Source organism: Notechis scutatus, chromosome 1, assembly GCF_049901735.1.
Source record: "Notechis scutatus isolate UNSWTSFEM ecotype Mainland chromosome 1, rNotScu1.2, whole genome shotgun sequence".
In the NCBI taxonomy this organism is placed as follows: domain Eukaryota; kingdom Metazoa; phylum Chordata; class Lepidosauria; order Squamata; family Elapidae; genus Notechis; species Notechis scutatus.
The window spans coordinates 227809624-228097981 of NC_142009.1; the positions used below are offsets into that span (position 1 = coordinate 227809624).

General features: G+C 39.6%; 11 protein-coding genes and 1 long non-coding RNA gene across 17 annotated transcripts; 4 read left to right on the top strand and 8 right to left on the bottom strand.

Moving 5' to 3' along the window:
- Window positions 1–2824: 2824 nt before the first annotated feature.
- On the bottom strand, window positions 2825–33919 carry ANKRD13D (ankyrin repeat domain 13D). Its single transcript, XM_026686624.2, has 15 exons — window positions 33460–33919; window positions 30604–30739; window positions 28748–28872; window positions 27583–27628; window positions 26892–27035; window positions 26583–26772; window positions 23427–23493; window positions 23222–23303; window positions 20255–20316; window positions 19914–20044; window positions 19566–19723; window positions 18971–19129; window positions 17457–17620; window positions 16949–17028; window positions 2825–3879 (listed from the first exon to the last, which is right to left on the bottom strand). Exons 1-15 carry the CDS (start codon window positions 33547–33549, stop codon window positions 3603–3605), a joined length of 1911 nt encoding a protein of 636 aa, XP_026542409.1. The 5' UTR covers window positions 33550–33919; the 3' UTR covers window positions 2825–3602.
- A 5036-nt stretch (window positions 33920–38955) lies between these two features.
- GRK2 (G protein-coupled receptor kinase 2) lies at window positions 38956–79572 on the bottom strand. 2 transcript variants are annotated; one of them, XM_026686609.2, is made up of 21 exons: window positions 77735–79572; window positions 68718–68794; window positions 64499–64572; window positions 63239–63340; window positions 61762–61836; window positions 60894–60955; window positions 58111–58162; window positions 56877–56968; window positions 54689–54788; window positions 53797–53875; window positions 53540–53670; window positions 52717–52811; window positions 51215–51322; window positions 50975–51041; window positions 45484–45584; window positions 43986–44052; window positions 43761–43856; window positions 42924–43086; window positions 42582–42718; window positions 42194–42307; window positions 38956–40935 (listed from the first exon to the last, which is right to left on the bottom strand). In XM_026686609.2, the coding sequence occupies exons 1-21, from the start codon at window positions 77845–77847 to the stop codon at window positions 40765–40767; spliced, it is 2076 nt and encodes a 691-aa protein (XP_026542394.1). In that variant the 5' UTR covers window positions 77848–79572; the 3' UTR covers window positions 38956–40764. The 2 variants fall into 2 exon arrangements, with proteins under 2 accessions (XP_026542394.1, XP_087806609.1); XM_087950483.1 differs by having other exon boundaries at window positions 63134–63340.
- Window positions 79573–98196: 18624 nt separating this feature from the next.
- On the bottom strand, window positions 98197–172332 carry KDM2A (lysine demethylase 2A). Of its 4 annotated transcripts, none has more exons than XM_087950485.1 (22): window positions 172296–172332; window positions 171409–171436; window positions 168983–169087; window positions 148858–148996; window positions 142628–142706; window positions 130184–130230; window positions 129681–129859; window positions 122898–123004; window positions 122348–122441; window positions 118779–118932; window positions 117873–117988; window positions 116242–116368; window positions 115599–115996; window positions 109408–109491; window positions 108690–108956; window positions 108378–108509; window positions 108167–108256; window positions 104097–104806; window positions 102601–102764; window positions 102024–102182; window positions 101646–101861; window positions 98197–100692 (listed from the first exon to the last, which is right to left on the bottom strand). In XM_087950485.1, the coding sequence occupies exons 1-22, from the start codon at window positions 172322–172324 to the stop codon at window positions 100511–100513; spliced, it is 3606 nt and encodes a 1201-aa protein (XP_087806611.1). In that variant the 5' UTR covers window positions 172325–172332; the 3' UTR covers window positions 98197–100510. The 4 variants fall into 4 exon arrangements, with proteins under 4 accessions (XP_087806611.1, XP_087806612.1, XP_026542388.1 ...); XM_087950486.1 differs by having other exon boundaries at window positions 172288–172329; XM_026686603.2 differs by having other exon boundaries at window positions 172239–172301.
- On the top strand, window positions 112543–121443 carry LOC148133216 (uncharacterized). Its single transcript, XR_015746602.1, has 4 exons — window positions 112543–112798; window positions 116919–116949; window positions 120417–120485; window positions 121300–121443. It is a non-coding gene; the product is annotated as an uncharacterized LOC148133216 (long non-coding RNA).
- Window positions 172333–177549: 5217 nt separating the features above from the next.
- On the bottom strand, window positions 177550–189348 carry RHOD (ras homolog family member D). Of its 2 annotated transcripts, none has more exons than XM_026686605.2 (5): window positions 186879–187170; window positions 182453–182540; window positions 179817–179926; window positions 179070–179204; window positions 177550–178347 (listed from the first exon to the last, which is right to left on the bottom strand). In XM_026686605.2, exons 1-5 carry the CDS (start codon window positions 187023–187025, stop codon window positions 178180–178182), a joined length of 648 nt encoding a protein of 215 aa, XP_026542390.1. In that variant the 5' UTR covers window positions 187026–187170; the 3' UTR covers window positions 177550–178179. The 2 variants fall into 2 exon arrangements, with proteins under 2 accessions (XP_026542390.1, XP_087806613.1); XM_087950487.1 differs by lacking the exon at window positions 186879–187170 and adding an exon at window positions 189270–189348 and having other exon boundaries at window positions 178042–178347.
- A 33408-nt stretch (window positions 189349–222756) lies between these two features.
- On the top strand, window positions 222757–223712 carry LOC113424753 (olfactory receptor 4S2-like). Its single transcript, XM_026686606.2, is given in 2 exon segments — window positions 222757–223681; window positions 223684–223712. Coding segments are annotated over 2 exon segments (954 nt in total).
- Window positions 223713–233723: 10011 nt separating this feature from the next.
- Window positions 233724–234695, top strand: LOC113424748 (olfactory receptor 4S2-like). Its single transcript, XM_026686599.2, has one exon. The coding sequence runs from the start codon at window positions 233724–233726 to the stop codon at window positions 234693–234695; it is 972 nt and encodes a 323-aa protein (XP_026542384.2).
- A 6895-nt stretch (window positions 234696–241590) lies between these two features.
- LOC113424768 (olfactory receptor-like protein OLF1) lies at window positions 241591–242526 on the top strand. Its single transcript, XM_087967136.1, has one exon. The coding sequence runs from the start codon at window positions 241591–241593 to the stop codon at window positions 242524–242526; it is 936 nt and encodes a 311-aa protein (XP_087823262.1).
- Window positions 242527–245577: 3051 nt separating this feature from the next.
- On the bottom strand, window positions 245578–250900 carry LOC113424769 (olfactory receptor 5AR1-like). The gene is made up of 3 exons (XM_026686625.2): window positions 249993–250900; window positions 247389–247520; window positions 245578–245617 (listed from the first exon to the last, which is right to left on the bottom strand). Exons 1-3 carry the CDS (start codon window positions 250898–250900, stop codon window positions 245578–245580), a joined length of 1080 nt encoding a protein of 359 aa, XP_026542410.2.
- Window positions 250901–257238: 6338 nt separating this feature from the next.
- Window positions 257239–258198, bottom strand: LOC148133217 (olfactory receptor 5AR1-like). The gene has a single exon (XM_087968245.1). The coding sequence runs from the start codon at window positions 258196–258198 to the stop codon at window positions 257239–257241; it is 960 nt and encodes a 319-aa protein (XP_087824371.1).
- A 5730-nt stretch (window positions 258199–263928) lies between these two features.
- On the bottom strand, window positions 263929–270161 carry LOC113424770 (olfactory receptor 5AR1-like). The gene is made up of 2 exons (XM_087953784.1): window positions 269260–270161; window positions 263929–264147 (listed from the first exon to the last, which is right to left on the bottom strand). Exons 1-2 carry the CDS (start codon window positions 270159–270161, stop codon window positions 264117–264119), a joined length of 933 nt encoding a protein of 310 aa, XP_087809910.1. The 3' UTR covers window positions 263929–264116.
- A 14031-nt stretch (window positions 270162–284192) lies between these two features.
- On the bottom strand, window positions 284193–285201 carry LOC113430340 (olfactory receptor 5AR1-like). The gene is given in 2 exon segments (XM_087968944.1): window positions 284193–285165; window positions 285167–285201. Coding segments are annotated over 2 exon segments (1008 nt in total).
- Window positions 285202–288358: the final 3157 nt, after the last annotated feature.

A 288358-nucleotide genomic window follows, 5' to 3' on the forward strand; every position in this document is an offset into this window, starting at 1 on the left:
TTCAGGGGAGCCCCCCCCTCCCCCCCATGGGATCGCTAGGCTTTCCGTATCTAACACTGAGGAAGAAGCTACACTGTTCCTTTAATATGAGAAGAGGAAAAGTTCCCTATCTAAACTTGACGTGGTTGGGGGGGTGGGAGGTCCTGCTCCTGGAGTTTGAAATTTTATTACTGGCACTTATCCCAGGCTTAAAATAAAGAAGTCTCTGGAGTGTGGCTTGTTATAACTATAGCCATCTATGCCTTGCTGCATTGTTCATGTTACTATTACAATGACTCAGCAGGTGATTTAAAAAAAAAAGTCTGAGTAGTTTGGAAAAACACAGTATCATTTCATTTTTTTTTTCAGTAAGACCACTGAATTCAGCTGCTGTTGTCAACCAGGATCTTTCTGAAATTCAGCAGGAAGGCTCAAACTTTCTCACAAGATCCTAATGAGCTATAAACAGTGGCACCATCAGGGCAGAACTCACAGCTTTAACAGGAAATCATCAAAAGCAGTAGGGCTGGTTTACCAGATTGATATAAAAGAGCACAAATTATCAAGAGACTTCCTCTATGATATGGTCAGAGTTGAAAATCACCTAACTGCATCATTGACCACAAACACCAGTGAGACACCAACCAATATTGATATGACATGCTGTGATAGAAGAACAAGTCGAATGCTGAAATTCTCAAGTTTCTTGGCAGTCATCTTGTCTGTCCCTTTACAACAGCCCCATGTTTTGGTCTACAATAGTTACCACAACAAATAATTTTAAGGCTCCAAGAGTTAGTTTATTGTGATAAGCGTTTCAGGAGCTGATCATCACATCGAATTATTGAGGGTACAGTATAGTTTTTTAATATAGTATAATGCATCAATTCTTGAATATTTTGAAATAACTTGTCTTGCATTCTGACTTGATCTGGCTGTTTGGGGCAAATACTGGTGGTAGTGCCTAGCCAACCATGGCTGATCTCAAAAACTAAGGAATGTTGAACTTGGTTACTACTTCTCGGACAAAGCAAAAATGCTAAGGCTGGGAACTGAAAAACATCCCAGAAGATGGCAGTAGGGAAACACCTTTATATTGTGGACCAAAAACCTACATGGAATAGTCCATAGAATTATTAGAAATTAAGCTTGATTTGAAGGAGACCATAACAATACTGCATTTTCTCTTTTTTTCTCTGGACATAGTTTGCTTGAAGTTGTGGAGAATGAAGGCAGAAAGTTTCATACAGTATATGATATACTAGCAGCCTCTGCACATGGTTTTCGGTCACAATAGATACAATCTCCAGGTTCAGGTAAATATTTGAACTCTACTCAGAATCATCCCTTGATCTTCCAATGCAGTCAGTTATAAACAGTGACAACACACTTCATAACACAGTATTAATCTCTTAAAATTACTGATGCAAAATAAAGCTACCTTCCATTTAATGTACCAAGTGAATATTCTAACTAGCATTAGTGTTCTAATGTTTCAGAGAAGAACTTGGATTGTCCAGGGATTGTTCATTTTTCAAAATATGCACCTCACACATCTGAACAAAATCAGATGCCCCGGAACCTCTTCCATACCTTCCTGAATGAAGGAATATAGAGTAGAAAGGCTATACAAAATGAACACGACTAATTAATGGTTATTGCAATTTTAGTAATATTAGAAGTATTTAAAAAACTGTTTGACAGACTTTTATCACATGGCCTCATAAAGCCACCAAGGTTTTGTCACATCACACAAATTACATTTCCGTGAATGACCACTAGGGGGTTCATGTAAGGCAGGAAATTAGAATATCAAAATTGATCTTGTTCTGTATTACTGTAGTAGTAATGATACCAAGAATTGACCACTGGACAAATATGAGATTTCAGAATTCTAATTATTCACAGAACATAGTAATTTGTACTTCAAATTCTGTGAGCCAATAAACCATATTATATGGCACCCAAGAAGATGGCGGGGAAAGGCTTCAGGAAATACAGAAGCAAACCAAAATGAGCAAGGAAGCAAAAAGAAAAATGCACAGTGAGCAAATAGCCAGAGAAAGAGGAACCTGATGAAAGAATTGCTGGGAATGGAGGTTTAAGAGGGGGAAAGCATGGGGAATTAAGGCAAAGAAATATTTAATCCAAACATGAACCATATTAAGAGGACAGTGAAAGAAAAATGCAAGAAAGCTGCTCAACAAACAGAGTGGCTAAAATAAATGTAATAAACTAAGGTGTGTCCTGAAAAGCTACGTTCAGAGATAGAAGTGACTGCTAAAATTGAAGAAAATGCAACTGGGTGGGGTGGGGAGCTTGGTAAAACTCTCGCAATCTCAGTGGTGTGTTGCTAATCCTTGATCTGGAAATTCTGCTATTTATTGCTTCCACTGTCATCATAGCCTTGTAAGTAAAAGGAAGATGGGAGACTAAGAAGGCACATATGCTAAACATTTCATATAATAATTTAAAATAATTAGATATATTATTGACTGCAAGTTTTGGTTCTAGAAGTAGGACCATTTCCTCTTGTTTGATTGAGTTCATAAAAATGAAAGATTATCAAACATACGGAATTCTATACATTTGGCTTGTTGAAATGTTGCACCTGACTGGTTAAGTAATTCTTTGTGAAGAATCCACTAATTCCTTCTTAAGACATGCATGATCATTCAAACCATAAACTGAGGGTTGTTGTTTTTTTAGTAAACAAATCAGCTTGTTCAGTAATTTAAACATGATCACAAGTACCACAAATGGAGCCTCACATTATGTTTGTATGAGAGCCACACAAACTGTGACCAAGATAGTTGAAACTGAAGAAAGCTACCAAAAGCAGATGCTGGTTTCATGTTTTTTATTTAGTATTCCTGCTGCCCAGAGCTCCCCGTGCCTGGTCCCCAGACAGCAGGATAAAACTGCTCAAGAGTGGACCCAGCTGTTCCCTTTAAGACCCACTGGGTTCAGTTTTTAAAAAAGCACACACCTCCGTTCCCTTTCTAGTATATATCTTTAAAGATATAAATTAAATAAATTAAACACGGGAAGAGGGGAGAGCAGCAGCTCATGATGAGGAAGAGGGGCGGGGGGAAGACAGGAATGAGTATTATTCATCAAGCTGCAGCCTGACTTCAGTCTTACTGCAAATATCAATGCATTGAGCTCCTGGATCCCACCCCCTCTATTGCCCCAATCCCCAAGAGAGGCCAAAACTCATGCAAAGACAGAAGCTGCAACAGCACACTTCTAGCACCCTCAAAAAAAACCTGCAAGCTCATCTGAAAAAGAGAAACATCTTTCATTATTTTTCCATTCTTTCCTATCAGTTGCTGCTCCTTTTCTCTTACTCCCCTTCTCTGTGCTGTAGAAAACAATTCCTCCATGAAGGATAAAGCGGTTAAAAAAATTACAAGAAATAATATTAAAGGACGGAACCAAGTGAACCACAGGAAATGCAGAAGGTTCTGTCTTCTCACCTCCAGCCTGACCCCAACAGGAAAGGGGGCAAAGCATGGAACCCAACCCAATCCAAAATACAGTGGCAGCAAGGAGAATTAGGCTGGGTGGTGTGAGGCTTGATTGAGCAAGGCCAAGGGACCCCTTGCTAGCAGGCTGGGATGCTACTTCTCTGTCAGAGAGAGCTGGAGGATTCGTTGCAGCTCCTCATCTTCTTCACGGTGTTGGCGCTCCCGTTCTTCCTGCTCCCTAGACGACAGCTCCATGGCCAAACGCAGCTGCTCATCAAAGCTGGGGTAAGGTGGAGGCAAAGCTGAGGAACCGCTTCCATTGGTGCTGAGCGCTGGGTTGCCCTCAGGAGCAGGCACATCATTGCCACCTCCAGACTCCATAGGGACCAGGCCTGGTCCTGACTGAAGGAACATGCTTTCTTGGATGGCCCTGAGAAAGAAGAGGAGAGTTTGTTGCAATCATGAGAAAGAGACACAAGTTGCCCTTCTGCTTGTTCAACAGGTGTACTTCAGCCCACTTAAAGGACTTCAAACATATTTTTGACCATGCTGTGGAGCGCTGCATACCAGAGCAACTGAACACAAGGATAGATTTTTTTCTGGGTGCCATCACTCTGCTAAACAAATAATTCCCTTAAACTGTCAAACTATTTACTAAGTCTGCATTACTATTACTATTCATCTTCTCATCCTTCCTTTCAGCCATCTCCTCCCACTTATGACTGCATGAATGTAACTTTGTTGCTTGTATCCTTATGATTTTTTAAATCGACTTTTTACTAGTATAATTTGATTTGATCCCTTATTTTTATGTTTCCTAGTATGATTTGATTGCTCACTTGTACCCTTTGACTACTATTAAATGTTATACCTATGATTCTTGACGAATATATTTTTTTTCTTTTTATGTACACTGAGAGCATTTGCACCAAAACAAATCCCTTGTGTGTCCAATCACACTTGGCCAATAAAGAATTCTATTCTATTCTATTCTATTCATTCTATTCTATTCTATTCTATTCTATTCTATTCTATTCTATTCTATTCTATTCTATTCTATTCTATATTCTCATGTTAACATTCTGATTGTCTGGCTCAATCTCGAGTTTCTCCGTGCTCATACAATTACAAAAGAGCCTCGCTGCCGGTACAAACAAAGCAATGGGTCAGCTTTTGATTCAAGCTGTTTGCGCCGATTATATACAATGCTGACAAAACCTCCTGAATTTACTACATTTCCTACCTAGGTAATGGATGGAGCAACATTTTTGTCCTTGCAATAAACTCATGTTCACACTATGGATCACTGCCTGAGGACAGATTCTGTTTATTACCTCCCATTACACAAAGCTCTTTTCAATTTTGTGATTTTTTTTTAAAATCTTACTATTTCCAAATCAGAATGTGATTCATTTAATCAAGCACTTAAAAACACAGTAGTTAACACAGGGGTCCCCAAACTTGGCAACTTTAAGACTTGTGGATTTCAACACCCAGAATTCCTAGCTGGCTGAGGAATTCCGGGAGTTGAAGTCCATAAGTCTTAAAGTTGCCACGTTTATTTATTTTATTTGGTTTGTCAATTGCTTACAAGATAATAGGTATAAGTAAAAAACATAGTTATGAATATATGGATACATATAAGAAAAATAAAAGAAACAATAGGACAGGGACGGTTGGTGCGCTTATGCATGCCCCCTACAGGCCTCTTAGGAAGGGGGTGAGGCCAATAGTAGACAATCTAAGGTTAAAGTTTTTGGGGGTTGGGGAAGAAATCACAGAGTCAGGTAGAGTGTTCCAGACACTGACCACTCTGTTGCTGAAGTCGTATTTCCTGCAATCAAGTTTGGTGCGATTAACCTTGAGTTTGTATCTATTGTTTGCTCTTGTATTGTTATGGTTGAAGCTGAAGTATTCATTGACAGGTAGGACATTGCAATGTATGATTTTATATACTATACTTAGATTGGACCGAAGGCAGATACAGATAATCAGAGTTGGAAGGGACCTTGTAGGTCATCTAGTCCAACCCCCCGCCCAAGCGGGAGACTCTACACCATTTCTGACAAATGGCAGTCCAATCTCTTCTTGAAAATTTCAACTGATGGTGCTGCCACAACTTCCGAGGGCAAGCTGTTCCATTGGTTGATTGTTCTCACTGTCAGAAAGTTTCTCCTTATTTCCAACTTAAAGCTCTCCTTGTTCAGTTTCCATCCATTATTCCTTGTCTGGCCTACAGGCGCTTTAGAAAATAGCTTGATCCCTTCCTCCCTGTGGCAGCCCCTCAAATATTGGAAGACCGCTATCATGTCTCCCCTGGTCCTTCTCTTTACTAGACTAGCCAAGCCCAGTTCCTGCAACTGTCCGTTGTATGTTTTAGCCTCCAGTCCCCTAATCATCCTGGTTGCTCTTCTCTGTACTTTTTCTAGAGCCTCAACATCTTTTTTATAATGTGGTGACCAAAACTGGATGCAGTACTCTAGATGTGGTCTTACTAAGGCTTTATAGAGTGGTATTAGTACTTCCCTTGATCTTGACTGTATCCCTCTGTTCATACAATTTAGGATTGCATTAGCTTTTTTGGCAGCTGCTGCACACTGCTGGCTCATATTTAGCTGGTTGTCCACTAAGACTCCAAGATCCCTCTCACAGTTACTGCTATTGAGCCTGGTTTCACTCAGTCTATATGTGTACTTTTGGTTTTTCTTGCCTAAGTGTAGGACTTTACTTTTCTCTACATTGAATTTCATTTTGTTAGATATGGCCCAGTGTTCTAGTCTGTCAAGATCCATCTAGATCTTGAGCCTATCTTCTTGGGTGTTAGCTATTCCTGCCAGCTTAGTATCATCTGCAAATTTGGTAAGTTCTCCTTCTATTCCCTCATCTAAGTCGTTAATGAAGATATTGAAGAGTACTGGGCCTAAGATGGAACCTTGTGGCACCCCACTGCTTACTTCCCTCCATGTAGACTTAGACCCATTAAGGACTACTCGTTGAGTATGGTTTGCCAGCCAGTTGTGAATCCATCTAGTGGTGGTGCTATCTATTCCACTTTTTTCTAGCTTACTAAGAAGTAGGTTGTGGTCTACTTTATCGAATGCCTTGCTGAAATCTAAATATATTATGTCCACAGTATTTTGCTGGTCTACTAATTTAGTCACTGTGTTGAAGAATGAAATAAGATTGATTTGGCATGATCTGTTTTTAACAAACCCGTGCTTACTGATAGTTATTACTTTACTTGTTTCTAGATATTGGCAGATCTGTTTTTTTATTATCTTTTCCAGTATCTTCCCGGGTATTGATGTTAGGCTGATTGGTTTCCTGGGTCTGTTTTTTTGTTCCTTTTTTGAAGATGGGAACCACATCAGCTCTTTTCCAGTCCTCTGGTAGTTCCCCGGTGCTCCAGGATTTTTGAAAGATATGGTGCTGTGGTTCTGAGATGACCTTTGCCAGCTCCTTTAAAACTCTGGGATATAATCCATCAGGCCCCAGTGATTTGTTTTCATCAAGATCAGACAGGTGTTCTCTTACTATTTTTTTTGCTTATTTTAACTTTTATTTCTGGTCTGTCTTTTACACTTATGTTTTTGGTGGGTTGAACTATAGTTTCTTTTTGCGTGAAGTCAGATGCAAAGAATGAGTTAAGCAGTTCTGCTTTCTCTCTGTTGCCTGTTACTTCCTTGCCGTCTTCTCTCTTTAGTGGACCGACTGTTTCCTTGATTTTTTTCTTGTTATTTATATGTTGGAAGAAACTTTTTTTTTATTATCTTTGACTTTTGTTGCAAGTCTTTATTCGTTCTGAACCTTTGCTATCCTGACTTCGTCTTTGCAGATTCTGGTTATCTGCTGATATTCTGTCTTAGTTGTATGTCCTTCTTTCCATTGTTTTGTACTTGTCCTTTTTTTCTTTCAATCTGCCAGAGAGATCTTTGTGCAGCCATGCTGGTTTCTTCTTGGATTTCTTGTTTTTCTTTCTCAGTGGTATTGTGCTGGTTTGGGCTTCTATGGTCATACTTTTTAGAGTTTCCCAAGATTCTTGAGTTGTTTTCCCCTTTAGGATTTTCATCCATGGAATCTTTCCCAAGTTCTCTCTGAGTTTATTGAAATCAGCTCTTTTAAAATCCAAGACTCTGGTGTCATTATGTTCTGTTGCTTGTGTTTGTGTTATACTGAATTCTAGTATGACATGGTCATTCTCACCCAAGGTTCCTGCAGTTTCAACTCCCTCTATCACTTCTCTGTTTGTAAGAATTAAGTCCAGTATGGCTGTCCCTCTAGCTTCACCCTCTACCTTTTGGACAACAAAGTTGTCAGCTAGGTTGGTTAGGAACTTATTTGATTTCTCACTTGGTGCAGAATTAGTTTTCCAATTGATATCAGGATAATTGAAGTCTCCCATTACTATTGTTGTGTGTTTCCTGCATATGTTTGTTAGTTGGCTGGCAAAAAGGACATCTATTTTTTCTGCTTGATTGGGTGGCCTATAATATACACCTATGGCCATGTCATTCTTTTTTTCTTTTATATTGACCCATATGCATTCTAGGAGGTTTTCATCTTTGGTTTCATGCATTTCTGTAGCAATATAGTGGTACTTTACATACAGTGCAACTCCACCTCCACTTTTATGGGGTCTGTTTTTTGTTTTGTTTTTGGAATAGTTTGTATCCTTCTACCAGTATGTTCCAGTCATGGGTTTTATCCCACCAAGTTTCTGTTATTCCAACTATATCATATTTACCGTCATGTATTCATAGTTTGAGTTCACCCTGTTTGTTCCCCAGACATCTTAGTTCTAGGTTTTCTAGGTCTAGAATTTCAAGTCTGGTGGCATAAGGTATTCTGCAACGAGTAGAGGAGTGGAGAACTCTTCTTGTGAAATATTTCTGGACTTTCTCAACTGTGTAAATATCAGATACGTAATGTGGGTTCCAGACTGATGAGCTGTATTCGAGTATTGGTCTAGCAAATGTTTTGTATGCTCTAGTTAGTAGTGTAATATTACCAGAGAAAAAGCTACGTAAGATTAGGTTAACAACTCTTAATGCCTTTTTGGCTATGTAGTTACAGTGGGCTTAGATCATTAGAGATGAGTACTCCAAGATCCTTGACAGAGTTTGGATCATCAACAAGGTCTTGACTATTCAGCCTGTATTTTATTTTCTGGTTTTTTTTGCCAATATGTAAGACAGAGCATTTATTTGTTGAGATTTGAAGTTGCCATTTGTTTGACCATTCTGATACATAGTCGAGGTCTTTTTGAAGGGTAGCAGTATTGTCTGTGATGTTGAATAGCTTTACATTGTCAGTGAAGAGAACGCAGTTGCTTTTTATATGATCACAGAGGTCATTTATGTAGAGTATGAAGAGAGTTGGTCCTAGAACATTGCCTTGGGGGACACCACTGTTGACAGGTACAGAATTTGATAGGACGCTCCCAATTTTGACCATTTGTTGTCTGTTTGAAAGAAATGCTTCTATCCAGTTATACAGGTGCCCAGAGATACCATAAGATTTTAGTTTTAGGAGTAGTTTGTCGTGTACCACTGTATCAAAGGCTTTACAGAAGTCTATGTAGATTGCATCTATTGCTTTGCCCTGGTTGAGTTGTGGTAGTCCATATGTTTTTGCAGTGTAAGAGTTGCAGATTGCAGGATAGTTTTTTTCTGAAACCAAATTGTTTATTAGAGAGTAGGTTGCTTGTCTCTAAGTGGAGGATAATGGATTGGTTAATAATTTATTCCATGACTTTACAGGTGACGCAGCATAAAGAGATTGGTCTGTAATTTTCAACTAGGCTGAGGTCTCCCTTTTTGAAGATGGGGATGACCGTGGCTTGTGACCATAGTTTTGGCAAGGAGCTGGTCCTGAAAAGATTTTTCAAAGATTATGCTTAGAGGTTCGGCTATGGCAGTGGATAGCTTTTTAAAGAAGTAGACACATATTCCATCCAGTCCAATAGGTAGAGATGGTTTTAGATTGCGTAGTGCTTTTTCAACATTGTCTACTGTAAAATCGATATGTATTAGAAGATCATTGTAATTGTCTGTGGATTGACTAGGAAATACTGGGCATGATCCATTGCTGTTTACAAATACTGAGCCAAAGAATGTGTTAAGGAGGTTGGCTTTAATAGTGTCGTTGTTGCAGTCTTTACCATTAGGTCCTTTCAGGGGTGGGATGGACCTTGAGACTTATAGTTTGTTGTTTACAAAATTGTAGAAAGCGCAGGTGTAATTGGTGCTTAGAAAGTTTTCCTCTTGTTTAATGTCATAATTGGTGCATTCAGTCTTTATCTGGTGGCATAAATTTTTGTATCGGCTTTTGAAGTTGGCAACGTGACCATATTTGTTTTTCCACCAGTGATCTCTTTTTGGACTGAAGCTTCCTTAATGTTATGGGTAATCTGTTTTTTCTGGTTTTTGGAGTTGTTATTGGTTCATATAGTTTGATGACTCTTTTGACTTCAAGTAAAAATATGTTGTAATGGTCTTCAACAGTATTGCATTCAGTGAATAGAAATTGCCAATCAAGGGATGAGAGATCGTTGTCTATAAGATCATAGTTGCCTTTTTTGAAGTTATAATTGGGGATCACATTGTTGTGTTGATTTTTGTGTGGACGTACGTTGAGACAAAAGTCAATCATGCTGTGGTCACTGTTGGAAAAGGGTTCTTTAATTTGTATTCCGTAAATTGAATTCAAACTATTGCAGAAGATGAGATCGAGGCAGCTGTTAAGTCTAGTATGGTTGGTTACTAGTTGTTCCAGTCCCAGGTTTGTTTCAGCATTGTAGAAGGTTGCATGTATGGGTTCAGTTTTACATTTGTTTAGGGTCCAGTTAATGTGAGGTAGATTGAAGTCACCAAGAAAGATAAAAGTGTGTGGGCAGGATGTTGCCCATGTTAGTAGTGAATTTAGCTTGTTTACATGTTCAATGTCATAATCGGGGCTCTGTAACACAGTAAGAATCGAAATGTGATATTTAAGGACAGTTCACAGACGATGGTCTCAGGAAGAGCAAGCTCTTGGGTAACTTGGATGTTTTTTAGATGTAAGGACTTTTTATAGAAGATGGCAACACCACCTCCTCTACGGATTTCATGATCTGATTGGTAAACATGATAGTCTCTTACTGTGGTAATGGAGTCAGGGAGAGATGCATTGAGTCATGTTTCACAGACAAATATGATGTCGAATTTAGCCATATTTAGTAAGAGGAGAAATTCAGGTATTTTATTCACAAGGCTTCTTGCATTTTGGAGACCTCTAAGTTAACGGGACATGTCACATTGAACTGATTCTGTTTATCACAGAATATTTGTAACTTAAACAGTCATAGCAACATCTGGATATCCAGACAGTTGTGGGCTGGGAAGCAATTTATTATTGACTGCATTTGCTTATCTGAACCTTACCCTGTATTCAGATGCTAATGTTGAGACTGCAGCTGCTTTCTCAAACCTCTTGCTTTGCAGATATGTTGTAATTACATTTTTCAGAATTCTTATCATACAGGTAGGTAAAAGACAAGAGACTGGGAAGACTGTACAGATAGTCCACAACTTACAACAGTTCATTTAGTGACCATTCAAAGTTAGAAATATTGAAAGCAGTGACTTATGACCAGTTTTCACACTTAATGATTGTTGCAGCATCCCCATGATCAGGTAATCAAAATTCAGATGCTTGACCCATATTTATGACAGTTGCAGTCTCCTGGGATCATGTGATAACCTTTTGAGACCTTCTGACAAGGAAGGTCAATGGGGAAGCCAGATTTACTTAACAACTGTGTCAGTAACAGTTAACAACTGCAGCTATTCACTTAACAACTGTGGCAAGAAAGGTTGTAAAATGGAGCAAAATTCACTTTAACAACTGTCTCGCTTAGAAATTTTGGGCTCAATGGTGGTCATTAGTTGAGGACTACCTATATAGGAGCAAAAGAAGTGGGACTTGAAGAATACTTGTGAGCATTAACAATTGTATACAAAGGCTTTTAGAAAATATACTATTTTCTTTCATTCATGGATCAAAATGCCTGAAACCTTGAAGTCTCAGTTCAAGCATATAGGCTACTCCAAATTAGTGGAACTGTTCACACACAGATTTTTTTGTGCAACACACCAGAAAGGAGCAGCTAATAAAAGTAGAGATAATGTAGCACAACAAAAAACATTCTGGGGCAATTAAAAATTATCCGGCTTTGAAGAAAACATAAACTAATTCAATAGGAGAAACATTCCAAGGAGAGAGCACTGAGCTGATGGCAGCATTGTTACCAACTAGGATTTTCCCCAGGTGCTGGCCATCTTATTTTGGTTGGTAGTGCAATCAGAAAATGGGTTTAATCCATGGGCAGGCCCATGCTAGAACAGGTGAACTTCAGGCACAGAAGCTTTACGGATCTTTGCTTTGTGTTCAGAAGTAAATTGGAAGCCACTTAAGTTATTAATCATTGACACAATGAACCCCAGAACCTGGGTCCATTCTGCAGCTGAGCAAGCATTATTTGGAATGAATGGCAGTTTGTGAAGTCCTGTCATGTGTAGTACATAAGATACTTATATTTTACTCCCCTAGGTTGGGAAGTTTCCATAAATATACAATGGAAACCATATAGGTCTCCCACAACAGTCTGAACTATAGGGGCAATTACAAATTGAATAATTTGATCGGGAATAGGCTGAACCATATTTCTAGGCATATTGAAAGTAGATGTATCTATTTCTTTTTTTTTCTGGATGAGATAAAGTGGAGCATTTAAATTATCAAATAAACTATGTCCATTTCTTTCTATAGCTTTTCATGGGCTTGCTGCAAAACTGTAAGAATCACAGTTCTTGGGCTTGCCTAAATTGCTATTTACTGCATTTTCCCCAAGCGCTCCTGGATGCCTTTGTTGATGTCTATTTTCTTAAGTTGCTGTAGTTTGCTGCTGAAGTAATTCCCAGAATAATTTCAGGGAGGAATAGCAAAAGATGATGGATGTTTCTGGCATTAACTTTCACCAGTCATTTAGTGGTTACTGAACTGCATGCAGTAATGATAGAGAAAGCCTACGGTTTCCTATTAAGTGCATTTAAAACTAAAAACAATTTGGAAGACAGTAATAGCTTGTGATACTGCTGTGCAGAAACTGCTGTGAAATGAATACTGGACACATCCAGGGTAGATATGCATTTTTTGCCACAAGCAAGATGAACTAGCACAGCAACAGGACTAATGCAAATTAATACCTTACATTAATAAACCATCTGTTTTGCATTCAAACTCAGTCAAATTTGCTGATGAATTACAAGTCAGTGATTTTATACTAGATTCTTTTAAATTGGCTTGCTGAAAAATGGTAAATTTGAGATCTGTTAGCTTCACAAGTGGGCTATGCAGTGCATTAAACCATGATTTAAGTTATGATTTACTGAACAAATCATAACTGTGTCATTTGTAAATTAAGCTAAACAAAACCAAAACTAATCAGAGGCTTATAAAAGCACTTGCTGTTTATATTTGTTATTTTTGGAAAATTTGTATTTTATATGCTTTGGTTATATTATAAAGTATTTTATTAATCTCTTATAATTTATTTCAGCCACTTTATGAATAGTGTGCGCAATGGGTCAATAGTTAAGAGCTGCGGTGGCGCAGTGGTTAGAATGCAGGCTACTTTTGCAGGCTACTTCTGCTGACTGCCGGCTGACTGCAATTTGGCAGTTCGAATCCCACCAGGCTCAAGATTGTCCCAGCCTCCCATCCTTCCGAGGTGGGTAAAATGAGGACCCAGATTGTTGGGGGCAATAGGCTGACTCTGTAAACCACTCAGAGAGGGCTGTAAAGCTCTGTGAAGCAGTACATAAGTCTAAGTGCTATTGCTATTAAAGATACTGAGTTTATCAGTTGGAGTGCTAATAGCCCAAGTTTGAGACCCAAGCGCCGTGCAATGGGGTGAGTTCCCATTCCTTCCCCCGTTCCTGCCCACCAAGCAGTTTGGAAGCAATGCAAGTAGATTAATAGGTATCACTTCGGTAGGAAGGTAACAGCATTCCATGCACTTTTCATGTATAGTCATGCTGGCCACAGAAAATGTCTTCAGACAACGCTGGCTCCCTTGGCCAAAAAACGGAGATGAGCACCATGACCTAGACTTGAACACAACTGACAGGGAAACCTTTTACTTTACTTTAAAAATATGCATATCTTAAAACTCATATAATTTTGATTATATTTTAATGTATTTTATTAATCTTGTTATAACATATAGGTAGTCCTTGACTTACAACAGTTTGTTTACTAACCATTTAGTTACAACAACACTGAAAAAAGTGACTTAAAACCATTTTTCACACTTACAACCACTGCAGCATCCCCATGGTTGTGTGATCAAAATTTGGACGCTTGGTAACTGATTCATATTTATGACAGTTGCAGTGTCCTGGGATCATGTGTTCTTCTTTTGTGACCTTCTGAGAAGCAAAGTCAATGGGGAAGCCAGATTCACTTAACAACCATGTTAACAACTGTAGTGATTTACTTAACAATTGTGGCCAGAAGGATCATAAAATGGGGCAAAGCTCGTTTAACAAATGTCTAGCTTAGCAACAGAAATTTTGGGCTCAGTTGTGGCCATAAGTCTTTACTTAGGACTATCTTTACTTTATTAGCTGAGTTAAGAACATGCATGGGGAAACCTATAGTACTCATGGATAAGAAAGCCCAATTTGGTGTGGGGTGTTTTAGCACATGAAATTCTTAGTTTATCACATGTATGCTGAATATATATGTAAATGAACTGCAAATTTAACAAATTAAAAACAATGCAAATCAGAAAAATCAGAAGTGGACATTCGGTCAATGGAATCCTTTGCTTGTTATAACAACAGGCCCTGACTGTCACCTCTTACTGTATTTGCTTTCGATAAAATGGCATAAATGTATAAGGGTTGAATAAAGGAAACAGCTTCTAAGTTCATGATCAGTCCTTCAGTAAATAAACATAATTTTAAGAAGAGTTCCAGGGAAAAGCAAGCTCTTCTCCTGTAGAATATTTCTACACTAAGCACAAAAAAGATAGTTGAAGATTTCATGCTCAACAGATAGTATGACATACCTCCTTGTTTAAATCTGCCAAAACCAGAAGTAAAATACTAACATAATAACTAGATTCACACATTCCAATATGTTATATTATTATTTATTAAATTTGTTTGCCACCTATCTCATTGCAAGTTGGCTTTGTTGTGGATTTTAGGTGAATCCAGTCATTACTGTCTAATCTGTGGTTATAACCATAGAAGCCAGAAATGTGTTTCAAAATGAAATAAATATTGAGGATTTTAAAACCTGAGGATAACTTGTGTTAAAAATATAAAACTTTTAAAGTTTTTTTCAAAGAAAAATGAAATAATGACTTAAAATAGCAATGTTTTAATCTCTTTTTTCTAACAGCATTTTTTCTCTTCCCATTTCCCTTTTTCAGTTGCTTTTCTATCTGCTAATTTTCAAGCCTATATTAGGTTAAATATAACCTAAAATGTTGGAAATACACCTTGATGGGGAAGCACTTATATAGTAAAAGAACGAAGCAAACTTTGCTGTTTCTTGGATCTAAATTTCAACCTACCCACATCAGTTTCTTAAAAAAGAAAAAAAAATTCAAAAAGCTATCAGAATTTGGTTATATGCACGTGATTGTAAATAACACTTTCTAATTTAAAATATAGTTTATTCACATGCCATGAATTCAGGCCGTATTGGGCACAGAAAAAAAGTTCTATTGCCAGCAACTGCAGCATTGAAAAAAACACTGAGTAAATTCAGGAGTTGAATGCTACCGGGTCGGCCCAGTTCTATAGAACAGGTAGCTGCGAAGAGCACCTGACACCGAACCGATTCAGTGTTTGGCCCACCTGCCTGCCCGGGCTCTAGGCTGTCCTTTATTCCCTGCTTTTCCTTCCTCAGCTGCTTTGTGCGGCACAGCTGAGGTTGAAAAAGCAGGAAACAAGAGGATTTTCAAACGCTGCGCACTCTCACGCAGCGCTTATCAGCTATCCAGGCAGCACAGCTGATGATTTCTTGCAAACGCTACACACACACGTGTTATGATTGTCTGCAGTTCGGAAAACTGGTAAATCGCTCTCCACCGGCTGGCCCCTCTCCTCCCCGCCAACCCACTCCTTACCTGGCATGCGAGCCATCCAACTTGCCTGGTTTGGTAAGTTGCTATTTTTCCTTTTTTTCTCCCTGACCATCAGTTGTTCTGTTCTGCTGGGAGATTTAGATTAGTAGAAAGCAGAAAATCCTTTGATTTCTTGCTTTCTAGCTAATCTAAAAGCAGAGCCAAACCTTCCTTAGGACTGAAGCTTCTACTTTTCAGTGCAGACTCAGGTAGCCGATTGCAAATAGATAGGTCTGTGATTCTGTGACCAACTCAATCTGCCTGCCTTCTTTTGGTTAAAAGTTGTTCTTTTTTTAATAAAAAATTCAATATTTACATATATGGTATGTTGTGAGTTAATTTTGTGAGTTCGCTTGCTAGCAAACTTTATGAGTTTGCTTGCAAGCAAATTTTATGTGACAGACTCAGGTAGCCGATTGCAGATGGATAGATGAATCTGTGATTCTGTGAGCAACTCAATTTGTCTGCCTGCTTTTGGTTAAAAGTTGCTCTTTTTATAAAAAAATCAATATTTACATAAATATTTATAATATTTACATACAAGCCAGGCCCACCCAGTCACATGACACCAAGCAATGCCCAGTCAGCAAGCCACGCCCACCCAGTCACATGACCACCAAGCCATACCCACAAATTAGGCCACATCCATAGAACCGGTTGTTAAGAAATTTGAATCCCATCCCTGAGTAAATGTTAAAAGTTTCTAATCAATTCAAATATATCCCTATAATGCAGACAGAAACAGGTATTTTTCAAGAAGCAGTCTTTTTAAAGTATTTATATAACCTGACCATGGCACAGATAGCATGCCTCGTTTTGCTATTCACAGACTAAATTTATTTTTAAGACAATCACTCCTACGATATGTGTAATAACTAAAAAGAATGATTCTCAGGCCTAAGAATTTTATCTGTAAGCAAATATATGAATTATTTAGGGTACAAATTTTCATTAAAAAAAAACAGTCACAATTCTACTATCAATATCAGATTTCTCTTAAAACCAAACCAAACTACATAGTCATGCTAGTGGCATCCCACAAGCCAGAAATGAGCTAATGAACAAAATCTCTAATAGCTGGGAAAGAAGTTTCCATGCCCTGTATAGTTCTTGTTCCTTTCCATAACAGGAAGAAGAGAACTTAAACTAGAAGGATAGCATGCAACTATCTTAATTCATGTAGTTCCTGGCACCTTCTCCCAACCAAATTCTGTTCTAGTAGCAGCCACTGCTTCCATCACAATAAAAAAGAAACAGAGTCTGGCAGGAAAGCTAGATATGTATTTGAATGGATGGTGTGCGTTTTACAGATACTCACCGTTCCAATTGTAGTTCCTCATCGTAGGTTGGTGGATTGGATCCTGGCCGTGTGTTGGTCAGAGCTTCCCAGATGGTAACCTAATAAATGGAATGAAGAAATAAAAGTAAAAAACAGTCAACAGGTATCATCCAGTAGTAGACAGCAATTGGAAACTTTTGGGGTAATTAATTAATCAATTAACTAATTGATCCCATGACTTATTGAATAGTCTGAGATCATTTTTAGCTTTAGGTCTCCCCCATACCTGATCCCTAATAAGCAATACAAAGTACCAGTAATACTATATTTAATCCCCCAGTGCTATATCTAAACTTGTTCACAAAGAATAATCTCCAGTGACAATACCTGGGGGTTTATTTGCTATGTTGTCCTCCTATTTTTGTCTCGTACCACACAACCTTCTTAGACCACAGACCCTGTTTTGAAGAACCAGTTAAACATGCTTTTCTGCTAATTGAATACAAAGCCTTTCCCACCACAGTCCAGTTGCTGCCCTCACAATCACCTGATCTGTCTCTGTGCCAGCATCCAGGAGACTCTGTTGAATGGCAAATTGGAGGAGGTCATCATCCTCATCCCTCATGGGCTCCGTACGGCCTGCACCCAGCATTGTGTAGCCTTGGGGCACCTCAAATACAGATGGATCCACTTCACAGGGGAAAGGGTACACTAGGGGCAAGGAGAATAACATAACAGTAACTACAACAGGGATTGGGAAAATAGCATTAGCTATACTACATAAAACCAAAGGCATATCAAGACAGCATCCTGTTTAGACCATCATCAGTTAGAAGCCACAGGGAGACCTACAAATAGGACGTAAGTACAATGCCTCTCTCTGTTTACTGCCTGGAAAGGAAGGCATACAAATATGGAGTCATTAGAGTGACTAGTAGTACCATATCCACTATTAAGTTGTCTATATTGTGTTAAGATTGTCTAAAATTGTGCTCAAATATCATAAGAGTTTGAATGGGTTTAACTATGTCCTGTATTAATTAAACAGACAAACACCTAATCTCTGTCTTACTTCCCCATAACTACAATAAGGTTCTTTTTTGATCAAGCCATATACTTTCCAGAAGTAAAGCAAATACACTAAATCTTCCCAGGTGAACCAAGACATAACAGATTAGCAAAAAGCTGGCATTACTCAATTTTCTCAGAACAATAGAGAGGGAAAGCACAAGACTAAATTAGTGTGAACTATTATTATGCCAGAGTAATAACAACAGCAAAATCTTTAAATGGAAACAACAATTGGAAATTGTTTTACTAGCTCTGCGCATCAATCCTAGATAGGCAAAATAAGATTGTGAAAAGTTTGGGCAAATTCTGTGCAGAATCCTTCTAGATAGCATTTTCTGAGGTGAAAGGGAGAGAATCAAGTGCAAATTCAATATTTACGATTGCTGCTGTTAGGACCAGTATGGATCTCTGCTAGGAATTTTTCCTAGAGTAAGGTAAGTGGATGAAGGAGACGGGTTATGGACAAGAACAGCAGTCTTAAGAGTCATTCTTTTAACTAGTCTTTTCCAGAGCAAGCAATCTTTTAGCAGCTATTCCATGATAAATATATATTTTGATAGTTTTGGGAAGCAACGGTGATGCAATGTTACCACACAAGTGGGCAAAGCAAAGATTTTCAGGAGGTTCCTTTGGGGCTTGGGTTGTATTTTAAACAAATAAAGTTTATTTGGAAGTTTAAACTTAAAAAAAAAGAGAGGAAAGTTCACACTTTTGTTTGATGAAAAATATTGGCATAATTTCTGAGGTGCTATGGGAGTTACAGAAGCAGAGCCTAGGACCCGTCTGGCAGCTTATGGGATGCAGATTGCACAACCTGTTTTATCCTTTCCTCTATTACTTCTTCAAATAATTCAGTATGGACTGTTGGGCATCATCTCTTCCAGCTCCAACAGCTTCTTTCCTCTTTTTCTTTATCCAGTTTTACCAAAGGTTACATCACTGAAGCCATAGAAGCATTGGGTATAATTTTGATTTGGCCTTTGATCTTACCTTTAGTGTTGCTGGCTGCCTCTGCCCCAGCACTTGGTTCCTCGCTGCTGCCAGGGTATTGGGTAGGAGTACAGATCCGCACTGAGCTTAGTGGCTCATCACAGCCACACAAATTACTGAAAGTGATCCGGGCATTGAGCACGTGGAAGAGAGGGATCTCTGAAAATGACAGGGAAAACTTATAGAAAAGGGAAAGAAAAGAATGAAAGGGTGGGAACTATTTATTTTCAGGTCTCTTGCTGAACCCATCAAAACATTATTAATAAGAATATAACAATATAAAAAGAATCCTGATCCTGGACTGGACCAAAAGCCATCTAGAGTAGCCAGCATTCTACTCCTACAATGATTAACTAAATGCTTCTATAGATCAGGTATGTAATAGTGCCTCCCACTTTCTGTTTCTCAGTACCTGGTCTTCAGAAATAAACATCAGCAACCACAGATCTACTGTTACATCCAACTTTGGCATACATCATTCCTGCCATACTCCTGTTCCCTCTCCCACACTTTGTCTTCTAGTTCCACATTACAATGGTTAGCACCATCACTTGCCACTCCCAGTTTCAGCCAGTTTGCTTTGCATCTCTCTCACCGATTTTAACTGGGAAGCCAGGAGGTAACTTGAGGGTGATGAAATCACGTAACTTGGCAAAATGAGCATTGCTGATCGCCATCAGATCAATAATAGGTGTCACCTGCTCCACCAGGGAGAGGGGATGGTCCTCACAGAGCCACAGAGTGGCCTTGAACCTAACAAATAAGGAGCAAGTCAGTTTCTAGAACTTTCCTTTCTTCCATCTTAGCACACCAAAAGGTCTAGCCGTCATGCTCACCCTTATGGATTTTCATTCTCACCCCCCAAAAGCATCAATGCTAGCCTTCGTGTCTTGTGTCTCCCATTGTATATCAATGCTGCACTATCTTTCCCATCTGCACTCACCTCTGAACTTTGCTGGACATCTCAATAGGGCGGCCAATATTACGGGACTCCAAGTTGAAGTTGGGGTCAAAGTATTCCTCAGGGGTGATAGATGTTGGGTTTGTGGGACTGGCTGACTGCAGCACAGGGGCCTGAAAAATGGGAAGCAGGATCTACTCTAAGCAGAGGATTCTAGCAATAATTGTAAATGCCACACAAATACCAAGTCTCACTCCCCACCAGTCCCACCAAACTGGTCCAGCGTAAGTCTCTTGTTGCTGCCCTCCTCCCCTTTAGTTCCTCATGCAGATGCCTCAGCTAGCACCCTTTTCCCCGTGCAGGGAAGGAACCTTGTTACATACCCCATTCTGGGCTGCATGCTGCTGGGCAATTCCTAGGAAGGACTGGAATGGAGTCTTGGAGCCTGTATAGTGAGGAAAGGACACCCAAAAGAGTAAGTCCTATGTTTCTTCTCAAAGAAGCACTTCCGTTACAATTACCTGTTTTTATCAGATGCTTATAATGTTTCTTTAAAATATTTCTGTCCTATCTGTTTGTTACAGCATTCAAGGTGGCATGCAGCATAGAACTTGTGCTTTTGGTATTAAAATAAACATCCTGATATACTAAACACTTGCAGATAAAACAGTTTTAGCAGTAGCAGCAGCCCTTGAAAGATAATAAAATACTACAGAAAATGTCTCTTTTATTTCTACAAAGATGAGCATCTCCCCAAGTGAACACTTTTTAATATTACAGTGCAAGACCTACATAGCACTGAAAATGATATGTGAACTGAGGCTCCTCCAGCATCCAAATATTGGCCTGTCCCCCAGCCCCACTTTCTTTAGACCCTTAGCAGCAGCAGACCACTGTGGAAAGAAACTAAACCAAAAAAGTTTTCATTGGCCTGCCTGGTTTCCAGCTAAGTTGTCCCCTCATCACATCTTAAAACTATTCCATTATGTGGAACAACTATTTGCCTTACTTTGTATTTCCCCATTGAAAAAAGAGAGAAGAGATATAAACATAATTCAAAATAATAATAATTGCATAGTACATAGTCTTTTCCCCATCGCTGTAGAAATGTCATGGGAAAAGCTTCATGTCACAAAATGCTTATGTATGTCCCAGTAATATATCTGATTGTAATTTGCCCTTCTCTTTTACTATAACCCCTACTACTATAGGATATAAGAGCAGACATTCACTACTCACTTGTTATTTTTTTTAATTTTTAAAAAATAAATTTAGAAGCTTCCCTTGAGACCCAAAATGATTCTGAGCTGGTTACACTTAAAACAAGAAAGCAGTAAAGAAAAACTTAAGCATCTGGATAGATTAAGCAACAACCAATCACCCAGGACTCTTCCAACATCCTATCCCAAGGCTCAGAAGAATAGTCAGGTTTTTAACAACTTGTGGAATGACATCAGGTAGGTAGGTAAATAAATCACTGGGGAAGTATAATTCCAGAAAGCAGACACTGTAATAGAGAAGTCAATGCCTCTGACAGATGGCATTGCTTGATCAAGGGTTCCTAAAGTACATCAACCCTACCAGATCTTACCAGATGAGCAAAACAGTAAGTGATCTTCATAAAAAGTAGACCTATGCCTTAAAGGCTTTTAAGGTGACCAATAATCAATACTGTATCACCTGGGCATTTCAAAGCATGTCCAATAACTGTCTGGAGACCATTTGTAGCTTCCAGGATTTGTTCAAAGGCAGCCCTCTGTACATGGCAATAGCTCAATATTTACCTGGCTTTCCTAAATATATTCTTTCTTTACAGCAACAAGTATCTTATAAAATGTCAAAAGAATTTGTCCCATACTGCCCACTCCTAATATTGGGCAAGACTATTTACTTATCTACCTCACTTTTCCTCCAAGAAGCTAATTTATTTTACACTAATAAGAACCTGGTTGCAAGGACTGCTAAGATAGGGAATAGGACAAGTGATTGCAGCAAAATAAATACTGTACATAATTGTGGATAAACCTATCTGCAGATAAGACAACTCTATGAATTTCAACCAAAATACCATGAAAAATGTGCCACCCGCAGATAAGCTATCCCTCAATTTTTAAACTGCAACCACAGGCAGGAAACTGCAAACTGTTATGTCATTTTTTTTTATAAAACCATGTTATTTTAAGGTTGTGACAGTCTTTAAAAACTGAACTCTGGTCTGTAGAGAAGTCAAAACTAATTTTTTGGGTATATTTTGGAACCTAACGTTCTCAGCTTATCCATGAATATATACTGTATACTTTCTTCAGAGCTGGTTGGTATTTTCCCTAATCATAGAAAGGAATGATGAAGTTTTAGAGTGTTTAAATTACTCGTCTCTTTTTACCGGTAAAATCATTTTGGTATTCTGGAAGCCCAGCAACAAGGAAGGAAAAGCTTCCACAATTTGCAAGAATGGATCTGTTTTTCAACATGCATTCAGTACAAAAACAGTTTTTCTCTCATTAAAAAAGTATTTTTAAAAATCTTTTAATAGTGCTATCCTGTGTTATCTAAATGTATAAGAGTAAGGCATATTGATAAATTGAATGCATTGTCAGTATAGAATCCTATTTTTAATCACCTGAGAGTAAATGCCATCAAATTTATTATTTAAAAATGTTAAAAATGCCAGCAATATTAGCTGGTGTTTCATTTTAATCTCTATACAATAGTTTGATTGTTGATTTGATACTGTATTGATTTATTTACTACATCTGAGATTGCCTGGAGTGAAAAGTACCATATAAATTTCATAAATAAATGAACAAATGAGAAATCAAGAATCACCTCGGAGGCTCTCTTGCATTTTATGTAAGAATTCAAAATTTACACTTTGTTTAAAAGATGCTACATCTAGATTTCTAAGTAGGTTTCTTATTATTCCAAAGCCACAAAGACCAGCACCTATAATCTTGTTATTCAAAAATCTTTCTTCCTATACTGTTTTCTATTCCCCCGCCCCCATATAAAATATTTTATCACAAGTAATAGAGCTTTAAAGTTCATCAGGTTAGTCATTCTCTTTCAGTTCAACTTATCTCACAGGGGTGGAGAGATATAACACCGGACATAGCAGTGCTTTATTCAGTGTATTCAATTTTTGGGAAAGATGTAAACATAATAAATAAGTAAATGAAATATAAATATTCCATGTTGAATTTGCTGAGGACAAGACAACCAAGGTCAAAGAACAATTACTAAAGAGAGAGAATGAATAACTGGAACTATCATGAGGACAAAGTATTTACAGCATAATAGACTGGTTAAGTCAACATGGGTTCAAAACTGGAAGTAGTAAATGTGTGCTCTACCTTTGTTGCGTGTTTTGTCCTGGTCAGACAGGTGCTCGGTACGTGTTTTGGTGATAAGCTCCACATTGCTGGCACTGTAAACCTGGAGAAGCACAAACTCATTTATATTATTTGATTCCTTCAAAGACTGCTAATTAGAAGTACAGAAGATAAGCTAAATCTTGACATTTATGTTGGATAATTATACAAAGACAGAGAATTGTACCTTGGCTTCGTAACCACTGATTACTTCCATTTTCTCCGAGCGCCAGCCCCAGATGCCAGATTTGTTCCTGAATAGAAAGATATTCCTGAGTCAAGTATGACAATGGCCCAAACTTGCACATGGAATGGATTCCTATTTCAGTCTAAATCTCAAACTCTGTGGTGCTGAAATGATAAATAACTTTTTGTGATCTCCCCACAAGAAATAAAGTTGTTATACTATGTTCTGACAGGATTCCCACTGTCAAACAGACCACCTCTTTTATCTGGAGAAGCTGGTGGTCAGCTTCATTAGGAGAGCAGAAGGGCATTCGGTTAGTACTCCAATTTTTTGTGTGCAACCCCAGACTTGCACATCAAAAACTGAATCACTGTCAGAACTCATGTGCAAGTCATCTGGGGTTCTGGATACAAGTCACCTTAATTGTGCACACAAAGCCAGAGCCCCGTCAGACTATGTTCTTGCTCTGTCTTTGGTACATACCTAGCACAGCTGGATTGTTACCAGGATCTTTGTCACTATTTCACAGTTTTATTCGTGGATAAGGATACATAAAACCTTTCTTTATCTGAACTGCATTTCTTTTCCTGTTTTTAGAGGTAGGTTTTTTGGTGCCTATCTGTGCCCAGAACCTCTGGAGGATCTATGCTACCAGGAGAACTTCTTCTCTGGCATTCTTCTTCATGACATTTGGATAAGGATGGGTCGCTGCCTTCCTTCACAGAAGGGAATGTACTACTCGTCTCCTGGCCAAGTTTTCCAGAACTGCTGAGACATCATTGCTGCTGCATCTCAACTCTGCCCACTTTTCTCAATTCTCTCTCTCACCCTGAACAAGGGCTGTGCAGTGTAAGGAAATTCCAAGTGACATTAGCTTTCTCTTCCACCCTGTTGTTCCCCCTTCCCAATCCAGCCAGGATGGATGCATGGAAGCTGCTGGCAGGAGACAGAACAGGAAAGGCCGTGCTAGAAAACATGTTGAGAGTTCAGCAAGCATGCCTTGTAGATGGCCAATGAAAACATGGAGGTGCCCATGGAGCAGGGAGATGTGGAAGTAGCAAATCCTGAGGTCACCCTTGATAGCATGAGTTCTATCAGTTATACAGTTTTGGTTGTACAAATCTAGACTGCAAACACACAGCTGGATCACTGCCATCCATGCATTACACTGCTTGGATAAGCAGACAGTCAATTCACAACACCAGGGTGAGATCAAGTAACTTAGGAATTATGTGATCCCTAGTTTGAGAATCCCTCACCTAAAAATACCGTGTTTCTCCAACAATATGGCCTCCACCAATAGGAAGCCCCAGCATGATTTATTGGCATAAAATCAAATTAAGCCCCTTCCCCCAAATTTAGGCCCTTTTTAAACATGCGAAATGGGGGGGGGGATGGGGGGGCTTGCCGTTAGGAAGTACTTTGTTGCATGCCTGGATATGGTGCTGCCTGCGTTGGTGGGGCACTTCATATCAGGAGACTCGGTGCTCGCGCTTTGCTCGGAAGAGCGAATTGGAACATTTCGGGCGCCTCCGCCGCTGCCTCCTCGCCCATCGCAGGTGGCGGCGGCAGCGGCAAGCGGCGGCGCTTCGCTGAGGGAAAAAGAAGACAGCGCAGCCGCCTTGCTTGCTTGCCCGCCCCGGCCGGCCTCAGGAGTGGCGGCGGTGGCGGAAGCAGGGGCGCACGCTCCTGCCGGCGAAGGGAGGAGAGGCGAGGAAAGAGAAAGGGAGCGCGGCAGCGGCGGCTGTCACAGTATCGTCTCATAGCGGGGCAAGGCTGGCAAGCTGAGGCAAGCCGCCCCAGAGAGCGTCGCTGCCGACCCCATCGTGAGGATAAAGGAGCGGGACAGAGATTCAGTCAGACGTCAGCCTCGGCTAGAGAAAAGAGCCAGCCTCTCGGAGCACGCCGGCGTCTCTCTCTCTCTCTCTGTGTGTGTGTATGAAAGAGCTCGCCTTGCTCGGAGCATTTGGCGAAGCACGCGAGTTTCGCAGTCGGAGAGGGAGGCGGCGGCGAAAAGGACGCGGCAGCAACGGCAGGATGCTGCAGTTGGGCAAGGTCAGGACCTTGCATTGAAACAGCCCGGGGGGGCCACGCAGCCCCCTCCCTCCAGCCCACCTTGAGGATTTGCCTTTTGTTGTTGGTAAACTTGGCTTCAGGCGCTCCTGTCGCCGCCTTCCCTTTGCCTTCGAGCAAAGCGAATTATTTTAAAAACCTCCGCTCATCCCACCAGGGCGCGCCGGAGCCGTGTGGGCTGGGCAGAGCCAGGAAACACCCGCGGCTCGCTTTCCCGGCTTTGCCCAGCCAGCACGGCTCCGGCGCCCTGGTGGGATGAGCGGAGGTTTTAAATATTCGCTTTGCCTTCAAAGACAAAGGGAAGGCGGCGACAGGAGCGCCTGAAGCCAAGTGTCTCCTCAGGGCTCCGGTTGTAGGGAGGAGCCCTGACTGGCCGCACGTGGCTGCGCCAAACGCTGCGGCGTTGCTCTAACGCCGCGGCAGCAAGGGAGAAGGAAAAGCAACGGTGGCGGAAGGTCTGCCGAAGCTGTCGGCCGGCCGCCCACCCGGATGCATGGGGGGGGGGTAATTAAGTCACCCCCGAAAAGACGGCCTAGCCGTTTTTTCGGGGGTCAAAAAAAAATAAGGCCCGGCCTTATTATGTGAGAAACACGGTATTAATTACATTAAATGCTGTTATTGCACAAATAGACCTGCCTATACCTCTACCTTTAAAAAGCCTTAACTAAAGAGACTAAGTGGTGTTTCCAGAGCAACTATTTTCTTGTGTAAGGAAACCTGGTCTTCCAGTAACCAGATCAAAGGCAAAAGTAGGGTGTTGAACTGTATTTTGTCATAATAAACTTCAAGCCATTTCCAATATAAGGCTTCCTGAAAAAACTATTTAGTGCTCAAAGAATCAGAGAGACTTTCTTTCCAAGTTGGGTCTCACTTCAATTTTGATTTCCTCGGCTCCCTCTTATGGTATGAGAACATCAAGCAGCTTACAGGATCAAAGCAAAATCTTCGGTAGTTTCTCCTGCTCTTGCTCCCCAACAATTGCCACACAGGGTCACTATGTTCCTGCTCCTCCCGCACAATCCCCCATATATGGGCACTGATAAGCACTGAATAATACATTCCCTTCCTTCTGCCAAAACTCACCGCTCGAAGGCAATATTCTTGGTATCAAGGTGGGTGGAGACAATAGGAGATGTGAGGCGACTGGCAACATGTTCCTCCGAAGGCTGCATGGCAGCCAGCATCAGCTCAGGCTCATGCAAGGCTAGTGACAATGTCTCAGTGTACACAACCTGCTTATCATGGTCAACTTCCATCACCACAGCATTTTCATCTAAAAAAAGGGGGAGGAGAAAGAGGATGAAAATGCAACCTTGGAAGAAAAACACTTTCTACCAAAACCACATGTGTCACTGAGCACGCGCCCATCTCCCAAGAAAGGGATATTCTGACCTTCGCCTTTAAAGATGTAGCTGCGCCGGCCCCGCTGCCAGGTCATGTGCTCAAAGCCCAGTAAGGTAGTGTCTACCCGCAGGTTTTCACCCCGCTTCCATACCCGATACACATCGCTTGGACATATTTTGGAGACAAGAGGCACTGCAGAGAGAGAGAGAGAGAGAGAGAGAGGAAGATAATAAACAGAGGCATAAGGATCATTACCTGGAACTATTAAATAATGAGTCACATTTGTACAAGACTGTTTTCCATGAAGGAATTATAGCCTCTTTAAAAGTAGGGTAAGATGAGACAGCAACATGCCTAAGAGTAAACAACAAATTTAATAGGTCCCTGAGGCATCTGCGTGGGACCTTCCAAATTATCACTTAAAAACTTCGGAGCACTACTTGTGTTATCACATGTTAAAATCCCCTGGATAGACTGCCCATGGAAGAAGCCACTGCACTGACTGTAGAACAAGAGGCAGAATTCCTTTTTTCACAAAACAAACAGTTAGTCCACATGCTCTGCCAATGATACCCTTTTTGAAAGTTAGTGGCCAAATCTATTCTGAAAAGTAATGATAATAACCAAACAAGGAAATCTCATTCCTTAGTTCAAATATTCTTCTGCACACCATCTTTTCTATCTTGTGTTCATTTTTTCTCTTTACTCACTGAATTATACACCTGAAGTACTGACTTACCCCAGCTGGTAAACTCCCACTTCATTTCCACATAGAAGTCAGGGGCCTGAGGAAATGGAAAACTAATTCATTACAAACCAGAAGTGAAATCAGTACAAACAAGAGAAGGGACAGGAAGATACAACCTCTGTATGTTTTTCCTCTGAAATAGACAGGGCTTAACACTATGACAAATCTTTTGTCAGTAGGAGTATATTATGCAATTAGGTTTGGCAACTAGCAAGGCCACGAATGTTTCAAAAGACACTGAAGAAGAAAATATTTAAAAGTTCAGTGCTGATGTTTTCAGGATTCCCAGAAATTACTTCTGAAATCCTGAAAGTGTGCCATTCCAACATATTTCCTACAAATTAATATGGTAAAGAAATATAACTGCACATACTTCGGACAGAAATAAAAGATGTTAATGTTGTTAACTGCAAGTAGTCCTCGACTTACAAGGCTTACTTACTGACTTTGAAAAGGTTACTTACAACTTGTCCTCAACATTACAACTGTCACATCACCCCTGAAGTCACAGGATGGCATTTTGTGCACTTGGCAGCTGGCTCACATTTATAACCAGATGCAGCATCCCAGGATGTTGTAATAAACTTCAAGCCATTTCCAATGTGATTGTATTTTGTAATATTTTTGCCATTTTCCAGCAAAAAGCAACAAACAGTGCCTATTGGATAAACTGGATTGAGACTTACAACTATGTGATTCGCTTAATGACTGCAATGACTCACATAAAAACAAGTCCGGTTATGTAATGATTCAGCTTACAATTGCAACAACTTGCAGCCAAAATCCCAGACTCAATAGTGGTCATACATTAAGGACTGCTTGTATCTAGACTATTATTTTTTAAACCAAATGCAGCCAGATCTTAGAGAAAAACAGAAGAACAATCCACAAGAGCAAACTTCTCTAAATGTATGTTCTTCCAAAGTGCAAGATTACATCTTTCATAATACGAGCCAACATGTTTTCCTGAGAGGCACCAAATTGAGGAAAGCTGCACAAGAAATTGTTTGACAAGGTTTAATTTCCTCCTCTTTACAACTTTTGGCAAGAATATTTGACAAAGCCAGAGGATAGATATCGCAAAATAAATATTTGCAGACTCCAAAAGAGAATGGAAAATACTCCAATTTATCTGGAAGATTATATTAATACATACCCTACGTAGTTTGTTGAGTAATTCTGGAATACCAGCCAGTCGTCGTGTGGCACGCTGGTAATCACGATATTGGAGTATCAACTGTACCATCTCTGGATCTCCAGTGCTTACAGCTTCTTGAAGGACTAGATGCCACGGAAAGAAGGAAGGAAACAGTAAGTATCTAGCTTCTTGGATCTTCCTTCTGTTTCATTATGCCTTACCTTATCTCTAACCTCAGTTGAATTTTACTCTATTCTCACATCCAGAAGAATCAGATTCAACCTCTTTATCTATCTGTATCTATATCTATCAAAGGAAACATCTAAATGCCAGAAGAACTGGAATTGTGTTTATTTATGTCAACAGTGCTAGGAACCTGAGCAGAAAGAGTGGGAAAGGTACCATAATACTAAGAAAATTGCACAGTGGAAAGCCCACTCTTCTATCTGCAACTTAAATATTCAATTAGTTGAAGGTTACATCTCAGCTGACACAAAACAAATGCAATCATGAGGAAACTTGACTTTTTGGTAGATTTCACAATGAAATCTGCTGAAATATGAAGATCTCCTTGCTGAATATATTTGGTGTAGACAATTTGCTTTTTAATAACTATGAATGTTATTATTTATGTTAAGGATATAAATCAATTAGATGGTTTGGCAAGAATGTTTCACTGTAGTGTATTTGGTTAAGTCATTTTTCTTCTTGAAAGAGAAGTCTAAATTTTTTCAGAAGGTTTCAACATTAACATAATTCCATCTGATTTATATCATGGTGTTTCAGGAAATCTGTATAGTTTCTGTTTTAATGGTTTTGCTTCACAGATTTGCTTTTTTATATCTTAAAGAAAATTTTAAAAATTAAAATTAAAACCTAGAGTGATTAACCATTAGAAATACAAGTAGTCCTTGACTTATAACAGTTTGTTTAGTGCAATTTGAAGTTACAACAGCACAGAAAAAAGTATCTTATGACTCTTTTTCACACTTATGACAATTTCAGCATCCCCATGGTCTCATGATCAAAATTCAGATGCTTGGCAACTGACTCATATTTATGATGGTTGCAGTATCTCAGGATCACATGATCACTTTCTGCAACCTTTGCTTTGCAAGCAAAGTCAATGGGGAAGCCAGATTCACTTAACAAAGGCGTTACTAACTTAAGAACTACAATGATTCACTTAACAACTGTGGCAGGAATGGTCGCAAAATGTGACAAAATTCACTGAACAACTGTCCCACTTAACAACATAAATTTTGGGCTCAACTGTGGCAGTAAGTCAAGGACCACCTGTGGTCTATTGGCGGTCTTAAAACAAATACACAGTAAGAAGCATTTATGGTCACCTCATGGAGACATTTGGACAAACTTGTCCTTTTCCAGAAACAAGTGTGAAAGATAAGGAGTTGACCAGAGGCTTGAAGGAAGTGAGACTTTACTGTCTCATGAGAAAACAATGATTTCCATCCTTCACTGTCTATTCCTCACAGCAGATGTCACAAGTCCTTAATTTTTCAATAGTTTTGCCTTCCTGTCTCCAACTTTCAATCCTTTCCAATTTTCTACCTTTCTCTGCCTGCCATATAAGAAATTATTTTATTTTAAAAAATGAACCCTACAGCCCATTTTATTTACTTAATTCACTCCTATAATCTCCATTTGATAATCTGTCCCAAAATATTTTAAGTGCTCTAGGCTAGGAAGTTTACATACCTAACAAGCAAAAAAATCTAACAGCTTTTTACACTGTTAAGCAGGTTTTTTTTTTTAAATTTGTACAAACTAAAATATTTTGCCACAGAAGCCAGGAAGTAAAGGAGGAACACATCTAGTTGCTCTAGCAATACAGACTTTCAACTATGTCCTACCTGTCCAGCCATTGGCATTCTCCTGACCCACACTGGCATTGTGTCGCAGCAATACACGGGCAGATTCCAAGTTCCCAAGGGACACTGCCAATTCCAGAGGTGTTCGGCCACGTGGGTCAAGCATTTCAATATCATGCTGCAAAAGAATCAGAGGATTAATAATCTGGATAAGAAATGTTTTGCAGGTAAAACAAGCATGGTGTTTAACTTCAACTGCAAGCTCGATCAATTTTCAGTGCTGGGATCAGTCTTGAGAATGGCCTTGTTCAAATATCTTCTGTTAAAGAATGCCATTCAGCCAGCACTTGTTCTCAAATATTGCTCTTTATCTCTAAGGCCATCCAGGATTAGATATAATTCATAGAGTTAACTGAACTGACACAAAGGACACTAATAGGAATTGTAATATAGTTTTATCCACTAGCAGCTAGCTGAAGGACTAAAGAACCAACATTGCTGTATAATGTAAATTAATGCCTACAGTGGTATTTCAGCCCATAAATTGTTTTATAATACAGTACTGGTATTCAATTTTGACTTCCTGATGAAAGAGTCTTGCAATGTTATCCTCCAGTTTCGTTATTATAAAGGTAGCCATTCACATCAACAATCTTTCCTTCTGACAAAAGGGACCAAGATCAGCCCAATTGGATTTGCTTTTTAATGACAGAAGGTATACACTACAATGCATACTTACACAGTAAATAAAAAAATAAGAAACAAAAATTAACATGTTTTGGAGCAATGTAGTTAAGATTATTTAGAGGAGGTTAATTTAATAAGCATCCATCTACACAATCTAATAGCTACTAACACTACAGCAAGGAATTATAGAAAGTTGATTTGTAATTCACTAGTGGGAAAATATGTTGGGGCAAAATCTATTCCAGCCTTGTTTCAACAATGAAGGACACAACTATTGCAACTCTGAGAAACTGTCATCCAGCTCAGTTTAAAAATGAGGGGGCACCAACTGTTGTTCCATGGTATAAATTTTTCAGAGATATTTGACTCACTAATGAATGAACCTCAGATTACCAATTAAATTCAAAGGGAATACGTGGGTTGAACTTAACTAGTCACACATTTTACATAGGATGGATGGATGGATGGAAGGAAGGGAGGGAGGGAGGAAAAGAAAGGAGACTCGCTTAAAAAGTCTCACCACTTCTACTCCCAATCATTTGCCATTTATAAACTTGTTGCTCTATCCTGACCTAGTAGTCCCAATACTCTCTTACTAGCTCTTCTTCAGAATTTTCACATTTGTAGAGACACGGAGGAAAAACCCCAGGGAGGGTAAACAGGACACAGTAATTGCCTTTAGCACCATATTTATAAACTTCCAGAAGTATCTGGATGGCTAGATGACTCAAAATATTAGTTTTCCAAAATTCACTTTCCAGATGCTCCAAATAATTTCCTTTTCCCCCCAGAAAACAACAGGTAGGATTTTTTTTTACTTTCTGAAGTTATTATCATTTCATAGCATAGACCTTTGAAAACTCAAATGAACTGATCCCCATTTTGTCTCAGTTCCAAAATAATTATCAGGCAAGATTCTTTCTATAATACATAGCCCAGGTGTTCTGGTGATACTATTCTCCTTGTTTTAACCTCCAGGTAGAAAAACAAATATATAAAATTAGCAGGAGTCCAACAAACTACCAATCTGAGACTGTCTATTTCTATCAATTTTTTGGAGCACAAATGCCTATCCAATGCATGATGTTAATCTGTGGGACAAACAGGAAGTGAAATCTGCAATGCATTTTTGATAATGTTAAACAGTGCACTGCAGAAAGCACAAATAGGCACAGGCTCAAATAGCCTATAAAAAGTAGTAAAAGGAAGATTTTCAGCAGTGACTTACAGAATCTTTTAGAATAATGCATCCATCCCTGGATAGTGTACATGCACTAATGATGACCATAATGGCATTCAACCATAGTTGAATATCACTGTAAGTGATATTCTGTGAAGTCTTCATTTTATTTGTTTAAGTGTAGAAATGGACAAAGAAAGAGCCAGGGTCAATTGGGTACACACATGCTTAAGTTTAATAATATTTTATTCTTTCCCAAAATGGTGGCCATTTATACATTATTGTCCTGAATAAGAAGCTGAAATGGGAAGGAGAATAGGAAAAGCTTGCCCTCCATACCAGAGGATGTTATAATCATTACCAGGCCAGGGGCATACACGCCAACTAAGTGTGATCCTTTGCCCTCATATACCCTGTCTGGGGGAAGCTGCAGAGTAACTATGATTGAAAGCACACTAGACTGTGGGATTTCAAGCTGAGTGCCAAAAAAGGAGGAGTATTCTTTTCTCTGAAGCGCCTATTGTTAAGGTAGGTCTAGTATGTGGGGATTTCCAAATGTGGCTTGATCTACATAACTATCCTCAAACTGCTCCTTGGGTTGTAATGAAGAGGAAGAAAGGAGAGTTCTGAGACAGGAGAGAAATAATGGAGATGCAGCACCAGGGTTGCTACCCCGAGACTGAGGAAAAGAGTGATTCCCAACTAGTATCTGGAAATAAATATTCGTCGGACATTTTCCATGCCAGTAAGGAGGAAGAGAGAAATTCATTAGAAGCGGGTTCCATGGGATGCAAGTGAAATCTAGATTAGAAGTAGCCATCTCGGGATTAGGGGAATCACAGGCCTCGTTCACTGCCCCCTCCCCTGACAGCGAGGGGATGAAATGGGGAGGCAGAAGAAGCTCGGGACTCTCTCCATCACAGCCCCTTCTCTCTGCGCCCCTGGGCTCGGGCTGAGAGGGAAGGCAGGCTGGGCTGGGTGGATAGAGCAGAAAAACAGACGTCCCGGACCGGGGAGGGGGCTCCGCGTACCTGTCCCTTGCGCAGCTCGCTGTCCAGCGCCTGGTGCCGGTTGTGCCAGACGAGCAGGTGCAGAGGGAAGGCGTCTGCGATGCGGGCCATCCCGTCACCATGTCCCCGCGCCTGGCCGGGTCTCCGCTCCGGTCCTTCTCTGTCCGAGGCCTTCCCGGGTGACGGCTACCCAGCCAGCAGCAGCAGCAGCAGTTCCCGTCCTGCTCGCCTCAGCGCTGGGCCCGCTGCGGTGGCGGAGGCGCTGCCGAAAGGCGAGGCGAGGCGAGGGAGGGGCGCCGCGCGGCCTGGCCGGGGTGCGCTGCAGCTCCCGAGGTCGACCCAGAGCCCGAGAGCGGCGGCTTGGGAAGAAGGGGGCGGGCCTCCGAGGCGCAGGGAGGAGACACAGCGGTCGGGGCGCGGAAACCTGGCCCGGGCTGGGCACTTTTCCGGCCTGGTTCTCAACGCCAGCCCACGCGAGAGGAAGGCACTCGGAGGGTTTGGGCGGCAGCGGCACCCCCCCCCGTGCGTCACCGAGGGACCCGGGCAGCGCAGCACGCGCAGACTGAGAGGCTGGCTAATGCCCGGGGGTGTCCCCGCTTCCCGGTTCGCCTCCCTACGCGGGAGAATGAAAAAGAAACGGCGCTGCGTCGGTGGGTTCGCTTTGCAGCGGGGCGGCCGGGCGGCCCTTTTCCTCCCTGACTGCAATAATGCATAGGTTTCGCAGGGGAGAGAAGCATTTCTTTCTCAGGTTGTTTCGTTTACCGCAGCGTTTCGTTCTGTGCCACGTCGTTTTAGCTCCAGAGGGGAACGGTCTCGTCAAGGCTCAGTTGTGGAACACGGGGGTCCAGAAAGGGAGGCATTTGAGCATGTGCAGAATGCCTTTCCTTTGGCAGAGAATACAGTACAGTTTGCAGAGTGTGAGAGCTCTAGCCTGCTGTGTAACTAAGTCATATATTCCAACAACGCTAAGTAGATATATTTGTTTAAAAATTAACTTTTATATTGTTCAAACATTTGGGATGGCGACTCCTCTTAACATGTAATCCTGTCTCTCTTTATTAGATTTGAACAATCTTGGTAGCTTAGGGTCATACTTAGGCAAAATGAGCTTGATTGACCTTAGTTAAACTTAGTTAAACCTCTTGAGTAGACACTACTTGGATTTCAGGGCATTCTTCCAAAAATGAATTGTAAAAGTTCTGTCATTTTACATCCAAATAGCTTTCAAGGATCAGGTTTTCTATTGCAGTGCCTGTTTACTCTCTCACCCCCCCAGGCAGGTCAGATAACTACCAGGCCTGTCTGAAGGGCTGTCCTGAACCAACTTCATCAAACGGTTGTGTTTATTGATTGAAGGGACAGGAAAATTGGCACCAAGTGAACTTGAAAAGAATTGGCTTCTTTCTTTGGGAGAGGCCTCCTATGATTAGGCCTCAAAAAATGTAGCAAAGGAAGTGAAGAGGCGGTACTGTAAAAACACCAAGGAGAAAATACATTAGGCTAAGAAAGCTTTTTTTCTTTTTTTAGTGAGATGACCAGGAATCCTCAGTTAAGCAGGTTTGCTCTTCAACTAATAAAAAAATATACCTCAGGCTTTCTGGGAAATCAAGTTTATCTTTTTCATTTTTTGCAAAGTCGCTCTTGCATTCATTTTAACAGGCACTGATGTTGACTTTCAACTGTGCTTTTACACTGCAGTACATTTCTGCCTAACTTATATCTGTATTTATCTCCAGTAAGCAAGATGACTTCTGAAGGTAAGTCTGGTCTAGCCTGAATTCTGCTGTGTTTATTTTTGCCAATTTATGGGACATGGTTATGTTTTCAGGAAAACCAACAATAAAAATTAGGGGTACCAATACATTTTATTGATTATGGATTCTATATTTCATCAGATGCCTGGTGTTGTCTTCTATTGGAGATATGTGTATCATCCATTTACCCATCCATTCATCCTATCAGTGGCTGAGCCCTGAGATACTGATCATAATAGCACAGGAACAGGCATAAAACACCAGCTCCATAGAAGCAGAGGTCTACCACAGGACCAGAAGTGGAAGTGCAGACTGCAGACAGGTCTTGGAGACAGTCCAACACATAACGCCAGAGTGTAAGATACAGGCAGGAACAGCATACATGGAATAGCACAACAAGTAACTGACCGTGTGTACAGGAACATCTGCATAGTGCATGGGCTAGACCCGTGATGGTGATCCTATGGCACGTGTGCCAGAAGTGGCATGCAGATCCATTTCTGCCAGCATGTGAGCCGTCGCCCGGAACAAATCTACTGCGCATGCGTGCATGCCTCCCGCCAGCCAGCTGATTGTCGGGTAGCTGCTATGCATGTGCAGGGATGGGGTGCATGTGTGTGGGTCACGCGTGCATGCGTGGGGGGTGGGTTGCACACGCATTGCATTATGGGTACAGGCATGCATGCGCACGTACTTTCGGCATGTGACAAAAAGGTTAGCCATCACTGGGCTAGACCCTCCCAAGTCTAAATGGGAGATTCCACTTAAGGTTTTGGAGAATAAGAGGTCGAATATTCTGTGGGACGTACACATCCAGACAAACAGATGGGTACTAACCAATCAATCAGACACTGGTAGTAGATAAGGATCAGATAGCACTGGTGATACATGTAACAGTGCCAAGTGACAACATCAGAAAGGAGTATGACAAGCTGGAGAAGTATTGGCTCCTAAAGGAAGAATTTGAGAGAATGGAGAAAATAAAGGCCAAAGTAGTCCCAGTGGTGGTAGGAGTGCTCAGGGCTGTGATTCCCAAGCTGGCAGAATGGCTCCAATAGATCCCAGTAACAACATCAGAGCGCCCTGTCCTAAAGAGTACAGTACTAGTAAAAGCTAAGATACTATGTAGGAACAAATTCCCAAGTCTCTAGTAGAGGGCCTGAGATTGAAGAAGACACAGACCACCCATGGGGGGATTTTTTTAAGGAATGCATGTACACACACACACACACACACACACCCTTGGTTGCAGAAAGTGCAACTTGTAAATATATGTTGATTGCCAAAACACCCAAATTTTGATCATGCAACTGTGGGAATGCTGCGACAGCAGTACATGTGAGGACTGGTCCTAGGTTACATTTTCAGTGCTATTGTAACTTCAAATGGTCACTAAATGAAGGACTTGTTGTTCAGGACTTTGTGTACCGGTATATCTAGGTTGTATGCAAAATCCAAGTATTTGCAAATTGAAAATTCATCCCAGCAGCAGTTACAATTTTTGAAATGTACTTATATTAGCATTTTAAATTTGTACTTGGGGTTTTTGGTATGTTCTCTTTTATAGTTTCTGACTAGAAGTGGAGGAAAATGTAACCAAATTGCGTGCTTACACGAAGGGTAGTATCTTACAGGTCCAATAAAGTCCAAATTAAACAGAACATATTTTCTGATAAATTCTAGTTAATCTATTCCTGGTGGAAAATCCTCTGTAAAATGATTTTGCTGAAGCATAGCAACTTGTGTGTTAGCAGAAGTATTTTGTCACCGGTTTCAAAATATTGCTTTTCTTAATGTAAGAAATTGTGTTCATTCTTTTGCACAAGCCTAATTTGTCTTCTGGGAACAAGCAGAACCTTATTGGCCACTGATGGCATACGGACGGACGTTGCAATACTGTAATAACATAGGCTCAGTCCTACCATTGTGCAGAGGGAAGCAGCTACTTTGGGTGGTAGGGGCTAGGAAACAACTATGAGACAGAGGTTGGGACTGGCCATCTTGTAACCTATCTTGAATCCCTGGGCTCAGCAATTCTATGAATTACATTCTACCATCACTGCTGAGATTTGAGGGGTCGTGATATGGAAAAAAGATACACCATTTTGGTTTTTGTCATAGGCAAGCTTAAATATTTCTCATGATACAACCACTGATCAGTGATTAGTTCATTTGCCACTGACAAGTGAAAGAGAAACTGAACTAAAACAACTTTATTAAAGTTGTATGTCTCTCACTCAACAGACTGCAAAAATGGGATCGTTAGATGGCAGTGAAGAGAATCATTTTGTGATCTAATGGCCCAGCAAGACAGGCAAAACGTTCTCAGAAGATGAGAACCAAATTTGATTTTATTAGTTTTTAAAAAGAAATGACTTTATTGCCTGAATAAAAAAAATAACTTCAATGACTTCAATATCTGGCTGGTGATTTATATAAGCAGGCAAATGAACTCCCAATATGCAGTTGATAATATTGGGTGCTGACAGTTATCTGGATGGAAATGAGCACAGAATTGATGTATTTAAGGATGAATGAAGGATTTATATATTCTTATAGAGAGCATATGTACCTAGAATTTATCAAAATGAAAGTGGCATACTTTTCCCTCCCAACTGTTATGAACTGAAGTTACAAATTTTGCTAAACCAAAATTTGTTTTCCAAATTACAGTGGTCTAGTTCAGAGTTCCCAAATCTTTCTGGCTTGGCGGACTGGCAGGGGGGAAAGGAGATGGGTTTCGTGTGAGTGGTGGGCAAGCACGCGTTAGTGCAAATTGACTATGTGGGCATGCGCTCACCCACTGCTCGTGCAACTGGGGGTGGGTGTGCACTCACCCACCACTTTTGCTGTCCGGTTCTGCATGCTTAAGGCCCAGTAATGGGCCGCCGTCCGGGGACCCCTGGTCTAGTTCACACACTACACTTTGTCAAAACCCAACAAACCACATTGTGGCCCAATATACTGGGTAAACCAGCTTATTGACTGCTATAGCTATAATGCCAAATGAATATGTACAGATGCCATTAAATCTAGTTTTCGTAGCAATGTTATAGAAGTCCTTTGCCTTGGGGAAGGGGCTGGTCTTCCCAGCATAATCCTGAAAGTCTTGAGATCCTAAATCTTCTATCTAAGAACTGACCAAGGGTACATAGCTTTCAAGACCATCCAAAGTCAGGTATTTTATTGGAAGCCCCTTAGAATCACATGTTTATAGGTAGCTACATATATTAAATAATATAAATAAATAAACAAATTTTCTGCTGCTGCTGCTTGCTGGGGCTTTCCTGTATATTTATATGAACATATCCATGCATATTTTCTTGTATGATATAAAAAGTGGCTTGCCACTGCCTTTTCTGAGGAGTTTTTCCCCCAACTGCTATCTAGTTGGGTGTTAATGCCGCTGCTTCTTATACTGCAGCTAATAGGCCACTGTAGGGATGAGAAATTATTGCCTTAATTAATATTCCAAAAAGGGCTCATCATCTCCCATTGTCTACACTATCTTCAAGGCCTCCCTTCCTGTCTAGTAGGGAAGAAGCCTGCAAGGTTAGAAGCAGTAAAAGATAAAGCTGCTCTAAGCAGCATCTATAATAGGAAGATAAAACATATTCTTGAGACAAGGCTGATATCCTCTGAGCAGAGGTTTGGTGACTTCCGGTACTGCAAACCCCAAGCATATTTACGCATATGGTCGGTGCTCGTGATCTGTTTTATCGTTCCGGCAGTAGAAGCCACAGAAGAATTCATAAGTATGCACTTATGGGTTTTGGATTTTTTATTATAAAAAACAGTATTTATCCCACTCATTAAAATCACATTCAAAAATCGGCAAAAAATCCATAATAATAACCCAGAGAAACAAACCAGAGATCAATATTTACAGACACTGCAGGGACAGGGTTTTTTATTCCACCTCTTCTTGGAAGGAAGGGGGGAAATCAGATTGGCAGAACAGGCAAAATTCATCACATGGGGGGGGAGGGGGCATGCAGCAGAGGCAATTGCATGCGCTTGGGGCATGAAACCTGACCCCCAACTGAAAGCCGTCCACCCCAACCCCCCTTAATTGCAAATGAAAGGAGGGAGGAGGATACAGGGACAATTCAACCTGAGATTTCTCACCATCCTGTGGGAGAAATCATAACGCTTGGGTGGGAAGGTGGGAGGGGGGGGCTTGAAAGGGAACACTGTTTAATACAAGGCATACCGGAAAAGGGGAGACGAGCAGGCTTAGCTTTTCAAACCAACCTGGTCCCTTGGCACAAATTTATTTACAGAATCCTTCAGACACTTGGGAGTTGGCACAAAGCCTTGATCAGGCTGTTTTCAGCTACTGCAGTCCAGCTCTAGCCTCAAGAGGCCCCGAAATGTGTCTCGGGCAGCTCCAAATCACTTTTGGCGTGAAAACCATTGCCCCTGCCTCTTTCCACAGCAAAGCAGCATAAGTTTTGGCAGTGGAGACAGCAGAAACAGGGGCAATTCTCACCTGACTTCAAAGAAAAGAGTTGGAGGCATTAATATATTCTGGGCAAGACAAACACGGGTCTCTCCAGATCTCTCCTGGGGTCACAGGGAGCACAACTTCATCTCTGCTAAGCTAACAGAAACAGGCACAAGACCATCTTGAAATTTGGCACCATTGATTGAGAATGCCTGTTCAGGCCTGGAATAGCAAAGGATTTCAGTTCCTAAGGCTGCTGCTGAAGAAGCAGCTGCTGTCCTGGGCTGGAAATATCAGATTTGGAATGGTGAATGGTAGGATAAGAAGGTAATAGTAAGGATTAAGGACCTGGACAGAGCACTGGGAAAGAACAGGACTACATTTTTATTAGGAATTTCTATTACTGTGTAATTGTTTAAAGGCCAGACCTCATTCCCAGCCTGGAGTGGAACCCCATCCAATCCTGAAAGAGATGCTTAATGCCAACCTACCCAAAACTCGGGATAGGTGAAGATGCATTCTTCAGATATCTCTGGCAAGAACTAAGATAGATTTCTTCAGGATCTACTGTAGAACCCTTGTCAAGAGTTCGGTATGGGAAGGAAAAGGGTCTGAATTTCAGATTGCCTTGTGGATTTCTCCTCATTTCTGCTAGCGTTAAGAGGACTTATTTTAAGACAATGTACATTCCCAAAATGCCATGTCAACAAGGCCCAAGCTAGCAGGATCTGTGGTATACCTCATGTATACTTTAGCACACATCTGGCACCACAATGAGAAAGTAGGAAGGAACTGCTCAAGATGCTTGGCACACTTCAGATTTCCTTCTGTTGGTCCTATTTAGGGGCAAGGCCTTAGTTTCAGCCTTTCTCAGTAAGGAATGAGTAGATTCTTATCCACCTTATCAATCTCCTACCCCTGGAATGGGTATTGATCCCCATGTGCAGAGGGGATAGGGGAGGAGGGAACCTGTCCCACGCTTTCTGAATACCCCCACCCCCTCATTGTATCCCTGGGGGTTGGGTGGACGTCACAATGATCAGCAAGAAGAGACAGAAGAGAGGGTGGGGATGGTGGGCAAATCCAGCTGAATAAATTAAGGATGGGAAATGAAGTCAAGGAAGGTCAGAGGCCATTGGTACTACTGCTGCTGCGCTGAATCAGTGGGACCTTGCTTAGCTCTACCACTGGAGAGCGTGGCTTATGTTTCATTTTGGGTACCCTCTGCAGCAGCTGTTGAGCTTCTTGATAAGCATCACGCAGCTCCTTCTTCCATTGCACCAGCTCAGGATCGCTCTGAGAGAAAAAGAAGATGTATTAACAGAGAAGCACAAGAAAGACATATTCCAAAACAATAGCAATAATTGCACTGAGGGAGGGAAGAGAGAAATTACATTTCATCATTGGTCTTATTCACCCTGTGAGTATGGTGACAATCTGATCCAGAGCCCTTATTACAAATAGATTTGTTTCTTTAAGAGAATATTTGCTGTAAGGAGTCAGCAATATGCTCACTAGATATTTTAGACCGCAACTTCCATCAAACATGGACAGTGGTTAGGACACATACTCCAATACCACTTATAATCCATTTAAGCTGAACTCGCAAAAAATTACACTTTAACATGCATTAAGACTCTTGAGCTGTTGACCCAAATCAGCGAATACATCCATCCTTTAAAAATTTAGATATAAATGATTAAAGCTTCCAGGGATTCCCTTAGTGCTTAGCACCATGTCTCTCTGCCAGCTATTAGCACCAGTGTTTTCTCCCAGGAGAGGAGAGCAACTGGAGAGAGAGAATTTCTGACCCTAACAGCATAGTCCTGGTCCCAGAGGATCCACTTATTATTTACCCCGAATGCTTTTTAATGCCCACAAACTCTGCAGTGTATGGAACCTGCAAATTGCAAAACCCTTTTGGTTACAAACATCTGGGATATTATAAAGCAAGATAAACTCCCTCTAGATATCCACGGAAAGCAACAAGACAGAATTGCTTAGCTTTGTTTCCCTAGCTTGTATTTTTCTAGAGAGGATGTAAATGTGGCTTTCAGGGACTGGGGAATATCTACAACTTATTGCCTCCCAATATTGAAATATAAGCTGCTTCTGATCCTCTGGATTTATAAACTAGACAATAATTGCGCAAATGCAGTTAAGCTGTACTTGAAAACTTAATAGGCACAGATTATTCTGAGAAGCATTTGCCAAGCATACATGACCACTAAAACAATTCACTGTTCAAGTCACTTTTTCCATAAACTAAGACGAGATCCTGTCCTAGTCTCTAAGAGAGCAAATAATGGGGATTTTAAAGAACCACAATTTTTAAAAAGGAACACAGTGAATCTAGAGTGAAACAGGAAGAACAGGATGCAAAATAATTTCGAACTTGCCTAGTTTTGCTCTTTTTCTATTTTGTATGGAATAGAAAATTAACATCTTTCTTAGACAGATACCAAAGTGGAGCTTCACAAAAGATTTAAATTGACCATCAAGAAAAGTTCTTAGGAGAGACTATATGAGAGGAGAAAATCAAAACAAAACTTACATCACACTGCAAAACAAATTGCTTGCCTCCCCGGATCTTAAGCAGAATGCATTTTCGATCTTTTACTTGTGTCTCCTCCACTGACTGGATCTCTTCCATAGTGAGCAGGGACTGCTATAATGCCCCCCAACAAACATTTGATTAATGAAAACAATTTCCAACATATATCTTAAATATTCATCTTTAACCTATATCTAAAGAGTCCTCCTGGTGCTGTGCTATGGCCTTAAACACACACAAATGTGTGCTTACCTCTGAGTGCTATATCTCCCTAAACACACACAAATTAATATTGAATTCTTCCAACCATGTATGACAAGTCTTCATACAACCCCAAATCTGATATTCTATCTTTCCCATCCTCTGGAAAAAAAAGCTTGTTCCTTACCGGAGATTCTCCCTCTCCACGCCACTCCAAGCGATTTGGGAAGAGGTAGAAGTATCGCCTTTGCCACTGAGTAAGGAAAGGATTCCCTAGTTTTGACATATAGCCATGCATGATGCAGTCTTTGCCCAAAGCATAATCTGTACAAAATAAGTGAAGATAACAACATGAAGGCTAACAAAAAGGTGTTATAGGGAGCAGAATGGGACTAGTACCAATGAATCCAGACAGCCTTCCCACACTTAAAACAGGGAAGAAACACCAAGTTTCCAAAAGCAAATTCTTGAGGAATAAGCCTCAGTTTTGGCAAAGGGGTTTCTCATACAGAACAGCAACAAGGCTCACCTTCCTCATGGCCCAACTGCTTGTTCTTTGCTCTTTTGCGGGCCTCCAGCTTGTCAGTCTCAGCATTGACCGTATCAAAGACAGTCTCTGTCACCTCCTGCTGCCAGCGCTCTGAGATGGTGAGCGGAAAGTTGCGATAGAGCTCTTGGTCACTTTCCAATAGCTGGGAGGAGAAGAGCAAGTTATGTCATTATGTCTCCAGGAACAGAGGAAAGCATTCCCCTGGGTTTCAGCTGCTGAAACAGCAGCACAAGAGTTCTACTGGAAATCCCACAACAGTCTTTCAGTTAGTTTCAACAGCATTCTGACGCTCTGTTTGGACTTTTGGAATAAGGCCTATTGTTTTCTCTTTGACAGTATTATTTGCTCCAGCTCTGCCCCTTCTATTAGAATTCACAGCTTGCACAATTCCTTGTCGTTATTTCAGAACCCATCCTTTCTACTACATCCTAATTTCCCCAGCACTTTCCCCAACTAAGAACATATTCAGTAGCGGGATCCTACCTTAGTTGCTACCAGTTCGGTGGGTGATTGCGCGTGCGCACGCAAGCCAATCAGCTGAGAGGATGAAGAAAGGAAAAGCTAGCAGCGACCTTCCCACCCTCCCATGCGCCTTTTGGTCTTTTATCCTCTCAGCTGATCGTTGGAGGCTTTTCTTTCCTCAGCTGATTGGAGGCCTTTTTTTTTTTTAACTATATGTAAATTCAACATGTTCCAGTTTTATTTTTTGAAGAAAAATGGGATATCAATTTTAAAAGAGAAATTCTCATAACACAAAAGAAAATTGCAGCTACTCAGCAGAGGGCACCATAATTCTGGGGGATTCTCCTTGTGTACCTTAATTCCTTTGGTGTCTTCTTCATCAAATGAGCCAATGTCAAAAGCATCTGCTGCATTTACCTCCCCACGTGGTGGAATCAAAGGTGGAGGATACTACAAAGATACAATGAAATAAAGTTGGCAAAGAGCAGAATGCTGTACCTTTTCATTTTTTCCACATCATAATGCCCAAATATGTGTTATTTTCTTTCCCATTAGCCTTTCAACTAGGGCTCCCCTCACCTTCTGGAGAAAAACCATCTGCCAGTCCACACCCTGGAAAAATGGATTCTCCTTGATTTCAAGTGACCTAATGAAAATATAGAAGAGGTAACAGTGATCACCTTTGACTTTGCAATAGCTGGAACTAAAAGGCAGGGGATAAAAAATTTGAGCTATGATGACCTTTATGAACAGAAAATATAATTTATTATGTTTATGTATTTTTATAATCAGTGAGGAATTCCATTAGTGTGGCATTTCAATTTTTAATTTAAACCTTGAAAGAATTCAGGTAAATCTAACTACAACAACATCTGTGGACTGTTATCTTCTACTGCAATGCCCAATTTGCTCAGAAAAGAACATGTGTCTATTGCTACAGTTAGAAAACTAAAAATGCTGCGTAAAATTTCAGAAACTAGAGAAGTAACTGAATAAAACTTTGAATGGCTTTGGAGGTAGAGGAAGGGAAGTGAAACTATTATTCCGTGGACTCTTTTTCCTTTCTGATGATTAGCAAATACAAAGGAGGAGGCCACCAAATAAAACTCCAAGATAAAATATGCAAACATTCTAAATTTGCATAGTATATGGTAACATTTATTGTTCCAAAATCTGGACGATCAGGCCACAGAAATTATTAGCAGGGTATGCAATTAATGAACAATATGTATAACGTTAATCATAAGAGGCACGCACAGAAAAGAGCCCACTTCATCAGATGCACAGCACAAGTAAAGGTTTGGTTCATCCTTAAGGACTTTATGTATTTATCTAGAGACTAAATTGTATCTTATAGTAATTAGAGAAGAAAAGAAATAAATTGAACAATGCATTATTTTATGAAATGGTAAATGAACCATAATAAAATGCAAAAAACAAGATTGCTGGTTGATCTTTTATTACTTGGGGGAAATGTTTTTAAAAACAATAGCACTTCATGTTTTCAAATTACAGTAGCTATTTATTATTATTCTGAAAATCTTTTAGATTTCAATCTTGATCTATATTCAATGCTAATCAGAAATCATGAAAATAAAATCCTTATTATAAGAAAGCAATATTTCTGAAGTTTACATAACACTGATGTGTTTTCCTGGTACACCCATGCTACAAGGTCATCTATGCTGATTTATCAGATTGTGTCTTGAATTTGCAACTGAGGAATGGAGAAAATTGGCAGCCTTGAAAACCAAGGCAGCAGTCAAGATACTGGAGAATGTTTTTATGAAGCTGGTTCTGTTAACATTAACTTCCAAGTTTTGAAGTTTTGTTCATATTGTCTCTACGCAATAGATCCAGGAAATATGTTTTGATAATCAAGGATATGAAAAAAAATACATTTTTTGCAAGTTTTTGTTTTTCTTAAATAAGAAGTGAAGGAATTGTTCTCACCTGACTTCCAAACCCAACTCTATTCTATGTAGAACTTTTTCTAGAACTGAACCTTAAACTCTGGCCCATTCTGACATTCCTCTACATCTCCTATAGTCCTTCAGCACCTTGGCAGGACACTCACCCACGACCCATACAGCCCAGCCGACGGTTGACATCTCTCTGTAACAGTCCCTCCAACAAAGAGCGTAGCTCAGGTGAAAAGGAGTCTGGGAGCTCCACAGCCTGTTGAAAAAGGAGGACGGGTTTAGCTAAAAGATGAGCGATTGAAGAGGTCAGAGGAAACCAAGCAGATATATCTTAATTCCTTCAACCTTTGAAAGCATTATTTGTTATTCGCTCAGGCTATCAGAAAAGACAATGTTCCCTATTCCAAGACTGTGGGTGATTCTACAGAAATAGTGAATAACTTGGGTCTGACAGCAATGACATCATAATTCTAGTAGAAGGAAAGGAAGAATAATAATATGCAACCCCCAAAATCACATGCAATCAGTCTCATTTCATTTCACACAGCCCTCAGCATTATTCTGCTGCTTGAAAACAACAGACCCACTGGGAATTACTTTCACTTCTATCCTGTCCTTGCATATGTTTCTGCAAGAGTAAAATGGTAGAATATACCTATTTATAATTGTGGTTTTGCCCTCTATCAACAGTGGCCAGAGGGTTGTTTCTGTGTCAAGAATTTTCAGAGGAACAAGGCTCCCTATCTCTGTGTATAAATCCTCAGATAATTATGATGATAATACATAAACCATGGACATTTCAAAACCTGGAGACAGCAAATTAGAGAAAAAAACTGGAGAAAAATCAAAGACCTGCAAAGAGCAGTAGAATAACTGTGGCAACAGAAAGCAATGATAGCACCAATAGCGATTGGTGCCTTGGGTGTAATTTCAGATCTGGAGCACCCATTGAACACCATCAGCATTGACCAAATCAGCATCAGTCAATTTCAAAAGGCAGTTTTACTTGGAACAGCTTACACTGTGTGACAATACTTTTAATATTATTAAACCATAACATCAACCTATCCCAAACCCTTGGGAAGAACTCAATAACTGAATAAAAATGTCAAATCCAATCTAAACATGTGGCTAAACGCGCAAACAACCATAATGATAATAATAAACTTGCATGTTGCTTGACTCTCAATGGCTGTGAGTAGTTATTAGTTGTTAACAATTAATCAGTGAAACAACTTGCCTCCAGAAGTTGTGAATGCTCCAACACTGGAAGTTTTAAAAAAGAGATTGTCTGAAGTGGTGTAGGGTTTCCTGCCTAAGCAGGGGGTTGGACTAGAAGATCTCCAAAGTCCCTTCCAACTCTGTTATTCTATTCTATTCTATTCTATTCTATTCTATTCTATTCTATTCTTATTATTGGATATTATCAGCAGAGGTAAAAAGTTTTTTTTAACTACTGCCATTTCATCGAAATGTTTATTGGCTCCCTATTAGAGCTACTTTTTTTTCCAAACCACTTCATACAATTCAACAGATTCTTGCAAACATCTTACAGATCTTTATCCAAGCTTTTCACAATCTGATTACTTCCAGATGAAATAGGATTATAATAAACAAAATGCTTACTTGGAAATCACTTGTGGATTTTGTGCTCCAGGTGGGGGGAAATAATGAAACTTGGACTTTGGGGTTTGCTGATTAGATACCTTTGCTATTATAGAAATGGCTAGTACATATCAATACATATCATTTAAAGGAAGAAATTGAGGCTATAATGTTACTATCTTATTCTACTGTGCTAAAGAGTCGGAAATTAATGTTTTTCTTTTCTTTTTTCCCCTTCACCCTACACTCTTCTCTTTTTCCTCCTTCATTTTCCATTCTTTTCCCTTTCGTATTTTATATCTTGATAAACCTAATAAAATTATTATTAAAATTGTCAAATGGCTATGTGATGTTACAAAGATGTTATAAGTTACCAATGGCTCCCTTAAGTTATTTATGGCTTACATAAATGCACCAATGCTGGAGGACAACAGCTATGATCCTGGTGCCATCTGGATAACATCAAGTTGAGGAAAATTACCGGTACTCAACAAGTCAAACTCCAAGGTTAGTTTACAGATCACTCTCCCCCGAGCATGCCCAGTTCAGTTACTCATAGTTTATTTCATTTCATAGATCACTTAATTACATAGCTCAATTTAACTGGAGGTTCATCAACATTGAAATCAAAATATAACTTGTCCTAGTTTCATACTTGATAAATCATTTCTAAATATCCTGGGTGTATTTATACATCATATGTACCTTCTAATTAGTGGGATGCAGACAACTGTATGTTAGCGTTAAAGGGAGTCTTTTCATTGGAGAGACCAAACTTTCCCAGCATAGAGTGAACACATTTAAATTAAAACTGTGTTTTGGTTCTGCTTATGGCAAAAGGTGGACAAACCAATCAGTACCAGCCTTATTAGCAGGGAATGCTATAAATGCCACATGCATAAGACTGGTAACCAACTTTACACATTTTCTATCCCACTCAAACATTTTATACGAAAGTCTTAATTGCGTAACGCCATGATAGGCAATGGAGGTCTGTATTAGCAGTTGAGAGAAAAATACATTTAAAACAGCTATAAAAATGAGGATAATATAAAGGGTTTAAATAGTTAAAAAGAGAGAGAAAATGCAGTGATTTTGATACACTAATTTATTATTTGAAGTGATTTGAAATAACATAAATATGGGAGCCATTGGTAACTTATGACACATAACTAATATACACTGCACTGATTACAATAATGAACAAAATTAAAAAATAAATAAACTAATAAAATAATTTGGGTTAAGACTGAAGTAAGTCAGTGCTGTAAAAATATTCAAAGTTCTCTATGGAAGATAATGATATGCTGAAGAATGGAATTGCTACAAATTCTATAAATATTAGCATCCAAGCAAAACTGATGCATAAAAAATCCTTTGTACTGTGAGAAGGTTGAAAAAGGCTGCATGTGATGTAATTGGAAAAGTACTAAAATATGGATGTGGAGTACAGCTTATTTAATGTGTGAGAACTCCATCTGGGCCTGACAATTGAAAAATGCTTTCATTGTCCTCTACAAAAGGATAGCAAGCAACAGTGAATATGAAAAGTACAAAAGGATTAATCTATTGGAAAGATGTTTGGCAGAATTTTGATTGAAGAGGTGTGACAGGTGATAATGTTCTTTTTAATCTTCTTTTTTCTTTCTTGTACTGTTTCTTATTAATTTTCTGTATTTTGCGTAACATTACGAGATGCCAAAAGAAGATAGCATGATATGTGTATATATTTGTATGTATGGCCTTTCCAATGTCAGCACTTAAAGGTTACCCAATTAAAATGACTAGCAGTAATTTCAGAAATGCTGAAAGTCAATTCTATTTCATCTAACCAGAAACAAACACTTTGACAAGGGTTAGATCACTTTCAAAGAGACACATTTGAGAACAAATTTATTCAATCAAGAGAAATAAGAAAGAATCTTTAAATTAAAAAAGGGTAGAAGTTTGAACACCAGTTCCTAAGGAAGGGGGAAACAATATTGAGATTTTCTTCCCTAGTGTTTCAGCTTTCTCCTCAGAAACTGGGTGCTGCACTAGGTGGACTTTGAATTGTTTCAGAAAGGCCTGCTTTACACACTGAAGACCCTTTGATAATTTTATATTGGTGTTTTTTATCGGCATGTTAGTATTGGCTTCCCAAATAGCTTCCAATTCCATTATCGCATGATGCTCATGTAAAAAAAAATCACTATTAAAAAAGCCCCACAGCCCTTTAAATTTTTCGGAATTACAGTGACAGATAAAAAGGAAGTAGCATTCAACTATCAATCTGGCTGAGTCATCTTGTCTTTTTCCTCAAATAGTAAAGCGTCTTGAGGTAGCACTAAGCACCACAACCTCCTCCTTCTTCATTTCCCCCATTTCTTATTTCAGGTTTGACTGCTGTTTCTGTACTAACCAAAATGGAGGTATTGTTAGGCTTGGGGGAATCCCAAAGCCAAACTTAAAAAAATAAGTCCAGGTTGTAATGAAACCAAAGGGGAAACTATAGAGCTCAGCATAACTGGCTGATTAATAATGCACAACTGCACTCCATCACACTGAATTTTGTTTGTGGCCCTACTTACTTAAAACACATTGTTTTAATTTTGCTATTTAGATTATTGTTGAAAATCAAGAATGTTTTGTATTCTTGATTCTCAATCCTTCTGTGTGATGATGCCGTCTTATTTCCTGTTTTCTAAGGCAGGGGTCCCCAACCACCGGGCCGCGGACCGGTACCGGGCCGTGGAGCACTCTTTACCGGGCCGCAAAGAAAAAAAATTAAAAAAATGGCGGCTTTCTTCGCCTTCGGTGAATGCTGCTGGGATCGGGATCAAGGACACAAATGAAAGAAGGGGAGGGAGGAAGCAACCGAAGCCTGTCCTGCTCTCTGGCTCAGCTCTCTCAGTCGCTTTCTCGCTCCTCCACCAGCCCAGGAAGAAACTGCTTCAAAGAAGCCGGGGTGGCTTTCCTGTCGCCGCAGTTTCCCCGAAGCGCCCGTTTCACCCCCACCCCGCCCGCCCGCCGCTCGCGGTTCAATCCACAGTGCTCCGTTCTGCCTGCCTGCCTGTCTGGTTGTTTGGGAGCAGCTTCCGACTGAGAATAATAACTATTCGCCTCTTTTTATCAGCCGAAGCTGCTCCGAAGCGAAGAGGCAGGCAGGCAGGCAGGTAGAACGGAGCACTGTGGATTGAACCGCAACGGGCGGGCGTGGCGAGGTGGGGTGAAACGGGCGCCGGGAAGCTGTGGCGACAGGAAAAGCCACCCACCCCCACCCGCGCTTCTTTGAAGCAGTTTCTTCCTGGCTGCTGTAGAGCGATAGAGTGACTGAGAGAGAGAACGAGGCAGACACCTGAGGGAGGAGGGAGGGAGACACCTGAGGGATGGGGCTGAGGGAGGCAGGGCCGAGCGCTCCCTGAACTTGGTGGTTTGCTGGCAGAGCGTTTTATTACCCGACTAGGTAACAACATCAGATGTTACCTAGTCAGGTAATGAAACGTCTGCAAGCAAACTACCAAACTCAGTTCTCTCCCCCGGTCCTTGAAAAATGTTTCTGCTTGAAACCGGTCCCTGGTACAAAAAGGTTGGGGACCACTGTTCTAAGGGACAGTGTAATTGTCTACTGAATTTTGAGAGCTACAGCAAGGAGAACTTATATTCAGGCTTCATAGGTCTTAATTACACTTGCCTTGTGTAAAATTGAAACTCCCAACTTGGTAAATTAATTGTGATGAGGTAGTGGAAGAGGTTAAATACTTTACCAAAATACTGAGTGATAGTGGAATTAGCGAAGAACCATTTTCAAACAAATGCCTGGACAGATATTCAAGTGAGCTATCGCTTGATAAAGCTATCAAGTAGACACACAGTATAGCAGTAGGAGAATCCAGTGGTTGACCTCTGCAAGGATTCAAATATATCCTTTGAGGCGAGGACTGGTTCAATAAGGAGGACAGAGATCATTTTTATAGAACAAAGGGAGGGACAAATGCATATTCTTTGAAGATGGGAATCAAAGCTTACCCCTTACTAAATTTAATAAACAAAATAACTTACCATAGTGAGTGTCATGCGATCAATCTCATGTTTGTCTTTAGTCTTGTGCTGTCGAAAAGGGCTATGCCTGTGTAAGAACAAGCAGAAAGTCAAAGGAAAATTGAGGTAATGTCTTTCCTACTCTCTTGTACACCTTGTGCCAATTACTCCCATCAACCCCAGCTTCTCCAGCCAGTTACAGCTCATTTGAATGATTACGTTTCCACATACTGCACTTTCTCAGCATATTCGGCCACTTACCCCCTCAGGAGTTTGAAGAGCATGCAACCTAAAGAAAACCAATCAGCACTGCTGTCATAGGCCACACCTTTCTGCAAAACCTCTGGTGCCATGTACCCATGTGTGCCACTGTAGAGAAGATCACACCAAGAATTAGAAGAAGCAGAGCATTAGGCTAAAGATCCTTAGCAGGATGTATCAAAGGAAAACAGAATTTATCCTACTTTTCCATCAGAGATTTGCACTGCATTTCCCCCCTATTTTACCTGGTTTGTAAATCGAAGTAATTATTAATTCCTCCTTGCATCACACTTAAAAATTGCAAATATGATATGTGGGAGTATGTTTAAATACATTCTTAATGGAAGTGGTTTCAAATAGATAATCTGCTGTCAATACCAAAATATATGATTACATGTGTAGGTGAATACAAGGTTTAATCACCAACACCCTGAGAACATCCTTTTACCTGATCATTTAAAAGCAGAAAATGCAAAAGGTGGACTCCATGTATGCAATCAGGAGATTGGAATGTTGTGATCTGTTGACCCATGTTATCAGTTTGTGTGTGTGTGTGTGTGTGTGTGTGTGTGTGTGTATTCATATTCTCTCCCTCCCTCTCCCTCTCTCCATTATGCACAGTTCATATATAAATGATGGACACATTCAGCTATAAGCATCTTGGAATGATATTATTCCCTATCACAGTTTAAATATGATATGTCATGCACTTGTTGGAGTCTGATTCTGAGGGGGAGATTGAGGAGCTGACAGGGAGTGGAAGTGTGGCTCCGGTGGCTGTGAAAGAAATGGGGGAAGGGCACAGTCCGACTGGGCATTCAGAGGAAGACCCAGGGCCACCCCCTCTTCATCCTAGGGCACGCAGGGAGGAACAGAGAAGGGAGCAACGCGGCTTACGGGAGAGAAAAGGCCCCTGATCCCTTTCATTAGTTGCAGTTGGGAGAACAGGATATAAGAAGGGCGTTTGCACACAGCGCCTTGCTGGAAGCAAACCATGCATTATCTTGGTGAAGGCTTATCTGTGTTGGCGTCCTCCCAACTGTGTGTGCTTCATTATCGCTGGGAAGTCTGCAATTTATTATCCTGGCCTGTCGTGTTAATTACTTCAGCATGGTTTGTGTTGTTGTTTTTATTTCTAATTTATCTGTACTTTGGGTTCAGACTGCATTTCTTCCCTTTGTAGACTGTTTTTAGAAGAGTTTGATCTCCAGCCGAGGATAACTGGACATTGGGGGCCAAGTTGGAGGCATTAAAGGGACTTTACCTATTTTTGTGACTTTGTTGCTTTTGTGCCACACCCCAGGTCATCACATGATTTTTTTGAGAAGTGAGGCAAAATGTTTCAAATTTTCCAGATAGTTTGAACTAACCCTAACTAATAAACTAGCTAATGGGGGTGATGGACACTTAAATCTTAAGTATCTGGAGGTCACAATAACACAATAAAATTAATCGTATCTAGCATTTCTGGGCAAAAAAGGATATTTCTTTTAGATACTCACACACTGGCATGAGGCTTCTTCTTGGAGAAATCACAGGCGAGTCCCAAATCTGAGATGCGGACATGACCAAATTCATCTAGCAAGATGTTGGCTGGCTGTAGGGACAGAGCACCATTTAACAAAATAAGTGTTTTATTTTTATTTCTTGGACTCCAGAGTGCTGCTGTGGAAATGGTGATGAAAGAAGGCAAGCAAGCCCAGCCTATTGAAACTCTCCTCCCTCATGCTGTGACTCCGAGCCTCTGCAACAGCACTTTGGTAAGTGCTAAAGGTAAATCTCTGCAGGAGAACTGAAAAAGCATTTTCCGAATGATGAATTTAGCTCCCACAGTAGTTAGATTAGGTTTACAGAGGAGCACAATCAAGTTATAATATACAAAACAAGCAACAAAACATGATCTCATCCTACTTTATATGAAACATTAGTTCTGATTCAAAAAATGGATATCAATTATTTTAATAATTCAAACTACTTAGAACAGGAATGTGAGGTTCTATGGAACATTAAGATTTTAGAATATTGCTTTAATTTATTCAATAAAAGAATTCACACAGTAATCAAACTTCCGCTTTCTAAAGGAGACCTCAGTGTTCCCTGATCACAAGTCCCTCAGCCATATGTTGGCTCCTGAATAGGAGATGGAAGAAATACGAATGCACTGAGAAAACTACCTTTTTCTCAGAGAGGAATGAGATATTGAAGCCTCACCACTGAATACCAGCAATCTACTCCCTTTGTGAAATAAAGCCAGTAATGGTGATGGTGGCTCTGCTGGACCATTATACAGCAGTGGGATTGGTTAGAAGAGGTAGATAGTCTCACCTTGAGGTCACGATAAACCACAAAGCGATTGTGCATATGTTCCAGACCCAGGATGATCTCTGCTGCATAGAAACGCATCTCTATCTCCGAGAAGACCCCATGCTGGGAGAGGTGATAATGTAGATCACCCCCTGCAAGGAGGAAAGGAAAGAACTATGTGATGGAACAAGACATAGTCGGGGGTGGGAGTCATTTAGGAAAGCACATGAGGATAGCAGAGAAGAAGGGGCTCTTAGAGGCAGGATCCTGGCTCTCACCATTCATGAGGTCCAGGATGAAGCTGAGCTTGTCGGGAGTTTGGAAGGCATATGACATGCACACGATGAAGGGGCAATCCTGGCAGGGATCCAAAGAACAAAGTTACAACAGGAAAAAAACAACAACAACCAAGAAACTGCATGCATGCGCACACCATATATTGATCGATACATTTCAGCTCACACTCTCATGCAGTTTGCCTCTGGCATCTTTGCTGTACATTCTACAATCTAATACATCCTGTGTTCACTCTTATTACCCAACTCATTCAACTGCACACACTTACGCTTGCTTCTTACAATCTTGTGACAACGAATTGTGTGATCACTCAGTTTCCAGCCTCACAAACTAGTGCTACCTCTTGTATTGACCCTATATTCTACAATTTCTTCAGTGTACCCTGCACCAATACCTACACAATACATAGTAACCTTCCTTGCTTTTCCACAACCCCATCCTGTAAACACTTGTAGGTATTTTCCTCCGGTTTTTCTTACATGCTAAGAAACCACCCTGCCCTTCTTTCTTTCTTCAGTATACTCCATACACAACACATACACTCCTCTAATTTTCAGACATGCTGCACTGCACCTCTTATTCTTTCTGACATAAATGTTGCAGCATACATGCATGCCATCTTTTCTGCTAGGTTACACTCCCAGTATCAAATCAACACTACCTCCTTTACATATCTTCTTCCTTCTCTATGTCAGGTGGGCTCAGCAAAATATTTACTTCACCCATGCCAGCTTTGACTTCAAGTCCCCAAACTGACACTTGGAACGTTTTTAGATTTTTCCTTCTGCCCACCAATAAACGTATATGGTGTAGGTTCAGAGCTTATGCATTCTTTCCACTTCTCCCAATTCCTCACAGAGTAGCCAAGCTCACCCCAGTGCTGACAAGAGACAGCATAATGCGTTCATTCAGAGCCAATGTCTCCCCCTGCTTCATCTTAATACGCTTCTTATCTAGACACTTCATGGCGTACCTATCAAGAAACAGAAGAGGTCAGAAACTGAATGATCAGAGTGTTAAATTTTTGCCAAAAGTATCTGATGATGCTCCTATCTATGAAATCACCCCTGCAGATGTCCCTCCAAACATACCCATGTGACAGTACTTCCAATGAAGCTCATAATGTCCTTATCATGTTCTTTCTGAATAGAAACTTGTCCTCCCATTTAGGAACTTCAGATATTTAAAATGAAAACATGTTCTCCCTGATCACAGATGCCACTACATTATCCTATGTTTTCCAAGCTTTCCTTTTATCTCCATAACAACCCTAAACAATAACTGTCCAGCTTGCCAACAATTGGAAAACTCTTCGGTAATTTTCCTGCTGGCTCGCACTCAGGATGTGGAAGGGAGGGAAAGCAGTCAGTTTCTTTTTGCCTTATATTTGGCCAGACAGGACAATAACTGAATTAACTTGTTTAGAGGAGGGACATTTTCCAAGGCAGCAATAAGGAAGCACATGATCAAGTCCACAAGGGATGCATTGTAGAGAAAATGTAAAGGTTTTAAAGGAAGCTGGAATTTTCTTAAATTAGTGATGCTTATGCTTCCTTAGTCACTGACCAGTTTACACGTGCTATTGCATAAATAAGATTACAAAAATATATATTATGTCATCAATTTACTCTTTTGCCACTGAGGAACAATAGAAAGAAATCAATTTTAATAAAGTCCAACCATAAGGAAGAACAGGAATCATGATTTATTTGCCCAAGGCCTGCTGCAAAACCCTGGAGGGTTGGGCCCGTATGGATTTCACCAAAAATAGGCAGATTGGGATTTGCCTTTAATTGAGTTGCTGCATTCTGAATCAGCTGTAGTTTCTGAGGCATCTTAAAAGACAGTACCACACAGAGTGCATTGCAATAGTTTGAGAGATAAACAAGACAAAAGTTACTGTGAGAAGGCAAAGCACTTCCTTGAATCCTGCAAGCCAACATAATAGAAGGCAATTATTGTTCATCTTAAAGCTAGCAATATGCATATTTGGGACCAGCATATTTCTCTTACCCTGCAGAATTCTCTTTATGGCCATTCAACTTGAAAGGAAGTATTATGTGTCTAATGGATGAGAAGCATAACCTTGGGGGGGGGGGGATGTCTGAAGGATCTCCATCTGAATCTGTCTGGCTATACTTGTTATTCTTATTTTGTATCTTGTTCAACTGGTTCTGCTGCTTGTCTTCATTTTAATTATAAGAGATGTGCATAAAACAGCTGGTCTCTAACCCGAAACATGGATTTTAGAGATTTGTGTCTGATCTACAGATCAAAATGAAGCTGTTTTGTTCTAGATATGGCCCAAAATGCAGTTGTTGGCAGCAGAAGTGGTTTGGGGAATTGAGCCACGGAGACTGGCAATGACTGTGGGAGGGAAGATGCTGGGAAGTTGGGAGAGAGGCAGCAAATGAACAGGCTGATGGAATGAACTGTAGTGGGAGCTGCTGAGGAGCTGCTGAGGAGAGAGTAAGATGTAGCAGTCCTGCCCTACTTGGTCCAAAAATAATCCCCAGGGATCCCTCTACATTTTATTTCATTTGAAAACTGGAATAATTGGATTTGCCTTCTGCTGCTCTGAAATGATTGCTGAACTGCAATGATTTGTTCTGGAATTCAACAAAACATTTTATAATAAAATCTAAGATACTGATTGTATGTATGGATTTTTTTTGTTTTGTTTCAGCAGTTCATCTATGCCTTTAAACTCTTTAATTGGTGCTGAAAATGTTCTGTGTGTCTCGAAAATAAAAGCAAGCTGGCAAAAAGCTTCAGGAAGCTTACTTGGCTCCTGGGTCAAGCAAAGGTTCAGTGCAACCTGTGGGGAGTGGCAGTCCGGAGGCACTTGAGGGCCTACCTCATGACTTTCCATAGTCATAAGATTCAGAGAGGAGTATTTTTTTTTACACCTAGTGATGCTCTGCATAGTTAGATAGCAATAATTAAAGTATTACATAAAAAAGAAATTGGGAATTGCCAGTTGCTGAACCTTTGCACATCATTTTTGACTTGCTCTCCTACAATTCTCACCACAGCACGACAAGACAATCCCACATATTACATTTTTCCCGTATCTGCTTTCCGGCAGCCATAGACTTCTCCAAATCCACCACGTCCGATGATCCTATGGACACTGAAGTCATTCATGGTCAGCTAGATCCCATGAAAGAGCATTTAAAAAAAAAAAGAGAGAGAGAAGAGAAAGCAAAACAAGAACATTAACCTGAAGGGAGAATGAACTTGTTTTCCATAGCACTATCTAAGCACATTCCTATCCGAGGGCTAATTATCACTGGATTTCAACTACTTTCAATACATACTTTCCCTCATCTTGGTCACCATTGCTTGAGTTTTTACTACTATAGGAGGTATCACTGGGTATATACATTCATATCTTGAAACAGAAACTGATAACCTGTAACTCCCAAGATGTTGAAAGATTCCAGCTAGCATTATAAACAAGTTATAAGTCCAGCAATTCCAAAGCAAAAAAATTTCTATTCCTGTTTTAAGATATTGAGCATGACACTGAATTATCTAGTTCATTTACCAAATTATCATTCATTTACATAAATAATGTTGTTCTAGCTACCAAAACGATGAGCCTTTTAGGGATGGGAACTCCTTTCTCACTACATTACGATTGCTTTGCAAATCTTGTAAATTCTGCATTCTATAATAAAGTGACCATTAGCAACCCTATGCTTAGTGTCTCATGACCAGGGGTGGGATTCTACCAGTTCGCACCTATTCGCTAGAACCGGTTGTTAACATTCTAAGCAGTTCGGAGAACCGGTTGTTAGAAGAAATTACTGGCCTAATCCTGCAAGGAAGGCAGGAAGGAAACATTCTGGTGTTGCTTACAGAAACTGACTCTCCGTTAACCCTGATTACATTCTTGGCAGGACTAGACTTCCTGTCTCAGGAACGTCTCTGGAGTTTTTTCCCCCTCCTTTGCTGGTACTTTGCTTGTGTGGAGTGACCATTCAAAGTTACAATGGCACTGAAAAAATGGACTTATGACCATTTTTCACACTTACAACTGTTGCAGCATCCCCACAGTCATGAGAGGCCAGGCGAGGAGATGCGTGCCTCGATGTGAGTAATATTGAGTTGGCCACGTCCAGCCAATAACATGACTACCAAGCCATGTCCACCCAGTCACATGACCATCAAGCCACACCCACCACCTAAGCCATGCCCACAGACCCAGTTGTTAAAAAATTTGAATCCCACCCCTGCTCATGACAGTTTTATCACAACCTCAAAATGTCCTCCCAATACTAGGCACTTACATGGATGTTCAGCTCCACATTTTTCCACTGGCAGAAGCGTGTGAATTTGTCACTGAAACAGAGTAAGAGACATAACTCACAAATATACCCAAACAATTTCTCTCTCAGTTGACTCCTGTCCAGAGTCAGTGCATTTTTAAACTAAAATCTCTATTTACAAGATTTCAAGTTCAGTATACCAGCAATGAAAGAATATAGGAGGCATTTTAAAGATAGTCCAACCAGAGGACATTGTGGCAATGGGAGCTAAAAAGGCAGTAATTCAGATATCTTAATGCCATTTCCCCACAGTTAAGGATACTAGTTTTCCTCTAGTATCCAGGTGCAGTTAATCAATGCTAGATTGGTTAATGGGAAATAAGGCATGATCGTATCAAATTATGGAACAGCATGCCAACTTGGCTCATATCACTAAAATCTGATTGAAAGGAGGGGGACATATTTACCTCTTCCAAATGTGTCTATCTGGCTATCTTGTATATAGCAACTTAAGTGGTAAAGATAATCTTGGTCTATAGACTCTCTCTTTGATCAGTGTAGCACTCAGCCAATTTTGATTGCCTGCATTATCCGAGTTGCCTTCTTGTCTAGGCTGAAGGAGGTAATTTCAAGTACAGGGCTCAAGACTTGGGGGAAAGGTTAACATTCAAACTAAGAAACCGTTGTTGTTAAGTGCAGCTCAAGATGTTATGATTACCATGTCAAACATGTTCATGACTCAAATTATACCTCTCATAACATCTGAGATAGAAACACCTTGATCTTAAGGTTTTGTAATGATTAGGAAGAAGCGATCTATAGGGAGAACATTATGATTAAAGATATGACTGAAATTCTCCAACTGAAGAGTGTTTCTGGGCTGAAAAGATTTGCCAGCAACAATCTGGCCCAGGGGACGACAGATTGCCAAAAGCAATGCAACCTTTGGGGAGGCTCCTTTCATGTCCTTCCTCCCCACATTGTGTAAATGTAGAGAACAATCCATCTCACATGTACTACAATGCATACGATGTTCTTCAACATGTACAGAGGCAGACCTCAAGCTGGTGAGAGAAAATGCTGCTGCGCATCCAGTTTTAATCCTATCTATTTTGCATATTTTTTACATGTGCTGTATCTCTGTGACCTATTTTACACTTATTTTAGCTACTCAGTATCGAACGTTATAGTCATATGTCTATATTTGAAGGTGCTGCTTACATGAATAAAGAAAAATGACTAAAATTTACAATAAATGAAGCATCACCTGTGACTATCATAAAAATGCAAGCAGAAAATAGGAATGGATATTTGGTTATTGCTATTACTGAACACGCAGCCATCACTGCATTTATAGAACATTGTCCAACAGAGTCTTTTTAATCATTAAAGGATGTTCTTGTCATAGAGCCAAATTTAAAAGGATTGGGATCTTCAAAGGTCCTCTGAGATCTACTTGATGGCAATTTGTTTTATGGACAAACACTTTGAGTATTGAAAGCCCAAAAGCGTTTATCAATAAAATTGTTGGGTCACATTCTCTATTTTAAAAAAAACACCTCACATACAGTATGCTGAGTGGTTCTTAGACTGCATGCTAACTGGAAAGTTTAGACAGCCAAGTAGCCAACAATCGTTTTTACCAATGCACTATAACTATGATATCTCTATAAAGTAAAATCTATAACACATCAGTCTTATCATACATTTAAAATGTTTATGTTGGTTCTAAAGGTCTGAATTAAGAATAGGCTGTCAAAAATCTCAGCCTTATCCATGCCAATGAATAGACTCTAACATCACATTAGAAGACACAAGGCCTTCTGGAAGATGGACCCTGCTAGGTCTAATGTTTTTGAGATTCCATCATAGTAAACCTTCAATTGGGCTCTAAAGACATACCTGTTTATCTTGATCTATAACCATGTTTGGCTGCTATCAGATCTCTATCTCTTCTAACAGTCAATGTAAAGTAATCATATTTTCAAGTAACCATCTACAGTATACTACACCAAATCAATTATATTACATGATGTATCTATCTGTATATATGTATGTATGTGTACACATGCACGGGGGGGGAGGAGAGGGAAAGAGAGAGAAAACTACAGAATGGCTTTATGTATATTTATTCCGAAGGCATTTTCACTGTATTCATGGGATCTCACTCCTATGTAGATCTGCAAACTTTAAAAGATATTACTGCATTTTTGTAACCACCCCTGCCCCAGTTACACAACAATGAATAAAAAGGATATGCATCTCTCCATATTGCCTTTAAAGTCTTATTTTAGTGGAATTTCGCAATAACTTCCTTTGGTCTCTAAGTGTCAACTGGGGGTTCTCTCTCTCAACTCTCTTTAAACAAGGATTACCTCAAAAAAAGAAAGAAAGCAACAGACCCATGCTACTTGGAAACGATGGGACGGCAATCCAAGCCATATCAAAAGCCTCAAGAGAAAGTTGCTATATACCCATAGTAAATATGGAGCCCAATAGCATGGTTTTTATACAAAAGAATCAACAAACTTGAGGAATTGCCAAGATGTTCAGAAATATTACTTTTAAAAAGATCCATAGAAAGCTCCTAAAGGGGGATTCTCAGAACAAAACTGTAAAAAAGCTCGGTAAGGGCCCTGTCAATATGCTGAGGTGGATTTGAAAGGTGGCCAGGTAAATACTGGAGAAAGAAAAAGTCTTCAGGGGAAAAAAAAGCCCAGAGCTATCTGACTGAAAATCAAAGAAAGTTCACAGCATCCCTGTAATGTAACTTCTAAAGAGAATTTATATTCCTCAGGACTCACCTCTCAATGAACTTCTGGAAGACAGACCCACGCAGACATTGGCAGATCTCTTCAATGTATGGCTGGCAAAAGAGAAGACAGACTTAAATACCAGCAGCCTACCTGTTATCTTTGTCACTCACTTGTCTCGTTTCTCTTCTGAGTAGTTCCAGTTGTAGATATTAACATCCCTGGCCAGGGGGATGCAAGAATACTGGCAGCAAAAGGTGTACAGGCAGTCCTCAACTTATGGCTGTAATGGAGCATCATCGTAAATCGTGATAGTGATAAATTGAGAAACTCACACAGACCCAATTTTATGACCTTTTTGTGGCAGTTGTTAAGCGATCATTGTAAAGCAAATCAATATATTCCTTTGGATGGTTTTTTTTGTTGAAAATTGGACAAAAAGCCTCATTGCCAGTTTCTGGGGAAAGCCTCATTGTAAATCTTGTCACATGACCTTGTGGCAACTGGCCGTAAAGGAAAACCAGTTGCCGCGTGTATGAAATGCGGACATGTATCTCTCTGTGTATGTGTTGTGACAACTCCAGTATTGGGTGGTAAGTACCTCTGGGGGAGGGGGGGGGGCTTCATAACTTTGAATGGTCACTAAACAACCAGTCACTAAGTGAGGACTCCCTGAAAAATAGATGGGCCCTACCAGAGTCAAGTTTTTTTTAACATGTGGCAATATGAGGAAAAGCATGTCACAAGCTATGGTTCAGACTGGGTTCAAACTGGGAAGAATCCGATGCAGTGAAATGCTATTCATGCTGCACAGATCTGTTTCACTCAGCAATTTGTCCCAGGAAAGGTAGCAGGCTGATTCAAGGGCAAATGATATTTTGTGTGAGCTCAGAGATCTCATCTGTGGAAAGAGACTTACTTGGAACAGGTCAGGCAGCACTTGCTTTTTGCTCAGACGAGTTTGCACGTACTCTGTGGCTGTTTTTGAGAAGGGCTGTAAAGGATACAGAAAAACAAGTCAGCCTAATGCATAGGTGATCATTAATTTAGTAGGATGAACAAAAACCTGATAGGGCAGGTGTCTGTGTGTGTTGACCTGTTCAGTTCCAACCTTGTTGCTTGGTATACTTTTGCCAAGGAGAGCCCAAAGCATTTTTCCAAAGAAGCTGACTACAGAGAGAAATAGGAAGGACTAATGCAAAACAAGAAACAGCTGGAATCAGGCAAAATGTAGGTAATGTCTTTTTATTCCACATTCAGTCCTGCAGCTTGGTAGCCGCTTTTATCTACTCTACTTTACTCTCCCAATCCTTGTGTTTAGTTTATCTTGTCTGCAGACTGTATAGATAAAATTCTCCTATGTTGATAGCTCTCGTTTGTTTCCAGTCTTGAAAACATCTTATTTATGCCATCCACCCACCTATATGGAAAGGTGCCTTATACCAAATTACAGTTTATTTATCCTAATATTGCTTATTTTGGGTGATGGACAATACTCTTCAAAATCTCTCTCAAAGTCTTCAAAGTTGATAATGAATCTTCCCCATTATCAACTATTTGACTCTCTTAACTGGAGTTGCCAAGAACTGATCTTGATAAATCCTGAACACAAAGTTGGTGTTCTACCTATGAGTTAGGGCCCTTTAGCAGGAAGAAAAGCATCTTGCAATGCTTATTTCCTGAACTCTGAAATTGCTCTGACTAGCATACATCAATTATTTATTCTTGTTTGATTTCAACATTAGGAATCTTGATACCCATAACTTAGCTAGATATTAGAAGAGACCACTGTTCTACGATGTTTCTATGCCTCTTCCTCCTACATCCAATACAGACACAATGGGATGTGATATCATCACACAATGCATCCCCCCCCCTGCTCCCTCTACAGTCAATGTGGTACGATGAGGACAGGAAACAGACAATTCCATATTGTTTGTTATGGTACACCTGATACAAACAGGAAGGGAGATCAGAATTAGCTGTCCCAAGTAGAGAGAAAGAAATTGTCTGTCTGATGCTGCAAGAACACTGCATTACAAAAGGAACTACTGTATCTAGGTGGCTGCCTGCAGTTCACTAATAACAAGATCAGCCCTGAACAAGAAAAGAGACACTGCTTGGCAGCAGCAGAGTGGGGAAGGGGAATCACGGAGAAAGGTTAAGAGCTGAGATAGGCCATTCCAACAGAACTATGTGTGCCACTCAGGGACCCACAGAAAGTATTTTGCCTGTGAAGAGGGTATCGTGACGGCGGTCTAGCTCCTCTCACTTAATCTGGGGAGCCTTACATTTTCAAGGATCTCGTTCAAGGTGATTATGAAGCAGCCTTTCCGCCCATTCCCAAGGGCCTTTTCAGACTCTCTCACATGGCAGCAAGTGTCCGAAGCACTCACATGAGAGCAGGACAACAGTTCCTTCATGATGTACATGTCAAAGATCTGGCGGCTCTTAACTGCTCGATCCTCATCAGAATCCAACTTCTCATATTTTTTGATCTGGAAGGAACAGGCAAGATAATATTGGATAGGTAAGATGATGTCCTTTTTCACACAAAACATTCAAGGCTCAGCAGATAAGGCCATTTACAGATACCATAGTCTAAACCTGAAAAATTCCAAAATGTTAGCTTAAGAACCAGGCCATCAAGATTCATTTTCTTAGCTTATTTTGTTTGAGTGGAAGGTGCAGGTTGTAACAGGGATGGTAGTGATAACAAAGACAGCGTGGAAGCAATAATTATATAATAACGATAGAAAAGCAAAAGGACAAGAACTGTGATTAAGAAATTCAACAGTGCACTGGAAAGTAATTACCACTTCTTCTCTTCCTTGCTTATGATCTGTTTTTATTTTTAATTAAGATGAGTGAAGCATATCAGCTTTTCCCAAACTGGTATCTATATGCATTTGTCTATAACCACATACGTTGCCAGTTAACACATCACCAACTCCTTAAACTAGGCACGTGTACATAAAATAAATACTTGCATTTTTCTGTATTATATTCTCCAACTGACAAGATTTTACAGAATGTTATTAATATTAATGATTTATATCCCAGTTTGCTGCTGAGAGGATAACAGTTTTGACAAAGCCACTAGGCTCTGCCAATCTGCTTGTTTATTTAAAATTCTAGCTAAACTGCAGCTGGAGGTCCATGATCTAATGTTCTTTTGGATTCTTCATCTGTTGCATGAACAAAACTCCAGTTATTTGAGAAGGAAGGACACTTCATCCTAATTACCTTCAATATGTAAAAGGGGCTTGGAATCACTTAGCTGTTTCCAGGAAGCCTAAGTCTAAAAGCAATATTCTGTGCTGTAAAGACAATCGAAGCGAAGGGCCCTGTTCAGTAATTTTCAAGTGGGTTTCTACTACCCACTTACTCCAAGCTTCCAAGATCAGATTTAGGAAATATGAAAGGAGGGGCTTGCATGAGGATAGAAAATCGATTCCACTAGCAGTGTTGTTAACCCTTTTCACCTTGATTTCATTCTTAATGCTTATACCATCCTCCTCCCAAGAGAAATGTAGGCTAACAGTCTCAAATATCTCTATCCATTTCAAAGAATAATGTATTATTTGTGTGCTAGGCTAAAGAAGGTAACAATGTCTGAATGTTAGAACACTTTTTTTGTTGAGTTAGTGCCTCACCTCTTCATAGAATTCCACCAGTGGTTTGGCCTCCTCTACCTGATTCAAGCAGAAATCTCGGAATAGTAGGAACCCTAAAATACACAAAAAGCAATATGAAACTCATACGCCACTAACTCCTTCAACACATTTAACAAACTGCTCCTAGTCTTATTTATCATTTCTAGTAATCCAGGACTCATCTGCCACCCGTGACTACTTATCCCCTGAATAACAGAGAATAGAATAATGCTGAAAATGGTTATAAAAAGGATCTACAATTGCCACATTGCCTTAAAAGTAGGGATCTTCTATTGCTGGATGGATCAGAAAGCCCTTCTAGTCTCACAAAATACTTCCAAATTAGGGCAGTCACAAGCCATTCAATAATCAACATCTGTTACAATTGCCAAGCCTGAGAAATTAAAGCCTTCAGTGGGGCAACTCCTTTTCTTCTCTTATCCAAATAATTGCCATATTGGAGTAAAGGGTTTCAGCCAATAGCAAAGAATCATGCCATGGAAAGCCAGGGCAGAAATTACAGTTGCTTTGATTCCTATTTCCTCAGCAGTTCTTTTAAAATGAATACTGTATACTCTGAAGCCACAGCTGATTTTACAATAATTTTTTACCAAGCTACAATTGGTTTGTACAAAGTAAAACATAAACAATGGTTTAGAAAGGCAAAATTCAGCAACGTACAAAACCACATATCATGGATAGAGTTTGGATTGGCATGAGATGTGAACTCAATGTCTCTACGTAGCAATTGACAATCCCAGAAGATGCATGATAGTGATGACTATCCACATGCCGATCAAAGTACTGATCTACTGCCTCCAAATAAAGCAGGTTTCATTTAAACTGCCATTGTTTATCCCTGCCAAAGTATTTATCTTCTATGAAAATGCATAAACTTTTCCTGTAATCAGCAGCAATTTTTCACAGTTGCCAGGGCTAATATTGTATTGCTATCTTGCCATTTTTACAGTCATCCAGAATTTTGCAATGCAGGTCTACTACTAGTCTTTTAACAGTAATATAAGAGGAAAAAATTAATGAATTTGGAATCGTTTACGTATCATGCATCAGCCCACTGGGGTAAAAAAATTGGATGATTGCTACCAGTAGCAAACAGCCTCTGTTTAGACAAAGCTGAAAACCACAAACATCTAGTCCCAAGAAAGAAAGAGAGGAGTCTGAGATTTCTAACAAGAAACATTTAAATATTTTTATTTCTATAAAAGCCATATAATTTCAGTTTTATAGGCTACATTAAAAACTGTGGAAAATCATAAGATGTCATTAGATTTGCTTACTTCCCCCGTCCCCTGCTCAATTATTTCATCTTTATTTCAGGAAAAGTTTCCCGTGGTTAATTTTTGCACAGAATATCAGTAAAAAGTCAGCGACAGTTCTCAAGCTTGTTGGTTCCTCTTCAATTGTTAGTCATGAGTCACAAATGTTCTAAGATTCCAATAATCAAAAGCACATACCTAGAGCAACTTATAAAGCTATTTACCAATCATAATAAGTGATTAACTATAGCTTCCCAACCTATTATATAACTGCATCATTTTTGAAAATATTAGAACATGTGAATAATCCTAATCTGTGGATTATTTAATTAATATTCTGTGAATTAACCCAACTAGTATTCAAATGTCACTCTAAACTGTAAATTACTTATGCAGGTTAGGTTCACATAAAATACTGAAGAAGAAACTAGTAAGCGTTGCTTACTCTGCTATACAAACCAAATTTATATGATTAGTTGACGGTTCAGTATATCATGCCTGACCAGAACATGGAGTGCACTGAGAACTGAACTCATGGCTCTTTAATTAAGGATGTGTTGTTGTGCAAACACAGCCACTGAACCATATACCAGCAAGCTACAGTTTTGCCTCATGCATTGTGTAAAGCCAACATCATCAAAATACTAATCCAGAAGTCTCACCCCACCAGTATTAAAGAGAGCAACTGAAACTGGACATTTAAAAACTATTAATCCCTGCACCACTTATTAATTTCTCAAACATAGCAGGCACCATCTTCTGCTTCTTGTTCCCTCCCCTGGCTCACTCACTGAGGTGCAGGCTGATCAATTTCAATTTCAGTTTGTGGCTCAACAACTCCCACTGTCCCTGTCGGCCTACACTTCCCCCAAGTGCAAGGGGAGATTGCTGAGGTTAAAAAACTATTGAGAAAGCAACCCAACCAGGAGAGAGAGAGAATAGGCAAAATTGGGATACATCATGCGGAAACCACAAGTGGCTGTGGGTGTGGGAGGAAGCAAGAGCATTTCCTGTTGGGGCGGGGTGTAATAACGGAAAGGGGAAACAGTGCTAGAGTACTTGCTGTTGCCTGGCTGAGCATGGACAACAGTCCAGTATCACCCAGTGAGTTGTTGACCAACAGCCATTATTCACTCCAAATTTGTGTTTTCTGTACCTTTAATGAAACTTCATTTTATGTAAAGTAGTCTTCTCTTGATTATTTATAGCTGGAGCAAATAGATCCTTCCTTCTTCCAGAAGAACAGAAATATTGGGTATAATGGTTTCATACCCACCCACCCCCCTTATTCTGGGCTTCAACAAAAGACAAACAGAAATTCAGTAGGTAAATTCTCCCCATCGATCTTTCTATAGAGGCAAAAATTCCACCTGCTGAAATATTTACTCCTTTCACAGCTGTTGATGGTACAGACATTCTGAAAGAAAAGGGTTGGCAGTTTTGATTCCTAAAGGTTCGTGCATCTTTAAGAATTGCAGAAGAGACATTTCCTCCAGTGCAAATTTTCTATTGACTGCAGTAAAGAGAGAAATCTGCAGGGAGAAACATTCTGCTTGCTATGCAACTCTTAAAAGCACAGGCACCTATAAAGGTTATGTTGTGCATAATCTACAGACTTGGAATTCCAAGAGGAAAGGCATTTTCACGTACTTCCAACCCAGATATTTTAAATGCTTTTCCCTTCCAACAGCAGGTTATATGCATGACTTGACATGCTACACACTAGACTAGCATGTCATGTAAATATGGACTGCTGTAAGAAACCAGAAAACTGGATGACTTAATCAAGTAAATGATCGTTAACATAGATAAGTATGTCATGCAAACACCACAAATATTTACCAAGTGAAGCAAGCATTTTTCCAAACTAACAGAAGAGGAAACAGACACCATTGTAATGAGGACAAGAGGAAGCAAGTTTCTTTACAGAGTTCAGCTATTTATTCTCTTCTCCATTTAAGCTCATCTTTAAGCTTTAAGCTCATCTTGAATGACTCGGTTTGCTGTACCTCAATATGGAAGGCAATGTTACCAGACTGGATTTTTCTAAGTAAGACATTTTTTAAATTGGTACCACATTTGTTTCCGTTTGCAGTTCTATTATGTGATACATCCTACCATTCAAAATCCCTTTCTCTTATACAACTTTCAAGATACAAAACATCAGTTTCCTTTGCAAGTAGTCATCCTAGAACAGCCCTACCACTTCTATTAAGACAATGGAAGTTATAATCCTCATTAGCATCAGGATAGGGGAGGCAAAAGACTTGTTAACTCTACATTTAAATGAAGGTGGCCAAGGCTGCTCTAAACCGTAGCAGTAACTTAAAAAAACTAAGATTATATCTTCTCCCTGAATCAAAGGGAATGCAATTTTTCAATTTGCATCATGAGTTTCCCTTTCCCTTTTTATTTTGGTCAGTTATGTCTTTGTTACCATAAAAATTATGTTGAATGAAAACTATGAAATAAAAACTGAGTGAAAAATATGCATAGTAGATTGACTGATTTCTCGTCAGAAGCTTGAGCTCTAACAGCCAAAAATATATTGGTTGTGTTTATTCAAGGTAAATTAAGCTGTGATTGCACAATTCAGGCTGTTTTCAAATCATTCTAACCTTGAAATTGTGGTTAGCAAACTATACAGGATGTGTTCACACAATATGTTATGCCAAAACAAAATTACTTTATAGCTTGAGGTGATGATTTGCTTCATGCAACATCCTACCATATAATGCCATTTGTTGATTCAGTTTTAGACTTTGCATGTAGTTCAACTTGTTATGCAAACACAATCACACTTAACCATAAGTAATAGCACAGTTCACATAATATGTTAAGCTAAAAATCATGCTGCAGCCACTGAGTAAGCAGTGAACTTTACTTGTTTTAGGTAATGTATCTAGCTGAACATATAGCCATGCAAAGATTCTAATACTTACCAATCTTTTGAGAAAATATCTTGTCAAAGGTGACTTCACCCCGATCCTCCAAGTATTTTTGCATAACACTGCGGATGCTGCCAAGAGAAGGCACACAAGGGAAGTTAATTATAAAATATTTTTCTAGCTTGGTGTATTCTCTCCAAAGTCTTTTTCCAAAGCATATTAGAAACTAGAAATTTTAGTATTTCTGATACTGGGAAGACTCTACAACAGATTAGGTGTGTCTGTCTTGGTGCTAGTTTTCTTAAAAGAGACTTCTCCAAATGTGACTGACAAACTGCCGTCTATATTTTAGACTCAATATGCTTGAATCTAAAATATCTAGAGAGCACTAGATTAAGAAAAACTTTAAAATCATCATCTTCAAAAGAAAATATTTGACCACTCATATACTAACTATTCTGTTTTAATTTTAAAGAAGAATGTTGTTCCTTTTTTGCGCTAATTCTAACCATAAAAAAGAAAGAAGGTACATTTGCAATAGGGATGTACTATGTTTCAGATATGAAGCTGAAAAAGTGTCCCGCATTGGACCTTAATGTATTTGTAGATATCTCCTTAAAGAACCTGTGTCTTTTCTTGGGTGTCCTTATAACTGTGATTCCAGGAAAATACAGTATAAATGTCAGGTAAGGAGGCACACAGATGCCTGCTCCAATGTACTCTGTCACACCCTTTTAGCATTTAGTCAGTGGATAATTACTATAAAGAAAATGTGGCATTTCTAGAATGGCATCTAGATCTGAGAGATTAATTTTCAAAGAAATAAAATATTTAGGGCCACTTCTTTCAAATGTGTAAAAAGCAAACTCAGGACATATTCCAGTATTGTACTGAAGCAGAGCCATGTTCATTTTTCTAGGTGGTTTATCAAAAGAAATCACTACAGATATTGCTTGACTTACAACTGCTTAGCAATAGTTTGAAGTTATGATAGTCTTAGAAAAAAGTAACTTAAGACCTGTTATTGAAGTTATAGCCATCACACCACCCCTGCAATAACATTATTGCAATTTAGGTGATTGGCAACTGGCCTGCATTTATGATGGTGTCTTGCAGTAACATGATCACAGTTTACAACCTCCACAGTGGGCTTCCAACAAAGTTAATTGGGAAAGCGAGATTCGCTTAACAACCATATGATTTGCTTAAAGAACCACAGTAAAAATGACCATAAAATTGGGTCCAGTCACATAATGACTCAATTAATGACTACATTGTTAGTGGCCAAAATCCCTCTACCTACTTTTATCTTGCATCAAAGATTATCTGTAAGGAAGACATAAACTGCTGAAAATGATATTGGGACAGAGTATCTTTGGGCTGAAAATGAGCCAGAAATGTCAAAGTTACAAAAGTACCTCAACGATGAGTTGGCAAGACCTTTAGGTGACAATTTGGAAAACATACTATGTATAATAGCTTCTCCACTAGCTAGACATGATGAGTTAATATATTACAAAGTATTGAAATTCTAATTTTAAACTTTTGCAATCTTTTTGAGATAATCCAAGGCCTTACTTCCTCTGTAAATTATCTGCTTCTGTGGAACAATTTTATTTCCCTCACAGACAACAGCTGGATTTCTGAATTGTGTGAGCTCATTTTTTTATTTCTAAAAATGAAAAAAAAAACACCCCACACCAGCATTAGCACCCTCCTATTTCAGTCTTAAGTACAGTTATTCAAAAATTCCAATAGCTTCAACAAAGTCACCTACCCATGTTTTTGCTAAAACTAGGTAATTTCATGACTTATTGTCTTTGAAACTTATTTATAACCTGAAATTATGTTTGGTTTTTTTTTTAATGAAAAGAACATATCCATCTTAGAAGGTGCAACATATTCTATTACAAATGTGACAAGGCAGCATTTCTAACACCTATAATTCATAACTAAACCTAACTTAACATGCCTTAATAATTATGCCTGGTCAAATTGTAAATGTACAATCATTACTCCATTTATGTACAGAAGTTAACCCTTCTTAGCTTCTAGATAGTTACTTTGAGCTCAATAAGCCAAACTGGAATACAGAAATAAGCTTGCCTGATTTCCTGAGGTAAACAAAAGTAAACCAGTGTTTCTCAACCTTAGCAACATTAAGGTATGTTCAACTCCCAGAATTCCCTAGCCAGTTGGTCTAGACCAGGGGTGTCAAACTCATGGCCCGTGGGCCAGATGCGTCACGCACTGACCATGCCCATCCCAGTTTAGCAAAGGGTGGAAAAGTGACAATACCTCATGTGACAACAATGTGACGCTGCAAGTTTGACATCCCTGGTCTAGACAACCAGAAAAGTTTTAAGGAAGATTCTTGGAACAACAAACTGTTAACAAAAAAAAAAATGTTAGAGGAGAAACTCCTAGTTTCTAGTAATTTCATATTAGTGGAAGACCAGTTATAGTTTTTTCAATGACAATTGCTGAAATGCAAAAGATGAGCATTTGCTGATAAAATTTAATGGTAATTACAAACGTTTTAGGAATCTGATCCTAGGACTGACTCTTGCCTCAATTTTTTTTCTTTGTAAAATAAAGCACAGCAAAAGCTACTGAGAATGTTAGTTCTCTTGAATTCTTCTAGTATAGGCATTTAATGAGAGGTAGTTACTACTAAAAATAATCAGCCAGATATTTAAAATGCTTTTATTCACATATAGGCCATTAGGAAGGAAATAGGAAATTACTTGCAAGTAACCCTGAATATCGGGGCTACTTTTAAAAATATTTTTTGCACTGGAAGATTTAAAACAGAGTTTAACTTCAGTACTGATTCATTAACTCAGGGGTTCTGAAAGTGTAAGTTGTACCTTATGGAAAGGGTGTGCAACTTACCTGAGGTTTGTGTGCAGACAAACCAAGATTTTTGCCAGATATATTTATATACCATCCAGATCTCACTGTGAGGGAAATGAGTGGCTTCTAAATGCAAATAAATAAAATGTTGCCATTGCTTTGTTGGGACAAGCCAACCGTTCTAGCTTTGCAAGTACACTGGTTTGCACATCCAAAGATGGATCTTATCAAAATGTGCTCCCATTCCCTCTAGACAAACTGGCAGCCAGATTTTCCAAGGAAATCTGAAGCAAGTTCTGACAAGTAGCTAACTCTGTATTTCCTCCAGCTTGCACACTTGAATCTGGATCATGGTTAGAATTTGCTCTTGCTCTGCCTTGGTAAGCCAGCAGCTTCCTTGCTGAACAGGTAATAAGGAAAATACAAGCATACCCTGACAGAGCTCCAGCTTTAAAAACTGGATCACTCTCAAAAAGTTGCTCCTGCTCTGCCAGAAGACACTGGCAGGAAGCTTATTCTTTTGTTAAATGTACACCTCACCATACCTTCAAGAGCCCCAAATGGCTTATATGGTCATTACATTTCATTGTATTCCTACAATACCACCCTCCAAAAAAATGCATTAAGAGATAATAATGGGCTCAAATCCACCCAATGAGTTTTTAAGGCTAAGAACAGACTTGAACCTGGACCTCCCACATTTTGACCCAAATGATAACAATCACACCACCAAAACCTTGAGATAATTTTGACATGGCTCTTATTTTAAGTGTGCAAGGCTCATGGCACACATACATAAAACCAAACTCAGTCTTGTTCTGCCTGAACAAAACAGTAGCAAAGTCAGAATTTCCTACAGTTGGTGCAGTAAAGATCAAGTATTGATCAAAAATAAACGTGCTACTACGAAGGAAAGTGGCTATATTAAAAATAAAAAAAATCAGGAATTATGCAAAGACCATTCTTATAAAAATAAGATTGTAAACTGTTATTTGCAATGTAATGTTTTATTTGATAGTTATCATTTTCTTTATTTGATAGATGAAAATGCATTTCTTAAACATGTTGTATTCATTGCCCAACTACACTGAAAATGATAATTTTATCCAGGAAGGTTACACAAATTCATTTACCATTTAGGGGTCAAAGCACAGCAATGGACGAGGGCCCCTGCCATGACTAATCACAGAAAAAGGAAATAAATGCATAGAAAATAGCCTGCTTCCCTTAACAGGAAAAAAAACAACACCCTCCAACACAGTAACAAATAGATAAGAAAACTTTTATTACTTATTTTATAATCTTCTCTTTCAACATTAAATGTTAACTTCTGCCCTTTCAAAAATGCTATGCTCATGTTATAACAGCACATTACTAGCATCTATGTACAACCTGCAAGATATTGATCATGTGGTTGCCACAAATAACAGGATCTAGATTGCTACAACTCTTGGTCTGTGTTGCAATTGCTTCTGTTGTAGATGATCCAGCGGGTTTAAAACCCTAGGAGGTACCATTTCCTGAAAGCTGCAATGATTCTTCCATTCTAGGTGGAAGTGATGTGAAAACGACACTTGAAGTTGCTAAGGCAGGAACTGCAGAATATCAGAATCTATTGAAAGCGGATGAAACTGTTCCATAATTAGAATTATGAAAGACTGCTGTGCCAATTCTGCATTCTGATATAGCCCAACCTTGTCCACTCTTTGTATGTGTTGAACTATAGTTCCCATGATTCCTAATGAGAATGCCCTATAGTCCTAGCTGCTGTAAAGTATGGGAACTGCAGCCAAATACATCAGTAGTTTGTAAAATTGGAAGAAGAGTTGTAGTGAAAACCCCACCACACAAGATAATTGCTGAAGGGGGACTATTTGCACAATTTTTATTTTCTTAGAATAAGGTAGAATTCAATGCAATCTGTAAAATTTTGAGTTTGCTCTCTCAAGAGATGAATATGATTCTGAGCAGTTTTGAACATTTTCTCTTGCAATTAGTATGGCAGCAATTTTCTTGTCTAAATTATTAATATTGTGTGATTTATGAGCCAGAGAAGTGAGATTAGGTGGTGAGAAATTTGGATTCAACAATCAGCTACAAAATTCACAGTATAGCTGAGGCCATGTCACTGTATCTTATCTTATCTTGCTCTAAAGTAGCTCAACAGATCCACAATTCCCAAGGCCACAAGACAACTACACGGTAATACTCAATATCTGTCAAACATCTTACAGGTTATGAGCCAAGGTGATACGAAAAAAAATTGAGACATTAAGGGTACCATGAACTGAGAAAGACTTCACATATTCTCAAGAATATCAAGAAGAAGCATAACAAAGAATATACAGGGGGAAAAAGAATTAAATTCCTATTATGCTAATGAACATCACTTACTCTGCAGCTTTTGTCTATTCTTTGTCCTCTATTAGTTAGTCCTCAACTTACAACCATTTATTTAGTGATCAAGTTACAATAGCATTGAAAAAACTGATCTACAACTAGTTCTCATACTTATGACCTTTGGAGCAACCCCCAGTCACATGATTAAAATTCAGTCGCTTGGAAACTGCCTTGTATTTGATAGGTACAGGATCCCTGGATCATAACGATTGCCATTTGCGACTGTCCCAGCTGGATTCTGACAAGCTGGATTTGCTTAACATCCCTATGATTCATTTAACTGCAGTTGTCTGCTTAACAACCATGGCAAAAAAGATTGTAAAAGGTGCAACTCACTTAATAACCATCTTGCTTAACAACAGACATTCTGATCCCAATTGTTGCCATAAGTTGAGATCTACCTGCATTCCAACCTTAGGCAGAATTTTTACCCCAGATCGGAATAGAAATACTGCCCCAATACCAATATGTGGTGGACATGTAACCACTCCCCCGCTATAAAAAAAGAGGATTGGAAAATATGCACACAACCATTCAGAGAATCTCAGAAATCAAACTTGAAATTAAAACAATTCTTTTTACTGTGTATAATTTCAGAACATACCAATGAAAAACACCATAATTCATTAAGATATATACTCATGCCTATGAGGACAAACTGCACAACACTGAAAAAAAAAACATAGTACCAAAGATATCTCCTTGGGAACTCAAACTTGGAGAATATACACAGCAATGGCAAAATTAACCATATACATAATAGAAATTTAGTAACGATAAGAAAGAATGATTTTCAGATATACTATATATATCAGACAGCAAGTAAGTACGAACACTTAGCAGCATAGTTTCTACATCTCTGTTTATAAATACTGTAAATTGTTTAGAGTACAAAGAAGGGGGAATTCAGAAATGAAATAGTTATCTATACTATTTTTAGTGGGTTTTTTTTCTCTCTCTTTAGTATGCACAGATAACACTACAGTAGAGATTTGGCATTAAGCTCGATGATTTATACTTTTTTATATAAAAAAACCTCAATGTACTTCATCTGGTCTGGTCAACCTTCATTAATGTTATCCTGAGCATTAATTGTTTAACTTCAGTAATTGTCTTGTCCAACTTGTTGACATTATATCTTCTTGAAGTATCCCAAAATCCAGCACTATTTTTGAAACAACTGTTTAACAGCAACATTTAAACAGCAAAGTTTTTTTAAAAATGTATATTGTCTTGAGTTTTGAGGAGTGCAATACAAATTAAATAAATAATAATAAACCACAAGATTCTTAGTGCTGTTGCTTTCCAATTGTTACAATGAAAATAATTCTCATAGAAAGCTATTTGGTCAACTATCCATGAAGAAATGTTTGAGAAGAGAATGTGCAAGGTCCTCACTGCCAGCGGCTCCCATAAATCATGTGCATCTAGGTGCTTGAGAATTAACGTTGTGGCCTTCAGAAATGAGACACTGTCAGCTTTGATCGGGATTGCTCTCCCATGCCAAGATCACATCAAGCAAACCAATCACAAAAAACAATACAGGGGACATCTATTCAGTACATCTGCTGATCTACAAAAACAATCTAGATATTTAAGGACTGGTAAAATATCTGAACAGTTTCTGACATGTTATACCCTATCCATGATTACCCAAAGCAAAATAAAATATGCATAAAACAATTCTACAAATAAGCTTTCTTCTGCAATGTGATTTAGGCTGAATTATGTCCAAGGCCTACCTCTTTGATGCATTTCCAATATCTGGTTTTAGAAGACATTTAAATTACATCCCTGAATCTGCAACCCTTAGCCCTCATTATTCCATCTGATGGGAATTCTCCAGTAGAGCTCCTGTTCTGACTGTGACAAAACTTCTCTGCAGGATTCTTCAATTCCTAACCTCCTTTTAGGGCCTTGCTTCACTGATTAATAGTTTGGCCTTTAATTTATTTAATTTTAGGATAACTTCCTGAAATGAATATCTTGTTGGTGCCTCCTTCCGTATTTAGATCTTCACTTAAGATCATCTATCTCCCATGCTTCTACATGGGGTGGCTGCAAGACTGAGAAAACTGGAGACCTTTCTAATGAGTTTAGAAGAGAAAGGTAAGGGGGAAATGCTACCAGTAATACCATTAGTACAAAATTCAAATAGAATTGGAACTTAAATGAGGATAAATATAATTTTATTCTGCAATTTCTGTTAAATTGTTGTACACTGCCCACAGTTACTCCCAGTGAGATTGGTGGCTATATAAATTTGATTAATAAATAAATATTCTGTATGGTTGTGACTTAGCCAAGAGAGTTGCCAAAGAATTGTTACTATCCAAGTTGGGGGTGAAGGGTAAAGGCTGCTGGTTGGCTCTCCCTGCTTTAAGGTTCTTTCCTTCCAAGACTGTGGAGGAACAGCACCTAAAGTTCCCATGTGGGCAAGTACTTCCATATTGAAACCAGCAGCATGTGAAGAACACAAAGGCTCCTGGGTCTTTCAAGCATTGCCATGGTTACACATCTGCTTCATCTTCTAAAAGAGCAGCTGCCATTTTTTTCCTTCCAGGGTGCTTTCTGCTTTATTTCAGAGACTATCCATTCATCCACCCCCAATGGTAGGGGAGTGGAGGGAAACTGTGTCTGAGTAGCCATTGGCCTCAGTTGAGAAAGCCCAAGGTTATTGGATGATATGGAGTAGAGCAGAATAGGCCAGATGTCACATGGAAGTTGCCAGAAGAAGAGGGAGGTAATGGGGGGAGAATAGGAGGCAGCCTGCACTTCCCTATGTGCTGTCGGTGCAGAATGCCTGTCAGGCCCAACCCAGTTGCCCTTGGTAACAGCTGCTGGGAAGCAAGTTAAGGGTTGGCCAAGCTAAATTGTGGCCCTCGGATTTCATGTGCCAAGACCATTTTGGTGTCACCTGACAGTAAAATCCTTACACATGAAGCAAATCTTCTACCAATGCATTCCTCATTTGTTTTGAGAAAAACTGCACCTTGGTGACCTTGCAAAAGATTTGCACAGAATTGCAATGTTGTTTGTGCAGCTCTAATTCCCATTTAAATTTAGAGTGACAAGGGATATGAATGCCTAAATGCAATCCCATTTCCAATCCACAGTGCTAAAGAAACATAGACCTAAGCCTTTGTGTTTTAAGTGTTAGAAAGATCCTTGTGAGCCAAGCAACAAGGCTCCACTCCCAGAATGGAATACAGCAAAAACATACATGCAAGTGGCTAGGGCTATCTGAACGTAGCTACGGCCTTCATGCATGCTCTCTGGAGCACACAGAGGAGCAGATGCTGGACTGCTCAGAAAATCATCATATAATTTATTACAGCCTGCCTCTCTGCAGAGATTAATAACCGCTTGTTACACATACACGAGAAACAAAAGGGGGGAGGACTGTGACGTGCGGATAAGGAAAACAGCAGTACCGTGGAAGAGGTTTATTCCTCTCTGAAGGTGGCCCAGGAGTCTGCTGTTGTAAGGAATAATGCCCCCCCCATCGGGCCGAATTAATAACGGGGACACATGACACCCCCTTCCTACTGCCCACCGTAGTAACCCAAAACATACAACAGGTCAGATGCCATTCCTTCTCCCATCTTTTCCTCTGAGGACAACACGTCTTTCAGAAGGGGCGAGAGGGAAGCTGGCACGGTTCATTTCAAGAGCGCTCTCAAGACAGATGGAGGTTCCATACACGCGCCCGCGCACTCACACGCACAGGCAGGCACCCGGGGCCAACTCCACGGCGCCTCAGGCTGGGCTACCACACCTGCCCTCCAACACCACCACCCCTCCTCACAGCTCACCTCGGCTCAGGTAGGATGATCTTCTTGCTGGCTCGAGCCGCCGGAGTCGATTTACTTTTCTCCATAGCCATTAAGTAGCTCACATCGGCGAGCACAGCCTCCAAGTCGGCCATCTTGCCAGGAAATATTTTCTTCTTCTGCTTTCCTTTTTTTTTTTCTTCACCACCAATTCTCCGATTATTCCCTGCGGCCTCCGGGGCTCGCCTCGTCTCCTTCTGCCTTGCCGGAGCGGGTGCCGCTGCGCGTGCCGAGGGAGGGGGAGCGAGGCGGAGGAGCGGGGATCGGTTCCCCCCCCACCCCTCTTACCAACAGACCCACATGATGCCTGTGCGGGAAGCCGCGCGTCCACCTTGTTTCTGCACCGACGCCGCTGGCTCCTTCGCCTGCTCGCCGCCGCCGCCGCCGTGCCTTCCTTGGGAAGTGTACGTACAAGAGGGAGGGCTGCGCTTTCGCTGCCTGTCAACGCGAAGTGGGAACGGGGCGCCGCTTTGGAACTCGAGCGCTGGGTCCGTCGGGGTTTCTCTCCCCGAGGCGGAGCGCAAGCCCGGCCTGGAGGAAAAGGCGCCGTCAAAGCAGCCCCGCGGAAGGGGGAAGGCAGATAAGGTTAACGCCCGGCCGCGGATTGAAACTTAGGAGCGGAGCCGGGCTTCCTTTTCCTCGCCCGCGGGATTCCCCACCCCCCACCCCTCAGTCCCGCGGGAGCAAAGGTCTCTCTGGGCGCAGCGCTCCGGATCTTTTGGGGGCAACTTCGACAGCACCCGCGCTGCTGGCGGGCAATAAGAAGAGGTTGCTTTGGACGCCGAAGGAAGTTCGTCGTCCCAGTGCTGCCCTCCAGAGAGTGCGGGCGGACTTGCAACGTGCTTGCTCTACGCCAGCTTTAGCCTCTCTCCCCATCTCCTGCCCTAAGCAATTTCCATCTCGATGCGAGCACAGCCCGAGGCAGCTCGTTGCAATGGGGAAGGAGATGGGGGACGACGACGACGGCGCTCCAATCGAGAAACGCTCCGAGGCCTAACGGGGCCGATTCATACTGCCCTCAGTTGCTGCATAGGCATGCGCAACAGGCCCTTTGCCTAGCATCCTCCTTTAGAGGGGAAAGTTATGTGGCAAGAAAAATAGGTAATCTTGATTAATAAAGACATTCACTCAAGTGTGAGAAAGAAAGGAGCCGGCTATGTTCACGCACGGAGGCAGAAGTAGGGCTGACTGATGAGTGTGCGAAGTACCGCATTAAGGCAAAAAACAACAACAACCCAAAAATGGGTCATCAAATCAGCCCAGAGTTCTTACTTGAGGAACAACTGATCAGCTCAAATGGTCCTACTTTGAACACATTACATGAAGATCCAGGTTTTTGGAGAAGACTTATTCTGGGAAGAAATTACAAGAAGAGGATAACTTGACAGAAAGATGAATGGACTCTGTTACAGTGTTACAGTGGTAATGATTGGTGGAACATCTGAAGGACCAGGTTAAGATTAAGGACAGATAGCAGTTTTTTCTTCATAACTGCCTCATAACTGCTTCAAGAGTTTGATATTGTGTGTTCTCTGATTATGCCAGGAACAATTTATGACATTTATCTGCCTACAATTTGGATATTCCTTCCGATCAAGATAGGGAGAATTAGGCTGACGGTAATCAAAGAAGAAATTCTCAGCACATCTTTCTCTGGTTTCAACACACCCACTATGTATCATAAGGACTGCAAAAGCAGGTATTGATCTTCCTGTAGAAATGGAGTATCATCCCAGAATCACAGATGTAAACAGAGTTTTTTTAATAAATTTTATTGATTTTTACAATTAAAACAGACCAACAACACATACATAAATGTAAGAGAGAAAAAGAAAAGAAGAAAATAGAAAGAAAAAGATAGAAAACAATTGATGTAAACAGAGTTTTTATATACTTCTGTTTCCAGAAATGCAATTATTTTTTTCTCAATCTATACAGTAAAAAAGCATCCATCCAATGTAACAGAATCAGCTGATAAAGACACAAACCATCTGTATCAACCATATTTCTTTTTCTTTTTTGCTTGTGATCATATGGATCCCTTGCATCCCTATAGTTCGTCATGCCAAAAAGTTGTTAATCCAGTTTTTCAATATGAACTAGTCGTCACTATGACTAATATGAAACTCAAACTGGATATTTTTAAGGAGTCTGTCACATGGGTTGTGAAATAATTTCCTCAAAACAATCCTGCCTCTCTACTTTTTATTTGCATTTTGCATACCAGTGACCACCATTATTATAGATACAGCAGATACACATAAATAGTTGAGATAAAATATGTACCCATCTGAAAGCTGGAAAACTTTGGGCTGATATGTGCAGGAATAATAACATACTTTTTCAGAGTCCTAGATTATTGTGTCCATTTTTGGAATTCAATAGTGGTCTCCTGACCCAAAATCGACCTGCTTACCTTCTAAGCCCAGACAAGATTGGCTAGGTGTCCTAAAATTTGAGTGTGAGGCAAGGAACATTACTACTGAAAATGCAGTTGATTCTTTCATCTGAAAAATAAAGTTGATTTTTTTCTTAAATTAAAACAGCTTCCTAGTTAAATATTTTAAAGCTCTTTGGGGACTTTGGAAGAGCAATTCTACATGAGCTTCAAATTAATTGATTCTACATCAGTTGAGTAAATAGTGATGTGGTACAGCTCTAGAATATGAAACAGGATATGTGGAGCATAGCAGTTGACATTTTCTTCGGACTAAAAGACCAAATACATGTAAGCAACAGGTATAAATCATTTGCCTGTATAGTAGCTTTTATAGTGATCTACAGGAATATTTCCATAGGCATCTGGTTAGCCACAGTGGGAAATATTGCTGCAGTCTAGCTAGGCCCTTTGATCTAACCCAGCAAGACTTTTTTTGTACATTTCTAAATATAACTTGTTAGGCACCTGACTGGCTGTGAAAATGGGTCAACAAGCCTTTTTTTACTTTGTAAATCACATTGGCTAGATGGCATGTTAAAATTATGTGAACAATGTAAAATCTGGTCTGGGCACTACTATAATAATGGATAGAGCAACTTGACAAGGAAGTTGCCAATTTTACATTAATTGTAGCTCAGGTTTGCTTTTACTTCCTTCCATTAATGTCAACCAGAATAATAAAAATTATAAAAATAATTCTGCATTCTATAAAGCTTTGGCCAAAATACTACCAGTATGCAGCCAAAAGGTTCTTGGTATCTCCTATAGACAATGTACCAATATACCTTTACATGGCATGCATACTAGTTCTAAATAGTTCATAAAACTTTCCTAATAATTTTTTTAACATAAAGTATACAACATATTTACACAAAAATCTATTGTTTAGATCCAGTGAAATAAATAAGACTTAAGCTTCTAATAATTATTGCTCAGGAATTGCAATAGATGTGTTCTATGTATGGATGAGTCCAAATCAAATAGACATCTCTTCTTGCCAACATGAATGGAAAGAATTAAAAACTCCATTTTACTTAGAGATTATAATAAAATGACATTCTGCTGTGACTGCCCAACTTCAATTTCCCTTCATATTCTTATTTCTTGTAAGAATAAACTTTATATAAAATTTCAAATTTTTATTTGAATTTCTGCTATGGGATGAAAATGCAGTGTGTCTGTTAATAGAGGTGGAGGTTTTTTTGCATTTTGATATGTATCACAATACTTTATTAATTACGTTGTTTTTAAATTTTGGAACACTATATATAGTAACAAAAGTTTCCTTTCACTGTGGTTTTATAAACATGCCTTTGTTTCCAGTGTTCGGTACTCAAGCACAAGAGAGATAATCATTACAACAACCACTTCTTCACAAGTTCTCTGTCCATATCACTGGCTGATCTGCTCTGATGATATAACCAATTTGTAGATATCGTTAGTAACAGGGCTCAGGCCTGTTTTTATTTTTATTTTTGATAAATTGACTTTTTTGAGTAGAGAAAATACACTGCTCAAAAATAAAATAAAGGGAACACTTAAACAACACAATGTAACTCCAAGTCAATCACACTCCTGTGAAATCAAACTGTCCACTTAGGTAGCAACACTGATTGACAATCAATTTTACATGCTGTTGTGCAAATGGAATAGACAACAGGTGGAAAGCATAGGCAGTTTGCAAGACATCCCCAATAAAGGAGTGGTTCCGCAGGTGGTGACCACAGACCACTTCTCAGTTCCTATTTTTTCTGGCTGATGGTTTGGTCACTTTTGAATGCTGGCGGTGCTTTCACTCTAGTGGTAGCATGAGACAGAGTCTACAACCCACACAAGTGGCTCAGGTAGTGCAGCTCATCCAGGATGGCACATCAATGCGAGCTGTGGCAAGAAGGTTTGCTGTGTCTGTCAGCGTAGTGTCCAGAGCATGGAGGCGCTACCAGGAGACAGGCCAGTACATCAGGAGACGTGGAGGAGGCTGTAGGAGGGCAACAACCCAGCATCAGGACCGCTACCTCTGCTTTTGTGCAAGGAGAGACAGGAGGAACACTGCCAGAGCCCTGCAAAATGACCTCCAGCAGGCCACAAATGTGCATGTGGCTGCTCAAACAGTCAGAAACAGACTCCATGAGGGTGGTATGAGGGCCTGACATCCACAGGTGGGGATTGTGCTTACAGCCCAACACCATGCAGGACGTTTGGCATTTGCCAGAGAACACCAAGGTTGGCAAATTCGCCACTGACGCCCTGTGCTCTTCACAGATGAAAGCAGGTTCACACAGAGCACATGTGACAGACGTGACAGGGTCTGGAGACACCCTGGAGAACGTTCTTCTGCCTGCAACATCCTCCAGCATGATCGGTTTGTCAGTGGGTCAGTAATGGTGTGGGGTGGCATTTCTTTAGCCCTCCATGTGCTCACCAGAGGTAGCCTGACTGTCATTAGTTACCGAGATGAGATTCTCAGACTCCTTGTGAGACCATATGCTGGTGCAGTTGGCCCTGGGTTCCTCCTAATGCAAGACAATACTAGACCTCATGTGGCTGGAGTGTGTCAGCAGTTCCTGAAAGATGAAGGCATTGATGCTATGGACTGGCCCGCCCGTTCCCCAGACCTGAATCTAATTGAGCACATCTGGGACATCATGTCTCGCTCCATCCACCAACGCCACGTTGCACCACATACTGTCCAGGAGTTGGGGGATGCTTTAGTCCAGGTGTGGGAGGAGATCCCTCAGGAGACCATCCGCCACCTCATCGGGAGCATGCCCAGGTGTTGTAGGGAGGTCATACAGGCATGTGGAGGCCACACATACTACTGAACCTCATTTTGACTTGTTTTAAGGACATTATATCAGTTGGATCAGCCTGTAGTGGTTTTTTCCACTTTAATTTTGATTGTAACTCCAAATCCAGACCTCCATAGGTTGCTAAATTTGATTTCCATTGATAATTTTTGTGTGATTTTGTTGTCAGCACATTCAACTATGTAATGAACAACATATTTAATAAGAATATTTCATTCATTCAGATTTAGGATGTCTTATTTTTGTGTTCCCTTTATTTTTTTGAGAAGTATACATTCTCTCTATTATTAGTGACTGGAAGCCATTTATTTATTTATTTATTTATTTATTTTTATCCCGCCTTTATTATTTTTAAAAATAACTCAAGGCCACAAACATATCCAACACACCTTTCTTCTCCTATTTTCCCCACAACAACCCTGTGAGTTAAGTTGATCTGAGAGAGAGAGTAACTGACCCAAAGTTACCCAGCTGGCTTTTATGGGTAAGGCAGAACTTGAACTCACAGTCTTCCTCTTTCTAGCCTGGTGTCTTAACCACTACACCATAAATGAAAAATAAAAAAGCGAATTTGTGATTTATAGTTTTGATAATTAGACAAAATAGATTATAGAGAGAAAAGTAATATGATGTAACTTCAGATAGAGAAATTAAAACATACTTATGCTTATAACCTGTGAAGAATATTGGAAGCCTTTATATCTTTTTTCTTTCTTTTGTATTTTTTCTTCTACTTTTTTTCTTCTGCACTTTTGAATTTTTGTTTTTGTTTTGTTCATCTTTTTTCTTTTTTCTCTCTTAGTTTTAGTAGGAAATTTTACTACAATTAGTTTGTGCTAATTTGTAATCTTCTGATTTAAAAGTTTTAACAGAAATGAATTTTATTTTTGTAGATGCCACTAAACTCAAGTTTTCATTAAGTTTTCTACCATGAATTCAAGATCACTTCTTGTTTATCCTCCATAAAGACCTATCATGATCAATGTGAAATTATCATTTTTTCCTCATTACTAAATGTTGTTTGTCATATTTTGGCTTTTGCTCTAATTGTTGACAAATTTTTGAATTTTTAAACATTGCTTGGCTATAATTTATAAATCTGACTATGTTGTTTCTCAGCCATAGTTCCATTTTATATTACAATATTAATCCAGGGTGGGTAGTGGTTTTTTTTTCATTAAAAGAACAACCTATTAAATTTATCCTATAGTTTATAATTTTAAAAATATATGTTATCAATACATAAGTAAATCCTGTCTTTTTTGTCAAGATTTTATAAAGAATTGTTCATGAAATATTTCCTTAAACATTATTTCAGAAATCAATAATACAATATATCTTTACCCCATCCCTTACTGTCATTCGTAAAGATCACTAAAAATTAAATAGAAAAGCTATACTTTTAGTCCACGACTATAGTTGTATTTAATAAATGCCTTCCATTGATTTATGTGAAATATATTATTATTTTTATATAATTTTTTTTATTTTTTATTAATATAAATAGAAAGAGCGACATGTTCAAATACATATAAATAGTGTGTTGTCTGGTTACAATTCTTTTGACTAATATTCATCATAGTAATAATAATAGTATTCCCTAATAATTTTATAATAACAGTGCTTTTCCCTCATAGTATTGATACATATTATTAGTATTAATCAAAATTAATTAACATCAATAAATTACAGTGATCAACCCTAATATTAAATAAATCTTTCTCCTATAGTTTTTGAGGTTCTAACTCCTGTTTCTCTTGTTTAACCATCGATAAAATAGATCCCATGCCTCTCGTTGCCCTTCCAATGTTGTACGAACACTATTCTGGCTGCTGTTAATACGTGTATTATTAAATATATATTCCTTTTACTGTATTTGTCTGGTATGATGCCCAACAAAAAAAAATCAGGGTTTAAATCTATATGTTCCTTTATCATTTTTTTCTGGCCAGGTGTGTATTTTAGTCCATTATTTTTTTGCTTTTGGACATTTTATTTATTTATTTATTTATTTGATTTGCCAATTGTTTACAAGATAATAAGTATAAGCGTATACATAGTTGTGAATACATGAAATGGGTACATATAAGAAAAATAAAAGAATAAGAGAAACAATAGGACAGGGACGGTAGGCACGTTGGTGCGCTTATGCACGCCCCCTACAGACCTCTTAGGAAGGGGTGAGGTCAATAGTAGACAGTCTAAGGTTAAAGTTTTTGGGGTTTGGGGAAGAGACTACAGAGTCGGGTAGAGTATTCCAGACGTTGACCACTCTGTTGCTGAAGTCGTATTTCCTGCAATCAAGTTTGGTGCGGTTTACTTTGAGTTTGTATCTATTGTGTGCTCTTGTGTTGTTATGGTTGAAGCTAAAGTATTCATTGACAGGTAGGACATTGCAATGTATGATTTTATATACCATGCTTAAGTCAGACCGAAGACGGCGTAATTCAAGGTTTTCTAGTTCTAGAATTTCAAGTCTGGTGGCATAAGGTATTCTACAATGAGTAGAAGAGTGGAGAACTCTCCACATGTCCATCACATGTGGTAATACAAACCCAGGGTTTGATTGCACTTCCAACACTTGGCCGACATATTCTTAAACATTCTAGCTAATCTTGCTGGGGGAAAGTGCCATCGATAAAACATTTTGTATACCATAAGTTTTCTTTATACACAGTGGATGTTGTCAATTTATAGTTTCTGTCCCACAATTTTTGCCGTTTGTCGAAGTCTATCAAATACCCAAAAATTTTAGCCCGTGCTTTCATGGTTTCTTTTACTTGCCCCTCTTCCATTCTGATAGTCAATAAATAATTATAGAATTTTTAAATCAGTTTCTCCTCCAGTCCTATTAGAATTTGATCCAATTCTGTTGGTTCTTTATAAAAACCATGTTTTAACATCTTTATAATATCTAGATTGTACCTGTACATGCAGGCACCATACTAAATTTATTCCTTGGCTATTCAATTCCTGTTTGTTTTTCAATTCCCCCTTCTCTTAAAATGTCTTCGTATCTTACAATTTTTCCCATATCTATCACATTTGGGTATGTTAATGCCTCCATCGTGGAGAGCCAGACTGGTATTTTCAAATAGTATTTTTCCTTGATTTTTGCCCATATTGAAAGCAGAGCATTCCTAATGTAGTGTGTCTGAAAGTATTTATGTGTTTTATATTTCTCGTATCATAGAAAGGGATGCCATCCCAGTTGTAAATCATGTCCCTCCAGTACAAGTAATTGTCTATGTCTCAGAGTTATCCACTTCTTTAGCCAAGTCAGGATAATTGCTCACATGAAATAGATTATTAATCTAATGGTATTACCATTTTTGTTCTTATTTGGGTTGTTTTACTCAGCAGAATATGCATCTGTATAATGATATTCAAACATTTGGCTAAAATAAGTTCTATAGAACAAAGGCAGATAAATGTTGTTACTTTTTTGTAATTAAAAGCAATAAGAACGTAGTGAACAATAAGGAAGCTATTTAAACCTTATAGGAAGAGATAAATATGTGGAGATAATATCCATAATACTTTGGAAAAGTTAAATGTATGTGCAGGAAAAGTTACATAAGACAAGCTTTTTTAAAAAAAAAAAGAAGAAGAAGAAGTAAACTACAGCAAGGGTGAAAATGGCAATAAAACCTTCAGAAAATTGCTGTTTTCCTTAAAAACTTGAAGAGTCTAATGTTTTACTTGACAACTCTTCAAGCACTTCAAAGGAAAGAGAATCCTGGGCCATCAGAGTAAATCTCAGTGGGGTTTACTTCAAAGTAATCAAGAGGAGATTGTGCAGATTGCTGGAGCAGCATGAATTCTGGGAAAGTAGCACTTGAATATTTCATCAGATATGTTGGGTTTGCTTGGCTTCCAAAAGCTCCTGCAGCGATAAACTGTCTTCCAAGTCGCCGAGGGATTCTTTGCTGCAACAGCGCAAAAAGATGCTTGCCTTTTCTTGCTTTATTTGTATCTGCACTAGAACATTTAAAATGTAGGGATTCCTATTTTAAAACCATTCCTCATGATCAGAGCAGCAGCAACTGTCTCTACAAATACATATGGGAGAATCCCAGTAAAACCATCCATGTCATCTTTTTCTTGGGAGAATTTAGTCAGGCATCTACATTCCAATCTTGGAATTATCCACAGTTCTCCTCCTTGCTCCTGCAGTTCTGTTTCTCATCATCTGTCAACATAATATAGTAAGTAGGTGTTACTGCAGCAGGGAAAACTAAAAATAATCCTACATTTGCAACTAACATGAAATCATTCTATGTGAACGTGAGAGGGTAAATCAATGTTTTAGGACTCACACTAACCCCATGGTAGGTTGCACATTACACAGTTTCCTTTACTCATTTAATGGTTTTCTCCACTGTAAATGTTCTCGAAACATCCTTGAATCAGCAGGAAACTACCTGCATGAAATTTGCTCTTGTAGCTCACATTTTAGTAAGATAATGCTCAAGATTTTGCAGTCTAGATCTCAACAGCGCACGAAATGAGAATGTTAGGTGTACAAACTGGATTCAGAAGAATCAGATACCTGAGATCACATTGGATCCAGTGGATAATGGGGAAAAAAGGAAGTTTCAGAAAGAAATCTTAAGTTTGCTTTATGGAAGAAAGAAAACTTTTCAGGGTGTAACCACAATAAATTGGTCAAATTATGTTCATTAGGTTACAAAGAGTTGGAAGGACTGAACAATAACAATTCCTGTGTACATTGCCTCTGCAAATCCCCCACATTCATCCAAGGTGATAATGAACAAACAATAGTACTGTTTATTCACTCTCTTGAGTCAGAATGAGGGGAGAATGTTAGCACTGATACAGCTAAGGGCAACCTAAGATTGGTTTCCTGGACTAAGAAAAATATGAAAGCAACATTATTGGGCAAGACAGAAACAAATACTTTGTGGGGCATACCTTGATTTGATAGAATCAAGCATAGAAAGGCCTTCATCCGGAACGCAGCTTGTCCATATTGGAAAGAGGAGCAAATGCCATTTACCATGGTCAGGCCAAATTAAGCCAATACTACCTTACAACTAATATCATCCTATGATGTTAGCAGGTTGCAATGGGTGTCATAGCTTGGCCAGGCAATTATAATTTTAATTATAATGAATTAAAATTATAATGAATCCTTTAATAGGCTCTAAGATAGAATATTGTTCTACCTTCCTACCTTGATTTTCAAGGTCAGCTTTCCTGGCTAGGAATTCAACTGTGATGAAAAGCCAGCAGGTGGTAAAGAATAGGAAATCAGATAGATACCTTCTAATACAGGGCTATCAAACTCCGAGCACATGGGCCGGATGCGTCACATGTGGCCACGCCCATACCCGGTTTAGCAAAAGGGGGAAAAGTCCCGATACGTCATGTGATGCTGCCATGATGATGTGAGTTTGACACCCCTGTTCTAATAGACAATTTAAGTAGTTACCTGCCGGCAAGGCCCATCCTGATAATACCTTTTAGGTGAGAGCTTCCCCAGCATTGCTCCCTAATTGTCCCTTAAAATGCCTTTAAAAAAAAAATTATTTGATGGACTTCATCATTGCAAATGTTAACTTTTAGTTTTTATTTCACTAGTTTTTCTTCTTTTTTCTGATCTTGCCACAGAGAATATTTCTTAAAAACCCTATTTGACTATTATTGATCTAAACAAGTAATTATCCAATTGGTTGGAAGTACGGATTGCTTTGCTATACATAACTTACATTTAAGTTAATGTTAAACAGAAATAAAGTTGATAAGTGTAATATTTTAAACAAATGTAATAATTAAATTGCAGCATTTTAATGGTCACTATTAGACTGTCACAGTCGTTCCATGCCACCTTTCAACCAGCAAAGCCATTGGGAAGCTGGCAGGAAGTTGGAAGTTGCTATCCTGTTTTAATGATTTGCTTCTTGATGGCAGCCGAGACTGCCAAAATTGCTGTTGCTAAGTGATGTGATTACATATTGCCACACTTCATAACTGCATCATTTAGTGATGAAAATTCTGGTCTCAACTGCTGTTGTAACCCAAGGACTATTTGTATGTTTAAATATCATTATAGTCTGTCAGGAAAAAATAGGTCTCTTTCAAACGAAGAGGCACTTTGTAGTACAGGTATTCCTCGACTTACAGCAGTTCATTTAATGACCGTTCAAAGTTACAACGGCACTGAAAAAATTGACTTATGACCATGTTTCACAGTTATGAACTTTGCAGCATCCCCATAATCATGTGATCAAAATTCAGATGCCTGGCAACTATTTCATACTTACGGTTGTTGCTGTGTCCCAAGGTCATGTGGTCAATTTTTGTGACCTTTTGGCAAGCAAAGTCAATGGCGAAGCCAGATTCACCTAACATTGGGTTACTAACTTATCAGCTGCAGTGATTCACTTAACAACTCTGGCCAGAAAGGTCATAAAATGGGGCAAAACTCACTTTAAATATGTCTCACTTAACAACAGAAACTGTGTTCATAAGCCGAGGACTACCTGTATTTTAAATAACTCTCATGTAACACTTAGTTCCCCTGTATTAACTACCTTCCTATGATGTGTAATTTCTATGGATGCTGTAATGCCAAAATTAATTATGAGGGCACAGAATCTATAACACTGTGAAGTGTTTAACAAGCCACTGGTGCAACCTCAAGTTTAAAGCAAGGTTGGCTATGTGATATTGTGCTATTTTTAACATGTATATTTGTATTTAATCTTGCTTTCAGAGACACCCTCTTGACAATTAATTAACTGAGCAACTGTTGAAGCTCTATCCTCTCAGGTTTAGCTGTGACTCTAGAGACAAAGAGTGTGCTGTTAATTCAATTAAATTCGATGGAATGGGATAAGCTTGTCTGGGAGATCACAGCTAGAAAGACCGAGACGAATGATACTTAATTGGCAATAGATACACCCTTTGGGAGGACACAAAGTCAGTCCTTAAAATTTATAAAAATAAGAGAACCTTTATGTACATTAAAATCTACTTAGTGAAAATATTTTATTTTACTACCGTTATTGTAAATAGAACCAACATTTTTGATAAAATGATGCTGGGGCATAAGTAATTCTCAAATGTTTGTTATCTTTACAGCACAAGCTGTAAATATACCCCCAACCTGGTGCCCCCAGCTGTCTTTTGACTGGGGCTCCGAATTCCCAGCCATGCTAGTTTGAAATTCTATGATTTGCAGTTTCAGTATGTATGGAGAACATTACATTCGGAAAGCAATCCACTTTTGGTAAGACATAGCCCACCTGAAACATCGAGTAAATGGATCCCATCATCTAAGGCCTGAATAAATGTAATTCTATTTGTTTCTGAAAATAACCTACCCCACACAACGTTTCTAATGTAATGGCATAACTGGTGCATGGTAGCTGGTGCTTTTCTCATGGATTTGCAGCAGTGTTTCCCAACATTTTCGGATGGACATTGCTTAAAATTCTGGAAGTGGAACTCTACACATTTATAAATGACCATGGTTGGGAAACACTGAATTACAAGGTCATATATTCAGCTGTTGCATAATTTTTTTAAATTTACTGGTTAGCCCCATGATGTAAAAAATGAAGTAATTTACTTGACTGGACAAAGCAGGAATATCATCCTAGGTATTTGTTTTTAGTTATTCTAAAATGATGTTAGAAACTCAAGCAGAGAGGTCTACTCAACACTATTCATTATATGTCCTGAAACTCAGCATCCTATTCAAGCAGATAGTAAATAATTACTGATTATATGCCCCTTTACCTAATAAACATATTTTTCTACCTAAATTTCCAGCTTCATTCCATTCCCCCCCCAAAACATCCACTTGCATGGTTGCACCAAGTCTCCTTGTGCATGGTAAAAGGCTGATTAAATTCTGTAATTCTGAGTTTAGACAGGATTACATAAAGCTGGGCTGAAGGATGTATTTATTCATGAAAAAAAAATTGTGCATGAATAGTCCTTGACTTACTACCATAATTGGGACTAGTTTTTCTGTTGCCAAAGGAGGCGGTTAAGTGAGATGTGCTGGATTTTATGACTGTTTTTGCCCTACTTGTTAAGTGAATCACATTGTCAAGGGAATTCGCTTTCCTCCATTGACTTTGGTTGTTGGAAATTGGCAAGAAAGGTTGCAAATGGCAATCACATGACCCTGGGATGCCACAACCATCATAAATACATGCCAGTTGCCAAGCGCCTAAATTTTAAGCATGTGATGGTCGTTCAATGTGAAGACTGGTCTAAGTCATTTTTTTCAATGCCACTGTAACTTTGGTGGCTAAATGAATGGTGTAATTTGAGGACTATATGCAGTTTTCTTGCTAGCGGTACAGTCAAGTACTTCCATTGGCTGTTTAAACTTCCCAGCCTAATTTACACCCCTCATATCCCCTAGAGATTTACCATCGAAATATTAATGCACTTCCAAATTGCTTAGGTTCTGAGCAGTTATGTCATGTAACTAACTTCCAATTAATTAAGATTGTTAAAACAGGAAAAGAATTTGAAAATAATCTCTATGCTTTGGGGAATAAGCATTTTTAGAAAATCCAAACATCAGGATATTCCCTGATGGGGCTCAAATAGCTGGTGATTCACTAAGAAAGGAATTACAGGACTTTCTTTGGGAGTTGGCTTTGTTTGTATTTTTATTTTTTTTAAAGCCAAATCTATGTTGAAATAATTACCCAAGTGGCTACAAAATAAATGTTTGCTTTTACAGCAGGGCTGTCAAACTCGTGGACTGCGGGGCCAGATGCACGCCCACCCCCGGCTTAGTGAAGGGGGAAAAAGTTGCGATACATCATGTGATGCCATGACAATGCGAGTTTGACACCCATTTCACAGAATTGTGTATAAAACATTCAGAATACGGATCAAAACTCTCTCCCCCAAAGGATAAATAAGCTCAGTTGTGGCTAGTTTGATGCAGTGGCGAAGGTGCTGGCCTAGAAATCAGGGGTATTCTAGTCTCACCTTAGGCATGAAAACTGGCTTGACTGATTTTGGGCCAGTCACACTCTCAGCCCAACCTATCTCATAGGGTAGTTGTGGGGAAAACAGGAGGCAGGAGTATTAAGTGTTTGTCTCCTTGAATTAACACTCATTCTTTCTCCCAGGTCCTTGGGAAAGACCTGATAGGTGAATAAAAATGCCAAGACTAACATCTTGCTCTTATAACAATAATAATTAGAAGTATGGGCCATTAATGCATCTGAATGATTCAAGCTTCAAGACCAGTAGGAATAGCTTTACACTGCACTGAACTACACAGTAAAATTTGCCATCACAATATGCTATGCTATCAGCTCAGGCTTAAAGAGTGGAGTAGACACATTAATGGAAGATATAACTATCAATGACTAATAGCTGCAATTATCTATAACCATCAGTATTGGAGGTGGAATGTCACTCAGTACTGGTTGCTAAGAGAGAAAGCTTATTGCTTTCAAGACTTGTGGATTTCCAAGGTACTAACAGCTTTGAGAACAGAATAATTAACTAAATAAGCACTTAGTCAGTGGCTTTTTTATTGACAAGAGCATATACTTAAAGTCTGGAAAAAAATGGAGATTCTGTAAAACTAGCCCCTTTGGACAATAATATGCAGTTAGTTCTAGATGAATTGCATTCCTCTTGAAGGATCAGCAGAGTTTGTATGCACATCCTGATCAGGTAGCAGCAGGAGCCGTAAGCAATATTTACAAGCGCTGGCTTGTAATTATCATCTTGTAGCATTGTAATAACCATTTTAGTTTTAAACAAGGCATCAGTATGCCTTGAAAAATCAACCAAGTCACAAAATGGCACGGCACAGCAATCACACCCAATTAACAAGTAAAGGGACCAAACCCTCCCCATCCCACTTATAATGGTGACAGTGACGATTACTTAGATTACTTGTACTTGGATGTAGTAACAATTATCCATGCTCTAGATCCCTCCAAGCTAGTTCTACTGTAAAATGCAAATGAAATGAAATGCAAATACTCAATGCTGATGGGAGTCAGAAAACTTGAACACATGAGATTGCCATAAGCTGAGTTGATGGTGTAGCAAGATGTGCTCAGTCATGTTAGTGTGTAGTAAGATGTACTCAATCATGTTAGTGTTCTAGCTACCAGTCCATTGTCAAACCTAATGTTCAATTCCGCAACCCTTAAATACTTAAGACCTGGTTATCTAAAAGATTTTAATCCATTCGGTTATTTAAACCTATTAGAGAACTTGTTCTCAAATTCATATCTTTGAAACTGGATGTATGTGTATGTATGCATCCAATTTCTAGTGCTTTAAGTGCTAAACAATGTACCAGTTACACGGGAAGAGGGATTTACTGCCATTTTCTTGATCTGCTACCCTTGGCTATCCACCATTCATCTTACATAACTTCTGAGAAGCTCCAGCCCAAGATTCTCGTAACGTAGATAAGTCTAGAACTCTTGTTCTGTACAAGGAAGCATGGGTTCAGTTCAAAGATTTCTGCTTTCCAATCTCAAACTCTAATCAGGAAATGGACTCTCCACAGCTCTCTTCTTGTTTAATTTGATAAAGAACAAATGTTGGCAGAGGATGCTTCTGCTATTTTTTCTTCAATAATTTATAAAGAAGTAATATGAAATATCCCCCCAATTAAAAAAATGCTTCTCCTTTGAATGTTAAAAGAGCTTGGACTTTTTAAAGAGCAGCGCTATACAGATTTAAAGATTTAGTATGGTAAATTTGAACTTGAAAAACTGTTTACTTACAAAAGTTTAACATTTTAAAGCCTTTAGGTTTTTATCAATAACATGGCTATTTAAAAATAAAAATGGATAGAAGTATAGATGTATTTAGCATGGTTAAGCATGTATAACCAATGAACCAGACTGGATTTCTATACAGCAAGATCAGATACTGGAAAAATCCACCCTGGCTAAAGAATATGATAAAAATAGAATCTTCAGCCTGTGCACTTGAGAAATAAGTTAGGCCTATAATCTCCTAAAGCAGTTCTCAACCTTTTCTATCTTCCCATCATTCATTCTATCAAATAACATGGGTCCCACTATAAACAAACAGGCATTTTCTCCAAGGGTGGAGGGATGAATGAATCTCTAGATAGCTGTAGATATACACACACACACAGGCATTCCATTTTACTATCATCTGAGGTAAAGTGTAAAGTCTCTCAAATTTAAATGGCTAATTCTTTATCTGTCCCATATGATGTCTGCATACTACGACCGAGCGATCTTGTAAACTACAAATAGTGTGCTTTTAAAGTATTTTCTGGAGAGTAACTTTTTCACAAACACTGGTAATTTTTTAAAATTAACACACTCTTTCCTTCTTAGAGCAAACCAAAAAGCACAAGCATTAAAACCCCATTGCTAGTTTTCCAGGCTACTTGTTGGATGTCATAAACTGCAGTTTTTAGTGTTGTTCAGCAAAGTTCTTCTGACCTCCCATGCAATCTGGTGTGCATCCTTTTAGAAGCAGTTCTCATTTAACTCAGTGGAGCTTACTTACAGACATGCAGGCATTAGATTTTACACTTAAGTACTTTTTACACTTAAGCCATTTTTAGTATTGCTGTCTTTATTGAAGTGAGAGAACCAAACCTTCCCCCAAAAGAAGAATTGGTTATAAAACCTGATGAGATTTGCAATATGCTACTTTTGATGGCTGAAGTGTACTAACCTATAAACTATGGCTTGCAACTCACACATAGCTCAAACCAAACAAAGCATAATATGACCGAGAACATTGTACAAGCTAGGTCATTCATGCTTGATATTATAATATATAAAAATGGCACTGCCCTCTAATATCTCATCCCTGAATGAGAATAAAAAATTCTGAATTTAGACAATTGGATTCTGGAATGAAGTTTAAGGGATGCCAGAGGTTGGAAATAAATTGTAACTGTTGCTTAGAGGAAACTTAAGTTTTGGTAGAATGGATATGTTTTTGGAGTAGAGGCAGGGGTGGGATTCTACCAGTTTGCACCTATTCTCTAGAACCGGTTGTTAACATTCTAAGCAGTTCAGAGAACCGGTTGTTAGAAGAAATTACTGGCCTAATCCTGTAAGGAAGGCAGGAAGGAAACATCCTGGTGTTGCTTACAGAAACTGCCTCTCCGTTAACCCTTATTACATACTTGGCAGGACTGGATTTCCTGTCTCAGGACCGTCTCTGGAGTTCCCCCCTCTCCTTTGCTGATGCAATGCTTGTGTGGAGTGACCAAAGTTACAATTGCCCTGAAAAAAGTGACTTATGACCCTTTTCCACTTAGGACTGTTGCAGCATCTCCAGTCATGAGGCCAGGCAAGGAGATGCGTGCCTAGATGTGAATGATATTGAGTTGGCCACACCCAGCCAATAACATGACCACCAAGCCATGTCTACCCAGTCACATGACCACCAAGCCATGCCCACCACCTTAGACATGCCCACAGAACCAGTTGTTAAAAAATTTGAATCCCACCCCTGAGTAGAGGGGAAAGAATGAGGGGCAGAGAGCAATAGATACTCATTAGGTGAGAAAGATGGCAGTGGCTTAACAGGAAGAGGAAAACAGCAGGAATTAAGTTAGTGCTTTTAAAGGTGCAAAAGACGCAGACTATGTACATACATAAATACTTACCAGGATGTGCTGCTGGGGGTTCGCAGGGGTTCTGGAGAGCCCCTAGCTAAGATTCTGTGCAGTTCAGAGAACCCCCAAGTCCCACTCCTCGCTGGCCCCACCCACTCCTCCCCTATGCTGAGTCCCCACTCGACCCGTTTTGGATGCAGGTTAAATGCAGGGTGAACGTGGAGGCTCGGGGAGGACGAAAAACAGGCCTCCCAGAAGTTCAGAAATGGGCCTGTTTCTGGCTTCCAGAGAGCCTCCAGAGCCCAAGGAGGGCAAAAACGCTCCCCCTGCTGTGGTGCAGGCCAACTAGGCCATGCCTACCCAGCAACTGGGCAGAGAACCTGTTGCTAACATTTTTGAAGCCCACCCGATACTTACTGCCTTTGATGGATGAAGGTTACTAGACCACATAGTCCATAACTAATGATTTCCCAGCTAAAGAAAACTTCAGGTTTTTATTTTATACCCAGATCTCCCCTTATTTCAAAATAACTTTACATATTTGTGGAAGGCATTAACTTTCTCCTTTGTATTGTTCTAAAAAGTAATTGGTTTTGAAACTTACTAAATAAAATGCTTTTCTGGATTTATTTGGTGCCTTTGAGTCATTCCTGGTGACTGCCTAACAAGTCTGTGCACTTTTCTTGGCAAGGTGTTTCAAAAATGATTTTGCCATTGCCTTCTTGCTGGGGTTGAAAGGGACTGGCTCAAGGTCATCCAGCTGGCTTTACGTCTAACATGGGATTACAACTCGTTTCTTAATTTCTAGCCTGATCCCTTAACCACTGCACCAAATAGATTCTCCTTGCTCTTTTATGTATGGCATTTCCTGAAACTATCCCCAAGTTTTGTGTCTAATCAGAGCCATCTACAAACATTCCAAGAATTTTTCTGTGCAACTCCTTTCTGTCATTTTAATGTCACAGAGATCCATTTATATTTAATGCTCAAAGAGAGCCCTGTCAGAGATATTTTCAACCATCAGGTTTAATTTCCTTAATCTGGTTAATAAGGTTCGTACTTGCTGGCACCAACAATCTTCCCCAGATTTTATTGATAGAATTGCTATTTTATTCCTTTATTTTTGCTTACTGCACGGATTGTATTCCCAGGATAGCTTTAAAGTAAATTTAAATACCAAATCATAGATGTTTGCTTAATCCTGGTTTTGTAGTAGGTTTTGAAGAAACCAATTTGCTATTTTTGTACTAGCAAATTGTAGCTTTTGATGCACAAAAGATCAGGTATAGGTTGACAGGAATAAAACACCATGAATTAAAACAAATCAGCATGAATAATCTGTATGTTACATGTTACATCCCACCAAAGTACGTTAAATATTTATAAATCCAACTCCTATTAATTAGCACCTTTTATCCAGAAGACATCAACATCCCAGTATTACTTGTACAATATATTTACTCTTTTGTATAAAATAAACAGATTGTAGATCATATAGAATCTCAAGAATTCAGAGAAATTAAAAAGCAAGGAAATAAGGGCTGTAAACATTATTTATAATCTTAAATGTCGTTAAGATACGAAATATGGATAGAATTTTTTAGAATATGGCCATATTCCAGTGCTTTTATAACATTTCAGAATAAACTCCTCTAGCTCATGCAGCATATTTATTCCAAGAAGTGTGCTCCATGTATGTTCAACTGCCATCAATGTATAGGGGATAAACAAAACCACAGGTATTGGCCTAGAACAGGGGTGCCAAACCCGCGTCGTTACAGCATCATCCCATGACGAATTGCAATTTCCTCCCCTTTGCTAAACTGGGCGTGGCCAGCGTGTGATGCACCTGGCCCGTGAGTTTGAAACTCCTGGCTTAGAATATTGAGCCTAGAGTTCCTAAATTTTGATGACCTCAAATGTACTTTAAAGTATCAAAATAGCATTTGCTTCAATTTTGGAAGCTGGAATTGGTCAGACAAAATAAATGATTGAAAATATGATTTCAGTGCTTTGTGTATGTAGCTTAGTGCCCTTTGTTAGAACTGCTAATTATGAATGCACTATAACGTCACTAAGATTTGCAAAGTTATGCAGATAGAGCAAATGTCTACTACCGATACAAGCTAAAATTTTTCTGGCTAAAGTATTGCTAGCATATATCATTTTAATAGTGCAGAATTCATAAGATAGTAAATGTGGGAAGGAAAAATGCATAGTGGATTAGACAACTTGAGTTTTCTCATTCATGCTGTTACAATGCTGCTCAAATCAAGGGTAATCAATATGCAGACCCCACATATTTTTTTCTTGAAATGTTTATTCCAAAATCCACCCCATTGAAACAAAGTCTCCCTTCAGAGGCTGGTATCTTTTCTTCCCCCTTTCACTTGTGCCTCAGATCTGTGGTAATATGTTTGAGGAAAGATTCTTTAAAACTGTTATTGGCAAATGATTAGAAAATGAAAAATCCCAACTAGGTCCCCTCCCCTTTAGCCCCAAATGTTCCCCAACCCTAAACATGTCAACCGCGAGAGCGCAAGACTTGGTTTCTTTTACCCTTAATGCTTACATTTAATTTTGAAGCACAACATTGGAGATTGACTCTAAGTTAGCAACAAAAAAAATATATATTTACAATTTCTTCAAACAAACCAACCAAAGAAAAGAAAAACACAAAATAACAACCAAACCCTTTTAGACAATAGTGACTTTCTTAGGGAGTTTTATTTAGGGAGCATGTTTGTCTTCTTTTGTTTCTTTTTTAAATCACCAAGTGATTTTATATATAATTTTTCTTTCCTTTGTGTCACCACTTGCCCTCTGAAGCGATGATCAGTTTAGGCAATGAAGTTTCACAATTGCTTTAAGTCTCTTAAGCCACAGTCATTTGAGGGCCATTTCTGAGAAGGCTGTAGGATAATAAAACCTAAACTCACAATACCCACCCTCCCCAATCAGTCTGCTGATGCTTTTTCATCCCTCTTGCCGCAGGACGAGATTCCTCCCAGACTAATGCTCCTGTCATGCCAACTTGCTGCAGTTCAGCACTTCTCAGGCTGATCAATGCACATGGAGAGTTATGAAGGTGCTCCCACTTTTGAGAAAACAAAAACATAAAATACCCAGAGTGTAGAAAAACTCAATGTGGGAGTTATCTGGGCAGATGCACTTGAATCTCCTATTTATGGCTATTCTCACCTTCCTCTTGGAAACAAACAAACAAAAAAGCACAAAAAGGTTGGTTCTACAATTTTTTTTTTCCACAGGAGCCAATACAACAAGGCAGAAAGTTTCCACTTCTAGGAGATCAGTGGGCATTTTTGCAGAAAAATTCAATTTGCAGCAAAGCTCCTGTATATTGAGGCACTCTGGAACTCATCACACTAGCATTGTCCTCTTGGCAAAGAAGCCTGCTCCTCATATGGAAGTGAGGGGGGGAACCATTGGATTTCAGTAGATCTAAATGTGTCTCCCTCACCCCATCATCCCCATTAGTGCAGGGGAAGTCAGTCTTCCCCGAGGCTCAGTTGCCACAGCATTCAATGCAATTAGGCTGGGCAAGATTTGGAGAGTCGTGGGTGGATTCCTCCCCCTCCCTTATTGCTTCAGAAGCAGCAGCAAGGGTCTTCCTCCAATTCTGTAACCACTCTCCCTCCTTTCCCTTGCTGCACAAACACAGGAGAGCTGCTTTTTTTTTGCCATTTGAAGATCAGAGGGGGAGGCCAGGGGGAAGGGCAGTCCAATTTGTGCTATCACTATGGGGAAGAGAGCAGAGTGCAAAGTGTGCATTCAAACCCTGACAAACTCAGACAGCTGGAAGGAGTGTCCAGTCACTCAAGCAGGGGAAAATAAAATAGGGATCCAAAATATTACCTTTCTTTCTAAAGTGCAAAAAGCTCTCTGCTGCCCAAGAGAGAAGTTCTTTGGACCGGCCATTCATTGCAAAGGAAGAGAGGCAGCTAATGGAGCATTAACCCGTCTCTCAGCTCAAGAGCCAACAGCTATGCACCCCGCAGGATGCAGGCATTTGTTCTAGCCAGCATCTCTAAGAATGCCAATTTCAGCAGACATATGGAACAACAGAGACCATTTCTGCTGGTGTTAGAAATCCCAAATAGATGCCCCTGAAGCCTTCAAGCTATACTGCAGCTTTTTCTCTACACAAATGCTGCCACCCTTTCATAGCAGGAAAGGTAGAACATGCTTGTCTTGACACCCTCTCCCTTTTCTGGGATAATCTAGGATAAGAACATGGCTTCCTTATTCTGAAACTTCCGCCATCCCCTCACTAGCCTTAAGTTGGGAGACGCCTGCAAACTGAACCTCACTACAAAAGCAGGCATCACTAACTGCGGACACGTAGTTCTGAGTAATCGGCACAATGCAGTAGCTGCCCATTCAGCTGCTGGTGAGTGAGAAAAGGAAGCTTAGCAGAATGTGGTGGGCAAGAGCAGTTACTCTCAAGTCTTAGTAACTCTTGAAGACTTAGTAACAAAACTGCATACCAAGACAGTAAAGAAACGGAGCAGAAATGCACCTGTTTTATACTATCCAGGTCACGTTTCCCATTATCTGATGAGGAAGTATAATTTGTTTTCACAGGATTTATGAGAAGGGAAAAAGGTGGAGAGAAAAGGTCGTGTTTCCCCCTGAAAAAGCGGCTACAAAAAGTTAAGAGCATGTAGCTGATGAGCAAGTACCCCGACAAGAGCAACTGTCCATCTCTTCTTGCTGCCACTTACTCAACTGCCTGGTGGGATTTTCTGGTTTACAGAAATCCCAAGTAGAGGAGGGTCATTACAATCACAATCAGGCTGGCATGTCTCCTGACTGTAGAGATGGGGTAAACTGAGGGAGGATCTGCTCTCCGAGAGGGGTTGTCTGGGATCTTTCCTTCTCTTCAGTCTTTCTGTGGCAAATTTCTAGCTGATTTTTTGGATCAGCTTTTCATCTGACAGGCAATAGAGGCTGTTGATTGACAGGTCTGAAATGAAGTGCTCGCAGGCCTTGCGGGTGATCTGTTTGCAGCCACGCAGATCTATCAGAGTGACATTAGAGATGCGTCGCAGGAACAGCAGGGACTGGTCTGTGAGCTTATTGCAACCTATGGAAAGTAAGGCAGTATGATACACATAATATTCACTTCTTTATTACATTTTATCCTGCCTTTATTACTTTACAAGTAACTTAATGTACAAACACATACAATACTCTTTTTACACCACCTCTTTTCCCCAGGACAACCCTGTGAGGAGAGGTGAGTTAACAGTGACTGGCCCAAAGTCACCCAGCTGGCTTTCATGCCTATTTTGGGACTAGAATTCATAGTCTCCTGGTTTCTAGGCCAGCACCCTCACCCACTACACCAAACTGGCTCTCACACTCACTTCTTCAATGGGTAAAAATATTACAGAGCAGAAGAGATAAAATGCACAAGAATACCGAAACACGCATTTAAAGAGTATTTCCTCATTAGCAGTTCCTAATCTTTTATACAGTCTGATCTGATCAGTTAAGCATGTAACAGAACAGTTCTTCAAGCTGACACAATTAGCAATTAGACAAGCTGTTATGGAATAAGACAAGTACTATTGAACTCTTACCATTTTGTAAATGATTATTTTCCTTCGGGGTTATGTGCCAATTGTTATTGAATGTGGATTTGCAACAATCAATAAAATGCTTGCACTATACAGGATTTAATTTTAACATGCTACTTCAAATGCATTTCTCAAAAAATATTTGTAATGGAATACTATCCAAGTTCAAATACACGCAGGGTAATTTTTTTACCTCTGGTGACTGTTTTGCTATATTCACATTTAATAAAGACTGGAGGAAAAGCCTATGAAATATGGAAGATAAGCACCTCAAACTTTCACAGGCCTTTGGGTTCTGAAAGATACGTTTGTGACTTGAGAGTAAAAGAGATCACTATCTGTTTAAAATTGCCCTCTTCTGCAACCACAGGGCAAGAAACCAGAGATCATGCAGGCCAGTGGTTCTTGCCAGGGTAGAATGCAGAGATGTATTTTTTAAAAATGCAAGTGCACATACCTGCCATATTAATTTCGGTGAGTGAGTTTCGTGTGGAAGATCCCACAGCTGTTAACAGGTTGGCTGACTGGTCTGTAAGGTGATTGCAGTGACTAAGATCAAGTCGCGAGAGCATAGGCATGTGGCGAATGATGAGCCGGAGTGTGGCATCAGTAATATCCAGCCCGGCCAATCGGAAGTCTATCATGTTACGGAGTTTGCTGCGATTGTCTTGACCTATTGTATGATACACAATAACATTGAAAGGGCACAAAAAACAACTATCGTATATTTCAGCCCCAAACTTCCCCCTTTAATTCTCCTACTCATTATCAATCTGTCTGTCACCCACAAGCTCTCCAGAAATTCCTGCTGTGTGCAAATGGCAAACAAACATACTGGGTTTATCTGATGGAGGTGTCAGCAAGTCCCGAATCTGAGGATCCTTGATTCCTACTGCCCACCGAAGATCGAGGGTCCTGAGAAGGGGGCAGGTAGAGGTACTGAGAGCAGATACTGCTGACCAGGAGCAGCCTGCCAAGATGAGGTCTTTGAGGCCTGTTGAATGATAGATGTGAAAATCTTTTAAATAAATTTTCTGTATATATGTCCAGGACCCCAGCTACTGGACTTCTACTTTGAGCCCTCATTCCAGATTGTAAATGTGAGGCAATAGTTGATCATTGCTGAAGTCCACAGTATAAAAACAATATCTGTATTGTAAGAACAATGCTTCTTTGATAACCCATTAACATTTGCCTCATAGCTTGTTAAGAATTAGGCCAAAGTAACAAATCTAATCTATGGTTATCTTTGGGAAAGCAAATGAATGTCATATTATGATATTCAGAATCCTGAACTATTTTCACAACCAACCTTAGTGATCAGCTATCATAGGAAATTAATCTGTTCAATGGGAAACCTTTAATGTGAGGCTTTGACAGAAAGATGCATCTAACCTGATGAAGGTACATACCTGGTAATCTGTTGATGAGCCAGGTAAGCTGTTTTCTAGAAATATTGGTCCAGCTGAGGTCAAGGCTGACTGGTTGCCTCCTGATTATACCACTAAGAGCCATGGGTGTGATGGACTTATACCTGCTTAAGTCAATCTTTGTCCACAATCTCCTATCACCGCACCTATCAAATATATTGATTTAGGCAGAGAACATACTTTCCTACATCACTTATATAACAGTTCTTGACAAGTCTCTCACCACTATCTTTTGGGGGCAAGTCTAAGATTATTATAGTGGAGTGCATCAGTATATACTCTGAAACAAAGTCTAGATAGGAAAGACATAGCTTGAGATATCATATGGATATAAGCTTATTTTTTTTCTGTCTTGGCCATAGTTACCTTCCAATTCTTCACTACACACACACACACACACTTTTATTTTTATATGAAAGTTAACCTTTTCTATTTACAAGTATAAGGTTGGACATGGCTTTTTACAGTAGTTAGGTCAATAATCTTTCAAATAGTGCATTTGGATCTATGAAGCTTTTCAGTGATAAGAACCATTTTTCTGGATAATCACTGACACATTTACTCCCTCCCAATTCCTATAGATAAGATAGATGATAGATGCATGTTCACTACATATGAAAATATCTCATTCAAAGCACGAAGACAGAAGAGAACTAGAAAAAATCTAAATGATGGTTCATGCTTGCTGTTTGACTTCAACCTAAATATATAAACCAGATCCTGTGGCAGGCTGAGGTCAGATTTTTTTTCCACTATAAAGGGACCGAAGAGGCAGGTCTGAAACCTATGCAGACCAAAGAATTGTGTAGCAATACACCCAGATCGAATATTTCAGTTGCAGAGATTTGTAATGTGAACTCATACATATTCCAATATTAAGTGCTGTACACTTAAAAGCTTCATAGCTAGCTTTTTGCACTGAAAGATATCAACAAAAAATCAAAGCAAAGTGCTTTAAATATTTACTGATAGAACAGAACCATCTTTCGTTGATATATAAATGCTTGAACACAAAACTAAGAATTCAGGGAGTTTAAAATGCACCAGATGGCAGTTCTCTTTAGAATATTGTAGCATACTTAAGTCATGCCCAGACTGTGGCATGTAAAATATTACACCAGATCAGTCCAGAATATATGCTTCCAATGAACATGATTCCATTTTCAGCTATTACTAGCAAAACAATTATTTACAATCTGCACGTTTATTTTTTTCCCCAAATTGTCACTTGAGCATGGAACCGATATGCACATTCTAGACATCGTGTATAGACAAATATTGTTGCATAAATATCTTTATTCCATTTCTGTATCCCCATTTCTGCTTATTCATAAATCTGTCAGTTGAGGCCCAGCAAATACAACCTGATCTATGTTTTTTGGGTGGTATGTAAGGATTGTGTAAGTCACTGTGAAAAATAAAGGCATTACAGAAATGAGCTGTAAAAACTGCTCTGGCAATAATTTCTGTACACTTACCATTTGTGCCAGGTTTTGCATACACGCATACATTCACAAAGCTCCTTGCGAGTAAGGTATCGGAAGACAGACATCCATACTTCCTTTTGCATCCAGATTTCCTCACCATCCGATGCCCTGCCCCCCTGTCCATTTAGCCTGGCTGCCCCATTTTCCTCAGCATTCTCTTCTTCTTCATCTGCACTGTCATCTTCCTCTTCCTCCTCTGCTACTTCTTCATCTCCACCCCGCTGGGGTGTCCTGGCTGAACTTTGGCGCATGACCACACGGGGGGAGTGTCTCATATTAGTGGAGGCAGTGATTGCCTGCAACTTGGGTACAATTGAAGTGCCATGCATGTCTTTGGTAGGTCTTTGCAATGTGACTGTGAGATATGAACCATGAAGCTTGGCTTTTTCTACCTCTGAAAGCTCTTTCTTGCCACTAGGGTTGTTTTCCTTTTCCCGCACAACTGTACGTTCTGTGCCCTGTAGTCGAAGCAGCTGTCGTCTCTTAAAGCGTTCATCTCGACTGGCACCATGATGGTCGCTAGGACCTGCCCCTGGAGAGGACCGTGTCACTATGCTTCGAGGTGACACAGGATCATGGATCAGCTGCAGCATTGGGGTAGGAGAGTGGGGTGGTGGAGTCAGAGGTTCCTCACAGCTTCGCAGGGGACGCAGGACTTTGGCTTGAACTGTGTCATCATCACCATCATCCATTTTCCGTTTCTAAAAAGTGAGTGATATTAAGTTACCATTTAAATATCAAATAGGAGTTTGGGCCTTGGAACGAATGCCATAGATCAGGGATAAATATGATACTCGAAATCCCTCTCTTTTCCTTTCTATGATTGCCAAGAAGAAGCCTACATTTGTTCAAGTAGAAAAATAAAGCAGAATGGGAAATATACACTGATTTACTACATTAAAAGGCTGACGGTTAGAGGTCCCAGTACGACACTTGATGTACTAATGTCTCAGCAAAGATTGAGAACTCCTCTTTGCACTTTAATACTTTCAAATTTAAAAATAAACAATTAAACATGTCTTTTCCCTTAGGGAAAGTGCAAGGATAGCAGCATCATGTGAGATATCAAGAGCAAAAGGAGAAAAGACAGGCTGTGTTATCACTCTTCATTTCCTGTGTGGCACAGAAAGGAAGCAGAGATAAAGTTATATGGATGAAACACGAAGAAAAGGAAGCACAAAGCAAAGAGAACACCCTACAGCGCTTAAAGAAGCCGGTACTGCCTCAGTGGAAAGAGTTGCCAGTTTCTTAGCAGGAACAACCTACTATGCTACCAGTTATGCAAACATAGCTGCTATAGAATTTTTAGATTTTTAAGTATGCTTGATTATAAGTACAGAAGAAAGGGGCTGTATTTTTGTTACGAACATAATTTTTATCTCTTCTTTCCTTAGCAGACTTTGTCCTTTCTTTCATTTTATTTCCTTATTTTTTCCCATTGTTTCTCCTTATCTCCACAGCTTTCTACTGCAGTACTTTTTTTTTATTTCCCTCCTCATCACTACCCCACCCCCAGCCTTTTTGTCTGGGTTTTTCCTCCCTTCCCTTCCTGCTATTCCCAGACAAGAAGTTAGATTGCAAAGCACAAAATTGTTTCCTTCCTTCTCCTTTTGTAACTGGTAATATTCATGAAAGTGATTCAAGTTGCTCCTTTACTGCTTTGACCCGCTGACATATGTGTTTAATACATTATTAAAATTGCTGTTCTTCACAAAGTTTGCCTTTCCAGCTTATATAATTTTCCTTTGTGAAATAAAATGGACACAAATTGGACTTCCAACCTGCACTATTGATTAAGCATCAGGATCTATAGATGTAATGCAAATTGCATTTCTGTAATATATAATGCAAATTACCAAGTTATTTCTGTTTCATATTAAATTTTGACATTTAGTTCTGTGGCAGAATTACACCTTATTTAGGGAGAAGCTCGGAGAAACACATGGAGATCTATATTATTGCAGTCATCATTTATTTAAAACACTTCTATAACTGTCCATCTTTCAGCCAACTGTGGGTGGCTCCTGATCAAAAACTAAAGAGACATATAAAATCATTTTTAAAAACTGTCAAAAAACAACTGGTCAATACATAAAACATCAGAACAAGAAAAATCTGGTGCCAATCCTTGTTAATGTGCCATTATCTAAGCCACTCCCTATACTTGGGGGGAAAGCCAGGTCTTTAAGAAGGCTAAAAAGATGGAAGCCTGTCAAACTTCAGGGGACAAGATGCCCATAGGGTAAGGACTGCCATGGGAAATGTTTCCTTTCTCCTATTAAATAGTATTTAGGGGAGCGTCCTGACCTATCTGATTTGGTCAATATCCTTACAGAAAGGAGGTCCTCCCCACAGATAACTTGGCTTCATGCAATATGGGACTTTAAAGATGATGACCAGTACCTTTATTTCCACTTGCAAATGAACTGGAAGTCAGTGCAGCTTGCACAATAGTAGTGCTATGAGGGCAAACCTATGAATCCCTGTTACTATCCGCTCTGCCGCATTCTGGACCAGTTGAAGTATTGTGGTAATCTAGATGGGAAGTGATCAAGGCTTGAGTGACTGTGAGCAAAGCCACAGGGTGCAATTGGTTTGATCATGATAAAGTCTTCAGATTTTTAAGGAAAGCATATTCCCGTAGCTGTTCTATATGGAGTTCTAACTTCCTCACAACTAATTTTTGAAGGATTTACTTGAGAGACTACCGGTTTTCCATACTATCTGCCTGGCTGGTTCAATCTGGCAGGATTTGTAGACCCCAGAAGTGCACCTTTTCTGTAGCAATACTTGTCCTCTGGGATGTGGTTCCCCCTCTAAGATTCAAAACCACTCTACTGATTTTTCAAAAGGCCCTCAACATATTGGCTCTTTGCCCAGATCTTTGGTGAGATGGTTAATGCTCCTTTGCTTCCTTTTCCTTGTTCCCACCCAAGTTTTTCCTCTGCTTTCTTTTCTTTTTTGCATTTCTTGTTTTGTTACCTTTTAAATGTTTTTAACAAATTGTTAACCATCCAAAGTTGCTGGGAGTTGAATGTCCTATAAATTTAACTGACTGTGACCAGAACCACCTTTCTTCTACAAACCCTTTAATTCATTTGAATGCAATATATTTTCTTCTTCCAATTGGTCTCAAATTATCTGTACTGATCATACAAATGTTACCAAAGTTTAAAGCGATATATATTCAAGATTATCTATGCCAAGGTACAAAATATAACTAGGAAGTTTCAATAGCGTACAGCATACATGTACCAGAAGCAGCAAATGAATGGATGTGAAAAATAAGCCAACTATTCTTCCAGACTGAAATAAAACACAACTTCTTTGAGTTGCTAGTTTAACATACAGATTAGGAAGATGCTACTTTTTTTGTCAAGATTTAATCTGCTAGCAAGTATTCAGGTTATGAACCAAGTTCTTTCTATACTGAACAATATTTCATATATAGTACGTCATAATCAATGTCTCATATAAGGACTCCTTACTACTATGATCTGAGTTACTTAGGACAGGAATGAAGTATTGGAGGGCCACCCTGAGGCCAAATATTCTCCCATTTGGAAATAGCTCTTGCAATGCTCAGAAAGGGATTACCACCTTGCAGTTTTCACTAGAAAGTTCTTTGTTGGGATAGTAGGCCCAGCAGCCCAACTTTGCAGCTTTTGCACTGTCATGTATTTGCTATTTAATAGCTGGATGCTGATTTCCCCCCTGGCAAAATGTCATAATTTACTAGATTCCAGGAAGATCATAAGACAAAACTGTGGAGCAATCTGCTTATTATGAACAATGCAGTTTCTCTTGTGCTCATTAATAGATGCAAGTATTTTCTGCAACAACACCCAAAAGTTCACTTGCTAGAACTACTGATGCACTTCCTGCAAATTGTTCTCAATTCACATAAATAAATCAAGAAACGGAGATGCTGCACCAATCTCAGCTTCCCAGTCATAAAGGCTACATAAAATATTGAGCCGCTCCACAAACAACAGTTTGTCTCATTACTCAAGAGCAGGATACTATGCACAACCAATAAAAAAAAAAAATCACTTCTTTACCTGGCCTTTCTCTGCCTCTTCTCCCTTGTAACACTTTGGGCATTCCCAGCAATTTGGCAATTCCTCGTTCAGTAGCCCTTCCCCATCCATCTGCAGAAGAGAGAAACTCAGCAATAATTTCCATGTTGGTAAGACTCACATTGGTGTCATTCTTATAGCAAATCAAATCAAATCAAATCAAATCGTCTGTATGGAATTTAGAGCTCCTCACCTGTAAACAGCCAGGATGAACAATTTCATTGCAGATGCAGCACTCCATTAGTTTCTTGTCAAAGTCCTGGGAATCTTCATTCTTATCTACCTCTCCACAAAGTGCGCATGTGACAGAATGAGGCAGTCTGGGCTACAAAGTTAAAACAAGAAATCAGACCAGAAACTTCTATTTGGACTTCAAGGATAGTTTTGGGTTCGGATTCAGGGTTATTTTCAAAAAGAATTACAGGCTTCATCCCCTTCATTTACACAAATCAAAGTTTATTTCTTTTGCAAAGACAACTGGTTTTTCTCTTGTAGCATCACTTACCGCCAAGCATTGCCTTAAAATACAAGACTGTTTCATGCGACCAGGCCCTCCAAATTTCTTCATATCTTTGCAGTAATGACACATGCCACATTCACCCTGCAGGCAGGCCTTGCATTTACGACATCGCACCCGCCTCCTTCGTGCACCAGATACTATAGGAGAGACTGTGGGTCTCACAGTTGCAAGTCGTGGAGCTGGTTTCATGGTATGGGGCTTGGTGATAGGGATGGCAGGTAATCTTAACTTTGGCCGAGTCTGAAGCTTGAGCTGTCAGTGTAGGGGGGAAAACGGTATTAAATCTAGAGATTCACAGAATACCAAAGATTCTTCTTTCAAAAGACCACAATGCAATAATAGACTTTCAATCACAGAAAAGCTCTAAACATGGGAACAGAAAAAAAAAATATGTATGCAAAGGGAAAAGAGTTTGCTCCCAAAGATAAGATGTCTAAACAACAGGATTATTTTATCATTAACTAATTCTGAGTTTTGGCAATGATAATTCCTAGAAATCAGCACTTTAAAAATACTATGTACGTTATCCTTAATTTTACTTTCTGCATACTACAATTATGTGCATTTGTAGGAATAAGGCAGCAACAAGAGTCTGTATCTTGGGTCTTTAACTGAAATAAGAGGCTGGATTTAACACAGTGGATTTATATTTTCAACACAAATTTTCCAGTTATTAGAACAAACACAGAGAACCATTATTTACCTTATCCCTCTTCGGCCACTGGACAATAGGGATTCCAGTAAGTGCCAGTTTGGGATCACTGTTTGAATACTCTTCAAGCAATAGCTATAGCAGAACATAGAAAATAAAAATATATCTTTAAACTTCATATAGCATTTTAAAATTATTCAATACACGTTTAATATTCATCCTTAAGAGTAACTGTCTGTAAAAATAAGTAGTCCCATTTATTAATGAAGGTTTTGCATAGTGCTACCTGTAATCTACATCAACTACCCAAAGCATATACCATCTTCAGTTAAAAAAACAAAAACAAAAATTTGTGCAGATATATGGACTATCTTTACAATCCAGTTTTTATTGTTTCCATACTATTACAATGTCCAACTCATACAGAAAGGAATGTCTAATGCATCAGTGCTCAACTATTGTGATTAGACTTACTTTTAACCTTAAAACAGACAATTTGGCCCTAAAATTCAACAGCAGGTACTAAGGCTATTTTTTTCTAATAATGTTGCTTTAATGTTCATCTGTCTTTTTCATATACTGTAGCACTAAATAACCTGAGTCACCAGTCTGCTGCTCAGTGTTAGCAGCATGTGGCTAAAATCATAGGTGATTTTGCATCTCTTCCTAAATATTTCCCCCCTCCTTGTTTCTGATGCTTCTGCTGTACACCCCACATCCACCCACTCGATTGCCGTTTCAGATGTGCTTTATTTACTTGGGGTTACTATGGATACATTACTGGCATTGCCTTGTGCAGGGAGTGCAGTGTTTCTTGCTGCCAAGATGGAAAGAACACTGCATGGGCTGGGCTTGCTCTTGCTGGCACTAACCAATGCAAGGAATTCATATTCCCATATGAAGCTTCTGCTGTGAAATGTCTATTAGTATAGGAGACTTTAAAATTGCCAAGAATTGGGGGAAACCAACATTGAGGATTTAAACCAAATATAAAGGTATCTATCTAATCTATCTGATTAATAGATTGCCCTAAGTAATGAACATATATATGCGACAAAAGAAGAAACTGAATTCTCCTACTCCTGAATCTGTAATCACGCAGACTATCACCTTTATACAATGACAAATATGAATCTATTCAAAGAAAAAAATTGATAGCACATTTTATTTACAGATGTAGGAATAAACAACAATTTAAGTGATGTTTAAATGCGAAGATGGAACTTCCAAAAGCAAAAACAAGAAACCAATCAGGCAGAGTTATTTCCCTATGACACAGAAACTGTACAGTACTGTTTTAGTTTAGCCCAAACCAATAATCCTTAAGCAGGTCATACTTTCCCCCTAATAAAGTAGGAGACAGGAAAAAGAAATATTCCTTTTCACCCTTGGCTGACTAGTCTCTTATCTGTTTAAAATTTTGGAAGCTCCTCACATATAAAATTAAACAGATATATGTGAAGTGCTTCAAAACTAAAATAAAATGGCACTTTAGCAACAACACAGAAACAGTAACAAAATCTGCCAATCAGATAAATGGTGGTTGTTATCTGGTTCAAAGATGTTATTAAAAGTATTCTTGCAACATGCATGGATTAAAATCTTCTGTGTATGTCAGAATGAAGTTGGATCACTTGGATTGCTATACTGATAACACCATTTTTACTAGTGCACATCCCGGATAACAATTAAAGGCCAAGAACCACTACCCACCTCAACATTTGTCATTTAAATAACAGAATTGCAGCTTTTTATGAGACCTACCATTTTACTTTGGGTTTATTTTAGGAAGTTACAATGCAGTTGATAAGAATGCCTTTAAAAGAATCCTTTTTAAAAGAAAAGGTAAACTTCATTATAGACCAAGGGTCATTCAAAAAACAAAAACAAAAAAAACCCCACAACCCGCCTGCCTATTTTAACAAAACTTAATTGGGTTTAAATTTTTTAACGGATTTTTAATCCACCCTGCTTTGCAACTGTTTCCCCACCCTTCAAGAAAAAAAAAAAAACCGTGGGTGGAAGGAAGTGACTGTCGCGGTTAGCCCAGCAGAACGTGCAGTCTCCAAGCCCCGCCCTCTTCCTTACGGCACGTATTTAAGAGGAAAGGTCGGCATTTGAGGGCATGAACACACATGCTGCTTGGGGGGTGGGGGGGGGGGAAAAAGAGACACACACACAAACTCCTTCAGTCAGAGGCACTTTAGGGGTAGCCGCAGAGGCGTGTAAGCTGCGAGGACGACAACACCCAGTTCCACCAATTCCCAGAGACATTTAGAAAGAGCCCATTCGGGAGCAGGAAGAGAAAAGAGATAGAAAAAGACTCGTCGCGGAACTAACTCTGAGAACACGCGACTTTCAAACACGCAACACATCGCTGACAAACTTGTAGAAGTCGAGGGTCTTGCTGCCCTTTAAAGCCAAGCTAAGCGGCCTGGCGTTTCCCCTTCAATTCAAACAACCCCTCCCCCCACCTCCGAAAATGCAGACAAGCTCCGTGAAAGGAAATGCCGCCGGTAAAGCCCGCTCAACCGCTCTCCACGGGAACGCGGGGATCCACTCATTCAGCAGAAGTCCACTCCCCGATCCTGAACCCAGCCCCACCGTTCCGGATCTGCCTGACCTTGCGCGCTCCGTTCCACCGAAGCAGCCGAGAGTCTCGCAAGGAAGTTTCCTGCTATAGTCTCTTTGTTTTCTATTCTGCCCAGTTACCGCTTCGGGTTCGATCTTTTTTGCCCCAAGGTATGCAAGTTTGTTCCCATCCAATCCTCGTTCTCCCGGGCGAGGATTGCGGTGAAACGGGGGCCACTTTTAACAACTCTTGTCAGCCCGAGCAGCTGCCTGGCCGGAGCATGCTCCTTCCAGAACCCTTCAGCGGAAGCTTCCTCTGCCTGCAAACAATGCTGCTGCGTCACCCACATGCAGTTCCCAGCAATGCTTTGCAACGGAAGATGGCAGGAGAGAAAAGAGGCCGAGCGAGCGAAGAACAGAACGGAAAGCCGTTCTGCTGCAGAGTCGGGAGGAGGAGGAGGAGGAGGAGGGGGCTGGACTAAGCGGTTGGCTGCTTGCTAATTGGTCGAAACGGCCGCCTAAGCTGACGCCCTCCCCCCTCCCCCACCACTGCAATTGGAGAATCCGGGGCCAGCAGCCCTTGGGGCCGAGACTCTGGCAGACTTTCGAGAACAGGAAAGCTTTATTAACCCGTTCTCTGGGGTTGCTGCAGCTACGTCTCTCCCCCCCCCCCCAACCCGCCCTTGCATCCCTATTTTGGTCACAAGCAAATTCCTCTTAATAAGGGTGCCTTTCAACAGTAACAATGGCTTTTCTTTTCTTTAACCGCCTAGAACATGGGGGAAAAAAGGTCTTGAGAACCGTGAAACGGCCGAGAGGTACAGCTAGTTTCTTAATGCCGTCAGCTATCCAGCCGCTTTATATTGAAAATGTGAGTTTAAAAGACTGCACGGGAAGTTCGTTGTAGAAGTGAAACTTGTATCTGATGGTTGTTCCCCCACCCCCGCTTTCTTGCTCACGAATCAACGTTTTCGGAATTCAGCACAAACTTGCCATACAGACTTATTAGAGACAAGTTGGTGCTGTACACTAGCCAAACAGGTATTGCTGGATGCTACCCTTGTATTACTGGTTCCCTGAACTAGGCGTTTAAAATGTTTGCTGGTATATTTAGAAGGCTGAAACGGATAAAAAGCGATTGAACAAACATTAAAGGCATGGGCTTATAAAGCTTCTATCCACAAGCAATGCCACAGTATATCTTAAATGTCGATGTTGCTGGGGCTAATGTTCAAAATATGCAACTAGCTATTGTAGTGCAACAGATACTTGGCGTATTTTACATACATAAATGCTTTACTTTGCATGCATATAAACCATTAAGAGATGACAATGCATTCAAACTTACTAAAAGTTTAAACAGCCTTAAGCAGAACTGTGGCTATGTCACATAGCTTGCGGGATACAAGAGAGCAACCTACAGATGCTGAAAAAAAGAAAATGCCTGCAAGACTGTAATACAAATTTTCTCGTTTCAAAGAGTATATTTACACAATTGTTTACAGGTATATTGGAATATGCCACAGCATTTTAATTAATGCATAAAACAGGGGAATAATGTTTTAACAGTTTTGTAGTTTTATTTTTTACTATCAATTGTGGGTTTCACCAACATTTCCTGGAATTATACAACTAAGCAGTATTTCTAACTGAGCACTATTTTTATCAGACTACAATGTAATTGGACACTACCATTTCTATGGAAACTTCTGAATTTGTCATCATTTTTCAGTAGACAGATCAAATGACACACAGTACCCATAAAACACCAACTGAACAAAATGGCAGCTGTTATCTCTAGGAGACATAATGGCTGGTGGTTCTATATACACATATACATGTACACTTCTAATAACCCTCCAATAAGGAAACATTTTTCAGTCTTGCCTTTCAAGTTGGATGATGTGGCTTTGTTGATCATTTGGATTAAATAAATCCTTTTCCCTCTTCAAATAACCACAAGAGAAAAAAAATTCCAGAGAGATAAGGAACAAAAATACACAAATCAAGTTATTGTGCCTTGATTTATATAATGCACTATGCCATAATGTGATTTGACTGGGTTTGACTTGTATTATCTGAATCCAGATACTGGTTTGTAAATTATGATTTATGGTTTTAGTATATGAGGCAAATCCAGACAATTCAGCAAACTTCATAAGCCAGCTACAGTCTTAACAGATGGTGAATCTAGTCTGAAGAAGTTATCAGAAGTTAATGGAGCAGTGGATACTCTACTGTGTTCTGCTTTCTTAAAAACTTAATTGGCTTTCAGGCAAATGACAAATTACTAATTTGTAATACTTCACACAGTTTTATGTTCATATGATATTTGTGCTTATGTGCTGGCTGGGAGCATATAACTAAAAGTATTTTTACCAAGGATTCTGTTCAACAAATCCTTCCAGAGATATATTAAATTATTCAGGGACTCTAAGTGACAAAACACATGGAAGATACATAGTTACTTTACTATAGGAAGTATTTCATACTGATAAAATTCAGGAACTTCCTTGTTTCATTTCCATGAAACAACTTTGTAACGGTACATATCATATATGAAACACTATCAATACATGTTATGAAATATTACCAAAATGTAAATTGATAACAACTGTGCCCATATTAGGGATGTGGAAAATCATTTTTTGACCCTCTTCTTGGGATGCAAATGAAATAGTATGGGGTATACCTTGTTTCCCTGAAAATAAGACCAACCCCAAATATAAGTCCTAGCATGTTTTTATGCCTGCACCTAATATAAACTGTACCCCCCAAATAAGCCCTACTTAAGAGCCTGCGCAGCCGGATGCCCACCCATTTCATCTGGTTGTTTGTGGTGCTGAGGCTATGAGGTGAGGTGGGTCGGGCTGTCCCATGCGCTCCACACTAGCTTACCTCAGGACCTCCCGCAGCCAGGCCATCCACGCCTCGACACCTGCCTCATAGTGGCAGCACTAGCAGCCATGTGCAGCAAGAGCCCACATGATCACTGGCCCATTTCTGCTTGCTCACGGCTGCAACGGAGCAGCAGGGTGAGTGGCGCAGTGGTGCCATGGTTGCGAGGTGAGGCAGGTGTAGAGGCATGGATGGACTGGCTGTGAGGGGTCCTGAGGTAAGCTGGTGTGGGGTACATGAGGTAGCTCCACCCGCCTCACCTTGTGACCACGTCACTGGTGTGTTGCTTGGCCTCCTGCTCCATTGAGGCTACAAGGAAGCAGAAGTGGCTGGCAGTCATGCAGGGTCCTGCTGGACTGAGTTGCTGGTGCCATGGATGCAAGGTGAAGCAGGTGTCGGGGCATGGGTGGCCTGGCTGCGGGGGCCCTGAGGTAAGCCAGGCCACCCATGTACTTATTTTAGGACCCCAAAGAAAATAAGACCCGGTCTTATATTTGGGGAAACATGACTATTCTCAGAATGACAAATCTGCATTATTTCTATTTAGTACAGCAGGGAAAGCAGAAACATTTTCAAATACAAATAGTGTCAGGAATTTTGATAAGTACAAAATAAAATAGCTATTTTGATTTTAGTGTTAAATCAGCTTGCAGTAGTGCAGCATAGTTAGCTATAATCATCCAGTCCTGATTAAATATTTCAATTTGATTATTACTGTTCCTTTGTTCCTTAACTTGATAGTGCTATAGAAAAAGACAATATTTCCATCTTACCTTAACATCTGCAATAAGAGCATCCTCATCTTCTATGCCCGTGGGTACACATTTCTTGTGTAGAGGCAAAGATTCCAGCTTGTCTACAAGACAACGCAGACCTTCAAGCTCAAACTGTGTTAGGTGCACCTTCTTGTCTTTAAGTGAACAATTGCTGTGAGAATCCCATGTTTGGCCATTTTGGGAACCTCGACTGGATTCAGAATCCATAGAGAGAGTTCTCTTAAGACTTGGCAAACTTCGACACCCTCTATTTAGTTCATCATAGTCTAGATTAGCACCATTGGCTACTGGGCTGGTAAGGATTGACCTTCTGGTGATTGCGCGATGTGATTCCTTTCCGCCCATAGCATCGTCTTCATCCATATTTCCTGAATCTGAGTTGCACAGTTCCATATCTGCATACAGGGGAAGAAATAATCATTAGCAGATTAAATATTTGATTTTTTTTGGACAGCATTAAATAAATAAAGGTGAACATATAGTTAGGTTTAAGTCATCCTCTTAGATCACTTGGTGATTGGGTATGTGACTCTTTTCTGGTTATGGCATTATCTTTAAGGGTTATCTGTTAAAATCAGAAGTGCATATGTGTATGTGTATAATATATATATAAAAAGAAAACTACAATAACAGCTCTTACCCATGTTAAGTGATTCCTTCTGAAAGTCCTTGGTCAAATGGGAACGGTTAGTGATGCAGTAGACATAGCGTTCTAGTACATACCAGCACATTTCATAATAAAAGGGATAACGAAATTTAATTGGGACCTATAAAGGAACAAGATATAAGGAAACAGCATTTCTGAGACTATTAGTTATGCAATTTTCTTAATAACCCCACCTTTTTCTCACTTAGCCCTATAGGGAAATCAAAATGCCCCAGTATGTAGAAAATTGCTGCCTTGTAGTTCTCTCAGTATTAATTCATTCATACTTTACAATTCAGTGTGGGGCCAGTGGCATTTTTTCCAGTCTCTTAATTAAAATATAAACTTATTAAAATTAGCTTTCTTACTGAGGACTTCAAAACAGCCTATATAATCTTTAAAAAAGATCTAGGTCATCTTAACTTCTGCCCCATATAAACTAGAGAATACTATTAAGGATAGCTCAATGTGCAGAAAAGTTGAATATTAAAAGAGTGATGAAGATCTCTGATCTGAAGAGCAACCAGAATACCAGAGGGGGGGAAAAATAAGCATGGCTTTTATAAAGGAAAGGCCTTGCTTCATTAGCTTTTTAGAATTTCTGCAATTGCTGAGTCTTTCTATATGGAGACACCCTTTCTACAAATAACATTGTTCTTTCATGTTCACAGAACGCCTTCGATCCAACAATTTTGATAGAAGGTGAGCTATTTTTTGTTACTTGCCCATGTTATAATTTCACACTCTTCTGAAAGGCTTCTCAAACGTCATGAACAAATGAGATTGAAAGGGATTGTAAAACCTGTCCCTTTTCTATGTGAAAGAAGATCTTATGGATAAAACTGCCCATGCCAGTATAAATTATTATCTAAGCTTGTTAACTTGGTTGTGTTTAGACATAAAAGTTTTCCACAACTTCAGAAATTGTATGCTGCCAGCTTATAGACTGGTAACTTATTGAATGATAACAGAATCAATTAACTACACAATGAAAAGAAGTAAAAATAATTTATCTGAAAGGATTTGTCTTGAAGTCAGTGATTACTACAAATCATTTGGAAACAAAGAACTTAGATACTACAGTAACTTGAAGTGAGCCTAGATTACTTAGCACAATAAAGCCTAAGCAGAAACATCAACTTGTGGCATAATTCAGCAGTGAAAAATAAGGGTAAGATTAAAAAAAATCATATGGCAAGTATGAGAATTCAGTTAAACATAAACTGAAAGTAATTTCAGCTCTGTATTTCAGATCAGTACTAGACACTGGATAATAATCAATAAAAGCTGATTACGATAATGCTTCATTTCTGATCTTTCAGGACTAGCTGATATGATAGAAACTGATTTTGGGATTACATGACATCTTGATTTAATCCAGTTAAGTGGATCATCTGTTGTGCCCTGCCATTATGGGCATTGTAAATAACAATTAGAAAACTATTAAAAATATTAGAAAAGAATGTAGACATCTATACTGCTGTTTCTCTGATTAAATTAGTGTTTGTCCTATCTGCTGAAATTTTAGGTTTACCGGTTGCAAAACTGAACTTCAATAGGGATAGTAATATTCTATAATGTGTAAGTTATACAATTTAAAAAAAATGTTTCTGAAAACCTCTTACCCGTGTACGGTCTTCAATACTATAAATCCGTAGCTGCATAGGGATGTTGAAGCTGTGTAGAAAGTTTCCTCCAAAAACTAGGGTATCCATAGGAGTATACACAGCATGGATCCAACCTAAGGATCAAAGCTTATCATTTAAATAATCTGAGTCTCCATAGCTGAAAATCTTGTATTTTTAAAGTTATAATTTACAGATGTTTACACTTCCAAGAGTTGTATTTACTGAACCAATTCTCAGAAAAAATGTATTCTTAATTCCAATTTATCCTAGGATTACAGAAAGGCATAAGATCCAACCTGGCTTAAGCAACATATGTCATGCAGTTTATAAAGATGCAATGATATTTTTCACCTGAAATTGGAGGAAAGGGAGGTTTGGTATTTTCTGGTTTCTTAGAATAACTGCCTATTGCTCTTCCCTCATTATTTTCAACAAGATTTGCCAACAATGCAGATTGCCCTGTTGACTTAAATGAGTAAATACTGTTTAGGTCAGAATCATTTTTAGGCCTCTGAAGCAAAGGGGATAAAGGGCTTACATTACCAGAGATATCACCCGAGACTTATGAGGCTATTTTAAAACTTAATGTATTTATTTCCAACCTCTCAGAAAATCAAAAAAGATGTCAAAGATTATGCTGCCAAAAATTGGGGATTCATTGAATTTTAGCAAAGTGAACCTGGAGATTGTTAAGCAAAGTAGATCGATTGTAGTTAATCGAAGAATTGTCTGTTCAAATTTAAGTATATCCCAGGCTTAATCAAACCGTAAGAAGTACTGTATTATTCTAATACTTCAACAGACATATACTTTTTTAGCAATAAAAAAAGATACTGAGAATCTGCAGTTTAGAACTTTTTCTTAGTGGCTGTGTTTTACCTATGCAACACTGTTTATATATACCTGAGGGAATGACAAAGGTATAGCCTTGCTTTAGTTCAATACGCTGACAATCTGATACCCTGTCACCAAGGAAGATGTCACCTTGTTTCCCTGATAATAGCCAGTTTTCATATAATTCTAAATTCTGTGGAGTGGGTGGGATTAGCCAGAAGATCTGCAAATAGAAAAAGAAAAATTAAGGTGTCCTTCAGAAAAATCAACTATTAAATCCAGATTAGTATTTTAAGTTAGGCAATACCTTGCTGAAAATTGGTGACCTACATATTCCACCTGTAACAGTGATGGCAAACCTTTTTGTTGTGGTGTGCCGAAAGTGCGTGCGTGCAAGATAGCATGCACGTGCGGGCACCCACAATGCAATGTGCCCCCCCGCCCATGCGCGCGCAACACCCCTGCCCCACCCCCCTACCTGCACTGTGCAGGTGCACACCTCCCAGCTAATTTTCAGCCTGTTTGAGGCAGTTTTCACCCTCCTGGAGGCTTGAGGAAAGCCTCTGCAGCCTTGGGAGGCTGAAAAACAGGCCTTCCGGAAATACCATAAGTGCCCGTTTTCAGCCTCCAGAGGGCCTCTGGAGCCTGGGGGAGGCCATTTTCGCCCTCCCCAAGGCTCTAGAGAAGCCTCTGGAGCCTTGGGAGGCTGAAAATGGGCCCATTTCGGCACTTCCAGTGTTTCAGGAAGGCCCATTTTTCGGCCTCCCGAGGCTGCAGAGGCTTCCTTTGAGCCTCCGGGAGGGCGAAAACAGCCTCAAATGGGCCAAAAATCATCTGGGAGGCACGTGCATGCACAGTGCAGTTAGTTTGGCTGGGGCTCGCGTGCCCGCACAAATGGCTCTGCATGCCACAGGTTTGCCATCATGAAACTATAAGCTTCCCAGCTAAAAATTATTTCACACTATGTATCGCTTCTGATAATATTCATACATGCAACAGTAAATGGATCAAGTGCGAAGAAGAAACATAAGACCACTCCATGTTTGAGAGTTTGCTAATTTGTGCTAATTGTGGATGTTTAGTGGATTCTCAACTTTTAGAAGGACAGACCACCCATCTAAACTGCAATAATGCTCAAGAACTAGAGATAAATACAGTAAAAAAAAGATAATTGAAACCATCTAGCATTTGTTCTCTGAAACTTTCTTGCATGTTGCTTATCACATTCAACCAATCTACCATCTCTTTTCTTCAAGTACCCTCCCTCCCCCCATTTCTCTCTCTCTGCATATTGGATTCTCAGGGTAGAGCTTTTCTTCTAAGAGAATTATTTGGAAATATTTTTATCAGCATTTCATCTGCAGCCTGGTCCTGCCCTAGCTATCCCAGTGAGGACAAATCTTTTAGTTTATAATCTTCTCTTTTACAACATGTTACTAGATAATCACTGCCAGCAATTTGAATTGTATGGAGATTGCAATTTGTATGATTATTATTATATGACAAATAGTCCTCAACTTATGACTACAATTGATACTAAAACTTTCATTGTTAAGTAAGGCAGTTGTTACGTGAGTTGCATGAGTTGTGCCTATTTTACAACTTTTTTTTTATCACGGTTGTTAATTGAATCATTGCAGTTGTTAAATGACTCACATAGTCAGTCATTAAACAAATATGGCTTCCTCCACTGACTTTGCTTGTCAGAAATAAAGGTCGTAAATGGTGATCACATGACTCTGGGATGCTGCAACCATCAGAAATACATGCCAGTTGGTGAGTGCCTGAAATTTGATTGTGTGACTGTGGGAATTCTGCAACAGTCATAAGTATGAGGACTGCTTGTAAGTCACTTTTTTCAATTTCTGCTGCAATTTCAAATGATCACTCAATGCAGGAGTCTTCAAACTTGACAGGTTTAAGACTTGTGGACTTCAACTCCCAGAATTCCTCCTCTAATCATGTTAGCTCAGGAATTCTGGGAGTTGAAGTCCACAAGTTTTAAACTTGCCAAGTTTGAAGACCCTTGACTCAATGAGTCGTAATTGAGCGCTACTTTTATATTTAACTAAAACAAAACATCACATTGCATATGCAACACAGAGCCAGTAACTCTCAAAAGTTCAATGTGGCAAAAAGATATTCTAAACCTGGCAGAGCAAACTTACTGCTTTTTGGGAAAAATAATAATTAAAGGTACTAAAATAGATTAATCTTTGTGTCCTCCATTTTCAATAGTACTCTCTGTGTTGTATGTATTATTTACCTCCGTTTAGACTGGCATAGAAAACTAGCCATTTGGATTTTACTCATTTATACTGTATATACTGTAGGAGTTCAGTGAAGTATTGAAGAATCTTTATACATTCCTTAATTTCTATAGTTAATGCAACTAATCCAATTAATTTAAATGGGGGAGATCATTTAATGCACTTTCTCCTCATTCAACAACTGAGTTGCATTCTAACAATTTGGTTGTTAAGTGAAATAATTGCTACGTGAATACATGATTAAGAGAGAGAGGTTATGAAGATCACTGGTTCCTTCTTTCCTAGTGTCCTGTGCCTGATCTATTTTGCTTCCCTTACAGGTTGGAGAGATTTTTAAAATAAGCTTTCTTCCTGGGCTGCTTTTCTCCACACAGCAGTGTTTCCCTAAAAGCCGCAAAAACAAGGTAACAAGCTCAATTCTGTAACCTTAATTAGTTAATTAGCACACTTAGCTGCCTGAAACTAATGGGATTTTAACCAATGTCACTCTGAAGGCTTCTTTTGTCAGGCTCAAGTACACGAATTGGTTGGAAAATGAATTTGTAATCAGCATTTTTTATTATTATTGTAGTTGTGAATGGTCACTGAGGTAGTCACTAAATGAGTAATGGCTGTACAATTAGCAAAGCAAATAATTCAAAACAAGAGAATGAAAGCAAAGTTTTGCAGTAGGACAAAACGTATCTCAATTTTTAAACTTTCTTAAAAATAGAATATTAAATGATTAAAGAACTAGACATATAAAAGTCCCCAAATAAGCCTAAAAATCCTTGGAAATTTCTTTTTTTTAAATAAGACCAGGTAAAAATTCTACTAACGTCTCTATGCCAAATAGGTAATAAAATAATGCTGCAGTTGAATAGCATGAGCAGATGTGTAGTGTTATTTTTCTGATCGGGAACATTTATACCTGAAAGCAAATTTGTTACCAAAATGGTAACTATTTAAAAAGAATTAAGTAGATTCACTGATCTTGTAGATTGATATTTTCAATCTATTAAAAAAATTACTGTATGTATCTTATTTTTCAATATAAGCTATTACAATCAACTGGCTTAGGCATACAATTCATAAAATAGTTATTTCATTAACTCCTTATTGTTAAAATTAGCTCTAGTGCTATTAATTACATACTGTGTAATATATAATATATATAATAGTTACATACTACTAGTTACACTAAGGAATCCTGTTAAAACAGCCCAATAAGTTTAATTCTAGAGTGAGGTGTCCAAATGAGTTTCAAATGACTCAAGTGAAATGAATATCTGCAGGTAGCACTCATTTAGCAACTGCTGTGTACAGTGACCATTTGCTCTTTACTCAAAACTTCTCACAAAAAGTATGTTGCTGGAAATGCCACAGTACCTTCCCCCCTCTGTGGATGTGATACCATACTGATGTGCCACCAAAATCTACATGGAAATCTGTGTAGCATCCTTTAACACTCATCAGGCAATATCTGAAAGAAAACCAGAAATTATGAAAACATAAACGTTATTAAGTTGCAACACTCTAGATAGAATAAATGCTTATTGTTAGTATTTAGTATGCCACTGACACATTGAATGATAGTATTACCAGAATCTATGTATTAAGAATACTTTCTACTATTGAAAGAAAACTGCACAATAAGATTAGTACCTGATGTATAGTTTTTATTGCATCAGAAAGCCAGTAATATGAATCTATATCACTAAGCAGGAACTTCTTCCTGCTATAACTCCTGCTGTTAAAACAAATCTATTTTGCCATCCAATTAGCATTGTTGGAGGACTTAGGAATGATGTCAGCCTGTCTGGCCCAGACTGCTGACCTTTGACAATCAATACAAACATAGAAGGAGAGATAGTAGTACAGAAATATCTTCCTTAAAACTCACATCAATGAAAAGAAAGTTCTATATACAAATACTTACTTTTGCACTTTTGGATACTGCATATCCAAAATAGCATTTGTTGATTCTGTCTGGCTTTCCTTCAGATGTCTTGGCCACATGTTGTCAACCCAATCAATTAAATCCACCTGAAAATATGTATTAAATCAAGATTTATGTTTGTCACAAACAAATGTTCATTATCTTTCCACCAAATAACCCAATTCCAAAATATTAAATAGGTATCAAAGATTATATCTTGAGGTTCAAGATATAGGATATTTCACTAAGTATCAGTTAGTGAGGCTCTACTCACTTTTTCAACTAACAATCTGGTATTATTATACTGATATACTCTGTATTCGTGAACAATTATCTATGAAATAAGATATACAATAATGTCTTAGAAATGAAACATAAAAATAACAGAATTACAATGAATGTCACAAAACTGGTTAGTCAGGAATAAATATCTCCCACCTATACTGATGAAATATTAAAAAAAGATAATATCTTTACAAGTAGTCCTCACATAAAGTCCCTAATTGGAATTTCTGTTGTTAAGTGATGCAGTCATTATGGGAAATATCACATGACTGCACTGCTTAATGTTGGCAGTTTTGGTAGTCCCGTTGCAGTCTTTAGTCCAGAACTGCTGTCATTGGATTTCAATTTTTTTCCTTCACTGTAGCACTCAGCTCTTCTTTATTCCTTCCACCTACCTACCTCCCCCCACATTTTTGTCCTTTTATCTATGCTGCACTCTGCCAAGTCTGCTGCTCCTGCCGCCTTGCACTTCCCTATCCCTGCCATTCCAGTGACAAAAGTCAACTTGGGTCGTCAGGGATGCAGGATGAAGCATATAGGATGTGGGTGGGATGGCAGAGTGCAGTCTCTTCACCTCCCAGCATAGTCCAGTTCCTCTTTATGGGAATGTTGTCAATATAAAAGGCTGTTGATTCATGAGGCAAACTCTTTGGCTGGATTTACTCTAGTTTCAATTGGCTCTCCTGTAAACATGCAGCAAGGCCCTAATGACCAGTCATGAGATGACTTCACCATAGGGCAGTGATGGCGAACCTTTTTGTTGTGGTGTGCTGAAAGCGCATGGGCACATGATAGGGTGCATGTGCCGGCACCAACAATGCAATGTGCCCATGCAAGCACAACACCCCGCCCCCTTACCTGCACTGCGCATGTATGTGTCTCCCAGCTGATTTTTGGCCTGTTTGAGGCTGTTTTCGCCCTCCCGCAGGCTCGAAGGAAGCCTCTGCAGCCTCAGGAGACCAAAAAACGGGCCTTCCGGAAATACTGGAAGTACCCATTTTCAGCCTTTGGAGGGCCTCTGGAGCCCAGGGGAGGCAGTTTTCACCCTCCTGGAGGCTCTAGGGAAATCTCTAGAACCCTGGGAGGCTGAAAACGGACCTGTTTCGGCACTTCCGGAAGGCCCATTTTTTGGCCTCCCGAGGCTGCAGAGGTTTCCCTCGAGCCTCTGGGAGGGTGAAAACGGCCTCAAACAGGCCGTAAATCAGCTGGGAGGCGTGCTTATGTGCAGTGCAGGTCAGTTTGGCTGGGGCTTGCGTGCCCGCACAAATAGCTCTGCGTGCCACCTGTGTCACACGTGCCATAGGTTCGCCATCACAGCCCTAGGGCCTTCATTTGGGGTAACTCAGCCATTGTCTAAAGGAGAGTCAGGTGAGAGTCTTGCTGGAGGAAAAAAACCTGTAATCTTGACTTGGCTTTCTCGCTCTTTATAATCTTATATTACTCCAGTTTGTAATCCTAGTCAACAATAATCACCTTTTGTGAGGGCCATTTTATGTATTTAAATAATAATAACAGCCCTCTTACTCATGTTTGTAATCAGTCTTCCATCCTTCTGCAGTAAGTATTCTCAGCTTTACTAACTGGCTGCTTTTACTGCAGTTGGGACAAAGCGAAATGAGTTTTGTGAGATAAGATACTTGGAATTCTATCATTAGTTTACATTTTTTGTTATTGGCATGCTGCAGTAAGTTTAGCTGGTCAAACCCCAGCTGATACTGATGCTGTGTGCTTTAATTAAAAAAAACACCCACCTACCCAATATTTATGGAATAAAATTTAAAATTATCTTTTGTAGCACACATATGTGCAATCTCATACATCACCAATTCACTGGAAGTCAAATGGACTTAAATATACTTTAGAATTGCTAGTGAAAGGATCAGGTTTTTTTCTTCTTCCAAGCATTTTTCCTTTAGGTACAGGATCCACTTTTTTGAACCAATCAAATGCTGACCCATTGGCTGCAACAGGAATTGACTGATTGGCTTGTTGCCTGATGTTGTGGGCTGAGAGGGAATCACTGGCCCAAAGTCATCCAGCTACATCTGGGTGCCTAAGGCAGGACTAGAATGCACAGTCTTCTCATTTCTAACCTGGAACTTTAACAATTAGATCAAACTGGCTTGCTGAAGGAATCAGAATTAATGCTTATATTTAAGTACAGATTGATTTCTCATACACATAAATGTAATTAATGCCACACATACTGCAAGCTTTCAATCACAACTTATCACATATTTTATTTTAATATGAATAATTTCCTATAGGGACAATATATTATTTTTTATATAGTGAGGTTTTTTTTTGTTGCTTTAAGAATTATATTTACAGTAATGCCTAGAAATACATTTTTAGTTTGTTCCCAGTTTTCTTCTGGATGCAATTCACAGTGCTGGTTATCATCTTTAACACCCTACATGGCATGGGATCTGGTTATTTGTGGGACTGCCTAAGCCTATCCATCCATCCCACAAGATCAGAGAGAGTGAGTATGCGCCTAGTCCTCTCCTTAAAATGTTGCCATCTAACAGTACTTTGGAAGCATGACTTTTCCATGGCTGCCCTACCTTGTGGAACATTGTCCCACTTGTGGTTTGCCAGGTCTCCACCCTTCAAGCTTTTTGGAAGGCTGTTAAGACTTGGCTTTTGATTGAGGTGCTGGGATTATATGGGTAGAGGGCATGGAAGGAGGGTAGTTTATCTTGTTGTGGGGCATCCCAATGGGGATGACTAGGGCACATGGTATTGCTTTATTGTTTCCTGTTTATGATTATTTACTGGTTTGATGGTTGTTAAGAGTCGCTTAAGATTTATTTAAATAAATAAATACATAAAATCTAGTGTATATAAACAAGGACCAAATGCCATACTCACTAGCACTAATATTACCTAGTCAGATAATAAAACATATACAAACAAACAACCAAGCTCAGCAAACAACAAAGATTCCATATATCATACTATCACCTACCCTTTAAAATCAACAAATGTTACGACATAAAACGTATTAAAAATCCCAGCAAAATACAGTCAAAATAAAACATACCAATATGAAGAACAATTGCTAAGAGATCATACAGGGGAACCACCATTTTTACCACTGTATTTTCCAAAAGCCAAATGGAATAGAAGGCCTTAACTAATTTCTTAAATGACAGGAAGGAGAAGGTCATGGTAACCTTGGGGAAAAAGAGAAGCCGACAGGATCATGCAACCATGTAAAAGGCTCCTCTTCACGCTCTTGTTCCCCAAACTCAAACATTGAGATTGTACCCAAAGCAGATGCAGCCAGGCAGAAACACTTCCCATTCTACTTCCATCATGCATTTATTCACCCACCGTTTTACTCACAAGAATCTATGCCAGCAGTATTCCAGCTGCCTGTAATAAGTGAGCCACACCCTGTTGTTTTCAAGGACGTCCTAACATCCAGACGTCCTAACAACCCCACCCAGGCTCTTGGCTTACAAAAAAAAATGCTACAACAAAGGGAAGTGATGTGCAGGAAAACAGGGGATAAGATAACGACATGCCGATAGGGAAGCTGAAACAGACAGGGAGATTGGCAGCTCTTCCAGGCAGTCAAGAGGATTACCAGTCAATTGCCAGGACTACAAGCTAAGGTGAGCCATGTATCTTAGCAGGATTCCTATCTGGACCCTGGAGCTTTCCTGGGAGCCTGATAGCAACCAGAAAAGCAGCAATCACACTGAGGCAGCATTTATCCCAATTAACGTAGGAACTTTTGGAAGAAGGCAAAGATTGTATGGCTTTGGGTCTTTGATTTTGACTAAGTATTAAATATTAGAGGACTGAGTATTAAATATATACTTACATGGAAATATATTACAAGGAAACATCAGCTTATAAAATCTTTAAGGGTGGGGAACAATTGTGTATTATTGGGAAAGGTGTGTGCTGCAATAAAGCACTGTATACAGATCTGCTATGCTGTGGTGTGTCCAGACCTTAGAAAGCAAAGAACCATTACCTAGGGGTATCCCTCCATTCTTGAGTCCAGAATTTCCAGCAATCTGGAAATTAGGATCATGGGTAGGATACTACACTGCTCAAAATAAATAAATAAAGGGAACACAAAAATAAGACATCCTAGATCTGAATGAATGAAATGTTCTTATTAAATACTTTGTTCATTACATAGTTGAATGTGCTGACAACGAAATCACACAAAAATTATCAATGGAAATCATATTTAGCAACCCATGGAGGTCTGGATTTGGAATTACACTCAAAATTAAAGTGGAAAAATACACTACAGGCTGATCCAACTTTGATGTAATGTCCTTAAAACAAGTCAAAATGAGGCTCAGTAGTATGTGTGGCCTCCACGTGCCTGTATGACCTCCCTACAATGCCTGGGCATGCTCCTGATGAGGTGGCGGATGGTCTCCTGAGGGATCTCCTCCCACACCTGGACTAAAGCATCCCCCAACTCCTGGACAGTCTGGTGCAACGTGGCGTTGGTGGATGGAGCAAGACATGATGTCCCAGATGTGCTCAATTGGATTCAGGTCTGGGGAACGGGCGGGCCAGTCCATAGCATCAATGCCTTCGTCTTTCAGGAACTGCTGACACACTCCAGCCACATGAGGTCTTAGCGTTGTCGTGCATTAGGAGGAACCCAGCGCCAACCACGCCAGCATATGGTCTCACAAGGGGTCTGAGGATCTCATCTAGGTACCTAATGGCAGTCAGGCTACCTCTGGCGAGCACATGGAGGGCTGTGCGGCCCCCTAAAGAAATGTTACCCCACACCATTACTGACCCACTGCCAAACCGATCATGCTGGAGGATGTTGAAGGCAGCAGAACGTTCTCCACGGTGTCTCCAGACCCTGTCACGTCTGTCACATGTGCTCTGTGTGAACCTGCTTTCATCTGTGAAAAGCACAGTGGTGAATTTGCCAATCTTGTTCTCTGGAAAATGCCAAACGTCCTGCACGGTGTTGGGCTGTAAGCACAATCCCCACCTGTGGACATTGGGCCCTTATACCACCCTCATGGAGTTTGTTTCTGACCATTTGAGCAGCCACATGCACATTTGTGGCCCGCTGGAGGTCATTTTGCAGTGACTAGCAGTGCTCTTCCTGTTCCTCCTTGCACAAAAGCAGAGGTAGCGGTCCTGATGCTGGGTTGTTGCCCTCCTACAGCCTCCTCCACATCTCCTGATGTACTGGCCTGTCTCCTGGTAGCACCTCCATGCTCTGGACACTACGCTGACAGACACAGCAAACCTTGCCACAGCTCGCATTTATGTGCCATCCTGGATGAGCTGCACTACCTGAGCCATTTGTGTGGGTTGTAGACTCCGTCTCATGCTACCACTAGAGTGAAAGCACTGCCAGCATTCAAACGTGACCAAACCATCAGCCAGAAAGCATAGAAACTGAGAAGTGGTCTGTGGTCACCACCTGCAGAACCACTCCTTTATTGGGGATGTCTTGCTAACTGCCTCTGCTTTCCACCTGTTGTCTACTCCATTTGCACAACAGCATGTGAAATTGATTGTCAATCAGTGTTGCTACCTAAGTGGACAGTTTGATTTCACAGGAGTGTGACTGACTTGGAGTTACATTGTGTTGTTTAAGTGTTCCCTTTATTTTTTTGAGCAGTGTATGATCACAAATAGAGAAAAGCACATTATCCCCCTCCCTTCCCATACAATGACAACCTTGATAGTTCCCATCAGCATTTATTTCTCTCTTTTCATTGCTATTATAGTTTAAGTACAAAATTTAAAATATATGCATGCTGGATGATGAAGCTTCAGCAATAATATAATTATCGCTTTTGGCAGCTCAGTAGAAGTTCCCATGTTTCCCCCAAAATAAGACCCTGTTTTATAATTTTTTTCCACCAAAAAAGGCACCAGGTCTTATTTTGGGGGGATGTCATCCACTGACTAGTCTCTCTTGCGCACATTGCCCCCCCGCTGGCCTCCTTTTCACTGTCAGAGGCCTTCAGGGACTACTACTTCTGCGGCTGGCAAGGCTTTCCTGAAGGCCTCTGCAGTGGATAACAGAGCTCCGATCGATCTGGAGCTGTTATCTGCTACAGAGGCCTTCAGGAAAGCCTTGCCAGCCTTGATGGCTGCTGAATAAATGGGCCGGCAAGGCAGGTGTTGGGGTGTGCAAGGCCTGGTTACAACTTTCCAAAGGGTAAGTAGTCAGGCAGCTCCACCCCCCATCTCCACCCTACTTAATTTTTACCCATGCACTCTGGAGTGGGCGGGATCTTAATTAGGGCTTATTTTGGGGGTAGGGCTTATATTGGGTGCACGTGTAAAAAAAATCAAGCTAGGACTTACTTTCAGGGTAGGTCATATTTTCACGGAAACAGGGTATTCAGATATCACCTGAATCCATGACTTAAACCATGACCCAAGTTAATACTATCGACTCCCTCGTTTATTTAAAAGACCTTCAATGTTTTTTTAAAAAATGATACTGTCCCTGGAAAGAAGAAACACCAAATTTACCGTATTTGGCCTTTGCACCAGATTCTCAAGCCGGGTATGGCTGAACTCTAAGCTGATAACGTTGTATAGCTTCTCTCGGTCTTCCTCTGGTGTTTCATAGTAGCGTGCCCACTGAGACATGGTCATCTCGATATCCCTTTGTGTGTTTACATCCATGACATCCACCATCCTACGACTCCCTACCGATTAATAAAATAAATAGATAATTAATTTCCGGTAATAAGTCTAGCTCAAGAGAGGCAGAACACATAAAACATGGTTTTTAAAAAGCAGTGGGGGGAGATAAAGGGCATATAAAGGATAAGATATAGAATAATTATCCAAGGCCTTCTGATTTAGGGGTGCTTAATCTTTAAAACATACATTTTTCATTTTTTCCCCTTCAAGACCAGAGATTATTTTACAATTTAAAAGTTCTGCTAAAATTAAATTCTACACATAAATTAAACACCAGTTTTTATCTTGACATGCCTGTTTAATTCAGAAGAAAAATGCATAATTACCTACATAGAGTCGTACATCACTCACACTAAAGTCTGGCTCTGGCATCCTGAAACAGAAAAAAAAGTGCAGTGAGTCTTTTATCTGTGAGTCTGTAATGCTGCGAGTCTTTTATCTATTCTCCTACAAGTCTGCTTCAAAACTATCCATCATGTAAAACCAGAGATATAACCAAGCCCACTTTCTTACTTTTCTTTGAAGCCAAATTTACAATTTACTATTTTATTTCTCTGAACAAACTATTTGAGTAAAGACGCACTTGAACTGTGGATAAGTGGTTCCATTCTTGGCTGAAGCAGCTCTTGCTGAATTTTGAACAATTCTGTAATATTTATACTACGAAGTCCTGTAAAATTCCACAGTGTCTTATTTATTGATTGAGCACTGGCAACATGAAACTTCTGCTTTATGTCACTTAGGAATGTGAAATGAGATGCTCTTCATATCAAGTGAAGTACTGAAATTTTTTTTAACATTCAGGCAAGATTCATAGGTGGTTCTTTTTGTCAGGAAGTGGAACTATTTGGATCTGAATGCACATCCTGTTGAAACACATATGTAGTCTTTACCCAATATACACCCATAGACAGATTCAGCATGTATCTAATCTACTTGCTGCCATTGAATTTTACCTCTACTTCTTAGCTTTGCTCTCCTAACTGTGTTATAAGAAAGTGAAGCCTTTTTTTCCTTGTCTACTAGGGAAGAAAATCTCATTGTAAGGCAAGTGCATGAATATGGAAAAAAAGTATTTTGAGTATGTGAGTAACTGAAAGAGGAAAAAAAATGGATTGAGGAAGCATTTGAGAATCTGTTGCTGTTTCCTAAAGAAGAACAAAAAATATAACTTCTGGAATGATGATAAATGAAGCAGAGAATAGGATTTCCTATTCATTTTTTACTTTGATCTTGGTCAGTTTTGGATTTGCTCTAACTGTGTACCTTCCAATAACTTTACTCTGGTGGGCTGCAATATGAACCATGAAATGTCAGTTCTTCATTTGGAAAATCACTTTAACCCCTAAAAATCAGATTTCTTGTTTGATATTGTTACTCTAAAGAGATAAACTAGAGTATCTCCTCTTGCTTTCTCCTGTTTAGACAGAGACAGTATGGCTTCAGTTCCCATTTATAGCTATTCTTCAAATTAGCTTACTGGAATCTGTTGCATGTGGCAGCCTCTGATGACTGTCTGGCCACTTCAGTTAGTTCAGAACACTGCTAGTTAGCTTTTTGGTATACACTAATCAGAGAATGTACCCTCCACAAGTATGACAATATTCTCACTCATTATCAGTTCATTTGTAATAGATATAGCTGTATGTATAATCTTTTACAAGATGATCATACAGTGGTTAGAACGCAGTATTGCAGGCTAGTTCTGCCAACTGCCAGCAGTTCAATTCTCACTGGCTCAAGGTTAACTCAACCTTCCATCCTTCTGAGGTGGGTAAAATGAGGACCCAGATTGTTGAGGGCAATACTGTAAACACTTTAGAGAGGGCTATAAAACACTGTGAAGCAATATATAAGTCTAAATGCTTGTGCTATTTTATAGTCCAATGTGGCTGAAGCCCCAATACCCAAAGGAGATCTTATTTTCACACTAGCACCATGTTGTAAAATCATTATATGTTACTTTCTGGATACTTTTACAAGCAAAATGGATAGTGTCTGGAAAGAAGAATTCTCATGTATGGAATTCTAACTATAGAATTCTTTTTCTCAGAGATGCTACTCATGATGCTACTGTCTGTTCTTTAAATACTAGGTGTGCATTTAAAAACATCCCAGGCTTTTAATTTGCAAAACAATCATTGTTGCTAGTCATTGCTTAGTTTTTACTTTTTTCAGTATTGCATTATTTAACTCTTTGAAGTTATCCAGCTGCAGAATGATAGACTGAAGAGTGTTAAAGTAATACAGTGTACTTTAGGAACACATTATGGAAACCTTGGGGTTAAAGGGAACTTACTTTGTTCTGTTTACAGACAAGTAGCTGGAGAGGCTAGGTGGGGAGCAATATCACAGGTTGCAATTTGGCCAATGCAGGTAACAGAAGATAAGGCAGACTAGTTGACAGGAGCCTTCCAACCTGAAGATTTTACTCTTCAGTGCCAGATCATTTATTGGTAAACTTTGTTATCCAGGATTTAATTATGGATGAAAGTACTGGTCTGGGATATAACATGAAGAACTGAGGGTGGAGAGCTCTATCTTCTTGTCTGTTCAATAATATACTAGGCTAGGATTAGATGTGGGGTGATTGTGATTTATAGGAACTTTCTAATTATCTAGATGTTCCCTTTGTCAGCTAATTTTGAGTGCATATGGGTGGTCAGGATAGTGTAGAGATGCTAACAATGTACTTTACACCCCATTATCTAAAACTATTAAGATAGCCACAATGAATGATTTTTCATTTCTTAAAATTCTTGTCCTAAGGATTTCAATAAATTACTGAGACAGCCAAGTTAGAAGTTACTCACAATTTTGTGTCTTCCAGAATAATAAAAAAAAAATCTTTCCAATGATATTTGGCCCCATGTTGAATGCTATATTCTGGATTTTGTATTCTGCTTGGGTGGAGCTAATGATCTAAAAGTGAGCAAAGTCTATGTATCCTGGTTGCCAGGGACATCACTCTCTAGCCCAGCGGTCGCCAACCGGTGGGCCGTGGAAAAATGTTGGTGGGCTGCAGAAGAAATGGCCCCCAAAACCAAATAATCTGGGCCGTGCAGTTCTTGCGCCTCCCGGCTCTCCGAGGAACCCCGGAGTCAGACCCCGGAGATGCACGCGCCAACCAGCTCCTACACCCGGCGGCAGCGGCAACAGCAGTCCATCCCCCAGCGCCCGCTGTCAGCTCTTCCCCATTAGTTCTCTAGCTTTGAATTGCTCCCAGCTCTCTCCCTTTCTTCCCCACCGCCCATGTGCAGGCAGGAAAGGGAAACGGAGCCGTGCACAGCTCTCCCCTTTTCCAGCCCTTGCTGCCTCTCCCAACATCGAATGCAGGCAAAGCCGCCACAGCGGTAGTGTCCTGAGTTGCCTTAGCATGCTCGGTTAGTTAAGAATCGCCCTACCCAGAGAAGGAAGTGTTGCTGGAGGAGGAGGAGGCAGTAGTGGAGAAGCAAGCAACTCATGGTGCTACCGCTGTGGTGGCTTTGCCTGCGTTTCCAAGGCTTCGATGTTGGGAGAGGCAGCAAGGGCTGGAAAAGGGGAGAGCTGTGCATGGCTCCATCTCCCTTTCCTTTCCTGCCTGCATGTGGGTGGGGGGGAGGAAAGAGAGCCGGGAGCAATTCAAAGCTAGAAAACAAATGGGGAGAGCTGACAGCGGGCGCTGGGGGAGGGGACTGTTGCCGCCGCCACTATGCGTGGGAGCGTGCATCTCGGGGACCTGAGCCGGGAGGCACGGGAACTGCAAGTGGGAGCGTTTGATGATTTCGAAGAACTCCTGGAACACGGTAGATTGGCGTTTTGTAGGTCTCAGTGAAAGAGTGAGCTTTGTTTTGTCTCCTTTCCTTCCCTGGTAATGTGAGAGATGCTTTCTCTCTCCCCCTCCACCCCCAATTGATCACCAAGAGTGGCAGTCCTTCTGCAGGCAGATGCCTGCTGAGAAGCCCCTGGAGTGACAGCCAAGGGGCGCTGCCCCCCAAGAAGAGCAAAGCTCCCTTTCTGCCTCTGCTTCTCCCAGCGGCAGTTGCCCCAAGGTCCCTCAGCTCACTCACACACACACACACACACACACACACAGAGCCCACTCTTCTGTCTCTTTGGAAGGTGCCAGGTGGGGGGAGGCTTCCAGCCCGGAACGTTTTATTTTGTCATCATTAAGCATTTACATTTTTGTTATAATTAAATGTGTGTGTGTGTGTATGTGTGTGTGTATATATGTATATGTTGTGGCTCTGATTCCTGAGCCTGCGTTGTTAGAGGAAGAGGACTCGGAAGATGAGGAGGAGGAGGAATTGGGAATGCCTTCCTCCCCAGGACCTTCCTCTTCGGCAATGCCTTCCTCCCTGATAATACCTCAGGTTTCAGCAGATAACCGAGAGGGACAGCCTGAGACTAATCAGGAGGAGGAGGGCATATCAGAGCAGCCTCTGACAGGGAATCAAGTAGACGAAGGTTGGCTTGATCCGAGGCAGTGTCGCAGGAAGAAGTGTGAGCTGCAACGCAGGAAGCGTGGGCGAATCAGAGAGTGAGATGAGTTATTGAGACACACCCCACAGGGGATAAAAGTGGGTGTGTTTTTTCTGAAAACTCTGTACGGGACAAAGTGTTACTTTCTGTCATGCTCCGGTGTGTTTTGTGGTCTGCATTGGAAACTTTAGAGATTAGTCATTCTGGTTATCTTGTCGGATTTGGCAGGCAGCGTTGGTTATAATGCCAAGAGCATTGTCTGTATAAAGGAATTAATCCTGTAAATACTGAATCTTCTTGCCTGCCTATATTTGTCGAATTTTTGGACTCTTCATTTTCCTTGGAAAGGTGAGACAGAACATTTTTCTCCCGTACCAGACTTAAACCATCTTTTACCCAAGATGGACCAGCAGCAGCAGCAGCAGCAGCAGCAGCTACAGAATGACAATCAGGCTCTGCAACAGCAGGTGACTCAATTAATAGCTCAAATTGCTTTGAGGCTCATGCTGCTCCTCCTGCCCCTCCCCGTCGGAAATGCCCGGTGGCTGTGCCGGATAAGTTTTCTGGGCAGCCTGAGATGTTCCCGGCTTTCATGGGACAGTGCCAGTTGTTTATGGCTATGAGGCCAGAGGATTTCCCAGATGACCGGGCTCAGGTGGCGTTTGTGATAAGCCTCCTTTCTGGCTCGGCTGCCAGATGGGCCACACCTTTGTTGCTCCAGAACAGCCCGTTATTAATGGATTACCAGGGGTTTTGGCAACATATGCGCCACATGTATGAGGACCCCATACGAGTGCAGACGGCAGCCAGGCGTCTGAAGGAACTTCGCCAAGGGAACCGCCCCCTGCAGGAATTTATTTCGGAATTTCGGCTTGTATGTCTGGATTCCAATTGGAATGATGCAGCCTTAATGGATGCCTTCCAGGATGGCCTGTCAGATGAGCTGCAGGATGAGTTAGTTCGAGTGGAACCAGCCCCGACCCTCGACGCTCTGGTGGTGCAATGCTTGTGCATCGATGCACGACTTCAACGGCAAAAGACCCGTTGCACCGTCCAGGAGCAGCCATCCACATCTGTACCGCAGCGCCTTGTGCAACCAGCGCCCCGGGTCACCCAACGTGTCGTGGAAATGGCTGAGGAGCCAATGGAGTTGGGAGCGGTCAGACCTCACCTGACGGCCCAGGAGCAAACACGGAGACGCCAAGGAGGTTTGTGCTTGTATTGTGGGGGGGCAGGACATTTTGCTATTTCTTGTCCTATAAAGTGAAGGGGGGCACTCAAGCCTGTGCCTGAATCTCGGCCTGATCAGTCGGGAAACAAGGCAGGCCTGACCTGGGGGAAAACCCTCAGCCGGACACGTATCAAACGCCCGCCTGAATTAGCGGAGGTTGACTCTGGGCCCCCTCAGCATTAGCTTTTGGACACTCGGGTTTTCTTGACTAACCAGTCGGAAGGGATTTCAGCGGCTGCGCTGGTGGATTCGGGGGCCACGACTAACTTTATGGACCAGGTCTTTGCGGCCCATTTTGATGTCCCCTTGGTTCCGGTAGACCCTCCGATGAGGGTCGAGACTATTGATGGGCGGGAACTTATTGCAGGACCCATTAAATTCGTTACCCAGCCTTTGCGCCTGGTCATTGGAGACCATGAGGAGGCGATCCGCTTTTATGTCACCGCGGACCTCCATTTCCCATTAGTCCTCGGCATGGCTTGGCTTCAGATTCATGATCCTCAGGTGGCATGGTCGCGGAACGCCATTTTTTTTCCGAGTCTGCAGTGCGTGGACCACTTACGCCACACCTGTGCTGGCCAGGACATCACCACCCCTGCCGTCTCCATACCTCCTGAACTGAGGGACTTCACGGATGTGTTCAGTGAGAAGGAGGCGGACCGGTTACCCCCACATCAGCCCTATGATTGCCCAGTGGACCTTCTGCCCAATGTACCACTGCCAAAGGGACGTTTGTACTCCATGTCCGAGCCCGAGCTGGCCGCCCTGCGGGACTTTTTGGACAAAAACTTGGCCCAAGGGTTCATCCGGCCTTCGTCGTCCCCTCTCTCAGCCCCAGTTCTCTTTGTCAAGAAGAAGACGGGAGACTTACACTTGTGCTGTGATTACCGCCGGTTAAACGCCATCACGGTGCGGAATAGCTACCCTTTGCCGCTTATTCCGGAGTTGTTGGAGAGGTTGGGGAAGGCCGCTATCTTCACCAAGCTCGATCTTCGTGGGGCCTACAACCTGGTGCGGATGCGAGAGGGGGACGAATGGAAGACGGCATTTGGCACCTGATACGGCCATTTTGAGTACACTGTGATGCCGTTTGGGTTGACCAATGCCCCCGCGGACTTCCAGCACCTGATGAATGACGTGTTTCGGGACATGTTAGATTGGTTCGTGGTGGTGTACCTGGGCGATATTCTGATCTATTCCGGGTCCAGGGACAGCCACCTTCACCACGTTCGTCTGGTTTTGCAACGCCTTCGGGAACACCAACTTTATGCGAAGTTGGAGAAATGTTTTTTCTTCCAGACTTCCATAGAGTTCCTTGGGCACATCATCTCTCCCGAAGGCATCGCCATGGACCCGCGTAAGGTTGAGGCCTTGTGTAGTTGGGAACCCCCTCGTCGCGTGAAGGATGTTCAACGCCTATTGGGGTTCGCTAACTATTACTGGACCTTCATCCCAGGTTTTGCAAAACTGACAGGTCCAATAACCCAGCTCCTTCGAAAGAAGGTCCTGTTCCAGTGGGGCCCCCCGCAGCAACAGGCTTTTGAAGCCCTCAAGAAGGCCTTCATCGCAGAACCTGTCCTGAGGCATCCTGATCCGCATCGTCCTTTTGTGGTGGAGACGGATGCGTCCAACGTGGCTATTGGGGCTGTGTTGTTGCAAGCCCCGGTGGATAGCGTCACTCTTTTTCCCTGCGCTTACTATTCCCGGAAACTCACTCCTTCTGAACGCAATTACACCATCTGGGAAAAAGAGTTGCTGGCTATCAAGGCTGCGTTTGAGACTTGGCGACATCATCTCGAGGGGGCCTGACACAAGGTGGAGGTCCGGACGGACCATCGGAATTTAGAACACTTGTCAACGGCACGAAAGTTGAACCAGCGGCAGATCCGGTGGTCGTTGATTTTTGCCCGGTTTAACTTTTTTGTGACCTATATCCCCAGTGGTCACAATCGGAGGGCGGATGCCCTGTCCCGCAAACCTGAGTATCTTTGCCCTGAGGACCCTATTCCTCTGCGGATGGTGCTGCCAGCAGAGTCCTTGGCCATAGTCCAGGAACCGGTGGATTTGCGGACTCAGGTGCGAGAGGCGCAGCGCCTAGATGCTTGGTCGCAGCAGAGGATGGGGGAGATTGGACCTGATTCCCCATGGACTTTGGAGGAGGGCTTACTCAAGCATCGGGGCCGGTTGTACGTACCCACGGGGCCACTTTGAGCCCTTATTATGACTCAGTGTCACGACAACCCTGCAGCCGGCCATTTTGGGTTTTTTTAAGACCCTCCATCTTGTCACGTGGACTTTTGGGTGGCCTTGAGTACGGCATGATGTCCACGCCTATGTCACATCCTGTGTACCGTGCAGGCAAACGAAAGCCGCGATGGGTGCGCCTCCTGGTCTTCTCCAACCTCTGCCGACTCTGGAAAGACCATGGGGAGCAATTTCCATGGACTTCTTGACTCATTTGCCATCATCTTCGGGATTTACGACTGTGCTTGTGGTGGTCGACATGTTAACCAAAATGGCCCACTTTATTCCGTGTCGTAAATTGCCTTCGGCCCGTACTACTGCCCGGTTGTTTTTGCAGCATGTTTTTCGTCTCCATGGTCTGCCAGACAGGGTAGTTTCTGATCGCGGTGTCCAATTTACAGCCCAATTTTGGAAGAGCCTGATGACTGCGTTACAGGTGCAGGTATGCTTGTCGTCGGCGCACCATCCAGAGACTGATGGTGGGACGGAGAAGGTTATTGGCATTCTCGGACAATATTTGAGTTGTTTTGTCAATCAACAACAGAACAATTGGGTTGCTTATCTCCCTCTGGCGGAGTTTGCCTTCAACAACTCCCAGCACACCTCCACCCAAATGACACCATTTTATGCGAATATGGGCTTCCATCCGTGATTATTTCCATTGACACTCTTAGATTCCCCAGTTCCCGAGACCCAGGAATTCCTGTCGGAACTACATTCTGTTCAACAATCAATTCGACAGCAATTGATACAGGCCAAGGAAGACTATAAGAGGTTTGCAGATCGCTCTCGACGGGCGACGCCTTCGCTGGCTGTGGGAGACCGTGTGTGGTTGTCCACAAAACATCTTTGGGTCGACCACCCGATAAAGAAGCTGGACCATCGGTTCATCAGCCCCTTTCCCATCAAGGCGGTCATCAACCCCGTAGCCTATCGTTTGATTCTACTGCGCTCCATGCATATTCATTCTGTCTTCCACCATTCCCTTTTGGTCCCAGACGCCCCTTTGTGTGATCTCCGGCCTCCCGCAGCTGATGATCCATCACCTGTACCCGATGATGATAACACAGTTGACGGCACAGTGGTCAGCATTCGGGATTCCCGCTGGTTGAAAGGACGGTTCCAGTATTTGATCGAGAGGCAGGGGGATGGACCGGAGGCCCTTACCTGGGTGGATGCTTCCACATTCCACGCCCCGGACCTTATACGAAGGTTCCATGACCAGTTCCCGTTGAGACCACATCCTGAACGTCAGACTCGGGGGAAGAGCCCTGCGGTGAGGGATAGTGTTGTGGCTCCGATTCCCGAGCCTGCGTTGTTAGAGGAAGAGGACTCAGAAGATGAGGAGGAGGAGGAATTGGGAATGCCTTCCTCCCCAGGATCTTCCTCTTCGGCAATGCCTTCCTCCCTGATAATACCTCAGGTTTCAGCAGATAACTGAGAGGGACAGCCTGAGACTAATCAGGAGGAGGAGGGCATATCGGAGCAGCCTCTGACAGGGAATCAAGTAGACGAAGGTTGGCTTGATCCGAGGCAGCGTCGCAGGAAGAAGTGTGAGCTGCAACGCAGGAGGCGTGGGCGAATCAGAGAGTGAGATGAGTTATTGAGACACACCCCACAGGGGATAAAAGTGGGTGTGTTTTCTCTGAAAACTCTGTACGGGACAAAGTGTTACTTTCTGTCAGGCTCCGGTGTGTTTTGTGGTCTGCGTTGGAAACTTTAGTGATTAATCATTCTGGTTATCTTGTCGGACTTGGCAGGCAGCGTTGGTTATAATGCCAAGAGCATTGTCTGTATAAAGGAATTAATCCTGTAAATACTGAATCTTCTTGCCTGCCTATATTTGTCGGATTTTTGGACTCTTCATCTTCCTTGGAAAGGTGAGACAGAACATGTATATATATATGTATATATATACATATGTGTGTATGTTATATATATATATATATATATATATATATATATATATATATATATATATATATATATATATATATATATATATATATTATATATATTATATTATATTTATTATTATATTATATTATATATTATTATATATTATATATTATATATTATATATTATATTATATATAGTCTAGGTGTGTTCGGTCTTTTCCTGTGTAAGATTAAAAGTATCTTGGCGATGTTTGGCGAGGTCCCACGCTGCCATCCTCAGGCTGGTGCTTTCGCTCGTGCTTGCACTGGCACGGCCGAAAGCACCAGCCTGAGGATGGCGCGTGGGACCTCGCCAAAATGTCGCCAAGATACTCTTAATCTTACACGGGAAAAGACCCAACACACCTAGACCCACATACCTGTACCTGTGAAAATCTCATACATACATACATACATACATACATACATACATACATACATACATTTATGCTATTCAGCTTTGTTCTGGTTATTTTCCCAACTCATTATAGTTGTGTTTTTAAAGTTGTAGCAACGTTTCGCAGAATCTCATCTGCCATCATCAGGCTTCTGTATTGTGTTCTTCTGTATAGTGTTCGTTCCAGACGAACACTGTACAGAAGCCTGATGATGGCAGATGAGATTCTGCCGAAATGTTGCTACAACTTTAAAAGCACAACTATAATGATGTGGGACAAAGCTGAATACCATACATATAAATACCCACGAAAACTTAAGAAAACACATACATTTATATATATATAAATTATATTAAATATATTAGCTCGTATTAATATATTCGTATGAAAATTAAAATTAAAATTCGTATTACTGGTCCTTGGGATTTAAAAGTATGAGTTTGGTGGTCCCTGAGATCCAAAAGGTTGGCGACCCCTGCTCTAGCCAGTTTTACATCAGTGACCTGAATAAAACCTTAGCAGGGTGAACAACTGGATAAAATGGCCCAACTCTGCCATCTGCTGGTTCCTAATAGCTTTTTGTAGCAAGATCCAGTTAATGGCTACTGTAATTTACTTTATTTCTATCCTGCCTTTATTATTTATATGAAGATACTCAGAACAATTGCTTCTAATAATCCAATTTCAAGAAAGTAATATATATCCTCAAAAATTATCCAAGCTGAATGGGCTGAATAAAGGAGAAAGCTGAAATTCAATCCAGGCAAAAAGGGAGTCCTGTTGACAGATACAAAACTGCACTTGGGGAACTGAAGTTCAGCCTTGGTTTGGAAGAAGCTGCGCTCACTTTAAAAAGAGATCCCTAGTTTGCTCTTTGATCCTCAATGATAACAGAAGTCAATTACAGCCAAGAGGCATTTGACAACTACAGTTAGTACATTAGCTACAACTCTTTCTTAGCTACAGATATGGCAGTAGTTATTCATGCATTGCTTACATTTTCTTGTAACTACTGCAATATATTCAATGGAGAAATCATCCTTAAAAAATGTCTAGAAAAAGCAACACAGTGTAGCACTAAATTAACGAATACCAAGTAGAGGGTTCTATTTGAACTAACTCAACTGGATTAACAGCACAGATTCTCAAAAATGTCTGCTCAATTAAGAAAGGAAAAAATAACTGCCTCAATGATTAACATTGGGGGTTTTGATGGGATCAAAGCCATGAATTATTATTGAAAGTACTTGTTTTTATGGGAGGATTGTTTATTTTAGCAAGAAAAATAGTATATTATGAAAAAAATGAAATCATAGAATGTAAGACTTGGAAGTGTCGTCAAGCCCTTTACTAGAATCAACTTCTTCACTGGCAGTTTTCTTCATTGTTGAATAATTCTTATCTTTAGGATATCCTATCCTCCTGACCAATCCTGTGGTGACAACTCTTTAGACACTTGAAGAGAGCAACTGTGTCTTCCTACAGCCTTTTCTTCTTCATGCTAAATACACGAAGTTCTCTCTATTCCCGATAAGTTTTTTCTTGCAAATCTCTTATAGAAATGCCAAACTTTTGAAATTTGTTTAGGCTATTTGTTTACAATTTCTTTCTCATCATCTGACTGAATGGCAAATACAGTCAAGAAAACAATGAGGCTTTAAGACTATCAACCTAAAAATGCTGGGATTCAATGTTGAGTCCAGACCACTATGGTTAACACTGGTCTGGAGATAATTGGCTTCTTCCAAGTTAAGACAGATAGCAATAGCACTTAAGACTTATATACCGCTTCACAGTGCTTTACAGCCTTCTTTAAGGGGTCTACAGAGTCACCATATTGCCCCCAACAATCTGGGTCCTCATTTTACCCACCTCAGAAGGATGGAAGGCTGAGTCAACCTTGAGCCTGGTGAGATTCGAACTGCCAAACTGCAGGCAGCTGACAGAAGTAGCCTGAAATACTGCATTCTAATGACTGCGCCACCATGGCTCTTAGACAGTTGTATTACCTGCGTTATCTATCACATTGTTCCAAAATTCATGACTGAATGACATTTGTCCAACATCTTCAGACCCAGGGAAGAAAGGCATGTGTCAACCCATCCGTGGATTCTCCAATCGTCGTGCTGGAGAACTGGCCAGTCATAATGAACCAAGCAGCAAATATTTGGCCTGACTCTCCAAAATATTTTATTTCTATAGTAATTAAAAGTGGACTCACAAATTATGATCAGTAACCTTAAAATCTCTATAGATCTTACACTAAATATGGCATCTAATTTGAATATATGTCACTATTTTCAACTTCAATATTATGTGCATTAAAATAAACTTTAGAATAGTCTGTTGAGTTTCTTCCTGCACTAGTCTCATCTCCTGTCATTATCAGAAACTTGGAGGAGCATAAACAAAGCATTCTGGCTTAGTAACATATTATCTCATAGGGGAAATAGTGACCTTGTCTAATATCAAATTGATATTTTTCCACCACTCACTTTATTCCAAGACCATCACAATTCTTGAAGATCAAAGGATCTCTTAAGCCACCACGCTGAATGTACTCCACATTGAAGTCTGTTCAAGAAAAAAGAAATGGTTTATTAGAGAAAACTAGCAACCAAGTGAGAACCCCAAAAGACAGCTAGAATGAAAAGGTAAGAGTGAAAAATAAAATGGTTTTTCCTACTTAATTACTTCCCTATTTTGGGGGGAAAAATATTATTAGCAAACATATGACTTTATTGGCACAGATAATGAAATATAACTTTACTCATGTTATACTAATGGAAAGCCGGCTTATTTATTAAACGTATCTGCTGTGAGCTATCCAGAACTGTTTTGGAAAAATAGGTAGGATATAAATATTTTTAAATGAATAATTGAGTTGGACAAAGAGACTTATGAAAATTCTTAGCCATGTTATCCACTATAACAGATATATACCGTGTTTCTCCAACAATACGGCCTCCACCAATAGGAAGCCCCAGCATGATTTATTGGCATAAAATCAAATTAAGCCCCTCCCCCCAAATTAAGGCCCATATTAAACATGCGAAATGAGGGGGGGAATGGCGGGGGGGCTTGCCGTTAGGAAGTACTTTGTTGCATGCCCGGATATGGTGCTGCCTGCGTTGGTGGAGCACTTCATATCGGGAGACCTTCCCCCACCGTTGCTTTTCCTTCTCCCTTGCTGCTGTGGTGTTACAGCAACGCCGCGGCGTTTGGCGCAGCCACATGCAGCCAATCAGGGCTCCTCCCTGCAACCGGAGCCCTGAGGAGACACTTGGCTTCAGGCGCTCCTGTGGCGGCCTTCCCTTTGCCTTCGAAGGTAAAGCGAATTATTTTAAAAACCTCCGCTTATCCCAACAGGGCCGCGCCGGAGCCGTGCGAGCTGGGCAGAGCCGGGAAAGCGAGCCGCGGGTGTTTCCTGGTTCTACCCAGCCCACACGGCTCTGCCACGGCCCTGGCGGGATGAGTGGAGGGCCCGGCGGGGAGGCACTCGCTGCCTTGGTGACATTTCGGGTGCCTCCGCCGCCTCCTCGCCCATCACAGGTGGTGGTGGCGGCGGCAAGCAGCGGCGCTTCGCTGAGGGAAAAAGAAGACAGCGCAGCCACCTTGCTTGCTTTCCCACCTGCCCGCCCCAGACAGCCTCAGGAGCGGCGGCAGTGGCAGCAGGCGCGCACACTCCTGCCGGAGAAGGGAGGAGAGGCGAGGAAAGAGAAGGGAGTGCGGCAGCAGTGGCTGTCAGAATATAGTCTCATAGCGGGGCAAGGCTGGCAAGCTGAGGTGGCCGCACCAGAGAGCATCGCTGCCGACCCCATCGTGAGGATAAAGGAGCGGGATAGAGATTCAGTCAGATGTCAGCCTCGGCTAGAGAAAAGAACCAGCCTCTCGGAGCACGCCGGCGTCTTTCCCTCTCTCTCTCTCTCCATGTATGAAAGAGCTTGCCTCGCTCGGAGCGTTTGGCGAAGCACACGAGTTTCGCAGTCGGAGAGGGAGGTGGCGGCGAAAAGCAGGATGCTGCAAGTCAGGACCTTGCATTGAAGCAGCCCGGGGGGCACGTAGCTACCTCCCTCCAGCCCACCTTGAGGATTTGCCTTTTGTTGTTGGTATACTTGGCTTCAGGCGCTCCTATCGGCGCCTTCCCTTTGCTTTCGAAGGTAAAGTGAATTATTTTAAAAACCTCCGCTCATCCCGCCAGGGCCATGGCAGAGCCGTGCGGCTGGGCAGAACCAGGAAACACCCGCGGCTCGCTTTCCCGGCTTTGCCCAGCTCGCACGGCTCCGGCACGACCCTGATGGGATGAGCGGAGGTTTTTAAAATAATTCGCTTTACCTTCGAAGGCAAAGGGAAGGCGGCCACAGGAGCGCCTGAAGCCAAGTGTCTCCTCAGGGCTCCGGTTGCAGGGAGGAGCCCTGATTGGCTGCACGTGGCTGCGCCAAACGCCGCGGCGTTACTGTAACGCCATGGCAGCAAGGGAGAAGGAAAAGCAACGGTGGCGGAAGGTCTCCCGAACATCCAAGCTGTCGCCGCCCACCCACCCGAGGATGCAAGGGGGGGGGAATTAAGTCACCCCCGAAAAGACGGCCTAGCCGGTTTTTCGGGGGTCAAAAAAAAATAAGGCCCGGCCTTATTATGTGAGAAACACAGTATAACCTGGAGCATTAAGGCTATGTAAGGGTCCCAAAGGCTGACCTAAAATTCTGTCAAATTTATAATTTTTATTACAACAGAAGGAAAAATTATTCAAACATAATAATAAAAATGAACTGTTCATTACAGTTTTCAAATAAGACTTTTAACTATAATATGGTCTCGGCTCAAACAGTAGGTGGCAGATGTGGCTAGGAGGGCCTTTGCATATCTTCGGTGTGCCAGTTGCACCCATACTTGGACCAGGAGGACCTGAGCACAGTAACTCACACCCTTGTAACCTCCAGGATAGACTACCGTAACATGCTCTACATGGGGCTACTCTGAAGACCATTCAAAAACTTCAACTAGTGCAGAAATGGGTGTGTGTGTGTGTGTGTGTGTGTGTGTGTGTGTGTTAAATGTGTCAGATACGAAGCACATGTAACACTACTTCTGTGCATTGGTTGCCAGTGTGCTTCCGGGTGCAATTCAAGGTGATAGTAGTTACCTTTAAAGATCTAGATGATTTGAGATTGGGGTACTGGAGGAATCTTTTTTTCAAGAGTCTCTACTTGTTCAACTAGATTTAACAGAATGGACTTGCTGCAGATCCCATCAGTCAAAGAGTGCCAAGTAGCAGAAATCAGAAGATGAACTTTTTCTACAGTGGTCCCTGCTCTATGGAGCATCCTCCCTGACTCCAAACCTACTAGGCTTTCTTAAGGGCCTAAAAACTTGTATTACCATGCTTGAGGTGCTGAATGGGTTAAGGGTCCTGTTCACTGGCTGTATTGTTAACTGGCTAAATATCTTGCTCCTATGTATACTTAATCTGGATGTTTTTTTAGTATTTTTATTGTTTTAAAATGTTTTTAGTATTTTAAACTGTAGTTCATTTTTTGAATTGTAAGCCACCAAGAATCATTGACTTAGATGGGTGGCTATAGAAATTGAATGGATGAATGAATAGGAGATGAATAAATAGGAGATTGAGAATAAAACAAAACTCCCATGTTTAAGTTCTTAGCTCCCATTTCTTCAACATTAACCATTGAAAGGAATCCTTATTCAATTTAAGAGCCAAACAAGAACAAAACAAAAACAATGCAAACAAAAAGTGTTTCTCATAAAATGCCTCTTTCCTTGTCCCCCCCAAGCAATTGCACATATTTGCTGGAAGTTGCGAAAAGGTATGCTTAAGACTTCATATACAGAGAAAAACAGGTGAATGGCTATATAAATTGAGTAAAATCAATACAAATAAATCAACCTGGAAATCTTAATTCAAATAAAATTAAAAAGAGAGGTACATGATTTGATTACTAGTTTATTTAGATATCAGAAATGAGGTTTACAATTGCTCTGAAATTTTTATAATTTCAAAGAATCATTTCCACTTCTACATATTTAGTTTAACAACTCATCATTTTCTAAGCCCAAATAATAGCATTCCACAGATAACATATTAACATTACTAATGTGAAGCTAACACATGAAATATTATTAGTATTCCAGTCTCCTCCACTTAATTAATAATATCCTAATACTTTTTGTCCCAGGAGTGCTAAAACTATTTCTTCTGTTGGAAAGGCTGCTATAGTTACTTAAGCCATGCTTGCACAGATGAAATTAATAAGGAAAACAGGAATGTTTGAATACTGATAATAAAATTCATCACCATAATGGAGGTACACAACCACCACTGCCTTGTTAGGAAGCCTTTTACAATATATTGTTCTAGTATCTATACAACAATTGTTTTAAAAAATAAATTGTTACACTTAAGCTAAAAATACCAGGGCTATGTATATTTCAAGAATTATTCAGAAGTGTTTTGGAACTCATGCATGCATTGTACCTCTTGGCTTTCCATTAAAGCAGTTTTTCCCCCAGATTCCTGTGCCTCTGAATAATTTTCAAGGCATGCAAAGCCTTACAAAATAAAAAGAACAACAACAAAAACACTAAAATTGTCAAATAAGGCACAAGTAGGGGGCCAAGGAAGAATCAGTCGGAGTTTAACAATTACTAAATACTATATGGCTGTCAAAATGTGGACTTGGTGACACATTTACTTATTTAAACCATTTATATGGCTGCTCAAATAATCAATGTTACTCTGGGCAATGCAGAAAAAAAATCAATAAAACCTAACAAAAGGAATACAAAATAGCAGTAGTATTTTAGATGTATATACCGCCCATAGTGCTTTAAATTTAAAGCACTCTCTGAGTGGTTTAGAGTCAGCATATTTCACCCAACAATTTGGGTCCTCATTTTAACCAACCTTGGAAGGATGGTAACCTAAGTCAACCTTGAGCTGGTCAGGATCAAACTCCTGGTTATGGGCAGAGTTAGCCTGCAATACTGTATTCTAACCACTGTGCTACCTTTGCAAAGCATAATTAAACAATACAATGGCAATCATAGTCCAGCATACCAAAAGCTAATGAAAGGACCATGATAGCCTTTTTCAAAGGTCAGCGTTTATTGGCTAGTTTATAAACATGAGGTTACCATCCAGTCTGAAAGAGTGACATTATTAGACCCATCATAGACTGATATTGCCCAAAGGAACCTGACAACCTGACATACAATGTTTCTCAGCATAAATTTCCCAATTTCAATGATGGATACAGTATATGCTAAGAAAGTACTAATTTCTCCTTATTATATTCCAATTTAATAGATTTATTAAAGGAGATTTCAAAGCTACATGTAATCTATATGGAAACGATGCACACATATAATTGAAAGGAGCTTACTTTTTTCAGAATATATTGAAGTCAAAATTTATTCATTGATAGTTTGATCTCTATATTTGCAGGGGTTATATATCAACATTTTTGTGCAAAAATTCTGAAATTCTGTGAAATTCTGTCCTCTGCATTGTAAAGCTCTAGATGTTTTCTACACGTGCATAAACATTTATACATATACTTAATGTCAAGTTAAGAGCATGTAACATAGACACATAACACAAATGTTACAAGCCATCTTATTTACTGTGTATTGAAGATGCATATGCCTCACCATCACTCAGGGCGAATGCTGTGAGTGGCAGTCAGAATTTTAGTATGATAAATTTCATGATTGCCACAGCAAAAACTATGTATGGCAAGAATGAAAATCCAACTCATTACATTTTCAGGCCATCCAACTCCAAAATTATTCTGGGAGGCTTTACCAAGTTAGAAGAACAAACATTACATAAAACTACAACTATATATAAAACAACAACTGTCTGAAAGAATAGAACTATCCTCCTGCATACTCCTTCAGTTTAAAGTGGTTCCTACCCTAACTCAAGGGCCTGGAAAAAGCCAAATTTTAAAAGAATGGCTGAAGGTAAGTGGCCCTATAATTCCGTAGAAGATGATATTCCAAAAAGAAAATTTAGTAACGAAGAAGGCCTGCCTATGGGTTCCTCCTACAGTTTGTTTAATCAATGGGACTGGAAGCAAGAGCATACAAGACAAAAGGACTAAAAAAAAAAAAGCAAATTGCAGTATTTTATCTTTCATCCCAATGCTGTGATGAGGAAAGGAGGAACTACATGCTGAGTTGTAAGACTTGCAGGAATAGCACTTCTGTATGATAAATTATTCTTGCTTTTCTGACTATGCTAAAAGTTCATGTATAATGTTTTGAATATAGCTTATATAGCAAAATCATAAAATAGTATGGGGAGGAGGAAGATAGCATCTTATTAAATATGACATTATGTCAGCACTTTGTATTTATTTAGTGAATTTTAAATCACCAAATATATACACACACACACACACACACTCATTCTCTCTCTCTCTCTCTCTCTCTCACTCACTGTAGATGAAAGTCTGTTTCCTTCATTTATTTGTGATTATGTACTATTTTTGCTATAATTTTCATTTGTATTTTTAAATGCCCTATTATTACAAGAAGCACCAATTGAGTTTCTAAGAAAGAGGCTGATTTTTTTTTTTAGAATTTTAATATTCGTTGAGCCCAATAGCATCAGAGAATAAAAATTGTTTTGTTACAGCAGTTAGGTGAAATACTCATATGTATCCTCACCTTGGAACGGAAGCATGGTAGAAAGGACACTCACCTTTGCCTTCCATGAATACTACAAAGTTGGCATTATATTTGTTGGTAGTAAGTTTTTCTTCAAGGTCAAATGTTCGCTTGCCTTCAATCTCATCATCTGAGATGCCATCATCCTCATAGCGTCGTCTCATAGCACCACGCTGTAGAAGCAATTGCAAAATATAAGTATAGGATGAACCACAGGGAAGAATCTAGTAGTCAGGTAGTTCCCAATAAGCTATATACATTTTAATTATTTGTTTTAAAAGAGACAAAGGTAAAAGAAGACAGAAAACAAAATAACTGGATATTTATACAATGGCAGTATCAAAACACAAACACAAAATAAAATAAACATTTGAACAGAAAACTCCCTAAAATTAATAAGCTAAATGTATATAAATCAGTTAAATATAGTATATATTCATTTAACTACAATTTATCAAGCATTAAAATAAGTATTGTCTTGTAAAATATTATGAAACACGGTCAAACACGGGTGGTATTCTACTGGTTTGGACTGGTTCAGGCAAACCGGTAGTTCCGGTGATCATTTGGCCCCACCCATCCACCCCTGCTCTTTCCTGTGCTTTATTTCCTTGTTTTGGAGCACAGCTGATTCACGTGGCAGAGCGGTTCTGCCGCGCCTCAGCTGTTTTATTCACTGGGGTTGCAGTAGAAGATAAGTATTATAGCTGGAAATGGGCTTTTTTAAATGGTGTGCATGCACGCGGTCACTGAACCGGTTGTTACACGGGTTGAATTGCACCACTGGTCAAACATACTGTGTCAGTTCTTGATTACTAAAAACTTCTAGTCATATCAAAAAAAATTACGTAACTTTTATTCCAGTCTTTAATATTTAGGGTAATACTTTTCCAATCTTACAGTACAGATAACCATTTTAACAAATAACCATTTGTTTAGTGACTATTTGAGTTACAATGGCACACACACAAAAAGATTTATGTCCAGTTTTCACACTTAAAACTGTTGTAGCATCCCATGGCCATGTAATCAATGTTCAGGCACTTGGCAGCTGGATATATTTATGACAGTTGCACTGTCCCAGGCTCATGTGACTATCATTTGTAACCTTCCCAGCCAACTTCCAAGAAGCACAGTCAGTGAGGGTAGCCAGATTTGCTTAATGACAGCACGATTCACTTAATAACTGCAGTGATTCTCTTAACAACTGTGGCAAAAAGGATGTAAAATGGGGCAAAACTCACTTATAAACTGCCTTGCTTAGCAACAGAAATTTTGGACTCAATTGTGGTTGTGTGACTACTCGTATCCAAGTTATTCCTCATTCCCATCCCATGCCCTAAATAATCAATATTCCTCAAAAAAGATCAGACTCCACAATTTTATTTTTAATAATACTTGTATGAATATCCATCTTATATACAATAACCTTGTTTAATTCACAGCAAAATTGACATAGAAAATAAAATAACACTGCTATAGACTTCACAGCATGTCCACCACACATTTGCAACTCTATTCATATCCTAACTGAACACCTTGGGGAACAATCAGCTCTTCAAGGCTTTTCAGAGGACTTAAAGGGTAAGGATCCTTCCATTATTCACAGGCGAGAGAAAGTATATCTTAAGATCCTGCCAGATGACAATGTATTTTTAAAAATGCAAATTGGAAACTCTTCATAGATTATATTCTTATATATGGATTATACCACATTCAGAGTTTACGTTTCTCTCAACATGAAGCTAATTCATTAGTTTCTGCTTGAATTATTTTTCTCTTCTATTGTAATGTTATAAATCTTATTATACTGTATTATTTCAATGAAGATTTCAATGTAATAGTACGTATGTAATAAGATTACAAATCATAAACATTCTATTACTCAGAAAAATACTGAAAAGAAGAAAAAAGTAAAAATTCCATTAATATTAATAGTATTTTAAGATGTCAATACTGCAAACAAAATTATTTATTATCCAAAATTGAGCATAACATAACAAATGCACTGTGTTTCACATCACAGTCGTAATGTAATAAAAGTTTCAGTATGAAACTAATTTCTTAAAACAATGCAATCTCCATTGTACTATTAGTGCGTGCATGCGTATTGACAGGTGCATAGATACATGAGGCAAATTGAACAAAGATTTAAATATCCGAGATATAGGAGATAGAATAATACTACTACTAATAAATAATACATACATACATACATGGTTAATACCTAGGATGCTGGCAGCAACCCATATCAACTATTAGCGCCAGTCAATTATATTTGTGATACATGTTTAAATGTTCAGTTGACTGAGTTTCATGTTTAATGAATAAAAGAAATAATAATAATAATAATAATAATTGTTATAATACAATAATACCAAGGCTGTGGAATGTTGCAAGCACTTTAGGGAGCTGAAGAAGAAAAAGCATTGGAAGAATACCTGAAGGACACTGAAGAAGATGCATTGAAACTAATACACCATGAAGGTTTATTAAATACCAAAGAGACCAAACTATAAGAAAGACCATATGAAATGTATCACCATTAATCCACTGCAAAAGGAACAGTTTACATGGAACAGCTTATAACCAGGGGTGGGATTCTACTGATTCGGAACCGGTAGCTCCGAGGATCAGCTGTGAGAGAACCGGTTCGCCGACAATCAACTGTTGAGCCCACCCACTTGCCCTGGCTCTAGTCTGTGCTTTATATCCTGGTTTTCAAGCTCAGCTGATTCGTGCGGCACAGCGGATTGCCGCCCGTCAGGCAATCACAGGCAAAACACAGATTGCTGGAGAAAGTCAGTAACAAACGCTCTGCACGCACGGGCACCGAACCCGTTGTTACACCGGTTGAATCGCACCCCTGCTTATAACCTGTACCTTATTATTGCCGTAAATAGCATTTGCCTAACCCAGATCTTTGGGAAGGAGTTGATAGGTGAACAAAAATGCCAGATCTAATCTAAATATCTGGCTGTGTGTCCAACCATAATACCGAATCAGATGACATCATTTAAGGGGAGGGACCTGAAGCATGTCCACTTTATCTAACTTGGTGGGAATAGGCAGATATCCTCAAAGATACCAGTTCTGCAAAGAGCCTGGCCCTGTGACATTCATGTTTTTAAAGGAGATAACTAGCAAGTTGAATTGTACATAATAATAATAATAAACTGACAGTCACCAGCTCTTGCAATAGTAGTAGGTTGACTAGAATTGCATATGCTGCTGCATTCTGGACCACTTATAACTTTTGGATGATCTTCGAAGGCAGTCCCATGAAAAGAATTCTGCAATAAACTAATCAGGATCTCATGCCTAACCAGGGCATGAGTGAATGTTAGCAAGGCCTCCAAGAATGGGTGCAATTGGCTCAAAAGATGAATTTACGCAAAGGCATTTCTCCTTCAGCAAGAGCCACAAGTCTAGAATGAAACCCAAGTAGTGCATTAATTCTGTCTGGAAGAGAATCATGCCATCTAAAGTTTTTTTTTTTAAAAAAAAACAGCTCTGCAGAAATTGTGACCAATAAGAGGTCTCTGCAATCATGTGACCTGGATTTGATCCTTTTAAACTGGCAGCCATTTTTAGTCTTTAGTCCTTTGAGACCCAGAAGCTGCCCGCAGTTAGAACAGGTGATTTCTGAGACCCGTATGGTCATGCAGTTTTTTTCCCTTTGTGATCAAAATTCAGATGGCAACTGGTTTATACTTATGACTATTTCTGTGTCTCAAGACTATGTGATTACTTTTGCAACCTTCTGACAAGCAAAGTCAATGGGGAAGCCAGGTTCACTTAACAAATGAACCCAATACATTTTATGCAGTAATTCAGGTAACAACTGGGATCAGGTTGTAAAATGGGGCAAAACTCAATTAACAAATGTCTCACATAACAGAAATTTTGGACTCAATTATGGTCGTACTTCGAAGACTACTTGTACTGTGCTTGTTTATATTTATCTTGAAATTGTTTGCAGAAATACTAGCCAGCCCCTACTGAAACCAAATTTAGTACTGTAAAGTTCCTTTGCATTATACTCTATATTGTGTTTGCATGTGTTTGAGATCGCTGCACAAATACTAGCCAACACCCACAGAAAGCAAAGATATTGTGAAGTTCTTTATTGCTCTACAGCAGGGGTGTCAAACTTGATTTCATTGAGGGCCACATCAGGGTTGTGTTTGACCTCAGGGGGTGGGGGGTGGCCAGGGTAGGCATGGCCGCATGCAACCCTCCAGAGCTTCATTTTCTTTGGCAGAGGATTGCAGGAGGCCCTCTCAGCTGAAAACGGAGCTTGGGAGGGTAGCATGCAGCCCTCCTGAGCTCCGTTTTCACTGACAGAAGCATGATGGGCCAGTCTTTCGCTGTTTCCAATGCATCCTGCAGGCTGGATCCGGCCCACAGGCCTTGAGTTTGACACCCCTGTTCTACAGTACTGTGTTTGCTTTTGCTTTGATTGTTAGTGTGTACTGCTGTTGATTGCTTGTAGAACAGCTGATGGGAGGGCAACAGGAAGAAGAGCCATTCAAATTCTCAAGCTCCTGGTTTACTTAATAAGGTAATTTAATGTCCCAGTTCTTGCAAAATGTACAGTGTACACTAAGCTGCATATAAAAATAAACAAAACCAGTGCAGCAATAAAATATGATATTGTATAGACCTGATAATGTACATTTTTTAAAAACAAATTTTATTGATTTTAAAGACAAACAAAACATAAGACATCAAAGTATAAAACCTCCTTTCTCAAAAATTACTTATGTTTTAACAAGGCAAATAAAGCATTATTTTTTAAAGCATAGTTCCACATTATCACATTTCCATTTAAACACATATATATCTTTTCCAAATTTCTCATTGTTTCTCCCTTCACTTTTATTCAATTATATTTCTTTGTATCAAGGTTTTATTAATTCTCCATCAAGCATAAACACACAAAATACAGAACATAAAACAAGACATAAAAAGATAAAACCTTCTTAATTATTATTTATACATGTCTTTTCCAAATTTCTCCCCCTTTAGTTTTATTCCTCCAAGGTTTTATTAATTCACAATCAAAACATAGCTAACCAAAACACAAAACATAAAACTTCTTTTGAAAAGTGGCTTAGCCCTGGGTTACATCTTTTTTGACAGACCTAAATCAGGTTCATGCTCACCTTATATACCATTCATATCTTATTAACCATTCTATATTTTCTATATAACTTCTCCCTTCTTTTCACTCTCTTAATTATATTTTGTTTATTTCATCTTATTTCAAAATCATTATGTTTGCATCTTTTGTCCGTTCTTTTCCAATCATCTATTTATCTCTTTTCTTTAGCAAAGAATTTCTCCTGTAATCACTTTTAAGGTGTGACGCCTTTCCCTAAAGTAACACTTAAAATAATACATAATTTCTATCCTGATTCTGCTTAGTACATTCTACATGTTGCATTTTGAAAAAATAATAATAAACTTATAATATAATTAAGTATATAATTTCCATTCTAATTCTAATTCTATTAATAGTATAACTAAGCATTAATCATTTTACACATTCTCTTTGATATTTTATTAAATATTGAAATCTATCATTATAAAACATTTTAATATTTTAATATTTTGTTAAATCTTATAATATTCCAATAGACTATTTCAAATGCAAATACTACAATACTATCTTATGTACTCTTGCAGAATCTTTCTTAAATTATACATCCTTTATCCTTTATCTCTAAAAAAGATATCTTGTTTCAGACCGTGGCTTTTCCCCCCTTTTTCCCTCCCTTTCTTCTCCAGTCTGATCTTTTTGCCCCCCCCTCTCCTAACCTCCACCTTTTTAGCTTCCCCTCTCTGTTGTAATTCTCTTTTCAATTGCTTTCTAACATTGTACTTTTTTTTCACCTTATTTTTCTTTTTCTTGGTTGTTTTATTGAATCTTAAATTCTCATTTTTCCTTCCTCTCTTCCTATTTTCTTTCTTAATCAAACTTTTTTGTCCATTAAAAATGGCTTCCTTTTGGACACTTCCGGTTTGTCGGCTTCGCGAGCGGCAGGGATTCGCGAAGCTGCGCGATCCCTGCTGCGCTAGCCGCTTTTGGGGCTCCGATCCGGACGGGTACGGAGCTAGGCCACCCTGCAGGGGCAGCTGAAGGTAGGGGGATCCGGAGAGGGGTTAGGGGTGTTGCAGACCCTCCCCGGCCGGCAGAACCCCTTTTCCCAAGACGTGCAGCGGCGGTCTGTAATGGCCGCCACGAAGAAGCTGGCAGCCGGGTAAGAATGCGCAGGAGGAAGTGGAGAAAGTTTTTGAAAGGAGAAAGTTTTTCTTGGTTCCTAGGACTCTAAGACATATTTAACAAAATTCCTGAAAAGTATGACTTTCTGAATGATACCTTCTAGAAGAGGAAAAAGCGGCAGTTTGGTGGTGCTGAAAGGAAAGCTTACCCTCTTTTCCTACGGAATAAATAAGTGGATATTAAGAAACCTATTTTTTTAGGTGAAAGCTGGCTTTAAGCGATGAGTGGGAAGAGAGAGGACTAAAAAAAATTTGTATGCTAAGACTTTGTTGGAGGAGATGCCTTAAGGATTTGAAGACTAAAATATATTGCAATAAGATTTTAAGATTTTAAGAAACAGATTTGGACTTTCTTTTTCTCTGATTGATACTACCCCAGGAGGAGAAAGTGAGAACTCTGCCTTGGTTTGGACTGATTGATAACTTTGGGACTGTTTTATTTTCTCTTTGGAATATTCTGGTTGTTGTAAGAAGAAAGAAGGGGAAAAGAAAAGAAAATATTTATAATGGCTCTCTCTATTGAGGAACTGAGAAAAGATTATGAACAAGCAAAAAAAAAATGGTAAAGCTGGTTTGAAAGAAGCCTTCCTTTTTTTAGAAATGGCGCTTATTAACTATCAACAAACATTACAACAGATGAAGACACCAGAAGAAGAAGGAAAGGAAGCCATTTTTAATGAATTTCAGAACTCGACCAAGAAAGAAGGAAGAGGGAAAGGAAGAGAAATAAAGGACTTAAGATTTAAAAACACTTAAGAAAGGGAAAAATAAGGTGCAAAATCAATATAATGATAGTAAACAAAAGGGAAAAGGAACACGACAGAGAAGGGAAGCCAGTAAGGCAGAGGCTAGAAGAAGGGGGGTAGAAAGGTTTTCTGGGAGAAGAAAGAAAGGGAAAAGGTGGAGAAAAGTTACAAAGTTTTGAAATTAAATGGGAAAAAAGGAATCTTTTTTAGGGATAAAGGATAAAGTATAATTTCTTCAAAAAGATTTTGCAAGGTACATAAGATGATATTGTAGTATTGTATCAGAAATAGAAAACTTAAATGGTTTAAGAGTTGATAAGAGATTAAAATGTTGAAATGTTTAATAATGATTGGTTTTAAAATTTAATAATATGAGGGGAGGTTTAGAATATTGAGTTTTAATTAAAGAGTTTAATAAGATTATGGTATTGATGTTATTATAAAATTCCTATTATAGTATTTGTTTTTAATATTTAGATATATTGTTTAACTATGTATTTAATTATTCTGGATGTACTATTTAGATAGAATGTACCAAGCAAAATCGGATTGGGTATTGGGCGTTATTTTAAAGGTTAATTTGATTAATTTAGGGGGGAGATAGAAAGGCATCATACTCTGATTAGTGATTTCAGGAGAAACTTCTTTTTTTATATATATAAGGGACAATAAAGAATGGACAAAAGATACAAATATAATGACTCAAATTAAGATGATTAATTAAGATAGAATTAAGAAGAGTGAAATATGTGGAGAAGTTAATATAGAAGACTTAGAATGGTAAATAAAATAAGTAATGATATGTAAGATGAGCATGAATATAATTGAAGTCCATGAAGAGAGAGATACCTGGGTCCAAGTTACTTTCCAAAAAGATTTTTTTTATGTTTTGTGTGTTGTGTGTATATGTTTTTTTTTTTTTTTTTTGGGAGAATTAATAAAACCTTGCAGAAATATAGAATGAGAATAATGGTAACTAAGTCAGAAAGAAATAGATGAAATAATAATAATGAAATTGAATAAGAGTAAAGAGAAGTAAAGAGAAATTGGATAAGAGGTTTTTGTATGTTTATATGGAAATGGTTTAAAACAGAATTATAGTTTATCTGACTTGTTAAATTTATAATGGAAAAAGGTTTAAACATGTAATGGATAATGATGATTTGTGTGTTTTGAAAATTAATAAAACTTGTTTTAAAAAAAAAATGGCTTCCTTTTCTTCTTCTTCTTCGTCAAGTATTTGCTGGTACATAGAAACCGCCATTTCTAAAAAGTGGAAGACAGCTCCCAATGAATTCTTACCATTTTGTTCTCTTTCTTTTAATTTTTCATATTCCATTTTTAGTTGATCCACAGATGGTGCCATTGTAAATTTTTAAGAACAACCCAGATGTTTTTAGTCTTAAAGTAATTTGCAAATGTCAAAGTTGTCAAACAATCCAAACAGCCAGAAATTATTTCCTCTTCTTCTCTTTGCAACTTTTCCTCCTGGGGCAAAATCCCAAATATATTTTAAAGCCGTATTACAATTAGTTGTTGGTCTTATAATCTTCAAAGCGTCTCCTCCAACAAGTTTTTGAAGATTTTTTTTTTTAGTCCTCTCCTTCCCACTTATAACAAAGAGCTTGTTTTTACCTTAAAGAAGCAGGTTTTTCTGTGCTCATTTGCTTTCTCCGTAAGGAAGGGGAGTGAACTTTCCTTCAGCACTTTCGTCGCTGTAACAACTTCTTTTGGAAACAAATGTATCAATCCAAAAGTCAGGTTTCCAGGGTGTTTAAAAGTAACTTAATGTCCCGGTTCAGCCAAGAAAACTTCTCCTTCTAAAAAACTTCCTCCTGCACAGTCTTATCCGGTTGAAGATTCCTTTGTGGCTGCCATTTCTGACAGCCGCTCCACCGCCTCAGGAAAAAGGAGTCTAGCCGGCTGGGGAAAGGGGGTGCGATATCCCCAGACCCCTGCCCGGATCTCCTCTGTCTTCCGCTGCCTCTTCGGGGCAGCGACAACCCCCAAATCCAATTGGATCGGGGATACCTCAGCGGCGAGCGCAGCAGGGACCCGCAGAGAAGCGGATTCCTGCCGCCGCCGAAGCCTTGCAACCGGAAGTCCCTGATAATGTACATTTTAATGCATTATTATGGTGTACAAGAATATGTTACAGCCCTCTTTCCAAACCTCAGCGCTTAATGCACACAAGGTTTTATTGAAACCAACAGACTCAAGGATACTATAGGCAGAACTGATGTCCTCTTGTCCCACCACTTTCAACTTGAGAATGCACAGCCAGAATGTCTGCAGAGCTACAATGAGCCATGTTATTATGGCTCATGTATCCTTTAATGCAAAGAACACATTATTAAATAGCCTACAGAAATAGGACCCTAAGTCATTTAATACACAATTTTGAGATTGTCTTGTTTGTTGGAATCTTCCAAATTCCTTAGAGATGTAGAGCATCCCTAGACAGACTGTTTTATTTGCATTATGTTGCTGTAGAAACATAAGTGGATATAAACAAGATACATTATCTCTAACTAAGCTCTGCTTTCAAAATCACATCTGAAAAAGCCTCGGCATTCAGCTCAAAAGACAGAAGACTATTTGGCTTTGCTCACCTTATGCTTAGACAGTTCCCTATATCAAAAATCTCTGGACTCCATAGTCCAAGATGGTCCTAATATATAGTTTAGCTTATGTTTGAATCTGTTTTATATCCTTGTGTTGAAAAAATCAACAAATATTTTTGACCTTAAATATTTTGTCAGCAATAGCATGTTTTATTTTCTCTACCACTAGCAAGCTTTGTAAAATAAATGCAACTATTCAATCAATATTTAATCTCAGATCACAGTTTTTTCCCACTGATAAATGGGAGCAAACATCAAAAAGGGCTGGGATTGGGAACTCTCAAAAGACCCTATTCTATAGGCTAACCTTTTTGGGCTCCCATGCCAAAAATTGCGTTTGTACATGCTCGCACACTCGTATGCCACCACCCAGAAGGCAATGCGCGTGGCCCCTCCATGCACTTATTTTAAATATTTCAGCGACTATCAGTTATTATACAAAAGGTGAGTATTAGAGGGTTCTCCTTTTTCTTTTCTTTTCAAAAAGGGGGCTAAAAATCAGCAGTTTGTGTCATGGAGATAATAATAAAGATTTACTCATTCTTTCTGTCTGTTGGTGCCCATGCAACCTGTGTGTGTGTGTGTGTGTGTGTGTGTGTGTGTAAAAATATAAATATAGCAGATTTGGTTGTGTTTCTGAATTGAAAATGTTCTTGAAGTTAATGAATTGAAGGTTCATAAGGGACAGAACAAAACTAAGAGTGAATAGTGCAGCTGTGAGTTCAAATGAAAAATATGGAACTGATATTGATATTGGTGCATTAAGTGCACCAACGTGCCTACCATCCCTGTCCCATTGTTTCTTTTTATTTCTCTTATATGTATTCATTTCATGTATTCATAACTCTGTTTATACTTATACCTATTATAATTGCTTGACAAATAAATAAAATAAAAAAATTAAAATTTATCCAAGCACCAGAAATGGGCCAATGAATAGCATCATAACCCTTGCTTTTTGGAATACCCACCTCCCAGTGATTAGATTGGCCTGGGACCTGCTGGCTTTTCTCAAGGTCTTAAAGACATAGTTTTGTCACAGGGTGTTGCCATCTCGATGTGTAGCAGAGCAGAGAACCTATGCAATGGTTATGCTGATTTACTGCTGTTGATTCTACTTGTCTTTTTTACTTCGGCTGCTAATCATGTGTGTGTTTTTATTGTTATGTGATTTATGATGTTTTTAATGGTTATTAGCCACCCAGAGTCATGAATTTGAGAGAGGTAGCCATATAAGTTGAAATAATAGATAACAATTCATTAATTGAAAAAAGATATCTAGCTAAGAGAGGGGAAGAACTTGAGCAAAAGCCAGATACAGTTTCAAACAACAAAAGGAGGGAAGAATTCTTCTTAGCAATGATGCTCAACAAGATGAGCAGCTGTAAGGAGCCTTTGACACAATCAAATTGTTTTTTAAAAAGAGGCACTGAGTAGTTTGCAGTTCCTGAAGAAAAAAGGACGTTTCAGGAATGCAGGATGGTTAAGAGGTGTCCAACTACAGATACAGGTGGCAATTACAGATACATTGGAAGGGTAACATTTCAGAAAGAAAATAAGCAGTTTTTATAAGCAAATCTGACCAAAGAGAGGTTAGGCTAAATCTTAATGGCAGTTGAAATAAGAATGAAGGCAGCACTCCATTAGTCCTTACCATCACGCTGAAGGTAGACCTGAAAAGTAGCTTTTCAAGTATTATGAAGTTACAACGGCTGTTTTGTAGCAGAAGGGAAGAGAGAGTTAATTCATTTTGTGCCCTCCTCAGTCAAAAAGCTAATTATAAATCTTATGTGGGATTAGTTTGCACTAATTTCTACAGGCTTCAGACTGACTGTGTAAGATACATAGAGTGAGGAATATGTTATTACTCCCATATTTGTCAAAAAAAGGAGTGAGATGCTAGTGCTTAAGAACTATTGCTGCTACAGCTTCTTTGGCAGCTGATCCTGATCTGAGGGAGATGCTAAGACATCTGCTCGATTAATCAATTAACGACCTAGTCCACCTCAACTGCTACCTATTTCTGATACTGTATCACTTGATTTTGATACTAGAGCAGGATATTAGCAACTTGATCCATTGTCAGCCGATCTACCAAAGGATCACATGATAGTCTAGGAGAGGGGTGTCAAACTCGTGTCATCACGTGGCGTATTGTGACTTTCCTCCCCTTCGCTAAACTTGGCATGGGTGTGGCAAGCACATGATGCATCCGGCTTGCAGGCCGTGAATTTGGCACCCCTGGTCTCAGAAGTCTGAAGTCATTTTTTTCTCCCTTGAAGCAAGAGAAATTGAACCTGATGCCATGGGCTACCTCAGGCCAATGAAATAAATGCTTTCTTAAGGAACTTGGTGCTCTTATGAGAAATCAAAAGTTTCATATCAGTAGATAAAGTAGTTCCTTATACAAAATATAAGATTGCTTACAATGAATAATCAATCTTATATATCACAAAGATCAGCCTGTATAGACAAGAATCTATAAGTTATGCATATTCAGAGATTAAATCTTGAGTTTCTTTCCCTTACTCTTAATAGTTATCATCATCAATATTGGATTACCTGCTGCCATTTATGCTACTTTACAAATTACAGGTAGTCCCAGGTTTTCATTTTGTCTCTTTCCAGCCCTTGCAACTCTCAATTAAAATTTCAATCCTACCATTAAGTATGTGATTGGCTAATACAAATTTCTGAAAACAATTTAACTAGAAATTGAATGGCTCTCTTTTTGCCTCTGTACAAGTAGTCCTCGACTTGTTTAGTGCCCATTAAAGTTAGAACAGCACTGAAAAAAGTGACTTATGACCATTTTTCACACTTATGACCATTGAAGCATTCCTATGGTCACATGATTTACATTTGGATGCTAGACAACTGTCTCAGATTTATGATGGTTGCAGGGTCCTGGGGTCATGTGATCACCTTTTGTAACCTTCTGACAAGCAAAATCAATGGAGAAACCAGATTTACTTAACAACTGCATTACTAATTTAACAACTGCACTGATTCATTTAACAAGCGTGGCAAGAAAAGTCGTAAAATGGGGCAAAACTCAACACATTTCTCACTTAACAACATACATTTTGGGCTCAATTGTGGTCATAGGTTGAGAACTGCCTGTGGTTGAAACAGGTTTTTGTTTGTACAAAACAAGTAGAGAAAACACTACTAGTGAGTTAACAATCACTGGAATACTCTTCTAAGAAGATAGAAGAATCCTATATTAAATATTTAATTGACTCCAATGAATCTGAAATAAACATTCTAAACATTTTTAAAAATCATTCTCCTTTTTTATATATTGTCAAGCTCTAAATACTTCAAGATTTGTAAACTTAGAAATCAACTAATAACCATGAAAAATCCAAAAGAAAAAGCTTTCTCAGTAGGGAAGTAGATAGGAAAGTGATTCCTCTCTTTTACAGTGAAAAATTTGTTTCATCAAGCTTTTAAGATACGCTATAAGTCTTCAACCTCTGGAGCCCAATGAATACATTTGGAAATTTGACAGCATGTGAAAAAGTTATCAGATTTCTAAATGATAGTTCTATATGGAAATCTTACAAACTGTTGTAGTTTTTAATACATATATTTTTTCAATGATTTTTTTATGCTAGCATAACATGGCTTCAGAAAAAAGGACACAAATCAATGAATACAAATTAAAACTTAAAATAGACATCCTATTCTAACACCCTCATTATGCCTTAAAATATTGATACAGCTATTTTCAACAATTTTTAGAACTAAAAATTCAAAGGCATAAAAAATGTGAATTATATAGTCCTGTCTGATACAAGGATATATCCAGAAAGACGTCTGCCCCTCAGAGAAAACTGTCTAAGAACACCTTATATACAGTACAATATTAAACAGACCTCAAAACAGGCAAAGTTGGACTTGATTAAAACAGCATTGCAAAACTAATCAGACCTAAGCTTATTTTCAGTGTAAGTTTCATTCCTAGAGTAAACAAACAAAAGATATGCCTTCCTGCTCATTATTCTACACCAATTATTGCTGCATTTTGCAATAACAAAAGAAATTAGGGGAAATTTCTGTTAAGAAAAATATAATCTTCAGACAGCTGCAAAGTGTAACAATTCTCATTGTGCTATAAACAAAAATGTATTTTAATGAGTTTAAGAATCCACATTTTACTTATAATTAAATATAAAAGGCTTGTTTTACAGTCAATTGTCCTATTGGTGTGTTCTCCAAAATACAAATGTTTGTGTGACAGAAAATTGTACATTATTGATAACCAGAAACTATGCATGTAGTCCACTGTGATTTATAACATAAATTGGTAAAAGTCCTGCTTAAGAATCTTTCTTGAACATACATTCACATACTTCCAAGATACTTCTCTTACCTACAACCCCGTTTTTAATTTACAGTGGACAAAGAAATAAACAGCTTTTTCTTTTATTCCCAAAATTTTATACAGTAGTGACTTCCACATTCTTCTCCTTAAGAAGTTTTAGTCTTAAAAGTATTCCAACAGCCAGTATCATTCTGACTGTTACAGATCCTTTACCTAGCAGCATCATTAATATTATTTGTCATAATTTCCTAGGCAAAAGGTATGATTTATTTTATATCCAGCCTTTATTATTTTATAAATAACTCAAGGCAGCAAACATTGATTCATTTCTGACTTTTCTACCAACCTCTCTAACATGCACCAAAATAAAGTACAGCGTCTGATTTTTGGTTTTCTGCAAGAGAAATACATGGTTATTTTTAATAATGAAAGAGGTTTACCTTCAAAATAGCAACAAAAATGCAAAATTAAAATAATAAGATAATAAGATATCTAACATGTTTCAGTGAAGAAATTCTTCAGGGCTACTAGAATATTGTTTTTCTTGTACTGTATCTTGAGAGATTGCACTATCAAGCTATTATGAAACAACCAGATCATAGTAGCCTACATTGATGTTTTAAAATAGAACAATGCAGGCCACTTAGTAATAACACTTAAAATGCCTGATAAAAATCAAGGACACCAATAAGTGAATAAAAAAAAACTAAATTAGCTGTATTTAAAACAACAAAAACAATTGTGGAAAAGGCATGCATTTTTTTCTAAGCAATTACCTATGATCTAAGTTAAAAGCATGCTGAATTGATATTCATAACAAAGAAAATTTTGTGAATTACATGTATAATAATTACATGTATTAGACATATCAACAAGTTTCAATGTAGTTGTCAAGGAAATACAAAGGAATAAATTCCGTCTGTTTTTTTCTATTCTGCACAAAAGTCAACTAGGCTCCTTTTAACTTGATACTTATCATGCCTTATTGGAAATTGAGTCTCAAATCCATATTTGCATAAAATGGGAGCTTGACTGTTAATATACACAAAACACATTTACTGGGGATACTAGTTTCCAAATATGCAGACTCCCAGGGACTTAATAGTTGACCCTTAATCTCTATTTTAATCAGCCCAAATAACTGAAAGACAGCATCCATCCATCGCATGCACGAATGCATGCAAGCATCCAACCATCCCTCTATCTGGGCAACAAGATTTTTACAAAAGAAAATGTCCTGTTTTATAGACTGGGTTCAAAAACTTGCTAACTCAAAATGATATATTTATTATGGTTTAAGTATGTTGTGAACCTATTCACTCTGGTTCTTAAACTATGACTTGTGGTTATGTTGTAGAAACTCAATCGAAGTAAATATATGTGTTTTTCAATTCATAGTTAAGTAAAGCATTATTTTTACTGTTACCCCTCAAATGTTGCTGTTGTGAGATAGACAGCAATATACACCGATTTTTTTTTCTTTTTATGACCCTGTAATCCCTTTTATCAGGGTGGAGTCAGGGTGACTGAATGGAGCTGAGCCTTTACTGGCCAGATGCCCTTCTTTATGTCTACATGGAGTTCACAGCATATAGTTTCTCTTTGAGCTATGACAGAGAAACATCTGTTGGGCTTCCTAGGATTGAACACTCAATCTTCGAGTGGGAGGCTAGCATTTTCACCTCTAGGCCACTGAGCTGCTCTAGCCATATACTAATAGCTTAGTATGACAGGTTTAGCAAAGATTTAGCCAAACAGTTAACAACAACAAAAACATCTAGGTTAAACTGGCCAGGTTTAAAGTTAAGTACTTCTTTTTTCAGGTGAAGCATATGAAAACATTTTTATACACAGGCCCCCATATACTAAAATGGTACTTTAATTATAACTGAACAAGAGACAAGACTATTTTCTATTGAAAACTGCTTATAATCGAGCTACTCAAACTTTCTAAAAAAACCAATTTTGCCTTAAAAAAAGTTTTATGCTACTGTTTTTGGAAACTTGTGTATTTATGTTGAATTAACAAAATATGTTGTCTTTCAGACAATATTCTCTAAAATTTTATAGTGATTCAAATGAATGAGCAGTGTGAGGCCTGTAGGCTTCATAACACCTTGGTAACCATTCTTTAATCCCCAATTGCACTATCTAAGTTCAACAATGTGCTTTTTCATTTCTGTTTTTCTATGAAAGCATGCAAATTAAGAAAAGACTTAACGATCAAATATTTTCAGCCTATGACATAATTATCAATTTATGCCTCCCTCCAGGAGACCACAGTAATCAAAAAGAGATATAATGCAATCTTTTTGATACAAAATATTGTTCCCTCCTGTTGTAAAGGATTATTCAATAAAACTACTAAAAGCAAGCCTTCCCTGCCCATAAAAAGGCTTCCATTCTTCCGATCTGTCTATAGTTGTCAATAAATGCAGATCTTTAGGACACAACTGTCATTATTTGCAGTCACTAAAACTTGTATTCTTATACATCTGAAGAGTACTATGTTGTAAAAGTCAGTTCTAGCAAACGGCCCAAAAAGTGATGTCAAACTCATAAACATTAGGCCCCCTTTAAATATGTACGATCTCTTCCTCTTCCTATATTGTACTTACTACTTAAATAATGGTTCTGTTCATATAATGAACTAACCTATGACTTGTTTATATGTTTGCTGAATAAGCAATAAGCCAGAAACTTTATGGCTCAGAGCACAGTTTGTAGCCATTCACAATTACGTGTTTGGAGTGCGTGTGTCAAATGGCTGTCCAAACTCTTCTTAAAAACCTCCAGTGATGGAGCACCCATTACTTCTGATGGCATGGTATGTTTACTGCCTCAAGCTATCTATGGAAAAAAATAATACAGGCGGGATAAAAAAGTCTAAAACAAAAAGTATGTCATAAGGCTCCAGGTAGAACAAGCTTATCAACAGGAGGAAAAACTGCCAAAGATGGAATTGGTGCTTTATCCTAAGCTCTGCCAGACTTCCTGTGACAGAGAAAGGAAGAATTGAGATTTTACTATTCCTTCTCCAATATTCTTCTCCAACTGCAATCAGTAAGAGGAGAATTAGCTACACTAGCTACAGGGCTATGGACATGCATGGGAATTGGGAAGGGCAAACAAAGTTGGATAAATTCCAAGAACAGACCTTGCTCTCTTGCTGTCCTCACATGGGGAGATCTAAAATATCCTAACATTTCTGAGATATGGTCTCAGGGACATAGAACTGAAGCCAAAGAATGCTTTTCAACCATTTTTGGAATTCCAGTTCTTTACACTTCAGTAGTAACTGATATTATTTCCTCAAAAAACAAATTTTCAGTAGCAAATATTCTTTCTTCCCCTTTATATTTTTTCTTCATTCTACAAAGCTTGAGGATGAATTCTGACAGCATATAATAGAATGTATGCAGTTTGATAAAATAATTATAATATAAACAATTCTCCTTTTGTGGGAATAGAAATAGTTCTTGAATATTACAAAATTCACACAGAAACTGAGGGCTAATTTCCTATTTGTTATGATCTTGGTGCTTCAATAATCCAGATGTATTTAATTATTTAATATTCCACTATGTATAAATGACATAACATATAAACAGGATACACAGGTGGTAATATTTCAAAGTCTTGAGTAAGTCCTTTAAATGCCAGTCCAAATGTTGTCATAAAACTATTTTTAAAAAATGACATGGAAATTATTAAAGACGTGCAATATACAAATGTGACTTCTAATTATGTTTAAATTTAAATCAAGCTTTCAATTTAAACTAATTGCTGATAGGTAGCTCCCAGCACACCAAACTCCAAAGGATCTCTTTAAAAATATATTTGTTTTCAGCTCAGCATACTCATTATAATAATATATATGTGAACCAGTCCAGTTTTATTAGCTTAAAAACAATTCTAAAAATCTTAACTTGTATCTGTATATATGGAATGAACGTGCATATATTAAAGTTAGTGAGAACACTTGTACTAAAAGGTTATTAGAAAATACAATCACAACACAGTGCTGTTTTAACCATTAATCTATCTTTAGTACCTACAAGGAAAGTCAAGGTTCCCACCAATTTTAAAACGTGATGATGCTGACAATTAATATCAGGCAAGCAGGGCCAGCATACTTAACTCAATACTGATCCACATTTTTAGGAAGAGAATGGCAATTACTTGTTGTTCAGTATATAAATTATTCAAAATTACTAGCCTATAACAAAACTATACTTTTCTGAAATTTGGCAACCCTCAGTTGAATTTTAAGTACATACACCTACTTTGTTGAAAGCTCAAGTTAAACACATATCTTAAAACATTTACTCCAACTTTGCTTTAAGATTATTTGCTTAAAACTACAAATTATCATGCAGTGACAAATACGATAATAAAAATGGAATAGTAGACTCTCCTTCACAGCAGAGTGCAGTGCCATTTTTATTTATTTTTTCTTCTTTTGTAAATTGTATTATTTATTGTGAACTGAACCCTAGACCTTTATTTAAATCAAGATACCATTATGCTTCAGGACATCTGTGCAGTGCCATTTATTGAAGATGCTGTTGTCACATTTTCCTTTACCAGGCAGAGGATTGCTCTAGATAATCTGTAGGGAATCTTACGTCTTAAAGAGTCTACACTTCTCTACGTGGCCACTCTAAAATAAATTATTTTTGAATGAACTTTTACAGCCCCTGTGGATAGATCTGGACTTCTACTCTTCTCAAAGTAGTTAATAAACCTTAGGGAGTCATAACAAAGATTCAAGAAAAGGCATATAAAGGTTGCCTCACAGATAAGCATAATTATAATGCAATGCACACTATTTCCTGATAAATAATTGCCATTACGACCACTTTATCCATTAACTTATCTGAAAATATAGTCATATTCAGTTTTGAGTACACAAGTGCATACTTTCACTTTCCTCTTAAAATATCATAAACTTAATACGACAAGCAATAATCAAAGGTCCATATGATATTTCATTTGTTTCCTGAACATATACTCTTTTGATATTACCATGCATAACTTCTCTTAAGATGTTACACCAGCATTTTTATCCCAGAAACTCAGATGAATTAACATCTAATTCTTAATTATATATTGCAAATGCTTTATTAGAATGTAGATTATTCTATCGTTTTGTAACTCTAGCACTCACACTCTTTCTGCTTTTAAAGAATGTAAGCTGGACCTGAACTTTGATTAATCTCCAATGAAAAGACATTTCACAGATACTGGAGTATCTACCAAGCATGTGTTTGGTCTGTAAAAGTATAATCATAAGAAGTCTTCTGAATTACTATAAAAAGTAGGATGCAGAGGAAAAGTGCATGATTTTTAAAGTTTAAAGCATCACATTACATTATTCCTAGAAGGTAATGGAGCCAACACATTTAAGTACAGCATGCTCTCTGTAACACATTCCACTCAGGAAAATAAAATGCTGCATATAAAATCAGTTGGACAGTTTCAAAAGCATGGTAGTCTAGCACAGCTGGACAGTGATCAAATTCAAAAGTGAAGCACACCGATACAGCACTTTTTGACAGCTCCTTAAATCGTGTCTTTCTTTAGGACTGTAAAGGAAAGACACAATTTCTTAAAGAAGTTACCAACAAGTGTTATGTGAACGTGATACATACTTGGAATCACCATTTTCCCTTGGATTCCAGATCACTGCACACTCAAAGTATAGCATCAAGACTCACCAGATGGAGTCAAATCATTCTGAACACAAATATGATCAACTTCTAAGGAAGGCTTTTTTGACTTCCCAGTTTAAAACCCTGAGCTTTCCTGGTAGTTTTTCTTTGAAGTATAACATAACCATGCTTAATCCCACCCCCCCAAGCTAAACATTCCTTTTATTTTTCAAAGTTCTGAAAAATGTAAGAGTATTTTAAATTGAGAAAAGTAAGCATTGCTATTTTTTTATTTATTTTTCCTCATACTCTACCAAACACTGTGACATCAATTTTCCCAGTATTCTTCAAAAGGTATACTTAAACCATTTATTTGGATAAATATGGAGTGCAAGTTATGTTAACGTCTCAAGCAACTATAAAGCCACCACATTTGAAAGTAAATGTATTGAACATCATAGTATATATGTGTAAGTATACATGGTTGAAGTGAAACATAAAAAGAGTGCACACTAACCAGTCGTTTGCTATAACGGATCCGTTCTTCTTCAGGCTCCATCTCAGACTCTTCTGATGAGAGTGAGAAGGATATATCAGAACTACTATCTTCTTCCTCTTCCTCCTTGAGATAAGAGAAAGGAAACAGTATATCAGAGATTCCCTTTCAATTCTTTAGGCCTTCCAAAACATGTCACACCTTCAAATGTTTTGAATTTTAGTTTCCACTACCCATATTGATTGGAAAATATTTTAGTAGATTTTATTCAGATAACTATAGTGTTTGTAAACTAAGTATGATCTGGCAGTTGCATAAGAGAAGCATATCAATGTATTTATCAAATTTATAAGGCCATGCAACTCCATCATGACTCTGGATGGCATAAAACACTAAAATGGTATAAACAATAAAGAACAGTACTGTCTGGACATAGCAACAAAACATATCAATCTATCATACAGGTCCACCACCTATTATAGTCTAAGGCTTGAGGGAATATTAATGTTTAAACCACCTGGGATCTCTGGGAATTTGGTGGCATATAAATGTAATAAATAAGATTTTTTTTTTAAAAAAAAGATAGGATAAGGGCCATATGAATTCATATAACATGTGCTGTGACAGAGAAGGCCTCCTTTCCCTCAGGTGATATTGATCAATGGGAACTCAGAGCATGTCAAGAATGTCCACTTGTACAAGAGGGGCAGAAATAACTGAAGACAGATGGTTCTCAGATTACCAAATCCTATACCATGAAGCCTTTATAAGTGCCATCCACACTTGAGTTGCACCTAGAAGCTTACTGAAAACCAGTGCAGCTTATGAAACAGACATTTCATTCTGCCTATGCTAGTGCATTCTAAATCATCTGCTTCTGAGAGGTCTTCCATAATTTGTCCAGTGCTAATGCACAGATATATGTTGATCTGTGCAACACAATAAGTTGTTTTTTAAATGGGTTGATAAATCAATTTAATTAAAACACCCAATTTAATTAAAAATATTTTCATTTATTTATAGAAAGCATTTCAAAATATTGATTATAAAGATAATTTTTATAATTACCATGCTACCTGTAAACCAATTCCAATTTGACTTATAATGTATTATAATGATTTAATATTACTGGAAGAGAGTAACTTTTTTCAGCTTCAGGAATATTTAATAAAACAATTTCTAATATTATATCAAGTGTCCTCAAACTGTGAGTCAGGATCACCAAGAGAATCACAAGCAACTTAAAGAAGTGCCTTGGTCTTTAAAAAACTTCATCTGGCTTGCTCAGGCAAATGGGAACACTGTAAAAACTTGTTCTGGGTTTTGCTTCTAATTTTGTCTATACAAGCTCACAGTGCAGTAACTGCAAAATATGAGAACCCCTACAATAATGGATTAAAGCAATGAGTAAAAGTGATATATTTATTTCGTGCCCAACCCTAACATCACTGTAATTATTTTTATCCATAAGGACAAAATTGCACAAATTCATATAATATTCTGATGGGGGTTGCTACCAAGCAAAGCTTGTGATCCACAGACTTATATTGTACTATAAATTGAAAGTGAGCAGCCTGTTGCCCTTCTACTCTTTAAAGCATAACTAAGGTGAGGAATCTTAGGAGTTATATTTCGGAGAGCCACATGTTATCTAACCATGATTTAAATCTATACTGATGTAATATATTTAGAAGATAGTTACTGCCAAAACAACAGCAACAGCAACAAAATTCTTTTTAGTACTTTAAGATATATCAGACTAGTTACAATTTATGATTTCAACCATTATATGTGTTGCCAATTTGTTGTTTCTTTACTGCACTATTGTGAAGCGTATGCACCATAATCATAATTTTGTTGCATAATTATAAAAGGATTCCTGTAATTAAAAGTTTATTCAGTAGGATAAATCTGATATTACAACTGCCTGACACTAAACACATATGTAAGAATAATAATGTATAAGTCACAAAACTGATGAATGAGGAGAGGATTCATTATCATAAATAAAACAGAAATCCGTCTTTGGAAACTCTATAATAGTAACTTATATAAAAATTGCTTAAATAAAAATACATGTTAAAAAAAACTGCCTAACTTGTTTTAGTCACAGTTTGAAAACTAACTAGTTAAGTTCTGCCTTGGTGATTTGACGTATAAATAGCAAGAAGGAACTGGGTGGAGTAAGAGAAATTTAGAGATGTCTACTTGCTCCCAACACCCATCTCACTTGTCCCAAGGTCCCAGAGCCAATAAAATAGTTCAGAATACTGTTGCTAAAAGGAGTCAGAAATTAGGGAGATTATCTGGATTTTAAGCACCAGCACATTACATAATTTGCACTGATACAAATGCAGAGACACCTTGGTTTTCACCACCGAGAAGAGGAAATATTAAATACAGCATTGTTTATAAAACTACAGAATATAAACAAAGTTAGATCTTACCAGGTTTCTGATTTTCCTTTGCCCCTTTCTAGGGCAGGAAAAAAGAAAGAAAGAAAGAAAACAAATAAATTCCCAAACGACTTCAAAAGCTGGAGAACTTTCATATCCAGAAAGGGCAGGAAGCCTTCAAATACAAAGAGTAACCAACTTCCTTCTGGGGAGTGGGGATTGCCAGGAGGATCCTGGAGGGCATACTATACCCCGGCTCCTCTCCACAAGGCCGGGCTTGGAGGGGGAGGGTGTCCCGAGAACTGTAACCTCTCTTCACCTTAGCTCCCAAACGATCAACTCTGAAGAAGTAACTCGACGCAGGGAAGGGGGGAAACTCCCACAAAGTCCCTGCCGCGACATTAAACTCTCTCCCAGGTCCGGCAGATAATAAGATAAATAAGCTTTCCCCTTATCGATCTGGCCCCACAATCCCTGGAAATTCCCCATTCAAGACTAGTCTCGCCCACACGCACCTTCAGCCTTCCCAGTCTTTCAACTTGCCTCTCCAGCCTCTGCCCATCCCTCCGATTCTCACCTCAGTAGCCTTGGCTCATCTCAAATGCTTCCACCGAGCTTAACCCGGCCCCCTTCTCCCGTGACTATCGGCCCCATCCTGGGCTTTTCAGGGTGGCCCCGAACTCGCACCCAAACCTCAGCCTTGTCGCTTCCACTTCTATCACCCCCCCTCCAGGACACAGCCACAGCCTCCCACTACAAAGAGCCACTAGGATCCCTCGAGTTCGCTCTCGGGGCCTGGTAGCTGCCCATCGGTCAATCACTCAACCCCACCGTCATTCGCCCTCCTTCCCTTCCCGCCGCCCCCAGATTCTTCCCCTCACATAGAAGCAGCAGCCGCCGCCATTTTGAACCCGTCAGACTCTCACATACACACATACTCGGCCGCCATACTGCGCCTGCGCGGCATACTCTTCCCTCTCTAACCCCTCCCAACAAACAAGCCCTCCCCATGCGCACGCGCGCTTTTCTCCACCTGGAGTTGAACCCTTTTTAACTGCGCACGCGTATAAGTGGGATCTACTTTTGGCCTAGACTTGACCAGTGGATACGCATGCGTAGTATTTATTTATTTATTTATCTATCTACCTATCTTTCTACTTTATCTATCTCTCTTCCTCGCTCTCTTCTCTCGCCTTGATTTGGCTGGACCTTTACGTAAAATTGGGGTTTTCTATTGTGCCACCTAGCGGAATATTACAATTTCCGAGGCATGCGCAATGATCGTCTCCTTGCTTACGGAGGGAAAAAGTGCTCTGAGGGGAAGATTCGATCTGGTGGTTATTCTGGATTAGAGTTATTGATCTCCGTGGAAGTGATCCGGAATAGGGAAATTAAGGATTCTGTTTTACATGTTACGCCCGCAGGCTAATTCTCTCTCACTTTATGTTACTCAGAGAAGCTTTTTCTGACGCGGTTACCCAAGTGAAGTAGGACGAGGGGCATTTAAACGCATTACTAGGCCTATTTAGCAAAAAGTGTGCTCGGGATCGCATCCCATTAAGAACAGTCCATCGTGTTTCTCTCCTCATCTTTACGGAAGAGACGAGGGGGAACAGCCGCTCTCACTAACTTTTGCTTTCCTTTCGATAACTGAAAAATAACATTCTACCGCATCGTTTTAAGTTCTAGGAAATATGAAAATTGCTATTAAATAAAGAAAAAAAAATGTTCTGGCTGGTTTGCATTCGCTACCTGTTCTCTTTCCCAACAACCCTGATGGGACACAGCGGGTTTTCTGTCACAATTCTGGACCGCAATGAGCGTAACTGGAGGACCTTTGCTTTGGAGTCGGCTTTCCGAAAGTGACACAAGAAAAAAAATGCCTCACGTTTCAAAATCTCTACATAAAGCTCTTTAAGGGGGTGCGGGATATATAGACTGACACCTATTTAACAAAGCTAATTAGATTTTGCCGATAGCTGTTGTCATTGCATAATTGCTTTAGACTAGAGTCTATCAATGTTTTAAGTGTCACAAAAGTTAGTTTGTCATTGCACCTCCTACAACGAAATGAAATGCCATCTTCAGTTACATTATAACTATAAAAATAAAACACAAACACATCCTTCACACTCCACACATTGAATTGAAAAACCCGACACCGCACCAATACTGCTCTATACAGCAGAATTCAAAAGAGCTACTGTCCTGGGATAGAAACTCTTTTTCAGCCTATTTGTCCTTGTTTTTATTATCCTGTACCATCTGCCAGGTGGTAATAGTTCAAAAAAGAAAAGGGTGCCCAGGATGAGATGTTAGTGAGATGTTACCCTAATATTTTTTGAGGCAGAGTTGACAAAAATCTTTTCTGAGCAATATTTCAGTTATAGTCCATTATTTATGACAATGAGCCCAAAATTTCTGCTGCTAAGCAAGACAGCTGTTGAGTTTTGCCCCATTTTATACCTTTCTTGCCACAGTGAATCATTGCAGTTATGAAGTTAATAACACAGTTGTTCAGTGAATCTTACTTCACTATTGACTTTTCTTGTCAGAAGGTAGCCAAAGCATGACCCCAGACACTGCAACTGTCATAAATAAATACTAGTTTCCAAATATATGAATTTTGTTCCAGGTATGCTGTAACAGTCGTTAAGTGTGAAAAACAAGTCACTTTTTTCAGGGCTGTTGTAATGTCGAACGGTCACTAAACAAATGTTTGTAAGTTGAGGACTACTTGACAGTCCATTTCAAAAAGTTTTTTTTAATACTCTCCAGATTTGAAATGAATTATGTATTAAAGAGCTTGATAGTAAATGTAAAGATTGCTTAACTAATTTTTTATGAGCAGACTAATTATAGAAATATTTTTCAATAACCCTAGATTCAAATAAACATGAATGAAATTGGGTTGCCAGTATATTATTTATTTTTAAAATTTGAGTTAAGACGCATGGGACTGAAAAATAATATGCTTACCCTGAACAATTTCACTGTAACGAATAAAACTTAATCATTGTAGGAAGTCTATTTCTGCTGAGGTTGAAATGATTCATTGCAACATGCAGTCATACAAAATTATTAAAATTATTATCTATTTTCAACTCCAATTAAAAGTACCAGTTTGGTCTAGTAGTTAGATCAGGTTAGCAACCAGGAAAGAGTGAACTCTAGTTCTACTTTAGTCATGAAAGTCAGCTGGGTGACTTTGAACCAGGAACTTTCAGTCCAAGTCATCAGGCTTTGATGACAATCTTGTCAGTCGATTCCTGCTTTAATCAAATAGATCAATATCAGTTAAACTGAAAAAAGTGGACCTTGCACTTCTGGGAAAATAATAGGAAGAAAAAAAAAACAGACCCAATGAGCAGTCTAGTTTTGTTGAAAGAAAACAATATGAATATAGGATCAGTATTTAAATAACTGAACACCATGGATGCCTAGAAAAGCAGGATCCCCATTCATTATAGAGTAATATTGTATTAGCTAACTTTAACAAGAAATTTATTATCCTTAAAAGAACATTTTTTGTATTTAAATCATTTTTAAAATCATAGTTTCTTCTTTAGCATTATGCTGCGGGTTTCTCAGCATTAGGATGCTTTCTGCTTCATTGCTCATTTTGCAGAATAGATATATAAAAGATATACATCTTTTATAGATACAGAAAGGCAATTTTACTTTTGCCTTATTTCTTTTGAGTTTTCTACTCAGTGAATGTGCCTCAAATTAAATAAGGACAGAACTAGAGTTGCTTAATTTGAAAGAAAGGTAAAGCACTTGATTCAAATCATGCACAACAGACTGACAACAGAGTTGACACCATTCCAACCATCAAGAAGCCTCCAATCACCCATTAATTCCTGATAATTCAAATTTGACATAGGGTATAACACTACGAGGTGACCCCCACTTCTGAAGGGTTGCACAAAGGGTTGCTGAACTGCAAAACAAAATGTCTTCAAAAAATATTATCTCTGCTTTGGTAATTATCTCCCTAAGTCTAGAGAACTGTGACAACCAACCTGGGCTACCATTTTTCCAAAATTCAATCGTGTCAACAAATGGTTGCTGATTCTTGTAGATGAATTTTCAAGATGATCTGACCCTAACCTAGTCCTTCAGCAATTCCATGGTGCACTCATTGCTACTATAAGCACCACTTTGCTGCCAGAGAACGCATAATTTGTCCAAAGTAGGATACCTTATATCACAATAACTAGGATTTCAAAGTGCTCTACCAACATTTTTTTTTGTTTTGTTTATTTTTGTTTTTAGATTTTGCAACCAAATCCACGATATATGATATGATATTTTTTTCTGGTATATTCGATAACTGGATCAGCCCAGCTTCTTCAGCCTTGGGCCTTCTAGATGTGTTCAGTTTCAACTTAGGTAGACACAGGTAATATGAAGAATGGCATCAGGCTAGAAGTACGGAAGAATCATATTCATTTTTATGATTCTCTTTTCTCTGACCTCAAATTGTAATAACTAGTGCTTGAAGAAAAATATTGTGAAGATTACAGACATCATACATATTGTGTTTTAAGTTTTTAAAGGATAGTAAAAAAAAATACTACAATTTAAAGGTCACTATTAGCACTTTCGGACTTTGAAGATTTCCCTTTTTATCCTACGAGTCAGGACTGTGCGTGAAAAATTGGGCATTCTTCCCTTAGTCAGATACACTAAAGAAGCAAACCTATTTCCCCAAGTCCTGCTATGATGCTTCATCACAATGGAGGATAGGGATGATATTTCTAGGAGGGATGAGCGAAGAATGCCAGGAGTATATGCCAAAAGTACATAGTCCCAGCAGGGCCATTCAAGATGTAAGTCCATCTGCCGAGCTAAAGCAAATAGGCTTTAGTGATATCGGAAGATGCTGAAAGTGGGTGATAGCTTTAATGGCAATGGCAAAGGCATCATTTCATAATGCATGGGGGAATGTAATGGTAAACCACACCTTTTTCAATTAATTTCTGTCTATCTGGAACATTTGGTCTGAGGGGTATGCGCCAAGTCCCCTCAATGAAACAATGTCATTGTGTGGGACTGAGGAAGCGTGCCTTCTCTATTGCTGCTCCTGACCTCTGGAACAGTAGTCCCCCAGAGATACTGTACACACAATGTCCACTCTCCTGGAGTTCCAGAAAGCACTGGAAATCTACCTGTGTTCCCAGGCCTGGGATTAAGGTGTTTATGGCCCCTGTCAGGTTTTATTGTTTTGTTTGTTTTTAGTTTGGACTAACATGTCATTTATATTTTTAATTTTTTTTTTGTAATACATATTTTATTTTTTATTTCTAATCGTTTTAATTATATACCTGGATGTTGTAAGCCACCCAGAGTCCATTGAACAGTCATCATAAATGTAAACAATAAGGAACTGAAGAAATAATGGACCACCTAGTTAGCTGCTGCAAGCAAATTTCAAAGACTGATTATAAACAACGGTTTCACAAAGTATGTAGAAACAACATGTTGGAATATCTGCAAGAAATAGTGTTTGCCTGCAAGCAAAAAGTGGTGGGAACATAAAACAGACAAAGTAATAGAAAACGAAAAGGCTAACATGCTCTGGGACTTTAAGATTTGCAGAGTTGATTGGAAGAAAAACTTGTCTAAGTCCAGAGGAAGGTTAAGGAGAAGATAGGAAACAGGCTATTTTGAAAATAGGTTTTCTTGGCTTGAATCCTTAACACCTCCTATCCAATTGTTGTTGTTTTACATGTTTTATGATACACTGTATTGGAAAAAGAAAACTTTACTATTTAGCCAAAACTCAGAATGTGTTCTTCCATTGTGTCACAGGTTTTCTCTTAGCAATGAAGTTATTTGTTAAGCAAAGTTCTGATGGTGGGATTCTTTCTTTCTCTGTGAATTTTTTCTATTTCCCCGCAACACCTCAATTTTCTTCTTCAATAACTGAATAGACAGAAATTCCAGATTCTTCGCACTAAGTGGTAGCAATGGTCATGAGGCTGAAAAATACATTTTGTGTTATTTCTAGTTCTGCATAGAAAATAAATCTTGACATGTGATGATGAGTTGTGATATAGTCCTATGGCAGTCTTCTGTTATCTAATGGCCTATAGATAAATTGAATTATATATGCAACACAATACTTCCTTTTTCTTTGTTAATACATGTCTGTGAATAAATAACATATTTAGGCACATCAAAAACTGACTTTCTCTCAGAGTTTATTGCATCTTAAAGACTAATTTAAGACTAACTAATTTGAAAATGCTGGACAAAGTGCAGCTAGATAATTTTAAACCAAGGGTTTCAAGGCTTTAAAAAAATTGTTTCAATAACTTTAAAAAAAAAATAAGCAGCAAGGTCACAGAAATAAAGGAGGCTTCTAACATGATATACACTGTATATTGCCCCAGAATTAGATGTGCAGCTGTGATGGAAAAGTACTCAACTTGAAGAACCAAGTTTGCAGGCTGGGTGGGTCCCTCCTTCTGGCTTTGTTCCTAGATTATCAGATATAGTCTGTGATTGCATTTGCTGTTCTTTTCCTTAGAAAAAGCAAATCTAGTTCCCTTGATTTCTTCTTTAGTCATCAATAAATTTGAAGGTGAAGATGAACTGCTGTGCTGTAGTTGAAATATTGTACCACTAGATCCAGGAAGCTTGATATTCTATGCAATCTTGTTCTATCTATTTGCATATTGGTCTATCTCAGTTGGGGTCCCAACATCTTTATTACTTATTTTCTTTATTTATTGCACAACTTATTCTAAGAGATTTCATCTCTCTGTGTAGATAGGAACTTTTGCAAATTTTCTGGAGTCACTCAAAGGATGTTTAGGTAAGGAGACAGGTCCTTTTGAGTCTTTGCCTCCGCTGTTCTTTCTTCATCCTACTCAAAGCTGCTTTTGAAGCCTCTGTGAATATGTCAGTAATATTTTCATGATAGAGGGCTGAACACTCAAAATATGCAACTGCATGGAGTTTCTGAGCCAAGGCCTCTCCCTACAACAAAAAGAAGATGAGGAGGGGGGGGGGAACAATATTAACATATCTTCTTAAAACTAGGGCAGGATAGACAATTTGTGGCCTTCTAGACCTTGGTTTGCAACACTATCATCTTGTACCACTGGCTGTTCTGCTCACAGATAATGAGAGTTGGAATTCAACAACTGCTGCTCGTTCCTGATTTAAGGAACCAGTAAAGGGCAACATATTTACAATAATGAGCTACAACAAAGCACACCTGGTATTTCAAGGTGAGGATGAAATGGTAACCTATGTAATTTCCAGCTATCAAGCCCAACTTGATGGGATTTGTCTGAATGTTAGGATAGGGAAGTGCTTTAGATTTAGTTCCAAAAATGTGCTTCAAAGGGCCATAAATCTACAATTCTTTGAAGTAACTGCATTGTTTCTGGGGGTCACATGGCAGCTGCAGATAGCATAACACCCAGTCAAGGGAAAAGAAGCAGCAGGTCTAAGGAATTGTAGACATGTTCTTTTGTGCTTTCATCCATTCCAAAGCATACGTTCTCTAATATTATTTCTGAAGTATTGTTCAGCCCTGCTATTATCAGCACTTTTTGTTAGCTTTGATGAGACCGAATGTAGGTAGAAAGTCACCTCATGTATTATGTTTTTTGGGGGTAAAGCTTGTGGTTGGATAGTGCAACATGATAGCACACACACACAGAGAGAGAAGTGTGGGTGTCTGATTGTACTACCTTCTGGTAGGTGATGGGTTCCAGTTGATTTTGATGTAATTTCCTTAGTAGAACTTTGTCTTTCCTTAGGTCAGTTTTGCAACCAACAAGCAAAATTGGAATCCCTTTGCAGAAATGGTTTGCTTCAGGGTACCACTAAAATAAGAGACAGATGGGGTTTAAAAAAACATCGAAGGTATATAGATTTCAGTTATATAGAATCTGCTTTATTTTTTACTATATTTCTGAAAACTAGCAAAGAGCCTTCTATAAAACATGCGTATCTAGAATGAATGAGTTTTTACTCAAGGAATTTGTTTTCCTCAATGGTCTTTCAGTGCGAACATACAGCTGTGAAAGCTGTGGACACAGAGAAAGAACAAGAGAAAGAAAACACACTTTCAGATTCTGGATTTGGAGATGGTTGCCAAGAGTACCATGGATTGCAAGAATAACTAATCAGTCTGAATTCTGGACCAAATAAAGCCGGTTTGTTCCAGCATTCAACAAACAAGACTTAATACTTTGGGCATGATAAAACCAGATGATGGATTAAAATAAAATGATTATGCAGGTCAAAATGGAGTGAAATAGAAGAAAAGGAAGCAAACCCAAAAGCTGAATGGATGTCCTTGGAAGAGCTGCAAGTTTTTCTGGTATAACAACTTGAGTTTTATTTACTGTAAGATATCAAACCTTTTCAATATATGCCATAGCAAGCAATTTTCATTGAGTTCACATATTACGTTGAGGTACTGTTCTTGTTACCTTTGTGAGGATGTTGTTGAAGCTGATGGGATTGGTGACATCATAGCATATGATAATTGCATTGGCTCCATCATAGGAGAGAGGGCGGAGTCTGTCATAATCTTCCTGTCCTGTATAGAATAATGTAACATGTATTTGCATTGACCAATATATATAAGCATCACTTACAATATATGCATTAGTGTTTTTTCAGGGGCTTCCTCCCAGTTTCTTACACAGTTCACTTCCCATAATAGCCACCTACAGTCATATTAATATATAAGGTAGTGTATCTCTGTCCTAAAAAATCCCTAAGTAATTTAAAGTACACAAAAGCCAAGCTGGATGACTTTGGGCCAGTTGCCTTCCTTCAGCCCAACCCACCTCACAAGGTTGTCACAGTGGGGAAAACATGAGGAGGAAGGAGTATTAGGTACCATTGCCACCTTACGTTATTTATAAAATAATAAAGGCAAGGTAAAAAATCTCATAAATTAAATACATAGTACAGTCTAATATGCATTGTCTTCTCAGTCCATTCAGTGGAGTTTGTTTCTGATTAAATGTCTAAAAGGTTGTGATTTTATATTCTACTTGATCACAGTGTAATTTTCAGGGACCTGTAAAGAACATACATTCTTAGCATTTCCAATGTGCTTCATTTGTGCATAGGAGCATTGTGAGCAAGAGGAAACAATCAGGAGATGAACTGGCCTCCTGTTATCTTCAAATCATTATAGCCAGATGTTCATGTGAACATGTGTCCATGCATGAGTTGCCTGCTAGGATAAAATCCTAGGTGACAGTCTATCTTTACTAGGCCTTTACTTAGATATATTTTTTAGAAATTCAAAAGTAGCAGAAAAACCACTCTTTCTCTTATTTCTTCTCCTCTAATCTAGGAGAAACACAACTACAACTGTTGACATGTACTGTGCAACAGGGGTGGGATTCAACTAGCATTACTACCAGTTCAGTATTTGCGTTTTGTGTGTGTACTACATCATTAGCTGAGCCACTGGGACAGCTGATAAGTGCTGCCCGCGGGTGCAGAGCATTTCAAAAAGCACTTTTTTTCTGCTTTTTCAACTGCAGCTGTGCCGCGGAAAGCAGCTGAGGTTGAAAATGCAGGAAATAAAGGCCAGGTAAAAGCCCAGGTGGGTGGGTGAGCCAAACAGCAGCAGACACAGAACCGGTTTTGGGTCTGCTGCTCTATAGAGTTACCGGCTCTATAGAGCCGGACAGAACCAGTAGCATCCCACCCAGAAGTGGTATTCAGCAGGTTCTGACAAGTTCTGGAGAACCGGTAGCAGAAATATTGAATAGTTTAGAGAACTGGCAAATGACACCTCTGACTGGAGATTTTATAGTATCCTTCCCCTGCCATTCCCACCAAGCCACGCCCACAGAACCGGTAGTAAAAACATTTGAATCCCACTACTGATCCCACCCCTGCTGTGCAGTCTTTTGTTTTCTCTGCAACATAATCTCCAGGATTCAAGGTATGGAAGTGGTAGATATTTTGTCTAGAGATGAAAGAAACTGTTCTTTCAGTTCTGTTGAAAGTATTTCTTTCACCTCTAGAAATCTGGTATCTTTGGACTGATATTCCAGGGGAATTTCAAGGTTCTAGAAATGGCCGCTTTGAACTCTTGAGAGATTGTCTGAGGTTCTCTGTAAGGGAGGTTTTGTCATTTGTTCCTTCTCCACCTTTGTTCATTTTTATATATTTTAACAAAAGGAAGCATTGAAAGGGCCTTTTCCTTACAGGAGCACACTTTTCTGCCTCAGAAAATACAGTTTCTGCAGTGAGAGCTCAGTACTGTCAATAGACAGGGCAGCAGGGGAAGTGGGGGGTGGGGGGCAACCAAGTCTATAAAAGTGAAGGCAACAAGTTGTAAAATGTGGTAAATTGACTTGCTTGTTATGCAGTGACCTTGGAAGGGAAGGTTACAGGATATCCTGACTGACCTACATTATTTTAAAAACCAAAATGTTTGTTTCACCCATGCAGAGGAACTTCAGGGCAGTCTGTCTCAACAGATGTGTTAGGCTCACTCTCATCATCCCTAGTCAGCATGTAAGAAGTGAAGCTTAGTACATCTGAGGGACTCCAGCTTTGATAAGGCAAAGTGTTCATTGTATGATACATCACCACAAGATTTATGCTATTCCCTCTTTGCAAAATATTGTAATGCATAAAGAGATTGGGTGATACTACCTTCCCAAAAGAGCAGAAAGCTTTTTGCTTATGGGCTGCCTATTTCTGTCCATATGTGGATCAAAGATTGTGATATGTTCTACATACTCCCTAAAGAAGGCAACTATATTTGAATATGGTTCTATGTTAAAATAAGCTAATGCAGTAGTGAAAGATAATTCTTTAAATTAAATTCGTCTCAACACCCCCACATTGCTATGTTTTAGGTTGGTTGCCTTTTTCAAGCAAATAATTCTGCCTGACTAGCTGGTGTTCAGTCAGTAAGCCAAAAATTGTTGGCAAACTGCCACTGCATTTAACTTCCTTCTGGAAGATGATGTCTCTATACAGGCAAAAGTTTGTTCATTCCTTGACTAACACAATCTCACTGAAAGAATTTTATTCTGCTAATGCATCTGTCTATAGAATAATGCTGCCGTTTTGACCTAGGCCTTACCTGCTGTGTCCCAAAGACTGATATGGACTTGCTTGTCACTGATGCAAAAGGGAGCAAAGTATTTCTCAAAAACTGTTGGGTTATAAACCTAGAAAAAGATGATGAAGAAAGTTACATTTTTGCTTAGCTGATTATCTCTTGAAGGATTGGTTGATTTGATACCATCCCTGCAGAGCTTTTTCTGCCACAGCATCTATTTCCTTTCAGATTATTTGTTTAGGAATACGTAGGCTGCTTTTCCAAACAAATCTTTTCCTACAAAGTCTTCAAAACATTTTGAAGAACGATATCTAACCTCTTTCTCAAAAAAATTCTAGCATTAATTAACAGCATCAGAAAACAGCTAACAAATACACAGCACATCTACTGAAACAATATGTCGACTAATTAAAACAACCAATAGCCAACAAAAACAGATCAATTAAAAAAGCTCCATTGGAGCGTGGCGAGAAAATTAGCATTAGAAAGTCTGGAGAAATAAAAGCGTATTTTCCTATATTAAAAATGTAATAAATACATAGCAAGGAAATTTGAGTACAGGCAACAATGAAAAGGCCCTTTCTCAGTTGGCCCAATCTAATTAATATTTCACTGTGGGAGGGTGCCTTCAGGAGCACCATTAAGTGGTCCATATCTCAGTTATTTTCTCAGCCATGGCTTCCTTGACACTAGAAAAGCTCAGTCCTTGAGGGAGAAAGTGTATTATCAACTTCTACTGAATTAATATTAAAAATCTGGAGTTAATCTTCATCTGACTCTAGGTTACATTTGGTAAGGCAAAATCTTCAGAGACATATAGGTATCCAGATATTCTTTCATTTCACAAAGCTATAGGAAAGTTATTTCTTTGCTTTTCCTTCTTTTCTATCTCTGCCACATTTCACCAATCCACATTGACTTATTTTTGCAATAAAAATGATTCAGTTGTGAACACAACATATAGATAAAAATAACCAAGATAGGATCATTTCAGCTTATACATACAGATGCTGATTTGTGGATTCCTTGGTGTTCTCTGAACTTGATTGTTTGCTCACAGATGTTTCATTACCCAACTAGATAACATCATCAATACACCGATGAGATGTCTGCAAGCAAACAACCAAGCTCAGAGTGCACCAAGGACTCTACAGTTCCACCCTGACCTACATATATTCTCTTCCATTGGAGATTTAATTTTTTTGGTGGTTATTTTTAAACAAATAATTTTCAAGGAAGACTCTAATATGAAATTGTTAAATTATGAACTATCAATATTAAATCCTATAGCCTACGTCAATGGAATAGTTTATTACAGAGGTGACGGGTGGGAGGTAAAAATTGTATTGCTGATAGTTAATTGAATGATCATATATATGCTAATGCCAAGGATATTGAATTCAGTCCTGTGGGTCAAATCTGATTTCCAAGGTTACCCCAAGTTGCTAGCAGGTTCTGAAGTGAGCCTCTGAACACCCCTCCCCCATGAGTACATCACTCCTCCTAGGGGACACCTACACCATAATAAAAAAGGACCAATTGGAGAACACCCACAGAACAATCAGTAACATGTTTAAAGGAATCTACTTTACTAGAAAAGAAAAAAAAAACAACTTGCTACCCTTCCTGGACATCCTGATCAGCAGAGACCACAATGGCAAACTAGAAACGCAAGTCTACAGAAAAACTACCTATACTAACCAGGTGCTCCACTTCCAAAGCAACAACCCAACCTCCCACAAGAGAAGCTGTGTAGGGACTTTATTTAGACAAGAACAAACACACTGCAGCAACTTGAAACAGCAGAAAAAGGAAATAGAGTGGTTCCTGACCACTCAACCCAACCAACACAGCACAACCAATACAAACCTTAAAAAGAATTATATTACCATATATCAAGAATATCTCAGAAACCACCAACAGACTATTACAACCACATGGAATCAGCATACTACACAAGCCAACTAAAGCCCTTCAAAATATCCTAAGCAGACCAAAAGACCCAACAGCCCCAGAAAAAAAAAAAAAAACAGGAGACACCTACAACATACAGTGTAAGGGCTGCAACAACCACTATTTATTTATTTATTTTATTTATTTATTTGATTTGCCAATTGTTTACAAGATAATAAGTATAAATGTATACATAGTTGTGAATACATGAAATGGGTACATATAAGAAAAATAAAAGAATAAGAGAAACAATAGGACAGGGACGGTAGGCACGTTGGTGCGCTTTATGCACGCCCTACAGACCTCTTAGGAAAGGGGTGAGGTCAATAGTAGACAGTCTAAGGTTAAAGTTTTGGGGTTTGGGGAAGAAACTACAGAGTCGGGTAGAGTATTCCAGACATTGACCACTCTATTGCTGAAGTCGTATTTCCTGCAATCAAGTTTGGTGCGGTTTACTTTGAGTTTGTATCTATTGTGTGCTCTTGTGTTGTTATGGTTGAAGCTGAAGTATTCATTGACAGGTAGGACATTGCAATGTATGATTTTATATATCATGCTTAAGTCAGACCGAAGACGGCGTAATTCAAGGTTTTCAAGTTCTAGAATTTCAAGTCTGGTGGCATAAGGTATTCTACAACAAGTAGAGGAGTGGAGAACTCTTCTTGTGAAATATTTCTGGACTTTCTCAATTGTGCTAATATCAGATACGTAGTGTGGGTTCCAGACTGATGAACTGTATTCGAGTATTGGTCTAGCAAATGTTTTGTATGCTCTGGTTAGTAGTGTGATATTACCAGAGAAAAAGCTACGTAGGATTAGGTTAACAACTCTTAATGCCTTTTTGGCTATGTAGTTGCAGTGGGCTCTAGCACTTAGATCATTAGAGGTGAGTATTCCAAGGTCCTTTACAGAGCTTGAGTCATCAACAAGATCTTGACTATTCAGCTTGTATTTTATTTTCTGATTTTTTTTGCCAATATGTAAGACAGAGCATTTATTTGTTGAGATTTGAAGTTGCCATTTGTTTGACCACTCTGATACATAGTCAAGATCTTTTTGTAGGGTAGCAGTATTGTCTGTGGTATTGAACAGCTTTACATCATCACTATGTAGGACAAACAGGCAGAAGACTGGCAGAATGCATTCATGAACACAACTAGCAGTCAGAAGACATGATGAAAATCCTTTCATTTCACAACATATAGATAGATTTAACCATAGTTTCAATTGTGAAAATGTTACCATCCTAGACCAGGTCAAGTCCAAAAACACCAGGGAATTTCTAGAAGCCAGGCACTCTGGCAAATCAGCTATCAGTAGATACATAGACATTAACAACATCTATAGACTATGCAAAAGAGATTATTACCCAGCCCAAAACGGGGAAAAAAAGACCCAAGCACCTTTCCACCAGCAATCAGCACCCAGATCAGCATAGATTAACTCCAAGGTTAATATCAGACCAACAATCAAGTAAACAATACCCAATCAAGAAACTGTCAAAGAAGCCAACATCAAACCGTCCACCCAAAGAATTTCTAAGACCACCCTCACCAACACCGACAGGCAAGCCACTAGAATATAAACTGAGAGCAAACAGCACTCCTTACTGGCACTGATGAGAAATACCTGCAAGAAGACAATCAAGCTCAGACAGCACCAAGGACCTCTCATGTCAACCCTGAGTTACAAATATTCTCCTTTATTAGTATCACTTCCCTCTACTCACTAAATAGGAAGCCATTGTGTCTCAGAGTCAGATAATATTTATAACAAGATATGGACTAAGTGCTTACCATTTTCTCATCACGTATACAGTATACATAGCGTACACGTCAATGGGCCTAATTAAATAGATGTTACTCCATAAAACTTTATATTGTAAGAAATGAACTAATGTTAAAGTATCACAAGATTCTTATTTCTTTGATGTAACCAATGCAAAATATCTTTAAATATTATAGGTTAATCTATTTGCCCAAAGGTTCTAAGTCCATTCTTAAATAAAATAAAGCCAACTTGATTGATTTTCTCTTTTTTTTCTTTTTACAATAACCCAATCTGCTTGTACCTGTCAAAATAATTTTATTTCAGGATGTTTTCAGTCAAATATTTCATGGTTCTATCCAAATCTTGTTCTGCTGTCCTTAGCATATCACTGGCAATTAGATAAATACTTTAGTTAAGTAAAGTGAATTTAGTAGTATTATTAGTACTCTTGGTTAGAGTCTATATCCACTGAAAAACTCCAGAAAGATTTGCTATCACAATGCTTCAGTTATTCTTCCATGACAAAGGAATTTTCTAGTATACCTGTTATGAGAATTTAAAACATGGGAAAATTTCAAATTGAAGAAAAATAATACCAGAGGCTTGATAGGAGTTATTCTATAGAAACTATATTTGAATAGTTTGTCTTGAGTAGGAAAGATCTTGACAAAAGGATCTGGCAGTAAGAAGTGTGAGGTTGATATTATGGTTAAAAGAAACTTACCTTAGGGAATTCTCCTTTTGCAAAGACCATGAGCATGGATGTTTTCCCACAGCTTCCATCTCCTATTACCACCAGCTTGATCTCAATAATTCCTCTGGTCTCTTGTTTGGACCCTGACTGCCCTGGAGTCTCTTGATTTCTTTGCATGTCAACTAATTATCAGGACACTTCAACAAGGTCTTTTTGAATTATCTAAGAAAACAAGCCACGAAGATGCCTTTTCTTTCTGAGTAGTTTTCTATTCTCATACTTGTGCTTATCTCCTGTCTTTCTACAGCTGAAAATCAAAGCCTTCAGCATAGCAACTATAGGTCATAGAGGCCTAAGATTAGGTGTGGTTGGAATGTGAAAAGAGCTGCTGACTCAAGGAAGAAAAAGCAAATAGGAAGGCTGTTACAGGAGCAACCACCCATTGTGTGACGAAGCATGGAGAACAGAGGATAAAAATGTGCTATAAAATAAGAACTCATAATACTGCCTTGAATTCCCCCCACATTTTAAATTATTTTAAAATATTAAAAAAGTCATTCAAATGCAAATAAGATATACTAACATTCACATGTTAGCATGTGAATACAGGCTAACATGTGAATGCAAATAACACGTGTCTTGGGGGTCATGTGTAATTTATGAAATAGTACTTCCCATCTGGTCATTTGTGATTATTTACACCATAAGAAGCATTTCTAACTTATGTATGTGTCACATATTTGTGATTACCTATAAGCGCCACTACAATTCGCAGTTGAATAAGAAATGAAGCATGGATAAGAAATATTCAATGTATGTACAAAGACCTCATTTAAGTGGGAGTGGCGTACATTGAAAAGAGGTGCCAAAGGGAAACAGTGCATATGCAAAATAATATACAGTATTTAGAGATCTCTACATGTACATGATCTTAATCCTATGTCCAAATTTACACTTGCTCATAGTTCATCAATGTTTTCATCCAAATTTTATTTTTAAGAAGAATTGATTGCTTCAAGATTCCCTGACAGGGTGGACAGAAGCTTGTTGACTTTGCAGCCCAGTGCTCTGGGCAGCTATTCCAAATACAAAGAGATACCAGGTCAAAGGTGGTTTAGCCTTTCTTGATCTCAGTGCTTTGTTTGATGAGGACCTGTAGACCAGAAGAGGTTGATCCAGGAGAATTTAGTCCATTTCTGTTCTTTCTCTTGCATTCTTCTTTTGAGTTCAGCAAAAATACCCTGCTCTGTTAATCTTAATGGGCCATTAATCTCGCCCCAAGGCAAGAAGTTTGCTGTTATCACAACCACAGGATACTCTGATCCTCAAAACAAGTCTTAAAAAAAGGCTTGGCTGAATGGAAGAGGCAAAAGGAAATGTACAATCCAACTTTTAATTATAGTATCTTTTCTGCTGTAAGAAACTAAATCATTGAAATTAATCTAAAACAAAAATTAAGTAAGTATATCAGGTATATTATATTGTTCAGAAAGAAGCATCTAGTGAAATGCTCTACTTTGTCTGATTACAGTTGGTCACATAATAGCCAGAGGTTTAGACTTGATCTGGCATTTTTATCTGCCGATGAAGTCCTTCTCAAGAACCTGGGATGTTATTTGATGGTATTTAAATCTCAGGGTGTAAATTATTCTGAGTAAAGCTATCTTTTACAATTGACTAATGGTGATTTTATCAATGCTAATTATTTCCAATGTATTCCACAGGATAGAACTGATTTGTTTTGTAAAGTGCCTTTTATCTTATCTCTTTAATATAGCAGAGAGGAACCTCACTAATCCAATTTCTACTAGTTTTATTTATGGAGAAAATTTTATTTATAACACAGCTGTGTGACTAGTAGCATTTTAATGTGCACTTTTTACAAGCAGATCTGTAAAAACTGACAAAGAAGAAGACGGAGTACACAAGCCCTTGATAGGGTATATCCACAGCATGATGATCATTAAAATAATTCATGGCATGGGCCAAGTAAAAGTGAAAATATATCTTTCATTCTCATAAACTTGAATTTTTCATCCAACTGAAACTACATAGTGGAAGACAGGCAAAAGAAAAGTATCCCTTTTCTCTTTCTCTTTCAACTCACAGCAAGACTCTGGAACTGTTGCCAGAAGATACGGTGAGGGCTACTGAAGGGGAACAGTAAAAAAAGAAAGAAAGAAAGAAAGAAAGAAAGAAAGAAAGAAAGAAAGAAAGAAAGAAAGAAAGAAAGAAAGAAAGAAACCCAAAACCAAGACATTTTGATTTCTTGAATTCCAAGAATTAAAATCAATATAGGGCTGGGATACAATCAACAATGAATTTTCAAGAAAACTATTTATTAATATATAGTCATGATTTAGAATAGAATAGATAGAATAACAGAGTTGGAAATGACTTTGGAGGTTTTGTATTCCTTACCCCCTGTTTAGGCAGGAACTCTACCATTCCAGACAAACGGTTGTCCAATCTCTTCTTTAAAATTTCCAGTGTTGAAGTATGTTCATCTGGAGTCAGTAATTTACTGTGCAGAGGCAGTTCCTTTGGGGATAGACAATAGTGACTGAACTAGAATTGCCGGTTTGTAGCCTTTCATTTCATTTCCCTTTGAAAATTATGAGGTAGCAAGAGAATTTACAGTAGCTTTTGCTGCTTGGGAACTCCAGTCAAGTACCATAGTCACTTATCCTCTTCCTTGGCTTACTGCAAAGCAGAAACTGAGCCTACAGCAAATTAGGTCAAGATGGTGGGAAAGATAAAAAATATATAAGCATGCTCTCAATCAGGCTTGCCATTTATAAAAGGCAGCACAATTTTCCTGAGTTACAACCATCCATAGAATCTATAATCACCAAAACAATAATGTCAGAGGTGGAACTTGTAGGGTCATGACTCATAGCACAACATAGCTTAACAGATGGGAGATTCTAGATCATACTTGGTCCCTCCCAGTAAATAAATTGCAGGGCCGATTTATCATTCATCAGTGTGGCCAGTCCCAGATGAAATTATTTACAATTTTTTTCCTGCTTCCCTTCTTCCTGCCTTGTGTCATGTTCCAAAGATCTAAGGTTAATTGGTTATTATCTTGCAGTTGTAATAAATTTGAAGGTCTAAGACTTGTGGTTTGGGATTTGCTTTTTCACTATTTCATTTTGGTTTAATATTTCTATTTTTATTAATAGGATATTGAGAAGTGAATTTAAGATGTGATGGTAATGTTAAATTATGTATCAGTAATTTGGAGTCTGTTGATCTGTGATGGATCTTTGGGTATATCAGTTTTAGGGTATATCAAAGAAAATAATAATGCACATTAAAAAGAAGCAACAATGCCAGATATAAAATCTTAGATTAAAGAAATATATTAATTATCAGCCTTTGAACTGGCCCTGTAGAGAGGCAGCAGAAGACTGATTGATATGCAGTGCCTTGTTGAATTTTACAGTGATATGTTGTTCAAAAAAAGATCTACTTTCTAATTTTACTATCTTTTATATACATACTATGTCTTGATTTAAATATATATATAAACCAAATAGAATTTTTAAATAATCAAGTAAAAAAATGAAAAGAAAGGAGAACCCCTAACACTCCCTCTCACTTCTGACCTCAAAAGCTTATTAGGCCCAGACTGGCCAACAGCTTGGCAGTATGATGTCTGGCCCTATCTTCAAATATTTTCATTAAAAAAAACACATGGAAATGTGGAATTTAAGTCATTTCTCTTTCCTTCTCTTCTCCTTAAGAATGACTTTGGGTCTCATATGCCCTTTTTAGCATCCTCAAAAAAATCATAAATAATGCTCAGTGATTTGTTTGGAAGTGTACCCACCAGCTCCCACAAGTAAATAAACAGAGATACAAAACCACATCCATCCTGGAGGCTAGAAGGAATGACAAAAAACAAGTTCAACTGTTTGTTTTCTACTAAAAGCAATTTTGTGATTGAGCATGACCAACATGACCACCATTTTTAGAGAGAACTGCACTGCTTTTTGCATGTTGCACCACCTGCAAATTTGCACATTACATGTGCCACCCCCTACGGCAGAGATTTTCGACCCCATCACAGGCTGGTTCCATATTCCAGAGCTGCAGTAGTCACAAGACGGGCCCTTTCGTCATCCCAGAGCAGCTCATCCATGGCAGGCAGGTGCACAGGCCAGTCCTGTGACTATTGCAGCTCTGGAATATGGAACCGACTTTCCCACCAACGTCAGCAAGTTCAGTCAAAATTCATATTAGTCAAAATCAGTCAAAATTCATTTTAGTGGTCTGCGGGATTTAAAATTAAGATTTTGGTGGTCCCTAAGATCCAAAAGGTTGGTGACCCCTGCTTTAGAAAGTTACAAATGAACCAGAAAAGGGCGAGCCAGTCCCCAAATATAGGAGTCACTGCAGAAAACCATTAAACCCAAATCCCATTCGCTTCCTGGAAATGATGAACCCCTATTAATTTTTAGAGATTGACTCTGTAGGGTAGTATTTCTCAACTGCTACAACTTCAAGGTGTGCAGATTTCAATTCCCGGAATTCCGAGGCATCATGCTGTCTGGGAATAATGGAAGTTGAAATCCACACACCTTAAAGTTGCCAAGTTTTTGAAATCCTGCAATAGGGAGAAGCCAAACTTGTAGGTACCAGGCCCCAAGCCATATAGAACCTTATAGGTTAAATCAACCATTAGAATTGCACATGGAAAACTTGTTGGTTAGTGGGGTAAGGCCAAAAACACAAATGTTGTATGACTGGGACGGTGTTCGCATACCAACATGTGGATTGCTGCTTTTGGGGCCAATTGTAGATCTTCATAGGCAGCATGACATAGACTGTTTTACAGTAGTCCAATTAGGAGGTAACAAGGGCATGAGGTACTACCCTAGTTACCTCTATCTATTCTTGATCAGCAATGCTTAACATCTTAAATGTTATATTTTTATACATTAACATTTGTAAATGGATAATATAGTTCAGACCTGTCAAAGCAATCCTTGACTCTTTTCTGAGTTTAAAATGAACGAATGGGGGCTCTCACTTATGCATATGAAGGACAGAAATAATATACTCCAAATTTATCTTTAAGGCATTGTATAACTACTGTTAATTGCAATTCTGAAAAAAAAAATCCTGGAATTAAGTCAATGTCCACATGATGGCAGCAAAGCCTTGAATATTGGTCATACAATCACTATGAAAGGCCTACTACAGATTAGTTTTCTTCCTTCTGCAGAGAGCTTCCCAGATGTTGCTGTTAAGTTAAGATGTTGCATCAGTGTCAGATATTTGTTGATGGGATCTAACACCTGAGAGTAGCAGTTCCATGAAGGAGAATTACTCTATTTTTCCAGCAGTGAAACTGCAACATTTCAAAATGATGTGTGTACTCTACTGTATCAGTAAGAAAATCATGTCCTCATGCTTCAGAATTTGCACATTAAAAAAGCTGAATTCTATTTCTTAAACCATTTTTCTTAAGTCATAAAATATTATAAAATACAAAATACAAAAGCAAACAGAGGACAATGAGGGGGAAAGGAACAGGGAAAAGAAAAGTGAGGAAATATGGAGAAAGAAAAAATAAACATTGACTTCCGACTCTCTCTGTTACAGTAGAAAAGGGCAATTCTATTTATTTATTTTTATTTTATTTATTTGGTTTGTCAATTGTTTACAAGATAATAAGTTAAGTATATATATAGTTATGAATACATGAAATGGGTACATATAAGAAAAATAAAAGAAACAATAGGACAGGGACGGTAGGCACGTTGGTGCGCTTATGCACGCCCCCTACAGACCTCTTAGGAAAGGGGTGAGGTCAATAGTAGACAAATGAAGAAATTAAGAAAATTGAAATAGATTCCATTTTGTTCATGTTAGTAAGTACACAACATACCTGACATTTAATTTACTATAAACTTTAGGATAATCCTTTATTTTAGAAAGCTGTCTGTGGAAAGGGAACTTCACGAGGACAGTGGTGACACCCAAGCAGGAAAAGCCCAAAGGGAACATCAGGCCAGCCATAAAACAAAATTGCATAGGAAAAGGAATCAAATAAAAGGTATTAAAGAAGCCCCTTAGACAAAAGCCCAAATAATTAAGAAAACTAAGGAAACAAGAAAAGAAAACCCTTACAAACACAAGACATGCCAAATCAGCTAAACAAACAGACAAAAGACACAAAATATATTGCAAAGGAGACAGACAGGAGATTGCCACAAAACAAATATAAGAAAACATTAGGACGAAACTGATAATCCAATCAAACCACCCTGCAAAGTTTGCCTTCTGCACCCCACGGAGTTTACTCTCCGGCGGAAATGAAGACAACCCCTGACAGGATTTAAAACATTAAGAAATACAAACACAAGCACACACACACAAAATGAGAAAAAGGTATAAAAAATCAGGGGCTTTTCATACAAAGCGAGCTAGCTCCAGGAACGCAGACTTCTTGCTATCTCTCGCCTTCCTGAAAAATAAAAAGAACCGGCTTCCAAGTAGTTGTCTGAATCCTTGCACTGGAGTGCTCCCAGCAGGAAAACTGAACCCTCAGAAGAAAGGCATTTTCCAGCCTTTCAACAATTGGCGACCATGAAGGTTTTCCAGCCAACCCTGCCACGGACCGGGCCGCGGATCCAAACCCAGCCGGCATGGACCTTCTTTGTCCAGGGACAACATCCACGGACCCAGCCCGGAAGGCATAAGGGTAGTAAAGGGAGTCCTTGGGCTTTTCTGCTCAACAGCTGCTTGAAAGCAGGTGAGTACCGCTTCAAATTTATAATCTTACTAGGGAGGGGAGTGGAAGCGTGAGTGTACCAGGTGTGTGATTGTGGGTTTTCTCTGCGGAAACAGTGGGATCTCACCTCCTCTGTGATTACCAGCCGCACCCCAGCCAGCTGCTAGCTCCAACAAGCCGTGACCGGCTGGATTTGGGAACGCAAGGGGTGATCACAGAGTGTGAGTCCTTCTGAAGGACGTAAGAAAAACCGAGTGGGCTGAGAAAGGAACTGGTGTTGGGAAATAAATAGAAAGCAGGAAAAATAGTCCTGGTGCATCTCGCAAGCAAAGTCCTATGCAGTTAGAAGGGGCCCGTACCGGCTGCTGGCAAACAAAATTGGAAATAGTTTGCCTTACAAAGCAGAGCAGGTCCTTCCAGATCCCCACCTTTTAGGGAGATCTGAAAACTGCCGGCGGAGTGTGAGGAGGGGCCCGTACCGGGCTGCTAGGGGGCAGACGGTCCTCCAAGATCCCCGTTTTTTAGGGGGGGTCTTAAAACTGATGGTGGAGTTTCCCTATGAGAAAGGGGCCCATACTCCGTGTGTAGGGAAACCGGAGTCCTTTCCAGACCTTTTTTGTCTGAAAACTGACGGCGGTAGCCCGGCTAAACCAAAATAATGCCCACATCAGGTAGGGAATATGGGAAGTTGTAGCTCGAGGGCAATGGAAGAGACCCCCTTGGATACTTGAGGCTTGGGACGAAAGGCTAGTGCCTGTCCTGCCTGGAATGAATAAAAAAGATGCAAAAAGAATTTGCAAAAAATGGGCTTTATTGCGAGATGACACAGGTAGACAAATTTGGCCTGATAGCGGTACTTTAGATTATAAAACCCTGAAAGCACTTAGAACATGCATTAAGCCCAGCCAAATACCCTATTGGTACTGCTGGGCTGAAATTGTTAGGACCAAAAACCTGACCGAAAAAAATAATAATAAGGAAAAGCCTGAAACCCATTTCAGGGAAGGGAATACTGAGGCACGGATTATGGCTCCCCTTTTAAGCAAGCCAGTGCCAGGCAGAAATAGGGGACAACTAGAATATGTTTTTACCCACACCCCCTTCTCTGCCACTGACCTAGTCATCTGAAAAAAGGATACCCCAGCTTTCAGGGCTGATCCTCAAACAGTTATTAAAACCCTGAAATCTATCATAGACAGCCATAATCCATCCTGGGGTAACATGACTCAGCTATTACAAGTCTTTCTAATGAAAGACGAACTATTAAAACTGTTTGCAAAAACCAAAAACAGACCAAATAGCCAAACCACCAACTATCCCTGGTCAGGCAGCCCCAGCCCACATCGCATGGCCAGTACATCACCCTGACCGGGACTATAATGATACCAATCAATGGGATGAACACTAGAGCAAAAGATAATTTACTAGAAGCTCTAGAGGAAATAAGAAAAAAGAAACCTTTAAACTAGTCTGAATTTCAAAAAAAAAAAAAAAAAACCAACACAAAGGGAAAAGGAAAACCCTGATGCCTTTTGGGTCCGCCTGACAGAAGCAGCTATTACATATGCCCACCTAGACCTTAGCTGCCTGAAGGACCAAAGGATTTTAGCTTCAGCCTTCGTGGATCAGTCCACCTTAGATATTAAAGAACATTTCCACCGCTTTGTCTCTAACTGGCCAACCTTAGACATAGCAGAGTTGCGCAGGATTGCTGACTTTGTCTATGATCAAAGAGACAAGCTGAAAGAGGAAGAGAAAGATAGAAAGAGACAAATAGAAAGACAGGAAGACTTAAAAAATGTTTGCTGTAATGAAACATGATGCCAGACAAACGCCAGGTAAAACCCCCTATAATTCAAAGAAATGCTGGCATTGCGATAAAGCAGGATGGTCGCAAGGCAAATATCAGCATTGTTATAGGTGCAGACAGGAAGGTCATTTCAGCAGGCAATGCAGGCAACACCCCCCCTCCTGCAACCGGTATCATCCACCACCTAGGAACATGAGGCCAGGCAATAATCCAGTCCATTACACTGAGCAACAAAGTTTCAGTCACCAGGCACCACCCAGCGCTCCCTTTCCTCCAATAAATAATAACAATAGACATCAATGGGAGCAAAGAAGAGAACATGATTTACCCCCTTTCCTGACTAGAACATGAAAATGAAAGCACTGAATTCATGGCTACCTTTAATGGGCTGGCTATCCCCCTAGAAAATGGCCCAGAAGGGGAACCCATTGTCACCATTCTTATAGGAGGAAAGAAATACAATTGCTTACTTGATACTGGAGCCACCTCCTCCTTAATTACTGAACCACCATATAAAGCTTCAGTGGCTGAAGGGGCTCAGGATAGCATAATGGGAGTCGGGGGAGAAATAATCCCTGTAAAACTTACCCACAACGTACCAGTAGAACTAGGACCTTTCACAGTAGACCATGCATTTACTATTTGCCCCAGTCTCCACTGTCTCTACTAGGAAGGGATCTCCTATGTAAAATGGGAGCTACCATAACATGAGGCAAACAGGGGCTGCAATTGGAAATCCCAGGAAAAGGCACACACAAGACAATCATGCTGATAACCAGCAACACAGGGCTTCATGAAGATTTTTAAAAGCCTGCCACCCTCCTTATGGGGCTGGGGTACATCAGAAGTGGGACTACTTAAAGGAGACACACCTCTCCTGGCCACAAGTGCTCCCAATTGCCCTCTTTTATATCAGAACCAGACCAAGACAAGATATAGGTATTTCCCCCTTTGAGATCCTTTTGGTACCCCCATACCCTACAAAGCCTAGATCCTCATTCCTTTGCTTAGATAGGGGGGATAGGGTTCTCTCTTCTTATCTTACAGCCCTGCAAAAGAGACTACAGACCCTCTGGACCCAGAGTGCGCTGACACAGACCTTACCCCTGGAAGAAGCCCTGCATCCATATGAGCCAGGAGATTGGGTGTGGATCAAGCTCTTCACCAGAACCTCCCCTCTATAACCCAGGTGAAAAGGACCCTACCAAGTTTTACTGACTATGCACACCACCATAAAGGTTGCAGAACGAGACTCTTGGCTACATTGGACACATGCAAAGCCAGCAGTCATAGACCATAGCCAAACTCCACCACAATCAATCCCACCCATCAAACTCAAGAAAGATTGGGACACAGATCAATGGACGCTTGCAGCATTCTTCAACACCGCTGAACCACACCACTGTGAGGAACCAAGTGCAAACATTGCATTACACAAAACTGGACTCCTAGGTGCTGAGTTATAAACTATTTTTTTATTTTTTTCTCTCACCTTCTCCATTTTTCCTTTTTTTAAACCTTTTTTCATCGTATTTTTTTTAACAAAAAGGACTTTAACCATACCTTTCTCATAATTTTTTGATACTTGACCTTTTACATTTTTTTACATTGCTATTTAAAAAAAAGGGAGGGGGGGAGGAAGGGAAGAAAAGGAATCTAGCAATGGGGAACATGAAATGCAATATATACTATGTATTATTATCTGTAACAATTGTAACATTTGTAACACAAACAACTGCGTTCCTGGAACCAAAGCTTATCCCAGAGAAAGGAAACATATTTAGCAAGAGAAATACTCAACACCACTAACTTTTGCTTAGCAGGAGGGAAATCATAATGTCACTGGGTGCAGCTCACCTAGGGTCACAGAATGCACCAGTCTTAGCAACACAGAACTAAAATGCAACTATACAGAGACCATATCATTTTCATATAGTTACCTGAAGTTCTCACCAGGATGGTTTTTCCTTTGTGGCTTAAAAGCCTACTCATACCATCCTGCAAATGCCACAAATGGCCCCTGCACCTTGGGAAGGTTAACCATGCTTATGCCATCCTTACAGAGACGACACAGGAGAGCCTTCCAAACCCTAGACTCAGACTGTGATTCCAAGTCTCCCTTCCCACAAAAACAGAATACACCTCATTGGCAATATCCCTGGTAGGGGTACCTGGATTGGCAGTGCGAAATTCTAAAAATTTGAATAGACTAGCATGTACCCTGGCAAAAAGCTTGAATTCGACCTCCCATGCCCTGGATGCCCTTAACAGAGAACTGAGGGAGGTCAGAGAAGCCACCTTGGAGAATAGGGCAGCAATAGACTTCCTTCTCTTGAAGCATAATTATGGCTGCGAAACATTCAAAGGGATGTGTTGCTTCAATATGAACGAAACCTCAGAACTCGTAGGGAGGGACATCCACCACCTGAAAGAGCTATCTCAGAATATTGGTCAGGAGCAATCATTCCTGGACTTTTCATGGCTCTTCTCATGGATGCCAGATTTCCATTGGCTCAAAATCCTTATAACAACCACAGTCACCATTTGTGTCTTTGGAGCCCTCATGTGTTGCCTCTGTCGATGCATACCGCCCTGCCTTAGCTGCCTAAAGGCCTGTATTCCCTCTCAGAAGAGAAAATTAAAGGGGAGACAGGCAGCCATGATAATGATCCAGATTGATCACGAATACCAAGTATACCCAGACATTCAATCAGAGACCACCCTCTAAAAAAAATAGAAATAAAAATGAAGGATTGTGGAAAGGGAACTTCACGAGGACAGTGGTGACACCCAAGCAGGAAAAGCCCAAAGGGAACATCAGGCCAGCCATAAAACAAAATTGCATAGGAAAAGGAATCAAAAGGTATTAAAGAAGCCCCTTAGACAAAAGCCCAAATAATTAAGAAAACTAAGGAAACAAGAAAAGAAAACCCTTACAAACACAAGACATGCCAAATCAGCTAAACAAACAGACAAAAGACACAAAATATATTGCAAAGGAGACAGACAGGAGATTGCCACAAAACAAATATAAGAAAACATTAGGACGAAACTGATAATCCAATCAAACCACCCTGCAAAGTTTGCCTTCTGCACCCCACGGAGTTTACTCTCCGGCGGAAATGAAGACAACCCCTGACAGGATTTAAAACATTAAGAAATACAAACACAAGCACACACACACAAAATGAAAAAAAGGTATAAAAAATCAGGGGCTTTTCATACAAAGCGAGCTAGCTCCAGGAACGCAGACTTCTTGCTATCTCTCGCCTTCCTGAAAAATAAAAAGAACCGGCTTCCAAGTAGTTGTCTGAATCCTTGCACTGGAGTGCTCCCAGCAGGAAAACCGAACCCTCAGAAGAAAGGCATTTTCCAGCCTTTCAACATGTCCTTTAGATTTATTTCATTTAATTATTCATTTTCTTGGTTTTTCATTTTTCATTTTCCTTTGTAAAGCAAAGTTATAAACAATTTTTAAAAAATAATCCTTTTGAACATCTTTCAGATTTTCCCCCTTTTCAAGTTTGTCATTTATTTTTTTCCAAAAAAACCATGGTTGCTCTACTGATTAGCAACTGCCCTGTCCAAGAACGATTTGTTTCTGCAAATGAAAATGTTCAAATATTGACATTCAGGATTTCAGAAGGGAAGGTAAAGAATTATGGAGTGGCTATTTAATTGAACTCCTGCTTCTTTCTTACACATAAAAGGGCTGGGGCTTACCATGGCTACCATCTTCACTTTCCAGCGTTTGTTTTTACATGTATCTTTTATTATATTTCATTAACAAATATTAAAATAAAAACTAACATAAAGGAGAAAAGTGGGGTGGGTGGAATAACAGGACAGATTAAAAAGTGGAAACAAAAATCAAACAAATATAAAACAAAAGTGACCTCCAACTTTTTTCAGTACAAAGATAATAATATCACCATATCTCTCTAATGTAAATGAATATTCAATGTTTAAACTATCTTAAAATATTAACAGTCAACACTCTAAAGACTCAATAGTCATATGTTTTTCTAACTCTAACCACAATATTTCTCTAGTTAGATCAGATTTAATTCTCAAATCAAAAGTTGATTTCTCTCTTTATCTTGTAAAAAAGCTAACCGTGGTCTCCAAATCGTAAAAAAATTAGTCACCTGATTTTTGACTTCTTTCCCCAAGCCCATAGATACCCTTGATTTACATACAGTACTGACTTCAACTACTGTATGTTTAGTGGGAACTATGGGACATTCACTGCAGTATATCTGAAGGAATTAGATTGGGGAGGATGCTTTAAATGAGCAGCAAATACTGTATATCAGAACAGTAGATTTTGCATATGAGATGTATGGAAATATTTTCTGTGACTTTCTCTTTGTATGAGAGAAGGTCTTCGGCTACAGTTTGGTTTCTTGTTTATTTAATTCAATTTGTTTCCTGTCTTTACCGCAGTTTAATAATCAAGATGGATAACAACACAAATCTGCATAAATATAAGTAGAAAAAAGATTTGGCAATCCCAAAATACGAATGTGTAAAGACTAGGAGAAAGAGATGCATCTTAACTGCTCTTCCAGAAATGGAAGAAGCAGGAACCAAATGCAAGTCCTCAGACAGCCTTTATGTTAAGTAGAAGGTTGAACCTGTCTGCTTTCAAGAAATCCTGCTAAGATTCTTACAATGTAAACTGCATGGGATTTCTATAATAGGTATAATGATTTTAGAAAGGTATAATAATAGATGAAGGTGACTGCATAGTTCACCCAGTGTTATTTAGGTTGCCAAAACCTACACAACTGTCAATGAATGCCAAGATAGAGTAACTTTGCTGCCATGTAGTAATTATTTTGGATTTTGTGATCCAGATTTAATACTGTACCCCTAAGTGAACTTTATATCTGTCAATGATTTTTTTCCCTATGTGTTGTATATGACCAAATATGGCCAAGGAGTGGAGTCAGCTAATAGATACCACTTATTGGCCCAGCCGCTGGCGGGAAAAAGAAAGTCCCATCAGTGGCTGAAGCCTGAACCCACAGAACACTTTGCAAAGTATTCAAGGTTGCTCACTACTATGGAAGATATTTTCTTGGAACAAATTCCCTGTCAACCACATTTCTGAATAGGTGAGATTGAAATTTGGCCTGTAGAGGAAGATCATCCAAAAGGCTGAGGCTTAATAAGCCACCAAAGATTTATGGTCTGTTAGCAAAAATAGCTAAAGTTGACTCCTTTTAATTTTAATGGCATTGGTTGCCATTGTCCTCTTGGGAGATGTCTTCTTGACCTCCCAGCCTAGCCTGAAGCTTTAGTATCATCTAACTGAATCCAATTCCAGGACTAGCCAGGCTTTATCGGGCATAGCCTTTGAGCCCAGAAACAAATAAACTTTATGCTGCTAACTTGCCAAACAAAACTAACATTCATAGCTCAGGTGCTGCTACCTGTTGAGATGGAGTGGAGTGGAATAGAATAGAATAAGCAGAGTTGGAAGGGACTTTGGAGATCTTCTAGTCCAACCCCTTAGTCTAACAGGAGACCCTATACTATTCAGACAAATGGCTGTCTAATCTCTTCTTTAAAAACCTCCAATGATGGATCACCCACAATTTCTGAAGGCAAGCTGTTCCACTGATTAAGTGTTCTAACTGTCAGGGTCTTTCTACTTAGTTCTAGGTTAAATCTCTCTTTGATAAGTTTCCATCCATTGTTTCTTGTCCTGCCTTCAGGTGCTTTGGAAAATAAGTTGACCCCATCTTCTTTGTGGCAACTCATTAGATATCGGGAGACTGCTATCATGTTCTTTTCTTCATTAAACTAAACATAACCAGTTCCTGCAACCATTCTTCATAAGTTTTACTTTCCAGTCCCCAAATCATTTGTGTTACATGTCTCTGCACTCTTTATAGAATATTAACATCTTTTTGTATTTTAGTGACCAAAACTGGATTCAGTATTGCAAGTGTGATATTACTAAAGCTTTATAAAGTGGTATGTACTAACACTTCATGTGACCTTGATTCTATTCTTTTGCAGTCTAGGACTGTGTTGGCTTTTTTGGTGGTTGCAGCACACTGATGGCTCATATTTAAGCGGTTGTCCACAAGGACTCCTAGATCTCTCTTGCAGTTACTGCTATTGAGCCAGCTACCACCTATTCTATACCTGTGCATTTTTGTGTGTGTGTGTAAAAAACATAATTTTCTCACCATTGAATTTCATGTTATTTATGTTGGTATCTAGGTATAAATGCAATTCTCTTCCTTTTAGCCTCTGATTGGTTTTAGATAAGTATGGCTCTTATATGACAGTTACTCTATATATCTAACAGTAGATATCTAGATATATATTTAATAGCAACTTTAGATATATGAAGATATACTGTACCTACAGTTACTGTTATTTTACATACAAAATGAATATGGAGCAAAAACATGGGAGTACCTGTCAAGCCTACATAAAGCTTTTGAATCTAAATTAAATAAATAATAATAATTTATGAACCCTAGAAATTATTTTAGGCAAAATCTGGAAGGCATATGTTTTTGTTTTCTGGGTTCAAGTATTATTTTTTGGTTTCTCGCTATATATCCAACACATTGCATCTTTTTCCAATTCATATTTCTTGTTAGCATGTTGACCTTCTTGACCAGAGATTCTGAAATGTACACACAACCTCAAATCCTGTTTGTGGCATAAACAGAGAATGCCTGAAAATCCAGATATACTGTAGTTGAGAGATTTTATTTTCAAAGCACTCTGGCATGGACCAAGAGGTCAAATGGAAAATGAATAAAAGAAAAGAAATAAGGTAGATAATCTTCAGCATAAAGATATGCCAAAATCAAATTCATTTATTCTTTTGACCTGTGGTATTCTTTTGGCCAGAATGCAGACTTCCTTGTTGAATGATATTAAATCTACACAAAGTAGATTTTCCTACTAGAAATGTATTTATTTATATCTCACCTTTATTATTTTTATAAATAATTCAGGGTGGCAACATTACACCTTCCTCCTCCTATTTTCCCCACAACAACAATCCTGTGAAGTGGATTAGTCTGAATGAATGACTGGCCCAAATTTACCCAGCTATTTTTCATGCCTATGGCAGGACTAGAACTCACAATCTCCTGAGGAGTGTACCACTCCTTGTCCTTTAAATTTTTTTCAGTGGCCTTCAATACAATTAATCATGATATCTTTTTGGATTGCTTAGGATATTAGGAATTGTGAACTTTGTATTGCAAGGCTCCATCCATCCCTTTCAGCTGGTAGTTGGAAAGAGGTTGGTTGGAAGCAGTTAGATGGAAGCAGTTGGAACAGTTAGAAGCAGTTGGTTAGAAGCAGTTTGAAACAGAAATGATTGGAAGCAGTTGGTTATTATTAGTGAGATGTCAGGCTTCATCTTCTCTCTTCTGCAGGTCAGCATCTACATGACTCTGATTCAAGAGAAGGTATTGTTTAATCCAGAGGTGGTATTCAGCAGGTTCTGACCAGTTCTGGAGAACCGGTAGTGGAAATTTTGAGTAGTTCGGAGAACCAGCAAATACCACCTCCGACTGGAGATTTTATAATATCCTTCCCCTGCCACGCCTACCAAGCCATACCTACAAAACCGCTAGTTAAAAAATTTGAATCCCACCACTGGTTTAATCCTTGAAGGCTATAAAGAACTAGATGAGAAGGAACATATTGTGTACAAAAAGCTGTATTTCTGCAAAATGCAGTTGCTGTTTCTCCAGAAACCTTTTGGCTCTGTAGGGCTTTGGTTATGACTCTGGATGTAGGGACAGTCCCCTAGAAGGAATAAGCCCATGGGTCCTGTCCTGTTTCAACTTGTATTCCAGTTGTGACCCATCCTGGAGTGGGAGGCTCTGGTAACAATACCTTACACCCTATTCACTTATAGGATATTCTACTGCAATGCACCCCACTTGATTTTTTCTTTATAGGCTCTCTGAAAATTACAACTGATGTCAAAAAAGCAATATGTTTGCTGATTACTTGAAGCCCTTGCAGCCACACAACACTAATTCTCTACTGGCTTCTAGTAGGTTTTTGAGTACAGTTCAAAGTAACCTATACATGTTTTTTGTTGGCATGTTGCCTGTATGTTTCCATTTTCTTCAAGTAGAACAGATCCTTCTGGTGTATTTGTCTCAAATATGGATGTTGAAGCTTTCCCTCTTTCTGTGACGTTCAAAGCAAGGGTGCTTTTCCACTATTTTTCTGTCCCTGAAATCTCAAAGTCACTCTTCCTGATGGCATTTAGGTAGGCAGTTAAGGCAGAGCTGTTTCACAGAGCTTTTAATCTATAGCTTTAACCCTAAAGTTGCTGCTAATCAGGTGACACAGCAGGTAGACAGTTTATGGATTTTACAATATGTAATAGTCTTTATGATTTTGATCAGATATATTGTAAATGACTGGTAGTCTTTTGGGGAGCCTGGTGGTAAATAAATGGTACAAACAAAAAGCAAACTGGTTTTCTGTGGCCTCTAAATCAACTACAAAGGATTGTACAACATGCTCATTTTTAATTGATCTTTTTTTATGTTGGTTTCAAGAGCATCCATAACAGAGATAAACCTTGAAAGCTGTCTCTTGATAAAAGCATTTCATCAGCATTAAGTGCATGAGTTGTTTTTCCTTATCATTTTCTTTTTGCTCACATGCTGTAATTTATATTTAGGAATTTTTGTTTCTCTACCAGTTTGTTTATGTCAAGGCTTTCTTGAATTTCTTTCAATGTGAATAAAATATAAAAAACTTGGGCATATATTAAAGACCATCTGTTAATCATGCAGGGCCTTGCTAGTGTAATTAAATTGATCTAACTGAAATTGTTCTAGAAATAAACACTAATTCCATGATTTTATCCTGAAAAATTCTAGTTTATCTCATTGTATCTACTAACACTGTTATGTTTAAGAACATCAATATTTGAGCCATAGTTCTCTGCAGTGGTGGGATTCAAATTTTTTTTTACTACCGGTTCTGTGGGTATGCCTTGGTAGGCATGGTGTGGCTTGGTGGGCATGGCTTCGTGGATGTGGCTTGGTGGGCATGGCAGGGGAAGGTTACTGCAAAATCCCATTCCCTCCCCACCCCACTAACCTGATTTCCAGCTCCGTTCTCCTTTGCAGTGCAACAAAAGAAGACCCAGCTGATCAGCCGGGACTCGGGAGGCAGAGAACAGATGGAGGTGGGGCCAGTCAGAGGTGGTATTTGTCAGTTCTCCGAACTACTCAAAATTTCCACTACCGGAAATTAACTGGTCAGAATCTGCTGAATACCACCTCTGGTTCTCTGATGTGATTGAAGTTAACTTTGCATGCACTCCTTTTTTTAGTGTACTGTTGAATTTAGATCCAAAAATACTTGAACATTTTGTAGAGGAGGAAGATAATGTTTTAGTTGTGTGTGTCTCTCTCTTTCTGTGTATTGCACAATAGCAAATTACCATTTTTCTATACCTAGGCAGCAATCTACTACAGTGTGGCTAAATGATTTAACAAATATCTACCACATGATGTGTGATTGTATGTTTATTTGTATCTGTATGCATGCATGTATGGATATTTTTTTCCTGGAAGTTTTTGATGCATGGATTTAAATCTTGCCATTTTAGCAGCTTTATCACAGGACACATATCTGCCTTTATTGAAGTCACTAACACTTCCGACTCTACTTTTCCTTAATTTTGTTGAACGAAATTGTCTCTGAACAGAACCTAATTTGGTTTTTGAATGCCAACTTTGATTTTTCAAATGAATCCTTTCATTGTTGACGCTCCAGGAGACCTTACTGCATCCAAAATGAAATACCTTCTTTACTCATGATACTCTACAAATGTATAATTTTCACTTCTGTGTAATATACATTACAAGGAAAAGTAAATGTCTGTAGCTGCTGTGAAACTCATCAGCTAAGAGTATTAGGTATCTTCTTTTTCTTTGTAGTGACATGATTATTAATACTCAGTACTTTTTTCCTTTAAACTGGTGCTTCCTTGTTTTAATGATGTGTTTCAATACTACCAGGTAATTTACAAAAGAATATTGCAAGTATAGTTGAATGCTGGTAGGTGGGATATGTGTTCCTGTAATTATGATCTTTCCATCTCTTCTTAGAAATTGACTGCATTTCTCTTCCCTATTATATTTCTGAGTCAATGGCAAGCTATTGGTTTGTTGATCAGAGTGCAGCATATTATTATTTGCATAGGATTCAAGAGGCAAAAGGGCATGTCAAGAATGTCCACACCCAAATGAATATAGATTTTTTTTTTGGGGGGGAATACCAAGTGCAGGCCCATATCCATTTCCCCAAGAGTCACTTCAATGTCCATGAGGTTCATAGAATTTCAATACTTCAGTACTCCATAGCATATTTGTATTTTAATTGTGTTGTTTTATAAATACTTTATTAAAATTACAATAACTAAACTGTTCAAACTTCTTTTTAACCAACTAGTTGAGAATTCTCCCCCGCTTTGTATGTTGGCCTTTGCCTGGTCTCTTTTCCCCTAACTATAATATCTCTTAAAACAACATTATTTAAAAATAAGCATAGAGTAAAGCTGAGGTGAGAAAACATTTTAGCACATGACATTTCTTCTTTTCCTTTTATTTTTTTCAATCAATTTGTAAGAGTTGCTTCCTAGAATGTTAAAAATTCAAGAGGCTGTAATGTAAACAGCTGAAAACATTACTGTTGTCAGTGAAGAGACATGCCTCCTCATTGGTACTTTGAAAGTTTGTGCAAAAGAAACAAAAAGCCTCTGCCCTGTTGTTCACAGACAAGTGAAAATAGTTCCATTGTAGAAGATTCTTGTGTGCCTACTCTTTTATTCCAATAAAACTTTACAAGGAGAACTTTGTAATATTTGGAAAAGGTAGTTTCAGTCTTAAAACACCAACAAATACCATGAGACAAGCAGGGCTTCCTTTCAAAGGAGACTAGAGGATAGAATAGAAACCTGGAGACAAATGCTGTGACTCTGCAGGAGAAAGGAGAAAAGGACCAAGGAGGATTGGTGAGGGAGGTCCCATCACTGGAATAAGAGACTGGCCACAGGTTAAACAAAGCTGCAGGACTCCAAAGGGAAAATCCATTTTAAATAAACCATCAAAACTCAGGTGTTGACATTTTTATTTCTCTAATGCACTTGGAATACTTAAGATCCTTATTAATTTTTAAAATAAACACTAATTGTTTTTCTCTGAACTATTTGGTTTAGGTGGAAAAATAAGTCCAACAGGTCCCATAGTGACAATTCTGATAAAAAGGTAATTGTTTGCTTTGTAACTTAACCATGGAATCCCCTGATCATCTTAGAAATCAGTCCAAATTGGGATTCTGGGAAGAAGAGGTGGTATTCAGCCAGTTCTGACAGGTTCTGGAGAACCGGTAGTGGAAATTTTGAGTAGTTCGGAGAACCGGCAAATACCACTTCTGTCTGGCCCCACCACCATCTATTCTCTGCCTCCTGAGTCCCAGCTGATCGGCTGGGTCTTCTTTTGTTGCCCTGCACAGGAGAACGGATCTGGAAAGCAGGTTAGTGGGGTGGGGTGGAAATGGGGATTTTACAGTATCCTTCCCCTGCCACACCCACCAAGCCACGCCTACAGAACCAGTAGTAAAAAAAATAAATGAATAACACCGCTTGGAAGAAGTGTATTGTTAGACGTATAACCTGATACCTTCAAGTTCTTGACTGGCAGGAAGAACCTATTTGTAGAAAGCCTCTAAGCTGCACTGAGTCTTTTTCTCTAGACAAGCTCCTCGTCCATCCCTTCCTTGGGTCCCACTTTGTGGGGGGTGGAGACTGAGGACAGTCTCTTTTTTCCTGTCTTTTGTGGAGGTGCATTCTTTCATACCATGCCTTGTTTCCCTGAAATCCAAACATGAAATCTTTGAAGGGAAAATCCACAAGTTATATCTTCTTCCTGGGGTTTCTTCACTGAGGGGAAAAAAACTCAGAGAGAAGCACTCACCTTAGGGGATCAGTGTCTGCTTATTGTGGGAACATGCTGGTTCAGTGTTGGAACAATGCTTCATTTGCTTCTGTCTTGACACCACCTTGTCAGTATGGAAACGGCTATAATTGTTTCAGCCTCTCCCATATTTTGCTCATCTGTCAGTATATCATTATAGTTTTCACCACTATTTTGTCAGCTATCACTTTCTATAGCAGCTTCAAGTAGAACTGTTTTTATATTGCCTTAGCACACACTTTCGAGCAGTGTTCATGCTGTGTCCTTTGCCCATCCTTTCTCAGCATTTTCAGTAGTCACCAAGTGTTGCCTCGGCATTGCTGCAAACCTTTGTTCCCCTTCTTTCTGAATTCAATTATTCTTTAAAGGAAAAAAAGAACATAAAAATACAGATAAAGCAACTGCTGTTGTAAATCTTGTAATCTTTGCTCCATCATGGTTCTGTCCAGTCTAATCCTGTTCATAAAGATAAAATACTATAGAACACCTCCATTTCCTAGGTTCTTTTTTGTATTGTTGGTTGCTTTACTTCAAAACAGATGATTAAAGGCCTGGAGACTTAAAACATATGAAGAATGGCTGCAGGTTTGGGTTTGGCTAATCTAAAGAAAAGAAGAATTAGGGGTGACATAATAGCAGTATTCCAGTATCTGAGGGGTTACCACAGAGAAGAGGGGGTCATCTTATTCTCCAAAGCACCAGAGAGCAGGACAAGAAACAATGGATGGAAACTAATAAAGGAGAGAAGTGACCTGGAATTAAGGAGAAACTTCATAACAGTGAGAACAATTAACCAGCAGAACAGCTTGCCTTCAGAAATTGTGGGTGCTTCATCCCTGGAGGTTTTTAAGAAGAGACTAGACAGCCACTTATCTGAAATGGTATAGGTTCTCCTGCTTGAGCAGGGGACTGGTCTAGAAGACCTCCAAGGTCCCTTCCAGCTCTATTCCTAATTCTACTCTACTCTACTCTATTCTGAATTTATTAAAAGATGCCTATAAATGTGATTTACCTAGTTACTGCTTTTCTAGGAGACTATGGGAGTTAGAAGACTCACAAGTATGAAATGGGCAGCTATATAATTTTAAATAAATAAATACTTTGAACAGATTCTGTTACTTATCTAAATTCCCTCCCCCACCATCCCTAAGCTGGCTTAAATAGTTGCTCAAAGAAGATAGCAAATGGGTCCTTTGCAAAGAATAGTTCAGATTTCTCAGCAAGGATTTTGGGAGAATCTCAGATAGGAGATTCCTTATGCCCCTTTCACTGACAATAGATGACGATGGCGATGATGTTGGTTGGTTGCACCATCAGCCAGATGTTTGGATGGGATTGAGTGTTTTTGTTCACTTATTGAATCCTTCCCAAGGACCTCAGATGGGCAGATATTTGTCATAACATGTAAGCTGTTTCAGGCAAAGCTGCCATTTGCAATTGACGGGTAGTGATTTTGTCAGTGCTGATGGTGTTCAAGTGGTGTTCCAGATGTTTTGGGATTGCACCCAAGGTGCCTATTACTATTGGTACTACCTTTTCTTTCTTGTGTCACAGTTGTTCTATTTGCAGATATAATAGATCGACACTGATCTGCTAGCCTCTGTTCTCTTATTATGTTGCCCTTCCTTGGAACTACAAATCAGATGCCTCAGGCAACTATATTATTTTGTTTAATACATACTCTGCTCCTCTGAACTGGATACATTCATGTCACACACTTTCCTCTCCTCTCCTGACACACTTTGCAAATGAAAATGGAAATATATTTTGTGAAGCTGCTGTGAATGTGCCGCCATATTTAACATGTTATTTTATTAATGTGTGATTCCAGCATGGATAAGATATTCATAAATAAAGGAGGATTTTTCCCTGCAATTTTTAAATGGAGATATTTCATCATGAGTCTGTGATATATATGAGTCTCTATATGAAATGGTTGTGGAAAAATACCAAAATATGTACTGGTATCGTTTATAAGATGGACTTAGAATTGTCTTCCCTTTTTTCATATTAATTTATTTCATCTATAAATATCTGTAAATTCAAATTTGAACACTTGAAAACTAGTATTAACACTATCAGAAGAAGCAATATAGATCACCAACTGGATATGTCACTGGTTGGACATTGTAATTACTTGCCAGCCTTCAAGAATCCTCCTTCTGCTTTTCTTTCCTGCTGCCATAGAAACGGGGGGAGGGAAGAATAATTGGGCCCCATGAGGGGAAGGGTGCTGGAGGATGAAGTTGGTGAAATGTAAAAGTTGGGATGCTTTCTTGATTATGCTTACTTGCTTACTGCGCAGATGTAGCCTCTTATCTCTTTAGGCCAAGGTCAACCGTCTTGGCATACCGGATGTGTAAAGCGCCACCTGAAGATGCATCCACGTGATATTATTATACACACCTCAGATTGGATGGCCAGTTTGAACTATGGGGGGTGGGAACATGGGATAACTTTCTGTATTGATTTTCGCGCCTATTGCCTCAGATCTTGTGTTTGTTCTGACGCTACCACTTCAAATTCGGTAAAAGTCCTTTTCTCTATAACAATGGAGTCTAAGGTTTTCTTTCTTGGATTTTGAATGGAGCTACACCTAACATTACTTTAGTTTAATTTGGATAGAATCAATGTTCCTTCAATACAGCAGATTTTCTATTTTGTATAATGATTTCTAGGTCTTTCACACTATTGTGATGTGATACCTTATCCATGATGATTGTTCACTGCAGTGGTTCAATTAGTAATACAGTTGTTAAGTGAATCTTGCTACTCTATTGACTTTGCTTGTCAGATGGTCATAAAAGGTGGTCGCATAACCCCAGGACACTGCAAACATCATAAATATGAGTCACTTGCCAAGTGTCTGAATGTTGATCATGTGACCATGGGGATACTGCAACGATCATAAGTGTGCAAAATGGTCATAAGTCACTTTTTTCAGTGCCATTGTAACTTTGAATGGTTACTAAATGAACGGTTGTAAGTTGAAGACTACCTGTAGCAATCTATAGGATTAATGAAGAATAGTGTAGTACTGCCTCTTGATTGGCACTAGACAGATTCTCTAATTTTTTCATTAACAATTTGGTTATTCATCCCTTCCTTTTTTGGCATCAAGCACAGGCATCTGCCTCTGCACCTTCTGCTTAAAGATACTATAGTACTGTCGTCAATTCAACTCCTGGTGATTACATGAACATGATGACTTAGGACTCTTGTGTCTTGTTGTAGTCTTCAACATTATGCTTATTAGGATTTATGGAATGCTTCATGCATTCACATTAACTATCACAAGGTCAGAAGAATTTCAGAGTTTTCATGTTTTCAGTGTCAGTGTTAGTCTATATAGCATGTACAAAATACAGCTGCTTATTTTCAAAGCCTGTATAATAAAATAACACCAATATTGCAGGAGGTGCATTAATTTCCAGTTGGTTTCTGAGTCCAACTTAAAGTAGTGGTTATTACTTATAAAGCTCTTTATATCTTGGGCCCATAGTAGCTTTGAATTGTTTGGTTTGATTCATTTATTGAATTTATCTGCCACCCAACCCCCCCCTTCAAAAGCAACTAGAATCTTCCTGCCTCCTACTCCTTGGCCAAGAGAACCCTATTCCTCTTGTGAGCAGAACAGAAGCCATTATGACTTGTGAGGAAGTGTCTCAAACTCAGGCTAAAGAGGAGTTGTAACAGTATAAGGAGATGTTCAAATCAAGCTGAAGAGGTAAACAGGATGTGGTAGGGATTGAGGGCAGGAGAGTAGCCATGAACTGTAACAAAGTGTGTAGAAAAACAAGATGTGGGTAGAACAATGGAGAACTGTAACAGAGTGCATACGTGTCAGAAACTGTGTAGCTGCTTTTTGCCATATAAGGGAATGCTTAAACATCCGAAATGTATATGTGTCAATTTTGAAACAGGAAGATTGTGAGCCAAGCCCTCGTACGAGGGGGCGGACAGTTAGGGTATAAAAGTGCTGCTTGAATTTTGCTCTGGGTTCCTTCAACGCCTGAGGGAAGCCACCTTTGCAAACGCGCAATAAATCTTGTTTTCCTTGGATCAAAGCGAATCTCTGGTGGTCTTTTCGGAAGCCCCACCTCACAATTTGGTGCCCAACGTGGGGCCCCGACGGAATTTCGACTGGAGAAAAGGGACTGGGTAAGTGTGGCGCCACCGCCTCCCATTGTAGAGGGACCCCTCCCTTGTCTCAGTCGGATCCCGGGGTAACTGCACTCAGCAGACGATCCTTGGAAACAAGTGAGAGAGAAGCCGGCCTGATGCTCCAGGAGTGTCGTTGATCGCCTGAAGTGGGGACACCCACACTCCTTTTGTCTCCGGGAGACCAGGGATGCATCAGGTGAGTTTGTCGCCTTTCGGGATAGAAGAAGGGATCTACTGTCCTTAAACTCTGGAAATCCAGCGACTGCTGGAGGACAGCAGAAATCCCTGAGTTAGGAATCTCTGGGAGATTGTTGGCGTGGAGAATGGGAAAGGGACAAAGCAAGTGTGAGATGTTCCAAGAGGGAACGGGTATAGAGATAGAGAAGACCCTGAGAAAACCGATTCCGACTGACTCCCCGTTGGGTCAACTACTACAACAATGGTTGTTGCCCCATCTGAGGACTTACACTCGGAATCTAGAGAAAAAGAAAATGATCTACCTATGCCAACATAGGTGGCCGAAGTATCCCCTAGTAGACCCTGAGTTTCCCTACCACTGGGATCCCGAAGGGAATACCAGTAAGTATTGGATAACTCAGTTGAAAGAGTACATAGTGAAACACCGGATGAAGGAGCAGATACCATATGTGGAGGTATGGTATCATGTTCATTTTGAAGGTCCAGTTCCACCAGAAACAGAAGTAGGACAGTTTGTCAACAAGGTAGAGGAAAGCGAAACTGAGGACTGGATGAGGGGTCCACTGGCATCGGCTCCGGCAGTCCCGGCACCACCGCCCCTGCCGGCGCTGGTTGCCCAGGCTCCACCTCCACCTGCATATCCAGGACTCAGAAGGGAACTGGCTCAATTAAACAAGGACCTAGAGAATTTGCCTCTAGGAGGAAGGTCGGCCAATCCCGTCTCGGCCTTCCCAGTCAGAGAAGTCCCAAATGGCATGAATACGCAAGGGAATCCAGTCACCATTTTTGTGGCTGTCCCCATAAAACCTGCCGAATTACGGGATCTGAAAAAGACCCTTCCGAAACTCCATGAGAATGCTCATGAAGTGGCGGAACAGTTGGAATTGTTTTTGGGGCCCAATGAATATACATACCAAGAACTGATGTATATTCTTGGACACCTTTTCACCCCCGAAGAGAGGAATCTCATTAGGAGGGCAGCAATGGCTGCCTGGGATAGGAGACATGTAGGGCAACAGGGAGCAGTGGCTGCAGACGCAAAGTTCTCCATAGCCAATCCAAATTGGAACATCAATGATGACGCTCATAGGGGGCACATGAGAGACATGAAACGCATGATCATTGAAGGAATTAAATTGGCTATCCCTCAAGGGAAAAATTTGACCAAAGCATTTGAAGTAACACAAGGAAAGGATGAGTCCCCGGGGGATTTCTGCGCTTGGCTCCAGGAAGGGTTAACCAAGTACTCCGGAGTGGAGCCAGAAACCCCTGCCTTCGAGACTCTCCTGAAGATGCAGTTTGTCACCAAGGCAGGGCCAGATATCCAGAAAAAGATTCAGAAGATGGAGGGATGGACTGATTTGGGCATGACAGATTTGATGAGAGCAGCCCAGCAAGTTTTTGTGATCCGAGACTCAGTTAAAACCAAACAGAAGTCTCAGATGATGGTAGCTGCTGTGCAAACGGCAGCCAAGAATGAAGTTAGGAAAGACAGGGAGACCCGGAGGCCAGATCCGAGGCCAAGGTGGAGAGATGAAAGATCTCCAGGCAGAGAGTGGAGACCTCCAATCAGGCGAGGGGGTCCAGAGGGCAACTGGTTCGGTCAACCCCAACGACAGGTCCAGGATAGAGCATGTTTCAAGTGTGGGAAAGAAGGGCATTTTGCACGTGAATGCCCAAAGAATCGGGAGGAACGAAGCTACGCCCTATACGATTAGGGAGGTTCCGGCTCCCCAAGAGGGACCCGCGGGGAGCCACTGGTAAATGTGTTAGTGGGTCCTGACCATCAGGAATGGCTGTTCCTGATTGACACTGGCGCAAGCCGGACATCTGTATGCGATCCGGTAAAGGGAGCATGCAGGTCGAAGCAGACTTTGAAGGTGATTGGGGTGAGTGGGAAATCCCAAGAGGTCAAGATTTTGGAAGAAGTGAGATTGGAATTGAATGATGTGGTCACTGAAACCGAAATATTGTATATTCCGGATTCAGGGGTGAACTTGCTAGGAAGAGACTTGTTGGATGTTTTTGGAATAGAATTTTGGGATAGAAGGAAGGAAGTTCGCATGTGTATGTTAACAACGGAAGATGAGGAGAAGATATCATCAGATGTGTGGGCAGGAGGTGAAGGAGTTAGTAGGATGGCGATACAGCCCATTCAGATCAAGATACAACCAGGGATAACTAAACTGTGGACTCCACAATATTACCTGAGTAAGAGAGGTAGGGAAGGGTTGAAACCAGTGATTGACAGATTATTGAAACAGGGACTGTTGGAGCCTACTATGTCACCGTTCAATTCACCAATTTTGGCAGTAATGAAAAAGGATGGAAAGTATAGATTGGTTCATGATTTGAGGAGGATCAATGAGATAGTGGTTCCTAGATTCCCAGTGGTTCCTGAACCCTATACCATCTTGGGGCGGATCCCTCCCAAAGACAAATGGTTCACTGTGATAGATCTGAAGGATTCCTTTTGGGCGTGCCCCTTGGAGGAGGGGAGTAGAGACTTGTTTGCTTTTGAATAGAATGATCCTGAGAGTGGAAGGAAACAGCAGTTGAGGTGGACGGTACTTCCTCAGGGATATACTGAGAGCCCTTTGTTGTTTGGACAGGCTTTGGAAGAAAAGTTGGTGTCTTTTGAGAGAGGGAAAGGAATCACCCTGATTCAGTACGTGGATGACTTGTTGTTAACTGGGGAGAAAGAGAAGGAAGTGAGAGCGGCTTCTGTGAGTCTGTTGAATTGGCTGAAGGAGCAGGGGCTGAAGGTCTCAAAAGAGAAGCTTCAGTTTGTTGAGAAAAAGGTGAAGTATTTGGGGCATTACATTCAGCAGGGAGTCAGGTCCTTGGACTCTGAAAGGGTGAAGGGGATCATGAGCTTGGCTCCTCCCAGGAACAAGACAGAGGTGCGGAAAGCGTTGGGATTGTTGGGGTACTGCAGAATCTGGATAGACCAATTCACAGTGTTGGCACAGTTTTTGCATAGAAAATTGCCTGGAAAGGGAGAGCACATAGAATGGGAGGAGGGAGATGGTGAAAGGTGGGAAGAGCTGAAGAAGGCTTTGTCAACCGCTCCGGTTTTAGCCTTGCCAAACCTGAAGCTACCATTTTATTTGTATGTGGCGGTGGCTCAGGGGACAGCAGTTGGAGTTCTTGCCCAAAAGAGAGGGGGGCTGTACCAGCCGATAGCCTTCCTAAGCAAGGGTTTGGAGTCAGTTGTGAAAGGATGGCCAGTTTGTGTTCAGGCTGTGGCAGCAACAGCGATGTTGGTGGTGGAGAGCAAGAAGTTGACTTTTGGGGGAGCTTTGGTGGTGCATTCGCCTCATCAGGTCAACTCAGTGTTGAGCCAGCTGGCTACCACTTGGATGACCGAAGGGAGGATATTGAAGTATGAAACCATTTTGAGAACCAGTCCTGATGTGGTAATAGGGACAGATAGGAATCTGAATCCGGCAGAGTTCTTGGAGGGGAGAAGGCAGGAGTGGGAGCCGGAAGACCATGATTGTCTGTTGCAAGTGGACCTCATGATGAAAGTTAGGGAAGACTTGGAAGAGACTCCATTGGAGAAGGGAGAGAGGTGGTTTATAGATGGGTCTAGCAGGGTGGAAGAAGGAAAACGAAAGTCTGGGTTTGTGATAGTAACCGGAGAAGGGGAAGTGATAGAGAAAGGGCCACTCCCAACTGCTTGGTCAGCTCAGAAGTGTGAATTGTTTGCCTTGGCCAGAGCCTTGGAACTGGCTGAGGGGATAGAAGTAACTATATGGACTGATTCCAAGTATGCGTGGGGGGTGGTTCATACCTTTGGGAAGATATGGAGAGAGAGGGGATATATAAAGGCAGATGGGAAGCAAATAGAGCAGGTACAGTTGGTAGAACAAGCTTTAGAGGCACTGCAACTCCCCAATCAAGTAGCAATTGTCCATGTGAATGCACATCAGAAGGGGAACACACCTGAGGTTGTGGGAAATCGATGGGCAGACAAATGGGCAAAGGAGGCTGCAGGGGAGGTGGAGCTGATAATGATGTCTATACCAATACTGGAAAAGAAGGACGAGAGAGAGGAATGGGAGCCAGAGGAAAAAGAGAAAGTAGAATTGGAGAAAGAAGGATGTGTCAAAACCTCAGAGGGATGGAAAACATCAGAGGGGGTCAAAGTGGTGTCACCCATTGTCATGAGGGGAATTTTAGAGAAAATTCATGAAGGAGGACATTGGGGAACAGAGGCTTTGGTTATGTCTGTCAAACCCCATTATTGGAGTCTGAAGATGTCGACTATAGCTCAGAGCATCTGCTGGAAATGTTTGATTTGTTTGAAAGTGAATAAGAAAACGGCACGCAAGAAAGAAATGGGAGGGCGACCCCTAGTGGGTTGGCCTTTTCAGAGAGCACAAATTGATTTCACTGAGTTGCCAGAAAAGGGGGGTTGGAAATACCTGCTTGTGATCAAAGATCAACTAATGGGGTGGGTAGAGGCTTATCCCACCAGAAGATCCACAGCTCCCACAGTAACCAAGATCTTGTTAGAACAGATCATCCCACGATATGGAATGATGGAAGCAATAGATTCAGACAGAGGAACTCATTTCACCCAAAAGGTCCTGCAAGGGGTAATGGAAGTGGTGGGGGTGAAATGGGACTTGCACACACCATGGCATCCAGAATCCAGTGGGAAAGTTGAAAGAACAAATGTGGAATTGAAGAAACACTTGACCAAACTACAACTTGAAAATGGTTTGCCCTGGACAAAGAATCTTCCCCTAGCTTTGCTCAGGATCAGAACTTGTCCAAGGAAAGACACAGGGGTTTCTCCCTTTGAAATGCTGATGGGGAGACCCTATTTGGCCAAACTAGGCAATCCCATACCAGAGTTCAGGGACTTGTTCCTTTGGAAATATTTGCTGGCACTGTCCGGTCTTTGCTTTCTTCACAAACAGGGACTATTGGTGCAACGACCACCTTTGGCTGGTAGCCAACACCCACACGAGGCTGGAGACTGGGTCCTGATAAAAACTTGGAAGAGTGAGAAGCTGCAACCTAGCTGGGAAGGCCCGTACCAGGTGCTGTTGACTACTGAATTGACCGTTCGCACTCGGGAAGGAGGCTGGATGCATTACAGCAGAGTCAAGAAGGCACCAGATCCAAATTCTATGTGGAGGGCAGTTCCAGTGGATGGACAACTGTTGAAGTTAACGCTAAAGCGGTAACATGCAGCTGACTCACTTGATAATCATCTTCCTGATAGTAAATAGGACCAGAGGAAAAGACAAAAAGACAGAAGCTAAGACTGAGGGACAATGTGATCAATGCATAAAAACAACAAAAACAGGGACACAAGTGACAAAGACTCTGATTTTCCATACTCAATTGAGTTGCAGGGAAAAAGACTCTGGGACTTGTACCTACAATGGGACATCTTACTCTATTTGTAAGGATAGAGGGAAGGTCAAATGTTATGACCCAAAGGGTCCCACACATAGGTACACCATAAAGATTCAGGCAGGGAATAAGGTAATGGTGAACCATGACTTCTATAATCCAAAAGTGTCACAGTCAGTAATCTTTGATGCTTGTGAGGCAATGGATGAGGGAAATAATGAATGTGGGTCCCTAGCATGGAGAAGAACATATTCAGGGAACAAAAAATACATCTGCGCAAGGACCAGCAACCAACATGATGCTTGTGGCAAGGGTACATTCTGTGGGGAATGGAAATGTGTGGATTTCTGATCAAGGGGGCTAACTGTAAGGGCAGACACCATTCCGAAATCAGATAATCTTAAAAAACTGTATATAACTAGGTTAAGGGTGCCTGATGCGAATTGTTACCAGCATAAGTGCAACCCCATCAATCTTACATTTCCAGTCCCTGAGAATTGGTTGAAATCCCAGACATGGAAAGGATATCAAGATGAATATGGGTTAGGGATAGATGGGACAGGGGCTGACCCATCTGTGACGCTAAAAATGCAGGTGACCAAACATGACCTGGATCCTATTGCAAACTCTTTGTTCCATTCATATTACCAGGAGTTTCAAAAATTACGGGATATAGCCCTGCCCCCTAAAGCCCAAAATATGTTTCTAGCTTTAGCTGAAACTATTGCCAAAGAATTGACAGTGAAAAATTGTTTTGTATGTGGTGGGACTAACATGGGAGAACAGTGGCCATGGGAGGCTCAAGAGGTTAACTATACTTATGTTAAAGGAAATCAAGCTAATTATACCTTTAAGCAAATGGGAGAGGAGATCTGGGCTATAACCACAAACTTAGTAGGAAATGTGTGTTACCAGAGAAACCAAACTGAGAATCGAGCCATCAACGTGGGGTCTCTACGATGCTTAGGGGTGTGGGAAAATCAGACTTGGTGGTCTGGGGAGAATATCTCTGAACCAGCAAAGTCTTTGGAGGGAATGAGCAACATGACTTTTCTGAAAACACCCGAAGAAGAAAAACGCTGGACAACCCCCAACGGGTTATATTGGATTTGTGGTAGGTTTGCCTATAACTTCCTCCCTGCGGGGTGGTTTGGGTCATGCGTTCTGGGAGCGATTAGACCGAGTTTCTTCCTATTACCTCTTAAGCAACGACAGGTATTAGGAGTGCCAGTGTACGAAGAGATAGGGAACATTAGGGTGAAACGAGAGACAAAGGATATCCATAAAGGGGTCTGGAAGGATGCTGAGTGGCCGCTGGAGAGAATAATTCATTATTATGGACCAGCCATGTGGGCCAAAGATGGGACCTATGGATACCGTACCCCCATTTATCTGCTAAATCGCTTAATTCGCTTGCAAGCTGTGGTAGAGATAATCACCAATGAAACTATATTAGCCATGACACATCTAGCTAAGGAAAGTGCATGCTCGAGAACTTATATAATGCAAAACCGCTTGGCTCTGGATTATTTGCTTGCTAAAGAGGGAGGGGTATGTGGGAAGTTTAATTTAACAAACTGCTGCATTGAAATTGATGAGAGTGGAAAAGTGATCCAGGAGATAGCAGACCGAATGGTAAAAGTAGCCCATGTACCAGTCCAGACTTGGGAAGGATTTAACATGAGAAATCTGTTTGGATCCTGGTTTCCTAAACTCCCTGGACTGGAAGCCATAGTGGCTCTAATTGGTATCATTGCAGCAGGATGTGTAATACTCTCATGTATCCTCCCTATATTCATCCGCACAATAACTAGCACCCTCTCCCTGATAGCCAAGAGACAAGTTACCGAGCAAATGATGACATTAAGACTATATCAGCCAGTATCCACTTCAGAGGATGAAGAGGCTGGGGAGCTGTTGCTTTAGTTTGAGACAAGAATGGAACAAGAAAAAGGGGGGATTGTGAGCAGAACAGAAGCCATTATGACTTGTGAGGAAGTGTCTCAAACTCAGGCTGAAGAGGAGTTGTAACAGTATAAGGAGATGTTCAAATCAAGCTGAAGAGATAAACAGGATGTGGTAGGGATTGAGGGCAGGAGAGTAGCCATGAACTGTAACAAAGTGTGTAGAAAAACAAGATGTGGGTAGAACAATGGAGAACTGTAACAGAGTGCATACGTGTCAGAAACTGTGTAGCTGCTTTTTGCCATATAAGGGAATGCTTAAACATCCGAAATGTATATGTGTCAATTTTGAAACAGGAAGATTGTGAGCCAAGCCCTCGTACGAGGGGGCGGACAGTTAGGGTATAAAAGTGCTGCTTGAATTTTGCTCTGGGTTCCTTCAACGCCTGAGGGAACCCGCCTTTGCAAACGTGCAATAAATCTTGTTTTCCTTGGATCAAAGCGAATCTCTGGTGGTCTTTTCGGAAGCCCCCACCTCACACTCTCATTCTGATCAGATGAACTTACATCTAAATTGTTAAGAAAATTTCTATTACAGGAGGGGAGAAGTAAGGAATGCGACAACTTGTTAATTTTCTTATGAAAAGATGAAAAGAAACTCCCTGCCTCCCTCAGTAGTGCAACACTGCAAGCATCCTAAATGAATCACTTTCCAGAAATAAACATAAAGATGAAGCTAGGATGCTAAAAGAGATCTTTAAACAAACTACCAGTACTTATTTGAAAGTAATATAAAATTTAGCTCCTTCATTGTTTCGTATCCTTGCCGTCCTTCATTTTGTTCCTGGACTCTTGTTATCTTGGTTTATGATTTTATATTAGTCCCCAACTCATATGTCTGCACAAACTCTGCAAAATATAATTACAGTGAGATATTCCAGCTCCACCACTCATCTCCCTAAGGATTCTATCAACGGGCAAGTTTTGTTTAGTAATGACCAAAGGTAATAGCATTTTCCAAAACTAAAAATTAAAAAAAACAACAACTCTTTTTTCTGAGAACACTCAAAGAAAATTAACAACTTAAGGGACGTCAATTGTATGCATCCCACTGGCATTTAACTTATTAGTCATTATATTAATAGGACAAACATTTCTTGGAGCAGCAGAGTAATGATAAACTGCTTTTTTTTGAAGGAGGTGGGGCCAGCAAATATTTAAGGTATAATTTAGAGATTATTCATCCAGTAGCATAAAATACAGGGTTTTCTCTAAGCCTCCTTACTTTTATGTGCTCTTTGCTTTTCAACAAATATATCAGAGGGCATCAAAAACTTAATCATAAACATGGTATGTTATTCCAGAATGCATTTGTTTTTTAAAAATATATTGTCTCTTGATGTATGTATCAGTTACTTGCTTTCCTTTTAAAACAAAAATAAACAGGTTTCCAAATAATTCTACTGTAATCAGCATGATCTAAATATGCTTAACTTTGATGGAATTTTGTCCACTGATTTAAAACTGCAGGAAAGAAATATATGTTCATGTCTATTTGTTAGTAATTTTACTATTGGTCTCAGTGTTTTCTTTTTAAATAAAATTACCTGATGCATAGTAGACACATTGTTTAACAAGATTACATTGAATGCAGAAACTTTACAGATTATTACAATAATAAAATAAGCCTACTTATTATAAACTTTTCAGGCTTAGTTGATTTAAGTGATGAAGATCTGTAACATGTCTCTCCTACCCCCTTGTTTGTTCAGTGTAATCTACATATATGTTGGAAACTTATTTCAGCATTTATTAGACTATAAGAATTCTTTATATTGCTTCATCTGAAAAATACCTCTGCTTACTGAAGTGACGGACAACATTTTGGCAGTCAGAAGCTGAACATATTCAGCAAGATAATCATATTAAAATGTCAACATAAAGAGCAGGGATAGAATTTTGAATACATTTTTCTCTTAGGGGAATGAAAATCTTATCCATCTCCTTCGCCCACACCTGAACATCTTTAAGAAATATTCACTGAGCAGTGAACAAGTGTGAGAATGAAAGTTTATTGTACATTAGTTGATTTAGAGAAAGGACTCAATAAAGTGGATAGTCTTGAATTAGGGAATGTTTGGCATTAACATAGAGCTAAAAGATGGTTCTGAATGTGATAAGAGCAGTATATGATGGAAATCAAGCAGATATGAGAATAAATCAAATACATAACAGTTCAACACTGAGCAAGACAAGGAGACATAATATCCCTTAGTTTTAAATGTATTTATGGATGCCTGTATAAGGAATGCTTGTGGTAATGTTAGAGGCATCTGACTGAGGATGTGAATAAGGAAGAGGATGCAGTTTTGTGTGCAGACAATATCATATTTTTTCTGTGAGCTTGAATCATCTTACTAAATGTAAGATAAATTGTATGATGAAATGTGAAGTAGGGATCTTATAAAGCTGTATATCAAGATCAAGATATATAATTTGTAATTGACAGAAGAACTGAGTGAATGCTTGCAAATGTTATACATAGATGGAAGAAAAATACAGCAATCTGATGAATGGTTTACTAAAGAGGAGAAAACAATTGAACATTTTATGAGCTACAAATATTGGTATAAACATGGTGGGAGGTATGTGGTTTGTTGCAAGGAAGGAATGTTGGTTGACAGAAGCAACAACTCTTATGTGTGAGAGTGTGCTTTTCCCCACTCCGTTCTATAGAAGTGCGAATTGGATATAATAGGAAAGACATGAGAGTAAGTTGTATGCAACAGGAACAGAGCCCTTAATATTGTAAGTGTATTTGTAATAAAAGAAGAAGATAGGGTCAAGAATAGATGAGTGATGAATGAATATGGATGGAATACAAACATGAACAATTAGTATGGAAGAAGTATGTTGAAGAGATTTAGTCGTATAGAGATAACTTAAGAGACTGAATCGCATCACAAACTTATGAAGGAGCAAGGTCAAGAGAAAGGAGAAAGGAGAGATGAGAAAGTTATAGTTGGATGAAGTTGATTCTCAGAAAGAGGTGAAGAGAACAAAACAGATCATGTGTGAATACAGATGTGGTAGAAGCATAGAACGTTTTACAAGAACTACTTACCCTGAGTAGGAATAGCATGATTGGGATAGATATAGTGGATGGATAGAATTCTGAGGTGGTAGGAAAAGAAGCCCTGGAATTTCTACTTATCAATTTCTATTTTGTATGATTTGATTGCTTATTATACCCCATGACTATCATTAAATATTGTACCTTATGATTCTTGATGAATGTATCTTTTCCTTTTATGTACACTGAGAGCATATGCACCAAAGACAAATTCCTTGTGTGTCCAATCACACTTGGCCAATAAAGAATTCTATTCTATTCTATTTTAATATTCCCATGTTTGTTTTTTAAGAAAAAAAAGGTAATAGCAACTGGAAAATAAAACAGCATGAAATACTGTCCCCTGATGCACCACTGTTTTTAAAAATGTTATGAGAACATTTATAGCTTTATGCATAGACTCTCAATCACAAATCCAAGTATATGATCCCAAGTCTCCCCTCTGAAATGATTAGTATGTACTCTGTATCTTCAGACATCTATCACAATTCTTTTAGGCATGTAAGATCAGACATAAATCATCAAAAATATATGTTGTTAAAATATGTCAGTCGATATTTATGCTGTTTTGCAGATCATCTAGGTATGGACTTCCTATCCATGACATTCCACCCAAACAATGTGACTGAATTTATCCTCTTTGGCCTCATGCAAAATGAAGAAACCCAGAAAATATGCTTTGTCCTGTTTCTGTTCTTCTATTTAATCATTGTGTTGGGCAACCTTCTCATAGTAATCACTATAATCTTCAGCACCCACTTGATGTCTCCCATGTATTACTTCCTCAGTTACTTATCCTTTGTGGACATCTGCTATTCCTCAGTTACAGCTCCCAAAATGATTTCAGATTTTCTTCTGGAAAGAAAAACCATCTCATTTATTGGCTGCATAGCTCAGCTCTTTGGAGTCCATTTCTTTGGCTGCACAGAGATCTTCATTCTTACAGTGATGGCCTATGATCGGTACATTGCGATTTGCAAACCACTCCATTATACCACCATTATGACTAGGCGAGTCTGTGGGCAGATGGTAGCAGCTTCTTGGGTTGGAGGGTTTCTGCACTCCTTGGTGCAAACTCTTGTCACCACCCAGCTTCCTTTTTGTGGGCCCAATGAAATTGACCATTATTTTTGCGATGTCCACCCTCTACTGAAACTGGCCTGTACAGATACCTATATAGTTGGCATCATAGTGGTTGCAAACAGTGGGATGATTGCTTTAAGCTGCTTCCTCATCTTAGTGGTGTCATATATTGTAATCTTGGCCTCCTTGAGATCTCATTCTTCTGAAGGACGTCGTAAGGCTCTTTCTACTTGTGCTTCCCATGTCACAGTAGTAATTTTATTTTTTGGACCATGTACCTTTACTTATATACGCCCTTCTAGCAACTTCTCAGAAGATAAGACAGTAGCTTTGTTTTATACGGTTATCACCCCGATGCTGAACCCATTAATCTACACATTAAGAAATTCAGAGATGAAGAATGCCATTAAAAAATTATGGAGCAAAAAATGTTTTCAACAGAAAAAACAAATTTGTAAACAGAACATGCATAGAAATAATTAAAACAGGATGCCTATCTTTTTGTGAAGATTTTATTTTACTTCTGTCAATATATTATGCTGCTTTTAATATAATTCTTCCACTGACACTTTGCATTTTACTTCGTTATATTTTGTTGTAAATCATTTGATGATTTGATTATAGAGCAGTATAACACTGGATTGAACATCATTTGGTAGCAGGAATAAGTTAACAAATAAATCAAATTTGGTTTGACAAAACATTCAAGATTTCCTATTGGGATTTTATTATTTTTACAGTTCCTCTTCATTAACTTTATTTAGATATAATTACCCGGCCCGTAAAGACCTTTTTGCCCGAAAAGATGCCCCCCAGGGGGGCCCCCTCATGCCCCCCCCTTATTGCATAGGTTCTAGCAGGTATGTTAAAGTGCAAATTGATTTTGGCCATACAACACTGGAGGTCACCTTTTGGAAGCTAAAATCCAGGTCAGAAAATATTCTAGCAACAACACGATCACACACTGATACGGAAATGCATAGCAAGGCAACCAAGAGCAAGGCTGTCAAACTCCAGGCCTGCGGGCTGAATCCAGCCATGGAGTGCTTAGATCTGGCCCGCAGGACTGTACTGGAAACAGTGAAGGACTGGCCCATGGTGTGTCTGCCAGCAAAAATGGAGTTTGGGAGGGCTGTGTGCTGCCCTCCCAAACTCTGCTTTCAGTTGCGACAACCTCCTGCGACCCTCTGCCAGTGAAAATGAAGCTCAGGAGGGCCACTGTGGCCACGCACACCCTGGCCATGCTCAGGGCCACCAAGAGGATTATTAAGTGCTGGAACAAGACTAATATGGGCCCCCTCACCTACACATTAAGTTAACACAACCATGAGGATCTCCCCTTCCCCTCCCCCATCACCCTGTGAGAGGCTCATTAAAAAGGGGGGACTGCCAGAGCAGCAAAGCAGATCAGGAAGTGGGTATGTGTGTGAGGACGAAGTACAGAGAAATGATGTTGGAGTCCACGCAGCCCACAAGTAATTTTTTTTTCCGACTGGGAGAATGATGCATTCTAGTCTATGCGAATGAAAGAAAAGTGACACTTCCCTTGCCTGCCCCCCTCTCCTTCGGTTTATCCTCCTGCATTTTAAAGCCACCTCTTGCCAGTTACCCTTTGGCATGGCTGGTGCACACAGACCCTCCGACTAAGCTAACAGTGGCGCCTCCTTCCTTTTGGCATGAAAGATTTCGACAGGGTGAGAAGTGGAAGTTCATTCTTCAAGAACTGGGGAGAAGGGGAGAAAGAGAGAGGGGGGGGGGTGGATGTGGAGGTGGGGGAGCGATAATTGCTGCTGCTGCTGCACAGGGAAGGACACGCCTTCCTTCCTTGACACTTGCCCTCTGATGATTTGAGTTGATCCAGCTTTGGAGTGTTTTGCTTGCAGGAATCAGACACTATTGTTTTCAGTTAAGCCCAGAAATGGTAGAATCATGGTATTTGTTCCATATTAGCAGGCTTGTAACCCTGCATTCCTATTGGTCCACAAAGACCGTGACGTGATTGGACAGTCAGGATGGCCGTGATTGGCTCGCTAAGAGTCTACCGCGATTGGATGAAACCAATCGTGGGAAACTCAAAGCGATGTCATTGGCCGCCTAGCCGCGGCTAGGTCTATAAGAAGAGCCACCACGAGCGCTGTTTTTCACTTGGAACTGGACTGTAAAATAAAGAGCTGTTGTTCACTTGACCAGAGTCTCTCGTCTCTATGAGCCCGACCAGCCGAACTTAACACTGGCGACGAAGATGGGATCGTGAGACAACGAGACAATCCAGCACGTGGCAAACGGTGCAAAAACGACCATCAAGATGGCCAGCAACACCACGCCACCCGCACCCTTTAACCCGGCCACTGAGGACTGGGAGTCCTACATCGACCGGTTTCAGATGTTTTTGGAATGCAGCAACCTGAAAGACGGCAACGGCAATCGGAAATGGGCCGTATTCTTAACACACTGCGGACCCGCCGTGTTTAAAATGGCCAAGGCTTTGGCAATACCTGCGGACGTCAAGGCAATGGACTGGGACGACCTTGCACCCATTCTCCAAAGCCACTACGCCCCGGCCGTGCCTACCCTCATTTGCCGGCACGCTTTTTACCGACGAGATCAGTGCAAGGGCGAGAGCATCAGCTATTTCGTGGCTGATCTAAGGGACCTTGGAGGTTTGTGCGGATTCACTGACCTAGATGAGGCCATGCGAAACCGGGTCGTCCTCGGCCTAAAAGACCCCACACTGCAAAGCAAGCTGATGGCCAAGGGCGATATCTCCCTCGCTGACGCCCTCGCCGAAGCGACCGCAGCTGAAGCCACCCGCAAATCGGCAGCCCAGATGCGATGATCAAACAGAACCGACCGCCATCCTGTCAGCGAGGCGGTTTCAACATCGGAGAAACACATCACCACCACCCACCACGGCAACATTGAATCCCCCTCTGACAGCGACTACGAGGAGGAAGAAATCCACCGACTCCAGTCGGAACGCGATCGGCGGGACCGGCGGGGTCGTAAGTCAGGCTTCCAGTGTGCCGGCTGCGGAGGCGATCACCCCCGTTCTGAATGCCGATTCTTTGACACCATTTGTCGGCATTGCGAGAAGCAGGGGCACATTGCAAAAGTATGCCGGAATAAACGTAACCATAGTCCCCGACATCGAGGCGGCAGCCCCAGACGACGAGACAGCACCCCCTCCAAGCATCGGGATCGTCAGACTGACAGCCGATGGAGCCGAGATGGCCAGAACAAACGATTCAACGAGCCACCACGAAGAGAAGAGACCCACCAAACGGTTGTCATCGGCCACTCCTCAACCATAGATGCCTGAAAGGTACGCATAGTGGTGGACATCGAAGACCAACCATGCACCATGGAAGTGGACTCCGGATCCTACCTTTCCATGGTCTCGTGGCACACCATCAAACACCTAATACCCAGCATACGCCGACATGAGCTAAGCGACCAAAAGCTGATCCTCAGAGACTACCAGGGGAACTGCATTCCCGTAGCTGGCATCAGGCACTTCAAAATCACTTTCAAAGGCCACACCAACATACTGCCACTCACCATCGTGGACAAAGACCGCCCCAGCTTGCTCGGGCTACAATGGTTCGCGCCGCTAGGGATAGAAATGGCAGGCATCCACCACACAAATGAAGAAGATTGGGAGGCGACGCTCACACGAGACTTCCAGGAGGTCTTTGACAACACCTTAGGCAAGTACAAGGGGTCCCCAATCTCCTTCAATCTTAGCCCAGACGTCGCCCCCATCCGTCTCAAACTGCGGCGAGTGCCATTTGCACTCAAGCCCAAAATCGATGAGGAACTAGATAAGCTCATCGCCCAAGGAGTATTAGAGCCTATTGACCATGCCCGCTGGGAAACACCTATAGTCACCCCTATCAAGCCAGATGGCTCCATAAGAATCTGTGGGGACTATAAGGCCACCCTCAACCATTCCCTGCAGCAAAATGCCTACCCCGTGCCAGTAGTCCAGCACCTCCTGCACTCACTGGGGGGAGGCCGGGTCTTTGCAAAGCTCGACCTGGCACAAGCCTATCAGCAGCTGCCGGTCGATGCAGACACCGCCAAGGCACAGACGATTGTAACGCACCATGGGGCATTTAAATGCAACCGCCTCCAATTTGGCATCAGCGTCGCGCCCGGGGTCTTCCAAAGCCTCATGGAAAGGCTGCTTCAGGGAATTAAGGGAGTAGTGCCATACTTTGATGACGTGTTAGTGGCAGTGGCTAATAAAAATCAACTAGAAAAACGTCTAAGGGCAGTACTACAAAAATTCAAAGACTCTGGCCTGAAGGTTAAAAAAGAGAAATGCCAACTATGCACCGAGAGGGTTGAATTCTTGGGGTACCTCCTAGACAAACACGGAATTCACCCCACCGAGAAAAAACTCAAAGCCATCAAGGAAGCCCCCAGACCGAAAAACAAGACGGAACTTCAGGCATTTTTAGGACTCATTAACTTTTATAATGTTTTCCTACCCCAAAAGGCGACCGTGGCGGAACCATTGCATAGACTGTTGGACAAAACCGCCTCCTGGACTTGGGGAAAACGGGAGGAAAACGCCTTTCAACAGATAAAAAACCTCTTAACCTCCGACGCAGTCCTCATCCAATATAGTGAGACCCTACCGCTGACAATTACATGCGACGCATCGCCTTTTGGAGTTTGGGCAATTCTCACTCATACCTTACTGGACGGAAAAGAGGCACCCATCACCTTCTCTTCAAGAACCTTGTCCAAACCGGAACGAAACTACAGCCAGCTGGACAAGGAAGCCCTAGCGATCATCTCCGGAGTGAAAAGGTTCCACGAATACATCTACGGTAGGACCTTTTCAATCATTACTGATCACAAACCTCTGCTAGGCATATTGGCAGGCAACAAGGCCACCCCAAACATCCTGTCACCTAGGATGACTAGGTGGTCCAAGTTCCTGGCCGCCTATAATTACCAGCTCACGCACCGACCCGGTAAGGATATTTTGCATGCTGATGCTTTAAGCCGTTCCCCCCTTCCAGACGTGCAAGGCGACCCAGCACCCACAATACCAGTCCTTCAAATAGAAACCTTGCCCAGCCCTCTCCTGACCACGTCAGACATTGCCCGCGAAACAAAAAAAGACAAGCGGCTGGCATGAGTCCTGAGCTGGGTAGAGAGAGGTTGGCCAGAAAATGACAAAACCGCACCTTTTAAAGCCTTCAGGAACCGGCAAACTGAACTTTTTTCACAAAAAGGGTGCATACTTTGGGGAGACCGGGTGGTAATACCAGACACATTACAAAAAAGAGTACTGGACATGTTGCATGAAGGGCACCCGGGCATCGTCCGAATGAAAGCCCTGGCCAGAAGTTACGCTTGGTGGCCAGGGATGGACAAGCAAATCAAAACATGGGTAGCCGTTTGCAACAGATGCCAATAAACACGATCCACCCCCCCCACAGCACCACCCCTGGAATGGGAAACCCCTAGAGGCCCCTGGTCGCGGATCCATGTTGATTTCGCCGGCCCCACTAAAGGACACACATTTCTGATTACCGTCGATGCTTATTCAAACTGGCTGGAAGTTAGCACTATGAAAACAATAACTACAGAAGCCGTCATAACGAAACTAAACAAACTCTTTGCCACACACGGTTTGCCAGACGTGCTAGTGTCCGACAACGGACCACAGTTCACGGCAGTAGCATTCGAAAAATACCTGGCTGACCGTGGCATCAGACATGCTTTAACATCGCCCGCTCACCCAGCGGCGAATGGGCAGGCGGAACGAATAGTTCAGTTTACCAAAAAAACCATACAAAAAATAGAAGATGGCAACATTCAGGAAAAAATAAATAAAATGCTACTAATACAACATATCATGCCTAACACAACCACAAACAAATGCCCAGCGGAATTACTTATGGGCAGAAGACTCCGCTCACCACTGGACCGCTTACATCCCACATATAATCCAGAGAAACCCTCAGGCTCCACCAGCCGACACCGCACATTCAACATTGGCAACACTGTTTTTGCAAAAAGCTTCACCGGAGACCCTCTCTGGGTACCCGCACAGATCACCCAAATAACCGGACCCCGGTCATACCGCCTAGAAACAACAGATGGGCGAAGCTGGAAGCAACACATCGACCAGCTACGATCAAGGCTAGCCAGCATACCTCACACAGATGGTAACAATGAAATCAGAGGGGGGGGGGGAAACCTCAAACATTGAAAAAGAAAAACTCTTAACACAAACAGAACACCCCCAATCAGAAACCAAATAATCAACCAACCATACTCACCTGAAAACACAGAACCGTTGCAGACGGGTGCTTCACCTGAAAGGAGTAGCCGGACAAGCTCAACCAGCCCAGAGAATCCAGGCGGGAGCGGCAGAGCAAACGACTCGACCAACCCGGACAGAGAATCCAGGAGGGAGTCGCAGCTATAGGCCCAGCTCACCCTTCCAGGCGGTTCCACCAAGATGGTTGAGAGCGACGCGGATCCCGTCCGAACCAGAGACGACCAGAGACCTACTGAGACACGCAGGTCAAGTAGGCAGGTCCGAAGACCCGCCTACCTACGCGACTACGTCACCCCGCCCCTTGGATGAAACCAAGAGGGGAGGGGTGTTCCATATTAGCAGGCTTGAAACCCTGCATTCCTATTGGTCCACAAAGACCGTGACGTGATTGGTCAGGATGGCCATGATTGGCTTGCTAAGAGTCTACCGCGATTGGATGAAACCAATCGCAGGAAACTCAAAGCGATGTCATTGGCCGCCTAGCCATGGCTAGCTCTATAAGAAGAGCCGCCGCGAGCGCTGTTTTTCACTCGGAACTAGACTGTAAAATAAAGAGCTGTTGTTCACTTGACCAGAGTCTCTCGTCTCTATGAGCCCGACCAGCCGAACTTAACAGTATTTACCATTGTACTAACTGTAGTACTAAGAGTCCAGAAGTAAAAAGCCACTGGCATATTATTGCCACTTTCTTACTAGTTGTTGTATCATTATGGAGTGCCCAGTCAGGATGATCTGCTTATCTTTGGCCATGACAGTAGGCAACCTTTGAATGACAGAGGCTACATTCAGCTCCTAAACTCTCTGGAAGGCACCAATATATCATCCAATGAATGAAGAGATGATATAACTTTTTACGGACCATAGTTTTCTTTTTGTCTTCTTCTAGAAAGCTTTAAGGATAATAATATGAGTGGAAAACAGACCACCTCCATTTCCCAAATGAACCTCAAAGAAAGACCCCAAATCGTTATTTTTAGACCTGTTTGGGGCCATTTGCAGGATTTTGATTGAGAACCTATTTGGTACTCTGCAAATTTCATTTCTTTCTAAGTTTCAATGCTCATGCTGGGAAGAAATAACTAGGGGAGAAAGAGAAAGAATCAACCAATAAATGTCTGTGTTGTCAGAGTGGCCTACAACCATCATTTCTACCTCATTGTATCTATCATACTGACCATCTGCAATTTTTTTCTACCGTAGGTTCCTGCAAGATTCTTGGGAGGGGGGGGGGCGGGATGTTTGGTGCATTTTTCAGAGAAGTGTGGAAGTGACAAAGATCCTATATTCACCCAAATTGTTTTCCTTTTCAAGGACTTGGATTACAGGTCTGGATGAATCATTGAAATTGGATTGTCTTGTGACTCTGCAAGATTAAAGATTGTGGGAGTAGAGATTTAGATCCTGGGATTATTCCCACCAAATTCCAGTGTTCCTCCACCTCCTTGCTCCATTTCCTTTCTGTGTTTCTTCCCATGTACATATTTTTGCACATTTTCATTAACAGTTGTATAGACCAGGTTTTTAGATTTTGGTCACAAAATGTGTTAGAGCCAGTTGTCCATGGGGTCAATTCCATAGTATGCAGCAATGTTTAAAGACATATTGTCATGAGGACAGAATTAACTGCCACAGATGTGGCCCTCCATACTTCAGCCACAATTTTGCCTATGAAAAACTGGATGATTATCTCACCTACACAGTGCCTGGCTTTTTATTCTTATGTTAGCAGCATGCCTTAATATCTAAAATGCATAATTTCTCAATAAAGATGAAGTCTTTCCCAATTTTTATTTTTATAAAGTTTTTAATTTTTTTTTGAATATACTTCAGTATCAATACATGAACAATGAGGCACCTAGACATCATTCATTTGGATATAAGCAGTATTAATAATATTTGTTACTTAAATTGCACTTATGTAATTGTAATGTTATTATACATATTTGTATTAAAATATAAGCCTTCATTATTTAGTTGTTCAGCATTTTAGTTCGCCTTTCTAATGGCAATAACAATATCACTAAAACATACATAGTGTCACCATCTTTCAACATCTGATCTTTACATCTAGTTATTACTTTTAGTATATTATATAGAAATATGTATAATAATATTCCCCCTATTTCTTGTTTCTGCCTCTGTTCTAGCTCCTAGTAAATCAATCTTGTGTTACAAAAGCCTTTCCCAATTTTGATGTTCTTCAGATAATGATGGGCACTATGGTCTTACATATCTGGAGGTTGAAGAAGACTTCACTTCAAATGGATGCTAATTAACTAATGCAAAATATATTAGAATGAGTTGCATGTTAAAAAAAGTTCATATTTAGCATTTATTTTCTATTGGGAAAGATTGAAATACTTATGGGAGGTTATTAACTGGATCAGTGATGTAATGGTAGCACCTATTTAAACATTTAATTTCATACTTCTTAATAAGACAAGAGCAACAACTTGTAAAAGCAACTCTACAGTGAAGAGAGAGAAACAGGATATGCCATTGGTTTCAATTTGGCTTTTTCTATACAGTGGGCAGCTATAGAATGGATATTATGGCTTATAGAATTGGGAATGATGTAGATAGTACAAAGCGTTCAAATTCTTATTTATAGAGCCTTGCTAGCGCAGTGGTTAGAGTGCTGTTACTGCAGACCACTTCTGCTGACTATCAGTTGCCTGCAATTTGGCAGTTCAAATCCCACCAGGCTCAAGGTTGACTCAGCCTTCCATTCTTTGGAGGTGGGTAAAATGAGGACCCAGATTGTTGGGGGCAATATGCTGACTCTGTAAAACTACTTAGAGAGGGCTGTAAAGCACTATAAAATGGCATATAAGTCTAAGTGCTATTGCTATTGCAGAGTTTCATGGATACTCTTTTAGCTGAGAGAGAGAGAGAAAGAGAGAGAGAGAGAGGGAGCAAAATTCTGAGGGCATCTTTGGTAGAGCTGGAAGATCCTGTAGTCTACAGATACCTCAACCAATCAGGTAATAATGGAGATTATTGGTGTCTTTTTAAATGTGCTGCATTCATGTTACGCTTTTAGCCACTTTTAGAGGCTTTGAAAACATGCTGGTTATATATAACATTTTTATACTTTTCCAGATTCTGATTCCCATATCTAGCACAAATGCTATTTGTGTTCCTATCTGAGCTCATTTTGTTTACCTGATTAGGCAATACTTGGATTGTCATTTTATAGTAGTAGAACAAGCTCATTTAAGTTGCAGAGCCTAACTGCATGTATGCCAACATTTAAATTTCCACTGTCTTAGAAATACATGAGGACTAAAGAATTCCAGATGATTACTAGTTAGCAACAACTTTAATGCTATTTAGTGCTTGTCTCAATGTTTACATTCCAGTCACAGTGTCCTTTACTGCTTCATTTAAGCCAGTAAGCACCAAATTGCTGTCTTAATTATTTGGACTTTGTCCAGATGAAAAAAAAAGAAAAAGGGCAGCAAGAGACAGTATTCCAAAATTTGAGTGCCTTCCTATCTAAGAGTATATTACAACCCAATTCTCTGCAACAGAGGCAGAAAAACCCATGTATAAAAAGGGACAACAGAACTGAAAAATTTATTCTTCTCATGGGTCTTTCTCACTGCTAGATGACTAAATCAGGACATTGGTTGTGATTTACATTTGATTCCAACAGAACAAAACAACACCAATGGCATTCAGGGGTGCTTTTCTATAAAACCAGTAGCTGATTTTGGAGCATCTATGAAATGTGAAGATTTTGACAGGGTTATTTGTATGACTGAATGAAACCATGATTGGTTAACATGAAGTTTGACTAAACATTGAAAAAATGCATTTGAAGTTTAAACATTTGGTTTTACAAATTTTTAATTTGACTATACACATTTGTATAGGTTACAAACTTTATATTTCAAGAACAGTTTCTCCAATGTCCAATAATATTGCTGTGCTTCCTAAAGTGATTTCCCTGATTTGCTGAACACCCATTAAATTTCTGACAACTGTTTATCTTCATTAAATTTTAGGGTAAACATGCCTTGCATGTGAAGGAATCAAGGCCTTGAGAACATTGAATTCAAGACTTTTTTCAATCTGCATTGGTGTGTATACATTTTTTTTGTAAAAAGAATGCTAAACCTTTAATTGCCAGTATTCCTAATTTTATATGATGTGTTGTAATATGTTATCTAGCTTTGAAAATATGGAGAACCGAAATAATGTATCTGAATTCATCTTGCTGGGGCTTACTCAGGATCAAGAGTTACAGAAAGTCTGCTTTGGTCTGTTTTTGATCTTCTACATGGCAATTCTGCTGGGGAATCTACTGATCATAGTCACAATCAAGAGCAGTCGCCACCTGATTTCTCCAATGTATTTCTTTCTCAGTTATCTTTCCTTCATAGATATCTGTTACTCCTCTGTCACTGCCCCCAAACTGATAGCGGACTTCCTTGTGAAGAAGAAAAGCATCTCTTTTGTTGGTTGCATAGCACAACTTTTTGGGGTTCACTTTTTCGGTTGTACTGAAATTTTTCTTCTCACACTGATGGCATATGACCGATACATTGCAATCTCTAAGCCTCTCCATTATAGCACTATTATGAACAAGAAGATCTGCAGTTGGATGGTGTTTATGTCATGGCTGGGTGGATTTGTACATTCAATGGTCCAGACACTTCTTACTACACAGCTACCCTTCTGTGGGCCAAATGAAATTGACCACTATTTTTGTGATGTTCATCCTTTATTGAAATTAGCTTGCACTGATACCTATATGATTGGACTTATTGTCATTGCCAACAGTGGCATGATTTCCCTCAGTTGTTTTCTTGTGTTGACTTTTTCTTACATTGTTATCCTACTCACAATCAGAACTCATTCTTCTGAAGGCCGTCTCAAGGCTCTTTCCACCTGTGGCTCTCACATCACAGTTGTGATTCTGTTTTTTGGCCCCTGCATCTTCCTTTACATGAGGCCTTCAACTACATTCTCAGAGGACAAAAGTGTGGCTGTTTTCTATACTATTATAACTCCTATGCTCAATCCATTAATTTACACCTTGAGAAATGAGGAGGTAAAGAATGCCATGAGAAAATTATGGAGCAAAAAAGTATTTTTGTCTAGGAAATTAAAAGTGGATTTAAAAATATAACCTTGGTTTAATCACATGTCATATCAATGGTGCAGAAAATTGTATTTGTATCAGAACTGGGCCTGTTGGAAAGGAGACTTTTCTATTTTTAGCAAGGTTTCAATAAAATGCATCTTTTCTTCTTGAAATAATAAGTGAAATGTCTAATTAGTATGCCTTAAGTTTTAAAGCGTATAAAGGATATTTTCTTTTAAGATTCACGGCTAAGGAAAGAAGATTTAATTTCTTGTCCTGATAAACACTGAAAATCATAATTATTACATCTTGAGATTTAATATTTAGTTAAAAATAAATATTGTTGTTACTGTAAACCATAACTGTTACATCTTGAGATTTAATATTTAGTTAAAAATAAATATTGTTGTTACAACCTTGTGTTGCTATTACCTGTGGTCAACACAGAGGGGAAAAAGTTTCACTTATTTTTGTAAAGGTCATACAATGTTGTTATCTGGGTTTCTGGAAGGTAATTTATTCTTCCCCCTGTGTGATTGTTCTCTTCCGATAATCCAAAGAGCACTGGTATTGTGTGTTAACCACCTGAGAGGTACCAAGAAGCTGTGTAAATCTTAACTCTATTTAGTCACATTTGAATGCAGTTGCTGTTTAGCATAACTTGCATCTGATAAAAATTCATGCAGAATATTAATTTTAAAAACAGACAGCTTGCCTGCCTGGCAGGAGATAGTCAAAGGTGATATCTGAATCCTGTTGCCAGTATATCTGTGTTCTCAAGGTTCAAAAGAAACACTAAAAATGACCACATTTTCCTTTCTTGTTTCCTGATGTTTTCGCTCTGTAAAAAATAAAGGAAAATAGGTGCCTGTGTTTGAATAAGTTGGAGAATTCCAAAGAGTTTTTTTTAAAAAAAGAGATGGCTTCATTGTATTAATTTAGAGATGAGAGGGAGTGTGTACATCATAAGATATCAAGATGTAAACACATGATTGTGGCATTTAATGGTGACATCATTGGTTGCATGCTGTTATTTTGGTGTCCTTGGGATTTATTATGCATGTTGCTGCTTATCATTCATACTGAAAAATGGAACCAAAATTAATATAAAGAAGACCAAACTAATAATAAAAATAGGTAGAACAATCACTCTTAGAACTGACAATGAAGCCATCCAAATGGTGGTAACTTCTGCCTTTTATGATTTTCCATCAACAGTACAGGAACAAGCAGTCAAGGAGTATATTGCAGACCAGCACTCAGTAGAACAGCCATGAAGGTCTGTGAAAGGGTATCCAAATGCAGTGATGGGTCTATACCTACAAAAATCAGGATCATGCAAGCCATGGTATTCTCTATAATCTTCTATGGAAGCAAGACAAAAACTATTTATACCCTGCCTTTTTCATTTTTATAAATAATTCAGAGTGACGAACATAGCTAATATTTTTTCCTCCTCCTATTGTGATTTCTTGTGCACTTGGAGAATCAGTGGATAGGAGTTTTGGCAATGCAGAGCTTTTGGGCAGAGAAGCCCAGATTAAGAGACTGTGCAGTCCTGAGCTGGATGGGGGAAAGGGGAAGAAGTTCAGAGTAATCACACCGTAGAATCTCCCAGGATATATCTATTAAATCAGAAAGTTATAATGTAGTTCAGTCCAATATGTATATGAAAATAAAGGATTGGGCTGGTAGGTAGGATACACAGCAGAGGTGGTATTCATCAGGTTCTGACTAGTTCTGGAGAACCGGTAGCGGAAATTTTGAGTAGTTCAGAGAACCGGCAAATACCACCTCCGACTGGAGATTTTACAGTATCCTTCCCCTGCCACACCCACCAAGCCACACCCACAGAACCGGTAGCAAAAATATTTGAATCCCACCACTGATAGGATACAGATAAGCTGTCTCCCAAAGCCACAGAACTATTTCCACTCTCATTTCCACTTCAAGCTTGGATGTCAAGTAATCAATGTCAGTCTGAGAATAGGCTTTCCATGGCTGTTGTTGCCACTATAATTCACAAAAAGCTGTGTGGCTTGTGCAGATCCCACAACCAAGCAAGGCTGGCATAACAGACAGAATAGAAGGTGTAGCCGCACTATCAGAAAGATCTGCCTTCTAGCTTCATGTTCCTCCAGCTGGAATGACTGTGCCAGTAACTACCTTATTAGCCAACTTCTGATCAATGGTGCACTCCATCTGCCACACTGCCACTGGAATGCCAGGAAGCCTCCATCAGCCACCTGACTGGGAAGGCATTAAAAGAAATAATTGGTGCCATGAGATATAAGGAAGTTAAAAAAACTGTATGCCAGTTTTGATCCATAACTGGTAGTCAAAAAAAGACCTCTTGCAGAAGGAGGTTTAATTAATTAGAAGGAGAGAAGGAAAAGAGAAGGCAATTGCGGTTAGACAGTTTTGGGCCAATGAAGAATGTTTGAATTATGGACCACCAGATGAGGCGGGGATTGTGCCAAGGACTAAAGAGGCAGAAATAAAATCCAGAAGTGTTAGGAAAGGTGTAAAAGATCATGGAGGTACAAGATGGACAGGAGACATCTGGAGTTGGGGGGGAGGAAAAGAGCAGAACCTGTGGCACACTGTAGTTGTTCACTTGGCCTTGGGCACTTTTCAAGGGAGGGAAAGTGTCAATACTTGGAAGAGATACTGAAGTACTGAAAGGAATGACTATTATACTACTTCCATAATTACAGTATTATTTTGAAAAATGACTGGTGTGTTCCTTTAAACAGAAGCAACCATTTATATAGAACAAAGTAAAGGTGTGCATTCAATCAATTCTGCTCCCTAGACTTACAGAGACAAAAAAAATAAAAATTGATGGCTCATTTTTGTTTTCTTCAAAGATTGTCTTTAAAAATTTCTTCAATTTTTAAACATGCAGCTAAGGTTACAGTACTTTATAAGTTGCCTTAGCATTATGGAAGATGAATCATTTATTTTAAACATCCCCCATGAAATAATATTCCGTGTCACATTTATTGTAGACTTCATTACATTATTACAAGTTTAATATAAAATGTTATTGTTCAAGGAAGAATGAACATATATTCCTATGGGGATAGTGAAGAAAAATCTTGACATTCGCACAATCCATAGAGGAATTGCCTGTTATTTAAATTATATTCTACTTAAGGAAAAAAAATCATATTCCACTGCATACTTCTTCCCTTTCTGAGCAAAGCTGCCTTTATAATCTCAGGGTCCAAGGACTTAAGCTAGATGCTAAACCACCTTTTATTGCTACCATAGCGGGAAAGTCGAGAGTCCATTAAGGCAATGCATTTTTACAAGAGGTAAATCTTGTAATTTTGAGTTAGGGTTGGAAATGAGATCATTTGTCAATTAGAACAATAAAGGCTTCTAAGTTATTTTTGCATTGGGCTAGGAAGCACGCTGAATGCTCAAAATGCCTAAAAATATCAAATGAAAAGTATAGAAATAATTTTCCTTAATCTATCTTTGAGTTAGCATTGCTTTCTAAAACATTCTGGTAAAGAGTTAACAAATGAATCACATTATTTTTTCAAGATTTATGGCTGCAAACCCAGATTCAAACATGTTCATTTGGGTCACTTTTTATAGGTCCAGACAAAAAGAACATAAAAAGAAAAACCTTGTAATCTATTATTTTTGTTTTGTTTCTATTTTAAGAAAGCTATCCACTGCCATAGCCAAACCTCTAAGCATAATCTTTGAAAAATCTTTCAGGACCAGCTCCTTGCCTAACCTATGGTCACAAGCCACAGTCATCCCCATCTTCATAAAGGGAGACCCAAGCCTAGTTGAAAATTTACAGGCCAATCTCCTTATGCTGCGTCACCTGTAAAGTCATGGAATCAATTATTAACCAATCCATCATCCTCCACTTAGAGACAAATAACCTACTCTCCAATAAACAATTTGGTTTCAGAAAAAAACTATCCTGTAATCTACAACTCTTACACTGCAAAAACATATGGACGACACAACTCGACCAGGGCAAAGCAATAGACGCAATCTACATAGACTTCTGTAAAGCCTTTGATTCAGTGGTACACGACAAACTACTCCTAAAAATAAAATCCTATGGTATCTCTGGACAACTGAATAACTGGATAGAAGCATTCCTGGCAAACAGACAACAAATGGTCAAAATTGGGAGCGTCCTATCAAATCCAGTATCTGTCAACAGTGGTGTCCCCCAAGGCAGTGTTCTAGGGCCAACTCTCTTCATACTCTACATAAACGACCTCTGTGATCATATTAAGAGCAATTGCGTTCTCTTCGCTGATGATGTAAAGCTGTTCAATACCACAGACAATACTGCTACCCTACAAAAAGATCTTGACTATGTATCAGAATGGTCAAACAAATGGCAACTTCAAATCTCAACAAATAAATGCTCTGTCTTACATATTGGCAAAAAAAAAATCAGAAAATAAAATACAAGCTGAATAGTCAAGAACTTGTTGATGACCCAAGCTCTGTAAAGGACCTTGGAATACTCACCTCTAATGATCTAAGTGCTAGAGCCCACTGCAACTACATAGCCAAAAAGGCATTAAGAGTTGTTAATCTAATCCTACGTAGCTTTTTCTCTGGTAATATCACACTACTAACCAGAGCATACAAAACATTTGCTAGACCAATACTCAAATACAGTTCATCAGTCTGGAACCCACATTACGTATCTGATATTAGCACAATTGAGAAAGTCCAGAAATATTTCACAAGAAGAGTTCTCCACTCCTCTACTCGTTGTAGAACACCTTATGCCACCAGACTTGAAATTCTAGACCTAGAAAACGTTGAATTACGCCGTCTTCGATCTGACTTAAGCATGGTATATAAAATCATACATTGCAATGTCCTACCTGTCAGTGAATACTTCAGCTTCAATCATAACAACACAAGAGCACACAATAGATACAAACTCAAAGTAAACCGCACCAAACTTGATTGCAGGAAATACGACTTCAGCAATAGAGTGGTCAATGTCTGGAATACTCTACCCGACTCTGTAGTTTCTTCCCCAAACCCCAAAAACTTTAACCTTAGACTGTCTACTATTGACCTCACCCCTTTCCTAAGAGGTCTGTAGGGGGCGTGCATAAGCGCACCAACGTGCCTACCGTCCCTGTCCTATTGTTTCTCTTATTCTTTTATTTTTCTTATATGTACCCATTTCATGTATTCACAACTATGTATACACTTATACTTATTATCTTGTAAACAATTGGCAAATCAAATCAAATAAATAAATAAATAAATAAATAAATATTTATTGGTTATCTCATTTTTCCTCCAAGTGACTCAGTGGGTGAGCAAGATTTATTTCTTATTTTTCAAAGGAAGGGATAGTCAAAGTGAACACCAATGCAAAGATTTAAGTTAACATACTAACTTGTATTTCAGCTGGTATGATAGAAACACAGAAAAACATTAGGTGTCTTTCAATTAACATTTCTTAGACTAGTTTACTTCAAGAAGTGGCTTTTGTGGAGAAAAATTTGAGTGACTTATCATACATGTTTTTGCTTTTGAAGGACAGGCAGAGGCTATTTTAAAGAAAAAGCATTTAAAACAGTGCTTCCAATTTTTTCCTCTTCATTACCCAAAACTGCTTACCAGAAAGTCCTTGTTATGCAATGTTAGTCAATTTAAATGTCCCTGTTGTGGCTGGGTAATGAATTTGTGTGTTGTTATCCAGAGAAGACTATTCTTTGGGTAATTTATGGTTTGGGAAGCACTGATTTAAAGGATACAAGTAAATTTAAAAGTAAACAATATCTACAATAGGGTTCTTCAAACTTGACAGCTTTAAGTCTTGTGGATTTCAACTCCCAAAATTCCTCCTCCAGTCATGTTAGCTCAGGAATTCTGGGAGTTGAAGTCCACAAGTCTTAAACTTGTCAAATTTGAAGACCCTTGATCTACAACATACTGTTGGGAATGTGAACTTGTCTTTCAAAGTCCAGGAAAACCTGAGCAGAAGCCTGTTTCAGACATTTTGGCTCAAGGTAGGAAGATTGGTACCTGCACATTATTTCCCAGGAGTTTGCAATTATTTAGGTAGCTACATAATGATGAGTAAAATCAGAAGTTATGTTCAAATCTGCATAGCTCCTAAAGTGTTGCTCAAAGCTGGTTAAGTAGTAAAGTATGGACTGCAAAGATTATGCTTAAATATAAGGAAAAACCTTCCTGACACTAAGAACAGTGGAAGTTGTGAGTTTTCTATCTCTGGAAGCTTTTAAGAAGATACTAGTCAGTTACCTGTTAGAGATGCCTCAACAGGATTTCTTGCATATTGCAGAGAGTTGGACTAGTACCCTAATTTTATAGTTATGTGATTCTATGAGGGTGTACGGAGAATGAGCATTCCTTAATTTTATTATTTCCCCATATTTTTCTCTATAGTTGCAAATAGCTTACTGTGTTTGTGTTACAATTCTCTACACATTCTACCCACAGAGAGAAATTCCTAGCAATTACCAGGTGCATTACAGATCCTATGAGGGCGTATTGTCATTCATTGCAAACTTATTTAAATGTGATACATATATATTAGTTGGTCATTTGTTTCCTTCTTTTATTGTAATTAGCTGATGTTTGCATGTAAATAAAATTAGTATCTAGAATAACTCAGTTGGATTGAATGTCCTTTGCATGATGAAATACAAACTCTTTGCACTATTAATTACAAAGTCCATTCCTTATAACCAGGAAGCTGCCTTTCCCTTCAGAAACAATTAACCATTAATTCCTGTGCCTTCCAGGAAGTTCAAGATTTCACACTTTGGAACAACTAAAATCATCCCCAGGAAGATCTCAGACATATCCAGTTCTTTATTGTAAGGAAGTCACAAGATGATAGTAAGTTAAGCAAATCAGTACCCTCCCAACCCTATAAAAATATGTTTTTAAAAAAATTATGGAGACAAATAGCACTGCTGTGACAGAATTCATTCTGCAAGGATTTATAGAGTACCCAACACTACAGAACAGTCTCTTCCTGATATTTCTTGTAATCTATATTTGGATCTTGTTAGGGAATCTGGGCATGGTTGTGTTGATCAGGAGTAGTCCTCAGCTTGAAACCCCTAAGTATTTCTTCTTGCAACATTTTTCATTAATGGATGCCTGCATAGCTTCAACTGTTGCTCCTAAGATGCTGCTGAACTTCCTGGCAAAGAGAAAGACCATCACCTATAGTGGCTGCATTATCCAGTTTTTTCTTTTTTGCATTTTTACAGATGTAGAAGCCTTCCTTCTGGCTGCCATGGCAATTGACCGCTATGTAGCTGTTTGCAAACCCTTGTCTTACACAGTTATCATGTCTAGATCCTTCTGTCTCTGGCTGCTTTGGGGAGCATATGCTGGGGGTGTCTTGAGTTCTCTCATTCATACCTGTGCATCTCTAAGGCTTTCTTATTGTGGAAGGAATTCAATTAACCATTTCTTTTGTGACTTGGCCGCTCTGCTAGCCCTTGCCTGTTCAGATACTTCCCTCAATGAGCTGCTGCTCTTTACCTTTGGCATCTTGGTTGAAGGCTTGAACACTGTGACTATTGCTGCCTCCTATGGCTTCATCATCATAGCAGTTGTCAAGATGCCCTCTTCAGGAGGCAGGCTGAAAACCTTCTCGACTTGTGCTTCCCACATGACAACCTTTGCTTTGTTCCACGGAACCATCCTTTTTATGTACTTCCGACCCAAATCCAGCTTCTTCATGCACACTGACAAAAAAGTCTCTGTGTTTTACACTCTGATCATCCCCATGTTGAATCCTCTAATTTACAGTTTGAGAAATGCCAATGTAAAGGGGCCCCTCAAAAGATTGCTAAAGAAGACAATAAACCCTCACTGATGGTCTTATTTTGGATAACTGCTTCTCATCTTTCTCCCAAGGTGGTGCATATTGTTGTCTCCCAGCATTGGGAGGGAAGTTTGAAGGAGAAGGATCATGAGTAAGTTTTGACCCTGATCTCCCAATGCTAACTCAACAAACTAATCACTTCATTATGCAGTGATCTTTAGTCTTGTGATCAACTGAATACTTTTTACATAAATGGGGATGTTGATCCAGAGGCTGAAGAAAAGATATAACTATTTATTTAGCTTAAATGGTTTGGAAGCATTACTGCTTCAGACAGGAAGGCAGTGCAGAGAGTGGTGAGGATGGAAGAAAAGATAATTGGTACACTCCCTTCTATCCAGGACACAGCATATAAATGATGCTTGAACAGGGTCCACAGGATTGTCTGGGATGCTACACACCCTTTTCGTGACTTGTTTTCCTTGTTACCTTCTGGGAGGAGGCTTTGTGGTATCTGAAGCAGAACATCCAGACTCAGACACAGTTTTGTTCCATACAGTACAGTGGTGGGATTCAAATTTTTTTTACTACTGGGTGTAAAAAACAAATTTTTTTACTACTGGGTGTGGGTGTGTCTTGGTAGACCTGGCAGGGGAAGGATATACTGCAAAATCCCCATTCCCTCCTCATCCCACTAAGCTGCTTTCCAGCTCCGTTCTCCTGTGCAGAGCAACAAAAGAAGACACAGCTGATCAGCTGGGACTCAGGAGGCAGAGAACAGATGGTGGTGGGGCCAGTCAGAGGTGGTATTTGCCGGTTTTCCGAACTACTCAAAATTTCTGCTACCGGTTCTGCAGAACCGGTCAGAACCTGCTGAATACCACCTCTGATATAGTATCAACCTTGTGAACTCTGAAACTTCCTCTTTCTGCTATGTATTCAAAATGGACAGTGATATATGTGTGTGAGTGTGTGTGTGTGTGTGTGTGTGTGTGTGTATGTGGTGTATGTATATGTATGGGTGTAAGTATATATGTGTGTATATAGCATGTACAATATATATGTGTGTTATGTTTATGGATAGATATATATTTTCTTTTGAGACCAGACAACAGAATTTCATTTTTAATGTGTCAATGTGCTCACAGTAAAAAATGACAATAAAGGTTATCTTATCTCATCTTCAAATTCCTCTTTCAGTTTATGTTGTGGCAAAAGGAAGAAAACATGCATTGGGAACAAATTTTGCCCTTCATCTTCAAAGATATCCTGCCTGACTTTATAGCTGGTGTTGATTTAAAAAAAAATTTGCTGATCCAAGATAATGATTTCTAATTAAATGACTAGTCTTCTTTGTAGGGAATTGGAAGTTTATAAAGACAAATGTAATAGAATAGCATTTCACCAAATGCAAAAGAATGTTTGTCATCCCTCAGAATACAGATTAGATTTTCAAAAGAGAAAATAATAAAATAACAGATAAGAGATAACCAGAGTTGGAAGGGACCTTATAGATCATCTAGTCCAACCCCCTGCCCAAGCCGGAGACCCTACACTATTTCTGACAAATGGCAATCCAATCTCTTCTTGAAGGTCTCAAGTGATGGCGCTCCCACAACTTCTGAGGGCAAGGTATTGCATTGGTTGATAGTTCTTACAGTCAGAAAGTTTCTCCTTATTTCCAAGTTAAATCTCTCCTTGTTCATCCATTATTTCCATCCATTATTCCTTGTTTGGCCTACAGGCACTTTAGAAAATAGATTGACCCCTTTCTCTCTGTGGCAGCCCCTCAAATATTGGAAGATTGCTATCATGTCTCCCCTGGTCCTTCTCTTCTCTTCACTAGACTAGCCAGGCCCAGTTCCTGTAACCGTTCTTCATATGTTTTAGTCTCCAGTCCCCTAATCATCCTGGTTGCTCTTCTCTGCACTTTTTCTAGAGTCTCAACATCTTTTTTATAATATGGTGACCAAAACTGGATGCAGTACTCTAGGTGTGGTCTTACTAAGGCTTTATAGAGTGGTATTAGTGCCTCACTTGATCTCGATTGTATCCCTCTGTTAATACAATTTATTGCATTAGCTTTTTTGGCTGTTGCTGCACACTGCTGGCTCATATTTAGCTGGTTGTCCACTAAGACTCCAAGTTCCCTCTCACAGTTAGTGCTATTGAGCCTGGTTTCACACAGTCTATAGAAGGAAGAATCTTTTATTTTTGCCTTGTTTCCAGAAAAATCTCAATTAAGATTAAAACTATTACAGCTTTATATTAAAAAAAATCCTACACTATTCTAAACTGCAGGTTGGTAGGTACATCTCGTGTGCTGTAGTTTAGCCCATAGTTGTTGATTGAGCTGGATGATATGAAGCATCTTCTCATCTCTGCTGTTCAAATAAAGTCCATGAGTAACTTATGGAAGAACTGCTTTCCCAACCAATAGATGAGTCATCAAAGAAAATTTGTTACATTCTAGATAGGAATGAACTGATGAATCAGTTGAAGATGATCATATATCCCTGTAACATAGATGTTACATGGTTGTCCAGAAGGGATAAATGTTGTGGCCCCACCAGTGGCCAGTGGAGCTGGAAACAGATTTGGACAGTGAGGAGGTTGGGGAGGAACATGGGCCAGTCCTGGAGTCTGGGAAAGGCTCTGACCAGTGCCCTGCGTAGGAGGCAGAGATGGGGCCAGGGCCGTCTGATAGTTGTCAGCTGCCTTCGGAGTTGGACATCAGTGAGGCAGAAGGACAGCTGGAGCCTGTTCCCAGTGTGCGCATGCAAAGAGCTTCCCGAAGAAGGGAACAGCTAAGGAACAAGGGTTGACTTGGGAGTAAAACCACAGGTGGACGGTGAATGGCTCCTCCCATAGGGAATAAAAGAGGAGCGAAAGGGGAGTGGGGTTTTGCAGGAGACAATTAGTTCATTTGAAGATCTGTTCCTGCATTCTTGCCTAGTATTGTCTGCTACAGTGAGGCCTCTGAAAGATATTGCCTGGCACCTCTCCGAGTCTGATAAAGGTCTGTAATTGTGAAATATCTTGAAAGGCTGTTGGCCAGGACTTTGCTGGAGAGGAATTCACTGTAAACTAAATAAAAAGGGTTTATCGCGATGAGGAGTTGGCTTTGTGCTGCTGAGGAAGCCTAGATCAGAACAATAAGATGGAACTTGTTTGTTAAGAAAACGTATGATCATATGCAGAGCAAGAATATTTCCCAAACTTGTCATTCACTCCAGAATCAATAATAACCTTATATTGTCTGAATTAAACCAATTCTCCCACGTTCAATTCTTTATAATTTAGAGGAAGGCAATTTTGATCTTGCAAGAAAGGAAAAGCGTGATTAAAAAAACCCAATTCTATGTTAATTAGATAAAATTAGCCTAGTAATTGATAATGCAAAAGATTGACACCAAAGCTTCCCTCCTCCCTAATTCCAATGCTCCATGATCAGTGGTGTAAAAATCCACTGAAAAATGTAAGTCTATAAACAGGATTCTACTTTCCCTATGTCTCTTCTAGTATAGATAACCTGTCAGGGATGAGCAAGGCTTCTGTACTACATTTGGGCCTGATCTATAGCTAGGTTGGATCAAGATAATTTATTGTAACTAATCGCTCCTGAAGCTACTCTGCCCCTCACCTTGGTTAGATATCTAATTCTGTGGCTGAGATTGTTGCTTCAGAAAGAATCTCACCACCACCAAAGTGGCAGGGGAGCTTACTTGAATTAAAAGTGATATTAATGATCGGAGTGATCATTGGCAGGATGAAGTGCAAATTAAACTGGGGAGAGAACTAATATGCAAATGAATAAAAAGAAAGGAAGACATGCTTTCTAAAACGGATTCAGGGAGTCTTATTAGATAGTATGATGGATAATCTGTCCATAACATTGCCTAAAGAGATGTCAGGTCTATAATTAATTTGAATTTTCTTGTCTACAAAGAATAATCAACTGCTCATAATGGAATTCAGAGGCTGTTCAGGTGCTAGAGGAAACCCCTGGAGGCTGATCTTTCATGTGAGAGTCCTGAGACCTTTGAACAATTGCTCACAGAGGCAATCAGGGGGACCCTCCCTTGTTTAATTGCTGCAACATAGGCTAGTATCATAGGTTAGTAATATAGGTTAGTATCATATCATGCCTGATATGATACTAACTCCAGTCATGTTGCATTTCATTTACCATGGAATACCATGAACTCCCAGATGTAAAGAGAACACTCTGTCATAATATGAACACACCCACACACACCCACACCCACACACACCCCTTACTGTTGATAACACTATTTTAAAAATTGTTATGTTGGGCAGGAGGGTTGGATTAGAGGACCTCTAAGATCCCCACCCTATGATTCTATAATTCTATGATCCAAAGCAGCAATTTCCTGCCATTAGCCTACTTAAAGTGTTAATTCTGCTTCTAGTAAAAACTTTGTTGCTGCTGCTGTTAAGACTTATATGGCCATCAAAACAGAAAGACTCAACTTTATTATGTCAACGTGTAATAAATCAAGTCAGGAGTGGGTAAAAAAGAAGACATATTCAATTCAAAAAGCTGGAAAAAGTGGGTGGCTCTCATTCAGTCTTAAGGCAAGAACTTAGCAATATTCCTGATGCCCTAAACATTGTTTCACATGACTTAATTGTTTTCTCTTTTATTATGGAGCAATCTACACTTCCAGTGACTGGTGGATTTTTTTTCTGTTTTTTTTTAAAGATGTGGATGGTGTATTTGCTAACTATTTCACAGGCAGCAGTGAAACAAAATCACTGAAATGTGTAGTGAGTCATAAAGTAGAATTCTTAAGAGAAGAGTCATGAAGTATACTCTCCAATAGCATGTATACAGAGAGGACCAATCTATGTGTTGTGACGCTGCAGATGAGTTCAGACCTTTAGAATACTGAAAAGGACTGGAATGAAAATTCAGTTGTGGAGAATCTAAAAGAGGTTCTTGGTTGCAGAGAAGGCCTTTGACAATTTGAACTGAGCTTTCCATTTTAAAGTTTTGGAAGATATGAATTTTGGAAAGAATTGTATTAAATGGCTAAGATTGATTTACACTTTTTTTTTGATAATTTATGTAACTTTGTGCTTTGGTTCCTTCTTTTTTGTGTGTTATTATTTTAAAAGCAATAAAAATATATACATAAAAGAAGAAACCCTATACTGCCCATCCTTTGCCAAGGTTTAACAGAAGAAATTATTTAAGGACTTTTAAAAAGAGAAATGATAGAATTGGTATACAGAGATTGGAAGAGATTTGGCATATGCAATGCTTCATAAAGTTTATATGTTTTGTTTGGGTGTATTTAAGTTTATATATGTGAGTGAGAGTCTGACTTTTTAAATCTCCTTTAATACCATTACTATAATTTCACTAGGTGAAAACTATGGTATTTGGTGGGCAACTGAATAAATATAATTAGATATGTTTATGTGAATTAGATTCAAGTAAAATGAATCTAATCCTTGGAGAATGGATGCATTTTAGAATAGATCCAGATGCAAGCAATAACTTACACTAAATTCTTTAGATGTAGATGAATCTAGTCTCTAATTTTCAATGTAAATACTTAATTTTAAGCTTCGATTTTGACATAATTATTAATGTAATAATTTGATTTCAACATAATCATTTATTTAATAATTTAATTTCAACAATCATTAATTTAATAATTGGATATTTATAAAATTGAGCTTGCACTCCAGATGAAATACCTTTGTGCTTAACATTTTAACATTGCTACATCTTTTTCTTGGAGTAATTCTACTCAGTACTCTTTGGTTTCAGTTGATTCCAGATAATTTTGGATTAAGAGATTCTAGATGAATCACATCCTTCCTTTACACAAAATTAATAGGGTTTAGATGGTATGAAAACCCAATGTAATCTCTCAAAAGTTTCTTGACAGTGCTCTGTTTTTTCTCATAACAAAAGCTAAATCTGAAGTTTCTTTGATGCCACCAAGCACCTCAGTGCTGATGAATTTGTATAATATTTATACAACATATTGGTTTTGGAGTGAACAAATTCTATGTTGTTTGAGAACTTCTTCCTTTTACATATATTGAACTTATTGCCATATAGTTTCACTGACTGATGTGGAAAATGCACTCTGAGAAATATATTTCTAAGTAAAAAAATAGGATTCATGAATGGACTGAAATAAAATATAATCTTTATAAGTTTCTGCAGGTTGCAAAGTTCCATATTAATTTAATCAGAAATTATCTTTATCCCTTTTTGGCATTAATTTTCCTATGAAGAATAATATTCATTCAGAACCAACTCTAAAGAAATAGAGAAATCATTCCAGTCGAAGTTGATAAAATATTTTTGTTCAAAGGATAATGAAATAATGTTTAGCATACTGTGTTTTTCTTCATTCTGGTTTCTTTCTGGATATTTTGAATTCCAGATACAATAAACTCAAGCTTTCAAGGCAATAAATTGGATAAAGCTTGATGGCAATAGATTGGATAAAGCAATAGATTGGAATAATGTGGAAATAGCTATTATTAACATTGCAAATGTGATAATCATGGATAAAAAAAACCACATCTGAATAAAATACCAGGCTTATGATACAATAGTATGTTTACAGTATTAATCTGCACTCAATTAACATATGATAATCCTCAAAAAATGAGAACATAGAAGCTCAGCTTTCAAAAAACTATACAAATATATTGATTTTCACTAATATTTTTCTTCTTTAGAAACAACAATTATGAAAGAAAGCCATTTATTACCAAGTGTTTTTCTCAGGGCATTTATGAGCTCCTTGATACTCCAAATCATTTAAATTCTAAATAGTATTGCTCTAGTTTGGCAAGGCTAATTGAACAGGTTATCTCATTTGCCACAAACCAAATTAGATTGGGATATTTTTATGTTTGTAAAGATAATAATTAAAGCTATATATATAAAATCACAGAAATATAAGCATGTTAAACTGCTTATAAGTTTGAAAATTCAGAACTAACCATAACCTTTATTTTTGCTGAACTGTGAACTATTATAATATTTATAGTTAGATTATATAATAGTGTATCATAGTGGTTCTCAACCTAAGGTCTGGGGGCCCATGATGTCATCACAGGGGGTCTGTGAAGGCTGGAAAAATGTTATGATTTAAATCTTGAGCTAAGTATTGGAGGTCCTGGGGGTCTGTGGCCCATAAAATACCCTTTGTGCCATGGGCCAAAAAAGGTGTTTAAATAGGGTCCACAGTGAAGAAAAGGCTGAGAACCACAGGGGTATTATATTTACAAACTTCTAATTTTTATTATCTATAATGATAAAGGTTTTGAACCTGTGATGTGTAAAAATCATAATTTTGATTTAAGGTTACCAGGAACCCCCTTTGATCATTGCTAAAAGTACATTCTTTTTCTCACTGATGGTCTTCCTCTTTGGAAATGGCAGTGCTTGTAATAAAGTTGTTCATTAAATGTATCTAGGATTATTCCCTTTAAAAATCCATCCAATGTTGCCCATTGATTTGGTTGCAGCATCTTTCACCTCCTTGTTCCTCAGGCTGTAGATCAAAGGATTGAGCATGTAGACGATAACCGTGTAGAACAATGAGACCCATTTGTCTTGGTCCATGGAATAGCTGGAGCTGGGCCGAAAGTACATGAAGAGTATTGTCCCGTGGTATATCCCAACAGCTGTCAGGTGAGAAGCACAGGTGGAAAATGCTTTGTGCCTGCTGTCAGCGGAGCGCATTCTCAAGATTGTAGCCAAAATGTAAACATAGGATATAAGAATCATAGCTATGCTGCTTACTTCAATAATGCCAGCAATGACAAATATCACTAGTTCACTGATGTAAGTATCTGAGCAGGAGATCATTAAGAGTGGAGGTATGTCACAGAAGAAATGATTGATAACATTTGACTGGCAGAATATCAGTCGAAATATTGAGGACGTGTATATTATTGTATCCATTAGACCTATGCAATATGCAATAACAATCATTTGCTGGCAGGCCTGTTTGGACATTATAGCCAGATAGAGAAGTGGATTGCAAATGGCCACATATCTGTCATAGGCCATCATGGCCAACAAAACACACCCTGTATCTGAAAATATAGCAATCAGAAACAACTGTGTAGCACAGGCACCGAATGAAATTCTTTTCCCTTCAACCAAGAAGTCAATCAGCATTTTTGGAGAAATGGTTGAAGAACAGCAGAGATCAACAAAGGAGAGGTTGCCCAGGAAATAATACATGGGTTTGTGAAGTTGAGGTTTAGTGGAAATCAACAGAATCATCCCCAGATTCCCTAATATAGTAATGACATAAACCAAGAGGAAGACCGTAAAAAGAACAAGTTGCATTTTGGGATTGCCTCTGAATCCCTGAAGAATGAATTCGGTAATGACAGATTCATTTTTGTTATCCATGATTTTTTTCTATGGGCACTGGGTTCAGGGTATTAGCTGATCCTGAAATACCTGATCCTTTGTTAGGGCAAAAGAAATTGCATTATTTAGGGCTTCATTCATGTTTTTCTCTTCATAAAATAACTGGACACTTTTTCAAGAGGAGTTTATCATATTTACTACAGTATATCACATATATCATATGCTAGCAAGAGAACTTTTATTATATAGAATAATACATTTTAAAAAAACCTAGTTAAAGAAAATTCAACATGAAGCATATTGTATAAAAACTCATTTACACACTGTTATATAAGTGAAGGCTACAAATAATGTACCACAATATTGCTATATCTGTTGCTGTAAACTATATGTTGGACCAATAATGTATTTCTAGCTGCTGGCATCTCTATTCTATGCTCTCCAATTTAGAAATCTTCTATTATATTCTGGAAAAGGAGACTTAACTCTAGATTCCTGTTTATTTCAGGTATTTTTTCAGTAGATAGAAGTTGACTGGAAATACAGCCAGTGAATTTCCCATCCAATTCATTTTTCCCTTTTATTTGTTTAGGATCTAAATTTTAGATTTATTGTAAGAAAGCTTTATTTCCCTTGCTCTCAACATTTCACAAACCTGGAATTCCTAAATAATCTAAAAAGGAATTTATGAACAGTTTCCTTCTTAATGGCTTTAGGTGATGTACAAATTAGAAGAGAAATATTTATTAAATTAGCATTAAAAGAAGACCAATATAAAATTAAATTAAATATAAGCATTCAAAAGGCCTAGGGTAAAACATTTGCTAAATGTGGTACCCAAAATAAACCTTGCAAGACAATTCTGAAATGATGTAGAAATATGTCAGTGTAATTTCTGGAAGCATTAAATCGGAGGAGTCCGTGAATGCTATAAAAAGCTACTGAAAGATGTTAGGCACAGCAATTGGGCTGCATTTTTCCTATGTGTCTGCTAATATGATTGTCTATGAGGGTGAGCAACACTTCTTTGTGCCAGATCTGAGTCTGACCTCAGGTAGAGAAGGATCAAGATAATGCTTAAAAAAACAAACCTGAAACACTTTGCTTCTTGAATGTTTTAGTGGCACACAATATAGAATACTATTAAAATATATTATATATTAAATTAAATATATGGACTGTTACTGTTACTATAAATATGCAGTATGTAATGGCAAAAAGTCTAGGGAGAGCCTATTTGGTCTATTCTAGTGCCGGGTTCTGCAACCTAAAGAGCCATTTGGACCCATCTCCAAAGGAAAAGAAAATACAAGCCACACAACAAACCAATAATTTAAAAACCAGTGTGATTAGGTGGGCATGGCGAACTCGACATTGTTCACTCCCACCCACTCACCTCCTGCTTTGGAATATGGAGCAAGTCTCCATCCCCCACCATCACCCTTACCTTCTCAGGACAGGCAAGAAGTGATGGGGAGGGGAAGGGCCAGCCAGTGGTGGGATCAGCTGACAGGGAACCACAGCAGAGCGCTGAAAGAGCCGCATATGGCTCCAGAGCCGTAGGTTGCAGACCCCTGGTCTAGTGGTTGAAGGCACCAGGCTAAAAACCAGGAGACTCTGATTTCTAATGCTGCCTAGTCATGCACAATGAGAGGCTTGGGTACAAGCTGATGGATCAGTTCTTGTTCTAATCAACGGATCAACACACTCCATTGATCTGAAAAAAAGTATACACTGTACTTGCAGGAAAAACATTAGGAAGGAAAAATAAGGAAAGAATGGCAAAGTTCAACATGAACATAAATCTTTTTCTAAACCAACATACCTGAAGTTAAGTCATTGGCTTCTTTGCTTTTACAATACTGGTAAACAGGGGCAGAGTTCTTAAATGTCTTTTCAATCCATCTGGGATAATATCTCTCATGTATTTCAATACCCCAGATCCTGGAGATAAGTGGTTGCATTTTCACACTTTCTTGTGATAGTTTTAATTGGAGGAATCTTAGAGTAAAAAGTAGTCATGTTAAAGTTTTTTTTTTTGATGGTTGTAGAATTAAATTCAGCTCTCTAGCTTAATGTTATTTTTACCCATGACACATCCTCTAACCCCCACTCCTTTAACCTTAAACTATCCACTATTGACCTCACCCCATTCCTAAGAGGTCTGTAAGGGGCGTGCATAAGTGCACAATTGTGCCTACCGTCCCTGTTCTATTGTCCCCATTTGTACCTATTTCCTGTATTCTTACTCATGTTTATACTTAAACCTATTGTCTTGTAAGTGATTGACAAATCAAATCAAATAAATAAATAAATAAAATCTCCATGATCTCACTAATGACTGACATGACCAGGCACTTAAAGACTGTTCAAAATTCTAACAAATGTATTCTAGGGGTACTTATGACCTGGATTTGAAATTCCCTCTTTTCTAATACTATCCTTCTTACTATCTAATAAACAATTTGGTTTCAGAAAAAAACTATCCTGTAATCTGCAACTCTTACACTGCAGAAAAATATGGACTACACAACTCAATCAGGACAAAGCAATAGACGTAATATACATAGACTTCTGTAAAGCATTTGATTCAATGGTACACGACAAACTACTCCTAAAACTAAAATCTTATGTTATCTCTGGACACCTGCATAACTGGATAGAAGCATTCCTGGCAAACAGACAACAAATGGTCAAAATTGTCCTATCAAATTCTGTACCTGTCAACAGTGGTGTCCCCCAGGGCAGTGTTCTAGGACCAACTCTCTTCATACTCTACATAAATGATCTCTGTGATCATATTAAGAGCAACTGCGTTCTCTTCGCTGATGATGTAAAGCTATTCAACACCACAGATAATTCCCTTCAAAAAGACCTCGACTATGTATCAGAATGGTCAAACAAATGGCAGCTTCAAATCTCAACAAAAAAAATGTCTTACATTTAAGACATGTCTTACATATTGGCAAAAAAACAAAGCAAAACAGAAAATAACATACAAGCTGAATAGTCAAGACCTTGTTGATGATCCAAACTCTGTCAAGGACCTTGGAGTTCTCATCTCTAATGATCTAAGTGCTAGAGCCCACTGTAACTACATAGCCAAGAAGGCATTAAGAGTTATTAACCTAATCCTACGTAGCTTTTTCTCTGGTAATATCACACTACTAACCAGAGCATACAAAACATTTGCTAGACCAATACTTGAATACAGCTTATCAGTCTGGAACCCGCATTACGTATCTGATATTAACACAGTTGAGAAAGTCCAGAAATATTTCACAAGAAGAGTTCTACACTCCTCTACTCATTGCAGAATACCTTATGCCACCAGACTTGAAATTCTAGACCTAGAAAACCTAGAGCTACACCGCCTTTGGTCCGATCTAAGTATCGTATGTAAAATTATACATTGCAATGTCCTACCTGTCAATGAATACTTCAGCTTCAACCATAACAATACAAGAGCACACAATAGATACAAAATCAAGGTAAACTGCACCAAATTTGATTGCAGGAAATACGCCTTCAGCAACAGAGTAGTCAATGTCTGGAATACTCTACCTGACTCTGTGGTTTGTTCCCCAAACCCCAAAAACGTTAACCTTAGATTTTCTACTATTGACCTCACCCCTTTCCTAAGAGGTCTGTAGGGGGCGTGCATAAGCGTACCAATGTGCCTACCGTCCCTGTCCTATTGTTTCTTTTGTAATTTTATTTATTTTATTTTTCTTATATGTATCCATTTCATGTATCCACAACTATGTTTATACTTATACCTGCTATCTTATAATTGCTTAACAAAATAAATAAATAAATAAATAAATAAATAAATAAAGTCACCTGACTGTACTTTGGGTGCTTGGCAATTGGGCTACTTTACAGCTATTTGCAGTGTCTTCCAGCTATATGAAACATTTTCCAACTGCTTTCCTGAAACCGGCATTTATTTCCAGTATTGGGCAAAGCTGCACCCATAGTGAACTATTATAGTGAGTCATTTAATGAGTGCTGCAAAAAAGGATGTAAAATCAGTTTGGTTACATGGATGTAACAGCCAGAGAGTAGAAGTGCTAAAGCTCTGAATTCCAACATCAAACATTGGAACTGAGCATAGGGGGTTGGAACATGGAAATGGCAACAATCACCAAACTTATGTGATTTATTTTCCAGACAATGCATCCAAATCCAGATCAAGAAACAGAAGAGGATATATGTAATCAGGGAGTGGACAGCCTTTACTTGATATTTTCTTACATGGTGGAAGTGAATCTGGACCTATATGTTATTCTTTAGATCCATGGAATGATCAGCATCTTTTAGCAAGAACCATGATCCTTACAGATGCCCAAAGGTGCTTTTTCAGGAGGCAACTGAACTTTCTTGTTTTTCTTTGAAGACATTTTCCCTACTCATCCAAGAATCTTCTTCAGCTCTGACTGGATGGTGGGGAATGGAAGGATTTACACTCCTTGCCGACAGCTGGTCATTTGTATTCTTTTAGAGAGTTGTTGAGGCCACCTGGAGGTTTATCTGTGTCATTAGGGTCGCCTGAGTAGTGCTAATGGGTGTGGAGCCTTCTTGGAACTGTTGAAAGGGCTGTGTTGTAGATTGGAGATAGATGATGTCGTATCCTTCCCCCTCTGTTGAGAGTGGGCTCCAGTCTACAACATAGTCCTTTCAACAGTTTTAAGAAGGAATGTTGACTCTCTAAAAAAATGCAAATGACTAGCTGCCTGCAAGGAGAATAAATCCTTCTATTCACCACATCAGTCTGAGCTGAAGAAGCTTCTTGGATGGGAAGCGAAACATCTTCAAAGAAAGACAAGGCAGTCCAGTTGCTTCTTGAAAAAGCACCTTTGGGACGACTATGACCTGGATGACAGAATCTCAATAGATAGCTCTATGGGTGCAGCTTTACTAGCAATGTGGTATCCTAATCATGTGGTACCCCATACCCATATATAGTAGGTATAGTATAAAATGTCTATGGGTGTTCCATAATACCACACTTTTACTTGTCAATTGCTCAAATCTGTTTCTGATTAAAAGTGAAAAGCAGATATAGGAAGGTCTAAAGGGAAATAATGAAGAGATCAGAAATAGTTTGAGCAATAGATGTGAACAAGGTTAAGCAGCCACGACAGGCCAAGCATGGTAAAAGCATCCAAAAAACAAATGTCTATATTTTCCCATCATAGTTAAATAGAAGATGATAAGGAAATCTTGTGCAATACAAGAGAAAAATTCTTTTCTTCACAGCTTTCCCCACTGTAAGCCTAAATCATAATCAATATTGTCCTGGGTAGGACAACGCTATTTGAACAGGTAGTCTCTTTTATCATAGGATATTTTTAACCTTGTAAAGAATGCAATTATGGCTAAATTTTAAAAAAATCTGAAGTACTTGGTTTACCCTATATTGAAGTACTTATGATTTGAAAAATTCAGAATCAACAACAGGCTTTAGTTTTACAGATTTGAAATGGTATAATATTACCGTGTTTCTCATATAATAAGACCGGGTCTTATTTTTTTTTGAGCCCCGAAAAAATGGCTAGGCTGTCTTTTCGGGGGTGACTTAATTCCCCCCCTTGCATCTTTGGGCGGGCGGGCAGCGACGGCTTGGATGTTCACCTCGGCGTTGGTGGGGCACTTCGTATCAGGGTGAATGCAGGCAGCACCATATCCGGGTGTGCAACAAAAGTACTTCCTAACGGCAAGCCTCCCCACCATTTCCCCCCCATTTCGCATGTTTTAATATAGGCCTTAATTTGGGGGGAGGGGCTTAATTTCATTTCATGCCTATAAAACATGCTGGGACTTCCTATTGGGGGAGGCCGTATTGTTGGAGAAACAGGGTATATGTGCTTCAAGTCTAAAGATTCTGTGCTTTCTACCAGAAATTATTTTGATGCATGATTGCTAGGGACCTTTTGTTTTAACAGACTGCATGTAAACTACCATTTTTATGGCTTAAGATTGTAGGAAGGGACCAGTTGAAAGTACCAAATTGAAAGTACCAAGTTTCTCTGATTAAACTGAAATGGTGGTTTTTGGCAGAAGTGGAGACTTGTATTGGCAAATTATATTTAAAAACGTACGCTTTTTATTGAAATAATATACAGAGGATTGAGCAATTTCATGTAGAGTTGAAAAAGAAGAGTTGAAAAAACAAGAATAAAAATGTATGCTTCCCCCACTTAATTTCCTTTTTTTTTTTTTTAAAGTGGTAGAGATTATTATTAAGTTGCTTATTAAATTTTCTACGGCCACATCCTTTAAAAATTCACATTTCCCCAATCTGGTTTTACTGTGCCTTTTGGATAGGTCTTCTGTATGTACACCCCACTCCCCAAAATGGCCACCTTTTCAAGTTATTGTAAAAGAAAGTTTCTCCCTTTCCAAACCCAGATACAGCCAAGAGATTTTGACATAGCATCTTTCACCTCCTTGTTCCTCAGGCTGTAGATCAAAGGATTGAGCATGGGGATTACAACCGTGTAGAACATAGAGGCCCATTTGTCTTGGTCCATGGAATAGCTGGAGCTGGGCCGAAAGTACATGAAGAGTATTGTCCCGTGGTATATCCCAACAGCTGTCAAGTGAGAGGTGCAGGTGGAAAATGCTTTGTGCCTGCCGTCAGCGGAGCGCATTCTCAAGATTGTAGCCAAAATGTAAACATAGGATACAAGAATCATTCCAATGCTACTTGCTTCAACAAAGCCAACAAAGGTAAATAACACAATCTCACTAACATATGTATCAGAACAGGAGAGCATTAGAAGTGGAGGCTCATCACAGAAGAAGTGATTGATAACATTGGAGCTACAGAAAGATAGCCGGAATGTAGAGGAAGTTTGTATCATTGAATCTAGCAGGCCTGTAAAGTATGCAATAGTGATCATTTGCTGGCAGGCCTTTTTGGACATTACAGTTGGATAGAGGAGTGGACTGCAGATGGCCACATATCTGTCATAGGCCATCACAGCCAACAAAAGGCATTCTGCATCTGCAAGGATATCAAATACAAAGAGCTGTGTAACACAGCCACTGTAAGAAATCCTTTTAGTTTCACTTAATAAATCAACCAGCATTTTAGGAGCAATGGTTGAAGCACAGCAGAGATCAACAAAGGAGAGGTTGCCCAGGAAGTAATACATGGGTTTGTGAAGTTGGGGTTTAGTGGAAATCAACAGAATCATCCCCAGATTCCCTAATACAGTGATGACGTAAACCAAGAGGAAGACTGTAAAAAGAACCAGCTGCATTTTGGGATTATCTGTCAATCCCTGAAGAATGAATTCAGAAAAGGCAGAACCATTTCCTTTATCCATGATTTGCTGAGTAGATGGATTGGTTCAGGTGATTTACTGATCCTGAAATGTCTTTTTGCTTGCTGAGGAAAAAGAAAATTACATAGAGCTTCATCCCTGTTCCTATTGCAACAAGAATCGGGATTTTTTTTTTCAAGAGGATTGGGACCACACTACTTACTTAACTCAGTATAAAGCATATTTGCTATGTGGAATCTATTTATTTTGCAAAAATGTAGTCTTTGAAAATATATATATATATATAATTCTAATATACCATTTTCTGTCCCAGTTGAGTGAAGGGTGCAGATTAATAGATTGCTACAGAAGATATGTTACTATAAAATTATGTGTCAAATTTTAATTAGTTTATATCTGCTGGCAGCCATAATTCCCCCTCTTTCATCTGTTTGGGAACTTTGCATTATATCCTAGAAAGGGGGATCATTTGAAGGTTCCAGGTTTCCTATTTCAGGTTCCATTTATGCAAATATTCCCTTGAGACGGTAGATGGTAACTTGGCTGTAGCAGAGTACATGAAATACCCACACCATTCATTTCCCAGTTTTATTTCTTTGGGTTCCAAATTTCAGGTTTCACCAGCCATTAAAAGATTCTTGGTTTTCGTTGGTCTCAATATTCTATCAGTATGGAATATCATGTCCTTTTATGGTGCAATAAAACATTTGTTTGCTTTTCCATAATTCTTTCCTCTATATTTCCCAGGTGATATACCTTCCTGTACTTAGGGTGTTTCTTGCCTGTGTCCATAGCTGAACCTCTTTTTATACGGAGCCAAATAATATAGGAGGTAGAGATATTATTAATCAGGGACCAATCACTCTTTCTCAGCCCAACTCACCTCACAGGGTTGATATTATGGGGAAAACAGGAGGAAGGAAGTTGGATATGTTTGCCAACTTGATTTATTGGTAAAAATAAAAAGCAGAATATAAATAATCAAATAAATAAATAATTTTAGACCAATATTTCAATGATATCAACTTGAAATATCAGTCAACATTTGGCAATATCATTTCAAGAGAGATCTTTAAGGCAAGAGTGTAACTTTTGCAAAGTGGTGCCGCCAAATATTCGCTGATATATCTCTCTATCATCAATGATGTAAAAAGCCATTGAAAGAGGTAGGTACACCAAGAGGGCAGCATTCTTCTGATGTCCCTGCTGATAAAAACCATCCATCATGATAACCAAAAGCTCTGTATGTCAAATCTCTGCCCGATGCCTTTTCAAAATAATTTATTTTATTTATGAATTCTTGAAGCTGTAGGATAAATAGAAACCTCTCTGTCGGTTTGGTTAAATTTCAAATATTTGGCTGAGATTATTCTTAATAAAGAACCTCACAACACCTCCTCTAAAGAGGCAGGGTAAAAACCAAGTATTGGTGATCTGATTGATTGTTGTCAAGGAGAAGTCCTTAGACATCCTAATAAACCAAGCTGGAGGAAGATAAAACCTTATGCACTTTATGAGGAGTAAATAAATCACACTTATTAAAACAGATATCAAACTTGATATGCTAGGTATAATATTCCTTCAAAAGACATCCTGCCTAAATATGGGTTTTCTCCTCCACATAGAATCTCCAAATTTCTCATGGTGGAGTTTAGATTGTGTCTGAATGGACTGAAGTCCTGGAGGCTGGTCTTCAACTGAGAAATCCTAAAGAACTCTCTTGGACAATTCACCACATAGACAGGAAGGCAGGAAGCATTTCTCTTCCCCTTTTCACCACAATGGTCCAAAGCAATTTCCTGCCATTCCTTGATAGAGACTGCTAATTTTGTTTCTAGGTGATGTCTTATTCTTATTTAACATTTCATTAAATTAGATTAATTTAAACTTGGTAATGCTTAGATTAAACTTTTAAGAAGGAAGCATTCCTTAAGGTGAGGACGAACTAGTCTTATTAAAAGAATCGTTCTGATACTAATCAGAAAGTATTAGAAATTGATTTTTATTAATTCTTATTTTTTGAGACTTTCTCTACATCATGGGACTCTGTTGAAAGGATCCTTGCAACCAATGCATTTTTACTTTTCTTACAGCAAAATGATCTATCTGGAATCAAGACTTAAGAAGGCTTTAATATCTGAAAAGTACAACTATTATAAATCCATTGAAACTCTTAAACTAAGATAGTCTCTGATTTTATTATGGTTTAGAAATTTCTCAGTAACATTTTCCACATGGATTATTATTGTTAATATAAACATGCTGTTTGTAAAGAGTAAGTTCAACACTAGTATAAATGTTTAGGTGAAACATTTAGCAACGTACCTGGAATTAAGTCAGTGGCTTCTTTGCTATTACAAAACTGGTAAATAGGGACCAAGATCTTAAATGTCTTTTCAAATCACTTGGGATACTGTCTCTTATGTATTCCAATACCCCAGATCCTGAAGATAAGTGGTTGTATTTTCATGCTTTGTTGCAATAGTTTTAATGGGAGACTATCGTTAAGTAAATAACACCTTGAGTCCTAATGTGCAACTTAACCATTTATTTGATTTGTCAATTGTTTACAAGATAATAAGTACAAGTGTATACATAGTTGTGAATAAAAAAAATGGGAAAAAAAAAAAAAAAAAAAAAAAAAAAAAAAAAAAAAAGGAAAAGAAAAGGTAAGGGGATAGTGGGTTTAGCACCCACCCCAAAAAAAAAAAAAAAAAAAAAAAACATGTTCAGATCCAGCCCAAGAATGACATTGAAAAATCCAACCAAAATTCATTTTTTAAATTTGCTGACACCACATAGACAGAATCTTGTCAGTCTAATCCAATGCTACTCTAACTCTAACCCTAATGAAGAGCAGGCTAGCTGTTTGATAATTCCTCTCTGGACAAGGGGAGAACCTGAGATCAACCACAAGTGCTCCAGATAGTTGCTCCTCACAAGGTCACCCCAAGACAGCAGTCACCATCAGCTTTAGAGCTCTGGGGGATGCTGAAGTCAACACCTACAAGAATTTGCATATTTTCTTTTATAATTATTTCTGCATATTTCATTTTCTAGTTACTTTTAGAAGTTGCTTGTTCACTGCGTTTCAGCTATTGCGAACCTTTGGGATCATCGTATTTTACAGAAACATGTGAATTTTTCTCAGTCATTAGTGATAGAAGTTTTAAATACAAGAGTTATGAGCCACAATTTAGAACTTGACCTGGGATCTGACAATGTTTTTGCAGATGACCCTGTGTTTTAGGACTGTCAGCAACAGGATCCAATAAGCTAGGGTTCAATTAAGATTGATCAACCACAAGCATCTCCTGTGTAGCTGGAGCAGTCAGATGATGAAGCGCAATCCACAAGCTCCCAGTCTAATCATCTACAGAGGTGAGCAGAACTATGGTCCTCGGTGAGACTCCTCACTTGTCAAAGGCATGAAGCTGTCAAAAGTCACATTAGGTAGCAGTTTCGTTTGCAGTTTTTGTTAGAGACGACTGTGACTCTTATTCCTGCTTCTTCTTTGTTTTTGGAAAATCACAAATGGACTAAGGATCCAAATGGAGTTAAACTAAGACTTTGGAATTAATGATAAGATTCTTTCCCATGGGAAAATAATTTTGAAATCTTTTTTAATTAAAGTGATAGGGTGGGGCTGTCATATCTGCCACCTTCAGCTCTCTGCTTTGCTGGCATCTTGTCATAATTGTTAAGGGGGCGGAGGGAGGCAATCAGAATGTAGAGAGTAGAGATGAGAGGGGAGGGGATTGGTAGGTTTGATGGAAACCAGAAGTGTGAGACCAACCTGTTTCAGTCTTCAAGGACACCTAACCTGAGAAAAGAATGTGAAATTGCACCAAACAACATGCCATTGGATAGAGATGGACCGGTCAAGGGCAGAGGGCTGGGGAAAGAGGGAAGAATGTAATGTTTTGCATGGGAGTCTCAGATAACAGATAATCAGAGTTGGAAGGGACCTTGTAGGTCATCTAGTCCAACCCCCCACCCAAGCGGGAGACCCTACACCATTTCTGACAAATGGCAGTCCAATCTCTTCTTTTTTTTAAACAAACTTTATTAATTTTTTTTAACACACACAAACAAAACATAGGATGTAGTAACATAAAATATCTTTTCTAGAAGAAACAAATAAACCATCTTCTTTGAAAAGAAGATAATTCCTAATTATCACACTTCTATATATATATTTATCTTATCTAATGAACTTCATATCTTTTCAAAACTTTTCTTTATTACTCCCTTTCCTTCTATTTAACCATATTTCTTCTGCCTTAAAAATATATACTCATTGAATAGATTTTCATTAGTATTCTTCCACATCCTGTCAAACTTAAACAAACATTACACAAAACATAAATACATAAAACTTCTTTTTGGAAGGTGGCTTACCCCGAGTTAACTCTTTTTATACAGACATCAATCAAAATTTATACTCACTTAATATACTATCTCATATCTTATTTAGCATTCTCTAATTTTCCATATATTTTCTCTCTCCTACTCATTCTTTTAATTCTGTTTTATTTATTCCATCTCAATTAAATAATTATATTTGCATCTTTGGTCCGTTTTCTTTCAATCACCTACTTATCCTTTCTATCTAATACAATATTTCTCCTGTAAACCCAAATTGAAGTATGACAACTTTTTATCTTCCCCTAAATAACACTTAAAATAAAACATATTTTCCGTGCTGATTCTGCTCCGTACATTCAAAGTATTACATTTCAAAATAATAAAACAAACAAATAATATTGAGTTTGATAAATAATAATAAAACTAAAAACAAGTAAAAAAGAAATATTAAATTTATAATATAATAAAAACAATGTTTCATAGGAAATTAAATTCTATTATTAATTCTTAAACAATAAAGATAATATTTCATAAGAAATTAAACTCTATAATTAAATCATGGCTTCCCTTTAATACATTTTTAAATCATATAATATTCTAATTTTCTAACTCAGCTTCAAATACTAATATCTACAATACATTCTTATGTACTTTTGCAGAATCATTTTAAAAAATTATCTCACCCCTTATCTCTGAAAAAAATTCATTTTTAGTATCTTGTTTAAAGCCTTTATGACTTCTCTTTCCTTTTCCCCTTTCTTTCTTCTCCATTCTAACTTTTTGACCCCCCCATTATGGTGGTTTGACATTGAAATGAGACACAGGGAACTGTCTCTGAGAAAATGCCAACCCTGAGAGAACTCAGGTAGCAGTATTTATTGAGAAAAAACACAAGCAAAATACAGTATGCATATTCAGAAAACAATGACCTCAACAGGAGATTACTTCACCAGCATGAGAACACACAATCTTGGAAAGTCCCAGATGTTACCTTGCTAGGGTGAGATCATTCAGCCACGGAAAGTCTCATGGGAAAGTTTGGAAAGTCCCATGAGAAAGCACAACTGTGTATCTTGTACCTTGAACTTTCACCCATTTTCCTATTCCTTCTAAACTGGCAGAATCAAAACAGAATGAGGCACTCTGAGCAAAGATACTCCTACCCCCACCAAGAATGCCCACATCTCCTAGACTTACTGCTAGTTATACAAAGGCCTTACAGAAAATGATAAAATGATTAATAAAATATATTACCACACCCCATCTCTCCAATTTCACTCTCTTACTCTTCCCTCTCTGTTGTATTTCTCTTTTCTGTTGCTTTCTGACATCATATCACTTTTTCATCTCATTTTTCTTTTTCTTGGTTGCTTTTTAAGTTCTAAGTTCATCTTTTCCTTGCCCCCTTCCGCTTTTCTTCCTCCACTAAGTGCGTTTGTCCATTAAAGATGGCTTCTTCTCCTTCATCCCAGTCTTCCTGTCGTTGTCATATTTCTTGATAGGTAGAAATCGCCATTTCCAAAAAATGAAAGATAGATCCAGAAGAGCCCTTATTTTCTTTTTTCAGTCTTTGAAATTCCATTTGTAATCCTTCAAAAGATAATGCCATTTTTTTCTTTCTTTCTTTTTAACGCAACCCTAATGTCTTTAATCCCCCCTTTTTAACAAGCTTTCACAGAAATCTCAAAGTCACAAAGCAAACCAAATCAGAGCAAACAGTTTCATTTAGCACTTTCTTCTTTCTATCTTTTCACCTCCTTTAGGGTAGAATTCAAATACACACTTCCAAGATGATCTTCTAGAAGCCTTAATGTCTTTTAAATCTGTTCTTATAGGCTCAAAGCAATCTCCTTCAGTACAATCTTATAATGAGTCTTTATCTCTTCCCTTCCCCTTGTAAAAAATAAAAGGAATTTTAAGTTTTTAAATCCAATGTCCAGAAATCCTTTATCCCTTGGCTTTAAGTTTCAAATTAAATTACCTTCGGTGCCCAAGTAGATTTTCCAGATCTCCATCTGTTATTTCTATGGGGAGGGAGAGTAAATAAAAAAAACTTCCCTTGACAGCTTTCACCGCAGCTTTCCGATCTTCTTTGGGAAACAATGTATCCTCAGGCAATTCAAACAGTTCAGTTTCCAGGGTATTTAAGAGTTGTTATTGTCTCGGCTCAGCCAGCACTTTCACTTTCAGCTTCCTCCAGCACAAATCTTACCCGGCTGCAGGCTTCTTTGTGATGGCCATCACTGACCACCGCTCCACCACCTTGGGAAAAAGGGGTTTTTCCGGCTGGGGAGGGGTCTGCGACACCCCAAGCCCCTGTCCGGATCCCCTCTCTTTTTGGCTGCCTCTACAGGGCAGCCATATCCCCCAGACACATTTGGATCGGGGCACCTTGGCAGCAAGCGCAGCAGGAATCGCGAGCAGTCGCGAATTCCTGCTGCCACCGAGCCACGCAACCGGAAGAAGGGCGGCAGTCCAATCTCTTCTTGAACGTCTCAAGTGATGGCGCTCCCACAACTTCCGAGGGCAAGCTGTTCCATTGGTTGATTGTTCTCACTGTCAGAAAGTTTCTCCTCCTTTCCAGGTTAAATCTCTCCTTGTTCAGTTTCCATCCATTATTCCTTTGATGGAAACTGAACAAGGAGAGATGTAACCTGGAAATCTCAGATCTTGTCTTGCCTTTGCTACAATAACTAATCCTTAGTAAAAGAACCTATCACTTCAAGCAAATGGGGTCAAAGGTCTTTTTTTCCTAGGGATCTAGCTGGGCAGCCTGACTGGGAGCCCCTTAAATGTTGGATATTAGAGGGAGCCTGAATGAAACATTACAATCAAACGAGAATTAAGTATTGAAGTATGACTTGATGTGGTGAAATGTAGTCAGGAGTTCCAGGAAAGAGGACTCTTTCACAGAGAGCAAAGAGACAGTGGAACTTGGAATGTCTGGTCGGTAGGACGAGAGCAAGGTTGGACCTTTCTTTGTAATTTACAAAGTATATCTATAGTTATTGCAGATAATTGCTTTAATCTGGTGATACTCTCATTTTTCACCTCGTTCCTCAGACTGTAGATCATAGATTAAGCATGGGGATCATGACCGTGTAGAACATAGAAGCCCCTTTGTCTTGGTTCATTGAATAGCTGGTAGAAGACTGGAGGTACATGGACACAGAACATAGAATAATAGAATCGGGAGGGAACTTGGAAGTCTTCTAGTCCAATATCCTGCTTGAGCATGAGACCTTACACCATTTCACGTTTTTCTTTGAAACATCTTCAAAGAAAAACCAGAAAGTCCAGTTGCCTCTTGGGGGAAAAAAAGCACCTTTGGGACAACCATGACCTGGATGACTGGGCACTCCATAGACATGGGTTTATGAAGTTGGGATTTAGTGCAAATCAATAGAAATATCCTAACGTTCTCAAATACACAGTGTGACACAAACTGAGGGGACAATCATAGAAAGATCAAATCTATCAAAGGAAGGAAGAAGATCTGCATTCTTTAGAGTTCCACCTTTTTTGGCTTCTCAATAATCCAGAGGACCAGGGCTAAAATACAAAGTAAGGCAGTATATAAAGGTATTCTAATATTTACATCATTTGCTGAAGCATTGCATGTGAGAACTCATATTAATGCTTTGTGCTATTGGTGTGGATGTTTCTACAAAAATCCATGTTGGAATGAATGTTAAAAATACTATGTAAATTTTGAGCTACTGTAGGATGAATGGATAGAAATTTGCTTGGATCTTACTTATCTTTTCAGCTGGAGGGCCTGGTGACTTAATAGTTTATTAATAAGTACTTAGAGGCTTTTTTGTGGACTATGAATTAATTTTAGCCAGAGGCATTAGCTTATTTGAGCGTTTGCCTGCCAGAAGTAGCATTTCTTTAATACCTATCAGCGAGAGCTAGAGGGGTCAACCACAAACACTCCCTTGGTTGACCACAAATGTCTTCTATAGAAACTGGCCAACAGGTTGTGGTTTTGGGACATTGCAAGGGAACTTGCAATTGAACTTCACTAAGATACATTGCAAGTGAATCTTTTACTGGAACCAAAGAAGGTGACATGATATTTAGTTTAAGCAGTGATTATAGGCATCTAGATGAAGCCCTGGAGGTAAGCAAAACTTATTAGCACAGCAAAAACACACCCAGAGTTAGCGAACTTCAATCAGAATAGAGCTGGAAGGGACCTCCAGCTCCTTGGAGGTTCTCTAGTCCAGGGGTCCCCAACCACCGGGCCGCGGACCGGTACCGGGCCGTGGAGCACTCTCTACCGGGCCGCAAAGAATTTTTTTAAAAAATGGCGGCTTTCTTCACCTTCGGTGAATGCTGCTGGGATCGGGGATCAAGGACACAAATGAAAGAAGGGGAGGGAGGAAGCAACCGAAGCCTGTCCTTCTCTCTGGGTCAGCTCTCTCAGTCGCTCTCTCGCTCCTCCACCAGCCCAGGAAGAAACTGCTTCAAAGAAGCGGGGGGAGCTTTCCTGTCGCCGCAGCACCTCTGAAGCGCCCGTTTCTCCCCCACCCCCCACCCCGTCCGCCCGCCCGCCCGCCGCGGCGCATGCGGGTTCAACCCAGTGCTCCGTTCTGCCTGCCTGCCTGCCTTCGTTAATGGTTGAATCGGAACAGCTTCGGCTGAGTAAAAGAGGCGAATAGTTATTATTCTCAGCCGAAGCTGCTCCCAAACAACCAGAAACTAAGGCAGGCAGGCAGGCAGGCAGAACGGGACACTGTGGATTGAAACAGCGCGGCGGGCGGGTGGGGGGTGGGGGTGAAACGGGCGCTCGGAATAGCTGCGCGCGGAAAAGCCCCCCCACTTCTTTGAAGCAGTTTCTTCCTGGGCTGGTGGAGCAGCGAGAGAGCTCCTTCTCTTCTCCCCCACCCCGGTCCTTGCAAAAATTTTCTGCTTGAAACCGGTCCCTGGTACAAAAAGGTTGGGGACCACTGCTCTAGTCCAACTCCTTCCCCAAGCAGAAGATCCTACATCATTTCAGATAAGTGATTGTCTAGTCTCTTCATCATCCAGTGATGAAGCACCTATAACTTCTGAAGGCAAGCTGTTCTGCTGGTTAATAGTCCTCACTGTTTGGAGGTTTCTCCTTAATTCCAGGTTGCTTCTCTCCTTGGTTAGTTTCCATCCATTGTTTCTTGTCCTGGCCTCTGGTGCTTTGGAAAATAAGTTGACCCCCTCCTCTTTATGGCAGCTTATATGAGAATGAAATAGAATTAAATAATTTTGGATATTATGGAATGGTTTTATTTGTCTGCATATGTGACTACCATGTACCAATCAGCAATTCTCTTATTTTGTTTCCTGCAGCAAAAAGCAAAACAAAACCAAACAACAAAACAAAACAAAGAAAGAAAAAACAACAACACACCTGTGCCTGATTTTTGGTGTGCTCTCTGGGAATGAAGACTCTTCTGCTTCTGTACAGAAATAAAAGAATTTTTATCTTTCTTTGATCCTGTGTGAACATTGGCTTCTTCACACTGGATTCCTGCAACTTCTGGCCGACCCTGTGCTGATACACCTTCTTTTTCCCTTCTTTCTTGAGAAGTCTCTGAATTAAGAAAAAACCATCTGAGAATTCTGCTGATTTCAGGGAACTGATAGATTTTAAGCTATTGTTGTCATGCTTCTTGTTCCACTTAACACAACTGATTCTCACATTTTATAAATTAAGTTTTCTAAAAAGCTGTTTACACTGAATATTCCAACTGCTATTTTTCTGTGATTCCAGGGTATCTTCTTCATGTGTTGAAAGCACTACTGTTCCTTTCAGATAGTTCTTGACATGACAGTTTTTTCAGCAACTATTTAAAATAACGATGACGCTGAACAAAGAGACTTAATGATCTCTCCCTGAAATTCATTTGTTGTAGCACCTTGTAGGTATGTCATCAAAATTTGGGTGCTTGGCAGCACACCTTCCTTTAAAACTGTGGGAGTCTTGCAACTCTCACACTAGCCTTAGTCTGAGAGACATTGGCCAGCTAAGCCTAGCAATTTGTGTAATTATGACGAAATAAAAATATCTGAAATACTTGGTTTATCCCATACTAAACTGCTTATGACTTGACAAATTCAGAACCAACAACAGTATTAATTTACAGTTGTGGAATGATTTATTATATATGCTTCCATTCTTTTGATTTTTAAAGCCCATAGTTATAAATGTATTTTGATTCTGTGCTTTCTACAATAAATGATTTTGATTTATGACTGCCAGGAACCCTTTTTTCTGATAGATTGCTGTCAAACTACCATTTTTTAAATGGATGAATATCATGGGAAGGCACTAAAGGAGTGAACCAGTTGGAAGTGCCAGGTTTCTCTGATGAAACCGAAATAGTGGCCTTTGGCAGAAGTGGAGACTTCTATTGGTGTACTATATCATATTTAAAAAAACATATGCTTTATATTGAGATAATATTCAGAGCATTGTGCAATTCCGTGTATACACAGTTGAAAAAAGAAGACAACACAATGTATATTCTTTTCTCCATGAATTTTTTTTCTCCAAAAGTGGTGGAGAGTATTATTGTCTATTACATTTGTCTAGGGCAACATCCTTTAAAAATCCACATATCCTCAACTAATTTTACCATGCCTTCTAGATAGATCTTCTGTATGTACTCTCCCTCAAATGGTCACCCTTGCCAGTTATTGTAAAATTTTTACCTCCCAATCCAAATCCATATATAGCCAAGAGATTTTGGCACAGCATCTTTCACCTCCTTGTTCCTCAGGCTGTAGATCAAAGGATTGAGCATGGGGATCACAACCGTGTAGAACATAGAGGCCCATTTGTCTTGGTCCATGGAGTAACTAGAATTTGGTCGGAAGTACATGAAGAGTATTGTCCCGTGGTATATCCCAACAGCTGTCAAGTGAGAGGTGCAGGTGGAAAATGCTTTGTGCCTGCCGTCAGCGGAGCGCATTCTCAAGATTGTAGCCAAAATGTAAACATAGGATACAAGAATCATTCCAATGCTGCTTGCTTCACCAAAGCCAACAATAGTAAATAGCACAACTTCAGTAATATATGTGTCAGAACAGGAGAGCATTAGAAGTGGAGGCTCATCACAGAAGAAGTGATTGATAATGTTGGAACTACAAAAAGATAGTTGGAATGTACAGGAAGTTTGTATCATTGAATCTAGCAGGACTGTAAAGTACACAATAGAGATAATTTTCTGGCAGGCCTTTTTGGACATTACAGTTGGATAGAGGAGTGGATTGCAGATGGCCACATACCTGTCATAGGCCATCACAGCCAACAAAAGGCATTCTGCATCTGCAAGGATAGCAAATACAAAGAGCTGTGTAACACAGCCACTGTAAGAAATCCTTTTAGTTTCACTTAATAAATCAACTAGCATTTTAGGAGCAATGGTTGAAGCACAGCAGAGGTCAACAAAGGAGAGGTTGCCCAGGAAGTAATACATGGGTTTGTGAAGTTGGGGTTTAGTGAAAATCAACAGAATCATCCCCAGATTCCCTAATACAGTGATGATGTAAATCAAGAGGAAGACTGTAAAAAGAACCAGCTGCATTTTAGGATTATCTGTCAATCCCTGAAGAATGAATTCAGAAAAGGCAGAACCATTTCCTTTATCCATGATTTCCTGAGTAGATGGCTTGGTTCAGGTAATTTGCTGATCCTGAAATGTCTTTTTGATTGCTTATTAGGAAAAAGAAAATTATATTACTTAGAGTTTCATCCCTGTTCCTTTCTTCATGCCACAAGAATCTGAACTTTTTTCAAGAGGACTAGGACCACATTTTACTAACTTAATTCTGTATACAACATATTTGGTAGGTAGAATCTGTTTATTATGCAAAAATGTAGTCTTTGAATATATCTGCTTCATTTCTTATTTCAGTTAAGTAAAGGATGCAAATTAATTTATTGCAAGAATAATGTGTTGCAAAAGAACTGTGTCAAATTTAGATGAATTTATGTAGAGCAACCATAATCCCCCCTCTTCTACACATTCCTAAGTTGTGCAATATATCCTAGAAAGGAAGATGATTTGAAAGCTCCAGATCTCCTATTTTATGTTCTATTTATCCAAATATTCCCTTCAGAAGGTAGATGGTAAGTTGGCCATAGCAGAGTACATGAAATTCCCACACCATTCATTTGCCAGTTTTGTTTCTTTGGGTTCTAGTTTTCAGGTTCTACCAGCCATTAAAAAATTATTGGCTTCAATTGGTCTCAATATTCTATCAACATGGAATTTCATGTCCTTTTATGGTGCAATAAAACATTTGTTTGTTTTTCCATAATTCTTCCCTCCATATTTCCCAAGTGATATACCTTCATGTACTTAGGATGTCTCTTGCTTGTGTTCATAGCTGAACCTTTTTGTATGTGGAGCCAAAAATATAGAAGGTATAGTAGAGATATTCAATTAATCTGTTTATTTACCTTGGGCAAGTCACTCTTTCTCAGTCCAACTCACCACACAGGATTGTTGTTGTGAAGAAAATAGGAGAAGGAAGGTGTGTTGGATATGTTCACCACCTTGAGCTATTGGTAAAAATAATAAAGGCAAGATATACACAAAGAAATAAATTTTAGACAAAATATTTCAATCATAACAACTTGAAATATTAATCAATACCATTTCTAGAGACATTTCAAAAGGCTAGAGTTCAACTTTTGCAAAGTGGTGCCTCCAAAAGTTCATTGCTAATACTGCATGATCAATGATGTAAAAACACAATAAAAGAGGTAGATTCACCAAGAGGGCTACATTCTCCTAATGTCTCTGTTGATATATTCATCATGATAACCAAAGGCTCTGTACGTCAAATCTTTGCCTGATGCCTGCTCAAGATTATTTGTTTAATTTATGAATTCTTGAAGCTGTAGGATCAATAGAAACCTCTCTGTCCGTCTAGTTACATTTCAAATATTTGTCTGAGATTATTCTTAATAAAGAACCATATAACGCCTCCTCTAAGGAGGCAGGGTGAACACCAGGTATTGGTGATCTGACTAGCTGTTATCAAGGAGAAGTCCTTAGACATCCTAATAAATGAAACTGGATGAAGATTTTATGTACTTTCTGAGAAGACAAGAAATCACACTTATTGAAACAGATAGCAAAATAGATACCCTAGGTATAATGTACCCTCAAAAGATATAATGTATGTCATCAGAACCTGTCAAAATCCTATCTAAATCAGTCAATTTATCATAAAATCCTTCTGTTTTAGAATCTTTAAGATACCTTGAGTGTATTTGCGCATATGAAAACCAATTCATCTTTATATCTTGTTCTTCTAACTTTTGCATCGTTTTAAGTTCACCCTTTTCATCCAGTATTTCCCCATATCTAACTGTTTGTTCCTTCTTATAAATTATGGGATAGGAAAAAGCTTCAATAGTTGATAACCAAACTGGTATTTTCAAATAACATTGTTTCTTAATTTTCTCCCAATTCAACCATAACGATTCCCGTATATAGTGCCTTCTGAAATAACCCTGCGATTTAGTTCTCTTATACCATAAAAAAGCATGCCAACCCAATAATAAGTCATGTCCTTCCAATGCCAGTAATCTAGACTTTCTTAACGTTATCCATTCTTTAGCCCACATTAAGTTTGCAGCTTGATAATACAACTCCCAATTAGGAAGGCCAAATCCTCCTCTAGTTCTAGCATCCTGTAAAAGTTTTAGTTTTATTCTCGCTTTCTTACCTTGCCATATATACTTCAACACAATTTTATTTAATTCATCAAAGTAGTCTTTGCCAAGCCTAATTGGTATTGTTTGAAACAAGTATAAAATTCTGGGTAAAATATTCATTTTAATTGTTGAAATTCTACCTATCAAAGATAATTGTAGGTTTTCCCATTTTTTCAAGTCAGATGCTATCTGCTGTTTAAGTTTAATATAGTTATTCTCTTTCAGTGTAGTACATCTTGACGTCAAAAATATCCCCAAGTATTTAACTTTATTCGTAACTTGAATTTTCAATAGGTCTGCCAACTCTTCTCTTTGCCTTAATAACATATTTTTTGTCAGAATCTTTGTTTTGTCTTTATTTATTTTCAAGCCAGCCATCTCACCATACGTCTCTATCTTTTCCAGTAATTTTAAAGCTGTCTCTAGAGGGTCTTCCAGAATAAAGACCAAGTCATCCGCAAAGGCTTGCAATTTAAATTCCTCCTTTTTAACTTTCATTCCTTTTATATTTGTATCCTCTCTAATATTTCTATTTAACACTTCCAAAGTCAATACAAATAACAAAGGGGATAATGGACATCCTTGTCTTGTGCCTTTTTTAATATTGATAGGGTCTATAAATTCTCCGCCTATCATCACTTTTGCTGTTTGCTTGTAATATATGGCTTCTATTGCTTAATTAAATTAGAGGAAGAACAAGTCAAAGAAACAATGATTGTTTGGGGGAAGAACTTTGGATATGGGATTGATTTAGAGAAATGGCAAAAATTGTGGTCTCAAAATTATAAAATGACAATGTCAGTAGCAATGTGTTAACAGCGGCTAGGATTGTATTTGCTATAAAATTGGAAGAGTGAGAAAATACCATTAGAGGAAGAAGTTATTAAGAAGATACTGGAATGTGCTGAAATGAGTAGATTGACATTTGAAATTAGAGAACAAGAAGATAAACAATTTTATGAAGTTTGGGATCTTTTTTATCAATGGTTAGATAATACAATATAATAATAGAATATTTAGAAACCTAGGAAATAATGAATATACATTTTTTTTTTGGTTTTGATAACATTTTTAGAATATTTTATTAAGATAGATTTGGTATGATTTTACGATCTGTTATAAAATAAATTAACCAAATTATAGTTATCTCGCTTAAGTATGAATTAGTAAAATTATAGTCAAATGATTGTTTAATAATGATATTAGGATATATAATTGTTGATTGATAATATGAGTTATTATGTAACATAATTATTATGATGACTATGAAATGGATGCACAAAAAGGAGTGGTAAACCAACCGATACACTGTCTGTAAATTTATGAAGAATGATGATGTTCTTATGTTATGTTTTATGTTTTATGTGTTTTTATTTGTTGTTAAAATCAATAAAACTTTTACCAAAAAAAAAAAAAAAAGATATAATGTATGTCATAAATATGTATTTTTTTCTCCACAAAGAATTTCCAAAGTTCTCATGATGGATTTTAGATGGTGTTTGGACAAACCATGGAGGCTGGTGTTCCAATGGGAAATCCTGAAAAGCTCACTTGGACAATTCATCCCATAGACAACAAGGCCGGAAGCATATCTCTTCCCTTTTTCATGACAATGGTTCAAGCAATTTCCTGTTACTCTTTGATGCATTTTCCTAATTTTGCTTCTAGTTGATGTCTTATTCTTATTTAGATTTATATGGGTCTCAAACTGGAAAGATTCAACTAAATTAGATTAAATTAAACTTAGTAATGCTTAGATCAGACATCAAGGAAGAAAGAATTCCGTAAGGTGAGGATGAGTCAGTCTTGTTAAACAAAACTTTCTGATACTAGTCATTTGATCTGCATTAATTCTTGTTTATGAATTTTATCTCTTCTTACAGCAAAATAATGCATCTGGAATCAACTCTTAAGAGAGCTTTATATCTGAAAAGTACAAACCATTATAAATCCATTGAACTATAAAACTAAGTTTACCTCTGATTTTAGTACAATTCAGAAACTTCTCAGTAATATTTCCCATATGGATTGTTATAAATATTCAGTGTAAAGGATAATTTCAACATTTAAATAAATTTTATTGTGAATTAGCAAACATACCTGGAGTTGAGTCAGTTGCTTTTTTGCTCTTACAAAACTTGTAAACAGGGGCAGAGATCTTAAGTCTCTTTTCATATCACTTGGGACATTATCCCTTATGTACTTCAATACTCCTGATCCTGGAGATAAGTAGTTGTATTTTCATACTTTATTGTAATACTTTTAATTAGAAATTAGAGTTAAGTAAATAATATCTTGAGTCCCAAGCTACAACTCAACAATTCTCAGGTCCAACCAATGAGTGACATTGTACAATTCAGCCAAAATTCAGTTATTTATTTGCTGAAATCATATAGGCAGAATCTAGTTAGTCTGACAATCCCACTCTAACCTTACCTACAGTACATATCCTGGGAAATTCCAAGGAGTGGCTATCCTAATTCTCTTCCTTTTTTCTGATTTAACTCCAGGCTGTTTCTCTTGTCTCACCCCCTCTCCTTGGAATGTGCTTTCCTAATCCTGGGAAAACTGTGGCTTTGCTGTAGTCCATCACACCACCTCCCCCTTTATAGACACAATCCATCACATCATTCTACAACTCAAACATGTTTGACTTCTCATAAACTCATGAACAAAATAACCTGCATACTATGTCTCAAGCCTAGAATTTGCCAAGATTTTAATAATATTCCAGGAAAGAAAAGGGGAACTGGTAGCAGAGTTGATAATGTCGTGTCCGTCGCGGGAAGGAAGCTCAGAGTCAGTGACTTGGTTTCAGCTCTTTATTGGCTCTGGATACAGCTTAAACTTGGAGAGGAAAACGGCGGCTTTTATTTCCGAGCCGCCGGTCATGGGTTAATGGCACCGCTGAATCTCCCGCGATTAGTTTCCACCAATCGCGGGGATTCGCAACGGCCAATCAGTGCGGCTCGCCGACCAATCCGGTCGCCGCGCGCTTAGCCAATCGCGACGCGGGGCTACGAGTATGTAAATTGACTGTACAGAACACCCTCCCCTCTTGGTTCGGTCCACGTAACGTAGTCCCGTAGGTAGGCGGGCTTCGCACTTGCCTACTTGACCTGCGCAGATTAGTTGTTGTTTGGCTCTCGGCCGGTTCGGTCGGGACTTCTGTTTCTCTTGGCCCTGTCGATGGAACCCCTGGAAGGTGTCGCTGGGCCTCTTGTTGCAGCTCCCTCCCGGTCTACCCGGGTTGGTCGAGCTGCGACTTTCGCCGCTCCTGCCTGGTCTTTCCGGGCTGGTTGAGCTGGCCTGGCTGTTCCTTCCTGGTGAGACTTCGGCTGGCTGTTGACTGGTGAGTATTGCTGGTTATTTCCTATTTGATCCCCTGTATCTTCCCTCCTCTTGGTTTGTGTTAACAGGGTCGCCTGTGTTTGGTTGCGTGGTCGGTTGTGTTTTTGTTCTTGATCTTAATTGATCGATGTGGCGTTTCCATGTTTGTCCGTCGGTTGTCTGTAGCCGGTAGGAGTGGGGTCCTGTCAGTTGGTTATAGTTGCCGGTACCCATAGTGGGTCTCCGGTAAGGTTTTTTGCATAGACTGCGTCGCCTGGTGCAAAACCCGTGCTTGCTTGATGAGTCCGGGGTTTTTCCGGGTTGTATGTGGGGTGTAGTCTGTCGAGTGGTGACCTTAGTTTTCTCCCCATTAGTAATTCTGCCGGGCTTTTGTTTGTCGTTGTGTTTGGGGTGATATGTTGTATTAGGAGCATTTTATTTATTTTTTCTTGTATGTCCCCGTGTTCGATCTTTTGGAGGGTTCTTTTTGTAAATTGAACCATCCGTTCTGCCCTACCATTGGCCCCGGATGCGCCGTCGCTGTCAGTGCGTGTCGTGATGCCTCGCTCCGCTAGGAATTTTTCGAATTCCAGCGAGGTGAACTGGGGTCCGTTGTCTGACACGATGACATCCGGGAGACCGTGGGTTGCGAAAAGTTTGTTTAAGACCTTGGTTACCGCATCTGTTGTGGTGGTCTTCATGTTGCTTACCTCCAGCCAGTTGGAGTAAGCATCCACCGTGATGAGGAATGTGTTCCCTTTTGTGGGCCCGGCAAAATCTATATGGAGTCTCGACCATGGCCCCCTGGGCGTTTCCCATTCTAATATTGGTGCTGCGGGGGATTTGGTCTGGTTTCTTGGCAGCGCGAGCACTTGGCTACCCAGGCCTCGATCTCCTTGTCCATACCTGGCCACCAAGCATAGCTTCTGGCCAAAGCTTTAGTCCTCACAATCCCGGGTGCCCTTCGTGTAATAATTTTAATACTTTCCCTTGCAGTTTTTCCCGTATGACCACCCTGTCCCCCCATAGCAAACAACCTTTCTGTAGTGACAGTTCTGTTTGCCGGTTTCGGAATGTCCTGAATGCTTCATCGTTGTCTTTCTCTGGCCATCCCTTTTCTACCCAATGTAATACCCGCGCCAGACGCTTGTCTTTATTAGTCTCTCGGGCAATGTCTGACGCGGTTATGGGTAGGTTGGGCAATGTCTCTATGCTGAGGGTGGTCGTCGTGGGAGCTGGATCGTGTCTCAGGTCGGGAAGCGGCGAGCGGCTCAACGCGTCTGCATGGGAGATCGTCTTACCGGGTCTGTGTGTGAGCCGGTAGTCGTAGGCGGCGAGGAACTCAGACCACCTTGTCATCCTGGGGGATAGGATGTTCGGGGTGGCCTTGTTCCCCGCCAGGATGCCCAGCAGTGGCTTGTGGTCCGTGATGAGGGTGAATCGGCGGCCGTAGAGGTACTCGTGGAACTTCTTTACCGCTGCGACGATGGCCAGTGCCTCCTTATCTAATTGGCTGTAGTTTCTTTCGGGTTTGCTGAGTGTTCTTGAAAAGAAAGCGATGGGTGCTTCTTTTCCGTCTGGAAGTGTATGGCTGAGGACGGCGCCGACGCCAAATGGTGAGGCGTCGCATGTGACGGCGATGGGTAGGGTCTCATTATACTGAATGAGAACGGCATCCGAGGTGAGCAGGTCTTTGGTATTCTTGAATGCGGTGTCCTCCCGCTTTCCCCAGGTCCATTTGGCCGTCCTGTCCAGGAGCCTATGCAAGGGCTCCGCGCTGTCGCTTTTTGGGGCAAGAACACATTGTAAAAATTTAGCAGTCCCAGAAATGCCTGCAGCTCTGTTTTGTTCTTGGGTGTGGGGGCTTCCTTTATGGCTTTGACTTTGCTTCCGGTTGGGTGGATGCCATGTCGGTCCAGGAGGTACCCCAGGAACTCGACTTGCTCTGTGCATAGCTGGCATTTCTCTTTCTTCACCTTCAGCCCGGCCCCTTTGAATTTTTCTAGCACCTCCCTTAGGCGACCCTCTAATTCCTCCTGGTTGGCTGCCGACACTAATACATCGTCAAAATAAGGGACCACCCCTTGATTCCTCGCAGCAGCCTCTCCATGAGGCTCTGGAAAATTCCTGGGGCCACGCTGACTCCAAACTGGAGTCGGTTACAGCGAAACGCTCCCGGTGGGTGACTATAGTTTGCGCCGGCGGTTTCTTCATCGACCGGCAGTTGCTGATAGGCTTGCGCCAGGTCGAGCTTCGCAAGACCTTGCCCCCCAGCGAGTGTAATAGGTGTTGCACTACTGGGACGGGGTAGGCGCTTTGTTGCAGTGCGCAATTGAGGGTGGCCTTATAGTCCCCGCAGATCCTTACTGACCCATCTGGCTTGACTGGGGTGACTATAGGGTCTCCCACCGGGCGTGATCGATTGGCTGCAAAACCCCCTGTTTGACGAGCTTGTCAATCTGCTCGCTATTTTCTTCCGGAGTGCAAAAGGCACCCGCCTGGGTTTTAGGCGATGGGGGCGATATTTGGGTCTAGGTTGAAAGAGATAGGGGCCCTTTGTACTTGCCTAGAGTGCCGTCGAATACTTCTTGGAAATCCTCGCCAGTTGCTGCTCCCAGTCGGCCTCTGTGGTGTGATTTATTCCCGTGACCTCGATCCCGAGTGGCGCGAACCATTGGAGTCCCAAGAGGCTGGGTCGGTTCCGGTCCACGATAGTCAGGGGAGTTTCAGCGGTGCGGTTTTGAAAGTCACCTCGAACTGTCCGGTCCCAATGACGGGATGCGGTTCCCTGATAGTCCTTGATGATCAGCTTCTGGTTCTCCAGTCCTCTTTTCTGGATGTTTGGCACCAGTCGCTTGAGTTCTTTCCAGGTGACCATGGAGAGGTAGGATCCGGAGTATACCTCCATCTGGCATGGCTCGCCCTCGATGCTCACCTCCACGTAGACCTTCCGTGCATCAGTGGTTTCGGCATGGCCGATGGTGACCGTCTGGTGGGTTTCTTCTCTCTGACGGCCTTCCCCGCTCCGTCGCCCTCGGTTGTCTCGCTCCAGCGGTTGTCGGCTTGGCGATCTCTGGCCCTCGGGGGTGTCGTCTCGTCCCGGTTGCTTGGTTCTCGCCGGCGGGGCTGTGTGTCTTTCTGAGCCGGCAGACTCGGGCGATGTGGCCCTTCTTGTTGCAATGCCGGCAGATCGCGCCGATGAACCAGAATGAATTCTGATCGAAGGTGATTTCCCCGCACCCGGCGCACTGGTTCCCCGACTTACGACCTCGTTGATCTCGCCGGTCCCGTCCTGTTTGTAGCCGGTGGACGCCTTCCTCCTCGTCCGTGGTCTCGGGAGGCGGAGTCCAGGTCCCCGTGGTGTGTGGTGGTCTCCGCCGGCTTGCCTCGGGGTTTCAGTGCGGTCCCGTTCTCTGCCCTCCGAAGTCTGGCTGCTGACTTCCGGGTGGCTTCGGCCGTGGAAGCTTCGCCAGGGCGTCCCGAGGTCGATGTTGCCTTTTGCCATCAGTCGACTTTTTAGTGCCTGATCCCGGAGGCCTAGGACCACGCGGTCTCGGAGGACGTCGCCCAGGTCCCGGAACTCGCACATCCCCCAAGGTCCCGCAAGGCGGCTATGAAGTCGCTGATGCTCTCGCCCTGCCGCTGGTTCCGCTGATAGAACTCATCCCGCCGGATGAGGATGGGTACAGCGGGGCGTAGTGGTTCAAGGAGTGGCTCGAGATCGGCCCAGTCCATTTCCTTCACATCCTCGGGCTTCGCTAGGGCTTTGGCCATCTTAAACACCGCGGGCCCGCAGTGTGTGAGGAAAACGGCCCTTTCTTTTTTGCCCGTCGCATCCTTCAAATTGCTACTTTCGAGGAACATTAGGAATCTATCCGTGTACGATTCCCAGTCCTCGGTAGCTGGGTTGAAGGGTGCTGGTGGGGTCATGCTGGCCATCTCGCCGGTCTTTGTCTTCCTCGGGACACGTGCTCGGTGGTCAGTCTCTGATCCCACCCTCGTCGCCAGTGTCGTGTCCGTCGCGGGAAGGAAGCTCAGAGTCAGTGACTTGGTTTCAGCTCTTTATTGGCTCTGGATACAGCTTAAACTTGAGAGGAAAAACGGCGGCTTTTATTTCGAGCCGCGTCGGTACAGGGTTAATGGCACCGCTGAATCTCCCGCGATTAGTTTCCACCAATCGCGGGGATTCGCAAACGGGCCAATCAGTGCGGCTCGCTCGACCAATCCGGTCGCCGCGCGCTTTAGCCAATCGCGACGCGGGGCTACGAGTATGTAAATTGACTGTACAGAACAGATAAGTCATGGCAGAATGCAGCCAAACAGACCAACTCTTTGATAATTGCTCTCCAAACAAAGAGAGAACTTGAGATCACCCACAAGTGCTCCAGATAGTTGCTCCTCACAAGGAGACCATAAGACACCAGTCACCATCAGTTTTAGAGCTCTGATTGAGGAAGGAAAGCTACCTTTGCTCAAACTGAGGTTAATACCTACATGAATTTATTTATTTATTTATTTATTTATTTTTTATTTATTTGATTTGCCAATTGTTTACAAGATAATAAGTATAAGTGTATACATAGTTGTGAATACATGAAATGGGTACATATAAGAAAAATAAAAGAAGAATAAGAGAAACAATAGGACAGGGATGGTAGGCACGTTGGTGCGCTTATGCACGCCCCCTACAGACCTCTTAGGAAAGGGGTGAGGTCAATAGTAGACAGTCTAAGGTTAAAGTTTTTGGGGTTTGGGGAAGAAACTACAGAGTCGGGTAGAGTATTCCAGACATTGACCACTCTATTGCTGAAGTCGTATTTCCTGCAATCAAGTTTGGTGCGGTTAACTTTGAGTTTGTATCTATTGTGTGCTCTTGTGTTGTTATGGTTGAAGCTGAAGTATTCATTGACAGGTAGGACATTGCAATGTATGATTTTATATACCATGCTTAAATCAGACCGAAGATGGCGTAATTCAAGGTTTTCTAGTTCTAGAATTTCAAGTCTGGTGGCATAAGGTATTCTACAACGGGTAGAGGAGTGGAGAACTCTTCTTGCGAAATATTTCTGGACTTTCTCAATTGTGCTAATATCAGATACGTAATGTGGGTTCCAGACTGATGAACTGTATTCGAGTATTGGTCTAGCAAATGTTTTGTATGCTCTGGTTAGTAGTGTGATATTACCAGAGAAAAAGCTACGTAGGATTAGGTTAACAACTCAATGCCTTTTTGGCTATGTAGTTGCAGTGGGCTCTAGCACTTGGATCATTAGAGGTGAGTATTCCAAGGTCCTTAACAGAGCTTGGGTCATCAACAAGATCTTGACTACTCAGCTTGTATTTTATTTTCTGATTTTTTTTGCCAATATGTAAGACAGAGCATTTATTTGTTGAGATTTGAAGTTGCCATTTGTTTGACCATTCTGATACATAGTCAAGATCTTTTTTGTAGGGTAGCAGTATTGTCTGTGGTATTGAACAGCTTTACATCATCAGCGAAAAGAACGCAATTGCTCTTAATATGATCACAGAGGTCATTTATGTAGAGTATGAAGAGAGTTGGTCCTAGAACACTGCCTTGGGGGACACCACTATTGACAGGTACAGAATTTGATAGGACGCTCCCAATTTTGACCATTTGTTGTCTGTTTGCCAGGAATGCTTCTATCCAGTTATTCAGTTGTCCAGAGATACCAGAGATACCATAGGATTTTTGTCGTGTACCACTGAATCAAAGGCTTTACAGAAGTCTATGTAGATTGCGTCTATTGCTTTGCCCTGGTCGAGTTGTGTCGTCCATATTTTTTTGCAGTGTAAGAGTTGCAGATTACAGGATAGTTTTTTCTGAAACCAAATTGTTTATTGGAGAGTAGGTTGTTTGTCTCTAAGTGGAGGATGATGGATTGGTTAATAATTGATTCCATGACTTTACAGGTGACGCAGCATAAGGAGATTGGTCTGTAATTTTCAACTAGGCTTGGGTCTCCCTTTTTGAAGATGGGGATGACTGTGGCTTGTGACCATAGGTTAGGCAAGGAGCTGGTCCTGAAAGATTTTTCAAAGATTATGCTTAGAGGTTTGGCTATGGCAGTGGATAGCTTTTTTAAGAAGTAGGCACATATTCCATCAGGTCCAATAGATAGAGATGGTTTTAGATTGCGTAGTGCTTTTTCAACATTGTCTTCTGTAAAATCGATATGTATTAGATCATTGTTGTTATCTGTGGTACGGCTAGGAAATACTGGGCATGATCCATTGCTGTTTACAAATACTGAGCTGAAGAATGTGTTAAAGATGTTGGCTTTAGTGGTGTCGTCGTTGCAGTCTTTACCATCAGGTCCTATCAAGGGTGGGATAGACCTTGAGTCTTTTAGTTTGTTGTTTACAAAATTGTAAAAAGCACGGGTGGAATTGGTGCTTAGAAGGTTTTCCTCTTGTTTAATGTGATAATTGATGCATTCGGTCTTTATCTGGTGGCATAAATTTTTGTATCGGCTTTTGAAATTGGCAACGTGACCAGATTTGTTTTTCCGGCAGAGTGATCTCTTTTTGGATTGAAGTTTCCTTATTGTTATGGGTAATCTGCTTTTTGTTTTGTTTTGGGAGTTGTTGTTGGTACATATAGTTTGATGACTCTTTTGACTTCAAGTAAAAATATGTTGTAATGGTCTTCAACAGTATTGCATCCAGTGAATAGAGATTGCCAATCAAGGGATGAGAGATCGTTGTCTATAAGATCATAGTTGCCTTTTTGAAGTTACAATTGGGGATTACATCATTGTGGTGATTTTTGTGTGGGCGTATGTTGAGACAAAAGTCAATCATATTGTGGTCACTGCTGGAAAAGGGTTCTTTAGTTTGTATTCCGTAAATTAAATTCAAACTATTGCAGAAGATGAGATCGAGGCAGTTGTTTAGTCTAGTGTTGTTGGTTACTAGTTGTTCCAGTCCCAGATTTGTAATAGCATTGTAGAAGGTTGTGTGTATGATTTCAGTTGTACATTCATTTAGGGTCCAGTCAATATGAGGCAGATTGAAATCACCAAGAAAGATAAAAGGGTATGGGCAGGATGCAGCCCATGTTAGTAATGTATTTAGCTTGTTTACATGTTCGATGTCATAATCAGGTGCTCTGTAACATAGTAAGAATCGAATTGTGATATTTAAGGATAGTTCACAGATGATGGTCTCAGGAAGAGCAAGCTCCTGGGTAACTTGGATATTTTTTAGATGTAAGGACTTTTTATAGAAGATAGCAACACCACCTCCTCTACGAATTTCACGATCTGATCGGTAAACATGATAGTCCCTTACTGTGGTAATGGAGTCAGGGAGAGATGCATTGAGCCATGTTTCACAGACAAATATAATGTCGAATTTAGCCATATTTAGTAGGAGGAAAAATTCAGGTATTTTATTCACGAGGCTTCTTGCATTGAGTAGTTTGCATTTAAGGCCAGTAGTAGTTGGAATTGAGGTAGTTAGGGGCGTGCATGCCTAGTCTTGGGTGATGGTGGATCGGTTGAGGTAGTATATGCATACTATCTTATGAGGTAGTATATGCATACTATCTTATCTAATTTCTTATATTTTCTTTTCCAATTCCTTTTTTAAATTTGATGATAACGGCTTTTCCACTATTAGAGACCTTTGGACCAACAAGTTTTACAGCACTGTGTGAATTTTATTCAGACCTTAATGAAAGAAAATTTAAATATAACTGTTATGAGCCACAATTCTGACCTTGACTCTGACAATGTTGCTGCATCTGATCCTGTGTCAACCTCAGAATCCGGTAAGCTAGGGTTCAACTGATTCTGATCAACCACAGGCATCTCCTGTCTTGTGGTCCCCCTTATGAGGAGCAACTATTTGGAGCGCTTGTGGGTGATCTCAAGTTATCTCCTTGTCTGGAGCAATCAGGTGATGAGGCACAATCGCCAAGCTTTAGGTCTAGACATCTATAGAGGCAAGCAGAACTATGGTTCTCAATGAGACTCCTCACTTGACAAAGCACGAGTAATTACAGCCAGTTGTCAAAAGACAGATTTCAGTAGCTGCCTTGGTTGCAGTCTTTGTTAGAAACAACCATTTGGCTTCCCAACTTGTGACTCTTGTTTCTGTTTCTTGATTTTGGAATATTGCAAATGGACTAAAGATCCAGATGAATTTGAAATAAGACATAGGAATTAATTATAAGACCCTTTTTCATGGGAACATGCTCTTATTTTGAGATCTTTTAAAAAATGATAGGATGGGACCCTGAATATTGGACATTAGAAGGAGATAGAAGGAATTAAAAATTACAATAAAAGGAGAATTAAGTATTATGTATTTAAGTATGTCTTGATGTGATGACATATAGTAGCATTTCTTTAACACCTATCAGCAAGAGCTAGAGGGGTCAACTACAAACACTCCCTAGGTTGACCACAAATGTCTTCTATAGAAACTAGCTGACAGGTTGTGGCTTTCACACTTGGTTAAGACACATTATACCTGTATTCTTATTTCCACTGAATTTCCTCTTTTTTTAACTGGTAGAGATTATTATTAAGTTGTCTATTAAATTTGCCTTTAAAAATTCACATATTTAAAAATTTACATGATTTTACCATGCCTTCTAGATAGATCTTCTGTATGTTCCCACCCACCCCCCAATGGCTACCTTTTCAAGTTGATGTAAAAGGAAGTTTCTCCCTTTCCAAACCCAGATACGGCCAAGAGATTTTGACATAGCATCTTTTACCTCCTTGTTCCTCAGGCTGTAGATCAAAGGATTGAGCATGTAGACGATAACCGTGTAGAACAATGAGACCCATTTGTCTTGGTCCATGGAATAGCTGGAGCTGGGCCGAAAGTACATGAAGAGTATTGTCCCGTGGTATATCCCAACAGCTGTCAAGTGAGAGGCGCAGGTGGAAAATGCTTTGTGCCTGCCGTCAGCGGAGCGCATTCTCAAGATTGTAGCCAAAATGTAAACATAGGATACAAGAATCATTCCAATGCTGCTTGCTTCACCAAAGCCAACAATAGTAAATAGCACAACCTCAGTAATATATGTGTCAGAACAGGAGAGCATTAGAAGTGGAGGCTCATCATAGAAGAAGTGATTGATAACTTTGGAACTACAAAAAGATAGTTGGAATGTACAGGAAGTTTGTATCATTGAATCTAGCAGGACTGTAAAGTACACAATAGAGATAATTTGCTGGCAGGCCTTTTTGGACATTACAGTTGGATAGAGGAGTGGATTGCAGATGGCCACATATCTGTCATAGGCCATCACAGCCAACAAAAGGCATTCTGCATCTGCAAGGATAGCAAATACAAAGAGCTGTGTAACACAGCCACTGTAAGAAATCCTTTTAGTTTCACTTAATAAATCAACTAGCATTTTAGGAGCAATGGTTGAAGCACAGCAGAGATCAACAAAGGAGAGGTTGCTCAGGAAGTAATACATGGGTTTGTGAAGTTGGGGTTTAGTGAAAATCAACAGAATCATCCCCAGATTCCCTAATACAGTGATGACGTAAACCAAGAGGAAGACTGTAAAAAGAACCAGCTGCATTTTGGGATTATCTTTCAATCCCAATGAATTCAGAAAAGGCAGAACTATTTTCTTTATCCATGTTTTGCTGAGTAGATGGCTTGGTTCAGGTGATTTGCTGATCCTGAAATGTCTTTTTGCTTGCTTATTAGGAAAAAGAAAATTATATTACTTAGAGTTTCACCCCTGTTCCTATCTTCATGCAACAATAATCAGGATTTATTTGAAGAGGACCATACTTAAGTCAGTATAAAGCATATTTACTAGCTGCAATATATTTATTATGCAAAAATGTAGTCTCTCTCTCTCTATTATTCTAATACATCTACTTTATCACCTGTACCAGTTATGTGAAGGTTGCAGATTGATAGATTACTACAGTAGATTTGTTGCTATAAATGTATGTGTCAATTTTTAATTAATTTATATCTGCTGGCAGCCATACTTCTCCTTCTTCCATCTGTTTGGGAACTTTGCATTATCTCCTAGAAAGGGGGATCATTTGAAGGCTCCAGGTCTCCTATTTCAGGTTTCTTTTATGCAAATATCCCCTTCAAAAGGTAGATGGTAAATTGACAGTAGCAGAGTACATGAAATTCCCACACCATTCATTGGGTTCCAAATTTAAGATTTCACCATCCCTTAAAAGAGTCTTGCTCTCAATATTCTATCAATATGGAACTTCATGTCCTTTTAAGGTGCAAGAAAACAATTTTTTGCTTTTTCATAATTTTTTCCTCCATATTTCTCAAGTGATATACCTTCCTGTACTTAGGGTGTCTCTTGCTTTTGTTCATAGCTGAATCTCTTTTTATGTGGAGACAAATAACATAGAAGGTAGAGATATTCAATTAACCTGTCTCAAAGGTGTTTTTTTTTCCCAAAAGGCAACTGGACTATTTCTTTTTTGAAGAAGAAATGTTTTTTTCCTTGAAGAAGACAATGGTTCACTTCTCATCCAAGAACCTTATCAGTTCTGAAAGGATGATGTGGAGTGGAAATGGAAGGATTAGAACTGATGGGTAGGAGATGGAAGGATCATATTGTTGTCTTATCATAGGTGTGTGCCTTTTCCCTCTGCCTCTATTGAGACAAGGCTGGTCAGTTTTAACATAGATGGCCTCTTTTACCCAAACCAATGGTCCTCTCTATCCAGAACATGGATATAGAGGACTATTGTAGTGGACATGAGATATGAAACCACAGAACACCTTTTTCATGTCTACAACACAGTCCTTTCAGCAGTTCCAAGAACATTCCACTGCCATTTGCACTCTGATTCAGGTGACCCCGAGGGCACAGATAAACCTCCAAGAGACTCAATGGCTCCCAGAAAGAATGCTAATGACCAGATGACTACAAAGAAATATGATCCTTCCATTCCTCACTCCCATCCTGTTAGAACTAATCCTATCATCCACCCCACCATTCTGTCAGAATAGATGAAGTTTCTTGGATGAAGTGTGAAACATTTTTTCCTGAAGCAAAAACGTAATCCAGTTGCCTTTTGAAAAAAGCATCTTTGAGATAACTATGGCCTGGATGACTGAGAATCTCTATAGACAATTAACTGTTTATTAACCTTCGTCTAGACCAGGGGTTGCCAACCTTTTGGACCTCAGGGACCACCAAATTCATAATTTTAAATCCCAGGGACCACTAACTGGTTCTGTGGGCATGGCCTAATTTGTGTGTGTGGCTTGGTGGTCATGTGACTGGCTGGGCATGGCTTTATGTAAATATTATAACTATTTATATAAATATTGAATTTTTTATAAAAAAAGAACAATTTTTATCCAAAATCAGGCAAAGCAGGCAGGCAGATTGAGTTGCTCACAGAATCACAGATTCATTCAGAGATCTATCTACCTGCCATCGGCTAGCTCAATCTATCACATAAAATTTGCTTGCAAGCAAACTCATAAAATTTGCTAGCAAGCAAACTCACAAAATTAACTCACAACACACCATGTATGTAAATATTGATTTTTTTTTATAAAAAAGAGCAACTTTTACCCAAAATCATGCAAAGCAGGCAGGCAGATTGAGTTGCTCACAGAATCATTCAGTGATCTATCTATCTGCCATCGGCTAGCTCAGTCTGTCATATAAAATTTGCTTGCTGTGAGTCTGCACTGAATAATAGAACCTTCAGTCCTAAGGGAGGTTCAGCTGTACTTAAAAGCAGAGCCAAAGATCTAAAGATGAGCTAGAAAGTAAGAAATTCAACCATTTCCTGCTTCCTAACTAATCTAAATCTCCCGGCACAGCAGAACAGCTGATGGTTGGAAAAAATAGCAATTTAGCAGGCAAGTTTTCCGGGTAAGGAGTGAGTGTGGGGTGGGTTCCCGTGGGCCATGTGGGCAGCACAGCCTTGTGTTTCTGTGCAGCCTGGATTAATTGCTTTGGGGGATGCTCTGGTGGTGAGATTTCTCTGCAGCCCACCAAAACTTTCTTGCAGCCCACCAGTGGGCTGCGGCCCACCGGTTGGCAACTGCTGGTCTAGACAGTCTTTCTCTGCCCAACTCATCTCACAGGGTTGTTTTTGTGGGGAAAATAGGAAAATATATCCCTTTGGGGTATACTTCCTTCACTGTTTTTGAAAGCTTCTAGTGATGGAGCAGAGAAATGTCACCCACAAAGCACTCCCCAAAGCAATTAATCCAGGTTGCGCAGGAACACAAGGCTGCGCTGCCCATATGGCCCGTGGGAACACAATGCTTGCGTCGCTTGCATTGCAAACAACACAAGGTAGTGAGGAGAGGCGGGGAAAAAGGAGAGGGAGGGAACTTGCTCCACTCATCCCACGCATCTTGCCTGGCCACCACTGGCTGCTTCTTTCCGCTTCTTTCTTCTTCTGCTTTTGGCTGCATGCAAGAAAAGCAGCAAAAGTCTTTCTTTCTCTCCCCCAAACTCTGCTAGAAATGAGTATTTGGGACCCTGCAAGGCATCCTGCTCCAAGACTCAAAACAGTCATTCCCCTTTTAAAAAAAAGCAAATTCAGCAGCTGAGAGGGAAACTAAGAGCCTGGATGTGCTGCCAAAAGCCATTAACCCTTCCAATCTATTAATCTACATTCTCAATGTTCTAAATTGGGTGCAAGAGGCTGCATTGGTGCGACAAGTCTCACAAGACTCATTTCTGGTGGAGTTTGGGGGAGAGAAAGAAAGACTTCTGCTGCTTCTGCTGCTTTCCTTGAATGAAGCCAAAAGTCTCTCTCTCTCCCCCTGAGAACAGAG

Excerpts from the sequence above, each read along its gene's own strand:
- LOC113424748 (XM_026686599.2), top strand. The coding sequence starts at position 233,724 with ATGTTATCTAGCTTTGAAAATATGGAGAACCGAAATAATGTATCTGAA.
- ANKRD13D (XM_026686624.2), bottom strand. The coding sequence starts at position 33,549 with ATGGCCCGCATCGCAGACGCCTTCCCTCTGCACCTGCTCGTCTGGCAC. Across the intron at positions 27,036-27,582 it reads GTGGGAGTTTACCAGCTGGG|TGCCTCTTGTCTCCAAAATA; the intron begins GTAAGTCAGTAC and ends CTCTCTCTGCAG. Across the intron at positions 19,130-19,565 it reads TGGCTTCCCAGTTAAAATCG|AGATCCCTCTCTTCCACGTG; the intron begins GTGAGAGAGATG and ends TGTCATTTTCAG.
- RHOD (XM_026686605.2), bottom strand. The coding sequence starts at position 187,025 with ATGCAAAGAAATCAAGAGACTCCAGGGCAGTCAGGGTCCAAACAAGAG. Across the intron at positions 182,541-186,878 it reads CAAAAGGAGAATTCCCTAAG|GTTTATAACCCAACAGTTTT; the intron begins GTAAGTTTCTTT and ends ATCTTTTTCTAG. Across the intron at positions 179,927-182,452 it reads CAGTCTTTGGGACACAGCAG|GACAGGAAGATTATGACAGA; the intron begins GTAAGGCCTAGG and ends TATTCTATACAG.
- LOC113424770 (XM_087953784.1), bottom strand. The coding sequence starts at position 270,161 with ATGGATAAAGGAAATGGTTCTGCCTTTTCTGAATTCATTCTTCAGGGA. Across the intron at positions 264,148-269,259 it reads AAGGAGGTGAAAGATGCTGT|AAAGAAAGAAAAAAATGGCA; the intron begins GCCAAAATCTCT and ends TGCGTTAAAAAG.
- KDM2A (XM_087950485.1), bottom strand. The coding sequence starts at position 172,324 with ATGCCGCGCAGGCGCAGTATGGCGGCCGA. Across the intron at positions 142,707-148,857 it reads AGTATTCATGGAAGGCAAAG|ACTTCAATGTGGAGTACATT; the intron begins GTGAGTGTCCTT and ends TTTCTTGAACAG. Across the intron at positions 100,693-101,645 it reads CACCGAAATTAATATGGCAG|GTTGCAATAAGCTCACAGAC; the intron begins GTATGTGCACTT and ends TACTTTCCATAG.
- LOC113424769 (XM_026686625.2), bottom strand. The coding sequence starts at position 250,900 with ATGGATAACAAAAATGAATCTGTCATTACCGAATTCATTCTTCAGGGA. Across the intron at positions 247,521-249,992 it reads GTGAAAGATGCTGCAACCAA|AATTCTTTCCAAAATTCATA; the intron begins ATCAATGGGCAA and ends GCCATTTAATAC. Across the intron at positions 245,618-247,388 it reads TTTCATTCCAGTCCTTTTCA|GCTTCCTCAGCAGCACAAAG; the intron begins GTATTCTAAAGG and ends GTTCTGATCTAG.
- GRK2 (XM_087950483.1), bottom strand. The coding sequence starts at position 77,847 with ATGGCCGACTTGGAGGCTGTGCTCGCCGATGTGAGCTACTTAATGGCT. Across the intron at positions 51,323-52,716 it reads AAGAAGCCTCATGCCAGTGT|TGGCACACATGGGTACATGG; the intron begins GTGAGTATCTAA and ends TCTTCTCTACAG. Across the intron at positions 51,042-51,214 it reads CTCTTCAAACTCCTGAGGGG|GCATAGCCCTTTTCGACAGC; the intron begins GTAAGTGGCCGA and ends GTTCTTACACAG.
- LOC113424768 (XM_087967136.1), top strand. The coding sequence starts at position 241,591 with ATGGAGACAAATAGCACTGCTGTGACAGAATTCATTCTGCAAGGATTT.
- LOC148133217 (XM_087968245.1), bottom strand. The coding sequence starts at position 258,198 with ATGGATAAAGGAAATGGTTCTGCCTTTTCTGAATTCATTCTTCAGGGA.